Source organism: Myiozetetes cayanensis, unplaced genomic scaffold (genome assembly GCF_022539395.1).
Source record: "Myiozetetes cayanensis isolate MyiCay16 unplaced genomic scaffold, myiCay2020 scf13, whole genome shotgun sequence".
In the NCBI taxonomy this organism is placed as follows: Eukaryota; Metazoa; Chordata; class Aves; order Passeriformes; family Tyrannidae; genus Myiozetetes; species Myiozetetes cayanensis.
Window position 1 is genome coordinate 17,205,624 of NW_026086937.1, and position 288,358 is coordinate 17,493,981.

A 288,358-nucleotide genomic window follows, 5' to 3' on the forward strand; every position below is an offset into this window, starting at 1 on the left:
GTGAGGCTCTGAGCTATTCCCATAGCACTCTTAGTAATCAGCCCTGGTATGTTGAAGGGCATATTTGTCATGTCTCAGCTGGTCTCTTGGAGAAACAGTCACAGGTCAGGTTAGTTACCTAATTTATATGTCAGGGGCTGCAGGAATGAATCAACAGCGTTTTTTGTATTTTTCCAGACAGTAGCTTGATATTCCCGGCATGTTGAACCCTAGGAGTTCCCCTGCTTTTGTGATCATTTGCAGTCCCTCCTCATTTGGCTGATGTTACAGCAATTCAAGCAGAAAAATGTGCTATGAGCACAGAGAGCCAACGTCTCCCTCGTAGATGACTCTGCAAAGCAGCCTGTGTGTGTGCAGCCCGTGGTGCAAGAACCTCCACACACACCTCAGTGGCAGCTCACCCCTCCAGCAGTGCCAGGCACCACTTGGGGGATCATCCCAAAGGCCAGGCAACAGCATCCTGTTTCCAGGAGAGAGAGAGAGAGGTTATGGAGTGGGCAGAAGCAGTGGTGGGTGACTCTGTCAGCACAGTCTGGGGCTGCACACACAAATATGTGCACACACCACGGAGCAATTCCTTCAGTGCAAATGCAACCTGTGTCCGTTCAACGGGTGAGGAAATTTTACCTGTGGAAAGCATAACCTGCCAAGCCTGCGCCACCTTGGCCAGGGAAGTGGTGGAATCACTGTTCCCAGAAGTGTTGAAACAATTGTGTAGATGTGGCATTTAGGGACGTGGTTTAGTGGTGGGCTTGGCAGCGCTGGGTTAATGGTTGGACTCGATGATCTCATAGGTCTTTTCCAACCTTAATGATTCCGTGATTCTATGATCCTTGTCCCATTAGAGCTCTCGGGGGACGGCCAAAATGAAAGCAGAGAGCTGAGACAAGAGGCTGCCACCTCCCAACAACAGCCCATCCCAGTGCCAGGAAGAGAGGCTGCCCAGCACTGCCACACGGATATTCCCGCTGGGACTGAAGATGATCCTGTTTGAGAGGTTTCAGGCAGACCTTTTCCAGCATGTGAATCTGTGTTTGTTTATTTTTATCCGGCCATATGTGTTTGGGAAGATGGGTATAGGGAACCGTTCCTGACAGAAGCAATATCTGAAAGAAAAAGCAGTGGGCTCTGCAATTCCCTAAACGCCGTGGGATTCCTTTATATCCACCCTGGTGCTGGGTGAGGCAGGTGCAGGAGGAGCCCAGCAGAAGGGGATGCTCCCTGCAGACTGCAAAACAGAAAGCAAATGCCTCAGTGCTCCTGAGGCTTAAAAAAGCTTTGCCCAAGCTCAGGGCTGTGGGGTGACCAAGGGTTCCCCCACATTGCTACCAGAGCGCCACGTTTGGGGTGGTGCGCAGGGAGGGCTTAACCTGGGATGGGAGGGCTTAACCTGGGATGGGAGGAGGGGAGCTGGGCAGAGCTGTGGCTGCCTCCCAGCAGGAATTACAAAGCAAAGAGGAAGGTGTTTTTACAAACACCCCATTTACTCCAGGCTGGTGGAGGGGGAGGTTAAAAAAAACTTTGAGGAGCGGGCTGTGCCCCCAGGGGCCGTGGGAAACACAGTCAGGTGGGGAGGTGAGGAATAAATCCCAAGAGGCACAGCTTGCCATAATGGGGATATGCAGAGGAGCAAATTATTAGCTTGTTTAAAGATCACCCGTTAGCTGCCTCTGGAAAACACTTTCCAAAGCCTTTTGTGCAGCAGTTTCCCTGTGGAAGGGCTCTCCCAGCACCCCAGGCCTCCCGGGCTGTGGCAGGGGAACGCCCCACGGCCGGGGCTGGAGAGGTTTCAACCTGAACTCGTTTATTTAGCTTCGACTTTTCTCTTGCTGGAGTACCTGGACTTAGCCCAAACCTCAAAAGTAAGTCATAGCCAAATATTTTTGAGGTTGGTAATGAGATACCAAAAGAGATTAAAAAAAAAAAGAAAAAAAAAAAAAAAGAGCCCTGTCCCAAATTCCCCTGCAGCATGTGGGGCCAATGCTCCATGGGCATGGAGCTGGGTGTGGCTCAGCATCCTCCTCCTGGATCTGACAAGCATGGCTGGGTCCAGCCAGGCCCTGCCCCAGGTGAGTCCAGTGCTCCCTATTTTCACTGTAAAACAAACATTTGAACATTTCTGTCGTCATACACCCACTGCTCGGGGTTCATTGCGACAGATCATGTCTCTCCTTACCCTAAATTCCTACTTGGCTGCTGGAGTCTCCCACTTCCCAACAGCCTAGAAACATGGTGTGACCTGTGAAGCCCCTTCCAGGCTGCAGCAGTGCACAGACCCACTCCAGCTTGTGGGCTGAACACAGGAACACCATCCACGGCACTGCCAGGGGCTGGCAGGACCCAGTGGACCCTGCTCAGGCAGAGGAACCTCACCTAATCCACCCATTCTGCTCTCCCATCAGGATCTGGCCCTACATCCCTTTCTCTGCGTAGCAGTACTGGGTTTGTGCTGGGGTTCCTGGCTGGTGTATTTTTTTTTGCATTGTATTTGAATGAAACCCTGAGAAAGTGAGGATAAATGTCTTGAGATCTTCAGGCTCTGGTGCAAAGCAGCATTATAAAAATCTGCAGAGAATAGTCAATTAGCAGTCAGATGGGCCCCCCCCCCCCAGCAAGGGAAAGGGTTAATTGCTTTGGTTTCCCCCCAGTGCTTATGGTTAATGCCAATCAGATCTGGAACGATAAGAATGAAATATGATTGAAACCTCTGGCTCTTCCAAAAAACGTATGTTTTAATTAAATTGAGAACTAGCTGGTTAATCAGCACAAGGACTAATGGTCTGATTAGCAAGAAATGCCTGGTGAAAAATAGACCCTCTGGTTGGCTGGGCTGAAGGGAGAGCCATGGACTGGGGACACAGCCCTGGGCTGGGGGAGCGGGGGGGGGGGGTGCTTTGGAAAGGGTATCCAGGCTCCATCGAGACCCCCCAGGGAGGAAACACATCCTTGATCCCAAAATATGCCTGTGGGGGAGGGGAAAGGAGGAGGGGTGTCCTTGAATGCAGCTGTCCACCCCCCCAAGTGTGTCCCTGCTCAAGCCCAGCTGTGCAAACCCTTTTCAGGGAACATTACAGGCGACCAGGGGATGCCAGGGGGCCAAGTGAAACCTCTCCTCAATTACCTTTGAAAGGGAGAGCGCAAGGATGGGGGACACAGGATTGCAAAATCAATGTGAAATTTATTGTGTCAAGGGGAAAAAAACCAAAACCAAAAAAAAATAAATAAAACCCACCACCACGCAAGAAGTAAACTTTTAAAATTAAAAAATCGATAGAGAAACGTCCTTCTGGCCACCCCTTCCCCCACAGTGCAAAGCACAGGCTTCCTTCTGATTAAAGCTCAGCCTGGAGCGGTTTCGGTGGCAGGAGGCCAAGAGAAAGCTTAAGGTGCTCTCTGCAGTTTAAGGTGGAGCTGTTTACTTCGCCTTCCCCCAGAAGTAGCAGGTCTGGCCGTGGAGCAGCATCCTGGTGACACCCCGGGCACGGCTCTGGTTTTACAACACCCCACGGGCAAATCAGGCACTCAGTTCACGGGCATGGGCTGGCAGATGAGCCTTGGTGGGGTTTTGTTTTGCTTGCAGCTGGCCCCGACAGGTTTTCACCAAAAAAAATATGAAATAACACGTCAGGGAAGGAATTGTGGGAATGATCCCTGCCCCTTCATTAGGGAGATGTGTTTGGGATTCTCCTGCTGATGCCCACACATGGGGGTTTGCCTGAATCCCAGTGATTCAGGACCAAACCCTGCAGAAGAGTTGTCCACGGTGGCCTCTGACATCCCTGCTTTCCATAAGGGTCAGCAAACACCCAGCACATTCCTGCTGCTTCTTGGGCATGTGCTCAGTGCTACGGCACAAACACCCCAAGAAACACCCGGAGGAGGAGAGTTCTCAGCCTGCAAACAGACAGGAGGCCATCTCCACATCAGAAGAGGTGGAGGAGCAGGAAAGGGGCACTACCAGGCAGTTCCTGACCCTGAAACTGGGTGCAGCCTCATCAGGAAGGGTTTGACCCAGAAACCAGGACCAACACAAGCAGCAGCCCGTGCAGAGACCTGTCCCAGCCCCTGCTGCTGAAGTGGCTGCTCGAAGCCCTTGCTCTGCATAAGAGGATCCATCAGCATAAATTGATGCGTCAGACGCCCACCAGAAGTGCTTCATCCCTTCCAACAGCCCCATCCTTGCACAGTGAGGGAAGGAGCACTGCAGAGCCACAGCCCAAAACCACACAGGCCCTTCTCCAAAGATAACTCGACCGCAGTTTTGGGGAAGGCTCAGCCGGGGCCGCCTGCGGATTTCAGCTGCCCTTGGATCAGCCAAGCCCCTGGGACAGCCTCTGTGGAAGGACACCACAGCAGGGGTGCCTCTCTTGGTCTGGAAGAAAGCAGCAGCACAGGGAGGTTAAGAAATAACACACAGGGGTGATGCAAATGCCAGCAGGATTTAAAAAGCGCCAATCCCAGCTCTGAGCCCTCCAAAATATGCACAGAAACCCATTTTTCAAACCTTCAGTGCCATCCACCCCAGTTAAAAGTGTCATTCAGCCTGTTGGCAGAGTGGCAGTATCTCCCATTCGAATCTAAATACATGAGATTAGACCTGGTTAGATCTGAACCAGGCTATAAAATGCCACGAGCAGTTTTTAAATTGTGCCTGCTGTAGAATAAGTCCTATAGAGATTTTTCTGGGGTTTTTGTTTAAAAGTGCTGTGGGGAAGCAGGTGAAAGCCACTGAGCAGCTCCCAGAAAGCCCCAGATCCATTTGCATGTAGCCACCATTGAGATCAGAGAGCTGCCAAGCACAGAATCTATAAATCATGAATCGAGCCCCCCGTTCCCATCCCTAAATCACAGTTGTTTTAGGAAGAGATAAAACACATTGATTCTTTTAATTTGCCTTTTGGAGTCTGTGCCTTTAGGCACATTTTCCAGCTTTTCAAAAACACAAGGTCTAGAAACTTCTCATTTCCAAGTGAAAGCTGAGCGCCACTTAATTACTTGCATCCAAGAGCCGCAGCTTTATGAAAAACTCCAAGTATCAGAAGATTTGTAATAAAATCACAGGGGCTGGCAATGCTGAGACTCCAGCCAGATGCAGGATACTCCTTTTGTAAGTGTCCAAGAAGAGCAGGCACCACTGGGATGCCGTTCTACTACAAGAGTAACAAATACAATGAGTTTTGGTCAACCAACACAGCAAACAGACCTAAAGCCTCTGTTCCTGGCCAGGGTCTTCCTTGTCTCAGCTCCCACTGGCTTTTAGTCATCACATCAGGGATAGTACACACAGGGATTTCACTGGGAACAGGGCAAAGGTGGCTGGCACTTGCTCAAGGGTTTTGGCAACCGCAGGGCAAAGCACCTGGCAAGGGCGAGCAGGGAGGTGCCAAGAGGAGTTCAGGGTTTAGTAAAGAAAAGCTGAGGCTCAGCCAGCCCTTCAGAGAAGCAACCCAGTGAAATTATGTGATAGTTGAGACCTCTTCTTGTTCAGGTCCCAACTTGCACTCCTATCCAAGCAATTTTGTTGACCTGAGCTGGTCTCCAGGCTTTGGGTTCAGGATTACAGAATCATTTAGGTGGAAGAGACCTCCTAAGACCATGGAGTCCAACCATTAATCCAGCACTGCCAAGTCCACCACCACGCCCTTAAGTGCCACATCTACACATCTTTTCAATCTCTTCACGGTTGGTGACTCCAACACTTCCTTGGGCAGCCTGTTCCAAAGCTTGACAACCCTTTCTATGAAGAAATATTTTCCTAATATCCCATCTAAACCTCCCTTTGCACAACTTGAGGACATTTCTACTTGTCTTATAGCTTATTACTTGGGAGAAGAGACTGACCCACACCTTGCATCCTGTCTTGCCTCGGGGTTTCTCCTTAGGCTTTTAGTCCCTTCTGACCTGACCCATTCTGTGATTCCTGTGATGTCCAAGCATCCCCAGCCACAGGCCACCACTGGTGTGGGCACCCCAAGGGCTGCCTGTGCCTTTGCACAGAACATCTCTTGTTGCTATTCATGGGAATGATGAGATAATGGCCTGAAATCTTAGTTCCTCTAATAAAATTGAAAATGGAGCAAAACTGCAACTCTAAAAAGGAAGTCTAAATTAGGCTGCAGAAGAGAAAAGGATATTTGACAGCAGGAGCAGGCTCTGGAAATGCAGTCATTGTTTCTACTTATGGGTTTTGAAATGTAAATAATTTAACACCCAGCTAAGCAGAGGAAAATCTGCTATTTTTGGTTTATTCTGAACAAAGACAGCTGTGTATTCTAAAACATACAGTTCAGCATTAAAAAAAAAAAAAACCAACAGAAATAATGCTGGCAAGAATGTCTTTAGGTATTTAAAACCCAGTACCAGGGTCTGGGCTGGCTGTGCCTTGCATTACACTGGTACATTTGCAGCAACCTCGAGTCTTACCAGGTCATCACAATAAACCCATAAATAAATTATTCGGATGGGCTAATTCTAGGGATTCATTAAAAATTTCAGCTGAAGTATAAAAGCTCAGGGAGAGGTTACAAAGGCAGCATTTAGGTCTTCAGTGAGGTGGTGCCAGGGCTCAGATGGTCAGGCTGACTCCCAGTCAGGTGATAAATTCGGAGTCAGAGCGAGACAGATCCTGCTCTCATTAATAGATTCCCAAGGCAGCAGCTGCTGCGAGGCCCCAGCTGTGCTCAATCCACAGCAGCACGGAGAACTGGATTGCAACTCAAATTCAGGTCCCCATTAAAATAACCAGAGCTGTGGCAGGCACACAGGCATGTCCCTGGGAGCTGAAGATGAGGCCTCTGCTTTCTGAGCCCTTAACTGAGCTGTTGTTATCTGGGAGTTAGCACAGTCAGGCCTGGTTTGTTTTTATGCTCTCTCAGCTCTCCCAAATACACATTTTTTAATAATGTGTATAATAATCTCCTTGCTGGGAGAAAGGGTTAAAAACCTCCCAGCTGTATAAAACCTCCTGCAAATGTCACTGCCTTTCCAGGCGTGCTTGCTGCCTGCTGACAGACCCGGCAATGGTTTGATGAGATTTTGGTGGGATTCACTCCTGCTTTTCTGCTGGCTGAAACCAGACACGGTGATGAAACCCCAACCACAATATTAGGAGTAGCTGCTGACCTTTCTGAGACAGGACATCTTTGCAGCTCAGGGAGGCACTTCTGGGTCCCAGGTCCTGGTCCAGACTCTGCAGAAAGGTCACAGGGCTCATGAAGGATCTTTTGCCAAGCACGAGGGCAAAGTGCCCACACTGAGGAAGGGCTGAAGCTTCGTGGGCTGATGCACATTCATTCACCAGCATTCCTGCAAAGGAGGGCAGGTCTATCCTGGGGATGCTGCTCATCTCATCCCCATCCCATGCCCATTCCCAGGTGGTGATGATGGTGCAAACAGAGCTCTCCCAGCCCAGGCAGGGAGACCTCAACAAGACTTCACAGGCCTGGCTGGGTAGGTGAAACCTGCAGCAGCTCCTGTCCTGGCAGCACCTCAGCCAGCCAGGACAGCTGGGATGAGCCTGCACCTCCTCTGCCGTGGATGGAAAGGCAGATTAACTCCTTTAGAAATACACAGGTATATCTTGGGTGGCCAGGGTTTCTTACACAGCACAGAAACTCTCCTTGCCATTGCCAGGCTGCCTGGCTGTGAACACATTACCGAGCTGGAGGGCAAAACACAGCGGTGCTGATTCTTCTTGGAAAACCTGACCCTGGGTGTGGGGAGCACCTGGAAATCTTCCTCCCAGCTCTTATGCTAATGCAGCCCCACGGGCCTGCTGAAGCTCATTGAAATTCAGGGGGAGTATTCCCACTGAGCTTTGAATAAGGTCGTTTTTCTCTTCGATGTTCTTTCCTTATTTCTTTTTTTTTTTTTTTTTTTTTTTTTAAACCTATGCTCACTCTGGGGGAAAATGTATTTAAACACAGAAGTGCTGTGTTTGCAGCCTTGCTGCTGTTGTCTCCCCAGTGGCAATGCAGCTCTGTGAGAGGCTTCATTCCCACAGGGAGGTGGTTAGAGGGGATGGCCTCTGCTGCAAAGCTGCTCGAGCCCATTTTACCTCTCTCCAAACCCACCCAGACATTGTGGGTCCAACTGGGCTGATGTGGAGTCAAATTCTGCTTGGGCTGCGCTCATTTTGCATGTGAGAGAGGGACAGCAAATTGAAGAGGTGGGCTGGTATGTCTAGGGTAAGATTTTCCTTGGTTTGGGGGTTGATCTGGGCTCCTTTCAATGCATGCTTCTCATCTGTGTACCAAAACAGTAAGTTAGGTCTTATACAAAAAGTGTTATCTGGGGAACTTGAAGCACCTCTCGAAGAAGAGCGGTTATTTACAATTTACAGATAGAAATGAGGCTTACCCAGGGTTGCACACAGCAGCGGTGGCCGAGCTGGGAGTGTCCCTAACACTGCTTTGTTCTCCCTCCCCAAGGTCACCATGTCTCCTTGTCACCTGTGCTATTCAGTCAGCATAAATTCTACTGGACCTCACACCTCCTTTTATCCCAGACCATCTCCCCATCCACTCTGTGGTGATCAGTAAGTCATCTTCGGTTTTGGTGACAGCAAACAAAGACTTGGCTGTTCTTAGCTGAGCCCATAGGCAAGGAAGGTGTGAAAGGTCCCAGCAAAATCTTGCCCCGACTTCCCGAGGTTTGACATGGAAGGTTGGAAGGTCCACAAAGCGAAAAACCTTCACCATTTCTCCCGAGCCAGCTTTCCCCTCTTGGCAGCTTTATCAGCCTTTCCTGCTTTGCCCTGGGAGATCTTTAGACTAGAGGTGCCAGGTTTGAGTGTTCACTGCTTTCTGTTTTCTCCCCCTTTTCTCCATCTCCCCTCCCTCCTCAGCACCAGCGCTGCCTCTCCTGCCTGCAAACACAAAGGTGAGCGAGGGAGCTCAGGGAACACAGAGTGCTCCAGATAGGAAGCAGATGGGATTGAAAAGTCTGGTACAAATTGTCTTTTCTTTAATTCATTGAAACTCCCTTAACCCCCTCCAAGGCTGCTCTCCGTGTGCTTCATTAGAGGGCTGAAAATGAAGCTGCTTCTTTGCAATCCAGGATTTTGCAGCATCAGTCACAGGTGTCACTTTGCCCCACGTTATTCACAAAGGTGGTGAATATTGCAAATGGCTTCCTGTGAATATGTGCTTGGATGCTGGAATTAATTCACTGGGTGAATTTTGCTCCTTTCTTCATGCTCCACCTTTCTTTGAGTGTTCATAGAGTGCATCAACTGGAATTAATGTTTGCAAAAATTGACTTTTGTAACAGGATGAAAATCAATAGAAATTTTCAGTTTCTCTCTTCAGGCTGAATCACATGAACATTTTGAGCCAAAGCAGCAGAATGTGTCACAGGTTGAAGAGAAATGGTCAATCAAAATTATCCAAAATCCATGTTTTGACATTTTCCATTGTAGGGAAACGATCAGATTTTGCTAAATCCTGTTTCCTGTGACTATGAATCATGACACGTAAGTTTTCATTTCCAGCTACTTCTGCAATGGATGTGTGTAGGGTCCTACAGGGCCTTTGGGGATGTCAGCAGCTGGATGCATTTGTTTCCCTTTTCCCTGCAGGATAAATTCCTTGTTTTTCCTATTTTTGGTGATACTCACTCACAAGACTTGCATAATACACCACGGGCTGAAGGCTCTTTTTGCCTTAAGTGAGATTTCCTCAGGTTAAAATTATAGATTTTGCAGTAGCTTTTTGCTAGAAAAACGTATTTTAACAGAAAATTTCCAAACCACTCTGGAGCTGTGATATTCACAGAAACAGAAATCAGTGTTCATGGAATGTACTTTTTAAGCATGTACTGGTCTATATCATTTTGCTATATTTTGACACCTGAGCCAGGAGGTAAATCCCAAATCCTGTGAATCTACATAAACTAACCATCCTAGCTCAGAAAAGTAACACTGAAAAATCTGAATCAAACATGAGCATAATGAGTTAAAAACGTTTCAAATAATGCCCAGCTCTGGCGAAGTAACAGCCTGATTGAAGAGACTCCACAAGGAGGAAAAAAAATCTAAATTCATTGGATAAATTATTTGTTGCAAATTATTTCTTCAGCTCTAATTAGTAATCTTCATTTTACACAGTAGGCCTCTAATGACCTGCTTGACAACTATGATGTCTGATAGACAGTGGGGATTTGCATGAAAATGAGTTTTGTTTTCTCCCATCCCAACCATAAAATGACAACAGTGAGGCTGCTCAGCTTTACTGTGCAAAAAAGGGAATAACCAGGCACCCAAGCTCTGGGGTAAAGGAGATAATTCAGCTATATTTTGGGAAATAGAAAAAAAACCAGGAGGCACTAATTCAAACAACAACAACAAAATAATATCGCCCTGCACACAAAGACTAATCAGATACAGTTGCTAAGTGGAGTCATGTGAATAGCAGATGATGGAGCGAAAGCAGAAGATCCAGCTCTCAATGAAAACATGGTGACCCAGCTCTGACAGGTCTTGCACTGCTATTTTCTGGGACTGAACAAGCTTTTGCCTTTTTATGGCAAGGGTTTTTAAACGTTGGACCTATTTCAAGAGCATTATCATCTCCTGTCTGCTGATAATTGACAGGATTTGGATCTTTCTCTGGCTTGTATATCCTGAACCCAGGCAGATTCAAGAAGAAGACAATGCTCTTGCCAGTCACGAGCAGCTCAAATAAGGTTAAAACAGAGCAAGAAAAAATCAGGATAAGGCAACAAGGCTAAAGCCCCTCCTGGAGCTCTATGGGTTTCTTTCTCTGGGATTTGCAGTATTTTTTTGTGATTTCAGCAGTGTTATTCCCAGACCAGTTCAGCACATCTTGTGCTTTGACAGCTCACTGCACCTGGAAATTATTATTTGATAAAAACTGGCAACTTCTCTCCTTTTGGAAGGTTTTTTGGAAGCACTTTATTCTTACTTTCTTTCTGAACTTCTGCTGGTGTGAAAGGAGGTGAAAGTGGGCGTCAGTGTAAGGTGCAAGAAGCGCTGTAACACTGCCTGTGCATTGATGGAAAATATTCTTTGATCCAGGGGTGAAAGCAGGGAAAAGGTTGGAGGTTTGTCAAGCAGTCACTGGGTGCACATATATAATCTATCATCAGACAAGCTGCCAGGAGAGTCCTGATGGTAAATATGAACATGATGGCTTGGGTTGCTACAGTATTGGGGTAACTGAGACCAGAATCTGACCTCAAAAGCAATCTTAGCCAATTTATCTTTTACTGATTATATTATTATTTTATTCAAAACAATATTGTAACCATATCAATTTGTTAAGAAAAAGGCAATTTTTAGTTGCTGGTCATCCTGTTCACTTGATTTTTCTTTTAACAATTTGGCAAATGATCTCCCAGCAAAAAAAAAAAAAAGATGAAAGATGTAATAAACTGCTTTCAGCCACTTCTCAGTGAATTGATCCCACTCCTTCTTCATGTATTGTTGTTCTTCTAATTTAATCGCTTGTCCAGAGGGCACATGCAATTTTTTAGGAAGTAAAAATGTCACACAAGAAAAAAAGGAGGAGGATGAGAGTGGAAATATTTTCCCTTGCCAGGCTGTGTCTCCAATAGGGGAAGCACCACCAAGCACAAGCTCTGCCCGGGGCTGGGAGGTGAAGGGATGAAGAGGAGCCTGCCTTCATCCTGCTGGCATCAGTATCACCGAGCTTGGCTGGGGGAAGCATAAATCATTTGAGGGAATACATCAACACAGCCAGCACGATTGAAGGAGCTTTAGTTTACCAGAAAACCAACCTAACAATAGGCTGGGGTGGGCACAGGGGAATGCTGTGTGCCAGCAGCCCTGGCTGGGTGAGCTTCCCCTGAACACCTTTGCAGAGGCAGCAGCAAAAGTGATTTTCCACAGATGGGAGTCAGGAGGTGAGTCTGTGCAGGGCTGGTTCAAAGGGGCAATGACTGGCCATGGTCTGCAGCCTTCAGCTGGTTGGCAATGGCAACCTCTGGCTTTCATGTACCCCAAAGGGCAGAAGCTGAAGGGTTAGACGTGGCTGTGCTTGTGGACGCAGCACTTGAATGATTTATTGAATTCTTTTGTGTGTTGGTTGGGGTTTGGTTTTTTTTTAGGGTCAGGAGTTGCTATTTTAAAATGCCCTGTAAAAACCAGATGTGTGAATCAATTAACTTTTGAAGTGCATTTTCATGAGTGGGAGAAAACCTGCTCAGCTGTGATGCCGGCCCAAACCCGCAGCCCCGATGCTCACCCCACACAGGTGTTCAGTCCTTCAAAGCCACAGCACAGGTCCTTGCTTTCAGTCCCCAGGGTCCCTCTGCCAAGGGACCAGAGATCTGCATCTCTGGGAGAGGAGAAGAAGCAGTGAGCAGCAATTTCTGCACGTGGATGTGGTGGGGAGCTGCTGTGGGATGCCTGAGGAAGGGACAGAGAGCTGCAACATGCAGCAATTCGGAGCAGGTGGTGCAGGAGGAGAAATGTCCAAGAAAGTCCTTTCTAGGAAGTTTCCATGAACATCTGCAATGTGAAAAGCCAAGCTGGGACATGTGCCCACAGCCCTGTGTGTAGATCTCATCCAAATCTACTCCTAATCTCCTCCTGGTTTAGCTGGGCTGATCCAGGCTTCAACACCTGACACTTCTTCCCCTGAGACACAGCAGAAAGTGGGGATGTCCGTGGGCCCTCCAAACCTGAGACTGCTCTGTGTCCCCTCGTCCCCCTGGGTGTGTCCTGGGCCCAGGGTGAAGCAGAGAATGACCAAAATAGCCCTGCGTGCCTAGAAAGTGATGGCAGGTGGGGCCTGGACCTGCCTCTACACAGTGAGGGTCATGTCTCTTGGGGTTTAAAAAAAGAAACAGGCTGTGACTGTGGGCCAAGTTCCTCTGCTGGAATAAATGGCCACGGTCCCACTGAGCAGAGTTCAGCCTATTTATACTGGCAAAGAATTTGGCCCATCAGATAGAAGAAATCCTGGACTCTGCTTTGACTCTCCCAAGTTTCTGCCCCATAGGGCCACAGGACTGCGTGTCCATAGAAAGGAACACTGAAAGGGAGCTCTGCCACCAGCACTGCTTCGTAAAAACTGCAGATACAGGGAAAGTCAAACTTTTCACAGGAACACACCCATCCTGACTGGACTTTCTTAGGGGCTGTTTCTCAGTAGACTCTAACCATAAAATTCACTCCCCATCCCGGCAATATTTGCACCCCATCACAGCAAACAGCTGAGTTCAAACCATGCAGAGCACCAGGGATGGGGAAAAAATGGGGAGACAAGAAACCCAAACTCCAGTTCTCGCTCTGCCTGTGGGACTTTCACTACCAGGCAAGCGTTTTAGTAAAGGGTGATTTGCTCATTCAGGGTGTTCCTCTCTCCAGGAGGGTGGAGAGGGGATTTGGTTTTGCTTGTTTGTTTTAGAGAAGCTTTGAAAAGCTTTGGCTTCCTTTCAAATTCAGGGGAAGAGCTGCAAAAATCTAAAAAAAAACCAAACCAAAAACAAACCTACCACCAAACCCGAAACCTTGATGGGTTTTGAAAGCTCTTTCCTGCCCTGTTCCAGAAGGGGAGAAGGGGCTAGTAATTGCAGAGCATTTCAATTGCAGAAAGTCTGACTATTGAGTGAAAGAGTCTTTTTGAGCCTAGCCAGATGTGTGGGGCTCTTGTAAGTCACTCTCAACATTGCAGAACCTCAATATAGTTAGCATTGCTCAGAATTTTTATTGCCAGTGGCTGTAAATGTGTCTGTACGCATATTTCACTGCAGAGACCCCTACAAGCATCTAGGAACCAAAACTTCCCCTCCACGCCCCTGCCACTGAAATTAGATTGTAGCCTGATTGTGTAATTACTGTGTAACAAGGTTTGCTCAGCCCCTCCGAGCACGACGCCCGTTTTCATAGCACTGAATATGAGCGACATAACAGGCACCAGCTTGAATAGCCTCATGCCAGCGAGGCATTGCATTTCCCAAACCAGCCTGGGTTTGCAAAATCTGGTGCAGCTGCTCAGCACACAGAAGGGTGACGAGCAAACATCTCCCAGTCTGTGCCCGGCGGGGAACTGGAATGTGTGTGGGGAAACACTCCCCTTCCCCAGCCTGAGGTGGGTTGGTGGGTTTGCAGCACCGTCTGGGTTATTTCTTCAGGCTGCCACAAGCCAGCTACACTAATGCTGTGGCCTTCACACGTGTTTTGCCTCCACCAGCGTTTGCAGATCTGAACCAATAATGCTCGCACTAATATTGCTCTGTCTGCTGCTGCTCTGGTCATTCCTCTTTGCTCTGAGTGAATGATTTAAAATGGCTCAAATCCCACACCAGGCTTGTTTTTCTAATGAGTTAGGCAGCAAATTTGCTCATGTATTCAGCCCTGGCTTCATCCTGAGTGGTATGGAGCTGGAACAGCCCATAAACAGCAATTTGCTCATCTTTTAAGCTTTATTGTTTAGGCAATGGGTTTTACTTGGATGGTTGAAGACCAACCCTCTCTTCGCACAAAATGTTTGCCCTGCTCCAACAATAACCACAACCCGTTCTTTCTGCTTTGCATTTATTTGCAATTAAACTAAATGGACCAAATGCTACCAGATTAAATGAACATGACATTTCTGGTTGACTTACCCACAGTTCCAACAGGTGCCATTGCCCGGCGGTCGCTGCGTGTCCTCTGCGCCCGTTGCATGCTGATGACATTTTGGCTCTTTCCTAAAACAAGTCCTTCATGGGCTCACTGGATCCTGTTCTCAGCCTGTCTCTGGAAGGGGTGTGTTGACAGTGCACAGTTGTTATGGGAGGGTGGTCTCCAGCTCTGCACACACTGGTTTATCCTGGGGGATGTGAAGGAGCGGAGCTTGACCTGCCTCCCTGTGATAGTAGAGTTGTCCATAAGTGTTTGGCTGTTGAAAGAGAACAGCAAAGCAAAGACTATGAGCCTGAGCTTATTGAAGGTAATCTGTCTAAGGGTTGACATAGTCGAAACGTGCTGTCTGGGACAAAGAAGTGAGGCATTTTGAGAAATTTTCAGATTCTTAACATCAGATACATAACACTTGAGGGAAAGGTTTTCCTGTTCTCATCCTTTCGTTATCGACCATCTCCTTATAACTCGTGACTCAAAGTCACCCAGATCATGCTCCTTGGTTTGCCACCCTGCAGTGCTGTGACTTGTCTCTCTGTTTTGGGAAGTGCCCAGGGCAGTGCCCAGGAATAGCTGCTGCCCACAGCGAGAGGCAGGCTGGTAGAGAGTGCGGACAGAATAAACTCAGGGCAGTATCGACACGCCTGTGTCTGCATGCTGAAGAAATCCACCTTCCTCCCATAAAGCTATTTTCTGTTGGTGATAAAACCGGCAGAAAGCTATTTGGAGAAAGGCTTTTTAAGTCTGAAATGTGCTAAGGAAGGCACTCAGCTATTGGGAAGCTAATGCCCCTGTTGAAGTTCTTCACCCTTTCTCTCACGAGGCTCACACACTGCCATTAGTCCTGCATTAACAGGCACTATGGGCACACTCTGAGCCAGGGATCTTGCCCTTTTGTCATCTTGAATTGTGTTTTCCTGCAGAAGCATCACTGCTGTCAGTGGGATGCTGGGGATGTTAGTGATGCAGCAGAGATGGAAGTCAATTGACTACTTGTAGAAGAGGGACAAGAGAGGGACAGAAGAGCAGATGTCTCCCCCCACTTTCTGATGCATTGAGATGCAGCAGTGTATCAGGACACTGACAGCAGTGCCTGCCTTCCCATGGCTTTGAGGCAGCTGGGGATGAGGGAGAACACAGGCCAGTCTAATCCATGAGCTAACCCCCAGTGCTTTGGGCTACAGGGGCTTTGAGAAGTCTCTCTGCATCCAAAGCAGTAGAGAGGTGCTGTTTCTCCAACCACTCTGAGGTCAAGGACTACCCACATGTGTTAGTTCAAGGCCTTCTTTCAGTGTCAAAGGACACTTCATCATCACGATGGCATTAGGACTAAACTATCCAGCTATAACTGATTAGCAGCTTTCACGGGAAGGATGGCAAAGTGCTTTGTGAGCTGCACACAGAACACTCAGCTGCACTGAGTCATTCTGGGACGGGGAGCAGTGGAGACACAGATCTGGGACAAAGAGCAGCGGAGGCACAGACGGTCAGATAGCACGTGGGGGCAGGAGAGGAAATGCCAGCGATTCCCGGGCAGACATTCACTCCTGCCAAGTATGCCATCGGGCCTTTAATATCCCCGCGGAGCAGATATTTTAAAAGTCTTTGCTAGACCTTAGGAAAAAAAAATCGTATTTTTAAGGTATTTCTAGACAGATGTACTGAACAGAAGAGGAGTGTGTCCATTCAGGTCAGCCCCTGCCCCACCGGGGTGCTGGCACAGTGAGTTACCAGGTCAGCGTGATCCCAAACAAAGCCGAACATTTCGGGCGAGAGTGGTCATGGTGTTTTCAGCTCCATCTATTTTTATCAAAACACACGGGCTGCTTTGAGCATCGAGGCATTTTGGCACCCAGGCGTATCCACCCCGTGATTGCTCCAAGCTGCACGCACACCCCGTGCCCCAGCCGTGGGGAGGAGGGCAGGGGAAGAGCCACGGAGGAACACGGACCTCACTGCACAGAAAATGGACATTTTGACAGACTCCCATCTCATATTAGAAATGTTTTGATTTTGCTTCCTCTGCAGAACATAAACAGATTTTGAAACCTCAGAAGTTGCCATGAGACAAACCCGTTGTTTCCTGGCCAGCTCTAATTGCGGTTCGTGACCAGCCCTTGCCTATTGAAGTCAGAAATTGCACAAGGGAGGATCCTGGCTCAGCAGAGATTTGTAGAGAGAAATGTGATTTGTCACGACCTCTTCAAGCAAAGTTAATTCTTCAGTTACAGATTTTTTTGTGCGTTTTCTGTCCCTCCTCACTACTAGAAAATACCTGCTAAAATTGTCCTACACACAGTGTGATAATGGGAAGGGGCTGATATGAACATGGCACATGATGTAAGCATGGCAATGCCGTGTTTTCTCTGGCTTTCATGCCCTGGAGTGCTGGGATCTGAGTGTAGCCCTGTGGGAACTGGGGGAACATCCCTCATGTGTGCCAGAACAGCACAGCCACCCCAAGAGCTGAGCTGAGCCTACAGCAACAGTGTCCCCTTCCTTCACCCATGTCCCTCTCCCCTAAATCCACAGGCTGAGGCTTCCAGAGTTTTCTTGGAGATTTTAATGCCCACAGGAAAGAAAAGGGAAAAGAAAAAAAAAAGAAGAAGAGAGAAGAAGAAATGAGGCACCCAATTCCTGCAGACAGCTTAGAAAATATCAACCTTGACAGCTTTGAAAATATCAGCCTTGTGTTTCTGGGCAGCTCAGGAGCTCAGAAGTGCTGACAAACTGGGCAGAAGTAGGGTAGAGCAAGAAAAAATATTAAGTCCTTGGGCAGAGGGGCTTGCCCACGGTGGGAGGGGATGCTGAGGCTTGCATGACCGCATTGGAAGAGTGAAATGTCCAAGGGGCAAGAAGGTGGTTGGACGGAGGTGGCTGGCGTTGAGCAAAACAAAATGTGGCAGCGCACCAGGAAACCTTTCCTCAGGCTGAACTTCAACCTGTTGTGAAACCTTCCCTCTGGGGAAATGCTGGAAATCCCTGAGTTCATGGCTGGAACTGCAGGAGGCCCCAGGAGGATGCGCCCTGCAGTGAAATACAGCTCTGGAGAGAGCTGGTGTACCTGGGCTCTTCTGATTTATCTGTGCACATCAAAGCAACCCGTCCTGCAGGGCTCAGTGCAGGCAGAGACGTGACCAGCAGCCAGGTTTGGCAGAGCAGGGGCAGGAAAAGACAGTTTTGCAAGTGGTTGGTTGAGTTACAACAGGAGTGCACAGACCCACTGCGTGGAGAGGCACTAAATCTACAGGCCAGTGTTTTCCTTCGGGATCAGGGCTTCATCTAAGAGAAAATCCTAATTTCACTGTCTGATACAAAACCAGTTGATGGCACTGCCAAGGATTTATAAATATAGGACTTCTTTCAAAATAATCAGCACTGCTCTTGACCTGAATTCAAGCTGTTAGGTTTTTCATCCCCTCTCATGACAATTTTATTTTATCATTCCAGCCACTACATGGATTTCTCTGCAATGACTAATTCTGAAGATGGTAAGCTCTCTGCTGAAAAACAGCATCAGAAATGTGTGGTTATCAGGAGTAATGGGTGCCAAAGCCACAAATCTTACAGCTATATGAGGGGAAATGATGACAGTCACATGAACACAGAATTATTTGCATTCCATCTTTGTCCTAGTGCTGCTGTAAATGAAAAGCAATCCTTTTTTTTTTTTTTAATGTAATGTCTAAGGAATAACATCATAAACAAAAAACAAACAAACAAACAAAACCAACCAAACAAACAAAAAACAAACCAAAAAAATCTTCCAAGTTACTGTTAAATTTCCTTTGTGGTGTCTAAAACAATCCCTCAAAGGGTTAGCTCTGAGCATTTCTTTTGCAAGGATAACACAGGAAACGATTTCAACTGTGTTGGTAAGGACACAGCTTGTGTTTTTTCAATGGATTCTTTGTGTATTTGGTTTCCATTTATACTTCTGCATTTTGGTGCACCTAAGCAAATACGTCTGGGAGGAGGCAGGGAGCACAGAATTTTTTTCTCAGAATTGATATTTTGAATATTTTCAGCCAGCTTTCAAGTTGACTGAAAAATGAGGGTCATCATTTGGGAGGAAAATTCCCTGGTTTATTCCACATTTTCCCAATATATTATGTTTCAAATTTAAAATCTCAACAGCATTCAGAAGCTCCAAGGTGTTTATCCCTGGCCTGCACTCTGCAGTGCTCGTCCAAGCTGCTGTTCAGGAAGGAGAAGTGTTATGTGATGGATCAGACCTTCTGTGACTCATCTCACAGACATGAAATTATCTGAGAAATCAATGCAGGCCGTTATTATTGCAAGAAAAAAAATGAATTCTCCTCTGTGAGAAGATAAAAGCTATGATGGTTTGACCACAGCAAATCTTCAAACAGGGAAAGAAGAGCTCACATTCTGTGATCACTTTTTCATGTGTCATCGATTACTATGATAATCCCATCGCCAAATCCTTTGGCGTCTGAAAGCCTTGGCAGTTGTCATCTCTAAGCTATAAACCTGGGCCTGCTTCTCCTGAAACCCCTCTGGCTCTTAGGCTTCACTTTTCCACGTTTTTGGAGACTTGGGGTGTTGCCAGCCCGGCGAGCAGAAGGACTTGTTCATCTTAGGGCAGACACTTCCAAAATGCAGTCGGAGCAGGGCACACATGTTTCCAATTATCATGTAAGAATTCAAAAAAAAAAAATACATTTTTTAGAGGTTTCCAGACTAAGGCCTAAGTGTTTATAAAACTGGTTTCAGCTTTTAAGAATGTATTTCCTGGCTTTGAAGCTAAGAAGAGCCCCTTGACTCCATGGGACTTTGGATGGGATCCCTGACTGCTCCTGGAGCTCCAGTGCCGGAGCGGCTCAGAGCAGGGGCTGATCCCACAGCTCCATTCCTGCTGGGCCAGGGATGGGAGGGCTGTCCCAGCCTGCCAGCCCCATGGACTGCAACACTTTTATGAGGGTTGTCTGGGGGTTTTATGCCGTTCCATAGGATGAAAAGTGCTGCACTGTTTTCCAGGCTCTGAGGAGGCTTTGGCCAGCTTCAGTCAGGAGGCACATTTGTGTTCAGTGGTGTAAGAGCCAAAAACTGCAGACTATCCTCAAAATCACACTGTGGGGAAGTAGAGAGAGGAGAGAAGGGTCCTATTGGGACACCGATGCTGGACCATTCCCTGATGTGACCTCCTGCATGTTTTGTCCAGAACCATTATAAATACCATAAAAAAGCATCAGTCCAGTCAGCCTAAATAGAGTATATTTTATATTAACATTTGTATATTAATATTTTAAATATATCTCCTGTCCTTTTTGCCCTCTGGTTTTTTCCTTCTTACATTAGCAGTGAGAGCTGCTGTTATATTTTATTTTCCTTCCCTTCAGCATTTGATGTACCTCCACGAAAAGCTGCAGTTATTCCATAAAACCAGTCACCGAGGTAAATAATAACAATCCTACCCCATAAACCTGCTGAAACTGTTGGAATACGATAAAAGATTAGAGCAATCAGTATTAATATAAATTATAAGAAAACAGAACGTTAGCTGAATCTGTTATAAAAAAAGGAATTTTTTTTCCAAGTTGGTTTTAATTTCAAATAAATAATAGAAATATTTTCTCAGGGAATGTGAAGGATGGTTTTATAGCATCAGTCTATCAGAAATAATGCCCCGTCGGCTCTGTTCTCGTGCTGAAGAGCTCAGACTCTAAAGCACTGGTTTTTCTCCTTCAGATACAGAGTGAAAGTACTGATAATGAACATTTCATAAAAGCACAAAGACTTTTATCAAAGGAAAAGATGCATAATGCATTTTCAGCATTATTATTATTATTATTATTATTATAGCACTTGCCTTTACACAATTATTATTTGATGTTTAGGTTTGCTCGAGAAGAACATCTGAAAAAGATCTGCTAAGTCAAATCCAATGCTTCTAAAAGGCACTTAATGAATTTTTCTTGGTGTGTTTATGTTGAGAGGTTATTTATTCGGAGACCGTCTGTCATTTTTTTTTGTGCAAAACGCTTGCATTTTTTAAGTCTATTAGTGAGGTTACTTGTGCAATGGATATATTTTTCCCCACAGAGGCAGTCCTGCAGGAGCCTCCTGAATGTTGATTTAGTGCTCATGAAACAGGCCTGCCTGGCTGCCCTGGAGACCACTTTTTTCTTAATTGGTGGAGATACAGACCCAGCCCTTCCTGAACATGCCTGATGTGTCTGCACACACCAGCACACAAGGATCTGAGCAGCCCCAGCCCCACTGTGCTGCTGGGACAAGGAGGGGTTTGGAGATGCCCCATGGGAACAGAGGTTTTGACCTCTCCCATCCATGGGATGCACTTGGAATAAACCCACTGCGGTTAGGGAGAGTCCCCCGAAACACCCATCATCTGGGCCACGTGGAGCCAGATCCTGCTTTTTCACAGTAATATTAAAACTGAGCCTGTGCAGGAAACAAATTCTGGGGTTTTTTTCCCTACTATTGATTCCAATACCTAATTTCCCGAGGAATTCCTGCAAAATTCCCTGAGAAACTGCACATGGGAGAGGACAACTCAAGAGCACCATCTCAATTACATGTAGCAGATTTTCATGCCCACTTCACCCACCTCATGACACGAGAGCCGGGAGGTCGGCGCAGTGCAGGGGACATTCTGCCTGTGGTGCTTTCCTGGGATGGGGAAGGGCCATATCCTGTGCTTCTCCCAGTCTTCCCAACCCGACACCCAGCTGGTCTGTGTCCATCACTGCGGGGCGATGTCTGGGGAAAACATCGGGATGGGTGGATTGTTTTTCACCTGGGGATTCAGTTCATTCTCCATCTACATCACTGGGCAGGTTAATTGAATTGACAGCACATTAAACCATGTCACATTAGTACTAAAAATCAATGGTATGGACCAGACATCTGAGAATCAGGCAAGGCGAAGGATGTTATTATTTCCCCCACATTCCCAGCATCTCTTTCAACATTTTAAAGGCTGCCCGAGCTGAGAGGCGGCAACACAGGACACATCACTTTAAACTGAGGAGTTTATCACTTCAGCTCTCCTTTGCCTCCCTTCCCTGGTCAGTCAGCATCTGGCAGCACAGCCTTGTCTCTCATTAGTGCTGAGGCAAGAGACGAGGCCATGCTTGGGCAGTCTGACAGTTCAGGCCCTTGTTTTTACAGATTGCCTTTAGCAGCTGAACTTGTCAGACATTTTGGGTGGAAAGAGCAGAAATGAGTAATGGAGGTGGTCTGATTATAGCCACAAAGTTCACCCAACCCCAAAGGGACACATATCTGCTCCAAAAACCCCAAGCAGATATTCTCAGGCATTTGCAGGCTCCGGGGCTGCCGAGGTTGCTGCCAGCAGCAATAAACTCCGCGATCCGATCTCAGCCCAGCCCAGCCGGCTGTTTCATTTGGGTGAGGTGCAGAGGGCAGAAATTCCCTTTGTTTATCTTCACTCCCAATGACAGGGTCTGTGCAGAAACCCAGTGATTCAGGGCTGTTGTTAAATCTTAATTTTATTGCTGGTTTCCTTGAGGAATCAGCATGAGTGTGGTTTTCCTCACTCCTCGGGGTCTCTTTGGGGAACAGCGGTGTTTTGAGATCCCTGGACTGCCATTACATGGCTATAGCAGATAAAGCATTTAGAACTCTGCCTTTGTCAACCAGGAGAAGCAGAGGTCGGCCAGAAAACCACAGAATCTTAGAATATTCTGAATTAGAAAGGATCCACAAGGATCATTGAGTCCAGCTCCTGGTACTGCACAGGACAACGCCGTGAATCTCACTCTGTGCCTGAGGGCATTCTCCAAAGGCTTCTTGAGCTCTGGCAGGCTTGGGGCTGTGGCCACTTCCCTGAGGAGCCTATTCCAGTGCCCAATCACCTTCTGGGTGAAGAATTTTTTCCTAATATCCAGCCTAAATGCAGGGATGCCTCGCAAGCTGGTGTTGCAGCACTGTAGCATCCACTCCTCTGACCCTCCAAGCCAGCCTGGTCTCCTCCTCAAGGTGTGGGGCTCAGGAAGCAGTGATTTTTCTCCTTCCTGGCCTGAATTTTAACTTTTACCTGAATTTTGACAGCACTGACAACAGTTTTGCATTTTGCTGTGTTTCTGCAACAGACAAATGGGGATGGCTTCGGGCTGGGGTTGAAGCAGGAGGGAGGAGATTTCTCCTACAGCACTCAAACCCTTAAAATTGGGCATGTAAGTCCTTAAAGCAAAAGGATGGTCTGACTCCAGGCACCCATGATACCTGCACAGAGGAAAGCCAGACAGCACTGCACCAGCACCAGACACTGCTCTCAGCTTCTCCACCAAGTTAGTAGGTTAGTGGCCACATATCCAGCCAGAGGTCAGACTGACCTCAGAAAATGTAGACAATGCAGCTCACCCGGTTTGTAAACTGAGCCCAACACCAGGAGCTGTAAGATGAGGCTGCCCAAGCTGAAAACCTCAACCCCGTGACCTGGCTTGGTCAGACCTCGATGACCCTGAGACAGCTAAACCTCCACTTTATCACAAAACAGCAGATCCTGCATCCTTTTGTGGTCATCCCAGCCACGGCCAAACTGGCACAAGGGCTTTAATGCTGAGACTGGGTGGAAAATTTCTGTTTGCTGAGCTAACTTGAGAGACTAAGGATGTTGGAAGGAGGAGAGCCAGGGCTGACATGGAGCAGGGAAAAATGAATGGCTTTTCGTGCTCCTCATTTATTTTTCGCAGTTTCTTGGAACACCTTCCTTTGAGGATTTTTTTTCCTTTCTGTCTAATTGTGATCACCTCTGATTCTTTCAAATTATTAGCGTTCAGAAATAATAGTGGTGACTATTTTCACTCAGAAAAAAAAGCATTATTATCTCTTTACAATATTTTTCACAGGTGTTTTCATTCAAATCCATCCAGTGAACCCAGCCTGAATTAACGAGCCTGCCTAGGCAGTTTTTAGATAAAAGCAAAGGCAAGGAGACATTCCTGCTTTTGCTGCTGCTCACTGATGCCCACCAGGCACCTCATGCTGCTATTCCCTGAAAATAATCGGAAATAGTCCCAAAGAATCAGCAGCTGCCCTGGCGGGACCTCTCCCGCTCAGTTATCAGAGGACACCTGATGATATTAAGCAACAGTAGAGCAGTGCTGGTGTGCCTCCTGTGGTCTATGTGCAATTACAGAAAGGGCAGTTCTTGACCAGCTGCTGCCCAAAGCAGTGCCTGCTCCATCGTGTTCTCCCCGCCGCCGCCACCCTCGCTGCCCCTGATCAAAGGGAAACGTGAGGAGCAGCTCCTCCTGATCTGAGGAAAGCTTTTGACACAGTTAACTGTAGCATATTAATTAACAAACTTCAGCACTGAGGCTTCTCTGATGCAGCCCTCGCAGGGTTTCAAAGCCAAAGTGAAGGAGGAGGGAGGGGATGTTCATGTGTCTGGGTCCTTTGCCATCACAGAGACAAAGCAGCCAGGCACAGGACCAGCAGCTGGGATGGTGGTCCAGGGTGCCAGGAGGGGATGGAGCTGCTGCAGGCTGGGGCTGGGCATCCCCACCCCCTGGCCAAGCTCACCCCTGCATTCTCTTGCAGCCCTGATATCCCGCTGAGGGGCTTCTCACCGTGATTTGGCTCTGTGAATTTTTAAGGAGATGGAAAAAAAAACAAACCTGCAGGTTAGAACAACCCACCTGCCAAATGCCTGCCTGACTGCAGGGGCTGCCTGGCTCCTGCTGCCCCACATCCCAGCTTGCCTGTGTCCATGTTTGGACGCATCGTGCTTCCTCAGTCCTGTGCTGCAGAAACCTGAACTGAGGGAAAATGGGGCAGTGGATGACAGAAGTGCCACCATGGCCCCAGTGCACGGCAAATGCAGGCCATGGAAATCGGGTCAGCTTCTTCTGGTGTAAATCAGCATTCCTTTGCTGAAGCCAGTGGAGTTAAAAGAGTGCAAGAAAGACCAAAATTAGGTCAATCAGATGCACAGCTCCTTTTATGCAGCAATGTAACCCTCTTCTTTCTTCCTACTACTCTGCACAGTCAAGTAGGTCAGAAGTATCTCCTGTCAGGCAGCTGGGTCCACTGAGGTAGCCCTGAAATATTCTCCAGATCAGGATATCAGGAAAAGTCATCCCTGTCCCCTTCTCCCACTGCAGTCTCTGAGCACAGGTGTGAGGGAGAAACAGGCTCTCAGGTGGGGGATGATGAAGGTGGGGACTAAAACACCCCCCAAAAATCTCAGTCTGGACTTAACTAAAGGTAAAACACATTTATAAATACCTCATTTGCTGCACTTGCCTTCTGGGCAGGGTTTTGCCATGGGCTGTGCTTGCAAGGGACATCACTGACACAACGAGGAGCTGCTCTGGTGGCCCCCAGCAACCCCTCAGCTACCTGCACTGGAGCCTGATCCCTGTGGGAACAGCACCACGTGCTACTTCAGGGTCCCACAGCCTTCCAGCATGTTTTCCTTCCCAAATCTGTGCTGGGCCAGTTGGCACAGACCTGTCCTCACGGGGTGGGGCAACAACTCCTCTATTTCTCTGCAGAGCCTCTTATAAATAATAAATATATAATGGCCAGTCTTCGCGAGCGAAGATCTGGGGAAGGTCTTTCCACCTTCCAGCCTGCGCATTGGATTTTTTAGGTGAGACACAGTGTGCGCGGAACTGAGCCCACCCTTTAATCCTAAGGTTCATCTGCCGGGGCCAAGCGAGCTTGGACGGTGGCAGCGAGGTCCTTAGGACGTAGGTGGGTTGCCTTTAAGGGCTAACGAGCCCCACCTGCCCGGGAGTGGCCCTGACCGGGAATCGAACCCGGGTCTCCGCGGTGATAGCGCGGCGCCTTTACCACTGGACCACCAGGGGCTCCAGAGCCTCTTATACACAACCTTATGCACATATTTTACATGCCTCGAACCAGTGGGACCAGAACAACTGCTTAACACCCACTGGAAAAGGAGCATAATTGAAACAAACTGGAAATAAGATTATTAGTGAAGCAATCCAGCTTCCTATTTTCATTCACCAGGAGTGGTGCCAAAAGGTAATTCTGAAGATGGAGAAACTCCGAGGGGAACCGTGGTGGAGTCAGCGGAGCAGCGCAGGGAGCGCTAACGTGGGTGAGAAATGGTCTTGAGTCGCTGAACACGTTGTTCGAGTTGTAATGATTTTGTGATTCTGACTGAGAACCTTCTGCCTGAATCATAAAATAAATAAGGGTCCTGGAGCACCACGCTTTTGTACCAGCAGCCAAGGAGATGAAATCATGAGACTTTGAAAACCAGAGCTGCTCCCAAGTTTGGCAACTCCCCTCTGCGGTGAGGAATGAAAGCCCTGTGCCAAGTCAGTCACAAATTATAAACAGTCCCAGAAACTCTGATTTCTTCTGCCCCCAGCCTTTTTCAATATTCTCTACTCTTCTCTTAGGTTGCTCCACATCTCATGCTTGCCTTACTTCATATCTGTGTGGAGTCTCTAGTGGTCTGCAGACCATTTGTAATGGATGACTAACAAGTGTGAGCACCAGTTCTCCCACTGCCTGTCTATGGAGATGGGATGTGACGGGCTGAATAGTGAGGGGTCTGAATTGCTTATCACGCTGAGATGTTGCTGTCACAACACCCACTTCAGACAGCGATAGTAGCAGCCAGAATTTGGTCCAACAGCAATAAAAATGAATAATACTAATTTCTGCAACTATTTACCACTCACAGGCAAATTAGTCATTTCTTTGCCATACCTGAGACAGTAGATGCCACAAAATACCTTCAGTGCCATCTAGCTACTAAGTTACATGGAGAGAGAAATTTGCAACGAGCGCTAATTGCTGTTAGGCCCATCAGTGGCTCGATGTCCTGTCGCACCAGCTGATGCTCTGCCCTCAGGGGTCTAATCAGGATGGTAATGAAAGCCACAGAGATAATTCACAACTATAGAAGACTCTGCTTTAAATGGTTGTTTATCTAAAGTATGGCAAAGTGAATTCCTCAGAATGAAGGCTAAATGAATAAATAACTACATGCGCCCCAAACCCACAGGATATTTCCTTCCACTTGTAAAGGCACGTCAGTATCTCCAGTCTCTCTGAACACTGCCAAGAAGGAGCAACGGCGCTTTTGTGGTTTAGCTTTTGTTTCGTTAAGATGTAAAGAAGCTGTGAAAAATATCTCCCTTGCTTTAAACTTGCCATGGGTTTCACATCCATGTCCATATCCATCATGTTACCTCCATGTCCGTCATGGAGGTGTTGCAGTACTTTGATCCCTGACTGTCTCCAGAACTGCTGGACTTTTACAGAAAATACAACAGTCTTCAAAATTCCATGGATCTGTTTTACTGGTGGTGACTTTACTGACCCCTGTGATAACTGCACCCCACTGAAGTATGTCTAGCTAAGAGTGAGTTGTGCCAGGCTGGCAGCAGGCTGGGAAGCAGGTGGATTCTGAGGGATACAGCAGACATGTAGCTTTCTCTGGATAACTCACTCTGAACTGAGCTGATGTTTCATGTTCTTCTCCTTTGGCCCAGACTGTGCACCCTTGCCACATGGTTTGGTGTGTCCTGGATCAAGCTACTTTGAAAAAAGCTAAGAAAAGCAAAACAGAAAAAAATTTCAAAAAGAGGTTGTTTTCATGACATACTGTACTTTGGTGGGGTTATTCAACTTATGGTGCAATTTGCCCAGATAAAACCTGTCTAGAAATGACCTTATGGTCTGGGTATGAAGCTGATAGAGGATCACATGCACTTGTGCTCCCACAGTGTCGAACAGCAATGCTTGGATAAGGATCAGCTCTACGGAGGGAGGAGGTGAGCGTCCCTGCCCACTCTGCAGCTCTGATCCTGCTCTGGGTGCATGCTCATGGGAAGATGGAATCAGTCCCACCAGTGAGAGCCCAGGGAGATTCCCTGGCTGTGGTGGCAGCACATCTGGCAGCGATGCCACACTGCTGATGGCAGCAGGACGTTCATTAGAAGAACTCAGTGCCTGTTGGAGCACGGTGAGGACTTTCACCTCCTGTTCGGAGGATCTCACTACCTTAATGCTGGAGAGTTTATGCAGACCAAAATATTACAGAACCACAGAATCATTAAGGTTGGAAAAGACTGCTAAGATGGAGTCCAACCATTGATACAGCACCACCGTGTTCATCACTGCCACATTCACATGTTTTCTTAACATCTCCAGAAACAAACAGCACTGGCTATTTCAGGGAGCCCAAGCCAGCTAGCTTCTACTGGCTGACAATCTGTCTGTAACATCAACATCAGTGGAAAAGTTTTTGGAGCACATTAGTAATTGAAATTAGTGCTGAGGAGGATACTCATTTCACACGGATGGACCTTGGCAGCGTGAAGTGGGTATTAAAAAGAGTATTTGTGTGGCACCCACAAGGAAAATTTTAGTCAATCCTTAAAGCTTGCACTGCAAAAGGTAGATCTGAGCACAGCAAAAGCTGACAGTTCAAGCAGAGAAGGGCTGCAGCCCTCAGGTGTCCCTCTGAGCTGGAATTACCATACAGACACTTAAATAAAAATGAGCCTGACGCTCGAACCTGACACCACATCTCAATCCAAGCCCTGCTGATTTACACCAGCCAAAAAGAGACCTGACCTGCAGGGCCAAACCCAGCCCATGGCTATATCCCGGCAGCCGTGGTGATTTAGAAGCTCTGTCAGTGTCAGTCACCAGTGGGTCTCGTTGAAAGCCAGATTTATCTTGTAATCTGCACTAGAGGCGTAAACTGCTACTGCTGCTCCCACGCAAAATAAATCAGCCCAACGCGGCCCAGAGCTGGTAGCTGTGAGCGTCAGCCCTCACTCTGATTTATACGTCCTTATCCTAAAGTCAGCACTGGCCAAACATGGGCAGAAACTTCCCCTCTCGCCTACGGGGTGACACACCTTGGGTCGCTGTCAGCGGGACTGCAAGAGCAGGGTGGCATCAGGGTCAGGGTGGGGACCTACCCCCTCTGTGGGCTGCAGCCAGGGAGGTCTGTGAGCTCTCTGGGGGCAGGAACAAGCCTTTTGGTCAGGCTGATGCTCTACCTGGCACCCCCAGGCTGAGACTGAGGCTTTCCCGTGCAGTGGCAGCACGAGCAAACACTCCTGTGAGGAGGGAGAGCGACCAGACCTGCTGCCCTGCCCGTGGGGGGGCCCTGCTTTGCTGTGGGAATGCCTGAGCACATGGGGTTAACTCAGCCTTCAGGCTCACCGTTATTTTAGGCATCCTTCTCTGGTTCTGAAACACAGGCTGACGAAACTCAGGAAGGAAGATAGTAGTATAATAACCGCCCAAATGCAGTCACACATCGTATGCCTCCCATTCTTCATATCCTTACTATGAGCTTATGATTTCAGCAGCTTTCCCCTCCGGGATTTTTTTTCTTACCACATAAAATAAAGAACATTCCTCTTTTTGTATGTCCTGCAGAGCACACACCTCCACTGCCCTGGCACACTCCTTTTGGAGACAAAGCAAAACTGGTGGAGGAGATGGGTGACTGCTGAAGCCCCTCCAGTGAAGGGAGTACAGGATTTGGGGGTGCACCAGCAAAATGGTGATTGCCACGCATCCAACTGGGTCCACAGCCATGGGTTTTGGCAAGCAGTGCCCCAGGAGCTGGAAGGAGGACAATGCTGATCTCCTGGCGACATGAAGCGGACTGGTGGCAACCCATGAGAGCCCACACAGATGAAACGAGTCTCCAAGAGTTGTGCTGGAGTCTGTGCATTCCTCGGTGTCGGGTGAAGCCACAGGGGTTTGGCAGGGCAGCCACAGCTACACCCGGTCCCTCCACAGAGAGTGCTGGCAATTTCAGGCAGCAAAACAAAGTCTTGGCACTGCCAAAAGCCACAGCGATTATCAACAGCATAAGTAATCAAGTAAAAGCACTTTTCCACAGCTGAATGACCAGATTGTCAAGCATGCAAAGAGTAGTAGCTAAAATTGATGCAGCTCACATGGATAATTTCTACCAGAATTATGTTATTGTATTAAAACAGTGATTCATAATGTATGGGTGTGCATCTCTGCAATAAACATTTTACATTTAATTTAAAAATCTCTGGGTCATTAGAAGAGTTCTCTCATTATGTCGTGCAGTCCTTTGTGGAGTCAGCAATAGCAGAGTCTTTAAAAAAAGTTAAGGGAATGATATGGGTTTGAAATACCTTAGCTAGGAATGGGAGTGTGAGCTGAGCACTGTGTGCCAGTATGTCCTGGATGGAACAGCCAATCCTGGGGGGCCAGGTGCTATGCAGAAAGTGGGCATCCCTGCTCTCTGCACTGGAGGCATGTTGTTGGGCAACAGGCTCATAGCAGCAGAGGAAAAATCAGCGTGTCTGATCCTGAAGCTCCTGCATATGTTTAACGGTTATGGGAGTGAAATCCCTGTGCTGGCTGCCTTGCAACATGGGTAGAATTGCCAACTAGGTGGAGGGTTGCACCCAACATGCTCCCAGGGTGGTTCCCACCGGCACTTGCTGTGAGCTGTCGGACACTGCATTTTACAGCACTGAGACTCGCTTGTTCTGGTTAAAAGTCACTCCTCTCCCCATGCTGGGTAATCTCTCCCTGACAGTGCACAGAAACCCTTTGCATCTACCAGAGGCCTTTTTCCTTCTGTAGTTCTCCATAGCTCCAACACAGCCATGAGCACCACAGGGGCATATCCAAATGGATCTCACTGTCTGGGTCGGGTCTCCAAGCCCTTTGTACTGACAGCAGCTCCTGGGCTCTGCTTGCTGCCACTGAGCAAGGGAGGATCAGCTGGACACGACAGGGAGCTCAGCCAAAAACGTGGGGCTCGGTGCTTGATTCAACATGAAAACCACCATCAGCTGGGGACGAGATCTGGACAGCCCATGCAATTTTTCTGTCATCTGAGGACAGGCTGATCAAAGAGCTGCTGGCAGGCAGAGCAGCGCAGCGTGGTCGGGCAGCGCTGCAGACCCACGGGAAACCACAGGTCCCTGAGATGAGTGTGGGTTCTCCAGAGTCAGCAAAAGCAGTCTACTGACTTGAACTTCATTATTTCTTATATTCACACACTCTTTAAACTGATCTCCTCTTTCCCTTCCCCCAGGTTTTATATCCTTGGATTTTACTGGGTAATCTTTCCTCTCTGTGGACAAGGAAGGTTTTAGAAGCTTTAGGGTAATAAAAGCATTGGGAAAAAGAAAAGTGGTGGGGTTTTCAGGTAGTGTGCAGCACTGTGCAATGGTAATTTGGAGATATAAGTGCTATTTCTAGCTCCCACCCTGGGAATTCTTCCTCTATCCCTTCTGTTTCCCCCTGTATGAGAGGCTCACGCTGCCATCCTCTCTGCAGAGCCTCTTACTGTCCACCCCAGTTCCTCCTGCGGCACAGAAGAGGCGTTTTCATTATGAGCATGAGGAATCAGAGATCTTTGTTACTATCTAAACATCAGCAGCTTTAATATTTGTTGTTCTCAGATTCCTGCCCAGCAGCCTGTGCAGCTTCCCATATAAAGACAAAAACATCGATCGATACTTAGCACAGCCACACCATGCAATTCATTCCTTCCCAAGAGGGGGTTTTACCAGAGCTGAATCACAGGAAAAACCTGCAGAAATTATAGTGATTCCAGATTTCAGTGGATAACACTGGGAAACAGAGTGGCCGTATGGATTTCCCACCTACCATCAGTTGCTGGCAACACAACACACTTCACTCCTGAGATGCACATTTAGGGTTGGGTTAAAAATAGATAAAGGAAGGGGGAAAAAGCATAGTGATGTTTGTGATGTTGGCACACGTGCCAGCTTGGTAAGAAAGGCACTGGGCAGGGTAGATCTTGTACAGCCCCTTGGCACAGGGAAGGGGCTTTTCCCCCTCCTCCTGGGAGGTGCTGCTTAGGGAAGCAGATATTGCTTAGGGAGAAAATACAACGGGAGTGAGAGCAGAGCAAAGCGCGGTTCAGATAAGGACTAATAAAATGCAGTTCTGACGCACGCAAGGCATGTAGGGAGTTCCCACACATGGTGCCAAAGCCTCACATTAAACACCTTCTCTGGAAGATGGGCACAATGATAATTTGTTCCTCCGTGTTTGAGATGAAGGGAGAATGCTTACACCACACCTGTCCCCAGTGAGCAAATGGCCTCGCCCTGATGGCCCTCACATGAGAGGCTGCTCGGCTCAGAGTGGGGTTTGCAGCCTGGACCTGAGCATTTGGCTGCTGTTAATCATGGTCACAGTCAACGCAAAACGTGAGTCAGCAGGAATCTGTTTGGTCATGGCAGAGAAGGGAATGTCACACAAACGAGTCCAGAAACAAGGCTGGGAGACCACCAGGTGAGGTGAGTGAGATCACCCCAGTGAATGCCCGGGACACCTGGAGCCAGACCCACCCATCACTTGGATTTGGTACCACCACGAGGCCATCAGTACCAGCAGCTTTTAGCATGGAGAACACCTGGATTAGGGGCACAGCACGACATGGGGGACCCTCCTTGTGGTGACTGGGGATGGGGGCAGCCCATGGGCACAGTGCACGAACCACGCTCAGCCTCCAGCGTGCTCACAGACAGGCTTTTGGTGGCCCTTGTCTAATTTGGGCAGCCAATGTGTAAGTGCTGGGTGCCCTTACACAGCCTGTGAGGACAGGGCTGTGCAAAGGAAAGGGGTGGAGAAGAAAAGAGACATCAGTGTATGTGCACATCTCTGTGTGTGTGTGTGTGTGGCAGTTCAGGCACCACCTCACGTCCCTGCTTTATTTAAACCGTGAAATACAAAACCACATGGAAGATGTTTGAGGTTATCTGAATCTTGAACTGAGTTTATCTCCCCTAAACAAATTATCTACTTCTGACTCATTTCTAAGAAACTCGGGCTTCTATGACCAAGCTTCCTTTACAGTCATCAGTGAATTTTAAATTACAAACCAGGAGGACATAATTTTCAGTGAAAGACGCCTCCTGTGCATTTTGTGGGTTTGATTTAGTAGCTGGAAGACGATACTGAAATATGTGAGCCCATAACAATTAATGGGGACGTTCCGGGGTTTACAATCGTATCACAGTTTCCACCATGGGTCTCCTTTGGTTTTTTCACTGTTAACAAACACAGAGATTGCGAATCTCCACGCCCAGGAACTGCCTCCACATTCATGTTAACTTTACAGAGACGCACTGTTTTTCAAGGCCCACGAAAGGCCTTGACCTATAAAATTCAATTTCAAATGGTAAAAATCCCCTGGCCACTGTAGACGCCAGTGACAAACTAATGTGTTATGTTCCATAACGGTCTGTTTTGAGTACTGGCTTGACCTGTAAGTGTTCTAGATACAGCCTGACTAAAATGGGTTTTATTATTTTCCATTAGTGCCTGCCGCAAGAAAATCAACGGGCAGTCCACAGGGGAAATAAAAGTATTTTCCTCCTCTAGATAGCATCTGCTGCAAATGTAAACAGATCCTTTCCCAGCCCTCTCCTTCCTTCAGTTTCCTTCCAGCCCTCTGATCTGATCAGATTTCCCAAGACCTGAGCTTTGGCTGAGAGTCCTGAGGCAGGGCGAGGGCAGATGTGCCCCCACCCCGCGGGACCTGCTGCCGTGGTTGGTTGATGATCCACCAAACCCCTGGCCCAGGAGCTGGTCAAGGAGTGCGGCTGAGGGATGTTTCCCGTATTTTCAGTTGGACTCACTGCGATCAGGAACTTTCTTTTTCATAGAACCATAGAATGCTTTGGGTTGGGAAGGACCCAACCCCCCTGCCATGGGCAGGAATGTCACCAACTAGACTGGGTTGCTCGAAGACCCATCCAAGCTGGCCTTGAACACCTCCAGGGATGGGACATCCACAACTTCTCTGGACAAAGCACAACACACACACGCTCATGCTGCTGTGCAGACCCAAACCATGCCCATCAGGATTTGGGGCAGACACCTGTGTCATGCAGGTGTGTGGCCTCATGCAGGCACCACGGGACAGGGCTGATGGCACAGCTGTCCCGGGCTCAGCTGCACTGCCTGCCCTTTCCCAATGGGACACCTGGCATCTACAGCCTGAGCCTGCCCAGCGCTGCCTCCACATCCCAGAAACATGCCCCTCAGGCTCTGCTTCCCTCCAAGAGAGTCCTTTCTAGCAGTGCTCACCAAGCTCGTTTGCCCTTCTTTCATTTCCCAAAACTTTTTTTCATTTTAAGGTAAATTATGCAAGTTAGAAAAAAATCCCCTAGCATTAAAACCTGCCTCACGTCGTCATGTCTCAGTAAAACAATGACATTTTCCCCTCTTTGATGCTCAGATCTAGCTCTGCAGGAAATTTTACTACCATGACTCTTTCATCTCTCTCCTGGTTTGAAGATAAATGATCCTTGGACTCTTCTGGACCCGCATAAATCACAAAAGCAATCTACTAAGAGAGCTGCCTGTGGCACCGACTTCAGCTGGAATTGAAAAGGACAGTCAAAAATATCCATAGTGCTTACACAAGGAGTAACAGAGCTGGGGTAATCCACAGAATCACAGAATATGCTGAGTTGGAAGGGACTCACAAGGATCATGGAGTCCAACCCCTAGCCCTGCACAGGACCAGCCCCAAGAGTCACACCACGTGCCTGAGAGTGTCATCCAAACGCTTCTTGAGCTCTGCTGTGACCACTGCCCTGGGGAGCCTGTTCAGTGCCCAACCACCCTCTGGGGGGGAAGAACCTTTTTCTAACATCCAACCTAAACCTGCTCTGACACAATTTCAGGCCATTCCCTTGAGTCCTGTCGCTGGTGACCAGAGAAGAGGTCAGTGCCTGTCCCTCTCCCCCTCACAAGGAAGTTGTAACTGCAGTGAGGTCTCCCCTCAGCCTGCTCTTCTCCAGGCTGAACAGACCAAGTGACCTCAGCTGCTCCTCACAAGGCTTCCCCTCAAGGCCCTTCACCATCTTCACTGCCCTCCTCTGGACACCTCCTTTTGGCAAGCAGGACAGTGGCATGGAGAAGAGGACAGTGGTAGGAACATGGCACTGGAGGAATGGCAGCCCTGGGATGCTGAGGATCACTGGAGAGAAACCACAAAACTGAGCAACTTCTAAGGAGATGGTATTCTCTTCCAAAGACAAACAAGTCCTGGCTCATTCTCCCAGGCCACTGAATTTGGTCTTAGGTGTCAGATGTGTGTGACACCATCCTCTTCCTAACCACATCCAGATCTGCCTGCGACCTAGGGGGGTTTGTCCCCAGTCAATCTCTGAACAAGGGGCTCAGGACAGTGAGATGGCACCTTGGGGACTCAAGTCTGGGATTTATGAGAGGCAGCTTTGGGATTTGTGAGAGGCAGCTTACCTTACATTGCAAGAAAATTTCAGCCTTTGCTGAGGTTTCATATGCAGGATGGAGAAACTCAAATTGTTACTGCTCTGTCAGTCTCAGAATCATCTTTTTTCCTCTCAGAAACTCCCCTGAAGGTCCAAAATTATGGAGAAGACAATCAAAGCACCAGAAGCTTTGCCTGGGAGTGGGGTGACAGCCTCCAGGCAACACCTCTTCTGCTTGGAAACTCCATGAGAAACTAGAGGGACAAAAGGACAGCACATGGCCTGGGGAAAAGTGGGTGATTAATCTCACACTCCCTTGCTTGAGGTTGTTTTGGCCAAACTGGAGCAGGGAGCATGTGGAAAAAAATACCCTTCCTTGAGGGATGGCTACAGGGTGGGTGACAGTGGCCAGCTCTCAGCATGGCTCCAGCTCCACCTGGAGTAAAGCAAATCCTCTGTTGCCTGAACGTTTGGGTGCTGATGAGAGTGTGATCCTTGTCCCCAGGCACAGCTTTAACCTACCAGGAGGTTGCAGCTGCAGAGAGTGCTGCTCCAGCAGCCTCCAATGCAGCAAACAACTGCTCCTGGGTGACTTGTGCTGTTCTGTGGGTGGGGGTGTGGGCTGCAGAGCTATTTTTGTGTCTCCCCTCGCTTTCATCCAACTGCAACTGGATACCACAAGCCCCATCAGCCCTGAGCAGAGCGTGCACAGCACTGCTGATGCAAAAGCACTGTATGCTTGCAGGCTTCAAGGAGATGAGGTTTCTCACTTCTTTTTTTTTTTTTTTTTTTTTCTTAAGCAAATTTTTAAAGCCCTGTTTGCCAAGTAGTTGTGTTGCTCATCACTCCTCAAATTCGGGAACACCTGCTGAGATCATTCATGCAGTGTTGCTGCCCATTAACTACGGCATTGAAACTGGATTTAACACAGACCCCCCACGGCACATCACCCCTTCCAGTCTGACACAGCACTTCATGACCCCATTTCCAGTCATTAGATTCCAATCCACAGTAAAGTCATCTGAGTGCATACAGATACCCAGCTATTAAATAGTTTTTTTACCACAAAGCATCATCACCCAGGACAGTGACCACCCTACAGGTGAGGGTGGGATGTGGGGACACCCAGTACAAAGCATAATGGATGATGTCCTCTAGTCTTGCTTGGTGTTGCATGGGCATTCCCCCCTTTCCCATCTGCTTTATTCAATGGCAACCACCTTCATTTAAGTGGTAGAGAAACAGGAGCCAGTATGTGTCAGGAGAGATGTTTTTTGGAATAATTCTCCTTTTATTCCATCACGGAGCCGCAAACAGAAGCAACATCTCTGAGCTCTAAGCCCTACTCGTAAGATAATGAAATCAAATTCAAAGCTCTCCACACAAGTGTAGGGATTCCAATGCTTGTTTATCTTTACTGAAGCTTGTGAAATCAGGCCTGATTTTGACAGCTGCTTGATTTTACCCCTTCTCTTTTCTGACTTGGAAAAACTTGGCGGTTGTTTGCGTGGCATTTTACACATGTGGAATTACTGATCGAATTTTGGGTTCTTCCATCCTTTTATTTGGGTGCAGACAAACAGTGTTCTCTTCTGCAGTGTATTTGTGGGAAATGACAAAGGGATGTCAGCCCACAACAAAACCTCCTAAGCAGGAGGAAAACAGACAGAGGAAATGGCCTGAAAAGCAATGGATGGAAAGACAGAAGCAGCAGGAGGAGGAGGGGGGATGAATAACTCCACTTCAGTGAGGTGTTGCACGTGTGGAAAGGAGAACACTGACTGTGACATTCTGCTCTCTTCAAGACTGGTTTCACAAAGTCTTTTGTATCCTCGTTGACAATGTGGTCACTGGGACTATTGGACTCCACTTCCCTGAAACGAAGCTCATTTAAGTTGGAAGAGACTTCTAAGATCTCAATTACCATTAACCCAGCAAGAGTGGTGCCACAGCTGGGGCTGGTGGGGCAGGGTGTTAACCTGGAGATGGGGTCAGAGTTGTGCACTTGGATCTCTTTTCACAGACCAAGTGTGTTGATTTGGCAGAAAGTTCCTTACCCTTCAGGTGATTTTCAGGGAGGAAAATACCATTATAGAGTTGCTCAGGGGAATGAGTCTGGTGGAGTTCAGCAACCAGCGGCTTAGCTAGTGGCCAACACCATCTTTCCTGCTCCTATGTTTGGGAAGGTGTTTTCAGAGCTGGAGGACTGCAGACTCAGCCTTCATCCCACATTCAGTTGTGCGGTTTTTGATTTATCAAGCAAATTTCTGTGGGCTCTAGGGTGCAGTTTTATTAAAATGTCCTTTTCTCCTAACTCCAGAGGATGGTTACAAAACATGCTGAAATTTGTTTTTCACTCTTCAGGGCTTCCAGAACTCTGGGCTCATCTATCTTACGTTATTTTTCTTTCTATTTGTGGTTTTGAGGTCATGGCTCCAGAAATGTTAACTCTTAAAGTGAAGTTCCGAGCCAAAACCAAATTTTTCTTGGAGGAAATACTGACATTTCTATTGGTGCCTCACAGCTGGAAAACACAGAAATGGATACACGGTAATTGATCTCTGATCAAAAAGCATCTCATGGAAAATGCTGAATGATAGTGTTGGGTGCACAGCACAAACAGACACAAACTTTCCCACAAATATTTGCTTGTCTTAAATAAATCTTCTTGGCTCTGCTCTCGTCTCGCCAGAGTTTATTTTCCACAAATATTCTAACAAGAGCTTGTTAGCAAGAATACACACGGAAACTGCTCAAGGTAATATCTGACTAAACTATTTTTGAAGGTCCATTTTAAGGCCAGCAACCCTAAAACCCTGCTATTTTCATGCATTTGGACTTAACGATCCCCACGGAAAGGGCAGCATTCCCCCTGGAGGAGATCAGGCATGGGGATGTGGCTCTGAGTCATGAGTCAGATCCTTGTTCTGCTCTGGGGTAGATGCTGATTAACCAGTGACAGCTGGAGAACTGAGACTGCATTTCTATGGTCAGAGGTAAAAAGCTCTAGAAATGCTCTTCCCTGCTCCCTGCCTTGTGTTATGTGAAGGCAGGAGAACCAGGGGGTTCCTCTATTCCCTCTTCCCTGGATGCAGGTGACACACAGTGATGTCCCAGGTGACAGTGCAGCCATAGGGAGCAGTGAGGGTCCTGAACGTGCAGGTTTGGGTCAATGGCCTGGCTGCACACCACTGCCCTTCTGTCAAAAACTAGGGATAGCAAAATTCCAGTCCCTTCCCTTTCCTTCCTTTCCCTTCCTTGAACACTTAGGAGACCAAGATCCTGCTGGAGCAGGCTGCAACATGAATCCTCCAGGCAGTTTATATATAGCCTGAGAGAATCAAAGAGCATTATTTTAAGTTCATGACCTAGTCTTCATTTTCCTTGGAGCAACCACAAAGCAGCTCAGCTCAGACTTGCACTGTGAATGCAAGACTGGGACACCTTCTCTCTCCTGTGCTTGAGCGATGGAGCGGATCCTTGGGGAAGCCCCACAGCAAACTGGTACCGCAGAACTGGGATACTGGGGCTGCACCTTCCAGCTCACTGCAGAGCCCGACTGCTTCAAGTCTGGCTTCATTTTGATTCAGAAGAAAACTGCTGAAAATCTCCTCAAAACCAAAGGGAAGACCATTCTGGATAGATCAAAGCATTTCATTTTTATCGAGACTCTTTTACTTTCTATTATTACAATATATAATAAACAATAAAACCAGGTTGCAATTCCAGAGTGAAAAATATCACAGAATCATAGAATCATATAAAATCCTGAGTTGGAGGGGACCCTGAAGGATCACGGCATCCAACTCCTGGCCCTGCACAGGACACCCCAAAAAATCACAACATGTGCCTGAGAGTATTGTCCAAATGTTTCTTGAACTCTGTCAGACTGTGACCACTGCCCTGGGGAGACTGTTTAGTGGCCAGTGACCCTCTGGGTGAAGAACCTTTTCCTAATATCCAACCTAAATCTCCCCTGACTCAGCTTCAGGCCATTCCCTTGAGTGCTGTCACTGGCCATGAGAGTGAAGAGATCAGTACCTGCCCCTCTGCTTCCCCTTGTGAGGATGGTGAAAATCACAAGGAGGTCTCCCCTCAATCTCCTCTTCTCCAGGCTGAACAGACCAAGTGACCTCAGCCACTCCTCTTATGGCTTCCCCTCAAGGCATTTCACCATCCTTGTGTCCCTCCTTCGGATGCTCTCTAGTAGCTTTACATTTTTCTTACATTTCAGTGCCCAAACATGAACACAGGACTCAAGGTAAGACACTGTTGTGTTCTTTTCTTTTCTTTTCCATTTTTATTTTCTTTTCGTTTCCCTTTTTTTTTTTTTTAAACCTGGTCAGCCTTTGGGAAACACAAATAATTTTGAATGCATTTTGATGGAAGTAAGCATTTTATCAGCAGAGTTTCAAACTCACCCTGTCAGCTCTATTAATGGTACTTAGCACTTCTTCAGCTACCTTAACCAGTTTCTCAAAGCACATTATGAAAGTATATGGTTAGCTCTATTCTAAACTGATCTGTTTAAAGCTGATCTGGAAAGCTTTTCATTTCACTTCTAAGCCATCATTGCCAACAGGCCTCTGTGAGTTACACTTGTACAGTCAGGAAACGAAACCGTTTTCACCCTGTCTGTCAAAATAGGGCAGCACAAACTGGCTACAGCCCCCCTCGACAGGACAGAGCACTGCGGCAGGAGCCAAGAGATTCTTCTCTGCCACCACCTTCCCATGGGGCTGCTTGTGTCTTTTTCCTCCTATTTTTGGCTGCTGGGAGTGTTCAGACTGGAAACCCTCTGGAAAAAGCACAGTGGCTTCCTGCTGCCATTGCCACTGACGCTACAGAGTGGAAGGGCCATCTAAGTCATTCTGGTACAGGAGATGTGACAGGGTGGAAGAGAAAACCAGGAGCATTTTTGCAGAAACGTTGTTTGAAAACATTTTAAACAACTCTTTTGGGTTTCATTATCTCTTTAAAAAAAAAAAAAATTAAAGAGCATAAAACTTACTGATTGGACCTAAAGAAAATAATGACTCTTGCAAAACACGATCCCAAGCAGTTGTGATATTAGCAGCCAGCCCTTCAGCATTCTGGTTACGTAGGCACTGAATGAGAAAGGCAGAAGGGTATGTTTGGAAAGGAAACCGATTTTTCACAAGTTCCTCCCTGCACAGCGGGAGACCACAGACTGAGAAGAGCTGACTACCCTTCCGGTAGCAATAATGCAACTGTGCTATTCATAGCGAGACAGAAAAACACCAGCTGATTTTCTTTGCATCATAATCTGGTAACCTCGGAATTAACCTTGCTGGACACAGATCTGTTAACTTTCACCATGCTGCTCCCATTAAACTAGTGAAGTCTGGGACAGAAATAGCTGCCCACAGCTGTTATGAATTGATATATTCCCTGATGATGCTTGGCATTGCCTGCAGAGAAAAGTTTCTTATTTTATTCTCTGCCACGAAGTCAACCTTTTTTTTTTTTTTCTTCCTATTTTTAATATTCTTTCATTGCAAACTGATGGTATTAGACTGCTGTGCTATGCTTTGCTTGGAATGGAAAGCAGACACGCTTCTTGAGTCTACTTTGCAATGGTAACTTCATACCTGATGTTTTTGGTTTAGGAAAGGAAGGGTGGAGGGCACTGGCCAGGGCTGCAAAGCTGCAAGTGCATCAAATTACCCCAGACTGTGCCCTGCATTTCCAGCACTGACAAGGAGCTCCAGGCCCTGAGATGTCCCCTGTCCAGCTGGCAATGACAGAGAGAAAGGGATAGATCCACTTGAGGCCACATCCACATCACACACAGAGGCAGCCACGGGTTTAGTGCATGCTTAGAATAGAAATCCCCAAATCTGCAAACGGCAGAAAAACGGCAAAATCCCCAAATCTGCAAAGCCGCCTCTGCAAACTGTTTTGTGTATGTACCACGCAGATCTTTAGGAACACATTAAGTAAGGTCTCTTTCATCTTTCCCACACCTGTTTAGGACTCTTGGGGGTGGCCACCACAGCTGAAGGACATTTAAGCACTGGTTGAATATCACATCAACAAAGTAAAGCTTTCATACACCTTTGTGAGCCTCGGTTGAAGAACTGACTTAATTACCAACAGTCAGACTGTGTCCTTGGGACATACAGCATGTTTACTGAAAACAAAGTAAGGGAAGATGTTTAAAGTGAAAACAGTGACAGCAAAAACCCACATGAACTCTTGACTTGACGGCGAGAACATTTGTAGGGTACAGACAAAGCAGCCCAGGTGCCAGGATCATCTGCTCAGCGCTTGGCAATGAGACACCCAGGCACGAGGGACCTGCCTGCAACCCTCGTGGATTACAAAACACCCAAACTGGCACTTTGTGAAGCCTCATCACTGCAGGGCACCCTGGGGTGGGAAACTCACCCTCCCCCCACGCCAGATCCCGTACCACTGGTACAGGTGTGTCCTGTGCTGTCTGCACAAAAGCTCCAGATAACTCATGTTTTCTGATCTTCTGCCCCTTGCTCCAGGCATTGCTCCTTTGTTTGCCTTCCCTTGCCCTGCATCTAGAGCAGAGATTACAAGCTGCACCATCAGCAGCCCAGCAAGGTCTAAGTCATAAGGAAGGATCTGAGTCATCTCCCCAGGAGAGTATTTTAGCCATACATCATTGTTTGTTTTCAGGCAAACCCGTACAATTATGCAACATAAATTCTTTTAAAGCATTTGGGACTTCAGTTCAATTTAAAATCCTGTAGGCTTTATGGCCAGAGTGAGTGATTACTAAATGTGTGCATACAAATGAAGACTTGGGAAGAGGCACGTGGGGAGGATTAAAGGGCATATGGAGTCTCATGCACACCCTTGGCAAGCACTGTCCAGGCTGAACCAGAGGATGGGAAAGCTGAAGAGCCCATGTCAAAAGGTGGGTAATGATATTTATGGCTCCAGAGCAGAGTTTTGCTCTCCCAGTGTGGTGTTTTCTGAGAGCACAAGGCCTGACTGCGATCTCCTGTGAGTGCATTTCCACGGGCCTCAGTAGAGCCGGGTGACTTTGCCTAGATTAGCTCCTGATTTATGCTGGCTTAAATGGGAATGAAAACCTGATCTATTTCAAAACAAGCCTCAGTTACAACAGGATAGAGGGAGACATTAAAATGTCTCCAGTCTAAGTACTTTCTCACTCTGGGGAAGTGTTAAGCCAGAGGCATAAGGCTGAGTGTTTGCCCTCAGTGCCACAGCCCTGGCACCTTGAGGCCATTCCACTGCCCACTCTGTCACAGTTGCAGTGGGGCTGTGGGGAAGTCACAGCCATAGCTGAGATGCTTTTACCACCACTCTCTGCCTCCTCCCCCTCTCAGAACAGGGGATCACACATGGGTCTTGTCCCTTTGACCTTATAGGGTGACAAAGGCCCCTGTCTCACCTTCCTTTTCCTTTGCTTTAATTAACACATGGAGCACAAACCACCCCCTTCCAGCACAAATTCCATGTGAACCTTTCTGGCGTGAGCAAGATGCAAACCCAGGTGTGTAACCTCAAAAGCTGCTCTGCACCCACATCCAAAGAGCTCAGCACCTGCGCTGAGCAGCAGCAGGACCTGTCCCGTGCCAAGGGTAATCACTGGGGCTCGTGGGGCAGGAGGAAAATGGGAGGAAACATGGACCCAACTCATGTCCCCAGTGCCCAGCTGAGCCTTGCTGTTCCTCGGTGCTGCCTGCTGTGCTGGAAAACATACTGTTATTAAAATATTACCAGGAGTAGGATGAAAGAAATCTGTAATTCAGCACTTGCAAAAAACCCCAAAACGTTAACAATATTTTTAAAATTTTTATTATTATTGTCATCATCATCATCATCGCTACTATTTAAAGACCCAGCCGCACTGTTGTGTCAGCCTCAGCTACCACTGTACAAACAAGGTCTTGGACCTTGTGAACTGCAGGGAAATCTGGGAGCCAGGGATGCAACAACGGAAAGCAAAGAAAGGGATCCCAAAGCTGGGCTTAACGCTTTCTTTAAAATGTACTCTCATGGTTTCAGGAGGGCTGGCAAATAAATCAGACTTTGCAACGCCAGCTACCTATTTATTTCTCACAGTATTATTTTTTTCCTCTTTTTTTTTTTTTTTTTTTTAAGGGAATACACAGACAGATTTGTATCTCCACATTCATTTTTTACTTACACAGATGTATACTCCACTGAAGCTGGGGGAATTATTGACAACTGATACTGAGGCAATCCAAGGCCAGACCCTGACCTATTGATTTCCCCGAGATTGCACGGGATGTGTGCAGTTCATTGCAGAATACAGTCTTTGTTTGTTTTGTTTATTACTCAATATATAACCATGTGGAATAAAGGACACCGCCGAACTGCAGAAAATGCCTGAGGATTTCTCTTTAATTGAAATCAGGACTAGGAACATCCTTGCAAATCAAGAGCAGTCAGACTTTGAGAAAATTTACTGCTTTTGCAAAGTTTACTTTCAAACAGGATTTAGCTTTAACTCTTTGTCTCTCACACCAGCTCAGCTAAGTAACTTCTAATGATTTCTCTGAAGAGGCTACGTGATGCTCAGTAATCTGGAAACTTCCATGCACAACAATTGCTGGGCAGGATTCTTGTTTATACTAAAACTGTGAACAGCAGTTGGCAAAAATCAAGTGCATGTATTTATTAGAGATATTCCTGAAATGGGCCCAAATCCATATTTTTAAATCAGGTTTTTGGTTCAGTCCAGTAAGAACCTACAAGCTCTCCTTGTAGAACTATGGCCTAGAGCTGAACTTAATACTTAAGTTTGATGGTGCTTTAGATTAACTTTTAATTCAGAGCCCTCTACTTGCAATGGAGAGTGCAATGCAGAGAGCACTTAACTCCCTCAGCAGTTTGGCTCCAGCTCCAGCCCTCTCTGAGAGTGTCCTACCCTCAATAAATGGGTGCCAGCCATAGCTAGCAGGAGGAACATCTAAGATCTGACGTCCTAATTAAAGTCCCATCATTTCCCACCCTGGAGCTCCCTGTGCATTAGGAAACAGCCAAACAACACTGTTCCTGCTTAGCTAAAGATTTCACAACTTCAACCTTTCTTCAGCTGTATTTTTCCAAACTTCCAGTTCCAGAGGCTCTCATTTCAGGGCGTTTATTGGATTGAGATGTCTCCTAATTATGTGTAACAAAAGGGTTGGTCCTTCCAGCCTGTTGCAAATGGGCAGGACGCTGAACACTGGAGCAGCAGGCTCCAAGAGGATCAGGCTGTGAAGATTAGTGCAACAAACTTGAATTCTTCCATCCCTTTCCTCCAGCAACTCTGTGTGTTTGTGTCTGTGTGGCTGGGAAGGAAAAGAAAGGGCTCCTATGCTCCGGGATAACAATGAATGCTACTGAAGAGGAAAAAGGGAAACACTGTTTATCCCTAGCAGGGAGATAATTGATCTGTAGTCTGCACACAACTGGTCTCAAAGCAGCCGGCAGCCTCACGGAAGGGACTGTAGCTGCCCAGAGCCCGACTGAGCCTGTCAAACAAAGGCTTTATGAGGACACCAGGGAGAACAAAAGTAGCACATTTCATTCCTTCATAATAAATCTTCCATCTTTATTGCGCAGGGATGTTTTTTGCTCCTGAGCATGCCGTGTTCCAGAGCAGGGCCCGCCCCTGCCACTCCCAACCCCCCGAAATGTTTGACGTTGACCCAGAGCACCGAGAGGCTTTGGCTTTGCCGGGGTTTGTTTTCCCTGTGCACAGCCAGGCCCAGCTGCTCCCTGCATCCTCAGACAGCCCCTGGGCTCTGAGCAGCTCTATCACTCCCTATTTTATGTGTGCTAAAGGTAATAAAATAACCATTTCTAAATTTAGCTAGCATTACATAATGCAGCTATTTATTATGTAAAGCCGCTGCTTACAATGCCCGGAATATTGATCACTACAAAAAATGCAATGCAACTCGAGCTCGTTGCAATTAACGTTACTGTTTTCCTTTCTTTCTGTTTAAAGGATAAATCAAAGGTGTAATTTGTTCTCATGAATTCACCCCTGCAGAGCAAGGCAGGCACTGGGCAGCGTGTGGTTTGCTGTCACTCAGGCTCATGTGCAGCTCTCGGCTCAGGATCTGGCAGAGGAGATGTCAAGATGACAATTTGTTCATTATCCAAACCACTGGAAAAGGCAAATAAAGCACACTAACCTGCATGCTAACCTGCTACATTTCAAATCAGGTCAATTTTTTTTTTTTCTTTTCTCAGCTATAAAGCAGCACTGGCAACCACTTAAGAATTCCAGCATTATGACTGTATATCATCATTATCACCTACAGGAGATTATGAATAGGTATTTTCTTACAATAGCACATGAAGCCTGAGAAAATGAAAGATGTTTTCCTATTCTTCAGGCCTTTTGGGGGTAGAAAGAGGGATGGGAAAAGAGAATTAAATATTAGCAGAGCGAACAGAACACTAAGCAAAAAACAATTAAATAGCACAGCAGCTACTCAACAATAACACCAAATCATGATGCAACCGCAGAGCGTGGGGTGACATACTAATCATGGATTAAAGGGACTGATTTGTGTCTCATGAGTATTCATGGGCAAAACCTGATATGTGCAAACTGATCCCAGGGAAATATGTTTTGTGGGAAACATGAGGTTATACCAGTGTCTGAGCAAAATGATGATGGCTTTTCTTGACTGTGCCTTAGGGACAAAGGAAATATTTACCTTTTTATCTCCTACTTTCTTTTTTTCCATGGAGTTGTTTTCCTCCTCTCTACAGAACGAGACACAAGGTTTTTCCCATCTACCTGCCCATCCTTGTACTTGCCTGTGCAAATACAGGTGATCATAAAAAACCCACTCCCGTCATTTTTTGTCACCCAGGAAATCAGAAGTCAGAATGAACCCCGGAGCATGCCACTGTGGGCAATATTCCTCTAACGGCATCCAGTGGGCAGTGTTTCTGAAGATGGATCACTCCTATAAACAGGAAATGAGAGGGTGTAATTCCAGCCCCACATCAGTTGTGCTGTCAGCCACTGTACGTGGCTCATGCATGGGCAAGAGGCCCTGGGACAGCAAATAGGAAAATGTCCTGACTTGGAGGGAGTCTCTAATGGCCCTGATTCAGCTTCAGTGCAGAGAATGCTGTTAGTCACAGTCCTACATAACCTTTTTTCCTTCCAGTTATCTTCAGCTCAGGATGCAGGAAAATTAAAAACACTAAAGGGCAAAATTACAGCGTCACAGAGAAACTTCCCTTGTAGACCAGAGAAGATTCCAAGAAACCAATGAGTCCCATACTGAGAAAACTTCAAATACACTACATAACTTTCTCTCTACTCACTCCAGGAGGGTGAAGAAGATCACACCCCCTTGGTGGAAAGCCAAGGTACTCTGTAGCTCTTCCAGGATCAGTCCTGTCTCCTGCTCCTAATGCTCCTGGGCCTCGTGTCATGGCACTTGAAGACTCTCACTGGCCTCCAGCCACTGTTGTAGCCATCAGGTAGCAGGCACAAGAAGATGAGAGCTGCCGAGGCCCCCTTAATTCCTGGGGTCAAGGACCAATGTGGCTTCTCTCCTCTGCTCTTCATTCTCCGCTCTCACATTCCTCACTCAGTGTCCACCTGCCTTTCCCCAGTCTCCTTTCAGCCCCAGGAAGGAAAATAATCTCTAGTGGCGTCTGAACACCAGCTATTGCCATGTAGATAGAGGGACATGTGCTTTGTGCAAAACACTCTTGTGAAATGATCCTTTGCAACATTTTCCACTAAACAACTACTCTAAAACATGGACAAGGCCACACGTGACTTCAGTGTCACCAAGGAGACCATTGCTGGGCATCCTGAGGCATCTGACTTGTGTAGCTCCAGCCCCAGTAAAGCAGACTGGTTTCTTTTCCCTGTTTTACAATTTGGAAAGTCCCTGCCTTCTCCATCTACATCCTCATCTGCCATCAATCACTGATGTCAGTGCAGGACTGTTTGTTAATATTGAGATCGCTCTTCTCACTCAGCCTCTGAGCAGTTGCCTTCCTTTCAGCACAGTGAAAAATCCAGCAGCTAAGGCAGTACATTTTTATAATCTTAATGGAGCTCATACTTTAAAGTTTAAAGGAGCTTAAAGAGTGGGAAAGCCCCTGTGGAAAATCCAGTGTTTTCATATGCAAGTCAGGTTTTCGGTTGTGTATTAGCTGCTGTTATTTTCAGTAGCCAATGTTTCATTTCTGTTCAGAAGCAAATGTAAGAAAGCAAGTGAGCAATTTATAATGAAATAATCAATGCTGGTGGTGAATTTGCTGGTGCCTGTGCACTTAGTCTTGCCTATGATCAGAAATTTCTCTTGGGGGCAGCATTTCTTACAGAGATGGATGGATTTATTTTCTGTCTTCAAAATGTTTACCAGCACATCCAGATTTCCTGCTTCAGCTGTACCTGCTGCTTGGCAGCCAAGAGCTGCCCCCACTAATGCCAGCAGAGGAGAGAAGAGGCATCTCGAGGAGGAACAGCAACCCAAAGGCAGACCACTGTCCCTTTGCCTTCCCCTGAAATGCCCCATTCAGCAGCTTTGACTAAGGCATTCCATGAAAAACTTGCAGATCACCCAACCCACCCTTCATGGGGCTTGGGAGCCCCTCATCCCCCAGGATGGGCTTCTCAGGAGCACCAAGCTTGTAGTGGCACCGAGCACCAGGGATCACTAATGCTGGGGTGTATCTGCAGCCGTGTCCCCACTGCAAGATGAAGCATATGGAGCTGATTCCAGGCTGCCAAGAGCCCTAAGTCACCTAATGCCTTCCCACACAGCTCTGGCTCCTGCCCTAAGCCTTTATCCCACTGGTGTGGGACACAGGCAGGTCTGCTGCTGAGTGTGTGGGCTGGGGGTCACGCCAAGGTGACGGGCAAAATGCAGCCAAGTCACGCTCTGTGTAGGTCAGACGTGGGAAGCCGCCCCACACACACATGCCAGCAGGTTACAGAGCTATAAATGTTTAATTGGTTTCCCCACATCAGTCCCAGCGGGCGAGTGAAGCGCTGCAAGGTGGATAGGAGAAGCACACGCAGTGTTTGCTGTAACGCCCAGGACCACGGGCTCTCAAACCCTGTGGGTTTCTCAGGAGCACACGACCAAACTAGAGGAGGATGTAGCTGGGGACAGCTAATTGAGAGCCTGGCTGTGAGCAGTCCCAGAGCACTCAGCTCCCCTGTGAACTAAACATGAGGAATATGGCTGAGATTCAACATCTCGGAAGGAAAGTGCTGATGAGCGAAGGGTTGATGAACCTGAGCAGTGTATAGTGAGAGATGAAATTAAGAGCAGAAGGGTGTTCCGGCAGGGAATAGTCCCAGAAACCTGAACAATTACAGAGCAAAAAATAAACTGAGGAGCTTTACACCAACGGAACTTCACAAAATTTGGCAGACGGAATGTCAGGAGTTCAGTATTTATCAACAAAGCTGAGGGGACAGTTGTACTCACAGCTCACTTAGCCATGGCAGCTCCAAAATAGACACTTCTGAAAGCAGGCAGAGGCGAACCCAGGTCATTTTTGGGAACTGCCCTCTTCTTTTTTCCCTCTTTGAAACTGAGGTGACTGATTTTCAGCTTGCTTATGCGAACGTAAATCAGAAGCAAATTTAGCAAAGGCAGGGTGTTGTGGGTGTACTGTGCTGGAATGCCTGAGAACCATCCTTATTGTTATTATTAAGCTGTAACTGCATGTGGCACTATAGATCAGCCCACCCTGCTGATAACAGTAGCACTACACCTGGTAGCACTACACCTTCCTAACGAGCCCCAGACTGGTGGGGTTTATTAGAAACCCACAACAGTGAATGTCTGAGCTCCTCCTCTGTTGGGAAGAGCTGTGGTGAGGTTGGGTCACTAAAACCCTTCTTCCAGATCTCTGTGTTTTGCAGTGCTTCTCTGAGCAGGCCGTCTCTTCTACAGACTTTGGAGCTTATTAACCTCAGCGGTTTCAACAGGGGGAACAGGAGACCTTCCTGCAGAAATGAAGCATAATGAACTGCAGTCCACCTGGATGTAGCTGGTTACCTTCGCTCACCATTCCTGGGTGTGGGAGGATGACAACCTCACTGCAGAGATGTGCACTTCTGTTTAGTGCTGTGGAAGATATTTCTGGCCTTAAATTCCTCTTCTCATCCATCCCTCATAGGGCAATTTCCTCTCTTTTGTCTTCTTGATGGAACAATTTCCTGCCCTTTCCTCCAGTGCAAGATGCTCCTGCTCATGTCAGCAGCATCAGGGATCTAATCTGGAGTATCCCAGTGTCACAGCCACGAGGCTGAACTGACTCACAGAGGTCCCACTGGTGTTAATCAAGCACGGAAGTGAGGCTTACAGATATCTCTGTGTGGGGCAACAACCGGCGGGTAAGACAAGGTGACGGACAGAGATGGGTCCCTTGTCCCGAGCTTCCTGCGGCCACTGTCACCCTGGGGCACGAAACCATCACTGACTTCTCACAGGACACTTCTGGCAGGGTTTTGGAAGCACGGATCAGACTGGACCCATCTGATTGTTAAAGACGAGTCATCCTGCAGCCTCCGTGTGTCATGAGCAAATTGCCTTGGCTTTGCAGCCAGAAAAGATGCCTCTTTTCACCTGCTATCTGCCTTCACATCCTTCACTTCAAATGCCAGGACACTGTTTCCCAACTGCAATACTCTGCTGGTCTTGGGGGAAGGGAGAACAAGTCCTTATCTTTAGCATCATAAAAAAAGAGCTGCAGAAACATCTTGAAGGGTGTCTAGCCCTCCCCCTCTCAGCCTAGACGAGTAAACATCCTCACTTAGGTGTGCCTTTTACCATATTAATAGCTACTTCCCTTTCCGTAATCACTGGGTTATTGCTCAACAAATTGCAGCAGCGTTTATAGCCAGTGACCCACAAACTCGGTACAACATCAAAGGTCGCAGAGTTATCTCACGCAACGAACTTACTTTTGATGAATTGGTACCATTCCCTGGAACATTCTTACAGTAATTTTAAGAGTCATAACATCTTACCACGTGCTGCTTCAACTTTTTGACATGGAGCTAAAAATAGCGAGCGCTGCACAGCCTGGGAGAACAGCTTCAAGTTCAGATCTGAGCTGAAAATCCCCAGTGTGTCAGGCTGCTCGCACGAGCGTTTTGATTTCAGCGGACCATAAAGACAAGGTTAAACCGAGAAGTTTGGATATGAGTCCTGAGCAGGAAGGGGACAGGTACAAAAAAACCTGCCTGCCTTCATCTGATTTCTATTTAAAGACTCACAGCATCAAAAGCCTGGCAACTGATTTGCAAGCAGAGGCCAGCTCAAAATGATCAGTGATCATGAGCAGATGCTGCTGAGGCTCTGGTTGCTGTGCTGTTTGCTGGCTGCTGCCGCGTCACCACACAGGTGTCATTGCCATCTCGGGTCTTGCTCACCCCCTGGCCTCACCAGGCAGAGGGGAGGCACAGTAGTTGTTTGGGTTTTGCCAAGTGCTTTGAGGCCCCTGGATGGAAGGTGCCACTGTGACTGTTATTGATTGCGGTGATTTGCTGGCTCTCTCCTCACTCAGCATCCCGCTGGGAAGGCAGGCACTGTGGGAGGTTTTGAGCTCAGAGGGCAGATGTGTGTCAGGAGCCCCGGTGCGGGCTCTGTGTCCACATGAAGTCAAACCAAGGCTTACAGCCCTCTGCCCTGGCTGCCTGGGTAAGGGAGAGAATCCCCCTGCCCTTTTTATGTATCTGATCCCTGAGACAATGCGGAAGCTTGGACTATTTCTGTATTATGTTTCCATAACTCCCCTCTGACACATGCCTGCTGTTCCTTGATTTGGCCTGGCTAATCTCAGGCAGGGGGCTGTTCCAGCCCGATGGGATGTGGGGTGACTGCATTGGAAGCAGTGAGGAGGTGGCTGTGCCTTGTTTACGTTTGGAGCATGGATGCCTGCTCCCAATCCCATGGGCTGTTCCGGGTACCAGGCACAGCACTGCTCTGCTGGCAGCTCCCCCATCTCAAGCCGTAGCGGGCGATGCAACATGTTAGGTAATGCAGTGTGGGAAGGGTGAACACCCTGCCATTTACTGGTTATTTATACACCCAGATCAGCTTTCTCTGCCTACCTGTCTCCTTTATTTTTAAAGGGGATTGTGAACACTCAAAAGGTGTTTTTTGACACTGTTGTCTCTCCCCTCGCCTGGATGTGGCCAAGGGAATTTTCTTCTCTAGTTCACACCAGAACTTCCAAAGCACACTGCCATGTGTCTTGGAGTGGTCATGAAGCAGTGCCCCTCCCACTGGGATTGAGGTGAGGAGAAGATGGGGATGAAGGACTACAGCCACAAGGGTGCCAGAAAGCCCAGCCAGGGGACAGTAGCCCAGTGTTTGGCCTTTCCCCAAGGGTTTAAGGGCTAAGGCTGGAGTATCAATTCTTTCAGTAAGGCTTAAAGGCACATTTTGAGTTTACACATGCTGTGAAGCCCGGGTGGACAGATGTAAGTGGGATTCCTTGGGTTTGGATTGGAGCAGCATATCTGCTGCTCTGCACTCCTTGCCATTCCCTGTTAGATGTGATCTGTGCAGGTATTTGTGGATCCCAGGCATTAAATCCCAGGCAAACTCACATGTGATGTTTTGGGGTAATTCAATCCAAGCTTGAGTTGTGTTTGCTGGGCTGTAGACACAAAGAAAGATTGCCATGACAGTCTTCTCCTTCTTCTACACATCTGTCCATTCTTCCTTTTATAACTGGATTTCTGTAGCGTTTCCCTCACAGACTATTATCATGCAAACACCACGGGAGGAGCAACAGCAGAGTGGAGTGTAAGCAGTGCCCTGGTCCCGTGGTTGGACGTGGGTTAGGTAACTAGGCTGCTCTGCTCCACCACGGGAGGCTCCTAGGCAAAGCCAATTTAAAAAAAAAATAAAAAAAAAAAAAAAAAAAAAGGTGAAAAATATTCTGCACTTGCACAAAGTCTTTTGTGCCAGGAGCTCTCAGCGCCGTACCCACAACAATGAACCGGACTCGCAACGCTCCTTTGGGGCGGATTAGCACAGTCACACACTTTTTGGATGGCGATGTTAGAGCCAGTTAAGGTCAAAATCACTCATTCCAGTATGTCCCGCTGTGCCATAACCAGATCAGCTCATCAGGGCACCTAATCCGTGGATTGTGGGGCCCTTTTCCTGACTGCTCACGGCCTCAGCGGGAGGCAGCGGATGCTCAGCCATTCCTTTAAGCTATTTCCCAGATGCTAAAAAACACTGGGATTCTGCAGGGACTCATGTGGCAGAAAGTGATTAGCAGGCTGAGCTGAGAAGCTGGAGAACCTGATAAATTCCCAGTTTCTATTTACTGTTCCCTGAGGGCCTTTACAGTGGGAAAAGTGCTCTCCCGGGTGAGTTTTGCACCAGAGGTGGCCCTGCTGGCGGAGGGCCCGTGTGCTGCCAGTGGTGCTGTGTCACCAGAGGGCATTGCTGAGACCTGCAGAGCCCAGGCTCAGCTGGGATTGCACCAACAAGCCATGGAGACGCTGAAGAGGGGAATTTCATGGATTCCACTGCTTACACTATATGGAGCTTACAGGCACCACCCTACACATACTCCAGAGAGCAGCAATCCAGATCGTTCAGGGCTTGGTGTTGGGACAGGAGCTGTACAGGCAGTGGAGATTTGGGATGCATCTCCTGGTCCTCCTTGTGACCACAAGGCCGATGTCCTTTCCCAGCAGCCTAGGAGTGATTAGAATTAAAAAAATAAACAAATAAATAAATAAAAAGAACAAAATGAATGCATAAATAAACATGTATCCTTGCCACTAAATTAAGGCCATATTGAAGGAGAAATTGAATCGAAAGAATGCGAAGAGCCAAGCAAACAAACAAACAAGCAATAAAAGAAAACCAATTATTTTTTGAGGTAGTCAGGAATGAGTAAACAAAACAATAAGTGCCTCTGGCCTCCAGCATCCGTGCACTGGCACTATCACATCTCCCTGGGAGCAAGGCCTGGGCTTCCCTTTGGAGTCTCACCGTGATGCGCCTCTGTCCTGCGGCTTGTTTAGCTCAAACTAAAACAATTTAATTGTGACACACAGCTTTGACTGATGGACCTGGCACTGCTATTTTTTGATTACAGCCACAGACAAACTCCCAGACGGACAAGGATTTATTTTTTCATTTTCCTTGTAGCTTCCACTTTGGAAGAAATTAATTTCTCCCCCTCCTTGATTGGTCATGCAGTCTTACAAGGTTTCCGTGCATCGTTTGAAAACCAGTGTAGACGGTTGGCCTATTGTGAGGAACCACAGGGAGTTTTTAAGCTGTCGCATCACAGTTACCAGCTTTAGCTTCACCGGGATGAAAATAGACAATAGCAAGAGGAAGGGGGTTCTGAAGATCTCCAGCTCGCTGTTTCCAATTAGGAAGCAACTTCGCCTCGTTCCACCGCTGTAGCGAATCTTGGTGAGCATCACAAATTGTCTGAATCCTCGCTCGGGCTCTGTTTCAAGAAACTTCCCTGTTCAGCAAAGCACTCCAGCGCGTGCCCCAGTGCTGCCGGAGTCAGTGAGGTCGATGAAAATGCTCCAAGGGGATCGCAAGCTTTTCAGCCTTCCCCGAGCTGGCATCTCCCAGCCTGCAGGACAGGGAAGGCAGAGGGGGTCCCCTGGTTCCCACTGAGTGGCCTGGGAGCTCCCTGGGAGCCTGGAGACCTGACTGGAGAGCTTTGTCTCCTGTACTTTGACCCAGGCTCAGTTTAAGCACAGGCCACTCTACTGCTTTTAGCACCTCATTACCCGTGGGCAGCACAGTCCATGTCTACCTGTGTTGTAAGGAACCAGCCAGTGATAAACTTACCCTTTACTGTAAATTTCCTAGCCTTTTCTTGGCTAATTTTACTGATTTTAGCCAGGGATTATTCATGTTTTGTGGCTGAGTGCTACCCGACGTCAGTGCGGGTAGAAGGATCTGTCCCTCGTTTACCGTCCTTCCTAGTTTATTGCCTTTGTTTCTCTTTTCACAGATTAATTACAAACATCTCACTCTGTGAACTCCCACTGTATGGTGGCTGTGTGATCTCAGCGCCATGAATTATAGATGCCTGACATATCACACCAAGCTATTATGATTTTTTTTTTCCACAAGCAAGCTATGAATTATGAAGAAGATCTATTAAATTTATAATATTCTCTATCTTTGGTATAGGAACGGGAAAGCAAAGCCTGATGATGCCTTTTATCGCCCTCCCCTCCCTCTCCGGGCTTGGGCAGCACAGACAATGCGAGTCTCAATATGGATTCTGTGTATTTAGGAAAAATTATTGATGTCTTTGAGATTTCAACCTCCATCGGCCTCAGGATGGTGTCTTATGGCTTTATTCAGACTGTAGGGGGTTGTGGCCGGCCCAGGGCCCCTCAGTGAGGGGCTGAGCATTACATGGCCCCACCACCCGCTCCCGTGCCAGGAGGCTCCTGCCTCCTTCCCTGCAGGAAGCATGGAGGTGGAGGAGGGTGTTTAAATGGAGGGGTGGAGGAAGGCTCTCTTAGAGGGCTGTGACCACCTGGGGCCGCAGGAGAGGAAGGTACAGACCCCCCTGGATGGGCACAGAGACCCTCAGCCGCCCCCTCTCAGGGGCTTCCCCTCAGCGGTCCCTCCTCAACACTTCCCTCTGGGGTCTCCCCTCAGCCGCTTCTCCTCGGGGGTCTCTCCCCTCAGCCTCGGGAGTGTTCCCTCAGACATTCCTCCCAGAGGATCTCCCCTCAGCCACTCCTCCTCGGGGGTCTCTTCCCTCAGCCTCTGGAGGGAGTGTTCTCTCAGCCATTTCTCCCTGAGGATTTCCCCTCGGCCATTTCTCCTCAGGGGTCTCCCCTCAGCCACTTCTCCTCAGGGGTCTCCCCTCACCCATTTCTCCCCCTGTGCTCTCCCCTCTCCCCCCCGCTCCCCTTTGCCGCCATTTCCCCTCAGCCCTTTTTTCCCGCGGGGTCTCCCCCGCCCCCTCCCCCCAGGGGCGTGGCCCCGCCCCCTGCTCGCGGCAGCCCGCGCGGTGCCCGCGCGCCGGCGGTGACGTCACAGCGCGCTTCTGCCCGTGCCCGGCTGGAATGACTGAGCGCCGGGGAGGGAGGCGGAGGCCGCGCGCGGCGCCCGGCCAGGCGCAAATGGGCGCGCGGGCCGCGGCGGCGGCGCGGGGGAGGGGCGGGCGGCAGGTGGGGCCGCGCCCGGCGGCGCCGCGAAATGGCGGCGGGAGGGCCCCGGGGCCGCGGGTTCGGGACCCGCGGCGGCCCTGCCGCGGCGGGAGGCGGGCGGGGCTGGGTGGGGGAAGCTGGGCTGGCATCTGCCCTCGGGAGAAGGCTGGGAGGAACAGCGGTGTCTGCAGGCGGTGGGGCGACCCCATCCTCATCCCCATCCTCATGTGCATCCTCATCCCCACCCCGATTTCCCATCCCCATTCCTATTCCATCCCCATTGCCATCCCCGTTCCCCACTGCCCTTCTTAGCCCTGTTGCTCATCCCTATCCCTAACCCTGCTCCTCCGTGGCTGCTGCAGCTGGCAGAGCAGGACCCTGGGCTGGTGTCACAGTTTCTGGTGCGAGTGCCCCGGGGGTGACCCAGTCCCACCCCGTGCCGTGTCCAAGGCACGCAGCGTGTTTTGGGGTGGCCTTCCCACAGCTTCCTCTTCCGTGTTCCTGCCCAGCTCCTGCCCTGGCCATTGGTGTTTTCCCGGTTGCTGCCACAGCCTGTTTCTCCCACCGTGACAGGTCTGAGCCTGCTCTGCTCTGTCCCTCGCCCATCCCACTGACCCCGTCACCCTCACACACCCCACTCTATCCATACACACTCTCCTGCCTTGTTCCCACTCTCCTGTACCTGCCATGTTCCCACTCTCCCGGCCTGTTGCACTGTGCCGGCGCTGTCTCTCATTCCTGATCAAACAGAATCCATCACCTACTTCTTCAGTGTTCAAACAAGCCACTTTAAGCTTTTTCATGTGTTTCCAGCTTGGCTGTGCCATGAGGATTAGGATTTATGGCAGCGTGAGGCAGCTGGGGTGCTGTGTGTCCTGCTCTGCAGCGGTGCCTCCGCGTGTGTTTTCCCAGCTCCCTCTTCCCATGCCTTAGACTCAGAGCTGGAAACTCATACATGGAACCTCCTTGAGATGGAGAGTTGCGTTCCTTATCTGGGAGGGAGGGATGGAAAGGGATTGCTGGGTGTGGGACGTGTTTCCCTCCACAGCTCAGATCAAGAAGCGTTTGGACAACGCTCTAATGCACGTGGTGTGATTCCTGGGGTTGTCTTGTGCAGGGCCAGGAGTTGGAGCTGACGATCCTTTTGCGTCCTTTCCAACTGAGGACATTCCATGATTCTATGGATGCAAATGATTAAGCAAGAGTCAGTCTCTGCCTGTAGCACTCGGTCACTTCCAGTATTTGTCCTATTTCCACCAGCACTCCATGGCTGGTGATGGGAGCTGAGAGCACGGGGGGATCACAGTGCTGAGGCTGTTACCCAGACCCACAGGATAAATTCCTTGTGCTATTTGGATCACCCAGAGCTTCCCCATGGACTCCAAGCGAGCAGGACTGGATGCAGGTCCCTGCCCTCGTGGCAGTGGGAGTTGCTTGCGCTGGGGGTAATTTGCCCCGTTGGTGTGGTTTAACAGGCGGCAAAATGAGGTACACAGGGAGAAGATGATGGCTCTTAAGTTTTAGGCTGGCTTGATGCAAACAGTGTGCATCCATTGTGAGCACGTGGCCAATATTTATGGGATCAAATATCTGCTAATAGCGGAGAGGTTTGAACTGTGAGAGACGGAAACGCTCCAGAAGCAAATGTCCCGGTGTTCATTTCATTGCACGCGCAGGGGATTAAAGCACAGGCTGTCATTTGCCACCTGAAAGCTGGATAAAGCACAGGGGAAAATGTCTGCAATGTAGCCGAATCCTCTTGTCCATGCCCAACAGGAAGGTAAGGGCTTTACTGGAGCATCCCGTGTGTGATACCTCTGGGAGCTGCTGGAGCCAAACAAGACGGACACAGCAAACGCCTTCTGGATGTAATCGTTCCCAGGCACAGCAGAAGGGAAGGAAGACTTTTATAAACAATTATCCATGCAAGCTGCAAGAGTAGCATTTGCAGTAGCTCTCCAGGGCCCTGATAACACTCCCCGAGACATGCCAAGATGGATAGGATTTATAAACCGTGGATGGGTATTTCCTACATTGCGGCTCTCTCAGCAGTATTACCCCATGAAGCTCTCTGCAGAAGACATATATGTTCATGAAAACATTTTATAGCCCTGTTGTGCTGGGATTAATATCAGATAAGAAAGTCCAGACCACGTGTACTTTGTTCTTCCATCACATTTCCGAGTCCGCAAATAGGAGCCCAGAGGAGCAGGTGATTATTAACTAATAGTCTTGCAACTTGATGCAATTTTGGGCATTTCATAGAGTGTTTTCACAATAAGTTACAGGCAGTGCATTTCTTCAGAAGCAGACTTGCGTACACTTCCAGAAATGGTGTCTCAATCTACAGATGTGCAGATAAAAATATTTCTTGGTAAATAAGGGCTATTATTCAGTGTCGTGTGTGACATTACTCAGGAAGTCGCTGGTTGACCTCAGTGAATGTTTTTGAGTCACCCAAAATGTGTTGCCGGTGCTCTGCCATGGGGGTGGAGCTAATAAGGTGTCACACCTCATCACAGTGGTGTAAAACCCTTTGGACACCCACCCCATCCTCACCCCTGCACTGTCCACTCTCGCCTTCCTCATTTTTTAGGACTGACCTTCAGAAACTACCCAGCACAGCACAGTGTAGGGAACTTCCTGGACAACTCACTCCTGTAACTGGAGGGTGTTGAAGGAGATGTGACATTCAGGAGGTCAGAAACCCAGCTGCCCTTGTGGGCCCAGGCTGTGGGGAGAGAGGTGGTAAAACAAGATACCAGACCCGGCTGCAACTACTGACACCAAGAGGGTCCACCTCATTTCTAGGCAATTACTCCATTACTACATCCTGTTTTGTGGAAAATGTCATGATTTATTTCATGAATAACATACGTGAAGCCCCATGGCAGGGGGAGTTGGAACTGCGTGATCTTTAAGGTGTCTTCCAACCCAAACCATTTGAAAACTGTTGAGCCAGAAGTTGCCTCAACAGAATTGCTGATTCATCTTTCTGAGGCTCATATGAAGCCACTTTGAATGACACCACCACGAGAATGAGCAGGGCCATCTCCAGAAATCCAGTTCCCCTTCCGTAAGAAGGGGAAACTTGCTGCCTTGCAGTATTATCCCAACACAGGACTTCTTTGTTTGGAGCGACCTGCAGGTTCAGTACAGCAAAACCTTCTCCCCTCAGCATGGCCACGAAATTTTGCACGCCTTGAACATTCCCCATTGCCGTCTGCTCTGAGCTCCACCACTGAGTGCCCAGAGTGTCCCTGTGCATTGCAGGGTCAGTGGTCAGGGTCAGTGGCCTTTCCATATGCCCGTGGGAACCTGCAGTGCCTTCAGTCCACGCCCTGTTTTAAGGGAGTTGGTATTTGAGGCATCCAGGGATGCAGGAGCTGCCCCTTTGCTGCAGGGATGCTCTTACAAGGGGAACTGAGCATGTTTTGCTGAACATGTTTTGTTTTGCATTAATTTATAATTCTAGGGCTAGTGTTTGGTTTGGAAGCTCGAAGCCGTGCTCGAGCCCAGCTCTAGAGCAGGCAGTGGTGTAATAGCCATTTAATTCCCCTGCACTGTAATCTGATGGTGGGATGTGCTCCCAAGCTGCTTTTAGGTCTGACTGGGGAGCGAAATCAATCACAGAGCGCACGTTACAAGGAAAGCGCTGTTGGTGTCAATTACCTAAACTCTGCAAACGTAACTCTTCTAATTTCCTGTTAAATCAGTAATGTTACCAATCTCAGTCTATTATTTTAATTAGGACTGTGACTGCAGTTGCTAGGAGCCGAGCGAGCGCAGACAAATGCGAATGTGTAATTAGTCCCACAAACGAGAGGCAAGTTGAATGTGTCAACATCATGGATAGTTACAACATGGGGTGCAGCGGGAGGCCAAGTGATTTGGGCCAGATTCTGATCTCACTGGCCTCAGTGCCAGCCCAGGAGGCTCCGCTGAGGTCAGCACTACCCTGGACCTGGGCTGAGGGAATCTGGATCTGGCCCCTGGTCATCACGGCTTCTTGGATCTTCACCCTGGGCTATTTTTAAAATGTCTGATGTCCCATCTTGTTTGATTAATTTATTTTTTTTTTTCGTGCTATAACGCCTCCTCGGAGCCAATTACCCTGCAGTGAACGCTGCAGTCAGGTTAGCTGAACGTGGGTGTTCCCAGCGCCAGTCGGCACCAGATTCCAGCCTTCCCCGGGGACCAGCGCTCCTAGGGTGGGTATGGAAATGCTTGGCTCCCTCCTCTCCCTTCCTAGCTGTGAAAGAAACCTCTCAGCTTCTGTCACATCTGACTGCCTCATGCATCCCAAAAACAGCCGTGCATTGACAAGGGAGACAGGCGTACCGACAGCAGAGCAGCGTTAGCTACCGACCTCGCCGAGAAATACAGAATCCCTGCCTAAATATAGAGCTGAACGGGGAGAGAAAACAGTGTGGCACTGCAGATCCATCAAAATTAAGAATGAAAATCTGAAGCTGCTGCTCATTGACGACCCCCCGGCTGCTCACAGCGAGCGCCGTGTGCCCGGAGGTCCAGCCTGCCGCTGGTATCCGACGTGGAATGGCACAGGAGAGGGAACACTGCTTTTATTAGCACTTGGCCATCAGTCAGCCGTCCACGCTCCACAAATAAACGAACGGGCTGGGTGCATGTCATCCCAGTTCACGTGTTACAGAAATAACACTGGACTGGAACCAGAGTTAACACAGCTGAGGTTTTGGGATGTGGCTGATTTGGAGAGAGGGCAGATGGCAAAGCCTGGTTGGGCTATATCTGCTCTTGGAGGCAAACCCGATTTACAGCTCAATCCATCTTCTACACTCTAATTTCCCTGCTTTAGTAGGTCACTCTCCCGTTTCACGTGGTACTTCTTTTGGAACAAATTGACTGGGAAAAAGTCAAGGGTTTAGTACATTGGATGGACTGAATCAGCCACCTTTCCAAGACAAAACCAGTATAGAAATAGTATGAAAAGAGCAAGTACCTTGAGGGTTTTGTGTGAAGGTTATTCCCGGGGGACCTGAGGACCATGCAGTGATACTGTGGCAACACGTACCTTGTCTGGGGCTGGCTGTGGCTTCATGCTCTCACTCATAGGTTGCTTGGGCTGGGTTGGGCTTTTCCTCCTCTCTTGTGACATTTAAACAGAGGCCTGGCACTGTTATTGGATGTGTTAAGCTTTGAGCCCAGTTCCTCAGTGATGGAGCCTCTGGCACTGCCCTGCAACAGCCGCAGGAGGTGCCTGACCTGAGCCGTTGTTTTCTTCCCGCTTAGTTTCCTCTAGTCCTGCAGGAAACCGCTTTAACCAAAACCACACTGCATGTGTGTTATATAACAACAATCCGTTGTTACTGTCACCAGTGGGTTGTCAGGCCCTATCCCAACACTCGTGTGTCCTTGTGGCAGAAAACCTTCTGAATAAAGTCTGTCATGGATGTGCAAAGGTACACTTAGCTGTAAGACTGTGCAACTGGCTTGTAATGTGCATGTTAATAAGGCTATTAAGGTTTACAAATATTCTGCTCTTCCTTACAGTTTATAATTTAATTAATTGCCAGTTAATTGTCTTATTTTCCCCCTGTGATTGATGTCAGTGAGTGGGATTAGGCAGCATCAGATGACAGAGGAAGGAGGAATGAATGCAGCATTCTATGATGGTATGAGAGGAGATGTTTTTATGGACAAATCCTTTCTGACATGGATGAATACCTCAATGAGATATCACAGGGTATCAGCTCAATGCATATTGTAATGGGATCATTAGCGAAGGTACCAGCTGTGTGAGGTTTGTATTCACAACCCACGAGTAAGTAACAGGGAAATATTGGCTCCTTGGAAATGTTTGCCAAGCATAAATCTTTCCTTTTTTTTTTTTTAGTGAGCTGGTGCTCAGTTTACATAAACTGGGAAATAATTCTCTTAAGACTTGTGGGACTGAAGTAGCTTCACCCCTTTCTTTAATGAAGGAAGAGAATTTAAACACAGCCCTATTCAGCAGTATTTTTCCATGGGGAAAAAGTAACAAGGAGGGTCTTCCATCAGTGTGCGTCAGCCAGGCAATGGCCCTGACCCTAGAACAAGAGGCATCGTTATTTCTAAGCAGGGAAGGTGGGATGGCTAAGCAGACACTGTATCTTCCTCTCTCCTAGGATTCTGAGTCTCTCACCAGGCTTGTTCACACTCTGCCCACCCCCAAATGCCTGTTTGATGGACAGGTCTGTGCATCATGGGCACCCAGACGTGCTGGGAATATCATTCTCTCAAGATGCTGTTGCTTGTAGCCACGTTGGCTGAGCGGGTCACTGAGCTTGGGTCAGCTCTCGAACATGGAGTATGAACTCGGAGATGCTGCAGAAGGAACTTTGGAGCTTTTGCCTTCCCTGAGTCATTCTGGGTGACCACAGGCAGCCAGCTCTGGGTGGGAATGGTTCGCTGTTAGCTCCCAGAGCCTGCAGTGGTGCCGAGCAAGGGGATCTGGGGTAAACAAAAGCTCAATCTTCTGTGACTTTTGACCGGACTTTGATCACATTTCAACGGAATAACCCTGGAGTGATTCCAGGGGCTTTGGTGTGAGCAGGATCAGACTGTGAAACTGGGCTGCACAGCAAACAGCCTGAGTGTTCCTGTTGGCGTGGTTGAACCCCTGCTTAAATTGTCACGAACTAACGGGCCATTTCTGAGGCTGTGATGGGAACACAGAGCCAGCCAAACCCCATCTGTCTCTTTTAATTCATTCCTTCCATTTTGGGGACTTAGCCTTTAGAAACAGCTATCAGTGATTACATAAAAGAGATTAGCCAACATTTCTGCATAAATCAAGGCCAGTGCAAGATGTTTCCTAAGTGTGTTGCGAAACCTGGGGCTGGTGGAGGACAAGTTCCTCCTGCAGCGAGCCTCCCCACGCCCAGCACGGCTGGTGGTGCAGGGGCTCAGTGGGATCAAGGGCAAAACCTTCCTGCTTCTCAAAATGGCCTTTCAGACAGAAAAAACTTCTTGAAGAAAAGATGTGCATGGTGGGGCATGGTCTGCCCCGGGGTTGTCTGGTGTGGGTTTTTTCACAAAAGCAGATCTTCTATCCAAGATACGTGATGGAAACAATGAAATAAAGGAAAGGGCTGGAGAACCTCGTTGTAAACCAGATCTCCATGTGTGAATTCAAATCAATCTCGCTGCTGAAGGAAGAGCCAAACCAGAATGTGTTACATTCACTCTTTTAGCACAGTTGCTAAGAAAATGTCTTGATGTGAACGCTGTTGGATGACTCAACAAATCTTTTTTGTTGTTGTTGTTTCTTTTTTCATATTGAGGCAATTTCATAATTTTTCCTCTCTTTGTTGCTCTGTTAACATGCAGGGTGAGGTTGTCGCAAGGTCAGGGAGTTGGAATTTCCCTTCCAGTGTTGTCTTACTTCTCCTCCCCTTTTTTTCTTGCTTTTTCTGCTGCAGGTCAGAGCAGATCTATAAGGAGGTTGTTGGGGGAAGGCTCAGCCCTTCTCATGCATTCGATCTGCTCTGGGTAGTGCCAGTCCCCTGATGGGAGAGCACCTGACTCGGCACTGTCCTTCCACCCCATCATCAATATGTCTGCATCCCAGCTTCCCTCGTGAGCTTTACAGCCAAAAATACCAAAAGCAGCCTCGAGTTTTTAATTTCTTCATTTTTGAGGAACTGAACTTGAGGCAGTGCAGCTGAGTTTCAACAAGGGCCAAACACCAGTAACTCCCATGAGCAGCTGAGCACTGATTGCTGCTTAAAATCAGGCGTGGAGTGTCTTTAATGGTATTTATTGTGTAGAGAATTGTTCTTTGAACCTGAGCAAGACCTGGGAGAAATCAAAGAAAGGGAGATTCATGCTTTTATTTTCAGGTGGGAAACTGAAACACTGTGAAACTTAAGCTCTGCTATTTAAATGTATGTTGGCTCCTCATGATGAAACCAGCTGCCCAAAGGCATTTAGTAATAATTTTTTAAATAGCACAAAGATACTTATTTCCTACTGAAATGTGCAGGAAACACAGGCACAGGAATAAATCTGAAAACGAAGCTGCTTATCTTTCTTCATCCTTTGATCTCTAACATCTTTCAAAATCTGGCCTCCAAGTGATGTGCCCAAGGATGCACGAAATCAGGCACTGAATCTTTATCTCCTGCACTTGTGCGTCTCTGCACTACAATTCACAATGCAAATACATCCCTCCTCGGGTCTAGTCCTGGCTAAGGAAGTCATAAAGACTAATCCCAGAAACAAGGGTTGTGGACAGGCATTCACAATTGCCCTGCACAGGCACCTTCCTCATTTCCTCCCGCCCAGGTTGCAGCTGCATTTGGTCCGTGATTCTCCCCAGATGTGTGGTGAACTTAAAGATCTATCCCAGTACTTGACCTACAAGGAGGACCATGGAGCCAGTCAATTCTAAAGCAACAGCCACAGAGAATCTGAGACCTTCTCGTGCTGGAAATACTGCAGTGAGGAAGGAGAGTGCCTGCAGACACCACCCGCCTCTGTAGTGAAGGGAAATCTGAAGTTTCCCCTCTGCTTTTTCGTGCATAACAGCATCTGTACGCCTCATTTCCATCTTCACAGCTCCTGTAATTTACATAATGAACATTTGCAAAGCCTGAGATCTGGGTTCACTTTGTACCACATTTAGTGTAGATGACCTTCAACGCACCATCAGAAAAGTTTCCCAGGCAATTTTCCCAAAGGGGATGAATGTGAAACATAAGTTTGTCAGGAAAGGAGAAAAGGGAAATAAAAGCAGATTTCTGAGATATCTGTCATTCAAAGATATATTTTCTCTTCTACACCAGAACAAAAATATTTGGCTTTAAAAAAGAAAGGAGTTTTGGCTCTAACAGCTTGCTTCTTTAAAGCAAGTGTTTGTATCAGGTCCCTCAATAAAGTGACTTTAATTAGGTTTGCCTTCCTAGATCTGCAGAAATAATTTCCTTGATAAAAATGCGTTTGAAAAAATGTTAAGTAGAGGGGAGGAAAAAACCCCAGAGAGGCAATTTTATTTGCATTCCTGCATAAGCAACGGCTGTAAAATGATTTTATCCACCTTGGTCCCCTAATCAGGTAATTCATCTGAAAAAAAGTCTGGTGACAAATAACTGGCAATCTGGCAGAGATTCAGGATTGAGGAGGAATCCTGACCTCAAGGGATGGGAATAGGACATAAGGATGAGAAGCAGCAGCTGAAGCCACTTATGGCTCCTCTGAAGCTGCAGCTCTGATTGTGCCTCCTGACAGTGCTCCAGCAATCACAAGGTGATAAAGCAGGAACTGACCCATTTTTGAACTGTCCTCTTCAGCCCTCTTGCAAGTGTCAGCAGAGCTCATCTGACAGAGTCCTCAGAAGCCACGCCTCCAAATTTATATCAGACTTTATGTTATACTTAATGGGCAGGATGGAAACTTCTGTAGGTGTTGCTTGGGTTCTGGATAAGCACAAGTCAGGGATCATCTCTCGTCTGAGGGGGTGCCTGTGAGTTTGCTTTTTGTTTGCTGTTTGGGCTATCACACTGCTTACTGCTCATGGAAGCAGTGGAGGATGCTTTGAAAGAAGAGATGTGTTTTGTAACTGACTCAGGACTCCTGTCTGTACAGAAAGTGAATTGAAAGCTGAAACACAGAGACTTATTCTGGAGATGAAGAAAGGTGCTCATGTCAGCTGTCATAAGACTCTTCAGATAGAATGAATCATAAACCCACCACGCTGGAAATGCTAAAGCAGATAAACCTGACACTGCTCCTGTTGCTGTAGGCCAGGCATGTATGAAGTGTTGCTTTACATAATAAGCTTGAGAAGGCAAGCAAGCTTTTCAGACTCCTTTGTGCTTTGAAAATAGTGCCCTGTGTGCCTCTTAGAGCAGGTAGGTGTGTTTGCACACTGTCAGGTAATTACAGTGTGACTGGTATTAGCTTGTATCTTCCTACCTCTTGTTGCCAGTGGTTTGTCCATGTGTCCTGTGTGATTGGTGCTACTGTTATAGGGCCAACATAAAGGTGAAAATTGGAATCTGGATGAATCTCCACCAGCTTGTTTCTTTTAGTGTGGTCTGGCTCTTGGACTCCAGTCATGATCTTGGCCTGCAGACAGATAATTGTATAATTAAGTATTTGGAAGACAGGCTGCATATTGCAAACTTTCCACCTTGGGACCAAAAAGGAAAGGGGGGGCGGGTTGGAGGGAGAAGAGGAATGCTGCTGTCCAAGGGGCCCTGGGAGGGACCTCCTGTCCTCAGTGGCTGCTGTGTCTGGCACAGCAAACAGGAGTGTAAGAGGAGCCTGTGTGTTGGATGAGGTGTCCAGTGTAACATTATCCTGGGCCAAATAGGGGATCTCTGCAGCTCCCCTAATCCATTGTCCTAAAATGACACGAATCTGCCAAAGTCACAGTTCAGGGCTGCTGGACCTTCTCTTTGGACTGGGGGGGCTTTTGCTTTTAGCCGTAAAAAAAGGCCCTGCTTTTTTTTAAGCACACACTGGAGCTGTGAACAAATGGTTAATGTAGCTGCAAGGCAGCCAGAGAAGCTGTTCCCTGGGCTTAGGAATGTTTCCTCCTTTCAGCCTGTCTTTTTTTTTTTTTTTTTTTTTTTTTTTTTTTTTTTTATGGTACCATATAGTGTTTAATAATTCAATACATACATAATCCAAAATAAACACACTAATTAACCTTTGTTTTGAGAAATTTAATTAGTTAATGCTTAGTCTCTGTTCAGATTCCAAACAGTATGGAGTGGGAAAGGTGCCATGGGGAAAGCATGGCAAAATATGTTTAATGCCGAGCACCTTCAATTATTTAAACAGTAACGTGGGCTGGACCAATTAAAAAAAATAAGTTGCTATACAGGCATGTACACGCTGAAATATCTTCATGCAGTGTTCCCAAACTCCAGCCTTGCTGCAGAATATGTGGTAAAATATATCTACACATAAAGCAACTGTATGGAGGAGGGAGTCTGGTGGCTGTGTAGCGATTCAGCTGCTTGCTGAACCCCAGAACCTCCCTGGTTGCTGAGCCCCCGGCTTAGGGCACAGGAGGGGTGAGGGTGGTACTAAAGCTGTTGTGGTGGTGACTGACTGCCCTGCCTGGGGGAAGCTGGAGGGCAAATCCTGCCCTGTGTCCCAAATAGATGATGAATTTTCGGAAAGGTCAAATGCTGTGCTCTGACTCACCAGTACTAGTCATCTATGGCCCAAATGCCTTCAGAGTATGTTACTGTAGGATAATAATTTTAGCCAAATACTCAAGCTTTAATATTCTTTCCCAGCTGAACTGTAAATAAAATTATTTCCTAAGAGCACTTATTTGAGCTTGATTATTAAATACATTGCCAAAATCTGGTCGGTTAACATACTGCCTGCTACTTGAGCTGAAGTATCTGAAAGACAAAGAACAAAGTAAACGAAAAGGAAATCAACATTTTGCTAAATTGCATGTTTTTAAAAATCCTATAATTGAGGCTGCTACTTCATTTCCATTTGTAAAACAGATTGAGTTCCCCTTCCATCTACTAATGGATCTGGTTTATCTCTGATACTAATTGCAGCATTTGCATGGTTTGCACAGGCTGCTGGTGACAGGACGTTGGGTAGGGAAAGTCAAACTGCTCCTGCTGAGTTCTGGGCTCTCACTGAGGAGTGATACCTGGCACTGAGCTCTGCTGAACTTCAAGACCTTGTTCTTTCTCCTATGGCTCCAAAGTCTGGGTCAATCAACCGAGATAAACTTGTTAATTCGTTGTCAGGATTATGTGCCTCAGGTCTCACTTGAGAAGCAGTGGGAAGGCTCAGGTGATAATAAAGCAACACCAGACAGTCTGGATGTTTAATTAAACTTCTCCATGCTCTCTCTGGACAAGTGACTGGGCTGGAAATGTCACCAGATCAAAGGTTGCTCATGAGTTTTGCATGTGGGCTTTCCTGCTGCACAGGGAAGTGGGGACATGTGAGGGTTTGCAGCTCATTTCTCATTCTTTCAGGTTATGCTTGGGAAGGGAATTGTGCTCTGAAGGTCTGGGGGAAAAGAAAACAAGTTTGGGTTTCTTTAAATGAATGAGCCTTTTCTTGGAACCTGCTCTAGCAAATCTGTTTGCACACACCTGAATTAAGCAATTCTGGGCGCTGGGTCTGGTGAAAACATGCTTGGCTCTTAGTTAGCAGCTGCTCAGGAGCTCAAGTATACACTTTTTATTGCTGGGGGTGAGGAGGAAAAGCAGATTTTCAGAGGATTTTACTCAGAGACGTAAGCTGGAGACCTCTGTTTTCCTCTACCCCATGGTCTCTGCAGCCTGGACACTTTTCCTGGTATCCCTGTGCAGAGATCCATGATGAAAGCCTCCATGATGTGCCCCAGCCTCTAACGTCAGCATTCACACCAGCAGAAACAAGCTGAGGATTCACCCTCTGCTTTCCACCATTTCATTTCACTTTTACAAACAGAGATTTTTATGTTTGTTTGTTTTGGTTTGGTTTGGTTTTTTTTCCTATTTTTTTCAAGTCACCCTGGAAAGCGATCCACCAGATTCCCAGGGAGCTCAGTGTGGCAGAGGGAGGCCCGGCTACAGAGTGGCCTTTGTGGAGCAGGTCCGTGGGCTCTGTGCCACCGGCACCATGGGGGAGAGGTTGTAATAACGACACCAGCGCCGACCAGATGTCTTGGAGAGGATTTGGTTTCAAGACGCGCGGCTGCTAGTCCAGGAGAACGTGTAGGGGGGTTCTGCTCTAATATACATAATTTGTTTAAAAAGTTTGCAGGTGTTAGAATTTTTATTGAAGGCAGGGAGCTGAGAAATCACATCCAGTTGGTGAGGTAATGCTTGCTCTACCCGGGGAGCGCGAGCAATCTGCATTAAATAAAGGGCAGCTGTGTTGCCAGCAGAATTTTATATATATGAAAACTAATCTGAGCCACACCAAGCCAGACCTCCGCTCCTGCAAATCCTGGGAGAGAATGAGAAAATCCCCTGATTGCTCCCAGCTTTCCTCCGAAAGCTGGTGGGGACTTGCACGTCCAGTGTGGGAGTCCCTGTCCTGCCTGGCACTGCTCCATGGTCTGCACCCCGACAGCTGGGGGGGGATCAGAGGTGCTGCTGTGATGGAGCCATCTCTGCAGCTCATCACAGGCTTTGGGGGAGAGAGAACAGCTGCTTCCTCTGTCATCGCCCAACTAATGCCTGTGACGTGCGGCCCCACAGGGCCCAGGTAGAGCGGGGTCCTCGCTTCTGCTCCAGCTGCAGGGCTTTGCTCTCTTAAGCCAGAGAAAAAGAAGGACAGCACACACCAGCAGTGGTTCCCATGGAGCTACTCAAGGGTTTTGGTTTTCTGTTTCCTCTTTTTCTGGGCTCAGTTCTGCTATATGTTGAAGCCCCAGCAGAGGTTTGAGATTTTTTTTTTTATTTTTTTTTTTTTATAGACAGGTTGTAATGTCAGGATATGAGGTTGAAAGGGCAGGTCTGAGTCAAATCTCAGATGAATTCTGAGCATTTCCTTTCAATGTGGATGAGATCCAAGAATTTATCTCAGTTCAATAAACCCCACTTATTTCTGATGCTCATTCAAACAGACTTTGAATCCCTCATGCCCACAGACCAGGGCTGGTCATCTGGGTTCTGCACAGCTCTTTCCAGAGAGCTCAGGACATGTGGAGTCAGCAAGGGAGATATTTTGGGGTGACAGCTGAAGTGGGCTTCTTAATTTTTATGTGTATTATAGGTATTATAGATTATATGTACATAATGCCTGTCAGGATGTAGCCTGTAAGACTCAGGTAGCATCCTTTCAAGGGCTGCCTGCACCCCGTGCTTGGGGCAGATGGACCTGGCAGACACGAGTCCTGCTCTAGAGGTGGGGGCACAGGCTTTGTCCTCAGCACAGCCCCTCCAGGAATGTTGCACATTACCCCCACACAGATGTTACATAAACAGGACTAAAATTAGAGCAAATGATACTTCACAGGCGGAACATCATCCCCAGGGGCTCTCAGGGTTTCTCCAGCTGGGACTAAGGCACAGGCGAGGTGTGGGGCTCTGATGCCGGAGCCCCACATCCCACCACGCTGCCCCCAACCTCCTCTGCAACCTGGGCCTGGGCTGAGCGAGTCCCACAGGATCTTTTGGCTGCCTGAAGTAAATTTTCTCTTATTTCCCTCCAGGCTCTCTTTTCCCCTGCTGCTGAATTTCGCTCAGCATAATGATTTCGAGGGCACCATTTTCAATTTCCTCTACGGAGCCAAAATTAATACTGAGTTTATGCCACAGTGTAGCAGCGCTTTAAGCATCCACCAACAGTGTGCATATTTCACAATAATGTAATGGCTCCTAAACCCAAATACTGCTTAAACCACCACTGTACTCCACTGTAAATATCAGTGATGCTTTCCTGAACCATGGTGCCAGCAATGATGACTCTGTTGGTGCTGCTGATGCGCCCATTAACATCCCCCCAGGATTTTATTACCACCAGAAGCATAAGCATGTGCAGGTGCTGGGGTTGTGGTCGGATGCTGCAGTGGGGCAGGGAGAGGTGCTGGTCCTCACCTTTCTCTTTTCCTTTTCAGCCCTGTCTGCATAGGGAAGCCCCTCTCCTCTTCCTTCCGTCACTTCTCTCTCATCACAGCCTCTAGGTAAGGGTTAGATCCAGGCAAGGAAGTTCGGGTCTATTTTCCTTGGTCCCCAAGCCTTGTGGGCAAATTATTGGGATGAAGGTTTTTAGCTGAGTTTGACTTCATTTTATACCCCTCTGTTCACACCTCATCCCTTACAAGGCAGGTGGCCACGGGGTTTTTTTTTCAAGTAATACATTATAGGTGGGAGGACAGAGGGAAATCTGTCAAAAGAACAGGTTATAAGTGATTGCTGGGCTATGGATTGACCACGTCCACTGCCTTGGGCTGGTGATTTTGACTCTGTCTAGAGAGGAGCAGGGGGGGAATTATAAGAACCCGCATGTGCAAAAGTACACAAGCCATTAATTACGGCGACCGCCCCGCGATACGATCTCGCAAGAGCTAATGGAGCATGAGAAACCTGTGGAAAATGTTAGTGAGGGCTGTCAGGATGTTTGTCTTACGAGCTGCTCTGGATGATCTCATCTCTCCAACGTTTGGGAGGGCGAGGGGTGTGCCGGGTCAGCAGGAGCTGTGGGCAGGCGCCCCGGCTCGGGAAGGAGGGCAGTGGGGTGCGGGCTTGGACTCTGCACAGGCAGAGAGAGGGACACCTGCTGTGCCCCGCTGCTGGAGATGAAAAATAGGGATGGAAAGGGTATGGCTTGAGGGCGTTTGGAAAGCATCAGGTTGTGCCTTTTCTTTCTGCTCCTCTGAAACAGCCTAAATAAAATGTCACTTGGCGTTGCACAACCGGGCGATGCAGGGCCTGGGGAGCAGCTCAGAGGGGGCACCACTGGAGCCCCCAGGAAGAGGGGCCGCAGGGGCAGGAGGGATGCAGCCAGGCTGGGGAGTGGTGTGTTGCTGTGTGCAGGGCAAGAACCCTGTCTCAGGGGGTTCTCCTTCTGCTCCCACCCCTTCTCCCCACTGTGGCTCGCAGACACTGTGCCCAGAGGACCAAGCGATGACAAACAGGCCAAAAATGGTGGCGTGGCAGTGCCGGAGCCAGAGGTCAGCTCGCTGTCCTGATTTATAAGAGATCTTTCCCGCTGCATCCCAGGGCTGCCTTGGCTTTTCATTCATGCAGGCGATGACGAAGGGCCGTGCTTAAGCAGCATGACCGTGCTGGCACGGGCGGCTTTTAGGAGCAGGAAACCGCTCCCTTTATCCTCGCTTGATCTTTCGGAGTGAAATATGTGCAGTGCCCTTGTCAGCAGTAAGAGCCTCCTAAGGAAAGAAAGAAAGAAAGGTTAGCAAGCAGAAACAGATGTTTACCTTTAACTTCTCGCTTTGTGTGGACTGGGGAGACGAGGGGAGGGAGATTTGCAGTGCAGGAGGAAATGATCTCTGAAAGCCTGAGAAAGTCATGTCGGATCGAATCTGCCTTTCCCTTGATTTTGCTGTGGTTTTTATTTGGCCCAGCATTCTTTCTTTCTCATTATTATTATTATTTAAACACTCCATTCTCTTAAGGGAAAGATAATTGCTTTTTCTTTCTTCTGCCTGAGCCTCTCAACATGATTAAGATATAGAAACCAAATGCCTGGACATGAGGATGATCTAATAGGCACCGACCAGCCCGAGTCACTGTGGCCCAGTTTAAAAACATGGCACTTTTCCAGGATCTATTTGTTTCTCTTAATATGGTGATTTGTTTTTCTATATTGCTCTCTATAATTATCACTGTGCTGTGTATTCACTGGCTCTAAGCTCAGTGTAATATAAATCTGGAATTAGTCTATTGAAGTCAGTGTCAGATACATTTCCTTTAACATCTAAACTAGGTCTTAGAGTCATTTATCCTACTGTAGCTCCAAACTAACTCCACTGAAATAAATACAGCTTCTCTCTCACCAGTGTTTTCCCAAAAAGCCCTCACCACAATCCCTGCCTGCACTTTCCACCCTTGTGCTAAACATTAGGCTGGGGGTTAGAAAAAAATTTTCACCAGAGGAGGTGGTTCAGATTAGGCACTAGAAACATTTTTTCACTATAGTAGTGGTCAGATATTGGAATAAGTTGCCCAGGGAGGTGGTGCAGTCACTGTCCCTGGAACTGTTCAAGAGATGTCTTGATGTGGCACTTGGGATATGGTTTAGGGGTGATTAGGGCTGATGGTTGGACTCAATGATCTTAAAAGTCTCTTCCAACCTTGATGATTCTGTGATTTTGTGAAGATAACGCCTGTGGCATCTTGCTGTGCCTTCAGACCAAGCCTTTCTTTAACCCCCCACTGAAATCTGGCTGTGTTTGCCCTTGCTGGAGGACAAAGGACAGCTGGGTCGGAGCCAGAGCCTCCCCCTGCGCTGCTGGCAGTGCAGGTTGCTGTTCCTTCACGACTTTAGTTCAGCCTCCTTCCAAAGCATTTTTGGGTACTCCTGGGCTCAGGCTGCTCTTAAATCTGGTGCTTGAACTTTTGTCTCTATCTGGGCCGCCAGGGCTGGAAAGGGCTTTTACAGGTCTGTGTAAAAGACTTGGCTGCTTTGTCTCCACATATAACATGTGCCCAATTAGGGCTGAATTGGGGTCCAATATTTATCCTTCCCAAGATTTTTTTCAGGAGTCCAGGGGGAGGATGGGGAGGCCCTTGCACAGGTTGCCCAGCTGTGGCTGCCCCATCCCTGGAAGCGTCCAAGGTCACACTGGACAGATGCTTTGAGCAACCTGGTCTAGTGGAAGATGTCCCTGACCATGGCAAGGGGGGTCAGATCTAGGTGATCTTAAAGGTCCTTTGATGATCTTAGAGGTCTTTTCCAACCTAAATGATTCTATGATTCCATATATGTGGAAATTATCAGTGAAAACATTTTCAGGGTTGCTGTGCTGCACACAATGAGCACAGGGCTGACCTGCTTGACTAGGCAGACCACAGCTGGTCCCTGATGTCCCCTGGAAGCAGCCAAGTGCTCTTCTATGAATTCTGATAGACATTTCTTTAAAATAAATTTAAAAAAAAAATGTAACTTTTCAATCTCTTCCAATTTTAGATTCAGGTAATCTGGAGAAATCCTGATATATCTGAGAGTTTGGGGTTTTTTCCTTTCTCAGATGAAGGCTGGGGACATCAATAGGTGCCCAGAACACACCTTGTGCCTCCCAGTGTTTTCCCTAATTTTTTTTAATCCAGTCACTGCACAATAAATGCACTTCACAGGCCTGTGCTGCTGCTTGATAAGCACAGCTGGAGAGAAGCTATTTTCTGATTTTCAGATATCATGGTTTATCTCTAATGTTGGTTTTCACCGGCAGTTTACGAAGTTCTTAGAAAACTCCTCAACTTCCCCCTTAGTGCTGAGATGGTAAGAGAGAGATAAAACTTGTCATATAACCACCAAAAAATTTAGAGGTTTTTTAAGATGTAAACTCAGGGGCTATTATTGTTTTTTTAGAGATGGCTCACCCCTACCCCAGGAGAAACTGAAATTATTAAACATCCTTTCTACTGGACTTAAACAAACAAGCAAGCCCAAACAACCAAACCGACCAAACAAACAAATAAAAGCAGAACAAAACAAACCAACCCAAAAGGCAAAGAACGTAGACCTTTTACTGAAAAGTTGAAACTTGAAGATTTGGGGTCAAAAACTTTCAATTCAAAGCTTAAAGTTCTGACTGGGAGATTTTCTTGCTGGGTAGTTTTGTTGGCCAAGATAAAGGTCCTGTGTCACCCCGGGATGTTCTTTCAAATGGGAATTAAGATGTTCCTGGTCACGGTGCCTCACTGGGAATGAGGTTGGGAGCTCTCCCCATGAGGAAATAGGAAGCTTTTTTTTTTTTTTTAGGAAAAGAATTGCTATTTTCCATCAGATAGCAGGCCTGTCTCTAAAGATTTCTGTCACAAACCCACGTTCTTTCCAGAAAACATTGTTCCTCCTGGCTACAGGCATCACTTCAGAGAACAGAGACTTTCTGGTCCTTCCCTGAGCGTCCCCCAAACCAGCAATATGTAACCAGCTCCTGCTCCCTGTTTAAAATTCTAACCACAGCCTTCCTCACCACTCCTTTTCTCAGATGACATTTAAACCCGTCAGCAGTTACAACTGGCGTCGTGCAATCCTCGTAACCAGTGCAAAAATTGCACCCTGCCTTCTAAAAACAGAAAAAGGAAGAGGATGGCTAAGAATGGACATAAATACGCCAAAATTCCCGTGTGCTGCTTTCTCTTCTTCTGATCTGACAGGGTTTCCACTGCTCCTCCCTTTGGAAAGCAAAATAAACCCAGGCAGCAGTGAGTAATAATGTGTAATAAGCAGGGGTGAGAAATACATTCATCAGCGGTCAAATGACATGGGCAGTGTGTCACCCCTGTCCCCATGCCACGTTTGATGGCAGCTGAGTGTTGTTATGGGTAAGGAGAGGGCGCTGGAAAGTGTCTGCTGAGAAGCTGGAGTACATTCCCGTAGAGCAGCTGGAGGGGATCCCTAAAGGGATCTTCAAAGGACCCCTGACAGGATTCATAGAATCACTAAGGTTGGAAAAGACTTCTAAGATCATCAAGTCCAACCATCAACCCAGCACCACCACCTTGTTCACCACTAAACCATGTCCCCAAGTGCTATATCCACGTTTTTACTTCCAGGGATGGTGACTCCAAAGCTTCCCTGGACAGTCTGTTCCAATGCTTGACAAGCCTTTCTGTGAAGAAGTTTTCCTAATAGCTAATCTAAATCACCCTGAATTTTGTCACCCGTGGGCTCTGGCATTTCAGTTCTGGGCTGATCACATCCCAGCGGACTTGGGATGAGCGCTCGTGTGCTTGCCAGCATTCCCTGCCAGGCAGTGTGCTCATCTGCCTCCCGAGAATGGCCAAGGCTGGAAAATCCAGTAGCTCTCAGGGAGATATTTTGTATAAATTGAGATTTCTTCCATATACAGTTTACCTAAGGTACAAAGGGGGCTGAGAGACACTTCTCTTGAGCTGCTTCCGTTTCCCCGTGATTAATATATTCAGCTCTATAGTCGTTTGTTTTTATAAACTCCACAAACAAAAACTTGATGTTTTGGTACCAAGCTCAAATATGGGAACAATTTGGTTCCCAGCGCCAGCATTTCTGATGCAAGAACTGAAAGGCATCCAGAAATGCCGTGTTTTCACTGAACAGCCTTTGGTCCCAAGATATAGCATTTTTAAAGCATTACAGAAGCAAAAACAATCCCAGTGCCTTGAAAGCTTTTTACACTGACTCTGCTTCATGGAAACACTGACTCAGGGCCAAATGGCTGATTGTGTCGTGTGATGTAAGAAGGAGTTAGAAAGCTTAGCGGGGCATTAGAATAATGCTGTGTGTGTGTGTGTGTCTGCGTGCAGTGAAGGGGGGACATGGCATTTATTAGAAAGCTTTAAATCTTTTGCAGCTCTGTGTTAGTCACTTGCAAAACAGTCACAGACCCAGTTGAAAGCGATGGGAATGTGATGTGTGACAGGCTCTAAGCTGCTCAGCTGAGCTCCTGGTCGAGATCTTTTCAGTTCACTTAAAGGCTGCAAAATCTTCCTCGCTGGGGTGGGGCGGGGGGAGCAAACGCTGCTGCTGCGCAGCCAAGGGAGAAAAGGACTTTGTTATACTTCTGGAAGGGGAATGAAGGATGTAGCAATGTTCAGAGGGGCCAAATTCTGGCTTGGCTTCTGCTGTCACACTGAGCTAAGGGTGGAGATTTGGGGATAGTGCAAGTCTCCCCAGGTGCAGATGCTGGCAAAGGGAGGGATTCGATGCAAGGGGAGTTCCAGGCTGCCCCTTCCCTGCTCCATGCTGGTGGGAAAGATTTTATCGTTTGCTTTATCTTGTTGTCCTGCCAGGGATAGAAGCCATTCATTGCAAACATGAACTCTGAGATGAGTAAAAATCAGAGATGACCCGAGTGCCTGGAGGCATAAAACCAGCTACTGAATTGTTCAGCTTGTTTAATGAAGTGGAGCAGCACAAAGACACAGTTCACATATAGATTTATATATACAACACTGGCACTTAAACAATTTATGGAGCTCACTGCAAATTTAAGATTGGGAAGCCTGGCTGCTGTCAGCTGTTAGAAGGAGATTTGGGATGGAAAGTCCTATCAGAAAAGCTGCCCTTGCTGTAGTGCTGTGATGGCAGAACATGAAGGAGCTGGGGATGTGCCAACTCATAGCTGCTGTGGGAGGTCAATGGAGCTGCTGCTTAAACCTCAGGTCTGGCTACAGTGAAGTGCCATTTGCTGCTGTCATCTTGCCCTTGGGTGGTGACTCCCTGCAGAGCCCAGGTAAGTCACTGTCCCTGCTGCACCTGCAGCACCAACAGAGCTATGAGGCAGGTCTGCTGCAGTTCACTCCTGTTTTCTAAATATTTGCATTCTGTACACACACACACACACACACAGAGCCATGCCACAGCCATCCATGCCATCTCTTCCTTTGCAGCCACCTCAGTTCCCAGCAGTGTGGCTGTGAGTGGGCAGTCTGCTGCCCTCGCTGCCCTTGCTGCCCTCGCTGCCCTTCGTGCCTTCACTGCCCTCTCTGCCCTTGGTGTCTTCATTGTCCTCTCTGCCCTCTCTGCCCTCTGTGCCCTCACCCAGCCCCCACTCTGCCCCTGGCACAGCCCCACGGTCTCCCCTGCCCGCCGGGCATCTGTGCTCATCCCCACACCGTATGTGGTGCCAGCCTGTTCCCGGCGTGGAGGGTGAGTAAGGCTGTCTCATCGCACTGCTCCCACCTCCAGTGAGTCATCGGCCGGGAGGAGATGCAAGCGCTGAACTACATTGGATGCCTGTATCTGAAACACCGTGTTTGAATGATGGTGCAGGTCATTAGATCCCTAATTTCCTCTTTAATGGATTTTCTAATGCATTTGATGAATAAAGAGATGCTCAATAGTAAATAGAAATACCATTTGCAGTGTTGGACGTGAAATGGGGCCGTAATGTTGCCATTATTTATGTTTACCCAAGCCCTGTGGGCCTCACGGAGGTGGAGCAGTGTGAATGCTGAAAGGACGGGGGCTGGAAGCGCAGGGCAGTGTCAGTCCGGGCCACTGCCAGAGGAACAACTTGAGTGTGCGGGTGATTTTCAGAACATGAATGATCCCATTGACTCCTGATCGCCTGTGGATACGACCTGGGCTGAATGGGCCTTGTGTTTGCAGGGAAAGATGGCCCAGAAGGACCTGAGAACGACTCCAAGCAGACATCGCTAAATGTCACTTTGTATGCGCAGTGTCTGTCCCCCGACCGTGAGCTGAGACACCGGGAGGGGTCCTGGGTGCCAGCCTGGGGCTGTGCTGGGGAGGGTGAACAGGGTCCTGCCTGCAGCCTGACCGGCTCTGTGGGCTGCACTGAGCCCCTCGAGGGGCTCACACTCACTGCACGGGGGCTGCCATCCCTCCACAGCCTCCTGCCCGGGTGGGAGTTCTCTGCCTTGCTGGGAACAGCCAACTTGACCCTCTTGTTTCAGAAGTACCTCGTTGGTGCACAGTAATGTGATTATACATCCACCTGTGTAAAGCTGGCAGCATCCTCAGCTAATATTTTCGTACCTCCACTTTCTAAATGGCATCTCTGCTAACAGCCATGTATCATCATTACCAGCAAGGCTTTGGAGGATGCACGAGCAAAGTGTGATATTACTTAAACCTCTCCAAGTACTGTCTGATAATTAATCAGGCATGGGCTGGTTATGCTTGCACCTTACTCAGTGGAGAATAATGGAATGTAACGAGGCAGGATTTTAGTTAAAATTCTCTGGTGAGCTGATCCCCCCAGGGCAGGACAGCTGTCTCCCCGTGTGTATATGAGGACACCACGGACCAGAAGGCTTGTCCTATCTTTTCCTTCCTACTGAAGCATCAGCGTCAGATAGTGCTGGGTCAGTGCCAGAGGTGAGAACTCAGCCCAGAGGAACCAAGGGTCTCATCCAGAACTGCAGACTCCCAGCACTTGCTGGCCCAGACATCATTTGATTCTTGGGGTCTCATCCTGCAGCTGTTTTTGCTCCAGTGTTCTCTCCAGTAGTGCCATTATGTATTAATAAGGGACAGAGCTGGCAGCAGGAAAGGGCAGCAGAAGTACACATTTGTCTTGCTGTCCAGTAAGCCACATAACAAATAGCGATGCCAAGTGTAATCCTGCTTCAGTTAGAACTGTTGCTTTGGTTTGTCATCATTCATTGTTTGGAGTAAAGCTGCTTAATGACAGGATGTGGGAAATGAAAAGTTTTTTATGTCCTTGTGGACTTTTTAAAATAAAAATTCCTGAGCGATGAAGGGGAAGAAGGTGCTTGCGCAGGAACCCTGGCCGGGGTGAACCTTCCCCAACAAGGCTCAGGAGATGGAGGTTTTGCTCTCAGCTTCAAAAATAACCTGCTGTGTAAATCCAGGCAGTATCCAAGCAGTCTCTCTGCTTGCTTTGCTTACATTACACATCTGGTGCAGCTGCTCCTGCCCGGCGCCTTGCAGAACAGGACTTGCATTTTATGGGAAGAAATGAAAAATAAAAGATAAATACCATGGACCTGTGCGGGGTCACTTCTTTGCAGAATGCCCCATGGCCAATTAAAAATTGTTAGATTTTGAACCTAAATACAGGGGAACGGAGGCAATTATCCACACGGACCATGAGCAAGTGGATGAAAGCTGAGGTGGACAGGTGCTTGAAGAGGAGACTTCACTAAGCAGCTGAGGAAAGAGACAACCCCGACTCTGCCAAAAAACTGAGGTGCGTGGGGTGCCTTTCTCATTTTTAGGTGCATTTTAATAATGATCTTAATTTTCATACAGGCTACAGTGGGGCTCCACCCCTTGTCATACTATTCATGTCTAGTTGATGGTGCAGAATTACCAGAGGGCATGTGATTCTTTGCTCCCAGTGGGAACTCTCCTATGTGGGTGCTCTGCACATCAGGTAAGCAAATAGGGAACCTGATGGGTTTGGTGGGAGATGCATTCCTTCCAGGCTTTAGACTCGTTCCTGGCGGGTACAGCCCTCGAAGAGCCACCAAAGGCTGGGATGTGGCCAACAAGTCTGCCTAATTGCTAGCCCAGCCCCTGCTTCCCTCTGCCTCTAGAAATATTTTCTCTCCTCTTCTATGTATATTTATTAAGCTATATTCTGAACTATGTGAAATCAGTGTGGAATTTGCCTGAGGTTTCTCTCTGCTGGCCCGGGGCTTCTCAGCAGTGTAAGCAAAATTAAAGGAGGTGCTGGGGTTGGGATGAAACCACTCTTGCTTATTGGAGAGGGAGAAAGAAAGGAGTCAGGGAGCTGTGCTTTCTGCCCTCGATGCTGCAGGAGGCTTGGGGAGTGGCTGAAATCCCTCTGGTGGGGTTCCTGCATACTTGGGATTTTCCACGTTTTACATTCTCAGATAAATGTCACCTTTATTTTTCAGGATTATTTGATATATTCTTACAATAATGTATTACCAGCAGATCACTACCATGCTCATCACCACTCTCTAGGTCCAAAAGTTGGTTTTTCTGTGGCTGTTTGTTTTTTTTTTTTTTCATCCCTTGAAAATTTCTATTTCCAACAAGCCCACTGTTATCTCACTTTTGCTATTTTAAGTTCTGTGGCACAAAAAGGCTGACTCACAGAAAGCCGTGTTGTAGGAAATATTGGCTCAGCTGAGGAAATAATTCTCAGTTCATTCTTCCACTGTGAGATTTGGGAGTTTTTTCTGCCCCTTTTTTTTCTCTGTGTGTGTGTGTGTGTTTTTCAGTCTCGTGTTATGGCACACATCTAGCACCATGAAAGATTGAGAGCTGTTTCTAATACACTGCTCTACCCAGTCAAATCTCTCTTCCTCTGTATATCCTGAAGTGTTTTATGTACCTGCTCGGAATGTTACAAAGGATGCTCACACAGCTCATAAAATTTGGTCTCGTTTTGGAAATGTTTTGTGGAAATATGCTGCTTAATCTGCTGCAGCCAGTCACAGTCGCTGTCGCGGCGGTGCGTGTCGGAGGGGGTGAAGATTACAGCCAGCTTGGGGAAGTTCGATACGTTATCAGAAGTCCTCAAGAATAAAACTGAAAGAAGTGGATGTTCAAAGAAATGTAGAGAAACGTCAGAAAAAAGGGGGAAATACGGGAGGCCCCGGGGAAGTCATCCTTCTGGCTGGACTTGCGCTGCTCCCTCTGAGAACCTGCGGTCACCCTCTCACTAAGGGATTGTGTGGAATAAATCCTGGGTGTGCTTTAATTGAGTGCTAAGCACATCAGCGATGTGCAGTGAAAGACGAGGCTGGAGATCCAGGATGAAATCCTTGCCTAGCGGGGTGGGGAAACAAAAACAACCCCACAACTGCAAAACCTCTACTGAGTTCAAGGGCTTTAATCACCGGGGCAAGTTGTCTAATAACACACTGCAGGGTGTGCTTTGGCACTGCCATCTACTTTTGTTCATTTTATGCTTAATATGCCAGAAAACAACGTTTAACATCTTGTATAAATGGATAGAGCATATCTGTCTGCAGGAAAGCAGCTGATGCAAATAATATAAGAAACAAAACCAAGGTCTTTCGAGTGTACCTACTGATGTTTTTTTCCACACCTTTTTGACACCATCATTAGCAAAACCTAATTAGAAGGTGGTTTTCAACAATTGCTGTCCTCAAGACATAAAGTACACCCCTCAAATAAATAATATTATCATCATCTTTAAAATACTCCATAAACACTAATTTACCCTCCCAATTTACTTGTGAGATAGATAATTATGTGTTAACAATAATATAATCACCATTAGTAGCTGTGTTAGTCCTCTCTTTTTATAGATGGAAGCTCATGCCCTGATAATAAACAGCTTGCTGAAGGCCACATGAGGAGTCTTTCAGGACTCTGATTAGGGAGCAAATCAGTCCTGGCTCTGTCCTCCCCTCACATAAAAAATAGAACAATGTCAGTATAATGAAAAAAAGCACAGGATTTAAGCATGGGCAAGAAAGAGAAATCTTCTTCAGGTTGGCTGGATTCTTGAACCGACAGGAAATATTAAAATAGTATGTGACAAAAATCAAGGTAAATAATAAATATTATACCTTTTGTACTTGTGCCTTTATTTACTCTGCAGTAATTATACCGAGTAATGTAGATTATGTTATGAATCACTATGACGCTTACAAGACTGAATTTCTTGCAACCACATCCTGGCCCTGTGAGATAATCTGTTTGATCTCCTACGAGGGCCAGATACGTCTTGCTTGAAACTTCAGAAGTGTGTGAGAGCAGCTGGTACACACCCTTTTTCGTACCCATGTTAAAATAAAACAGGTTTGGATTTGCTCAGCCACTGTAGGATGTAACATCTGAGTTACAACCCCGCTGTGAAGGGAGCTTTGCCATAACCGCAGAGCTAACAGGGACCCCTTCAATATTTCTGTTTGAGAGGTAACGTTTTCTTTCCATCTTAATGTGGATATTTACATATGTAACTAAAAAACAACAAGCAAAAAAAAAAAAAATTAAAACAATCCTTAGTGATTAAAGCCAAAACATAAAATGTGTTCCTATGGCTCCAACAACCCAGTTCATGCTAAGGCTACAGTGCTGCACCTGGGATAACTAAACCCGCTGAGGTCAGTCAGTGCCACTTCCCAGAGTCAGGTCCATGTCAGCATCTTTCCGTGTTGTTCGCTCATTTTTCTCCCCTTCCTGTGTGAAATATCCACCAATCCTCCTGGGGCCAGATTCTGGGTAGCAAGGGACGTTATTCAGCTTTTATTTCGTCCTCCCTCTTGTGCCAGGAGCCACTGTGGGAGCCTGGGGGGGAAGGGGGGAGGCAGTGGCATCCTTTGCCCTCAATATCAGCCCTCTGTGGGCAGAGAGGCCCTGGGACTGCAGCAACAAACCCACTGGTTTTCTTTTCCAAAAAAAAAGGGGACAATGTGCCCAGGTGGGAGCAGTTGCTTCCCTGCAGGAAGCCAAGGTGAAGGAGCACTCTCCTGAAGGGGCTCAAGGAGCAGGCGTCTCTTTTCTTCTGTTTTTCTCACTTTTCCTTTAAAAATCCCTTCCTCTGGCACTGATCTGGAAGCTCTCCTCGTTCACACACACATTTGTGTTCCCCTTAAAAACCCTTTAGGGAACGCTGGGCCTCTGGGTGGGAGGTCAGCACCAATAACTCAGTAAGGTCAATGGCTCTGTTTGATAAGTATCCCCATCCCCTCTGTTTTTGGGGGCCTGCTGGTAGCTTTTAAAATTAGGAACGTGAAATTGGCCCTGTGCAGAAGGGCCAAGGCGAGCAAGCCCGTGCCCTGTTGCAGCTCTGTACACCAGGGAGATGCTGACAGGTTCTCGTGTCTCAACACCAGCGTAGGGCAAAACGTGCTCTGAGCAGCATAACCAGTGTCCTGAAACTTCTGAAAGAGCCACTTCATGGCTTTGGATCACACAGTCCATCAACTGCCTATGAATGAGGGACTATTCACCTGGTCATGCTGAGCCTCTGCTCTCGCTGTTTATTCTGGGGAGCAGAAGCCTCTGAGATCGATCTGGTAAGTGTATCAATGAGATGATTGTTTTGGGATTGACTCCTCCCTGCCTTATGGAGTTCTACAACTTTATCTCTGTGTGTGTACTTTAAAACATCTGATAAAGACTTGTGCTACAGGTATGCTAATGACTAATGTTAGACATTTTTTACCTTATATGTCCACTGTTCAGTTACTAATGAATTTGTACACTAAGGTAGGGGCAGAAAATGCTCCATATTCAGAAAGAAGACCTTTTCCAGCATGTCATCTTCTGCAGCCGCTGTCAGCAGACTCAAAAAGAATAAAACCAGTGCTTTCAAACTGGTGAAACCTCCATTTCCTCTCTCAGCACAACACAAAGACAAACAGTTTAGAGGTGTGGGTTGCTTTTTTTTGTGCGTTTGGTTTTTTGTTTTGATTTTGTTTTGTTTTTTCCTTTTTTTTTTTAAGTTGATATCTGCCTCAAATTAAAGGAAAAAATAAAATCTTAGAGTATGAAGGCCACCAGCCCTAACTGTTCAGTGCTTCCGATTCAGAGCTCGCAGCCACAGGGAAGCCGTGGGGAAGTCACGGTGGAATTGTTAGGGTGTGGGTGTACCTATTCATTAGGATTAAAGTGCCCTTGTGGTTTAAGTTAATCCACTTTGGGATGCAAACTGTTGAAAGCATCTTTGTGGGGAATTGGACAGTCCATGCAGGGAGATTCCAGCACCCAAGTCCCTCCTCCACCCTGGCAAGCCCGGGAGCTCCCCTGTGGGAGCCTGATGGTTCTTCTATTTAAGTCAACAGGGTTTAAGTCCCGCTGGTTTAAATATCAGGTTTAACTGGGGCTCGCCTGCATATCAAAGGCGCTATGGTAATTTTTACAAGGGAAAGTGTTGAGGGAAAGTGTCTGTCCAGGCTCCTCCCCGCTCTCCCTGTTGCTCAATGTGGTGCTGAGTCACTGCCCTTTCTCGCCCAGCAAGCGCCTGCACTTTCTTGGTGCTGTGTTTGTGTAGCATGGGGTCATGCATGCCCAAGCTGGGGGAGTCCTCTGCATAAACAAGAGCTAAAAACGAACAAAGAGCCTTCCTGCTTCGCTGGTATTTATTTACGCACTGCCATGCACGGCAAGCTCCATTCCTGCACCTGGATTACGTGTGGACTGGGCTTGAACTTTCCCGGAGTCAGTCATCCACTTCCCGCTGATGTACTGGTGCCTCACTGGGCCTTCTGTCTCGCCTCGGTCTGCAAAAGATTTATGGAAGGATATTATATAGATTTAACACAATACCATGGGTTTTATTATTTGCTGGAAAATGTTAATAAACCCCAAGTATTACAGATGCATTTTAATCCCTGAAGTGATTTTTGAGTAGAATGCATGAATTATTAATTGTTGTTATTGTTATTATCGCAGTGCATACCTACCTCACAGGGCATTGTGAGGATTAATTAATTCTTGTAAAGATGTAAAAGGCCATATAGGTGTCAAGGGTTATGACTAAAGTGCTTTGAAAATGGAAACCATTCTGTGAGTGCCAAATATTATTATTTATGGAGTCCAGGCAGTGTGCTTGGTGCTGTGCAAACACTGGGCCAGTTATTGCAAATATTTGCTTATATGTGCTTGGTAGGCCGAGCACTCCCTGTTACAAGTCATTTCAGATATTTTAAGGATGTGTCTTAAAAATATGGCTGTGAGAAGACTTGCCAGTCTCCGGGATGCCACGGGCCATGAACAGCTGTGCCACTGTAGCACTTTGGAGGCATGCTTTTTTTCAAACAGGGGTATGAACCGAGACCTCAGAACCGCTCCAGTTACACATCCAAAAGTTAGAGCTTTACCCCGTCTTTCCCATTACTCTGGGAAAGGAAACATAACAACAGTCATTGTTTTAGAGTGCCTCTCCCAGCTCAAGGCAAAGCCGACTCCCCAGGCCCAGCTTGCTCACCAAACAATCCGCTGTAAACCACAACCTGCTCAACTGCCCTGTGTTACCCAACATCCGTTCTTGGAAACCTCTGAGAGCGAGAATTTCCCTCCCAGACGCTCTGGAAGTGGCCCTCCCGTAGCTGTGAGCCCAGCTGAGCATTTGGGCAACAAGAGCTTCAAAGCCAAAAGCTCCTCATGGAGGGCAAAAGGCCTTTGTGTAGTCCTGTGAGGTATTTGCCTTCGTGAAGAAAGGGAAACCAGACCAAAACGGATGGGGTACAATTACTAAAGCATCAATCTGCCAGAGTGCACTTTGTAGATCCTGCAGAGCAGAATGTCTCCTCGGGTAATCACCCATCTGAGCACGTCAGCAGGTTAAAAACGAGAGCCTGGCATCCCAGAGCCGTGACTGAACGTTTGGAGAACACCAGACCAGGGAAACCTCCAGCCAGATGACTTCAGTTCAGCACGTTGTCGCTGCTAGGCAGATGGATGGGAAGTCGGTGTTTGTAGTTCCTGAGGGCCAAACAACGCACACTCCAGGGATTTTCCCTCCCCCGTTTCTCACACAAGCTTTCTGAACGTTACACCTCTCATTCCGGTTTCATGGACTTTTCACAGCTCCTCCCATATCCTTCTTTAGGCCCCTGGTGTCCCCCACTCCCCTAGAAGAGCTCCCTTTCCTCTTGCCTTAGGCTACGTGCATATTCCCATTCCCCTTCCTCCACCCACTGTTTTTGCTTATCTTCTTTCACTAAGTCGGAGTATCAAAGAGGTTAAATCATTTAGAAGCATGGACAGATCTGAGATAATAATGCAGAAATGTGCTAACGAGTCCCTTGCCACTTTTTTTTTTTTTTGCCTGTTTTAAATTTCCCAACTTTCAGAAAAGTGGTTAAATTTTGGAATTGACCTGGATATGGTCCTCAAAAATTATCACCTCTAACATGCCTGAAGCAGATAACCTACACACCATTACTAAGAGAAAGATGCCCACTTGGGCCATCGAACAATTAAAGAAATAAATGTTGGACACCAAGGGATTTGCAATTACAAATACACTTCCTGATTTTCTAGAGAAATTTTGGTTTTCTCATGTAACTCTGGCCTCTTCAAGCAAATAGTCTGAAGGCCCAGGGTTTTCTCAGAATTTTATGATTTTACAATGAAAAAAACCACATTTTCTCAGAGTATTTTAATATTTTTCTTCATAAAAAAAGGAAAAATGCATGGGCTTGACCCTGAAGGAAATGAGCACTGTGAGATGATCCTACACCCAGACACCCACCCATCCAAGGCATTGTGGAGTGGATGGGTACCATCTGATTTTGAGATGATGCTCAGGTAGGTGAAATCTGCCTATGGTGCATCCCAGGCGTTAGGCTGACAGTAAAATCCACCCTTAACTCCAGAACTGCTGCCTTACCACCACAATTCTCCAGCAATGCTGAGCAATATCCCTAAAAACAATTAAACAAAAACCAAATAAACAACAAACAAAACAAAAAGCAAAACAAAACAACCAAACAAACAAAGAAAAAACCCACAGAATTCGTGGCCCGTCTTTTTATCCTTTTTTTTCCAGCAGTGAAATCAAGCTCTACAGAACCGTGGTGATGTGGAGGCCCAGTTTGAGTAGGACCAGACCTGGGATAGGGCCCATGGCGAGCCTTTGGAGCGAGCAGGGATAACATCGGATGTTTCTATCGGATCCGTGCATGGTTTGTGGTCATTGTGACTCTGCACGGTGCCAATGTCCGGACATGAGAGTGCTGGACCATCGCCCAAGAGTGTGAAATGCTTGTTGCAAAACCATTTTAAGATGGAAAGGGCTGCCCGGTGACGAACGTGGCTTTGATTAACAAAGCTCGCTTTCAAAAACAAACAATGCAGACGGCAATTTCAAGCGTTTCAATTCTAAAAACGAGCAGAGCCCAGGTAGGGCACCGCACTGCTGCTGTGGAGGATTATTTTCATTACATGAAATTAGAGGGCAGCGGGGCTGGATCCCGGTGCCAGGTGCCATCGCCAACCGCGACGGGCTGCGAGGGGAGAGAAGGGAGAAACCACCATGTTACATCCTGCATTTACATAAGCGCTGCTGGCAGCGCAGTTTAATGGCTTTCCTAGAAAAGCTCCGCGGCCCGGGGCCTGCCATGCCCGGGCGGCCTCCCCTTCCCCTCCCATCCCATTCCCCGCAGCCGCTTCCCTGGGAGCGGCGGGGAAGGGCGGGCGGGAGGCAGGGAAGGGGATCCGGGAGCGGGTCCCCCCGCGCTGCCAGGGCGGCGGGGTTGTGTTGGCCGGGCCGGCCCGCTCCTCCTCGCCTGGCCTCGCCTCCCGGCTCCGCTCCTTCCCTTCCTCCCTTCCTTCCTTCCCTCCCTTCCTCCCCTTCCCTTCCCGTCCCTTCCCCGGCGCCCATTTCGGCGCGGCCGGGCACCCGGAGTGTCTGCGGGCCGCCGGCTGCTCCGCGCCGCTTGGCTCCTTCCCCCAGTAACAGCTCCCACATTCCGCCCCGATCCCTCCTCAATCTCAATCACACACACACACACACACATATTACTTTTTTTTTTTTTTTCTTCCTCCCTCCCTCCCCTCCTTCCTCGGGACTTAATCTCCAGCCCCCTTCCCCCCCTCGCCCTCCCCACCCTCCCCTCCCCCGGCCCCTGGCTCGGATATAATTGAATATCACAGCGCTACGCGCTGGGTATTTTTTTTCCTTCCTCCTCCTGTGTGTGTGTGTGTGGTGGTTTTGTTGTTTTTGGGTTTGTTTTTTTTTTTTTTTGTCCCCCTCTCCGGGTATTTTTTTCTCCTCCTCCTCTCGGTGTGGACACCTTAAAAATACATATATAGATATTTATATATATATATTATCGATACCCATACGCGTGTATACACACAGGCACACACACACACACAGAGGGATGTGCGCGTATAATATACACGCGGCGGTATAAAACACACGGGAGGAGGAGAGACAATCCAGGGTGAATTCCTCGTGCCTCCATTCCCTGGGAAAGGGGGGAGCAGCCGCTCGCAAGGTAAGGACCGGGGGCTCTGAGCCCCGGGGGTGGGAGGGGCCGGGGATGGGGATGGGGGGCGGCCGCCCTGTTTGTGCCGGTGGAGGCGGGAGGGGGATGGGACCAGCACGCTCCTGTGACCCCCCGTTTTTGATTAATATGTGCATATATACGCGTATATGTGTGTATAATATATATGTATTTACCCCCCTTCCCCTCCCCCACTCCGCGCCGCTGGCTTCCCCTCCCCCACCCGCCTTCGTTGTTTTTTTTTTTTTTCCTTCTTAATTTTTTTTTTTCCTTTAAGAAAAAAGGTTTAATGGAGCTGGGGGATGGGGGTGGATGGGGGGGACACCGGACTCGGCAGCGAATGGCACACGGGAGCCATGGCGAGAGGCCTATTTTTAGCCTGATTTGTGTGGAAGAGCGGCTTCCCCTCCCCCCCTTCCCGCATATTTACTTATGGGGGGGGAGGGGAGGCCCTGCCCCTCCCCCACTGCTCGGAGTTCTCCCCCATCCCGACCCGGCCATTCCTTGGGAGGGGATACACACCCCTCCCCCAGTCCCCCCCGGGCCATTCCCGATGTTTCTCCCCCCGCCCCGAGCCAAGTTATTGATCAGTTTTCCTGCGAAGTTCTGGGCGGAACATGGAATACCCCGCGGTGGCAGCGAACGGGCCCAGTTTGGGGCATAAAATAGGCTTTTCCCCCCCACTTCACAGCGTCTCTCTGTTCCAGGGTTTATCTCCCTGTCTGAAACCCTGGTGTAAATTGTGTGTTGCATCAATTAGACGGGCTCACACGTTGATGGAATGTGTACATTTTCTTGGTGGAGGATATATAAGCCCTGTAATACGTGGTTCGTTATTGTTGTACCCTCGAAAGGGTTAAAATTTATCGTGTTGTTCCAGGTGAATTTAATCTTTCATCACCGAATTTCCTTTTAAGGCAGCTTGACAGAATAAAAGTCTCCCCTCGCCTGTCTTTATCCCCAGAACAGCAAAACTTTGTCTGTGCTTTATGGCAGGGGCTGGTTGCTGCAGATGACACGTGAGTCTGGAGGAAAGTTTGGTTTGTAGGTCGCTGTGTAGGAAAGTGAAGTTTGCTGGTGAAGTTTTTACTACTCTCCAGTGTGCTCAACTTCCTCGTTTTCCTGTCTGTGTAAATCAAATTCCTAACTGATTTATGGGGGAGGGGATCACAAAACATACTCCTTATTGTTAAGGCATGGGAGGCATGATCAGGAGAACCGAGTCTTTGTTGCGTGAAAAAAAAAAAAAAGTATTCTGGGCTTGTCTGGCTTGCTCTGCTGTCCTGTGGTACTAAAAAATAAATGTCTGAGCATATTGAGCGTATTAAATGAGGTTCTTTGGTGTTGGTGGTCTCTACCCTTTGGGTTTTGTGAGTTGTGCCCCTTTGGCAGAGCAGGCACTGTTTTGCAAAACTGAAGTTTGGAGTTTGAGTTGTGCCTGAGCTTTTAGGGCAGTTTGGGGCCCTTTTCGTGCTCTGAGCAGCCCAAAGGCTGGTCTGTGTGAGGCTCATTCTGGGCTTGGGCCTTCCTTTGGACACGTGTGTTAACAGGCTTTTTGGAATATATTTCAAATGAGGACCAAACTTCCAAAGTCTGGTGTGTGCCCCTAAATTTAAACAAGTGGGCATGTGTTTGTGGATGAGCATGTGAAGGGTTTTTTCCCCTTTATTCATAGAAAAAAAGGGTCCATGCTGGTGATGGTGCTTAGGGCACAGGTGGTACCCTGTAAATGATCATAACAAGCTTTCTGTGGTTTCTTTTTTTTTTTTTTTTTTTTTTGGGGGGGGGGGGGTTGGGTTTTTTTTGTTTGTTTGTTTTGGTTTTGGTTTTGGTGTTGTTGTTGTTTTTTATTTGTTTGTTGTTTTTTCCCCCCTCTTCACTTTTGGCTAAGGTCTAATGGAACAGCAACATACTGTATTATTTGCCTAAGGTCACCACAGCCTGTACGTTGTCGTTGCCTTAAGTTTTCTTAGGGGAAGGTGGATTTGTCTCCATGAGAACTGTGTCTTCTGGTGCTGTGCCTTGGGAACTCGATGGCCTGCCTCCCAAAGTGTTATTTGGAACACCTGGAAAACACTTGTTTCTCACTCCATGAGAAAAGGGGAAGGAAATGTAATTTAAATGTATGAAAGGAGTTGGGGTTTGGCTTTTGGGCTTTATAATTTTATGTTTAAGATTGTGCAAGAGTTTATTTATTTATTTTTGTTTGTTTGAATATGCACAGCTATAACGTGTGAAGGATGCAATAATTACAGGAGATTGTGTTGTTTAAGCTTTTTTCCCCTCTTCAAACAGGTAGTTAAGATTTTTTTTCCTGTGAAATTTTTTTAAAATATGAATGCTTCTTTCAGTTTCACTCTATATATGGTAATTATTGATGTTTGTGTAATGCTTTGAAGTTGTAAGGCAGGGTATAAGCACTAAGTACCCAACAGCAATACTTGAGAGTCATTTTCCCATCATGAAAGAGTTTGATGCTAAAAAGTGCTACAGCCCTAAGCATAAAGAGGCTCTGGATGGATTAGGGGAAATGGTCAAAATTGCTGATTAATGTTGTTTTCAGATAATAGTCTTTAGTTAGGAAGAACAGACCTGAATGATGTAAGGCAAACTGAGTTATTTTACTTAACTTGATTTTGGTCTGGAATTTAATTGGACGTGGACTTCACATTTGAGTCAGAATGTGTTTGGTGTTAGAAGTTTTGTAGTGGCAGTAAAGACCCACGTCCTACAAGGATGTAATCGTGCAGAAGTCAGGAAGTCCTGTAAAACACACAACTTTGTGAACATCAGTGGTCTCGTTCGGCCAAATAAGCTCCGCAGCTGTCTGTGAAGTTGCTCCCAGAAGTTGGGTGTGTTTTGTATTAGTGGTGGGCAATAGGATGTGAATCTTTCATTACACTGGTGCTGTTTTGGTATCTCAGGGCTGTTAGGGGTTTTGGAGGAGGCTGAGGTAGTGACATGGTTGACACCTCTTCATCACTAATCCTGTTCCCACTGCGCATGGGGAGTCCCAAGCAGTAGCCAACCCTCCCCCGCCTCTCCCCAGTTTTTGCTTGCTTTGCCTGTCTCTTCTGTCCCCCAGTCCACAGCCACTGGGGATTGTGGTGCCTGTGTGAATTCTGACACCTTGCTGGTGAGGACACTGTGCTGGCAAGCGGAGAAGAGGCAGACACAAAACTCCCGCCAGCTCTTCCCCTTCTGAACTGGGATGGGGAGGTCATGAAGTGGTCTGGTCTCTGCTTGGGAGAGGAGGGCAGGGGCAGGGTGTGCTGCTGTGTCAATACTGCAATATTGCGATACTGAAATGTATCGTGCCGAAGTGTGACTCATTCACAGTCTGATTCGTGTTGTTTATATGGAGTGGTGTGATACCATTCTGTGTGCTGACCATTCTCCATATGTGTGTGTGATTGGCCATGTGTGCACACAGAGTTTAGGGTGTAATAATGACTCTATTTAATGCCCTAAACATCAGCTCATGCAAGTAGCTGCAGGTTGGGAGAGAAGTGAAAGTGTGTGTGCGTGCACACTGTAATTATGCATGTTTGGCTCCTACAAAAAGTAACTGCTGTGAGAATATACTCAATGCGTGCTCATTTTTAAATACAAATTTAAGTGTTTGTGTTAGGTGAAGAGGTGTCAGTAGTTTCCCATTAGGAACTATGATTGACAGCTCTTTTCAGTGTTTCTGAGTTGCATTGCAGCGTTAATGTAGTAGCTTCAAATTAACAGGTGATGAAGAAGCCATTTCTGTGTTCCTGCCATTGCTTTGGCTAACCCATTCCCAAATACCTGCAGTTTTTTAAAGTGCTGCAGTGTGAAGTCAGATGGTCTTAATTTCTATAGTCACTTAATAACGAGAGTGACTTTACTAGAAAAAGGTTCATCCAGTGATCCCGAGCAGAGTAGATAGAGACTACTTTATTCATCTCATAATTGGCTTCCTCCAAGATAAAGTATGACAGTGAAATGAGGAATAAGAAATACCTTTTGATATGAAATTGTAGGGAAATATATTGGCTTTCTTTTAATTTTGCAAAATTGAATTAGCTAACTGGAGGTAAGAAGCAGTGAAGACAAGGCAGCATAGCTGTCACTTTGGGAGGGTTGATTGCATGAGTGAAAAGGTTCAGAAGTCTGGTCTGGAAATCACACTGCCAGTTTGTATGAAAACTGTGAACAACTTCTCCTTAGGGTTTCATCTTGTGGTGTCAAATCCAGGATGTGAAGGCCCTTTTCTTCCTTCTTGTAATGAAAACAAAGCTGAACTTGTTGATATAAAATGTGCTGGAGTCTCAGTGGCCTTGTTTGAGCTTACATTGAGTCTATAGAGTCATAACTCGGCTCACACTCTGAAACTGTGATCTTTAATACTTTACCACGTAACTTTCTGTGGCATCCTTTGGACTTTCCTTTTCACATCATTAAGGAGCCTAAAAAAAAAAAAAAAAAAAAGATTTCTTGATAAGAAATAGGTGGTCATTCCAAGCTGGAGGTTATTTAACTGCAGGGATAGATGCACACACTGGTCAGGTGTGTAGGATCTTGCTGTCTTGGCTAGCCAAGGAGTGAAGTGCTGGTGCTGCACCTCCACCTTTGCTCACTTTCTTCCTTGGATGGGCTGATTGCGGGGAAGACTTCTGAGCGTATTTCCTTACCCGTAGTAATAGTTATCAGAAGGTTCTGAGAATTGGTGTAGCTCTCTGAAAAACCTGCTGAAAGAAGCTCCAAAGCGATGAGGAGGAGTGTTGCGGAATTGCCTTGGCCAATGTGTGTGATGTCTTTCAAAGAGTCCCTTTTTGGTCTTTGAATGTACATGTACGTGGCCTGACTCAGTGCTGCGTGGAGATACTGAGGTCCTTCTCAGTGTGTCAGTTTGAATACCAGAAGCAACATCCCTGGGTGTGCTATCAGACCAACACATCATTTTTTCAGGATGAGTAATGCAAGCGGTTTGGGTGTCAAGCTGGTTTCGTTGTTCAGTGCCTGCTCGTGGCCCTTCATGGTGCTCTGTGTGCCCTGCTGAGCTCCAGGAGCTGAGTGCTCCAGAGTGCAGTGGGAGTGGGGATCAGTCCCCTGGATTTGTGCTGCAGTTCTGCTTGGTGCAGACATGACTCCTCCAAAGAGTATAAACTGGCATCTGCATCTGTAAAGTAAGATATTAATAGTCTTATTTTCTAAGATGCTGAGTCCCCGCAGTTGCATGTGAAGTTGGCAGTCTCTGTGTGTGCTTAGCATTTCTAAAAATCAACTCTTGTGTGTGCTTTGCTGGCTTTTGCAAACTCCCGTGAGGGTGTAGTTTCTGTTCCTGGGAGCAGTATTAGTAAAAGTCTATGTTGTGTACTCTGACTTGTGTTTATTGTCGTAATTCTGAAGTCTCCATGTTGCAAAGGAGCAATCTTGTTTACTAGTAATGTCTAGCAGTAAAAAAATCAGAATCATCCAGAGAAAAAACAGTTGTGTGGGGTTTTTTTTTTTGTTTCTTTTATGATCTGAGGCTCAGTTCAGTCTCTGTTCAATGTCAGTGTACTACAGACACGCTCCCTACAATCGTGTGCCATATGCAGACCCGCCGAGTGTCATTTCAGATTGCTGGAGGTGCATTACTGGAAGTTTTCGCTGGTGTGGTGTCAGTAGTAGGCCTTCCCTTCCCCCAGTTTTGCCAGCCTGGCGAGGCAGACAAGCAGCTGTCCCTGCAGCTAATGCTGGTGCTCCTTTTAACCCGTTGTGGGTTTGGGGAGCGGTTCAGTCACTCCCCAGCTGCACGCAGAGCTCCCTCCGAGCCCCACTGACGTCAGGCCGATGGTAGATTTTTATGAATTGGGACTGTGAAAGTGCCTGTGGAAACTTTCCTGCTCTGTGCACAGCTACGTGCCGGCTGGTGGACACCAGAGAGCGCGCAGAAAAGATCTCTCTGCAGCCTAGTCCTGGAGCATTTTTCCGAGGCTGCGAGTCAAGGGTCAAATATTTACTGTTTGTGAAAATTGTAGTGCTAAGTTCTGTACCCGGTGCCAAAACCACAGAAATTGTCAAGGTCTAGAGCCCTAAATAGAAGCAGTCCTAAAAGTTGCATCCACCTGACATTAACAATGTTAAAAGTTCTGGCCCTTCACTTGGGCGACCTATTGCCGGCAAACTGAGCGGGGAGTTCACTGCATGGGGAGCACACACGAGGTGCATTTCAGCCCCCTGATGGTTCCCTAAAAGTACCAGGCCAAGAAGAAGCAGTTTGATTTCCTGGAAGAAGTTGCCCAGGCTGGCCGAGGAGAGGAATAATAAGTTTCGTAGCTCTTTTGTGGTTTTTGGACAGACTGATTCGCGCTCGAGTGTCAGCAAGACTTCTGAAAAATACGTTTTTGCTTTGTAAAAATAGTAATAAAAAGATTAAATTATTTTTCATTTATTATTGATGTTGGTGGAACTTAGAGTCCTCTTGGACAAATGAGCATTTTTGCCATTAATTTGAGCACTTGGGAGAGTGTTAAATGTGGCTGAAAATCTTACCTTAAAATACCAATTGATCTTAACAGACATGAGTGAGTCTGTTGGCCCTTCCCCCTGCTTCCTGGTCTCTCCAGCTCAAAGAAATCATGAGAACTTTTCCTCTTTTAGGTTATGTCTAAATTTGTGGGGGAAAAAATAGTTTTGATATTGCATAGACCTTTGGGGGAAACAACAAGAGATCTGGGTCAAAAAAGTAGGACGTGCAAGATTTAGAAGCTGTTGAAGTGTATTTATTTGTCCTATATTAGGTTAAAGGAAGTTTGGCAGTGTGTCCTTCAGTCTGCGGTGTGCTGTAAAGGGAAGACAACTGTTAAAGAGTGAATCACCACTAATTTTTGTATGGATGTTCACATTCTTCTCTAGTGCAGAAATTTTTGCCTGGATATTAACTCAAACATGCATTCCTGAGTAAATACTCTTGGAGATAAATTTTAATTAGGAAGTGCTTTGTAAAAATACAGATTTTTGCCATGATGATGGTTGTGAATCTGTAACGTGTTTCCTTTGGGGTTACGTTTGTTCAGATGTAATACTTTTAAAGCAGTGTTAGCACAGATGTGGACGGAGGAAAATGAGGGACCAGTGTTGCCAAACCATCTATTAATGATGACATCAAATAAGTTGTGCTAGAAATGGCTAATGCAGTGGATCTGGGGTTTAGAGCAGCAGGGTCCATACTTGCTGAACAACATGAATATTTTGCTGATTCAGACCTGCTTTTTCACTTTATTTCAAATGCACAACTAAATTTCTCAATCTGGTGTCTTGTTTAGACTGTAAGTATCTAGCACTGTGTAAGATGGGAAAAAAAGTCAGGAATAAGAGACTTCAGTATGTTGAGTTGCAATAAAACTTGAACAAAAATACAATGAAACAGCCTAGAAGGCAGTTTTGGTGAGCTTGATCTGATAGCAGGAACGGATATCTTAATGTAGCTGATTAATAGAAACCAACTTTTTTTTTTTTTTTTAACAGCTTTTGCCATTATAGTAAATATTTGTCACAATTTGAATTGTGAGAAACTTGCTTTGTATTACTGTGACTGTCTTCCAGGGCAGATTGTGAAGGGCCTTGGATTACGTTAGAAATATCAGTGTGTTTATCTTACTGTTGGCAAAGTCCACGTTAGTTGGGTCTTCTGCTGTCTACATGTGCAAGGTTATTTTGATATGGATGAGTTATTCCTAGTTCATCAAGGCCCTTTGTAAGATTCTTTCTTACAGTACATTTAACACACAGTAAATACATTAGTAGTTAAGTTCTAAGAGTCTGTTCCATTAAAACAAAACACCCCCCTGATCGTTGGGTCATCCTGTTAGGGTGCCTGGGCACCACAGCACTCCCAGGGGTATTATTGTCCAGTAAAATAGGTGGGCATTGCTTTTGCCTTAGAAATTAACCCTGTGCTCTCTGTGTGGTTCTGGGGGCTGGCCATGAAAGCACCAAACTCAATATTCCTGTCAGTCTCCAGTGCCTGGGACACAGCTGGAGTCCCATGTTGGAGAGGTGGTGGCTGCTTGTGTGTACTGGGGCACAAAATTCCACTTTTAGAGATCCTGTGTGTACTGACAGAATTGCTAAGAATAACTAAAAAAAAAACTATGAAGGATAAAGGGATGGAAACTTTCAGAGGTAGCCAGGGAAAACACATTCGATGTGTTTTGACTCGCTTTTTGATGCTATGGATGACTTCACACACGAGGCTCGGAGGGTATGTGAAATGCAGTGTCAGACTCCAGCTAAGGGTACGTCCCTTATGTAGGCTGAGGTTCTTTCTCTGTTGTGCCAGCAGCAAGGCTTGTGTACGTTGGACATTGCTGCAGAGCTCCAGAAAGCTCCACTGGTGGTGTTAGAATATGTGAAGTCTTATTTGGCTGCTCGATGTGCCTCCTACTTTCCCAGCTGTGGTTTGTAACTACCTGCTTGCGGAACGGGGTTTTTTCAAGGTGAAAGGAAAGAAATGTGCTGGTTTTAAAAACACACGTTCAGAGATCAGGTTAGTCAGATTTCATTTACGTTGATGTTCCTGTAAGTGCTGTAAATTTGGAACTGCGATGCACTTCCTTGTGCCTCTTGCTGCCTAGTTTTATTTGTTAATCTGGTGCTGTTGGGCCTACTGCTGTTCTGTGTGATTAAAATAACCCCCTAAACTTCCCCCTTCATAATAAAAGACAAATGGTGCAAGATTGTACTGGTTTTTTTCTTTCTGAAATTTACCCTTCCAAGGGTCAGGGTGTCTATGCTCTCTCCTCTGCTTGACTCTGCTTCCTTGTCCATGATGTAGTGTGAATATGGCAGATTAATGTTGTGTACTGGAGTGTTTTGTGTGCATCACTTTATTTTTACCCCTTCGTGAAGCTTTGAGTTTTCTAATCTTTCCCCACTAGTTTTTTTGTTGTTTATTTTTCCCCCGGACTTTCTCCTTTTTGTTATTTTGGACTTTTGCGTTCTCCCCATCTGTTCTTTTGTCAGTCCTTTAGATTAAATTGGTGACTTCTTGTTTCTGTCCTCTGGTTTTCTCTGCTTTCTTCCCATTTCTCCTAGCATTAATTAAGTTTATCTGTAGGGCTTGATCCCAGGTAGCCCTGGAAGGGTTTGGATAGTGCACTCGGGCTGCTGAGGAAGTCTCATTTTGAGGGTTGGCAGCGAGCGGAGGTGAGCGAGGGCTCTGCCTGTGGGCAGATGGGTGGCTGGGACAGGCACACAGGAAACAGAGAGGACAAATTTTGGCAGTGCTTTATTTGATAAAAATAATCTTGGCTTTAGGCACAAAGCATTGATCCAACTCTTGATGAAGTCAGAGGGAGGCTTTGGAGGGAGTTGGTGTGAGCGTTTAGTGCGGACACGAGAAGCTGAGGAAGTCTTGAGCGAAAACCTCAGCGCAAGGTGAGGTTGGCTTTGGGCTCTTCAAAATAAGGGGCTTTATGCAATAAGCTTTTTATCGATGTTGTGACTTAAAATTAGCAAAAAAACAAAGTCAGTCATCCTGAAATCAGTGGCAGCCTTATCTTATTGTTTTTGTTGTGGGTAGTGTTGACAAGTCACATGCCCCATTGTTCTGGGTGAACAAACACCGCTTTGAGGCTGCGAGCTGGGACGTGCGCACAGGCGCCTCTGTCCTGCCCAGCACGGATGAGCGTGTGCAACTGTGACTTTGGAGTTGAAAGGCTGTCTTTAAAGACTTCACAGCTAGAAACTGCTGAAATATACAAACTAATCTCTTACTTGGTGTCTAAGCAGCTTTTTTTTATTTGGTGTCGTCTTGTCCCGAACCTGAGAAAATAAGCGCAAGTGATTAATGCGTCGTAAACTCTCTCCTACCTTGTTGTCCAGTGAAACCTATGGATAGCAGGCTTGTATTCTGGCTCTGAAGCGCGGATGTGCTTGGGACAGAGGGAATGCAAGATGTTCTTTCTCAAAAGTCAGGAAAAGATTTTTACTTGGAAGTCTTTCAGGTGTAAGTCCTTTACCTCAAAGCTGTTGACACTCGAGACGATAATAGTGAACCTCATCTCTACTGAGGTCACAGTTTTGTGGATCACCTCTAAATTACTCTTGCCATGTATAAATCCCTGTAATCAGGATATGTGTAGTGTAACTAAGATGGATGCAATAGAGGCTGGCTGCAGGAGCAGACTTGGCACGTGGAGGCTGTGGATGTAGTCATCCAGTCCTATCTGGGGGAGAATTCCATTGAAATTGCTGTGAGTTTTGCTTAAGGAAGAGCAGAAAGATTAGTCTTCCCTGCACTACAGTGATTTTTTTTTTTGTTATACTGTTGTGTTTAGGACATCTTAATAATGCCAGTGTAGCTCATTGCTTGGTCCAGTATTTTTAATTTGTAGAATAAGTTGAGGGTTGTTTTTTCCTCTTTTTGTCAGCTTGTAGTCTTGCTTTTTCCTCTTTGGAAACTGGTGCTTGAGGTGTGTTTTATACCTAAACAAGAGCATTCACCAAAATGGTCTTGAATTGTAATTGTTCCATAGCAGGTATTAGCAAGATGCTTTCATATGTAATGGCACGAAAGGTGGTAGAAACTTTCAGTCTGGTAGAAATTGTCATAGCCTGATAGAGGCAATTATGGAATTACTTTCTGACTGTAAAGTATTTCTCTGCATTTCCAGAGGCCTCTCTAGCTTTGTGGTGGATTCCCAAGGACACACCTCCAGTCCCCATACCCCAAAATTTTGCTTTTCTGAGTTGACCTAATATATGTGTATGTAACAGATAACTATGTTTACTTTAGTTTGCATCACTGAAGATTTTCTGTCCGCATAATGATTAGGACAGAAAGCTGGTGTCAGGATTATCTGCTATTTCTGCCACTGTGTGACCTTAGCAAATGGATTAACAAATTTACCCATGCACCAGTGATTTAATTCTTAACAGGAGCATTTTCAGACCAGTTCAGTGCCCTGAGAGTTTCTGGTGAAAGGCTGCATGGCCGTGTAAAGTGGCTTTTGTTTTGTTTTTCATCCTCTGCTTCTTTGGAGTTTTCAGTTTAGGCAAGTGCTCCGTTCATTGTTTTTGTGTGTGTCTTTTAGTTTTGTCTTATGTTAGACAAAACATGGTTCTTCGCATTGGAAATATTTTCTGATAGTGCCAGTACATGTTGAAATCAAGCTACTTGGTTCATAAAGTTGGGCATATTTGCGTCCTTAGTAACGAGGCAGTGCCACCTTATATGAAGTTTTAAGACGCCTCTGCTTTTTCTGGACCCTGGCAGCTCTTCGGGGTTGAGGAAAGGCAGAATTTTTGTGGTGGAACCACTTGAGGAATGGGTTTTGGAGCACAGCTACTCAAGCAGCCACTTGACTCAGCAGTGGGGGTGGGAAGGGAGGTGGTGGGACCCTTAAGCTGACCCTGTTCTTGATGGAGCAAAAAATGCAAAAAAGTTTCTATTGACTCCTCTACTGTGCTGATAAAGTGGCTTATTGCTCCTAAAAACATCATCTCTGGAAGGATGTGTTAAAGCCAACAGCTATTTCGGGAGCGGGATGTGTGTATTAAAATCCAGGTAGTTTTGCTGAACCAGTTTGCAGCATGACCCCGCAAACTGCTGCGTTGTTACTGTAAAGGTTGGAGGTAAACTTTAGCTTAACAGAGGTGTGAACGTGTCTTAACTTAGGTGAGGGTGGGCCGTGAACTTCTTATCTCAGCTTTGCTATCAGACAGAATCTTCCCAGGCTGCAGTGGGGTGGCTGATAGCTCAGCCAGTCTGACACCAGCCAGCAGGGATCTCATGACTCAAACCGTCTGGCTGCTTGGGTTTGTCCATGTATAAAATAAAAATAAATGGTGACACGGTGGCATGGTCTTTGTCACGTGCTTCCGATTTCATTTGGGCGAGTCTTTCTTTATAACTTCCTAAATGACCCTTGTTTATAAGTTAAACGAATGTACAAGCTTATATAGAAATCTTTTTTTAATGCCCTTTGCTGGGAGCCTGGAGTGGTGTTTTCCTTGTCTGAGGACGTTGCTTTCAGGTGAGCTTCAGTACTGGTGTATCCTAAAACACGCCTTGGTCCTGGCTGTCACAGCTGTGCTTGTGACACTGATTAGCACCTACTCCCTGTTGTGGCTGTTTGGCTATTTTTCACCTGCTGGGAAATGAAATTTTTGGGAGAGTTTTAATTTTGGGGAATCTCTTAAGTTTGGGAATAGTACTTAGTATTATGTGTAAAGTTTGGGTTTTCCTATTGTAAATCATAATTTTATATGGTGACTTTTCTTATTTTCACCATACTCTGCTCTGAGAAGTATCCTCTGGTTAATTTGAAAAGAAAGTCCTGCCAGCACTTTAATAAATCCCTTAAACTTTACAAAAATGTATTTACACTTGCTGGCAGCATGGCTTGAAGTTAAAAGTGGGAATTTACAGTATGTTCACATTTTTGTTTGGAATGACTCCAGAAAGAAAGTGTTTAATTCCTCTTTAGTGTAATATATATCTATATATCAGCAGATATAGCTGTTGGTGTAGTCAAGCCCTAATTGTTTAAAAATTATCACTTTTAAGTGTGATCCTTGTGTATATTTAGAACAGCTGATTGAAGCCCTTTCTTAGTTGAACCGTTTTGTCGTGTTCTGAGGCAGTTTATGTGTTCTTTGTAAGAAATATATTATCACACCATGGAAGTCAATTCAGGTTCTCTGGAAATGATCCAACCTTCAGGAAAGAAAAATATTAGTGCGCATGTTGAAGGAAAGGGCTTCCCTTTATTTCGGAATTTGCTTGTCATGTGTAGCAAATAAGCCATTTTCAGATGCATTAAGGCTCTGTGAAACTAATTTTCAGGGCTGACAGTTTTCTAGTCCCGGGTTAAGCAAAAAGATTTAAATTTAATGTTTCCAGTTTTTTTGTTTTAAATAGCAGGGTATCTGAGCATTTGCTCAGTTATAATTTGAGTGCCATGCGTGTTTCAGGAGAACAGAAAAATGAACTGTTTGAAATGATGGTGACGATGGGGTAGCGTTTTTTAGCCAGTCATTTGTCTCAAGAGTCTGAAATGTTTTGTTGCCAGTTTAAATGTTGGAATTTACGGAAGTGGCCTTTGCTTGTAAGTCTTAAATATTTGCAATGCGTTGTTTATTTGGTTTATGAAGTTTTGTGCTGTTTGAACGCTGGTTTTTGTTTTAACTATGAGTTTTGGCAAAGCACGTTCTAGCATATGTAGTCAGTCATAAACAAACCAGAGGCCACTAATGATTTAGTCCTGTGGCTATATCAAAGTGTATGGGGTTAAAGTTAAAGCTGGATGTGCATGTGTATTTTGGATCTGTGCTCCACTGAGACCTTCAAGATGCTCATGTAAAAATTCTGTGCCTTCTGTCATTACAGCAGTGACTATTTCAAGTTTTTATGACTTTAATCTTTTAATTGAGGAGGGGTTTGCAGGTTTCTAGGCCTGGTTTGTGGCTGAAGACCAGCACTGCACATACAAACCTGTCTTGACTTGGGTGCCCGCTCTCCAGAGCAAGTGGAGCTTCAGTGATTTTTTGCAGGATTTAGTGAGCTTCCCTGGAGAGGGCAGGGATTTGGCAGCAGGCTGCCCTCCAGTAGCTGTGTGCTCTTGGAAGTTACGCAAGCTGGGCCATTTAGCAATCGGTTTCTGAGGGCTGCAGACAGGCTACAGGAGGGTGGAGACGAGGTGCAGCCAAGAGGAGCCCCAGAATCAACGACTCTTCTCTCAAGGCTGCTCAAAGGCTTGTGCTGAGGCGCTGGGTCAGGGTGTCACCCCACAGGACAGTCCAGATGGCCAGTCGGGGGTCAACAGGGGAAGAGATGGGAGCCTTCCCCCAGACAGAAGGGTTAACCATGCTGTGCTTGAGCACAGCCCTTCTCCAGGGGAGTGCCACCCTCCTGTGCCCAGCTGGGACCTGCCCTTCATTCCCTCCTCTTCTCTCTTAGCTACCAAACCGATGGCATTTTTCCTGCACCTGTCCAGAGCACTTCTCTCAGTGTTGCTTCTGAACCAAGCGCCATCTTTGCCCCCCTGTCATACAACTGCATTTTAAAACTTATTATTTTTTAAAAATATTTGCACATATTTCAGTTTATTTTCCTCATTTAGGCTTTTAACGTCTTAGTGACTCAAAACCTCAACTGGCTTTGTTTGGAACTCTTTCTTCCTCAGGCAGAAGTCAGACCCGAAGTGTATTTTTCTAAAGTTTCTGAAGGAAAAGCTCTGTGGTAGCATTTCTGAGTTGTTGAGATTAGCTCTGAATTTCCAGATAATGTAATTTTCTTTTTTAAAAGAGCTCCCCTCCCCCCTCCCCGGCAAGCCCTAAAGTATTCTTTGTGTGAATGTACTATATGATCTCTAATTATATGATCACATACCATTCCACAAATAGTGCAATACAATAGCATAGAATTATTCCTAGGATCTTGTAGAGGTCTATTCACCAGACTACCTTAAACCCTGAGCTTGCAATTTGTTTTGTGTAAATCGACTCCCTCGCCTCCCAGAAGCCGTGTTTACTGTAGCTCTGCCTTAAAGCCCAGGTTCAGAGCTTGTTATGGAATCAGGGTTTGGGATGTCAGCCTTGAAAGTTGCCTTTTAACTGCTCTTATACAGCGTATGCATGTTAAGTAGGATAGCAGAATAACAGTGAAATTGCTCACCTAGGTCTGCAGATGAATTACCATAATTAACTGCTTCTTCCCATGAATTGCACCTAACGAGGGCTGTGCTGTTGGCTGAAAATAAATTGCATAATGCATTGCTGTTGACTAAATTATTTACATACCTCAGAGAGGAGATGGTATAAAGAGGCTGCAGAATAAGTGCTGGACCATTATGAGAAAGAAATGGGGGGAGGGAATCACAGCTAGAACATGGTGTAGCCTGCCTTCTCCTGGGTCACCGAGGAGCTCTGTGTCCTGTTTGCAATACAGTGTGTGCCTCCATGGTTACATATTTATCACATTGCATTGCATAATGTATGTGTGGAGAAAGCAGAGTTAGATGTGTGCACACAGCCTTGGGCCTGCTCTTAAGAAGAGTGTGTCTTTGTGATTATAAATTGCTAAAAGTGACTTTTTTTCTCCCCCCCTCCGTGTAACTGGCCCCAAAATATACGAAGTCAGAAGCAGAATGTGGCTTAACAAAATCAATTATAAACCGAGCTGGAGAATTTTTGAAATGCTTGCTGTTCTGTGTTTGTTTGTGAAGCGTCTTTTGTGTGCCTGTTGTGAGGTGGTTCAGCATTTGTGGGCTATATTCATGGCCTGTTTTTTCTTAGCTTCCTGTTTAGCTAAGGAGTGTTTTAAAAGAGCTGTATTTTCATCTGCTATCCTATTTTTGTGCCGTGGAATCCTCTGCAGCTCTATTTGTTGATACTTATTAGAAAAGATGGCTTCACTGTATAGAGATTACTTACACTACTTTACCAGAGGAGTCAGACAATAAATATATGTGTGAGCTGCTCCACACACAAGCACTGGCAACACCATATAACTGCAATAATAAATATGAGCTCAAGCAGAGGTGGCGATTTGTGTTAAGAATTTTCCAAAATAAGGCTTGTCACAGCTTGTGTTTTCCATGGGCAAAAGCCGGTCTGGAATCGCAGATCTTGATTGCTGCTTTTTCTTTGGGTTTGCTTTTTTCTGGGGACTTTGTTTTGGGCCTAATCTTGGCAGTCATTGACAAAACTTGAAAATACTTTTTGTTCCTGCGTGTAGGGATGTCCGTCCCTGTGCCCCCATCACAGAGGTGGTGGTTTGGGATGGACAAGGAAGCTGCAAGTGGGGTCACGGCCCATACAGAAACTGACTTGTTTACGTGATCACTTCTGGTTATGATCCCAGTGGAAATGGAAATGTGGTTTGGGGGAGGGGGGGGAAGCTTTGTAAAAACAACTAAGCTTGGGAAATTGGATCACATTTATTTTTTTATAAGTAGGCCAAAACATTTCACGATAAGGCTGGTATTGAGTAGGCTCCCTCTTCTTGCCAGACTAGCTGGAATAGCTCAGCTGTTGCGATAACAGCAACAAGAAAAACGAGTCAGTTGTTTTTTTTACCTGTTAAAAATTTTTCTTGAAAAGCTTTATTTCCTGTTTGACATCATGTGCTTGAAGTTTGGCAAAGTTGTGACCTTTGTGTCAGCAAGGGATATTTTTGGTTTTGTTTTGGGTTTCTTTTGTTGGTTTTTTTTTTTCTTTTAATGTTGGTGGGGCTGTTCCGTAAAACATAAATCTGATATTTTGCAGTTCTAATATAATAGGCTGTTTAGGCGAGTGAACCACTTACTGTGGAGAGGTTGTGTGTAATATTATCAATAAGCCTTAAGTGACAAAATAGTATTATTTGATATGTAAGCAAAAGGGTGAAGACAGCAGAGTAATCTTTGGAACAAAATGCATTAATCTCCATCCAACATTTGTGACATACCTAACAAGTTATGACAAAACATTTTTAACGAATGTTTTTCTCCAGAATTTCAGAATATTTTCACTTTGTTGCACAACATACTTTGTAGTGATGGGTGATTAACAGTGGTGTAAATACGTCCTGTGCAAAGAAGTGCCGCAGAGGGAAAAACTGGGTGGTGTGTGTTTTGTTTTTTTTAAATATTATTTTGTCTGCCTTATTTATGTTTTTAGAGAGGGTAACGGTAACAAAGTGGAGTTTTACATGGAAAAAGTTGTGAGATTGCAGTGTTCCTGGCTAGTACAGTCCTTCACATAAATGGTGAACCCTGAAGGCACTGCTGAAGGACAGGGCCTTTCCTGCTGTCCTTCTGCTGGTGTTTGTCACTGAACTTCCGAGCTGTCATGTAGGAGAGAGGGGTGATCAGAAAGGACAGCAGAGACCTTGGAAATGCTCTGCCAGAACCTGAAATATGAACTGGGGCGTTGTGAATGCGTATTTCCCATTTGAGGACTGGAAGAAGAGACCAGGGCCTTAAGAGCATAGAGGAGGGGGAGCAGAAGCAGTAATTGTGCTTCTCGCTCTTCTCTTTTGAGCACCGATCATATGAAGGCATAAATTCAGTGCGCTGCTTTGGCTTGGTAGGAACTTCACCAGCTTCCTAGCTCTGTCTGTCACTTCAGTACCTGTGGCACCACTGTCTTCAAATTTGTTTGGCTTTCTGGTTGGTTGGGTGGAGTTTTTTGTGCGTTACAGAAAGGTCACGGAGGGAATAAATGAAGAAAAATTTGTGCAAAGCCTTGGGGCAGTGAGAACCTGTTAAGAAGTATGAGTAGAAGGGGCAAGACTTTAAACTTAGGGTATAACTATGGGTATGGAACAATTGTAAATCTGCAGGTGAGAAAATATTCTACTTTGCATCAGGCTTTCCAAGTCCCAGTTGAGCACGGATGGAATTTGTCCTGGCTAACATCTGTTCCTTTCTGGAGTAATTGGCTTTAGAGGAAGGCATGAAACTTTAATATGATTTCTATTTAGCTCAATCTATCTCTTTCTTGGTATTTTCAAAACATATTTTATTTTATTAGATTCAAAAATACAGGTTACCTATACAAGCTGCTGGCTCCTTACATAAGTAATCATATGATAAATACAATCAGATTGAACTTCAGCAATATTGAAACCACTTCCATAGGAAGTTGGCTGACTGCCCAGGCATCTGACGTCATTGTAGGAACCACACACTCGGTCTTGGACGAATGTCTTTGGCACAGCCCTGTGAAAGTCACTGGGGTTGGGATGTGGGAGGAAATAAGCTCTGAAGTCCGAGTGTCTTACGCCTGGTGCTATCTCCCTCCCCTCGGATACCTTCCTGCCAGCCTCTGAGTGTCCGTGCTGTCTGCAGGCGCGGGGAGGAGGAGGAGGAGCTCCAATCCTTGGCCATTAAAACGTTCCTCCGTGTGTAGCGACGAGTTTCCACTCAGCCTTCCAGACTCCTGCGACGTGGTGTAATAATGTGGGATAAGGACTCGGTTGTGGCCAACGTAATTCTTGGTAAACAGAGAGGAGGAATGATGTCTCATTAAAAAATGTAGTGTGGCAATAGGAAAATCATGTTTATTACCAGTTCTAGAGTTGTATAAATAGAGATGGGAGACATCTGCTGAGCGTTGCTGTAGTAGGAATACTGAAATCACATTTACTCGAGTTAATAAACCCCAGAGCTAGGAAGGAAAGTAATGGAGCCAGGGGTAGAAGCAAGGCAGATAAAATGAGCAGTGGCAACGGAATGATGGGAGAGGTTTTGAATTTATTTTCATGACAGTGTAGTTGTATATAGCTGAATATAACAATGTTCAACCTTTTAGGATTTTGTCTCCTCATATTTGTTGAAAGGGCAGGACAGAGTAAATATAACTGTGGAACTCCTTGCACCAGGTCATTAATTACACTTTTTTTTTAAGGTAATGAGTGTGTATTGAACTGGTGGAAGTGAGAACTGCATCTGTAGAGCAACTGTTGTCCCAGCAGTGGGGAGCTCAGTGTGCTCTAGGGACAGTTGTAGGGGGATTCCCAAATTTTAGAAGGTTTTTGTCTCTTTACACACCTGCAGGATTTGGCCTTGAAAGATTGTTAATACTTATTGTAGAGTGGGAGTTGGGTTTTTTGGTGGCCTTTTGTTTCGAATTTTTTTTTTTAACAGTGAATGTATCTCAATAAAATTCTGAAACTGAGAAAAGAACACTGTGTAGTGCAGTTCTAAGCTACTAAGGAACAGAGTCACAGTCTAGATTTAAATTCAAAAGCAAAAGTAATTTATTGCCTGTTACACATGAGCAAAGAAAATCCCAATATTTTGAAGAATGTTTTGAAACTACTTTCACTGGAAAATGTAGACAGAAATCTCTCAAAATTGGTCACTGGCTACCTAAGCAAGTTAATTGTGTCCCCTGTGTGACCAGGTTCTTGCAGGATCACTGGTTTTACCTATTGGAGCAAGAATAAAATATAAGGTGCAAATGCCGCATAGTGTAGTTCCACAAATAGTGCCAGTATTTCTCCTTTTAATAAGGAAGTTGGTTGAAATGACAAGAAATTTAGAAATTACATCAGGCATTTTTCAGGGTGGTTTGATAGAGCTCTTATCACTGTTTTGTTTGTTTGGGGGTTTTTTTGCTTGTTTTTTTGTTAGGTGGACCTAACTGTGGCAGTTTCACATGTCTTATCCTCAGTCTATACTGCTCAATGTTTATCTGCTGCATTTGTCCCTTGAAATTTGCAAGTTATTCTGTTGACCAGCACTTCTCTTTCATCTCACGAATTTGTATTCAGGATTTTTTGTTTGTTTAGCAAAAAAAAACACCATAAAAAAATGCTGTGCTGTTTTCCACTCCTCTTTATCACCTGAGCGGAATTGGTTCTGATGGCAGCAGTGTCCCTTCCCCCTCCTGTGTTGGCTTTCCTCAATAAAAACACATTCTTCATCCATTTCCAGTTTAACAACCAGCTCCCTAAACACATTCAGCTTTATCCCAGTCTGACACCAACCCAGATTCTCTGTGGAGCATCCACCAATTTCTATGTTCTGACCCTACTGTTAGTATGATGATTTTCTTTAAGGTTATTTTTAGAAATTTTATAATAAAAATCAATTGAGAACATCTCAGGAGGAGCAGGGCAAGACTTTTTTTGATCCCTGAATCATTCTAATTTGAACCTTTTTTTTTCTTTTTTTTTTTTCCCCAAAAGATACATTTTTTGCAATGTGTATTTTGAGGTGGAAAAATGTAACATTTTGAATGTTGTCCAAACAGACCCAAAAACTCAAGTGACTTTCTGACTTCAGGCTGGATATGCTTTCATGTTCTGTGGACACCCGTGGGTGTAAATGAAATAGTTGCACTTTGCTTAATTTGAATGGTGGAAATTATTGTAGTATTTAGTGAACCAGTACGATTACTGTAGTAGGGTGGCATGGGAAGACTGAGGGACTTCATTATTTATGGGGCAGTTTTTATTTTGTGGTTCGTTATGCTGACTTAATATTAATTCACTGTGAGATTCCTATAAAATTACTCTGTATGAAATGGTATTTATTTTGCCTTTTAATAAAAACAGCACAACTCCTATGATAGGCATGAAAATAATAGAAATAAATTATATGCAAATAATTATTTAAATGCAATTGAAATGCCTGGACCCCCATCAGTCTCCCTAAGTGAAGTCCTTGTAATGGTGTTTTCCAGCTCCATTTACCCTTGTCCTGCTCTCAGGTTGTTCTGTGTGAAGTTTAGCGGGAACTTGGGTCAACTGGAGCAAACCTTTGCGTTAGAAACATGACCTGGATTGTCTTTCTGGTAATGCCATGGCAAGGAGTTTAGGAACACCTAGACAGTGCTGTTCCCATTGCTGCCTGGATTTAAGGTCTCAGAGGGCTTAAGTCTGTAATTCTGCTGGGGTCAGAAAGGTGATGGACTCCTCATCCGTGTCAGGCCGCCTCTCCAGCCCCTGTGCTCAGTGAAGAGGATGCCAAAATCAGGGTGCTGAGGTGAGGTTTGAGTTACACACTGAACTCCCACTGGGATTTTGATACACAGAGAAGTAAGGAAAGCTCTTTAGGATGCTTCTTGAGGTGAGACATTAAGCTATAACCAGATCTGTGCCTTTCTCGGGTGTCTCCAGGTCCAGTTTCCTCACAACGCTATGTTTTCAGAAGCTCAGAATAATGCCTTGTTCTCAACTGATACTAATCATATTGCATGTGTTGAAATGTGGATCTGACTGTGACCCAGAACAATTTAAAATCAGACTTCACGTCTTATGAAAATAAGTGGCTCCCAGAGGAGAAAGGACTTCTGTTTTCACTTACTGCTTGTGATGGCGAGCTGTGCTTCATAGCTTGAGATGTCCCATCTTGCACTGCCTTCCTCCGTGTCCCAGTTCATGCTGACAATGGGATTGGCGTTGATCCCAGCCTTTACTGGGAGAAGATCTTGTAATGGTTTGGGTGGCTTGTGGACAGATCTGATAAGAGACAATTTCTGATGTTTCATCAGCGGGTCAGGCAGCAATTGACAGAAATACAACTGGCATACATTTGAAGCATGGAGAGGGAAGGTATCATTGAAGGGAAGACAGCCCATGGGAAGAATTAAACTGGCTTTGGGAACAGCCCTGGAGCAGGAAGCTATTGAAGTAAAGGCTGTGAAGATTGATCTTTTGGGGGTTATTGCTGGAGGGTGTGTGAAACATTTTGCTTTCATTAAAATAAATTGTATTTGAGTGTTTTCTTACTGGTACCTTATCTCTGTACCACAATTGAAGGAAGTTACTTTTTGTCCTTTTGGATTGCAGTGGGTGTGTCTGTTTTTAGCCAGGTTTGGGGGGTTTTTACTTGGGAATGAAAGGTCTAGGATGGTTACTTAAGTACCAGGTTTCAAACTGGGAATGGAAAGATAGATTCTCAGCACTGTGTGTATTCACAGTGGACTCATCTGAGAACAACATTTAATGGTTTAATTGAAAACTGTTGAGAGCTACGGGAATATTTGCTTAAATTAATTCACCTCATTAATTTCTAGATGACATTGGGTAGCATGGGTGTACTACCCTGTAGTTCCATCTTTAGGCATGGACAAGTGGATTTTTGAAGCGTGGTCTTCCCTATCAGAGGCAGTGTGTAAGATTGGTTGCCCATTTGTCAGAATTTTGGACAGTCTGTGAGACAAAGTTGCTGTTGTAGAGCGGTCTGTTTCTAGAACACATTCTGGAGACAGTAAATTGTGGTGGCGATTTCTGTTTATATTTTGAGGGCTTTCTCATTGCCCTCATCCTTGTTGAGCTGGACAAAATGGTTACATTTTAATGCAAAAAATGTAATCCTTTTTGATAGCTGATGCATTGCATTATTCAACAGCAGCCTCCAACAGTTAAATGTAGTATTGACAGTCGCAGTGCCACCCTTCAATATATTGAAGATTAAAATACGCGTGTGTGTTTGTGGGAGAGCTTTTCTGGTGCTTTGTATTTGATACATCATCGCCTATTTGTCATTCATCTGTCTAGTTTCAGACCCACCCACATCACACCTGTGATCCTGCAGAGAACCTGTGGTCAGAGTTATACTTCTGTGCAAAGGCAAGCGGTTTTTGGTGGTCTTCCCCTAAAAAGTGTGAAACAAGCTGCATGGAAGTCAGGGCAGATTCAGAGCCTGCAGTTTGATCTTGTGTTATCCTGGTCACCTGCCATGGCAGTTTGGTCTCCCCTTCATTTAGAGTATTTCTCTACTTTATTCTTTCATTTAGGAATTTTGGGTTTTTATGACACTGTGAAAGCAAAATCTCAGGAGACCAAGCTGAATGGCTGCAGTTATTTGAGGAAAATTCAGAATGGGATTTACCTTCTTTTCTCAGCAAGCAAGAACACAAGAATTAATACAGATTAAGACCAGATTTCTCCTCCTTTATTGTCATCTTGTTAATTATAACTTTCAGTTATGGCTTGGGGGGGAGAGGGTGTGTCAGTTTACCCAATGAATTAAGAGGAGTAGCGGGTGGAGAATGTGGTAATGAGGAGAGACAATGAATTTTTGAGTAGTTCAGTCCAGCACATGAAGTGATGTGTTTTATATGGAGGGGACTGAATTAGTTTTCCTTGCTTGTGACGTTGTTTTTGGACTGTCTTGTGCAGCACTTTGTGGTTAGATTTGGGGCAGGATGTGTTCTTGATCAGTGATGACTTTCTGTTGAACTTTATTGAGCTGTGTGTTCCTGGAAATGATAAGATTTGAGTGGCACTGGGAGATTCTGGTGTTTGTTGTGCCGAGCAACATCTGTAGACAGCTGTATGGTTTCAGAGGGCAAGGCAGGTATTTTAGAACCCCAAATCTCTATATGACACTTGAGGCTTCCAACAACAGTTGCCCTTAGTACATGGCCAAATGGAGAATGACAATCCCATCTGCATTCTCAGTCCTGTTTTCAGTCTGATGTGGAGACTTAGCAAAGTTACCTAAACTACCTAAAAACCCAAACAAGACAAGCCTTAGGTCAGAGCTCCCATGTAAATGCTGATGGGTGTATTACTTTGTATTTGTGCTTTTTGATTGTCTTTTTTCCATGAAATCAGCAAGGGCATGACGTGATTGATATGCTGCCTTTGGAGGAGTTGTAGTGTCTGATCAAACCTGGTGTGTGCCAGATCACAGCTGCTCCTTTTGGCCTTTTTTTTGATGCCAATTCAATCTAGAAACGTAATTTTATACCAGTTTCTCCTTTGTATGGTGGTTTGCTGTGGTGTTCCATGTTCTCCTGAAGGAGCCCCTCACATTTTTCAACTGGAGTCCTTGGTGTGGGTGCAGAGAGAAGATGGGGAAAGGTTCACATTTGTGGCCAAAAACCCCCAAACCCTTGCAATACAAGAAACAGTATTTGGCACTGTAAAAATTTCAAATTACTGCAGTGCAAAGTGTGAGGAGAAACGGCCCATGGTAACCAGTACTGGAATAAGACTTATTTCTCCAGTATCCTTCTCTAGCCTTTCAGTCTTCAGACATGAAAGGAAAAAGCGTGTTGAAGTTTGTCCTTGCAGTACCACTGCGGTGGCCCAATCTACTGCTGTGGGTTTGTGTTGTTCACGAGGGTGCTGGCTGAGGTGTGTTTTATGGCCACAACTGTGGGCCGTGTACACCAGGTACAGTTCCTTTGTGTTCTGACCGTCCTGGTGCTCCGTGGTCTCAGGCTCTTAAAATTCCAGGCTGCTGAGAATTTATCTGGTGTCCTCTGAAACTTCCACCAGCTGAAACAACTTCCATCAAACTTGCTTAATAAAGAAATGAACTCCGCAATGTCTTCTGGATGTGAACTTCTCACATAGGAGTGTGCAGTTCAGGTAATTCTAAAGAAATGAAGGTTACTTTATGTGAGTGGCAGACTCTTACATCTCCATATGATTTCCTCATTGGATCCCCTGTTGGCAATTCACAATCTGTCCTTCAGGCTTGCACTTACTGGGCAAGTGCTCACTGCATTTTCTCCTCCTAACTACCACAGGTGCTTATTTGCTCCTCTCTGGCCTGTGGCGCTTACAGGTTTGCCTCTGGAGTGAGGAAATGAGGAGTCATTAAACTAGAGGAAACTCGAAAATAGCTTGCTTCAGGCACCTTATTGCAAGGTTGTTTAGTGTTATTCTTTTTTCTGAACAGCAGAACAAAGCCACAACAGTTCAAATGTTTCAAAAGCCTTTTCTTCACTGCTGTGACTTGTTTATTTCTTTTTGTAATTTTTTTTTCCTCCCCTAGTGTTATATTATGCAATTTTTGGGCTGCTACCTTACCACAGCTACTGCTTTAGTGAAGATGAAAATAGTAACTTGAGTAATGCCTTATGCCAGGGATGGCACTGACACCTTCACAGGGAGCAGTGTGTTATCAGTGGTGTCTGCAAGGGCTGTTCTTGCTGCTGATGGCATGGCTGGGAAGCAAACTCTGTCCAGTTAAGGAGCAGGGAGAGCCAAACACCCTGTGCCTGGTGAGCAGCTCTCGGCATCACGGGAGCTTGAGGTGATTCCCACATGGTGATGTCTGGTGATGTTGGAGCTGAGGAGTGGTTGATGGCGAGGGGACTCTGCTTGGGGCTTCAAGGCTGGGCTGGGGAGGGAGAAGAAAGTGTCACCACCTTGAGGGGGAAGGGGAGGGGAAGAAGCCAGGAGATATCAGGCATAATTTGAGAACAAAGGAGATGGCAGGAAAGGCTTGGGAGAAAAAATGGCTGGAAAGTGTCAAGGCAGTAGACAGAGGTGGCAGAGGGTGAGTAGCTGGCAGAGGAGAAGCTTGTTTCAAAATGACTGGGACCATTTGGTTTATGTTAACACGTTCAACTTCACAGTTTGGGAGGAGTGCAAATAAACTAGGTCATCTCATGAAAGCCTTGTTAAGAGAAACATGAAAAAAATGGCTAAGTGTAGTAAGAGAAACTATGGGAAACGTCAAAGATAAAATTGTTTGAATGATTTTATAATTTTTAAAATGATTATTTTTATTGGATGTGTAATGTTAACTTAGTGAGGCAGCGTGGATTTTATTTTCCCTGCTGCTATAGTTAATGATTATCTTGCTTCTTTTGGAGGCTGAAAAATAACAGTGGTCGAGCGTGGCTGGGGCTTTGGAAATATCTGTGACTCAGTAGGCAGTGGTTCTGTAAACAGATGCAAGACATCTTGGAGAAGGATATAAAATTATTTAACCATAAAGCAGTGAAACTATAGAACCTTTCAGTGTGTTCACTGAAGTTCTTACAGGTTCTGCCTCAAAGGAAATAAGACCACTGCTAGAGAATCTCATTAATTTATGTCTCTGTCAGCTTCAAATATGTACCAAAAATCTATTTCCTGACTTAAAAATATGAATTTATTAGGACACTACTGCTGTGCTGTGGGTATCATGGGGAAGTTACTCATCTAGTGAATTAATGGAGGCATGTGTGTTGAAGTTCCTTACACAGCCATTCCCTTTTGCTGCCTATAGCAGGAACTGATCACTTTTTTCCTGCTGTTGCAGAATAAGGAATTGGACCAGAGGCAGATTAGGCTCTAACAACAGTTGTGTTAGAGCTGCTACCCCAGTGCAGGGGAACCAGGTCTGTGGCTTCCCTGCAGGTTTGTGGTTCGTCACAGCCACCTCGTCATCCTCAGTGAAGTTCAGCCCTTGAGAGGAAATCTAATTCATTTTTCACGGTAGTGAGATGAGGTGTGGAGGCTGAATAACCAGAGCAGCTGGGGGAAAGATTTGGTAATCCTCAGTATCCCTTGCTGTCCTTTCCCTTCTGCTGCCATGGGTGATAGGGAACATCTCTCTTTTCCTGGCAGCAGAGATTAGTAGTGCTGACAACTTTCTTTGTACACTGGACTCAGCATCGAATGTCCTTGAGGTAGAACAATTCCAGAAGCCTGTCCTGCTAATGAGAAAACAAACTGATTGCTTTTTAAGTCTTTGCTGGAAACTCAGTGAAGTGTCTGCTTGGGTTCACAAGTCGGGTCATCCCCACAGTCAGAATCAGCAGTGGAAAAGTTTCATTAAACAGTCGAGTAGTCTCCAGTTCGTGTGTCAGGAACCCATTAACAGCTGAGGGAGGTGATGGGAGAGGTTTGTAAATTGGGGAGCACTGTGGTGAAGGTAATCAGGGAGCGATTTTTGTGACTCTTAACACAAAGACTAAAGGCATCAAATGAAAGTAAAAAGTGACATCCAAAATAAACAACAGTTAGGTATCTTTTTCCTAGAATATTCCCACAGAATTCTTTGCCTCAGAACACAGTAATGCTAAAAGTTTATGTGAATTCAGAAAGCCATTATATATTCATGGAATAAAAAATCACCTGGAGCTGTTGAAAATGCAGTGTTTGAGCTAACATGGAAAAGGAGACTTTTGAAAAGGGTTTGAAAGGAGACTTGTGAATTTGGGAGCAGCTCTCATAATGAGCATTGCGTGAGAAAGCATGCTCATGCTCATCAGAAAATACATCAAGTGCATCATTAGCCATTTGGAGGGAGCTGAAGTTGGCTCTTTGGTACCAAATCAGTGATAAGCAAAGTGCAAAGGCCTTTCTTGGCTGTTAAGAGAAACCTGATGTGATATGTTTGAAGGTGAAGCTGGGTAAGGAGTACAAAGAGATGTGGCAAGACAAAAGCCAATCGTCTCTTCAGAAGGATTTTAAGTGGATATGAGTGGGGCAAGCTTGCTTTTGCCAGGACCAGCTGACAAGGTCGGGTGTGAGGTATTGAAGAACTTCCCTTGTACAGATGGACGGAATAGGCCACATTTTACAAGTGCTAGGCAGAAAGAATTGCAAAATTTAGATATGAAGTAATTAAATCTATAGTTTATAGAAAGATAGAGGCATATAGACCTATAAAAAAGTATGTTTGAGCAGCACTTTGCATCTTGTACGTGTATGTACTTGAGTGTTTTGGAGATGTACAGTCACAGTCTCTAAGCCTACAGAAACACTTTCAAAATAAGAATACCTTTGCTTTTTATTGCTGCTCAGTTAAAGTATAAGGAGCCCTGGAATGCACACTGAGACTTCCAGAAGTAAAATGGTCTTGCTTTTCTTTGTGATTATTTAAGGAGTAGATGCACTGATTCCAGAGGCTTGGTTAAAGGATTCTTTGAAGAGCAGTGGAAATGGAATGATAGGGTATGTCAGCCTTCCAGCTAATATTCAAACTGTATCCTTTAATTAATCCTTTTTTCTTCCAAAGTGATCATTACATGAGATTGTGGTTACTCTAATGCAAAGACTAAAGGCATCACATGAAAATAGAAAGTGGTGTCCAAAATAAACAGGTATTTTTCCTAGAATATTCCTGGAATCTGCCAAGTATTGCTCAGATATGTCATATGGTCTTTTTTTAAACCTTAATTTGTGAATGTTTGTGACATTTTTTTCATTTTCTTACTGTGGGAAGAATTTTTTACTAAGCAGATATTTAGCTAAAGAGAGGAACTTTACAGGTATTTCAAAATCCTAGGAGCACTATAAACATCATCCTGCCAAATTAAACCTACTTTAACCCTCAGAATGTGGTTAAAGAAATTCCTTCTAACAACTATGAACTTGATTCTTTTTATCTACATAAATGTTCAATTAGAAGCCTTTTGCTCATAAAATTAAAATATGCCACTTAGTTCAGCATCCGTGAGTGGTAGAATGTTACATCTCCGAATATTAGCAAAGTGGGATGGGTTGAAGACAGTGCTGCTGTACAAACTTGAGGAGACAGTCATGTTAAAGCTTCTTGCCTCTTTTTCTTCCCCCCCAGCTGCTCACAGTTTAACCTCCAGCTTTCCTCTCCTGTGCAGCTGCTGTTCTTTTTCCTGGAAAAAGATAACTTTGAGGGAACATTGGTTACAGTGTGGGTGCACGTGCTTAGCAACCCCAGCATTTGGGGGAAATGAAGCTGGGCTCCATATGCCCCCAGCATGCTTTGTTTTCCGTGTTTCAAAAATGTGCTGCTGCATAAAATATTTAAAAGTGTTTGTGCAAATATACATATATATCAAATACAGTGTTTATACGAACATGCTTCTTGGGTAGATTTGCTTTGGTTTGGGTTAGAAGTAGCAATTATGTGCTCACAAATTGCCTATTACATATGCCCAGTATACAGTTTTTTGCAGTGAATTTGTAACAGTTTGCTCAGTTCCAAGCCCGTGTGAGCATGCGCTGCCTCCCCAGCTCGTTCTGGCTTTCGCGTGCGGAAACAAATTAATTTGGCTCTGCGTGGTAAGTGCTGTATTAATGAAAACTCAAATAGTCACATGTATTTATGGGACTTTGCAGTTGCTTGACTTTTAAGATGCTTGATAACGAATTAGAATTAAATACAAACTCAAGGAGCTCCTTTGGCAAATAAGCAAAGATGCTCGTTGCACTCATCATGCAGCGCTTTTTCATGCACGTAGTATTTACTTTAGCAGCATGCACTGTAGAATGTGCCCCTTAAAGTACCAATTGTGCCTTAATTATAGACACAGGAGTCACAATTTTAAGTTGTTTTTGCTGAAGGCTCTGTGCTGGCTCTCCCTGAAAACAAAGGGCATGTTTTGGGAACAAAAAAAATCTGCAACCAGCAGTACCTGCTGGACATGGAGGTGGGCTACTTTATTTTATAAAAGAACAGCCAAAGCTGTGTTATTAAGGTTTCAAAGCCAAATATTCTAAAGGCAGTGAATAGACAGAATAAACCATTATAGGACCAAGATATTCAGCAAATACACACCACCACTTGACAGTTGCTCAACCCGCAGGCTCTTCTCAACAGAACATCTCTCTGGCTGTGAGTCTCAGCCCAGGGTTATGCAAGGGCTCTTTACTCTCTAGAGCAACACTCTGTGCTTGTCCTTGCAGAACTGCAGTGAATTTCTGGTCCCTCTGGATGCCACCCCTGACTCCCAGGTGTAGCTGCTGATTGCTCCCAAACTGGGTGTTACCTACAAGCTTGATGAGAGTGTTCCCTAAGTCATTGATAGAAACATTGGATAGATCAGGTCCCAGGAGAGATGGTTGTAATATCCCATATGTTACTGGCCTCCAGAATCAGAGAGAACAAAATCACAGAATCATAGAATGGATTGGGTTGGAAGGGACCTCAGAGATCACCTCATTCCATCCCACTGCCATGGGCAGGGACACCTTTCACTAGACCAGGTTGCTCAGAGCCCCATCCAACCTGGCCTTTCAGGGATGAGGCAGCCACCACTTCTCTGGGCAACCTGTTCCAGTGTCTGACCACCCTCACAGTAAAGAATTTCTTCCTCATACCTAATCTAAACCTGCTCTCTGTCAGTTTAAAGCTGTTCCTGTTGTCCTGTACAAAATTCCTCTCTGGCTTTCTTGTAGGCCCCCTTTAGGTACGGGAAGGTGCTTATAAGGTCTCCCTGAAGCCTTTTCTTCTTCAGGCTGAAAAACTCCATCTCTCTCAGCCTGTCTTCATAGCTGAGGTGTCCAGCCCCCTGAGCATCTTTGTGGCCTCCTCTCAGTAGCTGAAGAGCCCATTAACCACTGCCTGTGGAGCCCAGGCATCCAACCATGTTTCCACCCATCTGGTGGTCTCTCATCCAGCTGGCAACCTCCCCAGCTGGATAAGTGGATATGGTGTCAGGCAGTGTCAAGCCTCACTAAGGTTGGGGTAATAGCCTCTGCTGCTCTCCCTCTTTGTTTAAAGGTAGCAGAAAAATCTACCTTTCTGCAGCCATCGAGGACCCCTGAGCCTCCACGCGCTTCCTGACGTGACAGTGGCCTTGCTGTGACCTTGGCTCTCTGCACCCTTGGACACGGCCCATCTGGTCCCGTGGGTCAGGTTGTATCAAATAATCCCTGATATGAGCCTCAGCCGTATCTCCCATCTGCTGTCACTAAATCATCCACCTCCTTCAGCAACAGGCCCGCTTTTTCCCCTGTTTAGCCTTTTACTGTTATTTGCAGCGTTAAACGTCAAACTGTTTTCTAAGCGTTTCCCCAAAACGTTGGTTTGGAAAGTTCTGGTTTATCAGTGAAATGTAATGCAGCATGTGTGCTACACCCCAATTATGTGTGCATTAACTGTTCCCATAAGAAGTCTAAACTGAATTTTGCAAATTTTTATTTAATTATAGACTTACATTTCAGGATGTATTAGAGGCCACCCACTGCGTGTGAGGGCGTTCTAGATTGCTCCCAAAGAGCTACTGGTTGCTTCGGGAAAACTTAGTTCTTGTCATCAACCTGATGAAGTTTACAGGAAATTTTCCTACAAGAATGACAGCAACAGCTCTATTCTGACTATTCTCTGTCTTACCTGATAACTTAATTTTAAAAAATGTAAAATCTAGTATTTTGAAATGACTTCTTGTTAGTAACAGCATAAATATTTTTCGTTTGTATTCAATATTTAAAGCAGGTGCTGTGACTGTGTATGAATGTGTGCACTTGTACACTGTGTAGAAAAATACTCAGCATTTATGTGTGCTTCATTCATTTTACTGTTCTCAAAAAACCCCTTGTATGTCTAACCAGAACAGGATTTTACTGTAAACCTAAGTGCAGTGTGCTCATTTGTATGGGTTGCTGCAAATGGAATTTTTCAAATGCATAATGTGGTGGTCATGATAATGTGTTTACAGAGTGTAAAATTTGAGCTTGAATTATGATTACTAAAATAATTGATCATCAGGATTTGTGCTTTGCATAAGAAGAGTTCAAGAAAGCTGAATATTAAATAAACAGCATGTTGGATGAACAGCATTTGTCTTTCCTCACAACTCATCAAAGAAACAAAAACTAAGAGAAGAGCATGTATTCTTATTGCCAATTACTGTCCAAGGAGGATAATGATACAATCTTTATGACCTCCTAGAACTGTATGCTTAAAATAAATTTCCCATTACATTCCTCTCAGTGTTAAAATACAGTCTTTCTACCAGCAGATAAGTTGTGCTAAAAATAAAACCAGAAAGGTCTCTCATACATAGTTTCTGGTTATTAAATAATGTGCAGTCTCTCCATTCCCTTCCCAGCAGGCTCTTCTGGTTTCTCCAAAGGCTTTGGGAGCTCCTGCGGGAACTCAAGGAGCTGGTAGATGCAGGGGGTGAATGAACAAAACTGAAGCCCTCTCCTTAGAACTTCTCATCTGTTTTGAATCATCTTGCAAATGAGTAGAAATGTATAAAATTTCTGTTTGTTTTAAAGCAGTATTTACACTGTATCTTCGGTATCTCCAGTAGAGCACTCAGACATCAAATGCGACCTTCCTTTTGTGGGAATTTTATGTTCTGCAGGTAAAATTGTTAGAGAAATTGTTAGGATTTAGAGGTACATATTTAATTTATAGGAGTCAATAGTGCATTCAGTACGTTTGATCAACCTGTAATCTGGAAATGTAATCTTTTAGAGAAGCAGACAAAGTGCTCTGTAGCGTGGGTGGGCCAGGGAAGAGGATGGAATAAACAGCTCTGGTCAGAGTGGAAAAGCGCAGAGAGCCTCGTGCCTTGTTTTGATGGGGCACGTTTTCTGCTCCGAATAAAGAAATAACGCTGTCTCGGGGCCATCGACTGTGCAGTCGGTGGAAATCTTTTAGAAGATGATGCATTAGTCTCACAGAGATGTTTACACCCCCGTGTCTTTGTTTTCCTGGAACACTGTGGTCTGGAAGTGTGGGAGCGACACAGCTGCCGCAGAGCCAACAGGTTGCAGGGGTTTGGATGTGGCAGCAAAGACAGGGAATGTGTCTATCATGGCGTAGGCAAGAGGAATACAGGGCACACACATCCCTCCTTTATTTTCGTTCCCTTTGGCGGTTCTACCATCTCTAGTGCATCTCTTGTTTGTATGCTAAAATGATCAAATCAGTAATGATCACTTTCTTGGGGTTTTTATAGTTTTTCTTGTTTCTTTTCTGTAAGGAGTCCTTCAGGGCTTCTAAAGATCTCATTTCTATTCTTGTGATAGCAGGTGCCTTTGATAATCTGTTTTTCTCTAGTCTTGATTATTCTTTTTCTGTGTTGTTTGTTTCTTCCTTTTGGCAATTACATCCTCAATTTTGGATTATTTTAGATTTCTATTGCTAAAATCAAAACACAGTAACCATCTTTCTGCATTTACTGCTTTATTTTTTTTTGGGCTGTGGGCCCCCTGCCCCTTTGGCATCCTAGTTGTCTGCATATGGTAATTTATATTGTCTCTTAGCTGCAAGATATTTTTTGTTCAGCAAATTATTCGTGTTTGTTTGCAGTCGATCATTTTTGTTTAATAGCGTTTTCTCTTCCATGGCACAGCAGTGTCCTGGGAGAAAAGGATTTTCTCCTGGAGCTCTAATGAGTTGTTTTCTTAGCTCTCCCAAATGGTGTCCCATTCTTAGAAACAGTCCAGTAAGTGTCCTTGTGGCGTGGATGTACATCAGCGTTTGGCAGACTCATTCTGCCTTGTTTGGAAATTTCTCAGGCACTGAACTGAATAAAAGTGAATCCGACAGCAAGTTGATGGAGCCAGAGTGGCAATTAGATGCCAGTCCCGGCCTGCTGGATCCTTCTATGCATCTCTGCTCAGGGACTCCAGTGACTGAGCTCAGACGCTTCACAGGAGGAATGACTGGGCAGAACACAAATCCCAGTGTCTCCAGGAATGATCTGAAATGAGATTTTTGGTGCTACGATATAAAGATTTTTATGTATTTGTTTTTTTTTTTTTTTTTACAGTTTCTCTAGGTGAAATCCATCCAAAACTAGCAAAAAGAGTCGTATCTGCTGACCAAAGGGTGCTGCCCTCTTCCTTTGGTGTCTCCAACCAGTGATACTCAATGCAAAGGGAATTTTCAGAAAGCTCTTTAAAAATTGATAAGATTATGGGTTGAAAGAGCCCAGAGATAAAGCTTTAGAAATCACGTTGCATTAATAAAAGTTTTTCTTGAAATGAGAATCACCTGAATACCAACTAGAAAACAATTTTTGTCCTTTTCACCACATTCCCTCTTTGAAGATATGGGAGGTTTAGAAATTCTTGACTTATAACCTGTTTTGCTTGTTATATGAAGATCTGTTTGATTTATCTCGGTGTTTGCTACTATACAACTTAACATATTTTTTTAAAAAATGAAATTATTGATTACTGCACCTTAGATTCTTATTTGTCGTATTGATCTTTCAGGGCCTTTAATGTTTTTGAAGTGTGTAAGACAGTGAAATCTAAATTCAGAAGGGGGTTTCTGAGGTTTCTTTTTTTTATAATGTATATATTTTATATTGATTCCTCATTTGCTACTGTACAAATGGGAACAACTTTATTATTCCCCTGATGTTGCTTGTAGTTAAAATCAGCCCTCTTGTTCCGGTCGTTGGTGTTTCTTACTGATATTCCAGAAGGGATAGAGAGGAGGAACTGCAAAAGAAACCAAAAAAAGAGCAACTGCCCTCTTTATTTCTCTCTCTCAGGGTAGTTACTTGAAGATTGCTATATTCTAGATGCAGTTTTGTACTTTATTTAAACGTTTGCTGGTTTAGAATTAAGTGATAAAGCTTAACTTAAAAAATCTCACACAAACACACAAAAACCACAAACCACCAAAGCAACCCAGAACAGAGCAGTTAAATTTTCTTATTTGTTTGTTTGGTGCTTGCTGTTTTACCTCTGAAGGAGCACCAACCACCTGAGGATGTGAGTTATGTCCTGCTAGGGTTTTCCTTGGATCTGTTGCCTGCCTTTGCTGCCCTATTCAAAATCTCTTTCTTTTGAGAGTATTGAACTGCTCTTTGAATATCAAGGCTGATTTTAGATGTTTCTGTAAGGAGGTCTTTCAAGCTTTAATTTACACCTTTGACTACTTAATACCAGAAGAAATGTCTGCAAGGCCCAGGGTGGATCAAAGTGAAGACAATTTAATCAACAGGCAGAAGCCCTTGTTTGAAGTAATTGATTGTAATTTTGTTTTGGATTTAGAGAAATCAAACTTTGTCAAGAAAATAACTGTGCTGCAATCTGTTAAAATGTTTGATTTGCTACTAGGATTGAGTTGTTGTAGTAAAAGTGGTATTTATTTTGCTAATTAGGCTGATTTACTGCTTTGCTCTGCTTTTGTTAAAGCGCGTAACCTTCATTTATACAGATTATTTAAGTTTTTATGACCTTTTATGAAGTTGCAAGTTGATGAATAGCATGTTCCTTATTTATTGTGTCAAGCTGCATTTAGATGAGGGTGTGTATCTATTGCACAGAATCTTTACTTCCTTTTACTGTTGCAGTGTACTGGATAAAGAGGGACTATTTATGTAAATTGTGCATTTTAAACTAGGAAAAACTGCTACTATTTTAAAAGAAGTGAAATGAACTGATTTTGTTCTTCAGTGTTTCGGAATCAGTAGAGGTTTGTCATCTTATAGATGGCAGATAAATTTCTTGTCCTTGAATGTCCAGAGTACATACAAGGCAGTGAAGTTAGTTGAATGCAAACTAGTTGGGGTATTAAAATTAATTTCTATGCTACTGTGAAAGCTGACCACTTAACACTTTTAAAACATGCTCTTTTTGAACAGTGTCTGTGATTTCCAGCAGTTCCATAGGTGGTTTAGCTTCCTTCAAAATTTAATGTATTGTTTGAATATTTCATTTATCTGGAACTACTCTAGTGGTTTAAATCAGATTTTGGTATAGTTTGCCAAGATTTTAAATTTAATTTGAAGTTAAAATTTAAACTCAACACAAGGTATATCTGTAGAAAACACCCTGGCCCTGAGGTGTTGTTCCTGCTGCTTGGGCTCAGCTCTGCCCAGCTTGGGGGTCAAGGCAGTGCCATCCCAGGCAGTGCTGAGCACATGGAGCAGTGTTTTCCTGAGTGCACTGGCTCTGTGTGTGGGTTTGGTTGGTTTGAAACACCAGGTTCAGTTTCTGAACCTGTAAATAATTTGATCTCCAGTGCAGCCTCTCCCTTACAGAAATGTGTACCAGAGCACCCGCACCCCACCATCTGGCTCAGCTGTTGTGGGGCATCAGTGAGACCCCTGGATTTCTCTTTCTCATACCTTGTTGATATCAACCACTGTCTTTTTATCTCAAAATTATATGATCCAAGACAAACTGTGTAATTGTAAAAGCTTTGTTTTTATTGAGGAAATGGTAGTGCACATACCGAAGATGCTGCAGTGGGTTCTGTTGCCAGAACACTGAAGAATTTCAGTTAAAGAGTAACAAAAGAATTTTTTATTATTTTTTTTAATAGAAATTTTTTGCAAAGGTTAAAAACCCCCAAATAAACACTTTTTAAAAAGAACAAAGAAATGCTTCTGTGGTATTCCCTCTTCTTTTCTGCTGCCCTCATGCCATGACTCCCTGGTGAGGCAGCAGCACTGGGCAGGAGATGCAGCCTGTGCTGGAACTGGAGATCCTGCTGCCAGTTCTCTTCAGGCACTGTCATTTCGTTTTGTTTCATTCTAGTTGGTTAAAATAATAAACAGTGAGGTTTAAAATTTACTACTGTCGTATCTGTAGGGGTTTATATTTCAATCTTTGATAATTCTAATCATATTTAATATTGATATTGTGGAAGTGTCTGTGGTTCTTACCAGAATTTTTGAGTTTGCCGTGCCTCAGGTCTGGCTTTTTGGGTCTTTCTGGCCATAAGTACTCAGCTACTCGTCTTGGGCAGTGCCCATGGCTTTTCTTTGCTGGAGAGTGTTGGAGATGCTCCTGTATGTGCCCAGGCTGTGAGCAACCACAAGTCCGTCTGAATCCTGGGAATTTCACTCAGCTTATGGGGCAATAGCAAGGGCAGATGTCTATTGGGAGGCTGAGGAAATGTCTGTCCTTTAAACTTGGTTTATATCATCATTAATTCATAGTTACCAGTGAGAAATGATTAATCTGAAAGAGAAAAATAACCCCCCCAGGAGGGTTTGGGTGGAGTGCCTCAGATAGGGCTGCTGAAATGACCTCACCAGGTCAAGTCTTCTGGTGACTAAGGATGAGCAGACTTTTTGGATCCTCAGTAGTATCTTTCTGGTTTGTTAATCAAAAGAAACGCAAGTGTTGGCTTTAATGTTTCTGCAAGTACACCTCTCTCTCTGAAATGTGCCACCAGAGGTTTTTACATGGAGAGTTCCATGTGAAATCACATTTGCCCCCCTGGCAGTGTTGTTATGCGCTAGCAAAAGTGAAAAGCTGTTTCATTGCACCACGTTGCTGGAATCCAGGGCTGTTTCCCTACCTTACCCTTTGTGGCTCTCCCAGCATGTGCTGGGACAGTGGAATTTCACACACTGATGGGAGGCTTCGTAGATCCCTGTCATTCATGTGCTACTAACACTTCACACTACTGTTACTTCTCTGGCATGAAAAATTTGCACTTCCCTGTGGCTGAATGCCTTCACCCACACTCATCTTTGCCCTGTGAGCCCATGGGTGGTCTCTGGCTGGTCCATGGATCCAGTATCTTCAAAATTTGGTAAGAGTGTTTGGCAAGTGTCATTTTCAGGACTGGCAAATTTCCATGTCAGTTAAAAATTTTGTAGTGAAGTTGTTACACGCTGAATTAATAAAAATTAACTTTGTGTGCAGGCTTAAGTAAATGAATGTAGTTTCAAATCCATTTTCACTGCTTTACAGGAGGATATTATTAGGAACAAGATAAAACTAGTAAACTTTTCTGAATCATTGCATTAACAAATTATTTAGGTAAAAATGCCCCAAGGAAATTATCTTAACTTGATAAAAGAACAAATAGTGCTAATTGCTCTTCAACGTACTGTGTTTAGTCTGCAAGTGTTGCCAGCAAAACTGCATCCTTTTTGTTTTTATGGGAGAGGGCCAGTCAGTGTATCTGTGGTGAGCACACCCAGCCTGCTACAACAGTCCAAAAGGGTCAAACGAGGCTTCCCTGAAAGGGTGTCAAAACCAGTGAAGTAGCAGTACTCCTAGGAGAATATGGCAAGTGGATTTATTTCTGCATAAAGCTGGTGTTTAAAAAAAAAAAAGGTAAAAAAAAAAAAAAAGGTGATATGTTAAATGGGTCAGAAGTGCTGCTGTTTGAGACGTTTTTGTAATTCCAAGATTTTGCTTGTTCCTTAGGCTGTGATGAGAATGATAAGGCAGAAGAAAAAAGTCTGATAGATGATTGCAGCTGTACAGTGTCATAGAACAAAATATATATATATATTGAACCTTGTTTTTATCTGATCTGGTAAACAGTCTCTTCTGAAGCACAGCAGCTTGTAAACCTGGGTTGTTATTACTTGTGGCTGATGGAAGATGCATCATTATCGGGCTGCCAAGTTCTGTGCATTTATTACAGTGTGCTGTATAGGTGCTGTGTATCTGTTAGTGCTAAATACATCATATTGTTCCATTTTAACATTTTTAAACGTTCTGCTGCTGACTTGGAAAAGTGTGGTAAAAAAGCATCCTCAAAAAAAACAGGGAAGAAAAGTCCTTGACTAGGTGTGACTAAGATAATACCTACAGTGTTCTGTGTGGAGATGAACCAGACCCTGATATTTGATGTGTCTGACACTGAGGGGAAATACTTTTACCAGATGGAGTATTTTTGACAAATATGTGTGATACTCCTCACCCCAGCACTCACCAGTTTTCTCCTTGCTTAACCACTGTGTGTTAGCGTGATCACAAAAGAAAATAGCAAATATACAGGCCTTCAGTTTGGTTTTCATCATTAAAAAGAACTAAATATATGTAGGTTCAAACTTAAAACGGAGGTGTAGCCTTTTTTAATTTTATTTTTAAAATTTGCAGATATTCATCATCTTTTTTTTTTAGAAATGAAAGCTGGGCTAGTTTGTGGATGTTTGTTGAATCTGTATCAGAGCAGCAAAAATCAGCAAGTAATTTCAGTGATGGTAGCTATCTGGCATATCTTAAAATTAAGCTGTAGGTAATTTTTCTGTCTTTCACAAGTTGAAAAATAAGGAAGTTTTCCTTCTCAGAGACTAAGATCAGAGGAATTGAGTTTGTTACTTTCTCCAATCAGTCTGGTAGATCATATTGATAAATGTGAGTTGACTTAAGAAAAAAAAAAAGCCCCAAACCCACCGGTTTATTAACCCTGACAGCAGTTACAAAGAATTCTGCAGGCGGCTGCAGAGGCAGAATTCTGTAAATGAAATTCCCAAATGGTGAAATCCTATCCCCAGCCCATTCTAGTCTGAACGAGATCTGCAGGATGCACAGCTCAGCCAGTTTCAGATTCCTGGTGTGAAACAATCAAGATAAGAATCAAAAAGTAAAGAAAGGGAAAAGCCCTGTTAGATCAAACGCTATACACTAATCTTTCTCCTTAGGCACAATTACTCCTTCCAGAGTCCTTACTACTCTTGCTTAAAATAACAGAAGCCCCATGGCACAGGCTGTTTCTCATGATCAGTCTTCAGCTGCATGATTTTCTTTTGGGCAAGTTTTTCCTGGTTATTTAAAATGTGTTTCCAGCTACCCAGTCTTCATTGGATAAACCTAAATCTTTTCTTGCCCTTGACATTTGCTCCTATGAAATTGTTTTGTCTCTTCTCCTGGTCAGAGGTGTTACATGCCTGTACCTGAGACTGGTCCCTTAACTAACATCAGCAATATTTTTCCCACCTTTTTAACTGTTTGCAAAGTGGTATAATAGGTTATCTAATCACAGTTCCACTTGTTTGTAGGGTAAACACCTTCCTGTGTGTTGCTCTGTACGTGTAATACATTAATTCAGAGGCGGTATAAGTTGAGCTGTGCAGCAGCAATGACCGCAGGAAATTCGACAGAAAATATTTCCAGTGAAACAAAAACACTGACTTCACTCATTTTGGCAGCAAATTAAGTTTGCATAGAGTTTTTTGCACTCTTTCTTAATAGGGAGAAACCTCTTCCTCTGGTAGGAAGACCCAACATAGTTGAAGTGTTAATTAACATAGTGAACAGTATTTTGTAGAAAACTTTTTTTTTCTTTTTAATTTCAGATAGACCACCTAGGTCTATTGGGGAGGTACATAGTTTAGCTCCACTGTGTACATGTAGCTAAGCCCTCTTTACTGCTTAGGACAGACTTGAATAAGGGCACTGTAAGGTTTTTACCAATTAATCATAGCCTAGTGACGATCTCTGTGAGACCTCTCTGCTGTGGTTTCATTTCCTGATACTCCTCAGATCTTTTGAATATGGTGTCATTGATGAATCAAATATGTTTTCCTTGGTTATGCTGAAGTCCTGCTGTTAAATACCCCCCCAAAAACTAAAAAAAAAACCAACCCAAAAACCAAAGGCAAAGAACAAGCAGGATTATTATATTAGTTTAATGCTGCTGTTGATTAATGACTTTAGTCCATTTATTTAATAAATGTTTTTCTCCTTGGCCATAGTGCTAAAGTAAATATTTTGCTGTGTTTCTCTGTACTGTAGGCTCCTTATTCTTTGGAACAGGTTTCAGTGCGTCCCACTCCATGTACAAGTTTAATATTGATGCAACTATTTTGCTATTCAGTCAGTGTGACAGATAAACAGCTCTAGTATGTAAGTGGTTTGAAAAGACAACAGAAAAATAGATACATATTTTATACAGTTAATGCCTCTTGTTTCTGGTATGACTCATACTTCGTCCATCATTCCATGTTTGCTGTGAGCTTTTTGTGCTGGGATGCCCACTGCCATCCAAGGCACCAGGCATCCCTTGGAAACAGATGTATTTTGATGATGGGGCTGTAAGGCAGTGCTGTTCCCGCATTTGTTCCCTTGCAGGACTGCGTTCCCTCTTCCTCTCTCGAGCTAGTTCTGTCCTCTTCTGACCCTGCAGTGGGATGCTTCAGGAGCTGAGTGGTAGAGAGCAATTAATTATTTTTTTGAAGGAAAGGCAGTCTTGAGGGCACCCAGCTGGCAGAGGGTAGATGGAGGGTACTGAGGTCTCCCTTTGCAATAGCAATTAGGTGTTGTCTAGGATGTGACTTGAGCATAAAACTAAACCAGGTGAGCCACACCTCAGCTCTCTCATGGACACTAGCTAGCTGATTTGGGAACAAGTGTGCTGTCCCTCTGCCTTCCGTGTTTTCAGCCCTTCCTGCAGGGATGTTCTACCTGCTAGTGAGGCAGGAAAGCTTTTAATGGTAATGAGAGGCACAGGCTTTTTTCCTCCATCCTCATCTGCAATTTGTTACAGCTCAGTAGCTGCCGTGTAAGTGTAAGTTGTCCTTTTAGCAGGGATGGCTGGATGTGCATGAACAAGGGCAACCCTCATGGGTAGGTTTTAACTCCCTATGAGTCAGAGCCCTCACGAGAGGATGCAAATTACCCTGTTGGAGAAATGAGAAGGACAGAGGCAAGAGGTTTGTAGGATTGATGATGTTGTGCTACTGGTGGTAGGTAATGGAGATTTGGAAAAAGGGAAAAAAATCCTTGTGTTGCTAGGTCTTGGTCAATTTATCTGCTACTTAGTCATGGGGTTTACCTGTACAGAAGTAACTTAATCTGATGGTTATTTGTGTGAAAATAACACCAAGACAGACACAGTATTTCTATAGAACGGTGTTGCTACTGCATAAGTGTATTGTGCTTCAGATGTGACTCAATTTTCCAAAGGTCCTGGGGAAATGAGAGGGGACTGTAAGCAGAAGTGCAGCAGCTTTTGATAGCCAGTATTTCTAGGGAAAAAAAAAAGAAATTATTCCTTGGTATATGATTTCAGGGCAATCAGTGTTACCTTTTTTTGGCAGAGTGAGAGGCTTATGTTTTTCTCTGGCTTTGCACAAAGTAATAATAGTAATAATAATTTTAGGAAGAATCTGGAACACATTATAAACACCTTATTTTAGTGGAGCTGCATCTCAGGAACATCTGGAGTACATGAGCCCAAGCTCCACCACAGACTTTACTTCTGACCTCTGGAATGACTAAAAGTTTTCAGAAAAATGTTTTCATACCTGTGGATTTTTACGTGCTTTTGAGCATTAAAAGTAACTCATAATTTTGAGGGTGATTTTAAAAGAATTCTTGGATCCTAACTCTTCAACCTGTGCTATTGCTTTCACATGCTCAATATCGCAAGTAAGGTGGATTTTTTAGAACATTTTGGAATATGTTTTGTTTTTTAAACCCGATACTTTGCTGCGAGGACGAATACCCTGCGAGGCACTCCTGCAGCGGGCAGACAGAAGGCAACCAGCCTTCCTACTGTGTTCCCAGAGAGGGAGAGAGCCACGACTTCAACACCACTGGGTATACTCGACGTTCAGGGTCAGTGGCCACAGCGGGACGACTTGAGCCTCTTGACGTCAAGCAGTCTGCAAACACCAAGTCTTGCAGCAGAGCCCAAGTCCTGCTGCATTGTTGAAATGTCCTCAGCAGCTCGTTAGCTTGGCTTGACAAAAATGTAGATGGAGCTTTTGCACTGAAAGAATTGACTTGTGGGTGCCCAAAAAGGTAAGGCTGGCGGCGATGCTGATACTGAGGGAGACACAACCAGGGCTTGAAAATAACATGATATTTGTCACATCCTCTTGTTATTTTGGGAGATTTCTTTATTTAAACGTTTTGAGCCTAGTTCCAAATGTGATGTCTGCTTAAAACATGTGTCCCACCTCCCCTAAGCATGGCGTGTTTGAGACAGAGTTTTAATGAGTTTAATAATTTAAGCTCTTGTTGTGTTTTTGTCCCACTGTAATGATTTCTGATGCTTGCCATAATCAACCTGTGTTCCTCTACAAGGCCATCATGAATCCCAAAGCAGAGGAATATATTGTTCTGAAAACACAGTATGTGTTTAAAGGCGCAGATGAGGCAGGCACTGTTAGAAGAAGCAAGGAAAGGGAAGAAGGTGATTTTCCCAGGGAAGCGGTTTGAGCTTTGTTCCATATCCCCACATTGGAGACCAGTCTAAAAGTCCCGGTAACCTTGGAACTATCAGCTTCCTACAAACATATTTCCATGTTGACAAAAGCAGGTGCTACCTCTCTTCAGCTGTGAAGGCTCATCTGAGTTAGCGGGCTCTGCGTGGGGAAGGGAAGGGTTGTCACCCAGCAGCACAGCTGAGTTGATTTAGCAACCTGGAGCAGGCTGGATTGGTATCATGGGAAATATGGCTCTTCCTACCTTGAGGAAAGGGAATGGGGAAAAAATTCTGATTTTTTTTTGAAAGTGGTATATTTTGTCTGTGAATTGGTTCAGTTTTTAGGTATGTATTTGAAATCTGTAATAGAGAGAGAAAGAGTGGTCCCTAAATGCTACACATGAGATTGATTTTTTTTTTTTTTTTTTTTTTAAGAGAAGGAAAAATTTTTTTTCTCTTTCCAATTTGAGGTGAGTCTGCTGAGAGCACTCAGGTTGGCAGGCTGTTTTCTCTGATTAATCTTGCAGTGATGAATTTAAATTTAAAAATCAGCTCTGGAATAAAATCACAGAAAAATTATTTGTCAGTATGCTACTGTTATTATCAATATGTTATTAGTCAATCATGATGTCCACTATTTTGAGGAAAAAAAACCTCACAAATTGGAAACTACCTGGAATTTTCACAGGTGGGCTGCCATCCTGCAGCTGGCAGTCTGTGAAGGTGGGGTTTTGTGACTGCTCCAGAGGCCAGTCCCTTCACTCAGTGCTTTGTGTAATAACTGTTTATACTCTTTCCCAGTCTAGTCTGGGTTTAACTTCATTCTCTAGGATCTTTTAACTTCCAGTTTATGTGAATTGGATTACTTGCTAATGAATTTCATTTAAATGCCTTGCAAGTGAAATGGTGCCGTGGCACAGCTCGCCCTGCTCCTTCCCGGTGGTACCAGCTGATTGGTATTGACAAGATTACTGGGGTGCGTTATGGGTTTTTAATGGAGCTGGCTAAGTTGGTTTCCTCTCCAGCAGTTCAGCTTCCTTCCCTTTCAGTGGGCTGTGAGCTGCTTTCTGTGATTGCCTCTATTTTTTGATTGTTACAGAAATTGGTGTTTAAACTTATATAGAGCTGCTACAGTGTTCCTGTTCTCTGGTCTGATTTGTCCCGTGTTTCTCATTGCACAGTGAATCCCGTTTCTGTGCACTTCTGAAAAGTGATTCCTATATCTGAATGATCTTTCCTCCAGAATAGTGCTGTCTGCTTACCCAGTTCTTATTCTTCGTCCCCTCAGACACCTTGCTTTGTTTTGATTGTTGGCTTACATATGTCCTCAGACAGACAGGTGGTGGTTCTGTGAAAGAGTACTTCTGACGTGTGGAAAGCTGGGCAACTTTAACGTGATATGAATGTACAAGTTAAACATTTCACCTTTGAAACATCCAGAAAGTCAGCTTACGTCAGGTTTTTCTATATATCTGATGTAATAAAGGTAAAAGACGGAACAAAGATCAGGAAATAAAAGTTTCTTAATTGACAGAGAAAAGCTCTTTCAGAGAGAGTTTAGGAATATGGGTGGATATGTCTCTGGGCAGGTCTTGGATACTTTCAGTGCTCGCTGATGAGCCTTCTTGTAAAATACCCTCTGTGACACCCCTCTCCATCTGAGCACTCCCAGTGCTGTACCACTCCCTGCTCCCAGAATGAACTATTGGAGCAGTCTGTGGGTGTTATTTTGTCACTAGGATCCCTATTGCTACCTCCTACTTGCAGATAATGACAGTTTTTCACAACGTCTTGTGTGTGGTGCTGATTTCCACCCCCCTTCACAATTATATGTATTTGTTTCTTGTGAATTTTCTGACTCGGTAGTTGCCTCAGCTAAGCTTTACTGTTAGATCTGAAAAGCAGATGTTATTGTAGATGTGCTAAATTGCTTAAAAAAATTGCCATACCTTGCTGTGGAACTGTGATAAAAAGAAGTAGCTTTGTTTTTCTTTGTTTATGTTCCAAGCTCGGCAATGGTAGAATCACCGCTAGTTTTGTGTGTGCCTATTATCCAAATGAAAGGAAGGATTCAATGGAGTGATTAGTTTTCAATTTAGGCTTTTAAAATTATTGTCTGATGCTTTTTACAGCGTAGTTACTGAGGGGAATATCCAGGATTTAGTTATTTTTAATTCTATTTTGATTGGGACGCTTTTTCCAGATCCTGAATCCAGATAAAAGCTGGATACTCGAGGATAATTTAGAAGAAAAGATACTGTGTCCTTAGAAGGCTTTTGTAATTCACAAAGCACAACATCTAGTGACTAAATTTGTTGTTAGGGCTCAAATAGCACCAAAATCTCAGAAAGTAGTATAAACAGTGTGATCCTAAGAGGATTAGAAGAGAGACACAAGTGCACAAGTTCACATGGGGAACAGGAGCAATTCAAAGCTCGCGCAAAAAATGCGGGTTTAGCTGTAGCACAGACCCCATGCAATGGCTGGGGAGGAGAAAGTAGCTTGAATTGTGGCCTTTCTGGAAGAAAATGGCCAAACATTCTTGCAACAGCTTGTGGAGAAATCCTTGCTTTGAACTGGTGATGTTTGGAAGCAGGTAAGGAATAACATCAGTGTACATCCGAGCTACGTGTTTATAACCGGATTTGTCACTGTGTGGTTCCAGGGTTGTTTTTATCTGTGGTTTCCTTTGTACCACACGATTATTACTTGGTTGGTAGCAGCAGCCCAGTCTGTGCTATCAGCATCGATTGTTATTTGCCTCTCTGGTGTAGTTGGTTTGGTGTGTTAGTTTTGGCCCTGCAGGTGGGAACTGCCTGTCTCGTGCAACCTGTTTGCCTCAACCTCTGTGTGCAAGCTCTGGCCTTGAGTTCATGGCCTCAGGATGCTCTTTGGGAGGAGATGGTGTTGGGCGTTGTACTGAGTGTTTGGGCACAGTGCCACAGAGGGACATGGGCGTCAAGCGTGCCATTCTGTGCAGAAAGAGCTGTGTGGGCAAGGCTGGTGAGTGCTGGCTGTGAGCAGGTCACTGCACACATGGCAAAATCTTCTTTCTTTTTAAGTTGAGGGGAGTAGTCTTCAGGCCATGTGGAGCATGTTAGTCATCAGGCAGTGGTGAACTGTTCCCAGCCTCTCCAAGATGAAGGATCCGAACTCACAAGCTACTGTGCATTCCCCAGGTGTGCTTTATCAACTTCAAGGGCGTCTGGTGGATTATTTTTAAGTGTCACAGAGTGTAGCAGTTACTGCACCTGGGCACCTGTTTAAATCACCGTAACAGGTCAGAATATAAAGGCAAGAGATAGTCTAAAATCAATAAATTATAACTGTCACCTGCACTGTTTCAAGGTGCATGCCAAAATCCAGTAGGATAAATTTGGAAAGAAAAAAAGCTGCTGATGAGGCATTTGTACTCAGCACTCGATTCTGAAGAAGGACATCGCAGAGTTTTCTAAATGTTTACGTGTCATTTCAAGCGCCCTTATTTAAAACTGGAGCCTACAACCAATTAACATTGAGTGAGGAATGAAGCGAAGTCAGTGAACCCTTTCTTTTCTCATTCTCTGCTCTCTTGAGTCTTTGCTCCCAGCTTCTTTCCGTGTCACTGCCCTGTTTAGATGTAAAGCGAAGGACAAGAAGCCTCTTCCACGGATCAGGCGGAAAGGTTTCCCTCTCTGGCTCTGATGATAAGTGCTGCACTCAAGATTGCACAAGGGCAAAGAGGTGTTGGAAGGAGGCAGTTTGGGCAGCGTGTACCAAAGAAGGCCTTTTTTCATTGAAGAAAAGGGTTTATGTTTGTGCAATCATCCTTTTGTTTACGTTTGCCATGTTCCTTCCCAAATGAAATAACCCAAACCAAGCGTCACGCTCGGAACAGGGCAGCAGGGGCCTCCTCTGCCTTTCTCTGCACACAGCTTTTATAATGATTGAGGCTATTTTTCAAAAGAATGTTAGTTGGTTGGAGTTTTGTTCTGTTTTTAAGGAAAATTCTTGTTACAAGCAAGTAATGATTTTATGGGATCTGATGCTCTGGCCATGGAAAAAGCAAACTTTCTGAGTGGCCTCGCATAGGATACTGTGCCACTTGAGGAATGGAGTTTTCCTCAACCTATTTACATAATTTCTGCAGCACCAGTACAACTAAGCAAGGAAATAAGAGCGTGTTTGCAAATTCTTTCAATTCCCATCATTCCTCAGCATCCTCTGCAGTGCCTCTTGCTTGCACTGTGAAGGTGACGCTTCTGCCTGCTGTGTGGGATCTTCTAAGAATAAAATAAGCCCAAATGCTGCAGCTTTTTTAATTTTTTTTTTTTAATTTTTAAAATTTTTTTGGCTGGGTCCAAAAATGGCTTTAAAATAATTTATTTCCTACTTGTTGAGCTTGAAAATTGTACCTGAGAACCTCGTGTTGATCATAAGCCCCAAACCCCATGGTTATTCTTTAGTCACAGTAAAAGTTTTTTAGCACAGGTTACAGATGCTTTGTAAAGAGTTTAATCTAAAAATAGTCTGATAATACTTTATTAGTCACCCATGTCCATCTGTCACCCTTCCTGCTCTTGGAGTGGGCGATTAGATTATGTCTAAAGAAAAGTCGTCTGGCAAGTATTTGTGTGAAGGGCAGTCACTCAGGAATATTAGTGTGAATAAAAATCATTTGTCATTGCTGTATAAAAATGGGTGTTGCAGTGGATGGACATCAGAATCTGTTTGCTTATACTTAACTATTTCATTCTTAGATGCATAAAATTATTATTGACATTCAGTGACAATTACTGAAATGTAGGAGAGTGTGGATTTGTTTGGATTATATTTTTATTGGGGTTATGAACCTATGGGGTGGGCAAGATTTCTCTTGAATATTGCACTAGGAAGATTTCTATTATGTACATTTTGTCAAATGTTGCCAACAATTATTATGAGCTGGTTTGTTTTAATTACTGAGGTCACTGCAGGAGTTTTGTAACTGTTTGGACACACAGGTACACCTGTGTACATAAATGGAGATATTTAGTGCAAGAAGTGTTTGAAAACCAGGTTTTATTTTTCTTTTACTGCTTCGCAATGGATGTAACCATTTTGCAAGTCAAGCCACTGGAATGTTGATTTTTGTTTGGGGCTTTTCAGAGTGTTTAGGTGTTGGTAGCTGAGGTTTATTTCCAGGAGTAATTTGGCATGGGCAGATACTGTTAAGTTGCCTCGTTGCCTTCCCGAAGCTTTTTCCGGAGAGTTAAGGCAAAATCCAGACACCAGGATTTGTTCTACCCAGGTTGTTTTGTTTGTGTGTGCTCCTGCTGAATGGGTGCGACCGTCTAGAGGTCTAATGGTGCAAGTGTTCATTCAGCAGGCTTGTTTGTTCAAAGGTCTGCGTTTCAGGCTCCCCGCAGGAGCCGATGTGTGATGTGGGGAGCGACAGGATATGCAAAACCCTCAGCTCTGTGTGCTCTGCTGTGCTCTGCTCCAGGCTGTGCAAACTCAGTGGTAACCACTCAGCAGCCTGAACAGAGCAGGCTGCAAGGCCCATATTTGATATCATTTTATTGTGTGTTAACACCGCCGTTTTCAAAATAATAAATATTAACGCTGCCTATTTCGTCTCCTTTATTTCCTTTTCAGCATCACCCTTCTGTGGCAAGAGGCGCCTGAAAGGAAAACTTCTGCATATCAATGCACTGCCAATGGTAAGTACCTTTTTAACTGACTAAAGGTGATGTGGTTCCTTTCCTGCTCACGTGCCATTTAGCAGACTTGTATTGCAAAGAGTATTTTTTAGAATAATTACTTTTTGGCACACAAGTGCTAATTGAAATTTTTTTGAAGAACATCTAGGCCATTATGCTGTTTGACAAAAATATTACAGTTGCACCTGGTTTTTGTCCTGTGGAAAGTAGGGCAGCGTGTTAATTTTGAAGCGAGAAGTGTGACTTGACAATAACGTGGCTCATCCTTTTGGTAACTCGTGTTGCTTCCTCTTTTGGCCAAAAGCCTGTTTGAGGTGAGCTGTAGCCCAGCTGAGTGTTCTATTGCCCCCACTTGGATGCTCTCTGCAGTTTGTTTCATTATTAAACAGCTTCTCCTATTAAAAAAAAAACAACACACCAATTCTACAGTGTAAGGTGTATTTTGCTTCAGGCCATTTGTCAGAGCAAGACTAGTGAAGTTAAAATCTTAGCTTCTGTAGGAAGGGGCTTGGTTGGTGCAATGTTCTTTTCTGTCTCTGGAATGTTACTCAGTGTTACAGACTATTGGAAGTTCATATTTTCAGATTGTCTTCATGGTTTGCTGGTGCTTTCAGATAGTTGTGCATGGAAAGCAGAGATGAGGTCTGAAGGGAAGGACTGGAACTTACTGCTTCAGCTTTGATTAAAGAATCTTTTCTCAGCAGTCTTGAGTTCTTGTGTTGTCACAGTTGAGGTGTACAAGAATGGTAACTGCAGCCTAAAGAAATAAATGGGTAAAATGCCAGCCTGAGTTTTATATTTGAACCATCTCTAGATCATTATGCTCAGTTAAAGGGATGATATTTCGAACCACTTGCTTTCAAACCTGGATTCGAAAGCTGTTTCCTTTGGTTTGCATATGGGCATGGGTCTAAGAAATATGTAAATATCCACTGTCTTTGTCCTGTGAGGAAAATGACACTCCAAGAGAGTTTGCTTGGCTGTAACTGTGTTACTTTGAAATGCAGTAAGCAATTCTGTTCATTCCCAAAGATGACATGGAGTGAAATGTAATATATTTGGCACTAAGTAAAGCAAACACACGCCTGAAATTAGCAGATTTGCACCAAGTGTGTATGTCATTTAATAGTCTGATTTTTAGGCTCAGAGTTGATATGTGTAGGGTTTGTATTGATTTGGGATGAATTTCAGCTGGTGGGAACGGATTTGTTGAGTGAGAAAGCGTCGTGTTTACATGGTCACTTAACCTGGTATTTCAGCTTCTCAAACCTGAAATGAGCAGTGCTCTCAGCCTTTTCTAGTATTGCTAAACCTTCATTGTTGTTGTTGACCTTTTTCCAGCAAAAAGCTACTCCGATTTCTTTTTATTTTGTAGTAGTTGAGTGTTATTTTAGTTATGATTTAAGATACAGATCTGTATTACTGCTTCTCTTAAAAACATGACTCATTTCATATTAACCTAGTCCTTATACTTCATAAAATTTTAAAATACTGAGAGACTGTACTTGAAATGTTGCTGCATTTTGTCCTAATTTTCCCCCTACAAATTATATTAGAAATTCAGAATTGCACAGTCTCAAGGGCATGGTAGTTGTTACAATGATCATAAAATATGCCCAACTGTTACTTGTAGTGAAGTGCTCTTTTCTTTAAGGGTTGTTTTTGTGCTGTAACTTACTATATTTTATTATTTGAGAGATTTCAAAACTGTTACCTCTAATTAACTTGGAAATAGTTTGAATTTACATTCAGGAGACAAGCTAGACACATTCTTCATCACTCCAAATGTAATCATAACTTCATCTGTATAGTAAAAAAGACTTTTATCGGTTCTTATTACGATATTTTTTTCTCTGATGTGTGTAAACAAAATGTGGGCCAGAGGTTGCTGAAAAAAGCAGTTTGTGTTCATCTCCCAAACAGGACTTGGTTTAACTTGGCTGCCCATGTTCAACACATGTATTTGAATAAGAAATTAATTTCTGATTCTCTTGAGAAATGATAGTAGCATTTTGGCTAATTTTTTAATCCTGATTGTCAGTTCCATTTCTCAATAGTAAAAAAAAAAATAGTAAAACAATTTACACATCTTCCTTTTTTTCTTTGATTTTCTATTTTAGAGGTAATTAAAAGAAGCTTATTTTTGCATGATATAGGATACGTAACTGATAACTAAATAGGGTAAAATTCCAGTTACTCCTTAAAAATACATTGTAGTTGTTGGCAATTTTTTAAACAATAAAACATTTGTACTGTGATATAGCCTGCTAAAGAGAATATGACTGTGTCCAGTGGTTGTAAGTTCTCTTTCCCATTCTTCCAGTCAGCTTTAATGTTCCTCACCCTCTCGAACAAAAGATGCAAAGAGTTATCGAAAAAGACCTGTTAAATGCAGGAAAATAAGTGTATAATGTTACTTTTTCTAGGATTTCCAAGGTTCATTTAGAGACTGACAACTGGGTACTTAATCCACAGTCACAAGGATTAATGAATGTGTTGGAAATAAAAATTTAAAGCCTTGGTCTAAGCAAAAGATGATGTCAGAATTTCAGCAAAGGCTTTAGCAAATAAATTTTCTTATGTGATGGATCAGGTAGCTTACCCGAGAGAGGTTTTCCATCATACCTTGCAAGGCTTCTCTTGTGAGTTTTGGAAGCAAAACAGTTTGTCTTGCTGTCTGCTACAAGTTGTTGAAGCAGGTCTCTGTGCATAAATTTGTGTGGCAGTATGTGTGCACTTATCTGTGCATTTATCTATACAGGCATGTATAGGTGTATCTCAATATATATGTATAAAGGATTGTGCAAAACCCAGAAAATTAAGAGAAAGGTGGGAGGTACAGTTTGAGACTCTTACACGACAGGTTGCTGTGATGGGTTTAATTTTGGCCCTAAAAAGGACTGTGAAAGGAATCAAACAAGCAAAGCAACGTGGTGGCCTTCTGAGAGGCATCCTGGAAAACACTATCCCGGGTTCTTAGCTCCATCTTTTATTACATGAGTAGTGTGTAAAGATCAGCACCCTCATCAGTTATAAAGGTCTCATGCAGAAGAGAATAGGGGATGTTATTGTTTTTTACAAGCTGGCACAGGCCAAGTCTGAGCATAGACAGTGAGCCTGTGTTACTTATTCTCCTGGAAACCAGTGTCATCAAAAACTAAGGCATGTCCACACAGTCTTGGGGGCAATACAAACTAGGCGATTTAAATCCATTCTTTTTAATGCTGTCTGCTTTTGGGTGAAGCCATCACACTGTGTTTTGAAGGTGTAACACACCTGTTGTTTGTTACATGAAGTGTTCCTATCTGTAAGAGATGTTATGGAACAACTCTGCAGGCGCTAAATCTCTTGGGCCAGGAAATTCCATGGGTGCAACATTTCAGTGTAATTATCTACCCAGCGTGTTTAGCCCAGAGACAGCAGGAGTGCTTGGAGGAGATGGGGAGGATAAGTCATTCCAAAGAAAAAGGTGTTCAGTGAAGGGATTGGAAGATGTCTCCAACAATTTCCCCAAGACTGCAGCAAGATTTTTTTTCTTTCAACCCCTCTGTGGTGCCTTTAGGTTGTCTTGTGACCCTACCACTCCTTAGAAGACAGCTGAAGGAATAAATGAATATTAGCCTGTGGTTCCCCAGCAGCTAAACCCATCTAAATGCTGATCTATCTGCCAGATTAACTTTCTACCAGTCCATTATGCTAAAATGGTTTAATGCAGAGGAAGACAAACAAGGGAGAGGGCAGGAGCCTGCACCCAGAACGTGAGGGGTTGGGTTTGGTTTGGTTTGGTTTGGTGTGGAAGCTTTGCCTCTGCTGGCACCTGCCAAGGACAGCTGGAGGTCTGTGCCACCAGCTCCAAGGTTTTTGCACTGGAATTGCAGAATTGGCTTTGTTTCAAGAGGAGCTGAATGGCATCTCTCCAGTGTAAGTATATACGACCGAGTATCTGCAGATGGGCAGAACTTTGTAAGGTGGTAGAGCTGAAGGTCAGTTGTGATTATACTGACAAGAGGGACCCCTGCTTTCAAGAGCTTATGAAACTTGACAGTGCTGAAGATGTTGGCCTCAAGAGCCTTGAATAATGGCTTAAAAATAAATAACCCTGCAAGACTAAGGCCCTTATTCTATGAAATACAAATGCACGTGCATACATGTAACTTTGAGTGTAGGAGAAGTTGTTTTGAGATATAAATAAGGAGCACTCGCATGCATAAAGCTAACCAAGCTTGAAAGCACTTTGAACAGTAGGGCCTAAAAGTGCCCATGAAATTTATTGTTGAGGCTGTTGGTTGTACAGTTTATGGAGTGCAGCTTTAAAAAGGAAAAAAATTAAATATATATTTCTAGCAGTTTCTAAAATAAGTGGCAACATGAAATTTTGGACTGTTCTGCTCCTTCTGAAATCAGTGGATGGTATTACCAGTGAAGGAATGTGAAGTGCAATGTATTTTGTCTGATAATTTGTTATGGCTGAAAAATTATATTTCAGAATGTTCATACATCAGTTCTGTTTATTTGATCAGCAGGAATTAGTTGATCTAGTGGTTTATGTGTGGAAGAGGAAATGCTAATAATGTGATACAAAAGAAAAATTGTGTTGTATGGTAGGGTGCATACTGTGATAAGCATTAAAAATTGTATGTACATTGTATTCTGAACCATTTTTGGAAGGGTTTTGGAATTGTCTGTTTCTTTACCGAAAGCAAGTTAAACACATTAGAAAGATCCCTTTCTAATTCAGAAGGAAAACACTCCTTTTCTCCTTTTTCTGCTATTAAAGTTCATCATGGAATGAGTCAACTAAATCCAAAATGAACGTCCTTAAAAAATTAAGAAGCGGTGGCTCCATTTTGAAGTAACATTTGTCAGAGAATTTTCTCTGCTGGTTCTCTAAGCATTTTACAGTTCAGAAGTAAGCTTTGACTAAGAATTCTCGGCAGAATCATAAATATATAATTATCTAAGCAGCCAGGATTATTTAGCCCCTGGCAGGTGCCCAGTGCCATGCAAGAGCAAAGGGAACTGGGCCAGTATCTCAAGCTCTATGGGAACATCTAAAATAGGATAAGGGCCATTGCTGTTCCTTGCCTACTACCATTCATATGTTTTAAATCTTAAATGTACCTGAAAACAGGCCTCTGCTGATGCAATGAGTTGTCTTCTCTTACAGTTGGTTTACTCTGGTTTTTTCCTTGTTGTCTTTCTCCTGCTTCGTATTTCCTGCCTTAGGTTTTTTCTGTCTTTACTGCTTTATACTGGTTTTGTTCAATAGATAATGGCAGCAATAGTAGTGCAGTTAGGATTAGATTATATCTTTCTTGATCAGTGTGCCATCTGCTTTAGAGGAGAGGGAGATTTTATGTTTCTGCTCTGGGTTCACTGCCATATGCCCGTGGTGAAGTCATGTAACCTGAAATGACCCTTTTCCTGCTCTGTTATATGAAAGAATTAGAAATACAGTGTAAAATCTTCTCAACGTTGACTAAGTTTGTTGTGTAGTTACAAAATTAGACTGGATATTAGGTGTGCATGAAGTAGGATGTTGTAGAGAAAACCCAAGGACAGGCTCTTTTGTGTCCCAGCACATGAGTGTTGCCATCTGGAGAAGAGCAAGGCTTGATTCACAGAAGACTGTGTTAATGTGTCACTTGTACCATCAGGCCTTGATCCTGGTTTCCTTCTTGTCAGTAGAAAGTTGATGTAAGTTCAAGTTAACGAAGGTAAAAGCTACCCTTAGTCTCAGCAGTGCTGATGCTGGGACATAATGGATATTGCTGCAGAACAAGGGGAAGTCTGTAGGCTGGGGGGAATGACATTAGTGATGCTGACTTAGGAGAAGCTGAGACCCTTGGTGACATGATCACTAAAGACCAGGGACCCAGTGTCTTCAGGGCCATCAACAGGGATGGCAGGTCTAGAAGCTGTGCTTGGATGCCAAGTCTCCAGTTCACCAAATGAACAGAGACAGAAATTGTAATCAGTGGGTTAGCACACCCGTATTTGTAAATAAAGGTCGTGTGTGCTGTTCTTATTGTAATTTAGTGAATAAATATAAGAAACTATTCAAGGCAAGGGATCCGAATAATTGGGAGGGTGATACTGAGCATATGTGTGTAGGATCTGCATCCATGAATTTAATATTCACACAAATGGAAGGTACTGGTGTCAAACGTGAGCCATGCTTGGAATCTTTGTCCTCATTAATGATATTCATGAAATCTTCCCCTTTCACTTAATTTCTTTTGGCTGTAGATGGACCATATTTTATGAAGGTCTGCTTGTGTTTTAATGATGTTTTATGATGTGTTCAGGTGTTTGACATCTGTTTAAAAAAAGAAATAAGCCAAATAGCTTGGGTTAAGTTGAAGTCCATCATAACAATATGAAAGGGAGAGGATTTCAATAAACTGGCAAATGAGCTTTTACAGAATCAGCCATTTCACTCTCTTGTAACTTGTTTTATCTATTAGCTTAGTTGACATATTCTGTGAAAACAGCCATGCACTTCTGGTAAAGAGCATACAGTAAGTCAGATAACATAAATATATATGATGGACTGTGAAGAAATGATTTTAAGTGTGTGCTTATTAATGAGAGTCCAAAATGAAGTCAGTGGTGGTTAAAATGAACAGAGGGCAGATCAACAATCAGAGCAGATTCTTTTTTCATGAATAAAGGAAACAAATTTAAAACTATCAGGTACATAACACACAAATTAAGGGAAAAAATAGATGGTCAAAGGTTAAAGAGGGAATGAAAACACAAGTTTTATGGTCACAAGATCAAATGAGGCATTAGTTAATTTTCCTTTTTTTGGTGCAGTTCAGCGGGAGTTCAAGTAATTCAACCGAGTGATTGAACTGGAACAGAAGAGAGTGCCAGAAAAACTGGTTGCTAATAACATAAACAGAAAAAATAATCAAATGAACTTAAGACTTGATGTCAGCATTTCACATTAAAATGCATTTGGAAAGGCTAGAATTCCATCCTAGTTCATGGAACCTGATTTACATAGAAAACAAATTTGTAACAGCTATTCTTGCAACAGCTGATAAATTATTCTACTAATGAGCCGTCAGAATGGATTTAACCAACAAGTGGCTGAGCCTCAGAAGGTGTTTTCTGGAGACTGACCATCTGGGAAATGGGATGTAACCTGAGGAGTGGGTGAGGTTATTTGAACCCTTACCTTTGAACTGTGAGTTGGTGACTTAATTACGTAAACTGCAAATGGAAACCACATTAGGGATGCTGGTGTTTTGCTCTAAATAAAAGATAAAATACAGTGTATTATTTCCTACCATTGGCACCCCTGAGGTGATGTTCTGCTCTTTAGCCAAGATCATTGCTGCCTTTTCTCATACACATTTCATTCCTCTTGTGAGAAGCAAGTAACTAGTACGTTTTTGAGTTCATGACTGTGAATGCAGCTTAGAAGAGATTATTGGCATACCTTTCCACTGGCCTAATTCCTAGCTTTTTTTATGTTTAACTTCTTCTGAAAACAAAATCCTTTTGTGCTGAACCGTTCAATTTTGGTTATCACGAAGATATTCCCTATGCTATTGCAGTTCATGAGATTCCTGGTTGAAAGTCCACCCCAGTGGGTGGGCAGACTGGCGTGTCCTCATTCTTGGCTCAGGCTGGGAGCCCTGGTGAATAGGCTGTTGTGGAGCAAAGCTGCTTTCAGTGACCCATCCAGTTTTGTTTTACCATTCTCTTTACTGAAGCTGACGGAAGTTTCTCAGCATATTGGCCTCCTCGTAGCCTACAGGAGCAAACATTCCCTCTTTTTTCAGTGTTTTTTCTTTGTATGTGTGTTTTTGTTTTTTTTTTTAAGGGTGGGGGTTTTTGTTGGTTTTTTGTTCTGTTGGTTTTTTTAATTCACACATGCTGTGATTATCTCCATGGTGGTCCATGTGTTTCATTTGAATTTCCTTTTCATCATAACACAAAGTAAATAAAATCCCAATTTTTGTCTTGCAATGTGCCCGTGTCAAGGGAGTTGCAGGGATTACTCACAGTGATGTTGACTTGGGCTTGGACTGCCCCTGTTAAAGCTTCTCATTTTCATCAGGCAGTCATCCGCAGTCAGATGTGGGTTGTAGCATTTTTGGAAGAAGATCAATTGTTACATGGCATAGCATAACTGTGATCCTCTGAAACACCTTAGTCCTAATGTCCTAGTGTCTGGAGTTCTTGGGAGCTCTGACATTGGGTCATGAGGGAACTGGGAACATGGGACAAAAACTGTCACCTGGGAGAAAACAGTATAATTAATGTGAACATTTTACTTCAGCAAGTTCAGAAGCACGTAAGTCTTGGGCTCATTTTTTGTCTGATTTGGAAAGCAGTTTCATCTGTTATGTAAATCTTTAAATTTATGCTTTGAAAAGGGGTGTTACATGCGTAAATTCCAAAGCATTCCAAGGAGAACTTGCGGCATCTATACATAGCAAACCTATGGAAAAAAATAATCATTTTTGGGGTTCCTAAGGTTCTGTTGTTACCCCAAGATAGATGTGGGACTTCTTGCATAATGCATGAGCGGAGAAACATAGGGAAAGGCAAAGCTTGAGCAGAGTTTTACTAGAAGTGCCAAGTTACAGCTGTGGTGGGTGACATCAACTTAAAAAGATGTCAACTATGCAGGACTCATAAGTTAGGAACCTCTGTGCTTGCTTTTGAAGAAAAGGCATTGCAGCTTAAGCAGAGTCAATTGTTCCACATATTTTTGCAACTTGTAACTCATCCGGTGGAAAATCCACAGTGGTTTGCAGGCACAGTGCTCTGAGTAGGGAAAGGAGCTTGGGGATTCCACAAGGAGATCTAGGTCACAGAGCAACACACTTGCTTCCTTATTTTCTTGCCCTGGCAGCATGTTATTTGTGTTCTAAATAGTGCTATATCCACAGGAATCTTCCATTGGAAAATTAATGTGTGTCAGAGAAGTCATAGATTTAAAAATAAAATAAATTTGGCCTCGCCTCACACGTCTCTTCTGGCTACAGTCCTGAAAGTTGCCTGGAGGTCAGCTGAAAGGGCCTGTTTGGGATGTGGGTGAATTCACAGCCCTTCCTTGGGAGCTGAGTATAACTTAGGACCATTTGGAAGATAATGCTGTGGCTCATTTACACAAGCAACTTGCTGCACACTGTATCAGAGTTGAGACAGTACAGTGTGACCTTACCATGGGCATGGTTTTAGAGGGGCTGGAGAGGAGTTTTGTGGCCATCTCAACTTTAAATTCAGTGTGCTATACAGCCCCTCTGCCAGCATATGTTGAAATCCTGTGATAAGAGTGCTATAATTAGGAAGCTCAGTTGGAGAATGGGGTGAAAGAAACACTTGCATTCCTTAAGTACAGTGGATTTGTCAAAAGGAAAAGTGTACCGTGATTCGCTGTGTATTCCAGAGAAAAATTTCATGATACGTGTCTTGAGTTAAATGAAGAGAGCAGGAATATACTAAAAGGGGGAGGAGGACAATTCTGTTTTAAGAGGTGAATGCCAAAAAATCCTCCAAAATCAAAGCGTTTTGAGGAAGGATTTTTGCTTCTTTTTGTCTTTCTGTGATTGCATCTTAGTACAGGAGACTGTAGGATCTGTAAAGTGTGGACTTCACTGTAGGAAATGCATCTGTTTATCACTTATAACCAACTCTAAGCGAACTGTATGGATTTTTTTGGTAACACCTAGAAGAAATAACTGGTTTTTGGAATCTTAAATCTGCTAAATATTTGCTGAGTGAAGAAAGAATCCTAACCAGGCAGAAGTGCATGTGTAACGCTTTGCCTCACACCAGGATAATGGCTGCAAATTTCTGGAGCTTCAGGTGTTTGATAACGCATTCCTTAACTCAGCCCAACAGCCAAGAGCCAAGAACAGAAAAAGTGACTGTTCCTGTGATGCTTTTTCCTTTCCTCTCTCAGCCTGTTCCCACAAAACACTTCCCTGCCTGCTCCACTCTAGTCTTGCTTGGTGCCTGTGTTTCTGCTCTTTTTACTGGGGCTGAGCAAGACCTGACTGTTGTTTTGTTTTAATGTACATTTCTTAGACCAGGAAAAATGTATACATTTTTTGGTTAGAAAATAAGAGAAATCACATTCTCTCACTGTATAGATTGTTTTTTTCTAAACACAGACTAGACTTTGTTACCTAGTTCTTTATCTAGTTTTTTTGCACATAAACTGAGGGCTGGCATTTAATCCTCATTCAGTACTACAAATATTTCATTCCACTTACCAGAGAAGGAAGTTACTGAATTTAGATAAAGATGGCAATATTCAACATTGTATTTATCCTAAGTCAGAAACAACTGGCACTTTCACGAATGTCTAGAAAAGCTGTGTTACATCTCAGCACTTCCATTATCTCTGAAGACTCTTCAGTGTATTTTGTCTCTCACAGAAGAGGAATCTCTTTTCTATTTCTTTTTTTTTTAAATGGGTGTTCTAGGAGGACAGTCAGCAGTGATACTGACTCTCTGGAGGACCTTGGTCCATAAGAAAGAGTAGCGGATGGTCTAAGGGAATATATATTAAAACAAAAGTCCTGGAAAGGAAACTTTGTTGTTGACTTTTGATGTTGTTTATTGACCTTGTCTAGTTAAATTATGATCTCTTCAGCACAGGAATGAAATCCTACGTGTTTATGCAACATTAACACAATGGGGCCCCCATCCTAAAGAAGGGTCTTTTGGATGATGCTGTTATTCAAACAAATGGTGGTAATGATGTTCATTACATCTGGTTTTAGTTGTATTGAAGGCTCCTTGAGCAAAAAGAGATGTGCCTGAAATAGAGCAGCAGCGTTTTTAAGTGAAGTGAGTAAAGGGCCCATGATCCATTGCATGTGTTGCTTTTTAATTGTCTGTTTTGTAGATGTTTTTGTACCGCTCCATTTTATCTCAGTGTGTGTAAAACCACATCAGAGTTTTTACAAGGGTTTGTATCAGTGCATGTTGTGATTTATACTCAATAGTAAAGATGATGACTGCCAGAGGTTTTTTGGTTTTATATAATCCTGGCTTTGCAGCCTTGTAATTCACTTGCTGTCTGTTTTGCAGTGCAAAGCAGTGATATAAATTCTACCCATAGACTTATTTGACTTTTCCTTCTCTACAAGTCACAGAAGCACAGCTGTGGGGGTGGCAATCCCTCCCCTGCTCCTGTACCTGCTTGTTTTCCTTCCAGGCACTGATTTCTGGTAGCCTTGGGGTTTTTTTCCCCTCGGGTTTCAGTGTTACGGATGGAATTGAGGGACAGGGTAAACAGAGATAAATTTGGTTACATATGGCTGTGCTGTGAAAAATGCAGGTCGTTTATGTCTAGAAACTGGGTCAGGTTTTAATTGCATTGTCAAGGGTAGTTAATGCTTAAATAGTTTGCTTCTCAATATAAAAGGGGACAAAAATGGATCTGCTATTAACTTTTTCTAACACTTCTTAAATTACAGTATGTATGTGTAAATCTAAAGTACAACAGGTCTAGAAAGCCCTACAATCCTTTAACTACTTGTAAGTGCTCTCAGTTTTCTTCGTGACAAAATGAGCTATTTTTGTTTTTCAATAATACATCCTGTGGCATATCTACAATGAGCCTCTTCTCATCCGAATGTTGCTATTCTGGACAGACAGACCTGCTTGCTTCACCTGAGGCAGAAAACAACATTTTCGGTGTATTTTGAGTAACATTTCTAGCAGCTTTGGGAGCCGAAGTTCAAGTCTGTGATCACTTGACAGTGCTGCCTCATCCCTCTCTGCCTCTGCCTGCCTTCCATGGCCTGAATCACACGTTTGCCCTCGGTGTGTCCACAGAGGTTGTGTAAGTGAATAACTCTGTCTGCCTTCCTTGCTGTGCTGCACAGGGCCATCGGGTGCTGCTCTTTTTCTAAACTGCAGCTCAGGTGAAGAATATGATGGCAAAGGACTTATTGTTTCTGTGGTTATATAACAGGATATTCAGTTACAATAATTTCAGTTAATTAGGTTAAATTCAGCGGAAAGGCAGCTTCCCTGGCATCTTTGAGGGGGAATCCTCTTGCCAGGAGGTCCACATAGACTGCCCATGAAGTCTGTGGTTTGTCTGGTTCTCCCTGCAGTGGCAGGGTACATGTGGGATATGGAATAATAGTCTGAAAACACAGTACTTACAGAAGGATGTTCATCTGTCAGCAACAGGGGCTAAGTGTTCACTATTTGCTTGGGGTTTCTTCCATGAAGAAGTTTTTGGTCTGGATTTTTTGGGGTGATCTGTATGAGGCAGGACTTCCTAGAAAACCACTTATCTTCATCTCCATAGCATACCCAAACCTCTGAATTCTATCCCTGTTTCTATTAAGATTAATAAACTGTAAAAAATCATGTCAAATGCCCCTCCCTCTCTAAAGCCAACTTTGCCTGGGGTAAGTGTAACTAAAAAAAAAAAAAAAATTTAAAGTAATATTTTTCTTCTACTGGTAGTGTTTGCATGTTTTAAGGTAAGTGGTAGAGCAACCTGATTTGGAATAGGAGGAAAATCTGAACTGGGTCTTGACGTGGTGCTGGTTTTATATAAAGCAGCTGGTGTGAGGTTGATTGTGGTAAAATATTATCAACAGCTGGACTCCAGTTTTTATTCTCAGCTGTAAGACGTGGATTCCTAAAACCTTTGCTTGAATGAAATTTGCTGATAGTGAAGACTTTCACTTAGCTGGTCAAGACCACCCTAATCCTGAAAATTTTTATAAGATCTTCTTAAGGTTTAAATGCTTTCAGTATACATAAAGGAAAAGCCCATCAAGGGATGGATGGAACCACATTCATCTTTTCTTTATTGCCTCCTTTTCAAGTACCTTGCAGCTTTTCTGCTTACAGGTGTGACAGTTATTAGAAAAAATAAATTGTACAATGGATATAAAAATATCCCATGTGATGAAAGTGGCTTTGGATCTCAAATAGCTTTGTGTTTTCTTTCTTCTTGCAGCTCTTATTTCCTTTTCTCAATTTTGACTCCTTTAGTTTTTTGATGTTTATAATGTTATAGTGAATTTTAAGATAAAAGGAAAATTTAGGAAATGGAAAAACATAGACAATCCTGTTCCCAGAAAGCAAATTATGCTCTTAATAATTCAGGATTCTCTTCACTCCCCTTGGATTTAAAGGTGAATTGGCAACGTGCAAAATTAGTTACAACTACAATTGATTTCTTTGTGCAAGTACTTTGGTATGCATAAATACATGGGAAATTAAACAGCTGGCACAGGGCCCCTGGTTTTGTGTAAATCTTGAGGCTAGGAGGATGATTTTTTTTTATTATTTTTTACAAGATTGAAAGAGCTAGCTGTAGAAGGAAGTAAAAGGCATTATTAGGAGGAATGTGCTCCTGCAAGCTGATGGAAAGTGATGTGCTTTTATGCCAAGGGGAAAGCTGAGCAGCAGTGATTACTGTGTTTCTCTTCAAGTCTTATCTTTCAAACATTTCTGAGCATTCCAGATTAATCTGCTATAAAACTGTAAAAATAGATTATTATCCACTGAAACATGAGCACAGGTCACCTCTTGTTGAGGAGATGGTGCTCCTTAGGCTTAAGTTTGTTTAGAGAACTGTTTCTGTGTAATTCTGTCTCCATTTCTGTTTCCTCTCCATGGCAGACGTACCTGAAACGATTGAGTCCTGCTTCTCTCTCAGCAGAAGGCTTGAGGCAATTTAGTGTGCGTTGGCAGGGTTTCTCCTGCCAGCTCTCCATCTTCAGTGAGCCTCTGAAGGATGCTCTTTTTTTCCACTCTGCTGCGGATAGTGTCAGGCATCTGGAGAGAGAAAGGGAGAACTCTTTTCAGGGCAAATCACAGAACAGAGAAAAACGGTGGCCAAAATCTTAAAAAAATGTTATTCACTTCATCTGAAGCCTGTGCTCTAGTTTTGCCAGAGAAGTCCTCAGTTGCATCATTGACAAAAGCTGCAGAGAAGGGGTGTTCCATGTTGATTTTCCATGATAGAAGAGAAGAAACAGGAGAGGCCTTAGCGGGACCTCAGTGTGTCAGCAGGTAGCCAGATATGGAATGTGTCTTTCTCTTGGTGAGCTGGTACTCACAGCTGGGCTTGGTCTGGGCTCAGTGTGGTTTTGTGCAGTGTCTCATGCAGGTGCAGACACTTCCTCCCTGATTGATAAGATATATTGTTAGAGAGATGGTTTCTGCTTTGTTGGCGACTCTTCCGTTTAAATTCAGTCTAAAGATGGAGGCGTACATTGTATTGCATCTCACAGTGCATTGCTTGTAGTGCCAGCAGTCAAAGCTAGTCTGTGGATGGGAAGTGATAAAATCAGGTCCAAAAACCTCTCATTACCATTTCCTGGACACTTGCTTCTCCCAGCATCACCGTGTCCAGCGTCTGATCCTTTTCCTTTTTCTTTGTGTAGACTTTTAGATGGAAAAATGTTTGCACCAGCTTATGTGATGTAATAAAGGCTGTTAAAATGTGACATGGCTTTTGGTATAGTTGCTGATGATGAAGGTTAGGTGTTAATTTGGGAAGGCACACAATAGGGGTATTGTAATTGAGCAGTGGCTGACATGTCGCTCAAAACTCAAAGTAGGTTGTACTATAAATATAGTCTCTTGTTTTGCAATTGACATTTTGCTAGTGGGTGGCTAATTTGAAAGGAAATAGACCAGTGATCTAATATTAATAACTAATTAATAGTTATGTGGATATTTTAAAGTCTATTTTTCTGCTTATTTATAGGCATATATTATTCATCTATGCTGTGTATCCTTCTTCATATGTTTAATTCTGAAACTTTTGCTTCAGTAATATCCAGGCTTATGTGCCCTTGCAATCAAAAGCTTGAAAGGAAAGTTGGTGTATTCTTCAAAAGCACTTTTTGAGGGTGACAGTTTCAAAGTAATAACACTTCAGCTACTGAGGAAAGTCTCCCTCTTGAAGCAAGGCCTAATAGGAAAGCCTATGTCTCACCTTCATCTGTGAGTCCTAAATCAGCATCAGTACTGCATGTATTCCTGTGTATAAAGTAGAACATAGGGGCAGGTTTTAGGCCTCCATTGAAAGTGTGTAGTTCATAGACAAACTGAAGAGGAACGAAGTAAGAAGAGGCATCTCACAGGAAGCTTTATCCTGTGGGATCAGAGTAAAACATGCATTCACGTGCACATAGCTTCTCATACAGCATATGTGTTATTATACCAAAGAGATGTCATGTTCTTCTTTGCTCTGATGGGGCAAACTTCTGTGCAGGTTTGTATCTCTTCTACCTCTTCCCCTTGCCTCCTGCTTTTTCTCTTACATTTGCAATCATCTGTAAATTAATAAGTGTGCTATGTTCGTCCTTTTAATGAATTCTTAATTGAATTGATAATAAAGCAGGAAGACTGTGTGAGAGATGTGTTATACTTTGTATATGCTTGATATTTTTAGATCTGTTTTGTCACATATCCAAACATTTTTAAATGGATTCCACTAAACTCTGTAGAACAGTGCTGTGATACCCCAGGCTGTTACTGCTGGCTGCAGAATTTGTGTGTGTTGCCTTTATATCTTGTCCCTCTTGTATAGCTTTGCTGTGAGCACTCAACTCACAGGGAACAAAAAATGTTTCCCCACTATCTGTAGAGTTTACATTACTCATTTAACTGCTGTCCTCGGAGGTTTAAGCTGTGTCCTAGAAAGAAGTTACTATTGTTGGATTAAAACCCGGCTTCTGTTACTTGTGGAGGTACCATGGTCCCTTTGACCACATGCTGCATCTTCTGCATGAAGGTCTTCTCAACATTTGCTGTGTGAGAAAAAGCCCACATTAGTACCAAATGTCTAAAAACAAGCAGATGTAGTGTTTTGCCTTTTAATACCCTGCACTTCAGAGGGTGGGGGTTTGCGTGCAGCTGTTTGCGTGCTGGAGGTCACGGTTACTGCTGATGGAGGAAGCACAGTGCGGGACTTGGAGCTTTCATAGCCGAATTGACGACTGCCAGCGCCCTTCCAAAGGTGTTGAGCTTTTGTGTTTGGTCTCCACAAGGCTGTGTCTCTGCGTGTGTTTCAGTGTAGCTCACAGAGTCATCGTTGTGAATACGAACAATCCCAGATAGACCGACTCATTGAAGGAAAGCTTCTTGCTTCCCATTTCCTTGCAGATATCCAAGGATTTCAATTTCAGAGTGGGTTGGTTTGTTTGTTAGGGTTTTTTTGGGGTTCTTCCCTGGCTCTTATGTACTGTGCTCTACACAGGACATCTCTGTGCAGAGAACCAAACCAAAACAACTCGTGTCACTGGTGCAGTGAGATTCAGCTGGAGACGTTGGTGTTTTGGGCATCGCTGGGGATCCAGGCCATTTCAGGAAGTGCTTGAGGTTCATTTGTCCATTGACAAAATGCAGCTGGTAATGTTTGTCCAGTTCATGGTGGTGTGAGGAAGAGCTGACACTGCTGACCCGCTCGCCAGCACTGGTGGTGAGTTGCGTATGAAGGCAGATAACGAGGCCCATGTTTAAACTCAGCAGAACACATGAAGTATGATTTCTGTAATTTGTTTCACGGTTAGTTTAAGCCATGTTGGAAGTGACTATCAGGGGGTTGTTTTGAAGTTTTTGTCCCTGTATGTTTTTCCGTCTCTTTTTACGCCACAGGTCATGTTTTTATTTTCAGTTCCCTGTGACTCAGGGAATCTTTTGTCTATGCATGTGCTTATTGCAAAGAGCCCTGTGTGCAACATAGTCCCGTTAAGTCTCTTGTAATAAGGAGAACCCATCACAAGATTCATTCTTAATCTGCCAAGGTTTTCAGACAAATTTCAAGATTCTCTAGTAATAAAAAAAAAAAAAAATCCCTTAATACATTGAAAATGTACAGAAATTTGCTTGTATTTCAAGTGCTGACATTGCAGTGTTGGGTCATAGATTGGACTCTGATCTCAGAGGTCATTTCCAACCTAAGTGATTCTGTGATTCTGTAGCAACTTTGGTGCTTTTTCCTCTGCTAAGAAGAGCAATCCTGCTTGTCCTTACAATATTTACTTGGTAATCTTTTGTATCAAAAATAATAAACTGTATTTGTCAAAGTACTAATATAGCAGGTCAGAACACTTAAAAATTACGTCAAATATGTCAAAACACAGGAAATGTCTGTCAAACACTGGAAATACAAAGCAGTGATTCCTGTACTAAGTTCTTGTGTCTTGAGTTGCTGCTGATCTGCCAATTTCAAGGGACTTCAGCTGCCCTGTGAAGGGTTAAGGGCAAGGACAGTAGACAGTTCATGTGTTGGAAGTTCATGAATTACTTTCACACCTACATGAGTTTTGAAATACAGAACTTTTTTAATGGCTGGGATCCTTGTTTGTTTTGGATGTCTAGACGTGGAATGTATTATCTTCCAGCTGAACGGATTTTTGACCTTTTATGTTCAAGTTTGTCGTGTGTTCCATAAGTATCTCTGTATGTGCCGCCCTGGTAGTTACAGGTCTTGAGACTGTGTTTTCCCACTCAAACACATAACTTTCTGAGTAGCACCACAAATTAGTGTCCTTTTGCAAACATACTTTATTTTCTCTCTCATATTATTAAAGGCCCATTGAGTCTGAAAATTAAGTAATGTAACTTTCCGCAAACATGCATATTTTTCAGCATAATTGGAAGATGTTTTGGATTACTGTCTCTAGGCCTGTGCAGCCAAGAACCCAATTATAGGCATGGTTAGAACGCGATGGCGTGCGTTAGTCAGATTATAACAAGATTCCAATAATGTAAAATTGCTGCACGACAAATTAGTTTGTATAGATTTTGACAGTTGTTGCCTTTAACAAACTAAATTATTAAGCAATACACAGCTGCAAGGCTTCTAAAATTGAAGAAAAATAGACTCTTATTTCCTTGTCAAAGTCTTTGCCGTAGAGCAGGACCGTGGGCATGAATAAGTCTGGTTTGAGTCGTTCAGTTGACTTTGTGAATCCATCTCTCCCAAGATGATTTTGTCTCTGTAAGCAGATGATAGGCAGATTACAAGAGCTACGTTAAAGGCTTTGTCAGGCACTTTCTTTTTGCCATTAGTCCTGACAGACTCACAATCTTTTGGGCTGCCACTTAGTAAACTAAGTTTTGGGAGGTTTTATTCTAATTTATGAATAAATGGTGACTAGATTAATGCTGCCTGTTTATTTTCACTACAAACCTGAGCCAAGAATTTACCTCCAGTCTCCTGGGAGAGTGCAAGAGCTGTTGGTGTGGTAACTCCATATACTGATTGAATTGCATCTCTGAAATCCAAGAACCTGTCGTTCCCTCTAGTAAGGTGTTACTACAACACTATAAAATGAAGCAAAATCGACTACATTCCAACAATCAGGTTATTCAATCAGTAGCTTTATTACACTTTCCTGTGCTGAACTGTGTTCCAGCTGCAGGTTTGAGAACCACCGTGACTGCCAAGTGACGTTTGTATCTACATCGGCAATTCTCTGTTTTAGTGATATGGACTTTAATTAGATATGACATAATTATGATACAAACCTGCTTTCAGTCCAATTTAGGACCAAGCCCTACTATTTTTACATACATTTCTAAGCAAATTAAAGCCCAGTTTTTGGGGTGTGCTCGATCCCAGAAGTGCAACTTGATATCTGTTTAAAAGAAGCTGGGACTCCAAGAAAACACCGTCACTGCCCAGCAGTTTGGCTCTTTCCTCCTCACAGTTCAAGAGCAGCAAGGGCAGTCCTGATTTCTGAGTGTCCTTGGCTGCTGTCGCTTGTGGTGTTTTAGCTCTTGCACTTTTCTCCTGGGAGAACATGATGGCACTGACTTAATGGGGGTAAATGGAAAGATGAAGGCTGCTCGTTTTCTGCACGTGGAGAGGGGTGAACCTCTGGTCATGAATTCAAAGGCAGGCATGAACTATGCAGCAGCCTTCTGCTCTGGGAATGGTGACAGTGATGCTGGTTGATGGCATAAAATAAGCTGCTAGAGATTATGTAGAATGGGGGGGGGGATGGGATAATAAAAATATATTAATTTACCAAATTCTAAAATGGTAAAATAGAGGGGTTTCAGGAATGAGAAAATGACAGACCAGCTGTACAATGCTTTTGAGTGGCTTACACTTTGAAGGCTGCTTTTTAAGGAAAAAGAGATGCAAGCTCCAGAGATCGTTTTTAATGAGTACATGAAGTAGTGCCTGTAGCATTTGCATCACCAGTCATGAAACAGTACTAGAGGAGGCAACCTTTAGAAAATGAAATGCTTCTGCCTTCCAGTTCAGTAAAAATGATTCCTGTGTTTGATTTGTTTGGGGTTTTTTGTGTGTGTGTTTTTTTTGTTTTGTTTTGTTTTTTTTCCACTGAGCATATACTTACAAAAATGCTTTAAGCCAAGTAGTGTGAATTATGATCAGGACAAAGCATTGGAATATCTGTCTCTAAAACAGAAAAAAATGAGAATTTCAGCATCTTGTTTCCAAAATAGTTGCACATACTTCTTGCTTCCTTGATGTGCCCTTGGCAGTCAGTCAACTATAAGACTTTTTGAGCTCCATTGATGTACTCTGAAAATATCCTCTGCACTTAAATCGTTAAGAGGATGAATTATGGAAATGACAGGGGATAAGGAAGAGAAGAATAGATGCACATTCACTTGGGGCCTTGCCTTGAGGCTGGTGTCATTTGTTGGTTGGATGGTCTTTGAAATAGAGGCATTAGAGGGAATGAGTTGTAGCAAACAGATCAAATATCTCATCTATAGTCATCATACAGAAAGGAAACAACATCAAATACTCTTAACAGGTGGTCTGGTGGGGAAGACAGCAGTAAACAACACTTCCTAAAAGTAGATAATTTCTCTCTCTGTGATGGCCCATATTCCATTTATAAAATGCCCATCAGTACTGTTTATGACCATGTAATTTACTTTTTTACCTTGTTTTCCCTGACTATGCATGGTTTAAAATCAAAACAAGCAAAAACCCCAGACAGTCATTAAAAAAAAGCTATTTGTTTGTTTGTTGAAAACCAAATTTGGGTTTTTTTTGTGGATTTTTTTGGTGTTTAATTTAAAAATAGGGTCCTTAAGGAGTCCCCATCTAATGGCAATAAGGATTTCAGTTACAAGAAGTGGAAGAGAAGAATATCTAATAGAAGTTTGCTGCCCAAAGCTTGGGAGGATTGAAAACAAACATTGTAAGATATTAAGTCAGTCTGGTTTGGATAGCTATATTCCTTTAATTTAGAGAAGCACTGGACACATTTTCCCTGTATTTCTTTCTGTCAGCAAAATGAAAAAGGTTGTGGAAAAAACCCCACCCATGAAATGGGTGAATGGGCTCCGTGCTGATCGAGGAGCACGCTCTAGTGGCAGGTTAATCCAGCGTGGCCTTCTCAGGTGCCCATCCTCCACCCTCACTCATATTAATCAGCTACTTCAGGAAAGAGAGTGACATTTTCACAGGATCCTTTAAATTTTGCCATTTATGTTGCTGTCCTTCGCCAGAACAAGTGCAATGTGTTTACATGCAGCATCATCACATGTATTGGTGGTAGTGAGATAAAACTCCTGCTCTCCAATTAATTTTCCAGTGGGGAAGTAATGTCTATTTTTGCATATGGCTTTTAAATGCATAGATATTTTAAGCTGCAGAGGGAAAGATTTCATGCTCACGATGCACAAATTCGTACGGAGTGCGAGCATTTTAGTAACAGATACAGTTGTTAAGCTTGCCTGTTAGCATCACAGAAAATGTTGGGTTCTCAAAATCATGCACATTTTTGCAGTGTTTTCTGTTCTTGTCCTTCCCCCCGGGGCTGGTAAATCTCTTAGGCCTTTCCCTCCTGCTCAATTCTTTTTCTTTTTTCTTTTTTAAACTACAATGAGACTGTAGGTTTGCAGTTTGATTCTCATCAGATTCTTAAAAATAAGTGTAGATAGTCATCTTGGAAGAAAAAAGTAAAAGACTGAGCATGTAACAATGAAGCAATTCACATCTGAAGAGTGAGGATGTAGTAAGGGAAATTATGCCCTGTGATTATAGGTGAGCACCTTGGAATGTGCTTCATTTCGTCACATCACTTGGTAGGAATACAATTAAATTCAAAGTTTTAATCCTACATGCTTCACTACATGTGAAGTGGGTTTTTTTGCTACAAATTCTGCTCATGTCACTAACAGAGATTTAAAAAAATCCATCCCGTGGCAAATGAGTTAACAGTGAGCAGCTTTTCAGCTGTTGTTGGGAGGTTAGTGCAATGGTGAATTTCTGGTGTTCTGTGTTGTGTTTTTTGCGTGCTCTGTGGGGAATTTTGGAGAGGAAAGGAATTCCTCTTAAAGCAGCTTCTGTTGAAGGGTGTGGTGGTACCCTGCCCTCCTTTAGGGCCTCTGGGTTCTTTCTCTTGTTTGGCATCATTTTGGGGGTAATTTTAGGTATTTACTTGAAACAAAGTTTCTTCCAAATGAATGAAATATACTTAACGTAAACATAAAGTGTACAAAGTTCAAACCATGGAAGTGTTGAAACTTACTGCTTCGTCTTGTTTGTTCAGCCAGCAGGATCAGCATCCCCTTTTAATGACCTCTTGCACTCAGAGTTAAAATTTTATAAGTGTTTTAAACTTTGCTTCTGATTATTTTTTCCCAAATTAAATTTTTGCAGTACAGTTGGTATGTACAGTTTGGTTCGTGGAAACGATCAAAGCAGTACATGATAGCCTAGCAGAGGATTAAAATTACATTAATACGGGGTCAGGACATTTTCACTTATCTTGTGAACTACTGTCAGTAAATGTTGCAGAGTGGACCAGGACACTTTTCCAGTCCAGGGTGGTGGTATTGGAATGTTTTTCTCAAAGATGTAGTGATGAATAAACTGACTTTATTATGAGTGCACTGGTGATCTCACAGTGATGCTTTGTAGCATTTATTTCTCTCTCCTCTACAACATTGTATTTATGTCTTCTTGTTCTGAAAAGTAGAACTGTTAATATGTAGACAGTAATTAAGTATTAATTAAATGCTTCCATCCCCTGTACATGGAAAATTGAAGTGCCATCAGTGCATGTGGCATTCTCCCATCTCTCACCCAGGGCTCTTCCCATGGTTTTGGTGACAAATGTCCATTTGGCTGTTGGAGGTTTTACCAGGAGGGAGGGAGAAGAGGTTTACTTGAATCTCTTGGGAATTTAAACATGGAAAATGATTGCAGACCAAAATACCCTGTGGTTCCTCAATCAAAAAAGGAAAAAACATTTTCAAGTGTTATTCAGCTTAGCAACAGACTAAATAGCTGAGGGTTTCTTAGAGGTCAGTGGTTACTTTTAGGATGATGGAAAGTCTGAAATGCTACATCCTGTTTAAGGCATGTGTTACCTTCCTTGGTTTTAATCCTTGTTTTAAGGAGGTGTTTGAGAAGTTTCAGTGTTATTTGTAATGTATTTCATGAACTTTTGTAGCTGGAGTTCAGTATTTGGAAAGTTGTTTTTCAGATCCTCTTCCATTTGGGGCAGGGTTTTTTCTATTTTTTTACTATTGAGTATGTCCTGCTTCAAACAGCATTTTTTTTTTTGGCATGTGAATTCTTTTCTTGTGGTGCCCAGACAGTGTTCCTGTGCTTCTGCCTTCAAACCTTTTCTTGTTAATCCCTTAGTTTACACAAGATCCCTCTCTAATGATTTAATCTGTAATGAGAATTGGTGGTGGGAATCACTATGTTACACAAATATAGGATCAGTAATTATTCTGATCAAAGGTGCATAATGTGCCTCTAATGAGTGTTTTAAGTTTTGAAGTTGGCTGTAGAAATTAACTTCATGAGGGTATTTTAAGGATTATTTCATACAATGTGCTCTTTTTACTTTATTGGTGTTAAATTCAGCTCAAAAATTATGACTTTTGAAAACAATTTTTTTTTGCTTATTTGATCGTGGCCTCATGTTTCCTAATTTTTATCTTGCTATTGAATCATTTTAGTTGTATGCATTGGCAAACACTGTGATAAGCTCCTGCATCAGTACTTACCCATTTGTAAACTTTAATCTGGATTCTCATAAAGTTCCCCTTTGTCAGTGTGGGCAGACAAAAAGAACAGAAGTTCCTTTGAAGCTAATGCTCTGTTCTGAGGTGGAGTTTTGCTTTCAACCAAAACAGTGAGAAGAGGATAGAGTTGAAACTGTGCCTGTAATTTGTTTTTTAAATAAATTCCGTGTAAATAATCAAAAGACGGTCTTTAATTTTTGTTTGTTTATTTTCTTAACTAAGCATGTATTGTTATCAGTAGGAAACTGAATGTTGTTTTAATTCTTTCAGTAAAAAGACTGGTAGAAAAATAGCTTTTATCCTTTTTTCATCCTTTAAAATAAATATTGATAGAAACTATCATAATATGGTTTGTGTTACAGGTGGTGTAATACCAAGGGCTGTACTGCTGCCACATCACAATTTTGTGGGGTTTCAGAGAGTAGTTCTGGTAAGGACACTCAATGATTTATCTATTTATTTGTCATACAAGTGGACTGATAGTTTGGTACAATTTAGTATTACGTTCATTTACAGTATTTGTTAGGTATTGGTTTCTGCAGTTCACTAAATCCTTACAATTAAGTGTTCTTTTATTCAATGGTCTTTATTAACAGCTCCTTTTGGAGCTGTTAGTGTCTCATGTGTAAATCCATATTAATTTTGTTGAGAGTTATGATATAACACATCAATTCACAGCATGGAAATATTAACAAATAGAGCTTTTGTTGAAACACATCGTAAAAACTGTTTTGTCTCCTGGAAATGTGGAGTCACTATTGCTTTAGTGTATCACTTTTTTAAAAAGGGTGGAAAGTTACTGTATTTTGGTTATAGTATGTTTTTTTTTTTCAAGGGCTAAAGTCTTGTCACCCTAAAGGAAAAAATACAAGTATGTAGTTCAGAGGGCAAATATTCAGACCATGTTGTATTACTTGTCTCTCTTAAATGTAATGCACAGTCACAATTTTGCAATCATTTTCTTTAAATGCATGTAACTACACTCCCTCTATCATTTCTTTTGATTTTGGATGCTTTCTTTAAACATATTTTCTTATCTCTTCTCCATGGCTGGAGTTACAAGTGAGATGAGATTACATTTTCTTAGAAAGGGAAAATTCATTCTGCACCAGTCCACCATCAGCCATGCTCAAGTATTGTGCAAGAGCACAACTGAGCATTTGTTCTTTCAGCAGGAGATAACTGATACCACATTTGTATCTGTAGAATTTTTAATATCTACTGTAATTTAACAAATGTCTTGTGGGTGTAGCAGATGTCTTTTCTCCCCCCTCTCTTGCCTACCCCCTCCCCCCCCCTTTTTTGGTTTTAATTCACGTTCCCTTAAAGTTTTTGGCAAGCTCTCTTTGTGTGCTGTCTTAGAGGGCACTCAAAGACAGAGGGAATTTGTTTTTAAAAAACCTTATCTCGCAAGTAGACCTCACAAGGTACAGGAAAGGATATTGCTGATGTTCTCTGTGGCCTTGCAAGGGTATTGTACTGGCTCTGCTCCAGCACAACACTTAAGCAATTGCAGTCAATGGGACCAGAATATGTTGAAATATTCTTCTGTATTGATCTGTATCTATGTATACTTTCTAAAAATGAGGTGGGGTACCATGAGAACTTCTCAGTGGGATTCTGTGGTCAAGCTAAGAAACAAGCAGCAGGTCTCTCTGTGTTGGAGATATTTGGGGAGGGGGGTGGGCCTTGCTTGAGAAATCTCTAGAAGTTGCTGAATTAAGGAAGCAAAAGGGTGCTGGAAGTTGTGAGTGAGTAGGTGTAAAGACTTGAAACCATTTCCCCTTCTGTCATTGCATTAGATTGGTTTATCTAAAATAATTGGGCACGGTGCTGTTCACACTGTATGATTTCCAGCCCTGTAAGTGCATAATGCCTTGAGCATGCACTGTTCATGCATGTAGGCTTACATTAGAGTTTCTAAGTCTTGGAGTGGAAGAAAATGGGCTCTCAGATTTATATGGGAGGAATGGCATTAGGAAGTTTTGAGTAGCATCACTCAAGAATGTTAAATGGCAATTCTGCAAAGTAAAAACATCACAGCTTTATAAATATTTTAAGGAAAGAAAGATGATGGGAGCTCCTTGGAGTCTGAGAAATACTGAAAATTTTTCAAAATGTTGTGAGCAATTTGTGCAGTACTTATTAAAGTATAATGTCATCTGGAGAAGTCATGGACTTCTTCCTCTCTGTCATCTCTTTATTTTCAAGTAATGCTCCCGTTGCTGGAAATGGGCGAGCAGAATTTTTCCGTGCATAGAATCTGTTATTCCAGTGTTTGAGGTAAGGTAAAGATAACCAAAGACAGTGGGTTTCTTTTTCTGAAAGGCTGTCCTGTCTAATTTGTTTAACTCTGAACCAGCAGAAGTAGTTACTGTGATTGTTTAATTCTGCAAAAGACAGAGTAGAGGTCACTTGTGGGACAAGCTGAAGATCATTTCAGTGCAGCTGCCTGTGTAATAGTGGCCTGCAGTTACAAGACGTGGTGTGTTTCCATTTCTGCTGATGTTTTAGCTTGACTAAGCAAAACTGCTCTCTCTACACAAAGCTGTGATTGTGTTTTCCAACGGCATCAGTAGAGGACTCAGTTTAATTCAAAATAGCACCTTCTAATGGAGAGAGGCCCTTATTGGACAGATGACATACCGTCAGGATTTGAATAGTTTGCTGCAGAGGGGAGTAATTAAAAAATTAGTGAGAACAGATGTCTAATGTTGGCCTAAGCAGTCAGAGAGAAAAGGAAATGTCCTGGGTTTGAACTTTTTATCTTAATTGGATCCCTTGTGACTTTCAGCCCATTTGATAGGAGTTTCTTCAGTAGACTCTCCTGCTTCTACTGTACAAAGCCAACAGCTTTAAATTTTAAAGTTTTTATATGTGGGTATAAGCACTCACACAAGTCTTTACATGCAGTTTGGAAGGATGATTCCTTCAGAGAACAAAACCTTTATATACCACAGGCTGCTTTGGTATAGCTTTATCTCCCATGTGCTATACAGAAAAGCAAAATACTGTTCTTTTAAACTGCATTTTGGTATATTTTTTGAATCTTTTTACATATTCTTCTATAGGTGTGTTCAGGCTCCTTTTATTAGTCAGACCCTCTGTAAAGTGCCAAATTAGCAAGAGGAACATTTGGTACACTGCTTTAATCTTAAATATCAACAATGCAATTGCTTCTGGAGATACAGGTGACTTTGCAATGTGTAGGAGCTGTCTGGGGCTGTGTTATGGCAGGCATGTTCACGGAATCTCTGGGAATTTTTCCTTTACAGCAGTATAAATATGCCTCTAGACTTAAGCACTGATGAAGTACCAGAACTTGGCATTCATTCAAAGTTGTCCTTGGTCTAGGATAATTCGAGTTAGGTAAAATAGTCCATTTTCTACAGGCAAGGAAAGAAGCTTGTTTTTATTTTTCAGGGCATACTGTAAAAGAAAAAACTGCTCTTGATGATTCAGATATTGGAATAGTTCCCAGTTAAAAAAAAAAAAAAGTATACTTCAGGGTATGGAAAATCTAGTCGAGGATGATGACAGTATTGCATGTCTTTTCCATGTATTCTAGGCATATCACCTCAGCATACATACTATTCTTAACATTCTGCCAAAAGACCCTTGATACAGCTTCGTTTAGAGAAAAAAATAAGCAGATGTTGAAGGCAGAAGGGGGACCAGCTTAATGTCTAGACAGCCTTTGGAGGTATGAGTGAGTTATTCATCAAATACATATGCTTGAAGGGAAAAACCAAAACTATTTCTCATTGAACTTTGGGTATAGCTGATATAGATGGAGACATTCTCTGCCAAAATACATAGCACTACTGCCTAGACAGTGTAGTTTTTGCTCATGACAACTTCCACAGTCAGATTTGGGGTGTGGTACAGAGTAGGATGTAGAGATGCAGAGATGGTATGCCTGCATTGAAGGTGGTTACTGTAGGAAAAACTGAAAATTGTGTAAATTAAGGAAAGAGATACTCATGGGCTTGGAAAACAATCTGGCCCTTGTTGCAGAGGTATTGGGGCAGGGTGTTTTTCTTGGAGCTACCGTGTCCTGGCGAGGGTCTCGTGCCTGCAGTTCAACGTGTTGTGCGGTTGAGTGTCCGGTCTCACCGGGGGCTCTGGGCCGAGCAAGTCACTGCACTGCCTCTCTCTTGTTCTTTCTTTGTCACCTCGCTGTCTTCTGTCACTGTACTGCCTCTCTCATTTTTTGTTTGTCACCTCGCTGTCTCCTCTCATGGCACTGCCTCTCTCTCGATCTTTGGTTATCACCTCATTGCCCTCCCGGACCACGTGTGGGAGGCAGTGACAGCCCTGAGAGACCAAGGATGATGGAATGGTGGCCCAGGAAAGCCCAGTGTTTTATTTCATAACAGTAAAGCAGTACTCTGCCCTCCTGACCTGCCCCAGGAGCCCTTATAACCCACCTCTGGGCTGCCTCAGGCGCACACTCCTCCTTCCCGGCTGTGTCAGCCGGTGCCACAGCTCTGAGATGGTGCTTGGGCGGCTCTTGCTTTATTTCTCTATTGCTTCATGATAGATCACGCCTGTACTGCGGGTTAGTACATAGTGTAGTGAAAGAGAAATGGGAGTTTTACGTTGGTCTCACGTTTCTGTTGCTTTAGGTTGTAAATAGAAAATAGGATAAGTGCGATGATGGGGCTGTGTCACCGCCCAAGGCGAGTGAATCGCTGCGTTCTGTTTGCAGCTGCACTCGGTCCTGCTCATGAGTGGCCATGCCCAGCGTCCACAGCAGGGCTGAGATCGTGGGTATTAAACTCCTACTGTAATATTTGATTTAACTTTAACAGAGAGCTTTGCTTCTTTGAATACCAGAAATAATGTTTGTCAGACAGTGTTTGTTTCTTAATTTATTTCGTGGTTTTTTTAAGGGATGTGTCTTGGTGTTAGGAAGCCAGAAAAGGCAAGTACTGCACATCCTGTTCTTCATTAGAAATAATTCTGATAAGACTTCTAAGTGATCTAAGTGCTTCTGGAAAATTTAGCTACCTCAATTTTAAAGCTCACCTGAAATTAAATCTGAGGTGCCAAAGTAAATACAGTTGGTTTCTGATCCACTTCAATGGTCCTTTCTCTAAAATAAATCTGGAAACGTTAAATTAATTTTAATTAGTACTCCTTTTTTTTGGTGAGGAATCTCTGATTTAATATTTTTTCCTGCTAATTAATCTTTAATTAAAAAAATAAAGCCTAGGTGAAGATGGTTTCATACTGCCCATTTGCACTTGTTTACATCAGTGACTGATTTCTGTCATTAGTCCTCAGACACTGCAGTGCTATAGTTCTAAAATGGCTTTTTTAAAGAACCAGAGCTGTGGTTTGCACTTTTTAATACTGGTGTTGCATTTGGTTTTATTTAGAAGTAAGATAAAGTGGTGTTGTAGGTGGCATTGGTGGAGTGGTGTGACAAAAGGAGGCTTTTTTTTTTTTTTTTTTTTCCCCCCCCAGATTTGAAACCTAGTAGGGCAGGGATAGTGGAGAAGCGTGGGAGTAGACATACCTAAAGTAGATTCACATGTTGTTCTGTTTTTACACACATATGACCAATTGCAGAAGCATGTTATCTGTAACTTTTGGGTTTTTCTGAAAAGTGGGGATTTTTTCTTTTTTCTCTTTTTTGAGATCCTCAGCTCATAATGGTTATTTACCTGCAGATTCCCACAGGCTCGTTTTCAGGCTGCTTTAGTGAACAGGACTGGATGTGAAAATGCTTGAGTAAAGAAAAGAGTTGAGTTTTTAATCTGAGGGTAAACTTTCTTAAGCTTTCTTTAAAACTCTCCATTCATGCATAATGCTGCAGTCAGTCGTGAGTTACACGTCGTTAAATCTTTTGAGGTGAACATCTTGGGGCTAGAAAGAACCTGTCAGTTTACATTTAATTTATTCCAGGCTTTAGGATATGTTTCATGGCTGTAGAAAACTTTGAACACTAAATATGATGAATGTTAGCACATATTTTCAATACCAAATTCTGCAGTCCAAGTCTAGTTAGATTCTCAACATGTTTAATATCTGGTTTAATGGAGAAAAACTTGTCTAAAGCACCGTGTATTTCTACTGTTAATGCTCATAAATACCAATCTACCTGTTTGCCATCAATCCATAGCTCATGAATAGTACTGGCCTTTTTCCAAGTAGTCAGAAGTATTCAAGGTTTTTTATTTAAAAAAACCCAAAACACAGCAAACCTCTGAATTGTTGATATAATCAATTCATTGTTTTCCCTGTCCAAAGGGCACTCTTTGCTTTTTCTTCATCCCAAATTTTAAAATAAATAAGTCTGGCCTCCTCTTCGGTAAGTAGCCGGTTCTGATGTACCTGGTCTTGATTAATGACCACTAAAGCTGGAAATTTTACCTTTCCTCGTTAACAGTTTATATTTTCCTGACTTGAAATTTTAATAAAGTGTAACTGAAGGATCTTCTCTGTGTCCTGTGGGGTTGTTAGGTTGGGGTTTTTTTCACTTTTTTTCCACCCCGTTGTGGTATTTTCTCAGAAGGGTTTTGCATTTCATCCTTCATCTTTCAGAAACACAGGGCTCGGAACTGTTACTATTCAACAAGACATCTGCCTCAGGAAAAGAATTGGCAGCTTTCATGCACTCACAAAGGAATTTCAGAAAAATTATTTGTTATTCCCAAACTAGATGCTGCCAGAGTACATAATTCCAACACTTCTTTTCTCATGGGAAAGGCATAAAAGATCAGGCTTCACAATGGAGAAATAAGCTGAGTTTATTTGCGTTTAGAATAGATCAAAGCCTCTTCACCTGTTCTGTCTCTTTTTTTTTTTCATATGTTTATATCCCCAACACTGCAGAAGTTACGTGCTGTGCCTGATTATCCCTGATCTTTTCTAAAATACTATAGGACTTGAGGAAGATGCTCACATACACAGAGAGCATCTTTCTCTGGGTCTTCCACTGCAGGAAATGCTTCTCTTGCTCCATTTATGTGGTCAGTATTATTTATTGAGTAGTTCTGTCAAGTTCTCTGGTGAAAATAACACCTGCACTTGAAAATAGCTGTGTAGGTGCTGTAAAAGCTGTGGTGAGAGTGTTCAGGCTCATACGTAAAGGGCAGGGCAAGTGAGTGAATCCTTTGTTGGAAAAGGTCACGTTCATGGAACTGTCTGTGCCCAGAACAATGTAAGTGTGTTTAGATTTTAGTTTTCCTTTAGTTGTTCGCTAGGAAACATGAACCAGTCCCCAAAGACCTGCAGAAATTTAGGACAATTACCTGAGTAATGATATCAACCTTAACAAAACCTAAAAATCGAGTGTTTCATAAAAAAAGCCTGTTGCAAAACCATAAGGCAGTGTTGGCCACTATTTCAAAACTTGGACTCTAACAAAATTCACTGATGTACATCTGGATGCTCTCAGAACACCGAGGCAAGGCTGCTTGGGTCCCTGCAGGCTCAGCCTCGCAGGTACCCAGTGACACCACAGAGCAAGATTTGGAGTCTTTTTGTTTTGCTTTTGGTTATGCAGAAATTTTAGGTGTGAAGTATGCAAGGAGATGTTGTTCTAAATTATAGATGTTGACCTGGTGCAGAGGGGTCCCAGGAGAAGATGCTGGTTGCCTCTGGCAGACGTGCTCTGGTCCCAGTTTGTGCACTGGTCCAGGTGCTGCTAATTCTGGAGGGTTCTGTGCTAGTTACTGTGTGCAGGTCTAACTCCACATCAGCTCAATTTGTTGTTGTTATGGCAGCATTAAAAACACTTCCTTATCAAGAATGAGGGAACCCACTGTGGTAAATACACTGACCTGAGTCAGACAAAGGCCTTTCTCCTGCAGGCACTTCAGGACATGACTCAGGGCACAAGGACAAATAAAATGAACAGGGTTTAGTTGGACTAGAAAGCACTGTTGTTGAAGATGAATTGAGGGGTTTTTTTTAACCAGCAGAATTTATTTGTGAGAAGTGTTAGCAACTCATATTTTGTAATGGAATAGTAGTGAAAGAAGAACGTAGAAAAAGAAACGACTGAAGGAGGTACAGACACAGTCATCACTCTCTTGATGGAGGGGTGGATTCAGGAGTGTAGAGTTTGTGTAGGCAGTGCACGGTGAGGGGGTGAAAACCAGGGCAAATGCGTGACCACAGGCTCGAGATCGTATGTCAGATCAAGAGATGAAAGCTGGAAGATGGATCACCAGCTTGGGAGAGATAGCAAGTGCAGCGGATGGAAACTGCACAAGGGTGACACTGCAGGAAAAGGAAATAGGAGTCCATGCAGCTGTATGAAAAAATTCCTAGTGAAGAAAGGGCTGCTGTGCAGAGATGCCTTTCCACAGATGCCTCTGAGAACTACATCTGCTCTTTTGGTACCATCAGGTAGCAATGTAAATATTTTAATTGTAACAAATAGAATCCATTCCAGGCTACACGGTCACTAATCACTGCCTCACAGTAAGATTTACAGAACACACAAAAAACCCAAAACCACAGACAGTTGAAAACTGACTAATTACAAAAGTCTGCTCAAATTTCAGTAGTTTTCCATGGACAAATAGGTAGCATTAGTTTGAGCTCAGAATGAATCTTATTTTGCAAGCCATCAGCATCCTGGGCAGCAGTGTAGTGAAAAACTGTGCCACTGTTAGTGCACCAATATCCATCAGCTCAAGCAATTGATGTAGATGTAATCACTGTCTCTAATAGAAATAAAGTCGGGGTAATGGAACACTGTCACAGGATCAATGTCTCCTGTTTTGAAAATAAACCCCCTCAGCTTTGCTTTTGCATTTATGTACCAGCAGGAGACCGCATCATTCAATTCAATTGACACGGTCCCTTAGAGCCCTGAATGATCTATTGTGGGAACATCAGGAACAGCGTATTGGAAAAAAATGGAATGTTCCTGATCAGCCTTACAGGCCACGTTATTTGGTGGGTTTTCCAGCAGTGAAAATGAGAATAAATCAGCCGAGAGCAGAAACTTATCATGGTATGGAGATCTTTAACCCTGTTTAACTGTTTAATTTCTACAGGTTCTTGATCAAAATTTTTACAGGTTCTTGAACCACAGTACTTGAGTTTATTTTGGGTGGTGCGTGTTCAAAAACAGAAGAACCTTTTTGAGTGTTGCCCCTCCCCAACTCAGTCTCAGCAGGAGCTCTTGATAAAGCTTGTTTTAACTGACTTAAGGGCTCTTATCAATCCTTTATTTTCTCAGAAGTTTTTACACAGTTTGATCCAAGTGAGGATTAATGGGTGTGCTCCCACATTCGCCCATAATTAAATTTTTTGCAAAGGCTTTAATGAAGCAGAGGAGATTAGTAGTTGTACAGTTGCATGGTTAAAACTGGGTACATGCCGAAGAGGCGTATATGGGATTTTCAACAACATTGCAGATAAGGCCTCTTCCATTTTCCACCTTTCTTGCACTCGATTCCAGCAGCTGTTCTGTGTCTAGATCCAGAGAGTATTAGCAGGCTGCTATTTTAGTGCTCAGTGCTTTAAACCATTGAGCAATTTCACAAAGCCTTCTTGAGACAGGTTCTAAAAGTTTGATTGCAAGAGTCTTTATTTACTGAAATTCAGTATTGCTGAAGGACTCTGACTGTTTAAAGGGGCATCCTTTTAACAGCCCGAGAATGGAAGCTCCACAGCTTCCTTGACGTTACCTCTGCTGCCGAGATGACCCCTCCAATAAGAAAATTTTCCCTTTCGAGGGACAGATGGACAGGTGTCTCTTCTGGAGTGTTGCCAAGCATTTGTCTGGTGGTTCCCTCTCCATTAGAGGGTTAGATATATTTAACATACAGAGTCTGGAAGTTGGACTTTGCAGGTCAGCCTGAAGGAATCCATACTGGACAAACCTACACTGCAGCTTCTCCTGGTGACTTTGCTAATTCTGGTCATCAATCAGGAGCTATCACTTTCTGATCAGTTTTAGAAATGCCACATTTCCAGTTTTGCTGTCATAAGCATCTGTCTAGCTTGTGTACAGGTAGGACACTCTATCTCTGAAGGTCATCCCATCAAAATGCCTTTGGTCTGGTTTAGGTGTTTGATCAAGGAGAATTGCATAACGTTATATTTCCTGGGGTGTTCTGAAAAAATGATTTAAGTATTGAAAGAGGATGGTGGGGTTTTTTTTGAACTACAACGTCTGGAGAGTTTTCATTTAAGCCTAGTTTGTGTGCATCAGCAGGCTTGAGCTCTGTGATTAAAAGCCTTCTCCAAACATGATGTGTGGGCTTGGGATCTTGTGGACAGTCAGGGAGGGATGGCTTTCATGAAGTAATCAAAATTGAGGCAGGACTTACTGCTGGTGGTTTTACTGCATATCTGGTACATATTCTGAGCAGCTGAGTTTGGCTTTCAAGTTTTAAAGGAATAACATGTTTGCATCTGCAGAAGGGTGTATCAGAACTATCCATTTCAACAGGGTTGTAATTGTCATGCAGGAGAGTTGTGCCTGAAAAGAGATGTCACAGAATAGTTGGGGTTGGAAGGGACCTCTGGAACTCATTTAGTCCATCTATGTCTATTTTCACTGTTACCCAGGGAGCTGAAAAGTCTTTAAAATAGTAATATACAATACCTCTTTGCTATTCTGTTACAGGAAATAAGGAGTGCCTTCCTCAAACACATAATTTCTTCTGGTGTTGCACTGTAATAATGTAAAAAAGAAAAAAAAAAGTTTTAAGAACGTAAAGAGTGTCTAATAAAGTGTCAGTACCCAAAATATCCCTGTTTCCTTAGTCAGCCCAGGGATTTACAAAAAAATGGCTGCCAAGAATCGCTGCAAGATGCCCTATAGCTGTCCAGAAAGATGTATTTTTAACTCTGAAAAGTATAGAAATGTGCAGCTTTGTAGCCATAGCCCTGGAAACATGATACTGAATCTATTGTCGCTCATGTAACATCCGGAATCCCGGCCTCCTGGGTCACTCAACATACGACTTTGGGGAGGAGATTTGGAGTTCAGTAATTAAATACTACTTTGCTCTAGGCAAAACCAACAAATGGGCTTCATCTGCAGCATATTTTGTAACAGTACTCAGGGCTGGGATCAGTGTTTCTGGGGCCTGAGTACTCAGATAAGTAGACGGTAACTTATTTTTAGCCCAGGTTTTGGGTGCTTTTTTTTTTTGTTTTGTTTTGTTGTGGGTTTTGGTTTTTTTTGCTCCTCTTCCCTTTCAGGGTTGTAATTCTTTCTCTTCAGAAAATTTCAGACTGGCTTTGTCATCTTGTATGCTTCATACTCTCAAATTGGCATGAAAAGAGAGAGACTGTTGCCATAAATTAGGTCACTAAAGCTGAAGTACAGAATACAAATATTTATTGCCTGAGCTAAGGAAGACAATTCAGATGAGGAAAGGAGAAGTTATTTTTTTAGTATTTGGAAATTAAACTGTATTCTTGGTTAAAAGCAAAGCAGTAGAGTTAAAAGCTGAGCATGAGAAGCATCTCTTGGTTTAAATTGCTAGAAGGAAAACCAGCAAAGTCTGCTCATATGAGAAATCAGTAAGAAGGTTTGTAAGATAGAATTGCAGATTTGTTTTTAATGCAGGCTCATATTTGACATATATTATTGACTCTTAAAAAAAGGGCACATTTAAATAATAGCAGTTTAGAGACACGGGTAAAAATGCAGAAAATGAGAACTTTATTTTGAAATACTGCAAAAAACCACTTATGCATCTAACTTTAAAAAAGTTTATCTTTAAATTCAGAGAGTTAGAAAGAATTCCCACCTGCAGATCATCAGGTAGGAGAACTTTACTGAGGGGTGACTTGTATTGTGACCAATACAGTTTTTTGACCCCCATCTCTCAAGTGACAATCAGGGTGAAAGAAGAAATAGGAGTGTTTAAAGCAAGTAGTTAATACAGTTAAAGAAAACTCAGCTTTTTTTTTTCTTTTTAAAGTATGAGCAAACGTTAATTTTTATTAGAATTGGTGTCTAATAAACTCTTACACAGAAGGACATGGGTCATACACTGCATGCTTGAACCTCTAATTTATTTTATGAGTTTTCCTTTATAAAGTGTTTCTAAAGGGTTCTGCAGAACTCTTCTTTGGATGTAGTCTTAGGAAGTTCAGCAGCCATTTGAGGCAGACCCACCGTGTCTCAGGGGAGAGCCTTTGGAGAATGCTTTAGTAGAACAACAGGGAGAGCATTTTGTGGGGCCCTGGATTAAAACTCCAGTTACTCACGTGATGGCCTTGGTATCTGAACGAAGTCCTGCTCAAACCTCACACATCCAGGAGTTTGCCTGGCCAGAGTGGTTGGATTGAAATAGCACCTTGTGCACTTTATCCAGCACTTCCAAGTTGATAAATCACAGCAGACTTGGGGCATTGGTGCCTCACTGTCGTAATCAACCCGGATGCAGTTGGGAAGTGGTGGAGTTTAGTGTATCAGCACTTTCCTGGGCTGCAGGGATTGTCTGTCACCTGAGTCACTGTGACAGTGTTAGCAGAGCTGTCGAGGGCAGCAGGTTCGCCTGGCTGAGGGACTCACAGTGTTTGTGGCAAAGCATAACGAGGAGGAATTGTGCCTCACATGCAGTACTGAAGTATTATTTTTATGACAACTGATAAAAATGTAAAGTGGAATGGTAATAAAACGTTCCAAAGGACTTGTAGGCATATTCAGGGGTTTTGGGTGGAATTAAAAAAAATTCACGTTCCCAGGTGGAGTCACATAATTTGCCTTTTTTTTTTTTTTCTTTTAATCATCATGGTCATTAAAACAAGGGAGATTCTTAAGCAACAGTTAATAAAATGGTGTCACTGTCTATGTGTACACATGCCAGCAAAATATTTGTCTGGATTTCTTGCAAAACAGGAAAACATAAAAGCTCTAGTGGCAATATTTCTATTCTAGGGGATTTATTGTTTCTGTAGCCAGACTCCTGTTTTCCATGGATAAATGCAGCAGTCTGTCTATATCTGAACATTAAGCATTTTTCAGAGCTACCCAGAGCAGTAGCTGCTCTCTTTAACATATCATATCTGGTATCAAACTAATGATTGGCATGTTTTGGGGAATTATTATTCACAGCAAGCTGCCAGGTTTTCCTGTTACCCTACCTAATGAGGATGTGTTAGAGCCCACCTACAGCTGCAGAAATACCACTTTCTTAGGTATGTTATTTGATGATACAATAACTCTTAATTGTAGTGTAAATCTAGTGTACGTTATCAAATGGTGATTAAGAGATACACAGTGCTAATCTCATGTATAAACTTTCTCTGCCAGTTCAGGTTTGTCTGAAAAAAGAAACCAACCCAGAACAACAAAAAAACCCTATTAGGCCAGGAGCCATATCGGGCAGCATCTGTTCTCCAGCATTTGGCATGAACCTGGAAGAGGAGTACAAAGCTATAATAAACATGCAGCATGGAATAATGATTTGTCAGAAATACAATCAGGTTTTCACTGTTGGGAACCCATTAGCCTGCAGATCTGGTGTTGGTGAGAGTAGAATTTGATCTCCTTATTAACAGATTTTACTTGTAAATTTTACCCAAAGTATGAAGTGTGTGAATTGTTCTCAAGGGACGGAGTTGCTGGGCTGAGACCTGCCTTGTCTGATTTGGGGTAGGCAGGTACTGAAACACAGGCACAGTTTTGTGTTTAGGGAGCAAAGTCAGAGCTGATGTCTCTGGGAAAAGAAACCTCGTTTCCTTTTAAAAAAGTAGCTTCCAAAAGAGTTTTTAAGTGATTCCTGACATGGAACGAGTGGGTCAGTTTGTGTAAAGTGCAAGGCTTGTGTCTGGTCTGTTCCTGACCTGTGGTTTTAAGTAAATCTTAAGGCCAGCATCTGTACAGAGTGATTAATACCTGATAAATTTCAGAGTTCAGGTGATTTCTATAGCAACATTAAAAGTTACCTGGGATACCCGGATACTCTACAGATTCTATTTGAACAGCAGTGTTATAAACCACAGGCACATCCTCCGGAAGGGGATCCTACAGGTAACCAGTGCCTGTGGCTTGATGTTTTCGGATGGTCGAGGGAGAACAGGGTGACGATTCACTCACACTGTAATCCAGTCTCCTTGGCACTGTGTCACTGCTGAGCACTGCAGGGATGTGTGGGTTGTGAGCCTGAGAAGGCATGTGCTGAAGAGGACTTGGTTTTGAGTAGTGAATATTGACCTTGGTGTGGTCTCAGGGACTGGAAGCCCATGAGCTACTTGGGCATGGTTTTTAAGCCCCAGCACACATCCTTTTTTTTGACATGTCATAGGATATTTTATTTCTTTAAGCCTAATTTTACCAGTAAGGAGTCTCATTCGCATGCCTTGCGCCTGCTCCCATGTGCGAAACAAAAGTAGAGGCAAGTGGGAGAGATTCCCTTTAAAAGCAGACTTGGATCTAAAACAGCAGTGTGGGTGCATCATGCTTTGCCGTGTAATTCCACAGAATGTTTTGAGGAAGACTTGGAATTTTTTTTTAAGGGCTGGAAAAAAAGGGCCTCAAGGATCTTGTTACATTTTCGGAATGGGTTTGGAACATACAGCTGCAAATATTTTAAGATATTTTTAATCGTCCCTTTGCAAATTAGGCAAAAAATATAAGACTGGTTGGAGTTATGTGTAACTTCTACTTATTGTTGCCTCATTTTTCTATGTCTCTTTGGTGACTTAATTCCTGTATCTAAAATAGCAATGTTAATATCTATTAAGTGCCCAAAATAAGTAGTTGATTGCACATAGAAATAGTGGATTCAGGGGAAATAAGCCAGCATTAATGAGTTGGATTTATTATTATGTGGGATACATGTGTGCAGGCGTGGGTGGATACATAGAGATAAATTTTTTTTTTTCTCCTGTAATTTTCTTGTTTTCAGCCTTTCCTCCTCTATTTGTGTTTCCATTTACATGACGCCACTTCTAAGAAATCTCTTCTGTCACTTCCCAAGCAAGCCCTGTGGCCGTGTTGGGGCACCAGGGAAAATGGAGTTCATAGGTTAGAGGGTTTATTTTCTTTGCCATTACTGTCTTTCTTCAGCAGACACCCTCAGCAAGTTGTAACTCCTCGAAGTGAGGAGGTGGCTGTGGGCGATGAGCACTGAGAGCAGCACAACCAGCGTGTCCCCTCTCCATCCCACATCTGCTCCTTTTCACCCTCATCCCCTCACTGCTGCTGGCTCGGGTCATTCCCACTGGGTGCTTCCCAAGGAAGCTGTGAGTGAGAAGGAGGGGAGGAAGCACAGTTCCTTGGGGTGGAAACAACAGCTGTTTGAGAGTTGGCAGCTTAAGCCCAGCAACCAGAATCCATCCCTCTATCAATTCAGAACTTGTGAAAGGGAAATAATCATTGTATCATCTCCTATCTGTGCTTCTGCTGTATTTGCTCTATAATGGGACATTTTGCCTTGGGGTGGGAAGGAGGATGGGTTTGGTGTTGCTTGTTTTTCTCACAGTTCCTTGCATCCCTTGTCTGTGGACTCTTGTCCCCGGGCACTGCCTGAGCCCCTGGGCCTGGGCTGGGGTAAACACAGCAGCAAGCTTTCACAGAATGTAAATAGGCACAGAAAAAAATGGATAAAGCTGTATCTTGGTGAAACACTGGAACCTTTTGCTCCCTTTTCAGTTTCACGTCCTCATCAGGCAGGCGGTGTGTTTATTGAAGGCATTTCTGTGTTTTTCTGGTTGTCAGGGTCCCACAGCCAGTGCTGCACTGCCACCTCCTGATAGCCGGGTGGCAGCTCCTGCCTTGCCAGAGTCTTGTGGAAAACACTTGGAACCAGCCCCGAAAAACATGAGGCTCGTTTGATTTGGGCAGGGTGAGGAACACTTTTGACAGACAAGAAAAACGTTAGGTTTTGGGTTTTTTTTTCTTCAAGTGAATTTATGGGGGATCTCCACAGTTCTGCTTTGAGTGGGGAGCCCTCTTTATATTAATAATTCAGGACTTCTCTGTGTGGCAAATAGTGCTTTCATCTGATTTCTGCCTTTTGATCTGTCTTTTTTGGTGATGCAGCAAGGTCTTAAAAATCAGTGACAGACCCATGAAACAAATACTGCCATTTGTGCGTGTGTGCCTAATGTAAAAAGGCTTCTTTATGAGTCTCTTAAAAGTTAATTACCTTTTTTCTCTGAAGGAAAATATTGTTCCTCTTCCCACATAATTTCCCTGTAACAAACAGTCTTAAAGAAAGATAATTTGTGCTATGTATGGCAACAAAACACAGCTGAATAAATTAGTGTTTGGTCCTGCACGTGGTGAAATTGGTTGCTAAGGCATGAAATAGCTAAAAATGCCATTCGTTTGACATACTGCTCAGTAAATAAGCCCTCAAATTACATTGAAATTCGACAGGTGTGTCTTGTACCCCAGGCATGGTTGGTGGCTGTGGAGAGGTGGGGTAGGGTTGGTATCAATGGTCCTTCCTTTACCATTCCTGTTGCACCCCCTAGAAGTTACTGTACTGGAGCAGTTATGGTGGTGGGTGGCTGGGTGAAAACCTGGGAAGGATTGCTGATGAAAAGTGCTGGACAGATAGTAGGTACAGGAGATGGACATTGTTTCATAATGTGTTCTGTAAACTGATGTTTTTACTTGTTTACTTGGAAAGGTCAGGGTTTTCAAACATTCAGGAGTCATGAGAATGTTCTTAAAAATGAGACTAGGAGTTAGAAAAAACCATATTCTGTCTCTTCGTGTTTTTATTAAAGACTCTTCGTCGCTTCAGGTTTTCGAAGTTTGTCATCAAAAGTACGTGTAGTCAGATGCATTATTTGTCTTGTTAAATGTTTACCATTTATAAAATCAAGGGAAAATTGTATATATGTGTATCCATCAGTCTTTTTAAAGTGTTGAATGAAAGCCTAGAGAAACGTTACTAAAAATGGTCTGTTTGAAGCTTGTCTCTAATGTCAGGAATTCCTTTTGCAAAGCTGAAGTTTATGGCTGAAATGTTTTCTAATTTTTAGTGGAAATAACTGGGCTTTCTTTGAACAGACACCATGTTTTAGCCCATATTGCACCTTTTTACTAGAGAAGGGATACCTGAAAATAAGAAGAGATTAGAAAGTAAAAGTGTGAACTTGCTTGGATACCAATGTGAAAACAAGTTCTTGGTTAGCCAGGGAGAGAAAAAGCCACGTTTTAAAAGTGTTCCATGTTGAATAGATGAAACTCACTTGATTATTATTTAAAACCTATGAAATGAGGCCTTTTTAGTACTGGTATTAAACAACATAGTTCCCCAGTTCATACCGATTTGTATTGTTTGAAAATTTGGCCCTTCCATATTTAATTTACTGACCTTTATGTTGTGGTGAGACAAATGCCTTTTTAATGACTCCAGTAGACTTATTTGCATCATAAAATAAAACTATTGTCTGTGATGCCAGGGAGGTACTTAGTTTATAAATATAGCTTTTGTTGGGAAATACCTATTAGGTACTAAAAATATTTAATTGACCTACTTTTCTTTTTATTTGCAGGGTTGTGTCCTTTGTTGTGACCTCATGGTTTAACTGGGAATAAAGATGAGTATAAGCAGTGATGAGGTTAACTTCCTGGTATATAGATACTTGCAAGAGTCAGGTGAGTTTTTGCAATTCTGGTTATTAAACAATGCATAATTTATTTGGTTTTCATCTGCAACCGGCTTTAGCAAACACAGGCTCACTTAATTATTTTGCCAGTAGGCATGTGCTTCTGTCTGAACTGTTTCTTGGTATTTCTTCTCAACAAGAGAACGAATCCCTGCCAAGTTACCTTCTGTAACTTAATCAGATGTAGTCATTTGGAGTCTTCAGATGGCAGTCAACCAGCCAAGGACTCACTCGATTGCTAGAAATGCATTTTCCTGGAGATCACTTTCTCTGCAGGGTGACCATGGCACTTTGCACCATTTTATTTGGAGCCACTTGAGGAAGAAAACAGAATGATCGGCAAAATACTGTTTTTTCCTGTGTTCTTGGAGCAAATGGTGCTCCTGGAAGCTGGTCTTGTGTCGCTGAATTCCTTGCCTGAATGCGACTCAGGGAAGACAGATGTTGCTGTGCTTCAAAGGAAGAAGTGGCAACTGTGACTGCATGACTTGTATCACTTGAATCTAAATAGAGATGAACAGATTTTTTTTACAGTCTTGGGTTCCCAAAAACCTCCCTCCCTGCAGGAGGCTCTCTTGGAGGATCTTGTCCTTTGCCATCAGGCTAGCCAAAACCTCCTGCTTCTTGGGAGTAAAAGGCAGTTGAATATTGTCAGACTTGAAAAGAAACCTTTTTCCTGTCATATTCATCCAAACTGACTGTGTCTGTAAAACAGAAGCAGGGATGCAGCAGCGTTCCCTTATTTTTAAAGCTTCCCAAACCCAGTCGGATCAGCAGTTTGTGTTGCATGTTTGGGTTTCTAGATGCGGCCATATGGCTGCAGGGAGTTTGGTGGTGGTGGTTATTCTTGAAGCTGTGTAAGAGACATCATCATCGTCTTTACTCACAGCTGTGACATTGACTGCTTAATGCAGCCTACATTTAGAATGGGTAGATTTGACTGGAAGTCAGGGCATGCCCTAGTAAATGAACACGGGATGATTGTCAGCTGCCAGGAGGGAATATGATCTCAGCAATAGATAAAAGAAGTCTGCATATTAAAGCAAAAATAAACTCCAGTCTTAAGACAAGGGTGTAAGAGATCAACTTTAATGTATATATATATATAAAATTACACATATAATGTATATTTTACCTTGCTATTTCAACATTTACTGATTCTTAGTTTTGTTTAGTGATAGCTGATGGGTGGCTTCAGGCTTCTTGAAAATGCACTTGACTAGTGCAACATATGTCCACTTCTCATGGACTTCCAATTAGAGGCAGAGAAGCACCAGAAGCAATGGTGGGTGGCAGAGTTTTTCAGTATCTGCCTGTCAAAAGAAAGCAGAAACTCATTGTTCCATCTGAATTTACTGAAAACTATTACATGTTCTCATTCCAGTTGCAGATTGCTTTTGTCACAGAAGCCAAACTTACAAAATTGCTTCATCTTCATTTGAAAGTTTTCAGGCAGCTTCTTACTTACCTGACAGGGTAAAAGGAAGGAAAAAAAAAAAAAAGGTGGTTTAAGAAAAGAATCCATGACAGAAAAGTTAATTTGCTGAAACAACTATTTTTCTCTAGGTTAAATTCAGTTTTTCAGGGTGATCAAATAAGTAGCAAGCAGCTACCAGTGCTGCACCATAACATGTTTGCCACTTCTTAATCAGTGCACAGTGCTGATGTAGGTCTGGGTGCCAAAGCATACACAATTATGACAGCACAGTACCGTGAGCTGAATTCTGCTCTACGTACAGGTCCATTTCGCTTTCATGGGTATCAAATCACTGAGTAAAACTAGTGAGTGAGTCTTGGTGTCTTGGAGATATATATATATATATATTTATTTTTTATTTTTTAATAAATACTATATATTAGATAATACACACATGTAGTTTATGAATATATAAATATGTTTAAATGCTGTTGTGAATTGTATATTTTATATTTTTGTATCGACTCATTCACAAATATTCTACCAATGATACTATAATTGTGTTCCTATTTAAACGCTGCTTTTATCTTTTTGTATGTTTAAATTAGAGACATATGAGGGAAATGAGGTGTTTTGCTGAGGTTTTTTGTAGCTCTTAAACATGCTATAAACTTTGTATAAAAGTTGCTCAGGTTTGTAAATAGATCCTACCATGGTACAGCAAGTAACGTTGACTGTCTGTAAATCATTTCTGATGTCTTTGCCTTGTCTTTAGGGTTTTCCCATTCAGCATTTACCTTTGGTATAGAGAGCCATATCAGCCAGTCTAATATAAATGGTGCTCTGGTGCCACCAGCTGCTTTGATTTCCATCATCCAGAAAGGTCTGCAATATGTAGAGGCAGAAGTCAGTATTAATGAGGTAAGGAGGCTTTGCCTGCCAGGAGCATTATGTCCTTGCTTGCAGTAAGTTTGAATGTTAGTATTTTTTCTTAACTTTCTTGTATCCTATTTATTTACTTTTACTTCAGATTCCTTACTGCTGGTGTTCACCATGACTCCAGTGGTGGAACCAGAATGGAGTGACATAACTGGGTAGGGCTTCTGCCCAGTGCAGCCACACAACACCAGGCATGGTGTTCTGGCTCATTGCTTAAAGGTCCGTTGTCTGTAGAGTTTTTACCCTAATATAATGTTGTAGTACATCCAGACAAGTGAGATAAGATAATAATTGAGACAAGTAATCTCTTTTAATTTTCCTAGGCTGGCAGTAGGGAGGTGGGAGAGCACTATGCAGCTCTTCGTTTGGGTGATGTGTCGTTATAACGAAGTAATGAGAGCCCAAAGGCAAGGTTTCCAAGCAGACAGAGGGTTTGAATTTGTGGCAGGAAGGATGAAGGTATATGCCACTTTGCCTTTTGCCTCTGCTGGCTAATTCATCTTGAGCAGGATCTATTAAATTTGATGTTTAAATGGTTATTCCAGCAGTACAGAAAGCTATGTATCTTCCTGCCTGATGCTGCAGACACTCACCCTCAATTTCCATTCTCATTTATGCCTGGAAGGTTAGCAGCCTTTCTGTGTGTCAGTTAGATTACAGAAGGAAACTATTTCTTTCTCCCACTAATTCTGCTCTCTTTCCAGTCTCCCTTATGTCTGCTGTTTATGTGTAGTTTTCATAGTCCCAAGCAAATCCTTTCCCTTAGGAAGCCTCAGAAAAATAAAGCAAGTGATAGGAATAGAAGAAAGAGACCCTATATTTATTGCAAGGAATCCTTCTAGCTCCTAAAAATAGATCCTTACAAAGGCCAGCATATGCATAAGTGTATTTTTAACTGGGTCTTGTCCATTTCAGGATAAAATTCTTCCTTGTTGTTTGAAAGCATGCCAGCACTGTTTAAAAAAAGGAAGAAAACTAGTCAACTCTCCAGATAATATGTTTATGGAAAGTATTAGTCTAATAAGATAGAATAACATCACAAGTCAGTGACCCGAGTTGCAATGTTTGCAGCTCGCTCTTCAAACAAACCATTAGATTTTGCTGCAGCCACTCATGTTTGAAATCATATTCATAGATAGCTTACAGAATTTTTTGCTTTAGCAGATGAATTAGCAAACTCGAAGCAAATAACTTTTGATTCCACAGGCTCTCCCAGAGGCCTGCCGTGGCTTTTTTTTGCATATTTATAACGGCCACTTAACTTTAGATCAAAATTCCAATCCTGACCCCAACAATGATGAGATACCACTTCCAGCACCGTTTTTATATATATTGTATTAAATCGAAACTTTTGCTTTAGTTTTTCTTGAAATTTTTGCCCATAATGTTAATTTATGTACTTGGTGTTGTCTTTTTTTTGTTTGTTTGTTTTCTCCCTCTGCTGTAATTTAGGATGGTACCTTGTTTGATGGTAGGCCGATAGAGTCTCTCTCACTGATAGATGCAGTGATGCCTGATGTGGTACAGACAAGACAACAGGCCTACAGAGATAAACTTGCACAACAGCAGGCAGCAGCTGCTGCAGCTGCAGCCGCCACCAACCAACAGGGATCAGCAAAAAATGGAGAGAATACTGCAAATGGGGAAGAGAATGGAGCACATACTATAGCAAGTAAGTTGAGGCAGAACCTTAAGCTGTGTTAACGTTTTCTTGTCGTTTCTCAAAATATGAGCCAGTAGACAATGAGGTAAAAGTGTAGAGGTAACCCCTCAGCTTGCAGAGAATACCTTCAGATGGTGTCTCACCTTTGACTGCCCCCAGTTTGATATTTGGAATTGCAGGAGATGCAAACTTCTGAATTCATTAATTCATCATATTCCCTTGACCCAGTCTCACTTCTGTTACTGCTCCTTTCCCATCATCTGAAGGTTTTTCACAGGACTCTCTGAAAACTCTTGCAGAAAATAATCAGAGACAACTCTTTAAAGGTTGCATCTTCTCTGGTTTAGCCCCTGTAGAGGGAATGAGGAGAGGACTCTGCCAATCCACAGCCAGTTAAAACTGAGCAATGAAGCTCCACAGACTCCTTCCAGCAGGTTCTTTAATCCGTGGATTGGGAGCTCTACCTCGCTCCCCCTAGGACAGGCCTGCTTGTCACGCTGAGGTCATGGTTGCTGGGACAAGCGCTGTGTCACTTGTCTCTTCTATCAGTATCAGTTTTCATGATTTACTACTCAGAATTATTCAGTGCAACTGCTTTCAAGGTTGGTTTATTCATCAATCCCATTTTAGCTGTGACTGGGGAAATAAATGAGTTCTCTTTGTCATCACTGGTCAAAGGAACATACCTTACAGTCAGGCTTAGTATGGAAAAGTTTGGGTCAGGCGTTAAGAAATGATTTTGAAAATATTGTTCTGGAAGTCTGAATTTCACATTTAAGAGTGGGAGTTACAGCTCTTGCTGTAAAAACACCTGAAGAAATGACATTTTTGAGAGAATAGTAATATCAGGCCACATACAAATTCTGGATTTTACTAAGAGTTTTTTTATTAGCTTGTATGATAAAAAACTGGAAATATAATCTTTGGCTGAAACAAGTAAGCTCTCTGCTTTGACTTTCTCATTTAAAAATCTCAAAAGAGCATTTTCTTGTTAACTGTGAACTGGAGAGAGGAAGGGTAAACCTCGGATCACGGCACTGTTAACTGTGATCTACCAGCAGCCCCTACTGGCTGGTACAGCGCTTCATCCTGGCATCGATTCTCTGACTGAAGTGATGCTTTATATGGTGTCTTTCTGAAAACCGTGCATGTTCCAACAGCCTTTTCTGTTTTCTCACGCGTACGAACGGTGACAGAAACCCTCAATGCTAAATTAAGCGATAGATGTGGAATGATTTGTTTAACCGCGATGAATAAATACGGAACAGGTGAACTGTGCAGCATTTCCTATATTCTGCATTTGCACTCGGCGTGAATTTATTTTTAATAATAGAAAATTATTGATGGTAGGCGCCAAGAGAACTGTTGAATTACCCCCAGTGTGTTTTACGGAACAATATGGATACAACCTCCCTTCCACGCAGGAAGTTCTGTGTTGCCACAATTCCGTGGTAATTGCTGAGAGGTTCTGTTATCAGTTTACTGTATCACCAAATGTGATTATATTAATTAAAGCCACTTTGTAAATGAAGTGTCTGAGATGTAGATTTAAAACCTGTTTGACTGCAATTGGTGAAAAGAGAGATTTTTGAAAATGAATGTGTAATAAGCATGTTTGAAAGCGTAAGTTAGACTAGTAACATATTGTAACTATGCAGCACTGGGGCTGAGAAACTGAGTACTTGTAACAGCATTTGTTTTTTAACATAGCAAAAAAATAACTTTCAGCCTCAATTTTTAAGCCTCAGAATTAAATCCGCTTGGATGTGAAGATTTAGTAGGGCAAAGAGCTTTCCCACGTTTTTGAAACTCCCCATCTGTTTATAGCACTTCATAAACTGAAACTGGAAAAATAAGGGAACGCGACAGCTTTGTCAGATTTTTGAATCGCATAAATTGTGGATTGTGTCCTTATCCCAGAAGAATCTGAACCGTACAGTAGTCACAATGTATTGTCCCAAAATATTAAAATCCACCTCTCTCTACTGTTTCCCACAATGCAGATAATCACACAGACATGATGGAAGTAGACGGAGATGTCGAAATCCCTCCCAACAAGGCAGTGGTGCTGCGTGGCCATGAATCTGAAGTATTCATCTGTGCCTGGAATCCCGTTAGTGACCTTTTGGCCTCAGGGTATGTGCACTTAGCAGGAAGGTGTGGAATATCTGGCTCACTGCTGAGCGTTGATGGCAACAAGTTAAAATAACACCTACCCCGACGCCCTCTGCTCCAAGTGCCGCGTTCGCTGTTTAGAAAAGAGTACTTCTAATTGTATTTTTTTCCTAAATAACGATAATAATAATGTGATATAATTACATATGATGCTATACAATAATGTTTTCGTAGATCTGGCGATTCGACAGCACGGATATGGAACCTCAGCGAGAACAGCACGAGCGGCTCGACGCAGCTGGTACTTCGGCACTGCATCCGGGAAGGAGGGCAGGATGTACCCAGCAACAAAGATGTGACATCACTGGACTGGAACGTGAGTACAGGAGGCAGTGCTCGAAACACCCAGAGAAAGTTGTACAGTTGCAGTTTTGCAGGGTCAAATTTTAAGTGACAGCAACGGTGCATCCTCCGGTGGCACCTGAAATATTTCTGTCTTGAGTGGCATCGTAATTTCTTTTATTGTACTTAAGGAGCTTCTTTTTAATAAGTTGTAATCAATGAAATAAATACCTTAAATCTTATGCAGATGTATTCTACCTTCTACCTGAAATTTGTGCTCTTTAGCTTTGAGTTATACAGTAAAAAAAAAAATAAATAAATGACCTTTCTGCTGGCAGAGTGAAGGTACACTTCTAGCAACTGGGTCTTACGATGGCTTTGCAAGGATATGGACTAAAGATGGTAAGTGAAATACTTTTAATTTCCAGTATATTTTCCTGTATTGTGGCTCACAGCATAGTTTTTTATTTTTTTTAATGTATTCATATCAATATAAATTTTCAGGTAATCTTGCCAGCACCTTAGGGCAACATAAAGGTCCTATATTTGCGTTAAAATGGAACAAGAAAGGAAACTTCATTTTAAGTGCAGGAGTGGACAAGGTGAGATAATCTTTGGTAAAATTAAAATTCTTTCCTTCACCGTTATAATCTAATTGTAAGCAAAATAACAAAGCTATGAAAAGTAAGTAAATTGAACTGAAGGCATGGGATGTAAATATGTAATTACAAAGAACTTGTTGTTCTAGCTGTGTTTCTTTGGGTTTTGTAGTTTGTTGAGATATTTTAATTTCTTAGATTTCAATGTCCATGGATCTCTTTGCAGTTAGTTTACCCTAAGTTGGAAAGTAAGTGTGTTGGAAGCAGAAACAGTAAACCTTTTTAAAACCAAATTACTTAAAATTTACTGAAGCACTTCATAGAAAGCCTCAGGAAAAAAAAAATAACTGAGTTGGATATCAGTCAAGCCTGAGAATAGTTGACAAGTTGAGAGCTGGAACATAAGGAAAGTCAATATATGCGACTGGGGAAGTGCCAGTAGTGTAATGCCATGGAGCTCATTGTTTAACTGTGGTTTATTTCACATCTCTAAGCAAACTTAAAGACTCACAAGGTCTTTAAATTCAGAGCTGTTGTTAGTGTAAGAGATTCTATGAATGGTAGGAAGGGCACATAGTGATGAAGAATAGACTTATGATGAATTCAGAGAATCAAATGGAGTGTTCAAAAGTGTAAGAAGAGTTGAGTTTTTCCTCTGTAGCTGATTCAAGGTGCACAAGTCAGCACAGGCTTTCTCTTAGCAGGAGTAGCAAACTGCAAGCTCAGTACAGCCACTTAAAACTGGCAGTGTCACTGTAAAGTTGTAAATTCTCTCCATTATTTGTTATTTTTTTCCTGCACACATTTAACCTTGTTTACTTTAGTGCCCAGCTTTATAAATGCTTGTGCTGGCACAAAGGAAGGAAAATTGAATGTTTCAAAGCATGGAAAGGATGTGTTTCCTCTTTTGGCAGCTGTGATGGTTATGCCAGTTTTTAAATCTTTATAGAGGTACAGCTTTAATTTGCAGAAAAATATTCTGGAGGAAAATAGAAGGCTCATTTCAGTCAATAAAACTTCTTAGTCAAAGCAACTGAGTTTATGCTTTGAAAAATATTCTGCATTAGCAGAAAAATTGTTCTAACCTTAATGCTTCTTTTCAATAAATTATTTGTGGTCAGTTCATGCTTCCATTGAATTTGGTGTCAAAATTTTCATTGATCGTTGAGGTAGATCAGGGATATTGGCAAATAATATAGTAATCAGAAGGTATGAATTTTGTCAAGTAAGATTTCTTTAACCCAAATATTGGCGGAGAATAACTCAGAACAAAATTGCACCCTTAAATCTTTCAGAATGTGACCAATTGTTGATAAGATCTCCTTAGGGACAAGTGAGTAGTTGATATTACAATCTGAATATTCAAGTATTTGAAATAAAAGTAGATGTGTGGAATGGATTACAAGAATGTAAATAGGACTAAGGAGGTAAATCTATTTAATTTTTGTTTACTAAAAATAAATAAAAAAAAAGCCCACAACTCCCTTCTTCCCTCTAGACCCCAAAATGTTGTGATTAAACACCTTTCTAATATTACAACATATTAAGGTTTTCTACAGTTGTCTGTACATCTACTACCATTTCCTTTAGTACTGGGTAAAACATTAGAAATGTATAATCAGGATCAGGTTTGGGTGATGGGGAGCAGGTTAGGTACTCTGGTACTTGAGAATGATGACAGTTGTGGGGAAATGAGCAATTTGTACAAGTTTGTTTATTGTTTATTTATCTGTTTAATACAGACCACAATTATTTGGGATGCCCACACTGGCGAAGCCAAGCAGCAGTTTCCTTTTCATTCTGGTAAGTCTTGATTTTGGTCATTCAGGATCGTCATCTGAAAAGCTGAAAAGAGTGTTATTTATTAAAATAAGTTAAAAGATCCGGTGCTTATGGTGCTTGTTCACACCAATTTAAAATCTAACAGGCAGTGTTTGGTTACTGACTCCCATATTTGTAATGAGAATGTGAACAAAGCTAGACTTGTTCTGATTTTATAACTCACAATTTTATGGCATTTCTGTGGAAGTCATAAGAGATAAATAACCCAAATATTCCTGACTTTCTGTAGTACAGTGGAAGACAAATCAAGTGGGTGGGCCACAAGGGACTTGTGTTTATTACCTAAGGACTGCATTTGTCATCTTCCTGCTACAGTAATCCCAGTCCCGCGTCCCATTGTTCCCTGCTTCCCGCTGTGCTGTCCCCAATTTGTTTGGCCACAAACCAGCTGAAAGGCTGTTCAGTGGCCAGCTGAGATGAGAGTGCAGCCTCACAGGAGGTCAGACAAATTGCTCTGCGGGCTGCACGCTGAGCAAGCCTGCCAGAATCAGCTGGGAAATAGAACAGAGAGGATGACGGACATGTCATCGAAGGGCCTTTAAGAAATGTGTCTTGTTTTCACTCCTTATTCTGCTCACACTACATTTCCAGTGGCATGACAACAATCAAAAACTTCAATTCGTGATTTACTCCAAGCAGTTCTGAGTGCTGTCTGCCATAAATATCTGGCTTGATCAAATGGAATATGTTGCCCATGATTAAGCTTCAAGTTACCACACCTTCTAATGCTGGAATTAAGAAAGGAAGTAAATCATTACCTTTCCCTGGCTGCCATCTATCAGCACAGGCAGGGGCTGAGATGAGCTAGTTAGTGGAGATGGGCTCATGTGTGACAATGTGTGAAGTTGTGGGAACCCATTCTTTGTGCTGACTCCTGAGATTTATTTACAGATGGCTTAACTACAGCCCGGTGTCCTGCTGCCCTGTCTTCTGTATAACTTTCATTTCACATATGTTCCTTATTTTAATGACTTATATTAAAGTTTGTTTCATTTTGTGTAAGACTCACTTTGGCTGCATGTCTTACTGTTCGTAGTGTTTGATTGTCTTCAGAGCTGATGTAAAATTAATCGTTGCTTCCTGTTGGCATTTGTTCTAAGGTGGTGCATGCTGAATTTGCACATGAAATTCCTGCAGAATACAGGAATAGCTTTAAATGTCTTTTCTTTCTCTTTTAGCACCAGCATTAGATGTTGACTGGCAGAGTAACAACACCTTTGCCTCTTGCAGTACAGACATGTGTATTCACGTTTGTAAACTAGGACAAGATAGGCCCATCAAAACCTTCCAGGGTCACACAGTAAGTACTGGAAGATTGGGGATTGCTCTGCTATTTTTATTAATGAGAGACTGGGGGCCCAGTAAACTTGCCAGTCCTCAGCACTTGTACAGGCAATAGGTGCACATACAGGTAGTTGTGGTTAAGGACATATGGTAACTGTAGTCTTTGTGATTATTAGAACAATTCTCACTCCCATGTGCAGCTTCTTTTGCCAGTGCCAGAATGCAAAAATTAAGCTTTAGAAGAAGAAACATGGTGACTTTAAAACTTTGCTATGTGGTGTACAAACATGCTTGGGAAAATGTGATGAACAGGTAGCAAAAAGCTGTTGTTGTTGAAGGCAAAGCTGTGAATGAAAATTCAGTGTTAAAATCCTGACAATTACACAGATACTCATAACTGCTGTCCAACTTTTGTATTCTGTCATTTGTGATGGAAGTGATGACTCCAGCTTACTCTCACTGTTCCATTTTAGAATGAAGTAAATGCAATCAAATGGGATCCAACTGGTAATCTCCTGGCATCCTGCTCTGATGACATGACTCTAAAGGTAATGGGAATTCTGTTTCTGGCCCTTGTCCTTGCAGGACTCTGGAGTGCACAGCATTCATGTGGACGATCCATCAGTATCACTGTACTTCCCAATGTATTGTCCAATATTTGCTCTTTTTTAATATAGCAAGGTTAGGCAATCCTAGAAATCCGTGTTAATCAGAGCCAAGCTTTGGTCCAGAGAACTTGTTACAGGCTGCCACCCTGAGACTCTGAGCATGATTTATTAGGTGCTTTTAGCTGTTTACAGAATCAGGTCATTAATCATTAAGCTGTCACGCTTGATGGCTGCTTTTGGTTAAAAGAAAAAGCTGGAATGCATGTCATGTAACACATACAAGAACGGGTGGCTTGCTCCTTTCCCGGTTTTCTCCTGTTTTCCCCTTCTTTCTAGTTAAAATCTTTGGCATATTGTTTCTTCAGGGGCTGTGTGCACTCCTTGTTTCTTCCAGTTCATCAGGAGCCGTTCTATAATTCATAGCAACCTGCTTTCCTGTAGAACTGGGGCAAACCTGTGAGTGCAGAGGACACTGTAACTTACACACAGGGCTTCAGGGCGCCCTGGAGATCCCCACAAAGATGCCTCCAGGTTACATGCACTTGAATAAACGAGGCTGTTCATGCCTGACAGGCCTGTGCTGCTTCCATGGCACAGATGCTTTCCATTTCTCCCATACTGCTTTTACATTCAGTGGGTGCCTTAGCCCTGTGTTTGGTAGGGTTTCAGGATACACTTTTGGCACTGACAGCGCTGTCCTGCTACAGCCCTTGGGACAGTTAATTCCATCCAGCTCACTGTTGTTTAAATCAGGGATGGGGAATGGCTGAATGGGTAGCCACATGTGCCTCCTGCTGTCACACAGTCGGTCTCTGGCGATGGAAATCATCTTATCTAAATATAAACATTTAAGCATTAAGCCTCCTGTCTAAAGCTAGATGTCTAGACATCTTCAGTCTAAGAGCAATTCACCCTTTTCTGAGGTAAGTGTCTTAAGTCAAGTGTGATGAGTTAACCCCCTGAGAGCATCAGTTGTTCTTCATGGCAATGGATGGAGTCAAAGTAGCCAGTTTAAGCTAGTTGTTTAATACCTGAACAGCTGAAACTCCAGTGTGATGAATTCCAATCTACAGCTCGATCTGTTGCCTCTCAGTGAGCAGAGGTGACAACTGGGAACGTGTCAGTGTTTGTGGGCTCAGGCAATTCAGGCAATTAACTTCTTGGTTGCTGTTTTGAATTCAGCCCAGGCTGGAACGAGTGTTATCGTTTTGTTCAGGATTAGTTCAAAAATCAAGTGCTTGAGGATAAGTCTACACATCACTAATCACTTGTGGGTCATTTTTGAATGGCAGAACGAATAAATGTCAGGTTTTGCAGCACATGTAAAGTGCCTAGTGATTTATCTACTTAGTTTTCTCTCTTCTGATGACAACTTGATGTTCTCTAGGGCAGCTGATGTGGACCCTTTTCATTTATACTAGTTTTGGGGAAGAGAAGCTAGATTTTGATCTGATCATTTTAAACTGGAAATACAATTTCATTTCTGTATGCATATTGAAAATCAATTTCCCCTTCAGTGAAGCAGCAGTTCTGAAAAGCATCATTTATTTAAACATACACCTCAGTTGCATCTTAAATACAGTTGAGCTTGAGCATGCTGCTTTAACTTTTTCTAACAAAAGATGAACTAAAAGCACTAGTGAAACAGATATCATTAAAAAAAGCATTCAGATGGCTAACCATCAAGTTTCAGTTTAGGAAAAGGTATAAAAGCCTTGCAAAATTCCTTCTGTAGTGGCAGTGTAAACTCTTAATAAAGTTATTTTGCTTGTTGAATATGATCATAAAGGAGTTGGAGTCCTAATGACCTTTGTGAAGTACTGAACACACACCTGGTGATGCAAATCCTGATAAGCCAGGAAAGTGCCATAATGGTTTTTGCAGTATGTGTCTATGGATTTGTAAGAAAGCAGAAAATTTCTCTACTATCCCTTTATTTTGCTCAGTCTGTGTAGCAAGAAGTTAACTTAAAAATAGGTCTGTGATATTTTGTCAACTCAGACATGAACATATACATATTGCTCTTCTCATTTCAGCATCTGTTCTCATCCCTGCACTTTTCAAGGGGTTTGCAGTTAACTCAGGCAGATTGGTTTCTACAGACAGCACCTTTATTGCTCATTAAGCTCACTGGGAGGCTTATAACCCAAAGAATGGAAGGTCCTGGAATAATACTTGACATAATCACTCTAGCAGTCATAGCAAATGTTTTGAGTGGCTTAAAAGGTAGCAGTCAGCCTGCAAATGATAAAGAAGAAAGATGTAAAATGTATTTTAGTATAATGTTGTGTTAAATGTCTTTGTGTTTTCTTCCCTTTTTATCGTAGATCTGGAGTATGAAACAAGACAGTTGTGTCCATGATTTACAAGCACACAACAAAGAAATTTATACTATCAAATGGAGTCCTACAGGACCAGGAACAAATAATCCAAATGCCAATCTTATGTTAGCAAGGTACTATTTAATCCTGGGTTTTAAATGCTTGTTAAACATTATTTTTACTTCACTCTCTATAAATGTAGGTTCGCAGAATATTTTGAAGCATGTAGGATACTTTGTCATACTCTGTTTGTATTAGTAACAAAAATATGTTGAATTGAGATATAATTCATCTCTTGTCTTTTTCCTTGGCAGTGCATCCTTTGATTCTACTGTTAGGTTATGGGATGTAGACAGAGGAATTTGTATTCATACTCTGACAAAACATCAAGAACCTGTGTACAGTGTAGCTTTCAGTCCTGATGGCAGGTACCTGGCCAGTGGCTCCTTTGATAAATGTGTACACATCTGGAATACACAGGTATTTTAATGCTCTTCTGTCTGTTGGGAAGTTTGTTTTGGTCTTTTCCATCAGCACCTTTCCAACCTTTGTTGCTCCACTGTGTTTCAGCCACAAAGAGCTTTGCCATTCCTACCATGTTGCTTCACCTTCTCTTTGTTCTGACATTGCTTCTGTTCACGGATGTACATTTAATCTCTCACTTGAGTGCTTGCCTATGGTGAAGTACTAATTATCTTTACGTTGTCTTTACTTATCAGAAAAAACCCCTACAAACAAACCAAAAGACCCAACCAAAAAACGACTGACAAAAATAACACTCAGTGAAATGTCTCCAGTAACGTGTTGCATCCAAATATTGTCTTTACCTCTGAACTTTTAACTCCTGATAAAACAGGTTTCTCGTGAAAAATGACTGGATGTAGACCAATACTAATCTGATTAGCTGTTTCATTGAATTTCACTGAAAAACAAGAGAATGTAAAGTGAGAGAAGATGACAACAAAATGTTTCTACATAACTTTGTAAAATAGGATACTATTACTTGTTCAGTATTTCTGGCAAAAATAAACAGGCTTATTATGATTGAAAGTTTAAGGACCTTGTTGTCAGACATGATTCAATCTCTGGCTACTGGGAATTAGGCATTAATTTTTGAAAGGCTCATTTTAGTAATTGGAAGTAGTTGTGACCATCCCCAGTTTTGCCTGTCAAACAGAAGAGCTCAAGATGCAATAGTTGCATCACATTCTTTAACACAGTGCTTGAGGTTGTCCAGGAGTCTCACCTGGACCATTTTCCTCGTGAGAATTTCAGCTTTTAAAAGCAGTGGGGAATTTTTTCGTGTACAAATTGTTCACTTGAATTTTGTTGTATTAATTACCTGTTTTGTCCCTTTTTAGACAGGTGCCCTAGTTCACAGTTATCGGGGAACAGGAGGGATTTTCGAGGTTTGCTGGAATGCAGCAGGAGACAAAGTTGGAGCAAGTGCTTCAGATGGTTCAGTAAGTGCTGCTTGACTTGGCCTGACATTCTAATAACAAACATCTTCTGAAAATCTTTTGACTAACAACAGAAACAAAATTTCCTTCTCTAGCTGAAGGTTGAGTACAGCCAGCTCCCCTGTAGGTTTTCACCTGTAACGGTGCTATAAGGAGAATATCTTTATTCCAGTTCAATGCATCACTGTTCTAAGCCCTCCAAAAACTTCAGAAGGTGGAGAAGTCACCAATTTATATTTTCTGTTCCCACGGGGCTTACTATAGAAGTGTGGCCAGTCTGGAAACAAGTTCATGTTTGCCTCTTTGCCCTTTTCAAGTGAAAATGTTCAGTGTAGGTGATATTATCATAACTCATGATAGAAAAGAAATACCTTCTGCATTGCATTCAGCAACAAAACAGAGGACAAATTTCTGAATTCTTGTAATTAAAAAGTTCCTAAAAATGTCAGGAGCTGTATGTAAATAATGGTCTGCTTACTGTGCTTAGAAAAAGCAGGGAATAAAATCATATGTTTAACTAATCGTGGATGCCCCCACCATCATCTCCCAGTGGGGTATTGGAGCATCACCTCCTGGCTACTCTGACACTGCCCTGCAGAGCACTGCAGTGAAATTTGAACGTGCAGGTCTTCATAATGAGCATAACACAGGGGTTTTTGCTTGCCTCTCTCACCATGGTTTTCAAAGCGTGAAGGAGAGACCTAAGGAAAAGCAGAATTAAAATAAAGTAAGGGTGATAAAAGAATTGTGTTTTGAAGTGCTGTAGCTTCCTTTACCAAAGTCAGCAAAAGCAGTCCTGACAGTTTAGTAGTCCAGAATCTCAGGTAGTATCTTAACAGAGTGCCAGAGCGTTCTCCCTCCTGCATGCTCTGTGCTGTTAAGTAGGGTCATCTTGTTAAGAGTTCAGAACAGAAAATAGAAATTCTGACTTTTAAGAAACCTAAATTCTAGAGAATTATTTTTGATTGGTCTTTCATATAATTTTAGTCTTGTAAGTGTAGGCAATATCATAAAAGGACAAAAAAAATTATCATTCCCCCTTGATGACCCTTTTTTATACATTTTGTGTAACCTTTCCAGTCCTCCAGTTAATTTGGCCCAAGAGGCTGATTGTATTTGCAATAGATTTGTTTTCATTTAGTTTCTGGTTTTTTAAAAATGTTGGGCTTACTTTGGTTTATATTGTTTGCTAATGAAAGCCCTTCTCATCCACTCTGTACTTACAGCTGGTAGTACCTTGCATGTGTTTATATTTTACTAATAGATTTCTATATCTGACACACATAGAAGCACTACTTAGGGAAGATTTTTAGAAGACTAAAACTGGAATTTGTATACTGTCACTGTTTTTTTCAGAATTATTCTGATCAAGTCAGATTTGTCCAGCTCACAAATTTTTGAGTTCATTTTACTGTATTTTTATTATTAGATTACAAGAGAATTTAGTGACAGGATGAGGGGGAATGGCTTCAAACTGAAAGAGGGCAAATTTAGATTAGATACTGGGAAAAAACCTTTTACTGTAATGGTGGTGGGGCACTGGCACAGGTTTGCCCAGAGAAGCTGTGGCTGCCCCATTCCTAAAAGTGTTCAAGGTCAGGTTGGATGGGGCTTTCAGCAATCTGGTCTAGTGGAAGGTGTCCCTGCCCACGGCAGGGGGGTTGGAACGTGATGATCTTTAAGGTCTCTTCAAACCCAGGCATTTTGTGATTCAGGTAAGTTCTCAGCCTCATAGTTTTAAATAACAGGCAAACAGGTTACATAAGATGTTGTCACTGTTCTGATAGGAATTCTCTAGGCAGCAGTGCCCTTGGCACCTGGGGCTGGCTGGGCGTTCACGAGCAAAGCGCTCACCTGGCCGTTTTTCTCCCTAATCTATTTTTAATAGATATAAGGTTGAACTTACACAGTCCATGTCGTAGGTTTCGCTCAGATGCTTTACTCAGAATTGTAAAAAACATGTAATACTGTGCAGTTTCTGTACCTTTTCTCTCTTTCTCTTGCAGGTTTGTGTATTAGACCTACGGAAATAGCGCTACTAGTTGGAAGCCATGGACCGACTATGAATGTGTACATAGCCAAAATGACTGTCCCTGACCCATGTACTGCTATAGTCCCAATCGAACCATGGCCAGTCCACTACAGCCAAATGTAAAAGAAATATATACATATACTGTATATAAAAAAAAAAAAAGAAAAAAAAAAAAAGAAAGAAAAAAAAAGAGGAAAAAAAAAAAATTACACCCTGAAGAGGATGACAGAGTTTTGTCACAGCTTGTGAATCCTGTTCACCAAGTGCTGGAATCTGCTGTGCCCCAAAATAACATTTAAAGGTTTTGGATATGAAAAACAGAAGAGAGAGCGAGAGAGAGAGAGAAATATACCATATACAAGAGCAGACCCATATACATACCAAATTCAGAAGATACTAATGGCAGCCTTCATTACCCCTTCCCCATTAAATCCATTCTCACACGGATTGTGGGGTATTTTTGTTTTTCTTCTCAGTAGTTGAACAGTTTGTATGTACAGAGAAAATGGACTTACAGAAATCTGCAGCAGTAGTTTTTTTCTCTTTGCTTTTAAACATTGGGTTTTCTGTTTTGTTTTGGTTAAGTTTACGGATGCATGAAGTAAGGGAGTGAATTAGTTTCTTGTTTATGTTTTTTTCACCTTGGGAAAAAAAAAAAAAGGCGTTTCTTTGAAACATGTTTTGATGCGTTCTTTGAAGAGGTAGTTTGAACCTGATGATGTTTGGTACATTTTGTGGCTCCCAGAGCACAATTTTGTGAACAGAGGGAGGGTGGAAAAGGGATTATGGAGAGAGAAGGAAAAAAAATCATCCTTCTTCAAGGCGTGGTATTTCACGTCCTGCTCATCTACGAAGTATGACAGTAATGGGTATAAGGTTATGTTTGATTTTCTGGTGACATGGCTGAAATGCAGTAGTTTCTTATTTGGGACATAATTCTGCCAATCTTAAGAACAGAAGGGCACAAAAACACAGGAAAAAATACAGGGATGCAAAAAAAAAAAAAAAAAAAAAAAAAAAAGGTTACAAAAAAAGAGGAAAAAAATGCATCTTCTGTTGCTTTAATACCATAGCTAAAATATGGTTAAATTGTGCACTATTGTGAAAAGGAGCAAAGTATAGCTGGGGGATTTTGTTTAAGAGGTTAAGATCTTTCTGGACAAGGGTTCATGCCACAGCTTCTTTAAGAGTTGCCCATCATTATTTGTAGGAGCTTAGATGTATAACTGTAACCAAACTCCAGTATTAAAAGTATTTCATGTAATTTTTCTTTATTAAAATAAAATCTTTGGCATATATTTGATAACACTGCCATTAAGAGGCAAAATGTTTACTACCTTAGATTTAAAAAAAATCTGAAACAGAGGACTTGCTTCAAGTTTATTTTAATAGCAGTGATTCAGCTTATTTGAAAGATGAATACTTGCACTAATTGCCCTGCTGCTCCAGTCCTGCAGTTTATTGTATCTTGTGACTACATTTTTTCCAAATATAGGGTAGATGTAAGCTGCTATTTTTTTAATAATCACTACTATATAGTGTCTTTTACTCTGTTTACAATATCAAGTATTTTTCTTACAATGACAGATGTATATGGCAAACCTTTTTCTGCTCATGTGATTAAAAGTATATTGATAGTGATTTTATTTGTAAATGATAGCATGAGGTTGTGTTTACGCGTATGTGTAGTCAAAAAGGTTGCATCATGTCTTGCATAAGATTCCAAGAGTGTAAATTTATAAAAAGAGAGGTTGTCAAATTTATGTCACAGACATTTTACTTAAGGAATGGTTTATATTACAGAGCTTTGCAAAGTTATCAGTTTTATAACACTATTTCAATCACTATTAATTTTGTGGCTTATGATTGTTAGTCTCTAACCTATTTTTTTAATCGTTTTGGGGTTTTCCCTCCCCCCTTCCAAGTTAGGTATAAATTCATTTAATTGAGATAATGCAGCTTTGACATTTTAACCATTGTTCTTTAGGCATCAATTTCTGCTATTTCCATGAAATAAACACGACTTGAAGCAAGTCTGAGTTTGGCTAAGGTAGGGTAGCAATTTGCCAGTGGTAAAGACAAGTCAACAGTACATTCTTTCTATATACCCCAGGATTATGCTACTATCATACACAGCGTTTAAAACCAACACAAAGTCATATCCATAAAGACAGATATCTGCGGTGGTTCAGTGCCAGCTGTTTTTAGAGTTTTGGAGCATATTGCAAATGTTTAGAGCAATTACCCTGTGAGTTACAATATGTAGGAAACCTAATATATTGAGTGTCTGGCACTTGAAATATTGCTTTTATTGCTGGAGGTCCATGACTGTGGCTGACCTCTGTCATTTAATGAAAAAAAATAAAAATAAAAAAAAAATTCTGTGCAATAATTTTAAACTGTGCTCCCAGGAATAGACACAAATGTTTTGAGTATGTTTAAGCTGCATTTTTTGTTTAGCAATGCATTTGTCAATTGCACTGAATTTAAATCTGAAAGTCAGAAGTGATTCTTGATAGTACTTTTGTATTTTAATATGGACAGTTTATTCATTTCCATAAAAGTTACTGGGACGATTCTTTCAGCCAATCTAAGCAATTGTGGTGGAATTCTGTGACATAGCTGCAAAATCACACAGCCATGTTTTAGGGTATTGCCATTTTCCTCTTTCTCAATCATCAGCTGTTTTGGTTGTAATTCTAGTTGCTTAAGCATAGCATCACACACTCAGAAATAGATAAAAAAACAGAGCTCCAGTGTCACCAGGCCCAGGGTTGCCAGGGGCTCGAAGCACAGCCCAGCAGGAACGTCAGATCCGTTGGCTCGAGCGCTCTGGATGTGCGGGCTGAGCCCCCAGCCTGGTGTGGGTCAGCAGTGCCCCACTGCCTGCAGTGAGGCCAGTTTCCAGCAGGGAAGGATCCGTAGCAGTTTGTTGTTGTTGTCCTGCCATGCCACAGTGCTGCTCCTGCTCCCGCCGCCTCTCGCCTCGCGCTCCCTACGCCGCTCACCGCACGCGTGCAAGGTGTGCTGGGTTCTGTGACCACCTGAACCAAAAAAGGCAACAAAAAAAAAAAGAGAGAGAACTACGACATGAATAACTATCTACTATTACTATAGCACAAAGGCCTCTTATTCAGTAGTGAGGTGGACCATCCAAATTGTTCCTCTAAATTGAGGATGCCAAGTGGCAGCAAGACCCTGACTTCGTGCAGCGTGTACGCACATGCTTAGTCTTACAGACGGAGTCATTCCTATTTTTTCCAGTTCAACACAATGATGGGAAAGTATCCAAATAGAGGATGAAAGGAAGGGGAAAAACTGGGCTCAGAATTAATGATGGGAAAAGAAATCAACTGCTCTTGAGTTCACTGTCTTTCTACATGTCCATCTCAGAATCCCGTTTCTCATTTCTGCATGATCAGATCCAGGTTTCTGTAGAGTTCCTCTTTTCCTATTTTTACTTTAACTTTTTCTGCATTTTTAAATTGATGTAAAGATTCCCAACCAGTGGACTTCTTAGTGTAGTTAAGAGAATATCTAGGTCCTCATAAAAGCTTTTTTAGACTCTTTGTAATGTTGATAAACTGAGTTTATTCTGGGACTACCATTGTGCAGGGTTATTTAGCGTGTCTACTAGATGATTGGAAATCTTATATGAAACACTAAAAGTGCCTCTTTTTCTGGGTTGGGTGGAGGGGAGGTAGTAGTTACCAGAGTCAGAATGACATGGCATTTCGAAGCATGTTTCTTGATTTCGTGACACTTTAATGCATCTTGAGAGAAAGGCCAAAGATTTCTACCAATTTTAATTGATTTTTCATTTTTAAAAAAGCACTCCTTTTTCCTTACACTGCTTACCTCATGCTAGGGTGTTTGATGGGGCTTTGTACCTTTGAAATGTTCTTTGTGTTTAGGAAAGAGTAGTGGGAGGCATAGGGCGGTCGTGCCAGTTTGCCTGCGGAGCAGCCTCAGCAGCTGACGCCTTTGGTGCTGCTGAAGGGAAGGAGTTTCGCTGCGATCGCAGACTGGGAGTTTCAGCCTGTAAATAAAAGGTTGTCTGTTTTTGTCCGTGTAGCGAAGAGGAGCCTTGGGACCCGGTTTTTTCCAACCTTTGCCTAACCAGAAATCCCGTTGTCTTTCACTTCGTGAGAAAACCTTGGCCAGGGTGAGCTTTGGAGGCGCTTGGGGCCATGTCGAACCGCCCAGCGTTGCGTGTAGGTAAAACGAGCCGCGTCCCCCTCGACCCGAGGGTGCCCTCGGCTGCCGTGGGGTTTTGCCAGAGCCGGATTTAAGCCCAGTGTTCCTTTTTTTGGCTGAAAAGCCTGATAGCTTCTCCCTTCACAAAGCCCTCTAGAGCTGTTCCCTTGGGGGGTGGTTGTTGGGGGGGAATCTCTCCAGACGTCTTGAAGAAAGCAGAAGCAACATTGTGGCATGTTAGAAGCAAATATGGCTTCGGGAGACAGCAGTAAATCTCCATCAAGATCCCTGACATTTTCCGTAGGGAGAGAGCCATGGAGCAGTCCTCACTTCTCCCTCTAGAGAAAGCTCTGAAATACCACGATCTGTGAAAGTGTGACTGTCTTCACTGTCAGTCTGGTGGGAGGCAGGCGAACCAGGAAAATCTGCCGTTTCGAGCGGATCGCAGATTTAGTGTTAATAGTGCTTCAGATCAGTAGTTTTGAGTACATAATTCGCTTTCTCAGCCTTTGAGTTTGAAGCTTGACAATAACTTGAGGCATGTTTTTGTTTTTGTTCTGCTTTTTGGTTTTTTTGGTTTTTTGGTTTTTTTTAAATAATCATTTTTACTTCATAATGTTTTTTGACATTTGTGGGTAAATACAAGAAAACAGTCTGCATGTTGTTGCTAGTCCAGTGTACTTTGCAATCTTGTCCTCAACAGACTGCAGTGTGCAGAACAGTAATTCTAGAATACAGAAGTAATTTTCTCTCTCTCCTGACATTGACATTGTAGTTGTAATGGTTTCATTTGGAGTTACAAATCCTTTGGGTCTAATTCTGTGAGCCTACCTATAGCACTGGATTAAAATGTCTGCATCATTTCTTCAGTTATCCAGTTAAATTACAACTGTTGTAAAAGTGTAAACCAGCCCATGACAGTTTTTTGTACTTGTTTAAAGGACTTTTATTGTTCAGTTTTCATGATTATTGTCTAAAGAAGACTGATATAGATGTTCTATACTGTCCTGGACCATGTTAATTACACTTTATGATGTATTTTGGTTCTACATCACAATGATTTGTCCCCAAGGCCCTTATATCCCTTCTAGGCACATTTTCTGTTGCAGTTTCCCTTTGCATTGTATTGCTTTGACAACTGTAATTTGAATCAGAATTGAAAGAGGTCCAGAATAAAATATATTTTGATATTACCTTGGCTGAATGTTATATACCAGTAATTTTAAATGCTTGGGATGGAAGATGATTAGGCTGGGGAAGTAACAGACTGAAACACTCTTTTTAATATTTAGTTTGGCACATTTTCACGTCAGACAAGATGTGAACAGCAGCAAGAGGTAGTGCATTGAGTGGCTGCATGATCTTTGTGAACACACAGTAGATCCTCTGACGGTGACCCATCCTCTGCTACCACTTCCCTCTGTTTGATTTAGAGGAACTGGTTTCTCTCACGTCTGTTTTATGTGCTTCATCTTCTCTTTATCCCTGCACTTGTGGAAGAGAAACTGAGTCCAGTGGTGCTTGCAGCTGCACCCCAGCTGTGTGGAAGACTTTGGAGGAGCAGCTCCTGTATGGTAAAGCAATCTCATGTTGGAAAGATCTGTTGGTACAGAGCAATTCAAGTCTGACTGTGCAGAGGGACATTGTTTGTGCTACTGTATTTCAGATACGTGAAGCCATTTAGATTTGCACATTTAGAAATAACTTAGATCCATCTATACATAATGATGGTTTAATTCCTTTAGAATTGTGGGTCGTGTCATGGACCAAGTTAGGGAGTTCAGTTTATTTTCAATGTCTCTAGAACTTTATGGTGAAATTTCTGGTTTTTTCATGTACATTACTGATTTGCTCTATGTTCAAGTTTTCTTCTCAATCGATTTTAATATTTTGAAACTTGAAAAGTGTCTGTAATAGACTGAAAACAGAGGAGGGACTCTGTTTCACAAGAGTAAAACCAGTCTTGGATTCCCTTCACCTGGAGTCTGAGAGCACTGCAGGACTCCTCTGTCGCCACGTGGATTTTGAGAGAGAAATTCTGAAGCAGTTTCATGTTTCTGAGACAGACTGTACTGACCAATGTCACGAGACAGAGGGTTTGTATGTGTTGAGATTTCAGTAGTGCAAATCCTCCCAGTGAGATGCAGGAACCAGGGGCTGGTGTTGTGTTGCATATATGAGATGTTTGGGTGGTAGCGATGCCCAGATCCATCCTGTGAGGAGGAGACAATATTTCAGGTAGGTGCCTTATGCCATTGCTTCCCAGATCTTTCCTTTGGAGTGTATTTACCCTCATGCTGTAATAGCCTGGTTCTTCTGTAGGAACTTGTGATCTTGGGTATTCACAAAGTCCACGTTCCCTGCCTGGTAGGGAAATGATTTAATGGAAGTCTAAGCAATATCTTTGGTTTGCTGATGTCAGCACAGGGAAGCTGTAATGGAATAATAATTTAGGAGGAATTTATCGATGATTCTGTAGAGAATGATGATGCCCCAGTTAGTACAGTTTGTCCTTAAGGAAAGCTGACCCAGGAGTTCTGCAGTGGCAGGAGCTTTTCAGTTTCTCTGACTAGGTAAAAATGGGTCCCATAAAAGATTGTTTGAAGAATTAATGAAGACACAGGTTTTCTTACTAGATGTAATATTAAAATGTTCAGCTTCTACATTAATTCTTCAGATATGAAGTCAAGATCTTGGGCTTAAAAAGGTGTCAAGAAATCTCAAGAGAGGTTGAGTATTTTCAGCAGACTATTTTCTTGTTTCCACAGTGATTTTCTGACTTGTTCTCAAGGTTAAAACCAGGGTTCTCAGCATCTAGAATACTGTATTTTGAGCTTTCTGAGTTACATGTTCTTGGGCATTTCACGATTTCACTGGACTGGTGACAGCTTAGACTGAGTGTTCTGCCTGCCCAATTAGAGAATCAAAGACCCCTGCTCACAGCAATGCTGAGGGGGAATTCCCAATTACTCCTTCAGTGGAAGCATACCTAGGGCTGCACTTCTGAAAGGAAATGGTGGTGGATGAAGGGGATTTTTTTTTTCTGACATACCAAGATATCCATCTGTCAAAGTGCTCCTACAACAAACTGAAGGCATCATTTGCTCTTTGCATATTGTCTCAGCCTTGATAGAAACCATGAAATCTGCAGGCTGCATTTAGTTTAATTTCTACCTTTGTCCTTGCTTCAAACATCTGCTGCCAAGAACATCAGAAGGTGTAGGGTCTGCCTTTAACGAACCCCAAGCAGAGGGTCATAGGTGGGATGTAAGTCACCTGAACATGGCTGTTGGCTCTCCAGAGCTGTGTTGGGTCTCTGTATAGTCTCTTTCTTGCTCACACAGTTGTGCTGCTGCATTGTTTGCAGGTACAGAAGCCACTTGGAGCGCAGTGTCTGCTGGCTGTTATGTTTGAGCTGCACTGGTGCTCTGTGCTTTATAAATTTGGAAAAAGACCGTTTTTTATGATACAATGACCTTGCATGCCTAATACTTGGGAGCCAGAGTAAAACTTTACATATATCCATTAATTTCTTGTAAGCAAATAATTTTTAAGGTAGCAGCAAATTTCCACCTCACGAAAACAGTGCAGAATTGCAATTACTGATGTGTGGTTTACTTCTTAAATAGTTGTTTGAAAGTTTTGCAGTTCTTTCCCTTTCTATTGCCTCATCCCATTTATCTTTAGTTTGCTTGAACACTGCAGCAAAGTCAGGTGCTGATTAGGTGGATGGGGACAAACTGTTTCCTAGCACTGAGTAATTTGAAGCCAGGAGCCAATTCCCGAGACAGGGAAGTGGGAGTTCGTATAGTTTGTTGCAATTGTGTTGTTTACCATCTCATGCTCAAATCAGTAGAACTTGCTGTGTGTGCTGAATTAAATATTCTATTATTTTATTCTATTCCATTCAGTTCCTGCAGCTAATTCTACATTAAATCATTCAGTATAGTTTTCACAGAGAATAAATTACCACTTTGCCCTGTGTGTGTTCAAGCTCTGGTACCCCTTGGAAATGTCAGCTGTACAGAGGTGTAGTTTGTTGATGTTGCCTGGACCGTGGGTAACTTCCAAGCTTAGGTTTTAGGTGCATGATTTCTTTTTTTTGAGCGTTCAAGTGTGAAATACTTATTGAGCCATTTATTTATTTATCTCCTGGCTTATTACTGTTTGCTTGGCTGGATGGATAAATCAACTCAGTGTTTTCATCAGATGCTCTTATTGCAGGTATGTTGTGCCTCTGAATTGGACAAGAAATAATAAGAAATCTATGCCCATAGTGCTCTGTTAGCTTGAAATTTGCACATTATGTGGCTCTATGTTCTTTGTAGCTGGATCACTTTTTACATGCATGGATATAGGAATTCCAGGAGTTCTGTCTCTCCAGCTCTCCAGCCATTTTATTCCCCTTTCTCTAGGAGGACTTGTGAATAAGCAGGATCAAATGGAGTACTTTTGCCTTTGGAAGTTCTGTTTGAAATTAATGGGGGTCATCAAGTGTTCAGGAAGGTGAGGGGAAATGTTTGCAGTTGTAGGTGTGGAAGAGCCCTCGGCAGTCAGGCAGCTGCTCGTGCCTGTTGCTGACAAACAGCTGCCAATACTGCAATACCCTTAATGGTAAAGCACTTTCCTCTACTAATCTGAATCTTCTTTGCTGCAATTAAAAACTTGGGGTTTTGAGCACCCAGAATTTGGAGGAAAGAAAAAGCTGTTCATTGTTCACAGCAGCTTTTTATATATTTGAAATCTTCTGTTTTGTCTTTTCTTCTTTAAGCTTAACTGTCCTCAGTGAGTCTTAATCAATTCATCAACGCCAGCTGCTCTCCCCAACAAACAATCTAATGAATACTGAAATAAGAATCTTGTTTATAAGAAATGCGGTCTCTGAAACGAGGCAGGAAGGAACTGAAAACAAAATAAGGCTTTTGGTTTTGAAGTTCTGCTGCGATAAGTACAAACAGTGGCTCAAAAGTTTGCAGGTTTGCATTGCTGATGTCACAGCAAGGGTGGGACCCCCTTGTTCTTGGAAGTTTTACATAAACACTTTTTTTATCTTGTGCAGCCTTTGTTTGTGTAGTTCCACCTGCATGGTTTTCAGGTACTGACAGGGTTTTGTCCAAAGCTGCCCCGCAGGTCTGTGGCAAAGCTAGGAATTAAACTGAAAATTTCCCCCAAAATAGGACAAGAGAACCAGGCTGAGGGTTGTGTCTCCCTGTGGCTTCCAGGGACTGTGCTCCCAAATGAATACTGTTACAGAAATGTTCCAGGAACAGCGAGAATGGAGAAGAGCCCCTGGGAAGTGGGGCCTGCAGAAAACAACAGGGAAGTGAATTCGTAAAATGCTTCAGTGATATGTTAATATACTTGGTAAGGCACCAAGGAAGAGAGAAAAAAATCTTTGCTGCTTTATATTAAACATGCTTTTAGGCAGTAAATGTTTTTTAATACGATAAAAATATATTTCAGTCAAGGCTGCTTCTGTCTCGTGGAGACCTACATATTCCTGGTTTCTGACCACACAGCTGTTTGGTCTTATGAAGAGCTGCTTTTAAACAGGCCAAAGTCACAAGGATTCAGTAATCAAATCTATTGTGACTACAGAGCTTTAAAAACAGACCACATTTTAGAACTGGAAAACCTCAAATATCTACACACTAACTAGAGGTCACTTCTCAACTGGGACTCCTGATGCTGTGGGGAGTAAGAATAAAATACCTCTTCTTTTTCAGCCTTATTTGAGAGAGTTTTAAGATCCAACAGTCCCAGTGGTGGTAGAGAGGGTAGGTGTGTACTGTGTTCTCAGCTGCTTCCTTATCCCCAAGGAGAAGTGGATGCTAAAGAGGAAGTTTTATTAGCACGGATCACATATCATGCTATATGTTCATTAATATTAAGAAATTATCACTGCTGCTGAGCTGGAGGGATGTGTTATTTTCCCACTGGATTTATGCATCTTCACTGTTTTCCAAAACTTGCTCTTCCAGCTGGGATGGCAGCAGCAGTTGTATACTTCGTTCATGGTCAGCTGCAAGATTTTGTTTTCCTTTCCTTTCCCCGGTGTTAGGGTAGGAGTTGTGCTTAGTATGGGCTCCTAAGGAGTTGTAATTCTCGGGCTGAGAGCAGGAACATCCAGCAGAACATCCAGTGGAGGCTCAGGAGCTGCTGCAGGGTGTCCCAGCAAGACTCATCTTGTATTGAAGGCTGTTTCCAAAAACAGAAAAAAGAACTTGATCTAGACTAATAGAGCTGGAGTTAAGTTTCAGGGTGTGGGTGAGTGACTCATCAAGGTATCCTGACACCTCTTGTGACCCAGAACAGTGCTGCTCACACACACCTACCCAGTGTCCAGTGTGTGTAAATGTGGAGACAGGATAAAAGGGCAGTGTGGTGTTGCAATTGCTTGTGTAATCTGAAATAAAGTAGAAATAGATAACAGAAAAGTGTCTTGGAATGGGAGCAAGTGTAGTCAGTCAGATTCAGAACATAAGTGGTGTTATTATTTCCCATTTCCTGTAAGCCAATTTACTGTACTTCCAGCCTGTCTTCTCCTCTATACAAAGCAGCAGCCGGAGGAGTCATTAAAACAAAGATTGGATCCCAAGATTGCCTGTAATTCAGATACTTCAGTGATAGAAAAATGTGTAGTTTCAAGAGAAGGCATGTGCAAGTACCAAATCTCACCAAATTGCAGAGATGTAAGCTTGTTCAAACCAACCCCTCTGTGCTTTAGAGGAAACAATTTACTGCTTTAGTAAATAAACACAGCTGTTTAGAAGTTAAGATTAGACTGTCAGATTCATCGTCCGCCGAGTAAATGATAGTGTACAGGCCTTCCCTATCTGCAGAGGGGAAGATGTTGGAGCATGCCTCAAGTGCAGGACCAAAGGAGATGAAAAGGCAGATAGAAGAGCTGATGCATTGGGGCCACGGTCCTCCCAGCTGAAGGGTGGATGGAGTGCTCTTCCAAAGTCAATCTGCTATTACAGCAGGCACACGTGTGTCTGTTGGGGGGGTACGGGAGGAAGGAGAGAAAAGTTAGGATTTCAGGAAGAGTACCAGGCTGTCAGCCTTGCAGAACTACAGGGAAACTTCCACAGGCATGGGTTGGAGTCGGCTACTGTGCATTTACAGATCTTCCTCTCGTTTCCTTGCATTAGTTTGTCTTGCAGGAGCACTGTTTCTTCCCGCTGTTCTCTCTCTCTGTGCCGTGGTCCACAGCCATTAGCATTAAATGCAGGATTTAATGATGAATTATTATTAATTATTAATGTATTAATTATTTAATAAATTATATTATTAGTAATTATAATATAAAATAATAAATTGTTATTATTAATAATTTATGATTAATATCAGAGGCAGTCTCCTAACCAGCAGCTGGGAGGGGTATCTGAGCAATGCCACATTTTACCTTTCTCACCCATAAATGTCATTCCCTGGGAGGGTGGAAGGTGTATTCCTTCTTGGTATTGTAAATATTTCTAGGGTGGCTGATTGCTGACTCCATGAAACTAAGCAGCCACATCTCTGGGAACTTCACTACAACTTTAGTACAAAAAAAAAGTAAAACCCTATCTCTGTGACTTTGGCCTTAAATATTAATTATTGACATTCAGTGTGACCTCAGACAGCAGTTGCAATTTTGCATGAAAATCCACTGCTTTCCTATAGTTTTTTTGGTGCTGTCATGCTAAACTGTACTGCAGGTTTTCCTAGAGCAAATGCCATTGTTGAAGTGCATGTTTCAGGTTTTGTTTCATCTCTTTTTTTATCAGCCTCACTCCCTGCCTTCCCCTCCAGAGGCTGTGGCAAAAGCTCTGTTGATTTTCCTGCTTGTTCCTGTCCCTCCATCCTTCACCAGTTACACTCTTCACTGGCCTGTTTCTGTCCCTGTGTCTTCTGCTGGTTTCAGTCAGCTGCTGAGTTAGTGATTCAGTTTTCCAGCTGCCTTAAGAGATGACATTTCAGTGCAGCAGTTCATCTCTGACACTATCTCATGGCTCTCCAGCAGTCCAGTGGATCAGGGGTCCTGTTTTGGGAAGCAGAAGTGGTTCATCCCAGCCAACAGGTTGTACTTCGTAATCATTCCTTGCCTTTTTCCCTTGAATGAAGATGTGGGGGAGTGTTGAGGTTTTGGAGGGTATGGCATACTATCTATTTAATCCTGCCCAGTTGCTCATTTTTAACAATAAATATCCACATAAAAGTGCATAGAATTAACATCCGTGGTTAATAGCAATTTAAAAAGCAGTCATCAGGGGATTGATCCAAGTGATGCACGTTGGATGTTTCTGATAGTTTGAGAAAATTAAGTTTTGTTTCGCTGAAAAATGTAGTAGTTACTTATTGGGTTTAATTATTCCATATGTTAATGCCTTGCTGTTCTTGCAGCTGCTGGCAGAGAAGGGCTCCTTTCAGGCAGGGTTTTGCATGATAATGAATCCCAAGGTTTGTTTTCCTGGCTTTTACACTTGTGCTGCCACTCCAACTGTGCATGGCTCTGGATAACTACAGCAGAGAATCACATATTTAGTGGAAACAAAATCTATTGATGACAAACAAGTTTTCTGTTAAAAGTGATAAGGACTGATGTGGATTCAGTGTGTGCTGAGAAGTCAACCATGGGACTTGTTAGAGAAATCAGATGTGCCTTTAAATAGCATGGGAGGAATGATCCAGAGAGTTGATTTAATTTTTCAGTCATTGTAATTCAAAATGCCTGCAGGAGATAAGCCTCGTTTTTCTCCTTCCATCCAAGAGCCTTACAGCTCCAGGAGACTTGGAGATGAGTTATCCCCTATGGCATCTCTCATGAGTCCACAACTCTTACCTCATAACCCACCTCTCTCTTACAGACTGGCCTTGACTGTAATGTTTTGTTCAGTTCTCAGTTTCTATTGCATTTATGGCCCCACCATTGTGCGTAATATCTGCATAAGAGACTATTTCTGCTTTATTTCCATGCTGTGGTGTTATTTAAAGCAGAGCTGCCAGTACATTCTCTGCCCTAAATACCAGCAGAGTGCGTTTAAGAGGTGTTGCTTTCCCAGCCAGCACTAAAGCCTGGGACTCCCTGGCTCTGCACATCCACCAGGAACTGGGTCTGTGCTGTGTCCTTCCATACACACCAGCTCTTCTGTCCTGTCTGTGGTGTTTCGGCCTCATTTTCGTGGTTGTTGGCCTTTAAAATCAAAGTACAAAGTAAATAAATTTTAGAAAAATATGAGGGGGAGGAAAGAGAGAGAGGAAACAAGCCAGGCTCTGCTCCTGCATCTTTTCAAGCCCTATTCAGACCTCACATTTCTTGCACAGCTCTTCAAGGGTGTGTAATTATCTGGCACAGCCATGTACTTTGCTCTCCCTTCTCTCTGTTGAGAGAAAGCTGCTGAGCCCATGTTCTTTTCAAAAATAACAGTAATAAAAGAGACATTAAAGGAAAAGGTGCTGTTCCCCTGCAGAGTGTGCTTGTTTGGGCAGTTTGATGCCCTATTTTTATTATAAATATAATTGAATTTCCATTAGTTCCACGCAAACAACTGTCGTTTGGGAATAAAAAGAAGTAGACGTATGGTAATCGAAAGCTCCGATAATTACACAATCTTCAAATTAATTAACGAGCCAAAGGCAGCCAAACATTAGCATTTAGAAAGTGCTTTGCTGCATTAACCACTAATGAGTTCATTTAAATCCATCATGCAACCCATTTTGGAAAGCATGAGCCATACTTAATCATATTCAATCAGATTTAATAATGGAATCCTTAACACCAGGCATTGTTGATTGTGAAATTACCATAGAATTTTATTTGTTAAATACAGGGAATAAGACGTTGGTATTTATTGTTGGCTGAATTGTACCTTGAGAGAAATGTGGAAATAAAAGATAACACCTTTCCAGGTAAGCATATTCTTAATATAAGTGAGAAGGGGCAAAGGATTTTGTATGGTTGGGGCTTTTTGTTTTGTTTTGTGTTTCTTGCTGTTTTTGTTTTCATTAAATGAGAAGAATTTATGTTACTTTTGAGAAATGAATAAGTAATTTCCCAAACATACTTGGGAATTCTTCGATAAAACATTTTTGCTTGAACTATTTGCTGGTTTCAGCCTAGGCAATTATGGCACAGCTCTGCTCTCCATTCCGTTCCTTCAGAGCTGAAATAACAGAAAAGGAATCACAAGAGCTTCTCTGCATTTAAATCAGAGCAACTGAGGTGAAACCTCCATCCGCTGCCTTTTCACAGACAGTCTAATTTCTGGTCCCATTGAAAGCACCGGCGCTTTGTCGTTGGACTTAATAGAGCAGATAAATCACCATCAGCTCGGAGAGGAGACTTCTTCCACCAAAGTCAGGGCAGTTACAAAACTCAAGACATTCTTCTGGATAAAATATCTTTCTCTAGGAAGCCTTTTGTTGAATGTTTCAGCCAGATAGAGCTGTTTCAGTGGGAAAATTTCAACCCAACCCTTGAACTCAAGGCTACACTGGCACACGCACCAGCCAGAGGTTGGGCTACCCACCTGGCATGTGGCAGACCACTGAGGACACCAGTGGAGAGCTATCCTAGGATAGAGGCTGTCCTGGCATGGGGTTCTTCCTATTTTTCATGAGAGGTTTTGATGAGGCTCAGTTATGTTCCCCTATTTTGAATTTTCATAGTGAGTGTTTGGTGCCCAGGGCAAGTGAGGACACTGGAGATCAGTGCTGGCCCCCCAAGACTGGACTGGTCCAACTCAGTCCTGGCACAGTACCACTGGTGATGAAGTTCTCATAAGAGTAACAAGCAAAGCCTGTAATGCTAAAAAACCATGGGATTCTCCAGGGGGCTTGTTCGTGTCCTTGTCCTTGGGGACAAGTTTATTAGAAGTAGGAGGAGAACCAGAGGCTGAGATTAGAACAGTATCTGCCAGAATTACCTGCCTGGCTCTCTGCAGATATGGGAGAGGAAGTGTGATGCTCCCTCAGAGCTACTCTTGGAGATTTCTGCAGGATGGCTGGAGCCGTGTCCCTCTTACACCTCTGCTCACTGCTGCAGGATGTTCTTCAGCTAATTGTCTGCCCTGCCTGTTCATCAAGTCCTGGAAGCGAAAGATCCGGGAGCATGGAGGTCAGATGTCCTTTTTTTATTTCTTTTAATTGAATAAACAAAGCTCAAAGATTTTATTAGAAATGGAGAAGTTTTTCAGTCTTTGGCTCTTGGAGTGGTAGTGGTTTCATTTTCTTTCTAAAAAGTTGGATACTTCCAGAAAAATTTAATCCTCTCCCCAAATAAAAAGGGCTTATTTGAAAACACTTTTAATAGCAACTCAATTTCTCTTTGATTTCCTTGAACTTCTCTGTTCTACCTCTTATCCAGTGTTTGTTCAAATTCAGCTTCTCGGCGTTGTGACTCAGGTCAGAGAGAAAGGGATTAATTCATTAAATCACCCATAAACACCAATAAACCTACTCTGAGAATCTCTAAGAACCTTACCAGCAGTAAAATGCCCTGGAGTGAATGTTCAGGTTAAAGGGATTGAATGCCAAAAAAAAAAAAAGTCACCCATTTATTGAATATGTTCACAATAATTTCTTGGCAACATTACTGTGCGTTGAGTGGATAAGGGAACCAAAGTGATTCGCTTTGGGGACAGCACATCATGTCTGTCCCACAGCTCAGAACAAACCCAGGAATCCCAATTCCCAAAATCTCGATGTAATTACAAAACTTTCCTTAGTGAAATGTTAGTTGTAGGAGCTGCTGCTTTGCATCCTAATGCAGAAAATATCCACCATTAATAGCAACATAATGGAATAAATGTGCCAGGTCTCATGAAAACACACTGACTGAAACACTTGATTAGGACAAGTTTAAGACTTCAGAGGATGTCTTTAGCTGCTGCTAAAGACAGAAGCAGTCGTAAAAACTAAGTGACTCTCAGTTAGAAGCTGTGTTCTTAAGCTTTTAAATGGACTTTTTTTTCTAATTATCAAGCACTTTACAGCACAGTGCACTTTACAAGTAACAGGACAAAGTTTCAGAGCGTTGTGTTTCTGCAAGTCGAAAGCCATTAACATTTTAGAACTTCTTCACAAAGGGAAAATTGCACTGATAGAAGGAGCGATTTCTGTGAGTATATTTTAATTTTTCATTTAAGAACTGTTTATTCTTCCTTGACTTAATTGAGAATACATTCAAGTTGAGCAACATGCAGTCTCTTGAATCCTTTGGCTGAAGTCCCTATAGCTGTTGTGCTGCCTGAACTTCAGTGTTTCTGAGGCTGAAGTAAACCAGGTTGCTGCAGACAAAGCCTTACTCAAAAATGCCACGCTCACCTCTGACTACCCCAACATTTGTGCCTTTCCCAGGCTGATCTTGTAACATGTTGCTTAAAACATCCCTGACAGGAAGGGTGGGGGTCCCACTCCAGTCTTTTCCCCACACCCCACTCCAGATGTCGATCTACACCAGGGCACATGCACAGCCTGACAGATGTTCCATCTACACAAAGGGAAAGACACCACATATTCAATTATACGGCGCTCCAAGGAATGCTCTCGTATTTTCAAGGAGTTTTATTTTAAGTGATGTGCGAGACAACCTCACAAGATGCTTATAGAGCAGGCAGTGCATGTCAAACTGCTCAGAAAATATCCTACTCACTTGAAATCGTGTTTGAGAGTATGAATACCAAATTAGACAGGCCACTAAACACTCATTCTTTTTTCAAGGTTTCTCTCACTTTTTCCTCTGAAAGGATAATGGGAAAATCCCAGGCCTGCTAAACTGAAGCAGGGAGAGGGAACCTTCCTTCATTTCTAAATTAAGGCATAAGAAATCTTTACCTGATTCTGACATTCAGAGATCTACACATTTCTGCTCTCACTTGAGTGATGTCCTTCAGTTAAGCATCCAGTTTGGTGCAGAGGGTGGTTGGTGGAGGCAGGATTCATGGTACATCCCAGTGTTCCCCATCTGAGATGCTCTTAACATTCAGGCTGCTTCCACGTACTGAGCAAGGCTTGTGGACTGAGCTCAGGGTGATCTGATTATGTCTATGGATGTGTTAAACCAACCTGGTTGTATCCAGCGTTATGGAGACAAAATCCTTCCCAGCCCCTCTGTGAGAGTCAAGGCATCAGGGAAAAGGCAGGGGAGTGTTGTCACCTTGGAGTAAATGAGGGCTCTTGTGCCCTGATGCACGGACCCATGTGAAATAGGAGAGTTGAAACCTCTTGCTCTGAAGAGAAAACCCATCTGTCTTCAAATGCCAGAACTTCAGAGGTGTTTGAAATCCAAATCAGGAGTTCAGTAGCTTAAGCCCCATCCCTAATTGAAATAAGTGAGGGTGCCTATACTCTTTAGTAGTGTTGGTGTCATAAATATCTCCATTAAGTAGCAATTAAGCTGCTGGGATTTGGGCTGTATGCCATTATAAGAGGTAATTATAAAAGAATTGGATTAATTGGTTCCTGAATTATTTATGTAGACATAAATATTGCACATGACATCAGTGTTAAACAGGATACTGGTATGAAGAGAGGAAGGGAATAATACATTGATTTATGCTATTTCTTTAGTTCTTCCTACCCAAAATATTTGAAAGGTAGGAGTTTGTTAAAAATTTGCTATTCCCATTGTTAATGTGCACACATCACCTCATCAGCTTTTATAGAAATATATTCCCCAGATAGAGCCATTCTGTGTTCTTTTGTAATCTCTCCAAGTCCCCACAAATAATAAGTGTTGAGAGTTCTCTCTTGTCAATACAATGAAGTCAATCTTCTGTCTGTTGCAGTATAATTTAGAGCTAAGGGAAATGACTGATTTCACAGATATTAACTTTATCGAATATACAAACAACAGATGTATTATAGGGGAAAGAAATTTTGTGTGAGCAGCACAAAGAACTCCTGCAATCAGCAAATTCAATCTGCTTTTGACACTGCAGCGTTCCCACAGTCTAGCGGTGCTTGTCAGCTGTAAAAATAATATCGTACAAAGAGGTGGCAAAGTGAAAACAAGCCAGGCTATTTAGTATGCAAACAGCCAAGAAACTTAAGGAGGAGACATTTTTGAAAACAAGAATTATGGTTTGAATTAAAACTGTAATCTCTAAATCTATCTGTTTTCATATTTCAGGGCAGTACTTGATGGGGTCAGGAAGAAGTATCCTGAAAGGTAAAAAACACAGTGCTGAAGTGGGAAAAGGTCACACTACTCCTCCTAGGGCAGACTGGGCAACAGGAAAAACGTGCCTTGAACTTTGTGGTCCTTCCTATGAGCACTTTACGTTGTCCAGACCAGCTGATGGGAAAACTTACCTGATATAAATGTATTAACTGCATGTTTTATGGATATCTCCTTTGCCATCCTTTTTTGAGATAGGTGCAGGATCCTTTTAATACTGCAGCAGTGTGCTCACACAGGGGAGGTGGTGCATGCAGTGGTTGGCACCCTGGGGAACCCACAACCAGGGGAGATGGAAAACAGTGTCAGAGAGAGGATCCTTCCCTTGTCAAAATGGTCTCCAGTGGCACTCAAGTGACGTGTGCAGGGAGCCAGGCTGCCTGCAGGCTGGTTTTGTGGAAATTAAAATTTTCTCTCATTTTTCTGAGCCTCCACTGCGTTGCAGCTGGTTGGCCTCGCTGCTTTTGGGAGCTGTAACCAGTATTTGAAGTTTTGTGCAGTTCTTAAACTGTGGTAGACAGGGAGTGGATTTTTGTGTCCTTGGGAGGAAAAGACGTGAGGGGAATATTTTAGGCTGTGACTTGCAGCATCAAAACGCAGATTCTCATCCCTTTCATGGGAGCTGAAATACTTGAAAATGACATGTGAAAGGAAGGTGAGACCTGGAATATCAGAGCCTGAAGTTTCTTCTGTAGCCATAAGCATAGAAATGAATGGAAATGCTACCAGATACCTTCTGACAGGCCCAGTTTTTCAGCTTGATTTAAAAGGCCCTCAATGGGCAAGAAATGACCCACTCCTAATTATAAATTAGCATAGCCTGAGTGGTTTGGTACAGCTTCAGAAGTCATGACTGGTCTCAGCCGTGTGTGCATTTGGTGATTCCACACAGATGATAAGGATTATTTTCCAGGCTCTCATCTCTTCTGATGGCCCAAATTTTCCTTTGAGCTGTCACCTGGCTGCCAGTTTCTTTAGTTTTAGCTTTACCTGCTCGGTCCCAGGGACCAGCAGAAGACAAAGCAAGGGCAGCCCCAAGGGTACAGCTTGGGGCTGTACACACACCATTATTGTGGTCAGTTCTTTAACACGGGCCTCACCTCCCAGGAGCTCCAGAAGAGTAGGATGTGGAACATGCACCAACAAATCAGTGGATATTGCTGGGGCTGAAGTCAGTCTGGCTGTTTATGTAAAGAGCTGATCTAAAACAGTCTGGAAGAGTTACCTTGTAGGAAAGGCATTATTATTAGTTGTCGAGAACTCAGGTTTCTGGTAATTTGGCAATTTTTAAAGGAGGAAGTCAAAACAAATCATTCTGACTTGCTGGTGTAAATTATTTTCATTTTGCCTTATTAAAATGGTTAATCTGTCTACTGTTTTACATAGAACAATATTTTAGGATGTTTTGACATCATCAAAATGAAATGGCTCAGTAGAATCAGAACAGTTCTGTGACTCTGTCTCACAGAATATGTTGCTTTTCTCCTAACAGTGATGAAGAATAAATTTTGAGATGCTAGAATTTCCTCTGAAATTCAGAAATTTGGCTTTATGGAAAGCTTTCATTTCATATCCCATGAGAACTTTCCTGTGCTAGGAAAATAACCTGTCACTTACCTTTGGAGAGATTTCAACCTTTAAGTCGGTTTCCTGGTGGAAGGCAGACAGAATAAAGGCAGATTTGGGGCCTGGGAATTCCTGGGTGTGACTGCTGTTGTGGAGTTTGCTGGTGGGACATGTGGAGTAGTATTTGGGTGAGTCCTTCTGTTCCCAGCTCAGCTACCTCTTAAAAGGGAGCAGCACTGAGTGCATCCTCAGGAGGCAGTAAGAGTGGGCTAACACTCCCCAAAAAAGATTTTTGAGGTAAGCCACAGTTCAGATGTAGAGCTTGACTTTTATTTAGTATTGAAGTCTGTTGGCTTCACTCTTGCTTTAGTACCTGGTAATGCTAAATACCCCAGCTCTACCTGCTTGAAATCCCCCTTAGGGATATGGGTTTGGAGCATTAAAGGCACCTCACTGTGTGGTCTGGGATCACCCTCTTCCTTCCCAGCTGGCTACAACAGAAAAGCTTAAGTACACAGATAAAACCAAATGAGATCTGCAGAGAAATGTAAATGTTTGTACAAGACATCTGCAGAAGCCAGCTGATAGCTTCCCAACTGCACGCCAGCTCGTGCCAATATGGGGAGCAGACTGCTCCTGGGCAGATCATGCATCTTCCCTCTGCTCTCCCAGCCTGGCAGCAGGGCACTGTGGTGACATGATTTTTCCCTCAGATGGGTGAGGAGTGAAAGGGAAAGGCTTGTGAGAGGTTTAATTCAAGTACCAGAGGTTCACTCAAGTCCCTAGAGCAATCATCTGCCTTTCCACTGATGATCAGGAATTGAACCACAGGTCCATTCATCCAAAACCACAAATACTCACTCCACTCTCTGTGGAGCAGCTCGTTTATATGTCCAGGTTGTGGTGCTGGGGAGATCTCTGAGATGAGTGATGGGAGCCCCAGGAAATGGCTGAGAATTCAATATGAGCTGCCAGTTTACATTCCAGCTCTTCTCACCTTGAAAGCCAACAGTGCTGCATAGTCAAAATGACTGTGTTGAGGACCTGACATGTATTTGTAGGTCCTTTAGCCTGTGGAATTGGACAACACCGTTGTATGTGAGTAGCCTGAACCGGTATCTTTCACGCTATCTTTACTGAAATTATTTAAACATTGATACAGCCTGGTGTGTCTCAGAGTGGGGGTGGGATTGCTGAAGCAATGCAAAATGGTTTGCTGGGGTTTTTTGTTTGTTTTGGTTTTGGTCCGGGTTTTTAACTGGAAAAGTGGAGGGGGTAGATGGCAGCAGTCCCTCAGCAGCTCAGATGGGGAAGTGATATTGGTAATTAGTGGTTGAAAATGTTTACGCTGTTGAGGGTACTGCTGACTGTCTTTAATTGCTGGAATAGCTTAATTCCTGCAGAGCAGGAATTGAACGTAAATGCCAGTAACAGTCATTTCTGCCAGCTCTTATCCTGGCATTTTGTGGATGGGACAAAGTCCATTAGGAATTAGGAATGAGCATCCCTCAATTGGCTTCCCCTGTCACCTCGGCTGGCAGCTGGTTCTCCATGGGTTCACCCACTGCTTATCCAGATGTTCACCCACTAATTCCCCAGACGAGGTGCTGATGTCCAACACCAAATTGTTCCCCGTGCCTGAGCCCAGTCGCTGCAGGCTGAGGGGCTGGTCCCAGCCCCTGCCCTGGCTTGGATGCACAGCCCAGCATCAGCAGAGCAGCTCAGCCACCAGGCAAAGCGTCTTATAAATACAGTGCAGATGGTACTGCCTCTCCCAGGTGTCCAGGTATCTGTCTCAGGAGCCAAATAATCCCGTTTGTCGAAGCCGACAGTGACATCGTTGTATGCCACCAGGATGTCCCCAGCTGGCACAGGTGTGAAAGGCAAGAAGCTCCATCAAAGAGCTTGGCAACTTAATCTTGTCATTATCATTGTATTTATCGTTATATATTATTGTGAATAACGTAACTATAGAGGGCGGTGGGTGGGCTGCGGCCACAAACACGCTATTACAGGATCTTTGGCCCTTTTCTTTTTTTCTTTCTTTTTTTTTCGTAGGCGCAGGAGAGCCCGGGCGGGTCCCCTCAGCCTTCCCAGCGGCGGGAATGCCGAACCCCGGGCGGGAAGCGGGGCCGCTCCCCGCGCTGCAGGTGCCGCTCGCCGCCGCCAGGTGGAGCCCGCGCCCCGCCGCCCGCGCGGCGCCAGCGGGAGCCGCTCCCGCTGAACGGGAACGGCCCCAAAAACGGGATGGAGAGAGGGATGGATGGATGGATGGATGGATGGATGGATGGATGGATGGAGGGAGGGATGGATGGATGCCCATGACACACCGCCGGAGCTGTCCGAAGGTGCAGGCAGCGGCTCACACTCCTCACCTGTGACTCTATCACCGCCACCGAGAGCCCCATCTATGTTCTTGCCAGCCCTGCCTCTCCATTGCGGGGCAGAGTACAAAAAAAAAAAAAAGTCTGGAAAACCTCTTTATTGGATAGGCGAGGAGCTCTTTGGAAACTAGTGTTCACAAGAGACGCTCGGATTGGGGTTTTCTTTCCAAAATCACTGAATATCTGCCTGGCTTGAGAGCCCCAAAGGGAAGACATGTAAACAGATGCTTCTGTAAGCAGGATCTAACTCAGGGAGAGGAGGTGCAGGTTTCCCAACAGCACCTGAGCCCTTTAGAGGCTTTACTTCTAAAGAGTCATCCTGGCTGATGCAGTAGTGCTTCCTGCTAAGTTAGATTATCTTGTAACTCCTGGCAATGGTGGGAGCAGGGAGCTGGGATGGTGTTTCATCATCATGACTCACTTTCGGCCCTGGATCTCCATGTGTCCTCCCTGCACTGGAGGGATCCCAAAGCAGCCAGCAGGAATGGTAGTGATGTTAAGTAAAACTCACATTTTCTGGTGGCAAGCACAGCTAGGAAATGCTGGTGGCCAAAAACACATCATTGCCTTAGTGAGCAAAGATGACGTGAACCACCTGGTGCCACTTGGGAGTTGCTCCTGGGAAGAAAAGGTGTAAAGGTAAAAGTTTTTCCTTTAGGGGAAGGGATGGATCTGCCAAGGTAAGGGGCATCTTTATGTCTCATTGTCCCAAATCCAGCACTTTCTGGTGTCAGCCATATTTCTGTGCAGCTTGTGTCCTGGGGAATCTCCTGAGGGCAGAGCCAGTATGAGGGATCAAATAACAGACAGGACAGTGTCACCCCCAAAAGAGCTGCCCAAGAAAGAGGTTCCTCATCCAAACTAGCAGGGGCTAAGGTGATGCCTCCATGGCAAGCCTGTTGTCCTGGGGTTGTGTGATGGAACCTCCTGCTCCAGCTGCAGTTGGACAGGGCTTGGGCAATCTGGACATGCTGGCATTTCTGACCCTGTGGTTGTCACTTGTCCAAGTACACCAAAGTCAAAGGAGGAAAAAAATATACAACACAAAACACTTCAGCACAAGAGCCAAGTGTAAATCTTAGGAGTTCAAACCCAGTCCCAGACTGTGACCTTTCCAAGCGCTGCCTCACAATAAAAGACTCTTTCCTTAGTAGTTTTAACTTGACTGGAAGAAGTGGATTTCACCCAGAAATTTTCTGAAAGAGGGGAAACAAGACTCCTGGCCTCTTTGTGTGGTACTTCTGAGCCCATCTCTAACAGTCCACAGGAGGCAGGGTTAAACAGGGAAAATGGGATCCTGTGCATTGAAATTGCAGCTGAAACCTTCTATCACTCCTTGTAACCATATTTTTCTGCACTACAGTGGAGGGCTGGGGAGAAAGTACATAGAAAACTGTAGAAAAGCAATCTAAAACATTTAATGGGGCAGCTGTGGCAAAAATGAATTGTAAAACCCTACTTCACCCTCTTTCTGGTGGAAGGACCCCAGCACCAAACTCAGTGTCCCGGTGCCATCCAGTGGGAGCATGATGCTGCATGCCCAGCCAACAGCATGCTTTCACTTCTGCCTCAGCATGCTGCACTGTGGAGAAAAGATGAACACTACTTAGCACCTCAAAAAGAAAAAAAAAATCAAAAAAAATTTACTAGATCATGTGTAAGTGGGAACCCAGCTCTGTTTTCCAGAAGCCTCGGAGTAAAGGCTTGCCTCACTGCCTCCGAATTAGATCACAAATTTTCTGGCTGTTGGCAGCATCTCAGTGTTCACCCTGAAGGCAGAAATCTGAGCAAAGTACGTTCTACCATCACAGGTCCGTGTACCTGTGCTGTGTTCCCGCTAAAGGTGGAGGAATGTCCCTACAGGAACCATGGGGCTTTGGGGAACCCAGAGGAATTGCTGATCTTGGGAAGGCTCAAGGGAACCACTGCTCCGTGTGGGTGGTCCACAGTCTGTGGCACTTAACATGTGTCACCAACTTGGTGAAATATAGTTCTCGGGAGGGGGGAAAAAAAGGCATGTGATGGATGCATGTGCTGCAATCTGGAATCACTCACGGAGTTTATTGCCAGATCTTTTATTCAATGGAGTTATTTGTAAACATGGGGGGGTGCTGGTGTTGACATATGTGCTGCCTACTGCATCTACGGGTGTGCCCCTGCATCTCTTCCTGTGTCAAAAGCATTTTCACCAGCCCACGATGTGCTCCAGCAATGCTGAGTGATTTTGCTTGTGGGGTCTCACTCTCCTTGCCATGTTCATGCAGCTCTTGTCGATGCTCATGCATCAAAAGCAGGTTCAGACCCTCAGGAAGCACAAGGTGACACTGGTGACTGAAGAGGAACAGATGCTGATGTGTTTCTGGTCCTGGCTCTGAACTTTTCCTTTGTTCCTCTAATTGATTGTTTGCTGGCGATGTTTTCTGTAATGAGGGTGGTTTTTTGAGCAGGAGGCAGTGACACTCGTGCCCTTGGCCAGTCTCAGCTCAATAAGCTGCTTCAGTTTTGCCTCAAGTGTCAGAGTGGAACCTGGACTCCCACGGACCCAGGCTGTGGGGCAGGTTTCCTTCAGCTCCCAATGCTGCTGACCCTTGTAGAATCCAGGTATGTTTGTTTTTATTGGCTTGTGGTGCTGCTGATAGGAGAATACTAAAAACTAAGGAGATGGATGAACCCAAACTGGGCAAAAATGCATTTGCTGTTCTAAATTGCAGCCCTTACTGGAGAATATCAAATGTAATAAGATAACACTCCTTGAACATAACTCCTGCTGGCTCCAACATCCTTTCCTGCAAGGTGTAACCCTTGAAATACTCTTTCTGTACAGCTCTGCCCCCCCCTTTTGTTTCTCATCCCATATGGCACATGAAATTTTGTCCTTACTAGCACAGCCATGTTGGTGAGCTGACATGAGAGGAGACATGAGGCAGTGCAGGGTTTTCAGAAGAACCTGTAGATAGCTGTGAATGCTCTGTTCCATCTCAGACTTGACCCTTGCCACAAAAAACCCAATAAAAACCTTAGACTAAACTTCAGGCTCTTGCCCATTTAGTTGACCTGATTAAAGAACAAATTTTTCCCCTATTGAACACATACCCCAAAACTTCCCTCCCTCTGCCTCTTTACATCCCTCCTCCAGGTAGCTATGACCAGGATGGCTTCTCTGCAAGTCTGTGTCCCCGAGGTGCTCACCAGCTCCCTGGAGCAGCTCTGCTCACAGAAACCCATAGGACAGCTGCTTGTCCTGGTGTGCTCGTGCCTCCAAGCCCTGTCCTGAATCTTCTGAGAGCCATCTCTGTTCCAGAGGCATTTTCAGGTAAAGGAAAGTAGTTGTGGCTGGGGCATGTTACATAGGCTGGCAGATGAATGTTCAACTTTTTCTTTAGGAAGGGGATGCAGTAACAACCCCTCTGCCCTCCCCCTGGCCAGATGTGTGTGTATGTACAGAGGAAAGGGATGTCCTGGATTTTTATAGGACGAGAAATAATTTTTGCAGTGCTTTGGGAGAGGCAAAGGTAATGCCTACTCAAACATCCCTGAGTAATCCCAAATAGTGCTGCTGTCTGAGTTTTTCTGTTTGTTTTACACAGATGGGGTAGGGATTTTCACAACCAAACTTCAAAGATTAAATGCAGTGAAGTCAGCAGGAAAATATGTGAGTTTAGCCTTTTGCTGTAGCTAGGTAAACCACTTAATTTCACAAAGTTTGCACTGGAATGAGAAAGAAGTTTGTATTTTATAATTGTCAGAAGATTATAAACTGAGTGTGGGCAGGAAGAGAAAAACAGCTCAGGAAAATGCTCTTCAGAGTTTGCTTGTGAGTACACTTAATTGGTTTGAGCTTTTTCATGGCTATGTATGTACAGAAAACTTGACCTTCTCCAGGACTCTCCTGTTGTGTAGGATCCTGTCCTCCCTTATCTGTGCTTTGACAAGAAACCAGGTGTAAAGGCTGATGGTGCTGGGGCAAGGACCCCATCAGTCACCTTTGTGTCCTCAGGGCTGGCTCAGAGGGGAAAACCATCTTTTGGCTTTCCTGAGAGTAATTCAGCTTCTGTGTGTCCCTTCCAGAACCTCTTCACACAACTCCAGATAGGAATAGCCTGGAAATATTTGTTTGACGTTCCAAGAGGGAACGTCAAAGATCAGAGGAAGAAATGTCCTGTTAGGGAGGTATCACGTTCGGATTTGTGACGTGCAGGCTCAGTGGTCACAGCCCAGAAGGTTCCACACATTCAGCACAGCCCCAGGAATGAGACTGGTCCAGGACTGGACCCCTGGCAGCTCCTACCTGAGAAGCTGAACAAAACCTTCCTGCACCAACACTGAAATGCATTTTGCTGACAGCTGCCAGTGCTCAGAGCTTGGCTGGTGCCAGCTGAGAGCAGCGTGTGGGGGGATCTCCCCAGGACTGCACTTTGCTCCTGTGTGCCAGCAGCACGGACAATTTGTCTGGCAGGAGTCCCTGCTGCTCAGCCAGCACTGTTTTGGGTGAGCTGGTGGGAGGCAGTGCTGCCCAAACTCTGATTTTTCTGGCTGGGAGCCAGCTCAGAGCTGGACAGGATGCTGCTGGGCTTAAGCTGCCTCCAGAATGTGTGGGTGCAGCAGAAGAGGGATCTCCTATCAGCTGTGGGTAACTCGGGTCACTTTGGAGCTAACAGGCAGTAACATGGTTGTTCTTGGCTGTATCACAGTGATAATAAGCTGGACAGGTGCCATCCGAGTGGTTCTGCTGCAGTTATGTCACCTGGTCTAACAACTAAAAATACTCCAATGATAAAACTAGTCCAGTTGCTATAATCACAGTATTTTAGGCAAATCTCATCTTTCACACAAAAAAAAAAAAAAAAAAAAAAAGAGAGAGAGAGAAAAGAAAAGGTTAAGCTATCATCTTCCTAAGCAAGAGAAAAGCTTAAAATATTAAGCAAACATGACCCTGCATTTCAAAGATAAGAAGTTAGGTCCCACACAGAAAAGCACACATCATCCACAAATTATTAGTAAATTCAGTTATTATTTACTGAGTGGTTTTATTTTCTTTATTCTACAGGCTGCACCATGATGGTGGGCAACTGCAGCCAAGATTTTAATCATTGAAAATTTGCAGAGCTTTGTAAATTGTTACACAATCAATGAAGGTGCTTCACAGCAGTTGGGAAGAGCAAGGTAGATAACAGACTGAACTTGCTAATTAGTGCTAAATACAAAACTGGTGAGCACTGACTGCCTAGCCAGGTTTCCACATCAGTATCAGGGGAAACCAAACTGATATTCCTACTTTTTTTCTGCTCTGTTTGTTGCCTGTGTGCTACTGAATTATCCAAAATATCCACTGAGTTTGCATTGATTATACAGTTTCTTATGGTGTATATTTGTTATGAAATTTATTATATTTTCTTATACTTGCTGTCTGAACTCATAGGAAAGAAAGGTCCTTTATTGCACCTGTATCAAGTTTAATTTTGGGAAAAGGCTCCTGGGGAACTTGAGCAAGAACATGATGATGTTGGTATGTCTGGGACCACATTTTATTGTCTGAGTTTATACATTTAATGCCTACCTGGAGATTACTTAATCATGTGAATGCAGTTGTTGTATTAATTGAGTAGTAAATGGGTGAAATGTGATGTGAGCCACCGTGCTGCCCCGTGGAAGTGAGCAGCGGGGTCAGACAAAGGTCCTGCGTGTTCAGGTGGGATGTTTGGGCAGGATTCCTTATGGGAGCAGAGCCCTACGAAGGGCAGGTGGCTGGAGCAGGACCAGACTGATTCCTGTTCATTCCTGGCATGGCCACTTCACTGAGCTTGGGGTCATTAGGATGTGACAGCACTGGGAGAAGTTGGGGATGAAATTCTACCATCAAATCATCAACACAGGTTACTGCAGTTGCGATCCACAGAGCGAGATGGGTGTGCAGAGGGGGTTTGTTTGGCCAAATAACCACTGTTAACAGTCTAAATCAGGTGCCTGAGACTAGATAGGGCAGACAACACTGAAGTGTCCAAAATACCTTTGCAGCATTGTACTGTTTTGTCTACACCGTAATTTCCCTGTGGAGTGGAGGGAGTGCCTGCCTGGAGAGCAGGGAAGTTAAATCCATTCATATTTAAGAGTCTCCTTCTCAGTGTTCATTTGGGTACCTAATGTCTTTCGGCATCTCCACGCCTGAATTCCCTCATCCATAATTCAGCCGTGTTTTGAGACTGGGGTGTACCGTGATCCTGTAAAACCTCTGCACGTCACAGCCAGGGAAGGGACTGGGAGCAGGTGATGTTTTTTCCACGGACGACTTGAATTGATCAGAACAATAATTCCCCCGCTGTTAACAACTGATTCAGCTTCTGAAAGTGTTTCCACTGGTGTAACTAATAGCAAAGCTTGCTCTTTGCTCCTCTCTTGGCTGTGACCATTCTGCTCTGTTGCTATAGAGAAGGGAAACTCTTCAGCATGGTTGGCTCAAGGACAATAATGATAGCTGTAATATTTTACATGTCTTCTGTTGACAATGCTTGTTGGCAGAAAGGGAGGGGGAGGACGTGATTTTTTAAGCAATGGAAGTATGACCGAAAGGGTGAGTGAGGTTTACCAGGAGCAAGTTAGAGTTTATTATTAATGTTAATTGGTTTCATTCTTTCAGCTTTTTAGGGCATGTGTCTGAGTGATAAGGGATGTGCATGAATGGTTATTTGATTTGAACCAGCAACTAAGGCCAGAGGGTGGTTGCTTTTGCTTGGTGCTTTTTAATAACCAAGTAATTTCTTTGGTATCCTCTCACAGACAGCCAATATTAGTAGCATCATTTAAGGTAGTCGTCTGTCTCCTGGGGTTGTTTCCAACGATGTAATGATTTTTTTCCTGGCTTATTGGCTCCTTTTGCTTCATGATGAGAAGTGGACTATTACCCTCTGATTGGAAAGAAGCTCTGAAATACCTGGCTCTGGTTTCACTGGGAGATATGTAATAATTAAAAGATGGCCAGTCCAGTCAGGTGATAGTATGTAAATATTCAACTCTGGTTTCTACTTGAAATGTATCAGATAAATTTGCAGGAGAATTGACTGCCAAGGGACTCAAAATTATTCTATTCCTGAGGGTAGTCCCAGTCTGTAAAGGTTGAGTCTCTGGTTATGCAAGGACAGCTGTCCCTCAAAAAATGCAAAAGTCACTTTTTTGAGGCAAAATCCCAAAAAGATCTTACAGCAATTCTGTGCAACAAACTGTGATTCTGGAAGTGTCTGTGAATTCCAAGATATACTCTAATTCACAGAGGTTGTCGTGTAGTTGTCACCCTCTTGTCTTTTCCAAACTTCCTATTTCTTAAAATGGCTAGTGTATAACTCCACTGAAAGGTTGCTTACTATGCTAGAAATGTGGTTAATGGAATCCTGCTCTGTGTCATGTCTCTACACTGAAATGTGATCTTCAGAGTTTCAGAGGGTTGTGCAGGTAACTGGGAAGTTACCTGGGATACTTGCACAGGTTATCCTGCCAGCTAGAGACAGAAAAGACACTTTTCAACTGCAGAGAGGTCCAGGAAGGTCCAAGTAAATTAGGAAAAGGACACATATAAGTCCCTTGGAGATAACTAAGAGTAGTGAGGTCCTGTTTAGTCACAGTCATGTAAGTAATTTTGTTCCTCCTGCTGGAGGGTCCTTGAAATTATGGTTCTTCATCCAAAACAACCCAGGTTGGAAGAGTTTACAAAACTTCAGTTGGGGTTCCCCGTTATCCAAGGGCAACTCACATTCACATGTCACTCCATATAGGTGTACCAGAAGTATAAGGAGGTTGTTCTCCTGTGGAAAGTAGGCTTGATTATTTTAAACATTTTGGGTAAGAATAAGAAGTTGCTTTTCACTGTCAGTGTTTTATTTTGGGGCATATTCCACTGATTCTGATGTCTTCGCTCTCATGTCAGAAGTACTAAATGTCACATGCTGTCCAGAGAAATTATGGAATTTCCTTTTCTGGAGGTAATCAAAACATGCCTGGACACAGCCATATGAAACCTGCTTTATCAGGATGGTTGGACTAGATGATTTCTAGAGGTCTCTTCCAACCTCAACCATTCTGTGATTTCTTTCCACTCCATCTTAAAAAAAAAAAAAATTAAAATCCTATCATTTCTGAGTCTTTCCATAGTCATCTTTAGCCACTTTGGAGGGAGGAATTATTACCATAATTTTCCAGTTTGTCTGTAAAAAAATAACATCAGTGCTGGATCAGGAGTGGTGTGTGGGAACTGAATGGTGCCTCAGTGAGGCTGGGGGTGCTGAGTGTCTGCTGAAGGCAAATGCAAACCCCACCCGGGATGTCAGTGGAAATGGGATGTATTTTGCCTAGATGAAGGATATGAGAGGGTGGCAGGGTTCAGGCATGCCGTTGGTTTTGACATGTCTGCATCTAGTGACTGCAATAGTGCCACGACAAGATGTGTTGATTTGGAAGTTGATCCTGCCTGTAGGATGCCCCAGCTTTCTGCAGGCCTCTTGTTTAAGTGGAGATGGATTATCCATGGGATTCCTACATGTGATTCGCATTTAAAGGACAAATTTCCACCATTTTTATGTGGGAGCAACAGGCACCAGAGAGATCTTTCATGGACTTGAGCTAACCCCTCTGGACTGGCTGTAACAGTTAGATAATTTATTGTACAAAGCTTCAGGTTGTCATCATTATGTTCCTTCATGTAAAGTACTTTATACTTCAGGAACAATTTGGCAGAGGCAGCAGGGATACTTCTGTGTAAATATGTTGTGAGATCAAGCCTTTTGATGCTCATAAAAAGGCAGGATGTCAATTTAAGGTCTCATCTGTCCAATGCATCTGAGGTCTGCTGATTTATGGAGTACTGTAAATTGCAATCATATAAGCCTGTAACACTCTGGCAGCTATTTAAATAGCAAAATTTTCTTCCAAAAACATGATATATGGAAGACATTAAAGTTTTAAAGCAGGAGTCTGCCTTAATAAGGAAAGAGTATTAGCATTCATTTACTGACAAGAAAGAGCTGATTTTCCTTACAAGAAATGCTCCTTCCATAGCCACCCCATGCTTAGTATTAATCAAATCATTGGTTTTCTGCTGCCAAGATTCTGGGTAAGATTCGCTTGCGGGGGAGTTGGGAAAGGTTAATATTCTCTGAATACTCAGTGACAGAGCTGAGCAGTCAGGGCATGGATTGAATTTCTGGTCCCCAGCAAAATCAAAGGCCAAACACTCATTTGCTGGTGAAACCAAAGCATTCGTGACCAGGAGGGAAATGGAAGAATGACAAAATAAATCAAGCTGAAGTGTCAGTCTGCAGCAGGAAAGTCCAAGGGCCAAGTGTCACCCTAAGTACAGTGCCATTCACCAAGGATGTTCTAGTGAACCCTGTCCCCCACCAGACCTTTCACGTGGCTCCCGTGGGAGGGGGATGCCCAGCAGGCAGAAGTGCAAGTGCCTGCCAGTTTTAGGTGCATTAGATTGGCACTTCTGAGATGATAAAAGACACACGAATCTCATGAGATGGGAATAGGGGATTTGAGCAGTCTGGCTAACTTGCTCATGTTGGCACAGAAACCTTTGTTTGTCAGCAAGCTGAAGTCTCCAGCATTTAAAATAGTTCTTACCTTGCAAGCCACAAGGAGAAGGAAGTGGTTGTTTATAGATATCCATGCTCCAGGAGCCATGAGGAGTAGCAGAGCACAGGACAGGAAGATGCACTGATGTGTTTTTACTATCAAAAACTAATTGCATCTCAGAATAAGAAAGATATTGATTTGCTGTATAACAAATATCATATATAATAAAGATATTTACAGAGAGAAAAGCGTAACTGCAAGCTAATTCTTGCTCTTTAACATGTCACAGTAATTAACCCCCAATCAAGACACCGTTGAAAATGAAATTACTCTGTCTAATTGGGATTCTTATTAGTTCTCTAGATCAGCTTATAATTTTCTTATAATTTTCCTATACAAAAAAGGTATTAATCTTGTTATTTTATAGATGTGTTACATGTGCTCTTCCTCATAAATGACAGGACCAGAACTGCACAAGACTTCTGTGACAGAGAGAGAATTGGAAACACAAAATAGAGAGGAGGATGTGCTCTGTTCTAAATGAGGCCAGCTTGGTAATGAGGGTAACTAAGTCTTGGCTGTGCAGCCATGGAAGGAGAGTTGGGGTTTGGCTTTTGTAAACTCCCTGGTGGGAAGGGGCACGTAGTGGCACATCTTCTCCTTAGGAAGGTCATAGGGCTTCTTGCTTTCAGTACTGTCAACAGGTTGGAAGGGAGAGATGAAAATCCTGCTTTTAGATGTAAACTGAGCACTGAACACTTAAGTGAGCTGTGTCATCCAGGAGCAAACGAGGCTGCTGGAGCCTCTGAATTAGCTGCTCACTAACAATGCTCAGAGCAGTGCTCAACTTATCAAACAAAACCCTGTCCCTTTTGCACACGGAAGACTAATGTTTAATTTCCTTTAAGCCAAAGTACCCATTACACAGCATTATCCTTCAGGTGTAACAAGACCATTGCTGTGCTGACACTAAGGCTTGGAAAAGCCACCAGGAGGCCTTTGGGAATGGTGCTGTGGAGGAGAAGGAGACGTCTAAAGCAGGAAGGGTCCACATGGACACAAGCTCAGCATTTTGCATAGAAATGTATCATTAAATTAATTAAGCCTCCCTCATCCTGCTTTCTTGTGCTTGTTCTGGCTGACAAGCGTGCTTTACTTTGTGCTGGCTTAGTCTGGCCTTTTGTAAGAAGCCAAACTGGGCCCAGTAAAAAGCTGCTTGTTTGACCTGCTGGCTGGCTGGTGGGTGCAGGTACCCACTGTCCTGTGTGCCATTTGTGCCTTGTGTAGTTCTGATTTCAGTGTCAAGCTAAAGATTCGGAAAAGGAGATGCAAAATGTTTGACTCAGCATATGGTGCTCTTTTCTTAGGCTGATCATATCCTCATATTTAGGCCAGATATCAATTTCTATACCACACTTAAATTTAGGGATATGTGAATTTGACTTACAAGCTTGAACTTCTGTTCCAACACGTGAATTTTGTACTAGTGCTAATATTCAGTTTTATTGGATTAAAAGAGTTGAAGACTGAACTTTAAATGGATTTTTGCTCTAGCAGTATGGTGCAGAGTCTAGCAAGCCTTACCACGGGAGGTGTAGCCAGTTTTTATCTCATTCATGTCAGGGCAGGCACAATTCTGTGCTTTAGTCAGGGTCTGGTGAAGAGCCCTTCACAATCAGGGCCAGACCTCAAAGTGGCCTAGATATAGCTGATGTTGTGATATTTCAAAGACATTTCTTATCTTTGGTCCAGAGAAGGCATTGGCAGGTTTATCCAAAAGTTAGTCCAAAATTCTGAGATTTGTGTGCTATAAAAGGTGAAAAATTGTCAAAAGCATGCCAGGTATTGTATTGATGCTTTTCTGTAATACTTCCCTGAGGTATTTTTTTTCATTTCTTCTCAACTGTGTGCCTTGTTATATCTTGTTTGCACAGACATGAACCCTTCCAACAGAATGAAGACAGTGGTATTAAAGCTGATAGTAACCTTTGTATGATAATGTCTGACCACATCTTTCAGGGACTGCTGAAGAAATATTTTCAGTGGCTTTTTTTCTTTCAGGTTTATATTGGAATCTGCACCTCATAACATCTGCTTGAATCCTGAGCACTGCCACAGAGCCAACCCTGAAGGAACAGATGGATCACTTTAATAAAATAATAACATATCCCTTAAACCTGTTAGGAAGAAGAATATTGTTTTGGGGCAATGATTTTCTTTTAAAGCTTCAAGACAACTTTCAGTGTTGCTTATAGTCCTGTGTTTTCTCCCACAGGATTTGTCTTTTGGACTCTTTCAAATGTGTGTGAAGGCCTTCCCACCAATGGGAATAGGCTAAGAGTGGATCCATTTCCAGTGCACTACCTTTGGAAGCGTGGCATTTTTTGCCTTTTGAGCTGCTCTTTCAGTTGGCAACAGAAAGCAGCACAATAGTGTATTAACTTTACTGTCTTCAGAAATCACTTCTCTTGAACACTTCCAGCATCCAGTGTCTTACAAGTTTTTTTCTCAGAGCTAAATTCCCAAGCTGGTGACTCAGATGGGAAAAAAAAAAAAGTCTTCATTTGAAGCCAAATGCAGTCATTGTATTCAAATACCTTTTAGTTTCTGACTTTGTGTTCATGTACAAGAACGTATAGATTAGACATAAAAGAAAATAGGAGTGCTTGTGCTTGGTTGGAATTACTGCTTTGCCTGTCAAATCACAAATAATATGTAATTTTGTTGGTATTGGTCATATTTGCTCCCTGACATTTGGAGTTTTGCTGTGGCAGCAGCTGAAGCTCTTAGCTTCAGATGCTTGAGCTTCTGACAGTAAATCAAGAGGAACCTCTGGTAGCTGAAGCAGCAGAGGTTTGTGATGCACAGTTGAGTCTGGTGGCACAATTTCACAGAGGCAGGTGCCTGGGAAAAATAAGGTCCTCTAACAGCAGGTGGTGTCAAGCTGGGACATACATAAAGAGCTGTTTTATTCAGCTGCATTCAGGTATATGGTATATTACTGTCTCAATAGGCATGCACTGAAGTTTTAAGTTTCCTGCAGCTGTGAGGGATAGGCTGGAATGCTGGCATGGGGAAGGGGTCTCAGCTGGTGGAGCAGAATTCAAGCGTGTGCTGGTGTCAGAGCACTCACTCACATCAAAACCTGGATGGTCTGTACTTGAGATAGATGTGCTGGAACTGCAGCTATGAACATGTGTCCAGATATTTTTCACTCCTAGAAGGAGACAAAAAAAAAAAAAAAAAAGCTTAAACTGGGACTTGGATGTTGTGAGTTTGCACTCAGGCTCCTGAAAATCTCTGAACTCGGAAAGGTTCAGCATCTCAGAATAATCATTTGTATGCATGTTTTGGATAGACAAGAAGCTACTCTAGTTTGCTCTGCTTCAAAGCTTAGGCTGGTTTGGACACATTCTAAAAAGGCCCTTTTCAGGCACACCAGACCTCCTTTGGCACAAACCACAACCAGGACAGCACTGCTGTGGCACTGCCTGCAGAGAGCAAAGCCTAAGGTACTCCAAAGAAGAAGCCTAAAAATGTCCTCAGAGGAAAATAGTGTATAATCACCCACTCAATATGAGAAAGCATGTTCACAGGGAAAGCAAAGCTGGTGTATCTGTCAAAGATGGGGCTGTAAGTGATGCTCATCCTTTCAGCTCGTGTTTGCACGACAGGGTAACACGTATCCCTGTGATAAATCTATGCCATTGACTTTGCTTCCAGGAGTTGCTCCATGTTCATGTAAAAGGGAGGATTAGTATGCTGCTCTATTGCCTTAGTGATTTATACTGGACTTGGAATAAGATTTTAGGCAGCTCTTAGTTGCTTTCAACATCATCCAGAACAGAATAATTCTTTTCCCCCACGTGTGCTTCAGACCTCAGTAACTCAAATCATATGCTGAGCTTGTGCTTCTTCTGTTTGGTGTGTTTGTCAGTATAGTCAAATTCTCTGAGTTCTTGGAAGTTGGTTTTCAATAATCCTTTTCTTGTTTTAGCTTTCAGCCAACCTCTTCACTTTCCCTGAATCTGGAGTAAACAACAAGCACATCTCCCAGAAGAAAAATTAGTCCTTGACCTGTAGGAAGTGCCTGAGAGGAGGCTGAGGGTCACTGAAAAGGAGGGGCACAGAGATGCAGTTGGTACTTGAACAGAGTGAGAGAGAGAATGGTTTGATCACAAATCAGTGCTGGTTTATGCTCTAGTTATATTGCAAAAACACCCAAAACACAACAAACAGAAAGTCCAGATCAAGGATTTGGTGTTTCTTTGGGATTTTTGCAGTCTTTCAGATGATGCTGGTGCAGAGTAGGGGAAGGTGATGTGCTCTGTCACTGATCCAGTGAGGAGCCATCACCTACAAAACACAGCTAGGACGTAAAATGAACATGGTACTCAGTGTTCAGAGGAGGTGCTGCTTGGCTGATAATCCTGATATTGAGGCATCCTCACCTGCTGCACAGTGTCTCTAGATAATAACTCTAGTCCTCAAGCATAAGTGTTATCTGTATTTCATAATACCTGGAGACAGCAACCAAAGGACAACCCACCATGTCATGACCTCAGCCAGGATCTTCTGAAAAAAAATGACCTCTTATTTGTCTTACCTAATCAGCACAAGAGGACATTTTATTATTGTAAAAGAAGAAGGGAGGGGAGAGCAGAGTATGACCTGCCCAAAGTGACAGCTTGTGAGTGAGGGAAGGGGATGCAGCCCTGACCTGCATCCCCTGTGTTTCTGCACCCACTGGAGCTCACAGTTCAGAGGATGCAAGCAAGGTTCTGCTTTCCCCTTTTCATTGCCTTCATGTGTGTCCAGACAACAAATCTGCTGGATTAGAGGTTTGTGGCAAACGGATCAGGAGAGCACGTTGATTTGTTCACAGCCCATGTCCTAAGGCAGATCAGCTCTGTCAGTGCTCCTCCTTACAGGGTTTGCCTAACAGCCTTAAAGACATCCAATGATGAAGACTGTAGTTCCCCTGGCAGTCTATTTCAGTATTTTATTTTTACATTTGGGGATCTTTTTAACATTCAGCATGGGTCTGCTTTACTGTGATTTAAATCTGGATCTATCCACAGCAGAGCAGGCTCTTCTTTGCATGAAAAAAACCCCAATGGAGTTCAGTCTTTGTGTAGTGTTTTTCCTATACTCTTGGTCATTCTGGCTTTCCTCTAACTTTTCATTAGTTCGTACCCATATGGCACAAAAGTGCTCTAGCTGAGACTTTATCTAGCTGAGCAAGATACTGAGAGGAAGTAGAGCTTGCTAACTGTCCTCCCATTAAACCCTTCCAGCAGGGTACTTGCCTTTCCCACAGCCCATCTTCAGCTGGTAATCTACAACACTCAGATTAATTTAATTTCATTTCTTTGAAGGATTTCCAAATTTCAGCAGTTGATTATCCTACCTAAGTTAAGGAACAATTTGTATCTTGTGGTTGAATGCCAGAGATAATTTTTTCATTTTGTATTCTGGACATGTCATTCATTATGGCCACAGTCCTTCCAGGCTTCTTCTCACATGAAAATTTAATAACATACTCCCCATTCCATCACCTGGATAATTTATGGTAATATTGATAACACTATGAGACCTGGAACAAGCACTGCAGCATCCACGAGTATGTCCTTATGTATTGAGATTGTTCCATGGAGGAACAATCTCTTTGGATACAGCCACTCTATGACCCTCTACTTACTTATCAGAGGCAAAAAGTTTAACAAGAGATTTTCCCTTGTTTGTTTCTGAGACTGGTAAGTGAAACAGCTTTGAAAGCCTTGCTTTGAGATCGATGACAGCTACTGTTTCTTACCTCCAGAAGGTTTGTTACCTGCTGTAGAAATAAAATGCATTTCCTTGAGATGCTTTCTTCTTAACAAATCTACTGCTGACTGCATCTCATCTCCCTGTTATCTTCCTGATTCTGACAAATGGTTTGATTTGTTTCTGCAGGAACTGGAGCTAATCCGATTGATTTATAAATCTCCCAGCTATTCCTTTTTTCTCTCTTTAAAGAACTGCACTATGCTGATCTTTTTTTAGTCTTCCAGTAGCTTATTCCTCCTCTGTAGGATCACAAAGATGAATGCTAATAGTTCTTTGATAGCTTCCACCAGCTCTTTTGGCACCCTTGATAATAGTTCTGTCTGTCTGAGTTTGCTCCTTTCTCAAGAGCACTAACTGTGCCAACCATTTACTTGCAATGTAATGTTTTAAGCAAAAGTTGATTCAGAAAGGCCACTGAAATTGCAGAGCTCTCCTCTGTAAATCATTTTCCTGTGTTCACTGTTGATATTTTCTTTTTCTTTGGACTTCCTTCTCTTCCTAATGTTACTTCAGAGTGATTTTTTGTTCTTCACATCTTTTACCAGTTTCTGTGTGCCTTGATTTTTGTCCATACACTTTTTTAGTGAATAAACATCTCTTTCTTGATCTTTACAACTTCTCTATGACATATTAACTACTTAATTTATCTAAAGGGAAAACAGAAAACACCCTTTCTCTCCACACTTCCATTTTCCAACATTTCCTCATCCCACACTTACCTATGTGAAGCTGCTGCTTCTTCAGCCACACCGTAGATGTTTCCTGACCATTATCCATCTGTGGTTTATCTTCTCTGTTCTCTCCCTCCCCTCCTGCCAAGAGTCAAGACCTGCCAGTTGTAGACAAATGCTTTGTGGTGTCTGCCAAGCTGGGTGACTTTGGTGCCCAACACATTACAAAAGCTCAGACTCTTCTAAAAGTGGCTTCTTGCTTTCAGTTTGGCAGAATCTCTTCCCTAAACTTGAATTAAATTTACAAGTGTTTTGATACTTCTAAAACTGCATTCTCTAATGGTTTTACTGCTTTTTTTTGCAAGAACTCTCACCCAGTTCTAATTGCTTTATTGGAAATGGTTGGGGCACTATAATATATGGGGGCAAGTTTCTGTGTTGTCTGAGAAATTCTTTATTCAGAAAGAGCCAAAAAGGCCATCTAATGCTTTCAGGTAAGAAGCTCTGAAGAGATTTTTCTAGTTAAAGGGAGTGGGAAAGAGTAATGAAAATACTTAACTCTAGGATTCATTCAAGAGAGAGATGAGGGCTACGGAGATGGAAACCATGCTTGTTGCAAGGCAAAAAAAAAATATATTGAAAGGTCAGTAAATAATTTGTAGTTGAACAGCAAAAGCTCTTCATTCCTTATGTTATTACCCTCTGTGAAGTAGGGCATTAGCACTCCATGCTGCCCTAATTAGTTTACCAGACCACATATTCCAGGTAAATTGTGCTTGCAGTTGGCCCTGTGCTTGTTTGTGATTAACAAGCATTCAGATGAAAAATTGAATGTCATGTGAGAGCTACTCCAAGCTCAGTAAATGTCAGGCAGTCTGGAAGCAACAGCAAAATGCAAGGAATAAAAGTGTGAGCTGTGCGTAAGAGAAGCCTGCTAGAATTTCTGGCCCAAAACAAGAGGGCACAGAAGCAGAGAGAGTCTAGTGAGGAGCTGTAACTGAAAATATTAATACTGACAAAGAACAGAAGAACAACTCCACTTACTTTATCTCAAGCCATTAGCTTTGATTTAGTGCAGCCAGGGAAGCCTTTCGGTAGTTTCCGTGCTATCTTCACACTCCAGCTTAATAACATTTGTTTAAATGAGGAGTGGTCCCTCAAGCAATATTTCTCTTTAAGAGTCAAGTCCCAGCACAGAGTAATAAGTAAACTGGGAACAATATATTTTAAAAGAAGAAATAGATTCTGCCAGCTCAATTTAAGGAAATATTTATTACACATAATTTCTCAACTGTTTTCTGAGTAAGCAATATAGAATGATCCTTATGAACAGCAAAATGGAAGGAAGAAAAGAGTCTGCGTCGTTATGGGGGGTTTAATCTTCTACGTGTCTGCCTGTTGTTCTGAGTGAAGTCTTTACTTACATGAACTAAAGGCACCTACCTTGGATGTCTCAGAAATTTTAGTCCCCAGATGACCTTGTTTTTAACATTGGCACGCACCTACATCGTCCCTGCATGTTTTCCTTTCTGATAAGCGACAACAAGCACCATGACTTCAAGGGAAGGAAAAGGGTGCTAGTCTTGTCTTGTCTCGTCTTGTCTCGGCCATTGAGTCCCTGACCAAATATTTTCCCTCCCACTGAGTTGCAGGTGTGATGACACTTGGCAGTGTGGAAATGGAGTTCCTCTGCTTTGTGCTCGCATTGCTGCTTTTGTGCTCAAATTGCTGCTTTAGTCCCAAGGGAGAATGTCTTCTTGCTGTAACTTATTAAAACCCATATCACCAGTTCCTTGTAGTTCATAGTTTCATATGAGTTTTCTGCTGTTGACCTTCTCTGACAAGCAAGTAGGCCAAGTGTAAAACATGGGCTTAAAACATGTGCATCATGTAAAAGTAACAACAACCTCAAAATAACTACTTTTTTTTTTCTTCTTCTTTATATACACATATTAAATTGGCATTGAGTTTCCAGGGCATTACTTTAGCTGTAGCTAAAAATACAATCAGTGCACCACGTTTTGGCAGATTTAACTCAGCAAAATGTTTATATGTGAAATGTTTTCCTCTGAGTGTCACAAATAATAGTTTGGTTTAGGATGTGGCACCATGCAGAGCCACAAAAACACTTCTGTGGAAGGAAGATGTCACTCCCTCCCCTCTTTCAAATGTCCTACTAATTTCTTGCTTTCCTGTCACTACGAGCCTGGTAATCCCTTTGCAGACCCAGACACAGATATTTTACAACTGCATTATTAAATTAGCTAAGTACTTCCTTTCTCTTACCTCCATGGAATTATGACAGAGTGCTCTACCTCTTGTTCCTTTCTGTATCACTTTTATTAATCACAGGAAAATAATTGAACTGATCGACACAGTTTCTCAGAAATCCATGCAATTTTTCTTTTTTTAATCCAGTTATCTGTGGCTTTAAATTTTATTATTTTTGTTAATGCAATCAAACATCGTGTTTGCTTTGCTTATTGGAGAGTGGTTTCCAGCCTCAGAGCTGATGATTGCACAGTTATTACAATTGCCAGTTTTATTTTCTGTGGACTTGCTCCTATATTTATCTCTCTTTTATGGGAGGACTTTCCAATGAGTGTATCTTTCTTAGCTTAGTCCTTTTTCTAAGAACTTGTAAAAATTGCTCAAGGATGGGCAAAAACTGGTCCAAGTCTGCACTATTGGGAGTCTACTGGAGAGCATGGTGACAAATCAATATCTGAACCTAGAGAGCTACAATTCCCCTAAATATGCAATGGAACAGGTAATCCCTGTGGCTGGAAGGGCAATGGCAGGGTCATTGGTGACTCACCTTTCAATGTTGACAGGGATGCAGCATGTAGAAAAGGGGAGATGGTCCTTCTAGTAGGTTTGGATAGGTCATAAATAGGTTTGGATGTGGTTGTGTTCCTCAACACTCCAAGAGGGAAAATGAAAGCTAGCTCAGAGAAGGCAAGGTGGGCACTGGAGGCTTATTTGTGAATGCAAACTTTTTGGCTGTGATTCAAAAGTGTTGCAATGGAAAATGATTGTCAGCTTTTTAATCATGTTCCTTTTTACTGCAAAGGGAACACTGTGTGTACCATGTACAAAGTGTTCTGTGATAAAAGATGTCACTTAAAAAGTCAGACTTAATTTACGATGAGGACATCAGGCTGGATCAGAAATAGATATATTTTGCAAATAAGAACAAGTTAACATGAGTATAATTACTGCAGGAAGAAACTTGGTATCAGACTCTGTTTGAATGTCCCCCAATCCTGTTGTTTAGAAGAATGTATTCCAAAAGCATTTTGACAATAGGAAGGAGTGCAATTCAGTGAAAAAGTGAGACAGATGAGAAAGGAAGGGTTTCTGAGAACAGTCAATTTAAATGGTAAATCGTAATGTGCCAGTCACAGTCAGATTTTAACACTGAATATAATAGCAATATGGCTCTGCTGTGTCAGAGCTGTTTTTATATTAAGAGTTCTCAGGCTTTCTGAGAGGTACAGATTCCATTTGAAGCATTCACTTCCCATGTTGGGTCCCCTTGAGCTTTGTTTCTCGTCACACACAACAGTGTGAATGAATTGGATGCCATCACTGTCTGTGCCTGTGTGCACCCACAGAACTGGGCTGGGAAAAGCTGCTTAAACTTGCTCGCTGCTGACGTCCCGTGGAACATGATAATTGAAATGTGGGTATGGGAGGTGTGGTACTGAAAATCTGACACTATCACAGCAAGGTTCCTTTTGAAATAGCTGTCAGAGCAGGGCATGGAAGGGACATTCAGCTGAAGTAAAATGTTGTGGATCAATTTGTGTGCTTTCTGCAGAACCAGAATAGAACTGGGTATTCTAGGCCAGTTACCTGGACCAATCTCTTCACGCACTTTGGTCAATTGCCAGTCTTGCACTTCTTCAGATTCCTGGTTCAAATTATTCCATGACATAAAGAAAGTAATCCTCCAAAATGGCTTCATTTTCTTCCAGAGGAAAATAAAATCCCAGAACTCTGACACTTCGGCCAAAGCTTGACACAAATTTTGGAGACACAAAACGTTAGAGAAAGCAAGGACTACTTTATGGCCCATATGGCACCAGCTGTGGCAATTTGTTCTGGTGCCAGTTGGCTGGAATGAAACAGTGGCCAGGGAGACCATGTAGGTCTCTGAAGAAGTCAAACCAACATTACAGTGTTTGGGTTACAAAAAAAAAAAAAAAAAAGAAAATAATTACTTCACTAGAAATATAACTAATTGATAGAATTGATGACTTAAGAATAGGACAGAGTTTTGAGCCAGAGTGTAACTGGATCAGAGGGGAGAAATTACTGTCTTGTGATTTGGACATTAAGCATCCCATATAATTGGAAGAATGAATTAATAAAATGGATGATATTTTAAGGTCTATTGGATGAGCAGTGTTTGAAAGCAGATATTGCCTACTGCAATAAGGTAACAAATGGATTCTTGAACCCCAGGGTAGGGACAGGAATTGATATAGAAGGAAGGACAACACAGAAACCTATACAGACCTGCTTTTCCAGTGAGATTTGATCAATAGAGTGATGGGTCTATAGCCAAGAATTTCTGCAGTTTGTGGTTAGGCAGCTTGACTTCTCAGCAGAAGGGGAGTTGGAAAGCCCAGCAGAATCTGTGCCATGCTAGAGGAAGAAGTCAGTGCAGAACCAGAAGACAAAACCAGGTACCTTAAGACATTGAACTGCTCAAGTGTTTGTACCTCACTGGAAGAGAATATAACCTAAACCCCACCAAAGTAGACAGCTATGAAGGATAGTTTGCTTTCATCTGGGTTAAGCTAGTTCACTGGGGGAAAAAAAAATCAAATGAGAGTTTTGACAAAAGATGCTGTTTAAAAATATATCCTGAGAGAGTGGAAAAGAGCTGCCCTGCCCAATGCGGATTAAAAACCATCCTGCTTCATGCCTCTTCTCACACTGGGTAGTGGGGAGATTTGGGGTGGCCTCCACAAGGCACACTGCAGAGCCCATGCTGGTGGGAGACTGAGGGTTTAACCTTCAGCTGTGCCCACTAATTTCTGACTATTTACACTGGCCAGGCAAAACTGGTAGGAAGGAAATCTGTGTCCAGTCAGGAGTAGCTTTGGTCAGTTCTCTGGTTTGAAAACAAGACAGTGATGTTAAGTCAGTGTATCTCATGAAGTAATTAAGTCCCAGTCACTGTCATTCCTCAGTCAGATATTGTGTAATGTTTCCATGTGCTGTGAAAACACTCACTAGAATGAACAACTCTGAACATTATTTATGTTCAGTGTGATGAGTGTGGCAGGCAAAAGCCACTCCTTCAAAATAATAAACCATAGGACATTTAGCTACCTTTTTCTTGGCCAGAAGCCATCAAGTTTTCAGCCTTTCATGATGTATGAGTTGCTTTTGAAGTGCTTTTGTGTTAGGAAGAGTGGGCCTGCAAATGAGGTGCAATGAAATTCTGCATTTATTGTATCGCCTGATAGGCAGATTAAATGTATCTAGGCTGCAAAGCAACTGATCTCTGTTTATCATCTGTATATTTCATCTATGATTTTTGCTTTCTTCAGACCCACTTTTGTCTTTTCAGTGTCTTCAGGTTTTTTACCCTCACTGCCCACCTTCAACTCCAACTCTGTTTCTGAAGGAGAGTAAAAGGCTTAGATCTACTGGGACATGGTAAGAGAATTTATGCTTTTTTCCCCCAACAGAGTGCTATGTTGGCTCAGCATGCAATGGCACAGTCGTTTGCAGGTTGGGCTCCACTGAATTCAAAGAGATGCTGATATGAAGTGGAAAAGTTGTAGCTGTTGCAAGGGAAGGGCAACACCACCCTGCCACAGTAGAAATGCAGCCATATCCGTGCTGTATTTTATGTTTGAATAGATATCAGATGTGTGATGGGGCTTGTCATTCTTTTCCAGATGGTCCTACTAAGAGAAAAGGCTATATCTGATGCATAGTAAATAACAGTAGATGGGAGACCAGGAGAGATCTCTGTAAGAGCTTTATAAACATTTGGGGGTTACAAACATGCTGGGGCACATCTTCAGCAAATATTTGCTGGGGGAAATGAAATGCTAGAAGCATGCAAGCATGAAAGGGCACCAGGTACTATTGTGTGACTGCTTCAGGGTGTGTGCTTGTGCTTGCCATAGGCCTGGGTAAAATCACTGCTGTAACTGTTATTCAGCACAGAAATTGAAAATATACTTGGGCTGCAAATAGTCTGACCTGCAGAGGAAACCGCATCTCATGATATACTGAGTGTTCCCTTGGGCGGTAGGCAGGAAGGAGCGGGACACATCCAGTATTTCATTGTTACTTCATCTTCCTGCCCTGCCAATGTAACATAGAATCAGCTCCAGAATCTCATTAATGCTTATTTAAAAAATTACTGACCATGGTCTAAGCATTTTTTTCTGAAGAAACATCATAGGCTTAAGTGTTGACATCAAAGGTTAAAACTCTAGTGCACTGTTGGAAGTGCCTCCAACTGGCCACTGTTGTATTTAGTCCTCTGTTTATTGTTTCTAATGACACAAGTGTTGTTTTTTTTTTCCCTGATAGAGAGAACTCAATTCCAGACACATCATCTCTATATCCTATTTCTATAGTAATTGGTGATAAATCATCTTCACAGTAGCTGGATTTCCCTGATATGCAAAATGTTGGATTTTTTGTTTTTATCATGCTTCACTGAAATAGTTTTTTTAATATTTAATGCAAAAGCAAAAAAAAAAAAAAAAAAAAAGGTATTTTTAAGAATGTTTTATGAAAAGTCCAACATTTAGATGAGAGAGCTCAGAATTAAGGAGGCACGTGAACCTTCAGGCCAAGTCCTTACTTGCACTGTCTCTGGTTATTGCTAAATTGTGACTTGCTACCTTTTCCACCTGCTCTCATGTCATACAATGAGTACTTACACAGTATTTTTTCCACTCCCCACATACAGTGTGTGGCCTTGAAAACTGACTTTTAATAATTGTCAGAGTGCTGCATCGAATAAAGCTTCACTTACTTACTGCATTTCTCTAGTGCTTTCAATATGTTTTCTAAAGCTTTTATGGATATAGATGAACTTGCCTTTCTGTAACACTTCTCAGAGTAGCAGCTGACAAGCTGACACTGCTGTTTTACATCGGGGGAACTGAAGCCTGTAAAAGGTCAAGTCTAAAATTCTCAGCTTTTAGGAAATGTCACCCTGTCTGGGGTTTCCAGACTGAAATATAGAGACTTTTTTCTTCTTCTTTTCCTTTTTTTTTTCTTTTTTCTTTTTTAAGACATCCTACCGTTTAAGGCTTTAAGGCACAGCTATAATTGATCTCAGCTGCAGCTGATGGCACTCAGCAAGTGGTGCTGAGTGGTGCAAGTGGTCCCAAGCCCAGGCAGCTGGAAACCAGGAGTGTTCCCATGTGAGTTGAGTGTATTGCTGAGGAGTTCTAAGTCAGAGGACAAGCAGACTTCCGTTCTCAGGGGTGGCACTGCAGGGCTGAGCTCTGACACAATAATTATTCCTTCTACTGTTCTCTTCTCATTCGATACATCCCACGGTTAGACATGATGGTTTTCTGTGTTGGCAAAAGGTTTTGTCACCTTCACTTACATTTGGAAACCATTAATTGGGGGGGGGGGGGGTGTGTTTTTAAAGAAATATGGGGTTTTTCTTCATTGATCTTCAAATGCCTTTTTTTTTTTTTGAGTATCTGAGATTTGTAAATGTAAGTACAAAACACTTCTGAACTTCTCTCTTCATACCAGAGAAAGGAATTGACATTTGATTACTGTGTTATATACTGGAGTGAAAGCATCTTTAGCATTACCAGTCTATTAATTTTATTCATAAAATTAAACACTAGAAGTTATTCCAGCTAGGCCTATTTCTTTCAGTTCCTCAGGGGATTTCCTGTTCTTTCTTCTGTGCTGTCTGACACAAGACACACGAAAAATCAAAAGCAGACCCCAAAGCCATAGGGAGGCACAAGTCACAATTAAAACCAGGCTCATTGCAGATGGGGAAGGAGCCAAACAGAGCCATTGAAACCCCCACCACTTTCTACACAATAGAAGAACCACTTAAAGAAAACCTTTAGGATGTGTTTCTCAATGGTTTCTCAAAATGTGTTTCTCAAAAGGCTGTGATCCATTAGTTTTGAATTTGCAAAATCCTGGACATGACTTACCCATGCGCCAAAATTGAAATGATAATAGATGTTCTGGGCAAATCTAGTGACACAGTTATGCACTGTGCTGTGCACACACACAGAGGAGAGGTACCTGTGCACGAGAGTGCATGTATATTTGCCATTATTGATTTTTTTATTGACTTATTTTTCCTCTGATGATTTAGCAATATCTAAACGCAGCAAAAGTGGGGATGATAATCATTACTGCAAGTCTTAAGTTGTGCTGAAATTTTTAAATCTATATTAGCAGACAAAGTCCCAGAGCATCGTTCTCCTGGATGGCAGTGGAGGGGCACAAGGGGTATTAATTAATTAATTAATTAATCTCTGAGGGGCAAAAGTATATTGAGTACTTGCTCATGCTTATCCTGAACCAGCTCAGTATGTGGCATGATTGCAACATGTAGGATTGTTTTGGAATAAAGGAGCACAGGATTTTTTAGATTTTATACCTCAACGATTTTTTTTTTTATTTAATTGGCAGTAAAATGCTACGGCACTTAAAATGCAAACTCTAATAGCAAACGGGGTTTGCTCTGTATTTACAGCTCGTGAATAACGATTGCACAAAGGTGGTAACTTTTAATTTTGCATTAACACAGCTTGGCTCTGCAGTGAGCGAGGTGCAGAGCTCGTGTGATGAGAGATGAATCAATTGCTGTCTCTGCCTTGCAGTGGGTTGTCCCCTGTGAAATAGTCTAAACCTGTCAGATTGTGACAGCTTGCTCTATCTGCACAAATGACACCATTTTTGAGAAATCAAGGACTGCTGATATTGCTGTAATAGATCTAAAAGTGCATACTGATGTGATCTGCCGCTTCCTGCGAGATGGAATTTGAAGCTGCCAATACGCAGACTATTTCTGCTGCATCAGCTTATCATCTCAGAAATGTGGATCAGACTTTTGAAAGAGTTCAACATGGAACAAATCTCCATCTTGTCTACCTCTGATACTTCAATCCCAACACATGAAAACCTGATAAAAAGAAACCCCAAAACAACAACCAACCCTCTCATACTTTAAAAGCCCAGCAAGGTTAAGCAACTGCCTGGAGAACATCCTTTCAAGTATCCCGAACCTATGTGGTACTGAAATGTGTTGTCCACCAACTCTGTTACATCTTGTATAAACAAATGTACTGGAGCACTTCTCATCTCCCAAAGCCCTAAAGAGATTTCAAGAGCACTCAGCCATATCCTTTGTGGCTTAATAGAATTTGGCAAATGTGAGAAGTTTTCAGTGCTTTGGCCAAAATGTAAACTGAAGGTGGAAAAAACCCAACTACAATCCAAGCAAGAGGGCTATTATTGATGTATTTTAGTTTTGCAATGGGTGGAGAAGTAGTGGCCAGGCTTGGAAAAACTTTGTTTTGGTTAAGTTGTTAAAGGAAACATGAAAACTCTTAAGGAAACAAGTTGTTCAATGCAAATTAAAAAACTTGAGTTTCATGGGGGATTGGTTTGGTTTTGTCTAAACACAGGGGGAAAAGAAATCCATTTAAAAAAGAAAAAGGCCAGTTAAAAATTAAAAGCTGAAAAATCTAATTTTGAAGTATTTTGGAAAAAGTCCTCTCTTTTCTAACTGAAATTATTTTTCATTTTTGATCATATTTTGCAATTAATTTTAGCTAACTACACTGAATTACTATCTGGGGATGAATTCACTTTTTATCAAGATGTTTGCCTGCCTTCACCTTGAAACATTCACGCAGAGCCAGTGAGAGATGGGTAAGTGTCGCTGTTGCTGTCCTGCTAAAAGAGGGATCATAGAGCCTTTAATGTTTTTTTTGCTTTCTAGATCTTATCCAAAAGATGAGTGAATGAGCTGCATTTTCAGCCACAACAAAATAAACATTTGTCACCTTTAAGAGAACATTACTGACAAAATGAGACCTAAAGATTTGTGAAAATTCTTTCCTAAATTGTTCATTCATTGTAATTTTTTTCCCGTGGTTTGAGCACAGCTATAAATCCAAGTAAACAGCATCTAACTATGGCTCTGTTCTAAATTAAGTGCAATGGAAAAAGGAGTTTAATTTCTCCTTAAGATCTCTAGAGACTTGATGTATTTTTGAAACACTATTGGTTGCCCTGACACTGTGACAGCAGCCAGTTGTTTTAAAGGAGCATTTGCTTGCTTGGAAGCAGAGTAGCTGACCTTGATACTACTGTACTCTCAGTGGGAAAGGACGGTCAGAGGATAAAGTAGTGGCTGGCAGAGGAAGCAAAGGCAGTCCATAAAACTCAAATTTCAGCTTTTCTAGCATTCTGGTAAAAGTAAAGAAGTAATGCTTTGATCTGCAAAGAGCAGGTAAAGAGTGAGCAGGCAAAGCTGTAAAGGAACAGAAACCTGGTCATTGTGATTGACATTTCTAGCTCTAGTTCCTCATCAAGAGGCTCAACAAGGCTGCATCAATCTCACAGCCCCCTGCCCTTGATGCAGGATGAGATGCTTTTCCATGAAGAATTCACAATCTTGAATAGATAAGTGGGGCTGATGCAGTATTTGGCTTTGCATTTGACAAGGAACTCTCCCACAAAGGGTGAAACAACCCACACAGAGTAAGAACAGGGCTGAGCTGGAAAAAGATCAGATTTGTTGAGATTCAGTTCATTGCTTTCTTTTGCCACAAGGTAATTCATCTCCCCCTTTGACTTCTGCTGTGCATTTAATCAGGTGATGAGTGAATATCTTACTTCGAAAATCCAAACTAATAATGGGCATAAAAATCGTGGTAAATGATAAGATGCAATAAGACAAGTCGTATCTTCCCTAATGGCACCGTAATGAACTGAATTTAAAATGAAATCCTATCATGAACAGTCACGGCCCATTAGACAATGAAATTTCTTGTTAAAGTGACTTTTCTAAAGCACTTTGCAAAAAATGAAAATGAAACAAAATTGCACAATATTGTTGGAAGCCACTTGCAGCCAGGTCCTGGTAATCTTTTGGGGCAAATCCCAATGAGCTTCAAAGAGTATTCTGCTTGTGCAAGGACATAAACTGTAAAAATACTGTCTGTGGATTACACACCACAGAAATAATTTCAGCAAGATTTAACAGCTAATATCTCCAATTTATGGTCTAAAATAGTGCACCCATTGAGAACAGATGGAAAAAGAAATAAAAGGGAAGGGATTGTGTGTTAATTTCTTTGCTTTTGGTGATTGCTGCTCTGCATAGATCGTGTAGAACAGGGAAAAAACACAAAGTCCTTTGATGTTAAATATAACATGTTTTGAGGAAAACATTTCAGGAATAGAAAGTGGGGACATTTCCCAAAAACAACCAAAAGGAGGTACAGGGGATGGAAATGACTGTGGAGGTGCTTGTTTTTGTTGCTAAGTGTTTCGGAATAGATCCAAGTACTGTTGTCATTGTCATCTTCAAAGCAAATTAAGCACAGCTTTCTCATCAGCAATTATTATTGTGAACTGGACTTAGCATGAAAATTTAAATTTGAAAAAAAAAGGCAATTAAAGATTCAATTCTCATGAAGGAATGGCAGGATGTAGGTTCCTGTTGCTCATCAATCCTGTTGGAATCATCCAGCTGAAGGTACATTAAAAATGGAGCCATAAAATCCTAAATCCCTCAAACACTCTGAGAATTTTTGCTCTCCATATTTTCTTTATTTGTAATCTGAATATTCTATATTATTTTGATCTCTTTCATACTAGGTATTAACCATGAAAGAAAGAGATTTCTGAAAGTTTTTTAAAAGTTACTTCTTTTAAAGAAAGAGGGGCACTGCAAATACACATTTATTGTTTGAGCATTATTCATAAAAATATCAGATATACAAAGAAAGTGTATTACATTATTGTAGGAATGAGGGATTTTTTTTCTTTTTTTTTTTTTTCACTTTGGCCTGTTTAGGAGCATCTGTTCTGTAGTAATTGCTATGCTTGGATAATTCATCTAATGATTACATGGCTGTTGATAGAGGAAGCTGTAAAGCAGCAGTAAACACAGGCTTATGTAGCTTTAAAGAAGGCAAAAGAAGAAAATATACTGTTCTGAATGCTACACAATTCTGGATATCATCAGGCTGCGTTTCTGAAAGAGCTGCATGCTTAGTTGCTGTCATTGTTCCCAGCTGGAGCTCTCACACCAACTTCTTTTGAAATCTGACCATTAGAGCTTATTTTGATCCATCCTTGAGTGTGAACATAAAAGCTAAAGTAAATTGTTTCATCAATAGTGGTTTATAATTTTAGTCCAAAGATGTCTAGGGTGCTTGCACACAGGGAGTAACTCTGAATAGAAGGTAATTGTGTTTCTTATTCAATGTACCTATCTGGCATATGCTGTTTAGAATTGATATTTGGGGAAGGAAAAGAGAAATGGAGAGGATGCTGCCTGTAAGAATTCTGTGCTTTTAAAAAATTGTTTAAGTTTTAACTTGGTTCATTTGGATGAGATAAAATGGGATAGATAAGTTTATTCTCACTTTAAGGTGATGAAAATAGGCCTTGATTCAGGTGTCACTTTCTGTGCTAATCTGCTGCCTTTACTTTTGTTGTTCTTGGTTTACTGTAAAGAGAATTGGGGCTTAAGTGTTTGTGTCAGCTAGAAACATGGGCCTGTAGCCAAAAAATCCTTTTACTGGTAAACCAAAGCATTTGTCAATAAACTGTCAGATGTGCAGTTCTTTTGAACCTGAAACTAGTTCTTCAACTGCTGCAGGAAGAGCTGTGGAGCAATGAAAGGGCAAATTGTTCTTTCACTTTGCTACCCTATATGATTAAGCAAAGAATAACTGGTTTCCACTTTGAGCAGGTCATAGGAAATAATAAACTGGAACTGAAATAAAGCTCTCCAGCAGGGCTAAGGATACAGCACCAATGTGATAATAAAAATACACTAACCATGTTAAACAAAAGCAAGTTCTGCTTTGGCAGGAGTCCTAGAACTAAGCTAGATCATGCTTGGCTAAAAGACCAAATGGAGTCAGCAACATTTAGCATAAATAAAACTCCAGCCTTGGAGCTTTTAAAACTCTGCCTCTCCTTCGAGCATCTTCCTGCTCACAGGACGAATTTCATCAGGAAACATTAAGCTTTTATAACAAAGAACAAAAAGGCAAACAAAGCCCAGCGCATTAAAAGCATTTTAACCTGGCGAAATTTTAGTGGAGATGTTATGAGTTAAGTGGAGGGAAATGAAGGAGGGAACCACATTGGCATTCTCAAATGGCAACATTGTACAGGAAAGGAAAATAAGTCACAATTAAGAAGCAATCTTCATTCTATTTCTACAAGCATTCTCTTGTATAACATTAAGCATAAGAGGCTGAAGCTCAGGCTGGCACCCTCAGAACAAGGTATTTGGATAGGCTGAATCCCAGTGCTGCATTCATTAAACATAACCCAGAAACAGAAGTGCAGCTCCGTGTGCATACGTGCATGCTTGGCACTAATGCCTTAATGACTGCAGAGCACTATGGGAGGGGCCAGGCAGAAAAAATGTCTCTTAATAATATACCAGCTGCCAGATCAGGTGACACGGCACAGTCATTTCACAGCAGCTCCTCCAAAGTTTCCACCTCTTCCACACAGCCATTGGTGATGCACAGGGAAACTCCAGGATGATGTTAGTGATTTTGTTCTCTTGCTGTTGTGTCCCTGGCAGAGGGTGAGGAGATAAGGATGGCTGGGGTGTGGGAAAGGATGACTTCTTCCCAGTGATGTGTGAATTGTTTGCCAAGATTGGCAGGGTATGGAGGGAGCCCTGTGCATGTCTAGTTGTGCTTGGTGGAATGGGAGTGGGAAGTAATACTCACAGAAGAGAAATTTGAAATACACTGAATTGAGTAGAACCTTGGTCGAGGAGGAATAAACAGCTAAATTTGTGAGAGATCATTTTGGAAGTAATGGGGTTAGCATGCAGAGCTAAATAACTGGTAATATTTTGTATCTGAAAGTGTGTACAGTTGTCTTTTGAAAACAGAGAAGAAATGTAAATTAAGTCAAAGCTGCTGTTTGGGCTGCAACAGCTGCAAGGGTGAGATGGGGTCCTGTAAGTGGGATAAGTGAAGAAGGACTTAGCAGATCAGCCAGAAATGATTTAGGCTGCTGTCTCATCCCTTTCCCTGCAGTAAGTCGTGTAGGGACTATTGCTTCCCTTATTTCCAACAGCAGAAATCTCAATAGGCAGCAAAATTTCACTGAAGAAGTGATGACAGCTCAAGAAACAGAGTTCATAATGGAAGCAACAAAGTAACCTTATCTTCAGCACATATTTGTGCTCCCATAATATACATCTGCTATTTTGCTTTAGCTACATTAGTGAAAAATAGTGTCTCAAATTTATTTTTAAGCTAGTTTCTGAAAGAAACAATACATATGTGATTGTTGGGTCTTTTTCCTCTCCAGTTACCAGCTGGCAACTTATGAAATAGAAAGTAAATTATGATGCCACTAGCTTATTGTAAAAACTGGCATGGAATCAAGAAGGAAGGAGACCCACATTAGCCCCCGAGGAAAAGGCAGGCTGGACTCTGGCACCATATGCTTGTCATGTGGAAGCTGTTTACTGGGAAGTGTGTTTACCTCCAGCCTGGTTTCTGCAGGGATTTCTGCTCACCTGCAGAGTTCAGCCCTGGGGGCAGAGGAGAAGTGAAGGGAAAGGAAGGGGGGACAGTGGTGCTGCTAACAGAGAGTGTGGAGTCAGAGGAGAAAGGATTCAAATCTGTAGGGAATCAGGTTTATGGGTTCTGGTGCTTGAGGAACATTTTGCTTAGTTGTGCAGTAACACTCCAGAGTAAACCTGTTGCTGTCTGTTTCTCCCGTGGAGTGGGGGAAAACAGAGCAGACTCCTTTAGAGAGCTCAGCACAGGGTTACAGATCCAGCTCTCAATGTGCACCAAATTTTTTCGGGTTACTGCACCATAACAAAAATGACTGAAGCAAAGAGTCTTGAGTTAGCCTCAATTTAAGCCTTAACTCCTATTTTTGGCACAGAATGAACTCACTTTTTTGGCATGTGAACGTCCAAATTGACAGAATCACGGAACCATATAATGGTTTGTGCTGGAAGGGACCTTAAAGTTCATCTTGTTCTGAGCCCCCTGCCATAGCCAGGGACAACATTCACTAGATCACGTTGCTCAGGGCTCTATCCAGCCTGGCTTTAAGCTCTTCCAAGGATGAGGCATCCATAATTTCTCTGGGCAACCAGTGCACTGCCTCACCAAGTCACTAATTCCATCCAACTCAGTGGAGATATATTTGAGATGTCGGTCCCCTTTGTACTGAGACACAGCTTTGCTACACTGGCCTGATGACAATGAAATTTAAAATGTTTCTCAGGCCCCAGGTGCTCCTCATTTCCCATAGCTGTGCTCTGCCAGGGCACTGCTAAGGGCAGACTCTGGTTCCTCTTTTAGCTTTTGCTCTGCAGCTGAATCGGGGCTGAACCTGCAGGATTTCAGGGTGGTGAGCACAGAGCTCCTCTTGCGCTTTGCACTGAAGCGTTTGCCAGGTGCTACTGAAAAACCCCAGACCTGCCTCTTGTGTTCACAGGAGAAGTGTGGAATTCTGTCAGATCAGCCGCAGTGTCCAGCACGGATCCGGCTCCCCAGCTGAGCGGTGCCTCTTTCATCACCCTTTGATGTGCCCAGCCAGAGCTGCAGCCCACAGGGCTTGGCCCTGCACAGGCGGGGAGGGCAGGTTTGAGAGGAGGTAAGGCAGGAGAGAACAGCTAGATACGAACACAAGGAAACAAATATAAAAATATCACATCCCAAGCAGTGGTTTCAGTATATACTTTGTTTTCCCAGCTGTTGTGTTTGTCTTAAGGCTTTTAAAAAATACTGGTTGTTTAAAAGCGTGATTGGCAAGTTCTTAATCAAATCCCTACTAACTTGTCCTTTTGATCTAGTTTAACATAATTTTCTCTAACATTTATCTTCCAGCATCTCTCTCCATCTTGTTTTGAACTGCTATAAATTGAATTTTATGTAGTTCCTTCACAAGGTTATTTTACAGTCCAATATCTAAGACAAAAACCCTTCCCTTTCTGCCACCTCTATACTAAATTTGACCAAATATTTTTTTTCTAAGTTTCCCCTGTAACGTTGTGTTCATATTAAGCTATACATTTGTTGAATTCTCTCATTACTAAAAAAAACTTCCTCTGCCGACAAAAACTTCAATTCTGCTTTCTCTTAATGATTCCTTACACATTTACTTCATTTCCATGAAAATGTGCACGAGTTTTACTAAAAAGGGCTATTTCTTTTCTTTTGCTAGAATTTATGGAGGAAGGTAAGTGTCTCACAACAGCCCTTTGCTGGTAGTTCTGGGCTGTATTTTTAACATCAGGGTGGAAGTAGATTCATAGTGAAAAACAAGTCCCTCCATCCTCAGCCTGTAAATGGCTAGGAACAAAAATGTTTACATGCCTGTTATTGACATCACTTGTACAATCTGATTCTGCAGCGCTGGGACCACCACTCTATAAATTTCAGCTGTACCATTAGCAATAACTCTTCAGTGCAGTAACTGGTACACTCACTTATCTAATGGAGTATTTTCCCTCTAATTGACTTCAAATTTATCATATAAATGTCAAAGCCAAATGTTGCTATAATAACCTATTATCCCTGCTGTTCTAGTTCACTACACTCACAAAAAGCAGAGAAATAATAATCTTTTGGGATAATGAAGGACAGCAGCTTAATTCACAAAGTGCTGAAAAGAATGACAGCTACCTCTTACCTACCAAAACCATAAACTTTTAATATATTCATTTAATTAGACTACAGGTCCCCTTCCTATGATATTCTTTCCTCTCCCTACAATTAAAGAATGAGTCCAGTTTTTGCTAGAAAATGAGAATATTTAGTGTTTAGATGATGGACTTTCTAGGAACATGTTTTTAGACAAGTAGTCCCATTATCAGAAACTTTCAACTTTCTCTCCTTGCCCTGTATAGTGTAATCCATTGCAACACAAGAAATATGGTACCATGACACAGAAGTGGTAAAGGCACAAGGAAAAAAGCTTTTTAATGTGTAAATTAATTTTTGAGAATAAATGAGAGAGGAGGGAGGGGAATGATGCAAGTACTCATCAATCCCATAGATTTTACATGGGATCAGCTGAAACTGAACTACCATATCGAGTTCCAGAATGGAGATTTATAGTTAATTATTTCTGGAAGTCTAGGTTGCTATATAGAAAGCCATAATAGTGAACCTGAGATGAGTAATAGAATGGTAAACTTGGACTTCTATGTTTTTAAATTTCTTGTCTGTTTGAAAACATTTCAGGACATTTTCTGTAAGATATGTGGGTTTGGTGCTTCTTCCTCTTGCGTCCTGAGACAGAAGGAATATAGTTCTGAAGCTGGGTCATTGCATTATGAGGCCAAAGAGTTGCTGCAGCAGCTGGTTTTGGGATTTCTGTGCTTCTGTCACCGTCTAAGATAATTAACCATCATTGGAAAACAGTCACCGGTGGTAAGTTTGTCTCCCTTCCTCCCTCGAAAGGAGGCACATGCAGAGGGTATTTTCCTTCAGTACTACTTCCTATTACCCTCCTGTGTGTCTGAAAAGTCTTGATATTCATTCTTGGAAATGAATAGGTAAGGTGCAAACTCTCCTTCCTAAGAAATTCAATTACACTTCAATTATACAGTTTTTAATTTTGCACGTGTCAGATGACATAGACAGAAATTGACTGAAGTTCGGGGAAGAGGCTAATTTTTAATGCTGAGATTTTATGTGGCATATCAACTTGCTCCTTAGAGGTGTAATTAAAATTTTTATTTATGTATTTTATAATTTTTTTGGATCAAAGTTTAGTAAGTGAACAGAGAATCTTCTGTATACACCATATGACCAATCTTTATCTGAAGAGTAGGAGTTTAACCTACATAAGTTGAATGTTTTCTGCTTCTTCAGCTAACAAAAATGTACCAGGTGAAAGCAGTGGATGTTATTTAAATTCTTATATGGAACAGTAGAAGGAGATGAAGGTTCCTGGGGTGAGTTGGAAGCATATGAAGATTCACCCTGCGGGTGCAATCTCCAATATATAAATGCAATACCTGGAAAATAAAGGATTGTAAAACAAATTAAAAAAAAAAAAAGTTTAAGTGTAGCCCTGTTCCTCAGAAGTGTGCTCCTGGTAGATGATGCCATTCCTTCCTAGTGTGAGGAAAATTATTTACCCAGAAAATACAGAGGTAAAACCTATTGCTAGTTTGAGACATAAATGCCTTGGATCCACCTCGCCATTTGCCACTATTCTTTTAAAAACAAGGAGCACTTTACTTAAAGACACACATGTGATTATATCAAACCAATAAGGTCCTTCTGGCACACATATAAAATAACCTGCTATACCCTGTCCTTCAAACCTTGGATAAAATATGGTACACTTATTTAATTGCAGTTTTGCTTCTCTCCATGTATCTCTGTGAGCAGCAGGGGTGGTGCACTGACTATATCTACCAGCAGCATTTAATGGGGTCACAACCACACAGTGAACATTTTGAGAATGTAGGGACGAGCATGGAGTGCACATGGGATAATTGCTGCAGTGTTGTCTAGAATTTGCATTTAGAGATGAAAGTATTTACATGATCTGTGGCATTTTTTTTCCTTAGGTTTCACCATAGCAATTAATTCAGTGAGCTGTGCCTTTCAATGTGTGTGGATACCAGAAGGGTTTCTTTCCTTTTTTTTTTTGGTACCTGTCCTTAATGCCTCTGCCCAAACTTTTTTCTGAGCAGGAAATCTAAAGAAGTTGCAGGGTTACCATAGCACTTTTGAAGACTTTGACAGGGGTGACAAGCTACCAGATAGTTTTCACACTCCTTTGGCGTGTGGGTGTCTGAACAGTGTTTTAAGCACCCCAACAGAAGCTACCCCCTGACCCGTGAGGCTGTCCTGAAATTTAACAGCTCAGGAATATTAGGTCTCACTCAGTGTACTGAGAGATCTTTATACATTGATTAATTTGGGCTACGTTGCAATTTGTGACTTCTGGAGAGTTTGCATTTAATTTAATCCCATGAAGCCACTGTATTGACTGGAACAAAAGTCTGAATTTCTGTTCATTTGAAAATTAACAGAAAGGACTTTTCTATCTAACCGAGTCTTTTCATTGTCAAAACTTATTAGAAGCAGATGATATTCCTTTTATTAAATGGGTTGCACATTATCTTAATGGAACATATATCTTAAGCAAATTGGGGCTTGTCTTTCATATGTTTTACTCCCAAAAGTGAATATTTATATCTTAAGGAGGCACAATTAGTTTTTAATATTCATTCTTTTCTGAGGGGACTCCCAAATAAATGACCCAAATGTCTTAGGTAGTTATGCACAAAAATAAAGATAAGCTGAACTCCAAGAGATCTAAGAGTTACTGAGCCAGTTTCAAGGAGTGAAGGTTTTCCTATATCCCCATTATTTTACTGTAATGCAAGTATTGTCACTCCAATGATAGGTGGTTATAATATATCTGCAGACTGTTGGCTGAAGAAACACATTTAGGCAATTTTAGGGGAAATGATCATCAACCCAATTTTTCACTATTATAAGAAAGAAACTGAAGTGAACATTCATTTTCAATACGGTAAATGTTGCTAATATTGTTCAAAGTGCTTGAAAATATATAAAGAACACCTTCAATGTACTTAGTGCTTAAGTGTCTAAAAGTTCAGAGGTTTTATTCAATTTGGGATTCGTCCAGATATATTAGATTGGGAATGGAAAGTTTGCATAAGATTTTGAGGTCTCCTCCTTCACTTGCCCTTTTCAAAGTCTTGGCTCTCATGCAATTTCATGGTTTCCTTTTCTTTATATAACCAAAAAGAGGGGGGTGGGAGCCATCCCAGAAACCTTCTCTAGCAATATAAATGATTAGTGGAATTATTAAGGAGGTGGTGGTCAGCAGAAGAACTGCAGACATAAGAAATGAAAAAAAAAATAAAAAAAAGAAGAAGGGGATAGGTGTAGAAGTTTCCTTTTGGATTCCAACCAAAATATGATGATAGTTGGAGTATAACTATATATGAAGTACAGAAACCATCCATGCATTTCTCTTCCTAGGAACAGAAATAATGTTTTTTAGTAGTAGCCTTGCATTTCTCAAGGTCCAAGTGCATGACATAGCCCCAAAATAATTTGACAGCGTGCTGGTAGCAAGGTATTTACAGCAGAATGAATCAGGGCTTGCTTTGTCTTACAAACTCTTACAAATATAAATATGTTTCAGTACAAGGTCTGCTCACAGCTAAGCACATGCTGTGCTGCAGTTTGCTGTAGGTTTTCACCTGTTCACATGTCTGTAGCTTCACATATATCAAGAACAAAATGGAAATCGTGTGCCTAATTCTTGCATGCAGCTTTGGACATATCAGTTGTCTCTTAATCTTAGTTTTCCAGAGGGGCAAGGGACTTTCATCAGCAGAAAAATGACATTTCCTCAATTGGTGTGTGTTAAAAAGACGAATCAAATTGACATCTACTTTCTTGAAAGCTTCATCTGTGTGAAATAATTGTCCCTTAATGGACAAAATCCAGCCTCAAATAAGACAGAAGGGGGAGCCCCAACTTTCCCCATTAAAAAAAGCAAACAAATAAGCCATAGAAAAAAACCCCAACCAAAAAAATAAAAAACAGCCCTCCAGAGACCCATTATGATTTTAGAAAAACTTGGTGTTAGTGGTGTAGTAAAGGGCATCACTGTTCTTAAGTATTAAACATAAGCAGCCTTCCCAGAGTGGGTCAGATGACTTCAGCCTGTTATTGCTGAATAACTGCCTGAGCTAGGTCTGCAATGCCTATCTAATATATGATCACCAAATATTGTACATCCATCTTTTTGTGTCAGTGAGTTTCTGCAGATTGAAGAGACTGTTTTATACTTCACTAAGCCACATACATAAACGGGAGAGAATGAAAAATTCTCCATTTCTATGCACTGAAGAGGCTGAATTAAGCCTGGGCAATGAAAAAAAGGGAATTCATTAACCCATTTCCTGTAATTCTGGCTCTGGATGAGTTATTAAATGGAAAATACAGTTTTAGAAAGAATGGCTTACAGGTATCTCTATATTGCAGACCTTTATGAAGAGTGAAATAGGGAAACATTTCTCTGGGAAGCAGTGCCAGGGAGGTGTTTTGACTGCCTTCTTTTTATAGTGCTGAAATTACAGAAGACCAGAGAAGAAATTACAGTTTCCCATGGGAAAATGGGAAATATACTTTATCAGATGTCCAAAGACCAGCCATTACACACATGGAATATTAATCTAATTTGTGAAAATGTGTGTGAGCAGCTTTGGATTATTTAAAAAATGTTACCAACTTTTAGGAGAGGGGTAAAACCTAAAGGGCACATGACTGAGATAGATCCTGCAACTTATGTCAGAAAAAGGCTTCTACTCCTGTCTGTTACCTTCCATCTTCATGCACAGGGGTTTTAACAGCCTGGTTTGCTGTCAACAGTGCTCAGTCAGATTCCTGGGTTCACTGGACAGTGGCAGTGCCAGGTTGATGTCCCTGCTCCCGGCACTGAACATTCCTGAATGGTTTTGATCAACCCACAACCTCTCTCTGTTTTGGCAAGAGATTCAAAACACACTGAAGCCCCCTGGGGTACGTGGAAAAACCTTTCTACTCCTCCTCCTCCATTCTCCTTCCTCTCTTGGGTCCCGTACTTTGCAATCTTGTGCCTATGAATACGTTTATGTATGTGAGTATTTTTCTTTCGCAGTGTGAAGAAAATACACTCTCGTGTAAGTATTTGCCAGATTGAGTCTTAAATCTGCAGCGTAGTGTTTCCCTGTGCTGTTGAATATTTATCACGCTTTACCCCAGAGATGGTTGTATTTCAGGGAAGAGCTGAGTTGATATATCAAGGCTACGAGTCTTGCCAGCACTTCACTGTACGTGTAGCGTAGTGAATATAACAGGGCAGTAGCTGAGCTCGCTCAGTCCGGTGTAAGTATTGACAGAATCAACCCCTGCTTCTACAAATGTTCAGGGAAGGAAAGAGTAATATTGATTTGTAGAAAGAGTTGATGAAGGGGAAAAAAAAAAAAAAAAGAATAATATTAAAATACTTGTAAAAATTACTTTCTGACTGAACGTTACGAGTGATGCCTGAGAACTTTTTCCACCTGAAATAGTGTTTACTACCAAACTCCTTGATCAGGAGATGTGCCAGCACCACAAAAATAGCACTGGCACTGGACCATTTCTTCATCTGTGATGTTTATCATGGAGCAATATTCAGAGTCCTGACTGTGAGTTCATGCTGTGGAATACAATGAATGTAATATCGAGGAAGCAGGAGAGCAGATGTAGTTGGGTTCTGTAATCCATTGTAACATCCATCACATTGTGAAAAGAATAACTGCTGATCTTGAAAGACAGCAATATATGGAGCAGAAATGTTCCAAATTTTTTTGCTGGATTGAAAAGAAATGCAGAATTTCACAACCTGGGAAAAATCATGATGAAGTAGGTTATACTTTTATTTATTTTTAACAGACACAAGAGTCTGTTGCCATATGCCATAAAACCTGTCCTATGTCTTTTGAGGTGTCTAATCCTACTGCAGTTTTTTCTTACTGACAAATGGTATGAGATGGCATGAAAGGCTGACAAAGAAATACTGTTCAAAAAAATTGCTTTCATATTCTGTGACTTTAATAGAAAAACCTCAAAACATGAGTGTCTTTATACAAGGGTAAACCATAAACCACTGCTTCATGCTATTTGTATTGATTAAATGGGATTGTTTTAATAATTTAAATCAGTGCAAATATTGTTCAGATTTAAAAAAAAAAAAAAAAGAGAAAATTACAGTGAGAGGTGTAGGTCAGCACTTTGCTTCAGGAAATATATTGGATTATACTCATGTTGTTTACCACAAGAAATACAAATAGGCATTGCAAAGAAGCAGAACCACATCACTTCTTTATACTCAGCTTTGTGCATAATTCTGTGTGTCCCAAAACTTCCTGTGCAGATGAGTGTTATATTCACAGCCAGTAATCCTTTCAGATGCAAAATCATGAAAAAGTGCTTTTTTTGAGACAAATACCATGTGCTTGTACCAAGAAAATTATCAGTTCCATGTGTGTAGATATGCAAACAAATCATGACCTTTAGCTCAAATAAGAATTTGACATGTAATTCCTGCAGTTCAATATGGTTTGGATTTTAGTTTTGCCTTTTGAAGGCAAAAGGTTATGAGAGATATCCATAATAGTATTTGTATCTATAGTCAAAGATACATTTTCCTCAAGGTGAAGGAAAACTGAACACTTGGATCTCAAGAAGGGTAGAAGAGCTTTGCTTGAACAGGAAGGCTTTTGGCATCCTGTTACAGTGTTATTTTGCATTTTGTTACTAGAATTAACATACAGTGAATTCTGCAGTCTCTTGATTCAGGGTGCCATTTCCCAGCATGAACAGAAGGAACAGTGCCCTGGACTTTGCTGGTTCCCCAGGCATCTGCTGCAGGCTGCTGCCAGACCTGAGGTGAGAAATGGGTAATTTTTGTTCTTGTTCTCCACTTGAAATTCTTTGATTTGTTTTTTTTTTTTTTTGAGTGTGACCAACCACCAACATAGTGACGGGGTTTTCTCCCTGTTGGATCTCACCTTCAGGGAGTGGGTTCTTGCATCTTGTTAGAAATCAGCGACAAGCTGCCAGTGTTAGAGGTGTGGAATCAAGTCTCAGATGGACGTGGTGGAGGTATGACATGCAGGAGCAGAAGACATCACTGTACCACCTTTTTGGCTGCCCACAGTATGAAAAATACTCACTATTCTCTCCTCTCATTGATTCCCCAAATTCTTTATGGGCAATTCCGGATAATGAAATGCAGGTTACAGATATATATTTGAAATGTTCATGTTACTGAGTATTTATTTAAAGTTTTATACTGATTGCATAAAATCCAGGGAAGAGTCTCCAGATGTTGAATACGCTGCACAAATTCAGTGAAGTACTGATGTATATTAGCATCACTGTCAATTGTTATGAGCACTAACCAATTCAATTTTTCATTGCCCATTGTGCTCGAGTACTTTGACTTAATGATCCCCATCCTGGAGAGAACTCTATTAGCGTTTGCAGATGTCTCTATAAATGTAGGGGTGAGAAAAGCTTTAGGATGTGAAATAATCAGGCTATATACTGCTAGTCTCTTGCTGTTAGTGAAGTATTTGCTTGCTCTTAGTGGAATATTTGAAATTCTCAAATTGGTTTCTTTTGAGTGAATACTGAATTTTAAACTCCTGCTTGCAATTCTTTGTCACTCAGTTAATCGGGCATGCTTGAGGGTGGCTAAATTTCATCTTCAAGAAACTTATATGTTTTAGAGATTCTAATTTACATCCCATAGTTAGAGTACCATGAGAGCTCTGAAAGGGTGCTAAACTTCTTACAATGCTTGATCAATAATGTACTGAATCTTAACTGTTGTGTAGGAAAGATTGCCCTTTGTTAGTCCAGTTGGTTTATGAACAGATTGTTCCTTTTAGGATCTGTACAAGTCGCTAATATTTTTTTTTCCTATTCGAATACAAAAATCTATTCTACGTTTTCACTGACTTCATAGCTATCTTGCTGCTCCACTGAATGGACTGTATTAATGCAACTGTTATGTTCAAGGTCAAACTGCTGTAAATAGTAATTCAGCGCTGTGCAGAGTCCCAGATGATGTCTGTGTGTAATAAGGCACAAGAAAGCTCAAATGATGACATTTTGCCCAAACAATCTGCTCAATTCTATTGCTGTATCAGGGACTTTTGATGTCCCTGCAATGTCATCTGAAGTTTCCCACATTGTTTTAAAGGGGGTTTTTTTTGGTGCATTTCAATTATGGCTTTTATTCAGCAATACCATTTAATTCCTGACAGTTACTTCAGTTTGACAGTCTCTGATTTAGCTGTTATCTATTTCGCAGCGATGTCAAGAGCAGCATGATAAAGTGGGCGACTTAGATTGAATATAAACAAAATCTGGACAGTTCAATAAAAGTTCCTTGCATGTTTAATTCCTACCTGTCAATGTATCAGCAAAGGCACATAAGAAGATTTATGATGGTCGTGGTTCACTTCCTTGAACTCACCTAAATGCAGTCCATTAATGGGTTTATGCTATATGCATGTTAATTGTGCTGGATGCTATTTTCATATGGCAAGACAAATTAGAATTGGATTGAAAATATTTTTAGCTGTATTTTGGCATTATAAGGAAATTTTTCCTGAATAGAGGACCCAGATAAGCTCTGTATGCAACTGAAATGTTAACTAAACCCCTCAAAACCAGGTCAGCTTGCTGAGAGATCCTCATTGTATCAATTGTTTAATGTACAACGTAAAATTTAAATCTATGGCCTTGGAGTGGTGAACCTCATGAATGTAAAGTTCCTACCTCTCTTTATACAGTTTAAATTTACTTTTCACTAATGTAAGTAAAAAGAATATCAAGTCAGTGTTCCAGACAGTTATTCATGGATAGGGTTTTTTGAGCTGATGTGTACAAAATATGCAAAATGAGTACTTTAAATGCCTCCATTGGATAGCCCCAGCTATAGAGTTTCTTTGAAGATATAACCTGTGCTATTACCACTGTGTATTTTGTTTTGAATTTTATTTGACACTGGTTTTGAGTTACTTCTAAACATTGGCTGACGTTGTCTACATCTTTGCGTGGCTGTTGTGGCTTTATCCTTAGTGGGAGCTAGACTTGTTTTTGCTAAAGTTTTCTGTTTATTAACAATGAGGAATGCTGGGATCAGTCACCCAACTCACAGCTTCTCAAGTAACATGAACATTGCAATGACTCAACCAGTCTGTTTAAGGCTGCTGCTTGTGGAAGGTTATAGCTGCACGGAAGGGGGTCAGGGTAAATGGCCATGTCACTCTTTTCATCTCCCTGTGAGATGCACAGACCATGCTCTGTGTTTTACTTGTTATCTAGGCTGCATGGAATGGCACGGACACAAATACTGCTCCACTGGACAGCATTTCTAACACTAAGACATTTCTAACTCCTGTCAAGTAGTGTTAGAACCTGGCTGGACCTGAAACCAGAGAAACAAACACTTGTGTACAGTTACCTTTCTATCAGTTGCACATCTGTCTCTCTAAGATGTTTCTCTAAGTGGAGAATATGTTGTCACCAAGAAGTGTCCAAGGTACAGTTATATATAAAATGTTTGCATTCTCATTTGATTTCTCTTTCATTGGCAGTAGAATCAAGCTCTGTGTTTGTAGACTTGGATTTCAACCTGATGGAATGACTCTTTGTAAATGATACACCATCAGGGCTTAATTATAAAATAATTGCAGTAGGTGCATTTTTCATCTGCCATGCATACCATTTTCACTGTTTTATGTCCTTTGGAGAGTTTAAGTACTTGAGTCTGATGAAAATGAACAAAAAGCAATAGGACTTGAAATACATTTTTATTTTTCTTTCAACTTAGCTTTTTTTTTTTTTTTTTTTTTTAATGTGACAAACAAAGTTCCCAGTTGATTAGAAGCAAATTTAAAGATAAATGGCCTTTTCTTCTTACCTTTCATTTTGGCTGAAACTAGCAGATGAGCTGGCTCAGAAAATACTGATTTTTTTTTTTCTGGTTTGTTTTCTTTTTAATTATTGTTCATGAACTTTCCCAATCCATTTTTAAGCCTACTTTTACTGTCTGCTTTGATAAGCTTGTGCCAACAAATTACAGCTGTGTAAAAATGTACCTGCTTTTATCTGCATGTCTCATGTTGGTCTGAGTGTTTCTAATTCTACTGAAGGGGACTTGGAGAATAAAAATTTTGCATTCACATTGTCAGTGGTGTCCATGACTTTGTAAACCTCAGTCATGCTCTTCTCCAGTGCAGTGAGTAGTCCATTTTATTTATTTGATTGGTGTTACAGGCTGTATATCATGGTTCACTAGATGATGTCGTGCTTTTCAGCAGCTCTTACTTTAATGCATTATTTGGAAGTGATAATCTGGCAGAGCTGGGCAGCAGGATCAAAAGCTTAAAACTGGTATCGAGAGAGGACTTGTTTGTTAGAGAAGTGTTCCTTAAGCAAGAGCTTCAGCAGGGAAAATTCAGCCTGGGCAGGGAAAACTGGCAGCTCAGTAGCTTGTAAAAATCACTGCAAATTTATATTGTAAAATGTGTTGGGTTGGTGTCTTACTAAGGTGTCAGAGATGTGCTCCTTCATTCATACCTGAAAGGAGGCTGTAGCAAGGTGGAGGTTGGCCTTTTCTCCCAGACAACAGGACAAGAGGACATAACCTCCAGCTGCCCAGGGATAGGGCATCAGGAAGAATTTCTTCAGTGAAAGGGTGATCAAGCAGTGGAACGGGCTGCCCAGGGAGTTGATGGAGTCACCATCCCTGGAAATGTTCAAGAAATGATGTGATGTGGCACTCAGTGCTATGGATTACTTGAGAAGGTGGTGATCAGTCAAAGGTTGGAGTCTGTGATCTTGGAGGTCTTTTCCAGCCTTAATGATTCTATGAATCTATACCCTTTCCCTTCCTTTTTTGCTCTGACCCTGGCAAGCCACATTTCTCTCTGCAGAAGCCCCTCTGGGGCATTATTTGGGTGTGTAGCTATTACCAGCCAAGGATCAAGTTTCCCTGCAACAGAACAAAGGAGAATAGAAAAGGTAAAAGTTAATGAAATAAACAGTTTGGTAGCAGTCAGAATAGTGTGCAAAATAAGAGAGCTTATTATTTTTATTATTCTTTAAAACCTTTCTTTAAGTTGAATGCAATTCTGTGGCCTTCAGAAACGAGGAGAGTGTGAGGAAGTGCTGAGAACCAACTGCAATGAAAGAACAAATAAGGCTGGGTGGTTTTTTTTAAAGATTTTTGCACAGAAGTTCTCCATCTGCAGCTCACAAACCACCTGTGAGATGTAGGAGGTTCCTGCTGGGTTGCAGCCAGAAGCTCTTATGTGCTTATGATGTACAATACGCCTACTCCTAAAATTGTCTCAAAATCAGTGTCACAAAAAAAATTCAAGAAAAATAGAAAAGCAATGAAGCTTCCTGGGCTGCATTTACCCAGTGACAAAATGCAATCCAAATGGGGTTCTTTTCCCTCCATCCCACAGGATAGGAAGCGTGGGAAGGAGTCATTACACTGAAATTCAAAGGGATGGGGCAGGGAATGAGAAAGAGGGTGCAGGGAAGCTCTGGACAGGAGTGAGTTTAGAGGTGATCTGATGCCAGAGTGAAGGGAGAGGGCGAAGTGAGAAACCAATTCTTTGGAGTGGCATTGAGATCAGATGAGAGATTAAGGGGGAAAGAGAGAAAACTGGGAGGAAAAAGGTAGGAGAACAGGTACTGATCTGGTAAAGGCTCGAGTACATCAGAGGGAACCAGGAAATGGCTGAGCCAAAGATGGAAACGAGGCATTAGGTTGGGGCTGTGGGAAGAAAGTGAGTTTAGACAACTCCTGGGACAATGGTTGGAATGTGAAGACAGAGAGGAGGAATAGATAGGATTTGAATTTGGGACTTAATGTTATTTGACAATGGCACATGAAATAGACTTTAGAATCCTAAAGAAAGGAAATGAAGACCAGAAAGAAGCAGAGACATGAAAAGTGATGCAGAAAAGGGTCTTTCTAAAGCTTTGAGGGAGCTCAAGGGAACCAATTTCATTGTTTCTTTTGTCTGAAAGTATCTGAGAAACCTAAAAGCAAAGTTAGTCTCTCATCTCCTTTTGAGAGTTACTTTCAAAGAATTAAGAAAAATAATACATAATCCTAGTAAATAGTGTTAGATGATCATTGAAGTTGCAGACATTATAGAATGCCAAATTAATGTCCATCTTCATATGGATATTAGGATACTATCATGAGCAATACTATCATGTTATTTCCTCCCTTTGTAATTTTTTTTCCTTTTTCTAACACTCTTTAAAAACTGCAGGTGACAGGCTATATTTTATCCAAGGTCTCATCCCCTAAAACTTGATTTCTGCTGATACAAATTAGACGATGGTCATTCTATCACTCTGTCACCCTGCCCAGTGAACTGGCTGCTTACACATGGATGCAGTTTTGGGGAGAGCACATCCCATCTGCTGGCGCTCCTGCAGCTGGATCTGCACTAGGAAATGATCTTTCAATGGGATTTAACAACTGCAGGTACTGAAGAGAGACTGTTGGCTATTTTTATGTCTTATGCATGTGTCATGTCTGCCCTAATAAATGTAGAAGATTTTTCTTGTGCTGTCAGCTCCTACTTATGTATAAGTATACTTATGTATACTTATTTATAAAGTCAGGTTACTCTTGATGTCCCATCAACCTTCTTACTGCAGAAATAAGTGTGTGTGTTGCCTTATGCAAAAAAGTAGGTGGAGAAACACATAGAAAATAACTGAAATTATCATTTGGAGTGGGCTGGGGTTTTTTAGAGCCTTTAGATACTTCCTGTAGTTGTTGTGAGCTAATGAAGGTGTTCATGGCTGAGGAAGGGATGTCACAAGGAAGCAGTCCCTGGGAGTCTACCTGGGTGACAGATCCACCTATTTCCTCCTCCAAGAGAGACACACACACACTAATGAGGGAAAATGCTCATCAAACTGTGCAGTTTCTCTTGAACTTTGGAAATGAAATGGAGGTAGGTTCAGAGAGGGAAAATACTAAGGGTGTTCAGTCATTCTATGATTCTAATTGTTTTACTAACTGTATTAAGCCTCTTTTTAAAATTTTTTTTTAATAGAATCTTCTGTGGATTTCATAGTTTAACCCTCCATGAAACCTAGAACCGACCTCACCCTTCCCATGATAAAATTTTAAAGTGGAATGTTTCCAGAAACTGTGGGGAGTAATGATGGGGGGAAGTGATAGAAAATTTCTTTTGACAAGAGGATGACAAGAGAAGAGACTGAAGAGATTTATGCACACTTTGGGAATAAAAACCTAAACTGATACATTTGATAGCTGTATTGGGATGAAACATTCACTCTTTATTTGCAGTGAAAAGCTACTTTAATGATTTTAACATTTACCCACTAAATTTTTCTCCTTGATCTATAATTCAAAATGCTATATCAACTCCTCAAAGGTTAGGACACGCACTCATGTTAATGTGGAACTGGATCACCAGGTTGTTGCATCACTGTGCTAATCTCAGTGCTGGTGGAAGGTTTTAGTCAGGACCAGCCTTCTGTGGTAAACGGGCTTGTGCCAAGTCAGTTCTGGTGGAAGATATTTAAAATAATGATTTCTGATGCTGAGTCACAGTGTTGTCGTAGCACTATTAATAATAAACTGGGAGAACATTTGTCTTGCCATATGGGATGAGACTAAATAGTCCAACGTCTCCCTCTGGTATTGGATGGCATTATATAATGTTACAGCATGAGGCATATACATTTCCTCTTCCCCCCCTATTCCTCCTTAAATACACAAGACAGATTTCAACTGTCTGAAGGAATGAAGAGTTGTTAGAGAGAGTTGCCCTGATTTCTTCTGGGAGCTGTGACAATTGTGAAGGATTCCTTTTCTGCCTCAGTCCCTTGTAAGGAGATTTAGTTAAACTGTGTTAAATTCTGTGCCCACGTTCATAGTCAGAAATAAAATGTCTTCAATTGGATTTTAACTTAAATCGTTTAGGAAGGTAAAGAAAATTTAATCAAGGCCTTTTTAACTCTTAGTACAGAAGTCTGAATAATGATATAATGCAATTTAGCTGAGCCACTTCTGAAATCCGCTGGAATTAACCCTTTTTCTCCCTTGCTGACAAGCTTCTAGAATGCTCCATGGACACTCTTCTATGGCATTATTAACAGGCTGATGTATTGGGTTTACTTGGCCAGGTTTTGCTGGTGGGGGGAACACAGGGGTGGCTTTTGTGAGCAGCTGCTGGAAGCTTCCCCCACGTCCTGCAGAACCAATGCCAGCTGGCTCCAAGGTGGACAAACAAAAGCAGAAACCCCAAAAACAAACCATAGAAAAAACTCCGAAAAACAAACCAAAGCAAAAAAACCGAAAAAACCAAAAACAAAACAAGAAACCCCCCAAAATTAAAAAAAAAGACAACCAAACAAACCAAAACAAACAAAATAACCAAACCAAACAAACCAAAACCACAAAAAACCCAACCCAAGCCCTCCAAAAAACCCCAACCAACCAACTATAAAAACCACAAACAAACAAAAAACCACACAAAACTCCCCAAAGTTCCCCCCTGACATCCCAGGCAGCTCCACAGCAGGGAAGCATCATATTTCATAGCATTCCCATCCCAAGTCATTTGGCAGCTATTTTAAAGATAAGATTGTACAAGGATTAGCAAAGTCAACTATCTGTAAATATTGAAGATGATTTAACTAATGGGGAAGATGTAAGGCAATAGAGTGACTAAAGCAAATATTTAAAATAGTAAAGCAGTGGAATAGAGTTGCTTTCTATCTCAATCACAGAAAATTCTTCAACAGCTATCCTGGTAAATTAAAAAAAAACAAACAACAAACAACCTGTTTATTCTTATGTTGAGATAAGATATAGGAGATAGATTTTAAACTGAGGGACTTTCTATCATGCCTTAAACTATAACCCTCTCCTTTTTGTTAATATTGTAGATATCTTTGCACGGTATAATTCAGAAACTGCATGTTTAGTTGAGGTCTATAGCATCATGTTATTGCCAGACACTGATAAATCCAGCCTCCATGTCTGCTTGAAAACTGTACTGGGAAAGCCATTAAAATAAGGAAAACTGAATTAGGGTTTTATGATGTTTGAGAAAGCTGCAAACCTGAGATAAAGAATTCTTTTTTTATTTTTTTAATTTTTTTTTTTTAATAGGCACAACATGCGTCTCAAGACAAGCCTGTGTTTACTTCAGTGAAATGTAGATTTAAATGAATGTGGATGGGAAATGGAAAACGTCTCCATTTCTAATCATGCTGCTGTCTCATTAAGGATAGACAACATCCTGGTTCTAACTGAGAAATTATTCTTTTTCTGTTGCAGAAGTAAGAACCTCAGGCTGGCTGAGTGAAATGTTCCTTATAAGAGTACTTCAGTGCTAATGACAATAACAATAAGGAAAGCAGCAATTCAGTGCTGGAGGATGCTGCTGAGGAAACATTGACATGAGGGCAGGTAATTAGTGCTGCAGCTTCTATTAAAATTAGGGGGAGGAAAAAGCCAAAATGGAGTCATTGGAGCAAGGAGGTTATTAAAATGAAAAAAAAATAATCTTATTTACACTGTGAACCCAGCTGAACTGAGTAAGCTAATCAATATGATGGGCGAATTCTATTAACAGTAGGAAAAAACCTGGATGAATAATTAAAACATAGCAAAGAAAAGCAAATATTTGGGGGACTGGGACAAAGCTGACAGAGCTCGAGTTGGTCAGTGTGGTAGAGCTGTTGCTCTTTAGCTTTTTTCTGACCCTCTAAAATAATCAGACGTAATACTGCACATTGTCACTTTCAGCAGCATAGAACCCTTCACTATTGCCCAAATGAGATGGGGCATATGTGTGGGAAATGGGAAGAGAAAAATTAATCTGTTTGAATAGAATTTGATTCAGCCAAAGTTGGAAGAAAACTTTATGTCAGGCTTTTGCAGATCCTTGATGAATAATTCTAATAGAAAATAGACCTCTGTGGCCCGGGTTTCTTTTTGATATAGCACCAGTGAAGCCCAGCAAGTTAGAACAACTATGCGTTTGGCTCAGACTCTTCAGTGAATGTATATGAAATTAACCAACTGGTTCTTTCTTCAAATTCCAAGTAGGCTTTTTAGCAACAGAGTAGTGTTGCGGTTTTTTCCTAGCTTTGCTAGCAATAGAACTTTTTCTTCCAATTTTGAATGTTGTTATTTGATTTAATGGAAAATTTTGAACCTCTTTCAGGTCAGGGATGGGCTATTTCTCTTTTTATATAGTTCCTAGAATGATGGCCTCTTGATCTTGATTGGAGCCTTTCAGGGCTTCAGATAAATTGAACCATTTTTCTTGCTTATGCCTTTGCCTTTGTGTTTTGGAATTGGGAGAGTGATTGAGACTGGTTTGGGCATGGTGACCTGCATGTGGTGCAGCAGAAAAATGAATGAATGAGAATTCATATGTTTGGTAAAAATCAGAGATTTTTCTTTGTAGCATTATCTGTTGCAGAAAAAAAATATCTATTTGGCTCGATCTGCCTTTTTTTTTTTTTTTTTTTTGCTTGCTGCAATCAAATAAAATGCAGGGTTTAGTTTTGTGTCAATGAAAATTAATTAACATAAATTGTAAACCCACTCGCTTTCTGAGAGCGCTAAGTTTCCCTGTTATTTCCTTTTAAATGGAATCCTAAAGGGGAAAAAATCAGATACCATGGCATAAATATTGCATTATACTTAACTGATTTATATTTATAAAGCTAATTCAACTTCTTAATGCAATTTAAACAGGGAAAAGGTTTCTCTGTTAAGGCTGGTTTAGAAGTTGGATCGAGCATGCTGATGCAGTCAAAATGAACTGGGGTTCTGGCTTGATTGTCTCATTTTTTACATGACCTCTTCCCATTTTCTCATGTTATTTTCCTCAGTTAGGAAACGTGCTCTAGCGAATTTCTTTGCTAAGAAAATAACTTTGTGCAAAATACACATCTGAGGTGACAGCTGCTTCTGACCTTCATACATATTGTATTATATAGTGCCGGTGAACTTGGAGCTCTGGCTTATTGGAAATTTAGTCCTTGACATTGTCCCTGTGTTGAGATCAGGACACGTGGAAATTGAAAGGCTTTTCCCAGTGTAGCACAAATGGCTGGCACGATGCTAATCCTTCGTGGGCGCTGGGTAATGTCACAGCAGGTCAGGCGTTTTTCCTGATTTTATGTGAAGCGCATCAAGTTACAGCAGGGATTAATGAGGTCCTCTTAAGAGCCTAGCTTTTATGGTCCCTTTTATTAAGAAAGGGAGTTAGTTGTTAGTTTTCAGAGATTAAAATATGAGAATCTTTAACGGAGGTATCTGGTACATGCAGCTGTTGCTGAGTATGTTACCAGTAACACAGCATCAAGAGCTTTTGTGAGCCAGAGATTTGAAACTCACTCCAAGTAGGAAGGAGGTAGGAGCTGGTTAGGTAAACGTCATCTTAATTGGCTCAGGGGCAGGACAGGAAATCGTAAATATGAAATATGAACTCAGGATAATCTCTAATTGACGGCAATTTTGCAGCAGAGCAAGGGATTACAGGTGGGGTCTGACATCTGGCATAGGACGTGTAATTCTGGACTATTTGTTCCACAGGATGAGTTCAAATCACAGTTCCAGGTACCCAGACAAATAACTCATGTGATTAGTTCTGTAAATGTAGATTCTGCTGTGTGGTGAAGGAGATGGATTAGAGTGAGAACTCTGGAAATTTTCTTTTCAAGACCTGCCTAAGGCTGAACATTGCTCTTCTTGTCTGGCACAGAGAAAGAATGGCTCTTTTTTGTCTCTGGAATCACATTTCCTTCCCTTAAAATTGTGAAATCACCCACCTTGAAGGCTGCTAAGGGGAGTAACATTTCTAGAGAACTGACATTGATTAGACAGAAAACTGCACAGTTGTGCAATGCATCACTATCAAAGAAAAATGGATAAGCCTAAACCTTCTGAAACAAAGACAGTGTAATGTTTTAGACTGTTGTACATGGGGTCTTGCTGTAGGCCCTTCCTTCCACCTATGGTCAAACAACTAAAAAAGAGTAGGTTTAGATGAGAGATTAGGAAGAAATTCTTCACTATGAGTGTGGTGAAGGACTGGCACAGGTTACCCAGAGAAGCTGTGGATGCCTCATCTCTAGAAGTGTTCAAGGACAGATTGGACGGGGCTTGGAGCAACCTGGTCTAGTGGAAGCTGTCCCTGACCATGGCAGGGGGTTTGGAACTAGATGGTCTTGATAGCCTCTTCTAACCCAAACTGTTCTGTGATGCTATGACTGTCCCATCTGCTGCTGCTGCTGCTTTAGTCTGTGATAGAACTTCATCTTGTTCATTCATGATAAGGCAGGTCCGTGTAGTAGCTGTGAATATGCAGACAGCCTGCATGAGAGTTAGTTGCCATTACTTTCATCTAATTGGAATGTCTCTGAATGGGTAAATCAAATGTTTTAACCATACCAGGTCATATTCTCACGTGCTGGCTACAGAAGTGTACCTGGACGTCTGTGTGGATGAACCTTTCTTCCAGTGATGCTGTTTGTGTGCGGTGATGGTGTGGTTCTCAGGCAGGGAATAAAGGAAAGTCGAGCACAAACGTGCCTCAGATTAGTACTGCTAAAGATGTTGGAAGGAAGACAGGGACCATCTGTTACAGAGCAGGTTCTGCTCCCCACAGGCACTAAAATAAAGGTTTCCTTTGGCTCACTGCTTTTAGGCTCCCTAGGGTTTCTGTTTAGGACTACCCTTTTGCTCATCATCAGAGGATGTCTTTGATCCCAGTAAGAGCAATCAAGTTGTTTGTTTTTTTTTTTTTTCCTCTCTTTAATTAGCCTGTCTCTTTTCAAAAATACAGTTAGATACTACATCATTTCCCTAGACCAGTTATTGAGTCCCTTATTTTATTTAACAATTCTGTGATATGGCCAATACAACGTCTCATGTTGGATAATTTATTTCTTCTCTGGCATAGAAAGCCATTAGCCTTAACTATTTATTCAGTAACATTTTTGTTCTATTTAATGGAGTCCAATCCATCTCTGGGATTAGCACTGTGAATGCCAACCAAGCTTTTGCAAGTGTTTCCCAAAGGCCCAGTAGAAGTTCATATTTTATGTAAAATATAAATTGTAAAATATCATCTATTTTACAATTGTAATGCAGAGTTATTCATTGCCTATTCAAGAACAGGCATTTATCACAGCCTTGACTACTGTAATTTTCCTATATTCCAGTCTAACTGCCCAAGGTTACAGTGGTCAGAGCAACATTATTCTGTGTCCCCATTGTGACTTACAAGCACTTGAATTGGGATCAGGGAAGAGGCAGCAACAGATTGGCAAGGACATCTCACAGCCTCTAACTCACCAGGATTGTGTGAGCTCCATGGACTTAATGAGATCCAGTCTACACTAAATCATGGCAGTCAGCCTCAACAGGACTTTCAATGACGAGCTCAGTATATCTGCTTGGTAGATAGTAATGGTCAGAGAAGCCAGATTTGGGTAAAAAGTTTTACTGCTTTACATGCTGGATTGAACTGGTAATGTGTTCTAGTGCCTAGGACACTGCACATCGGAAAGATTGCATAAAATAAATCCAACACACCAAGCAAAGAGGGGCAGCAGGAGGCTGGAGTCCCCTTTGCTGTTAGCTGAGCTCCAGGGAGCTGGCAGGGGGCTGGAGATGTGTAGGGGGAATTCGGCTGGCACAGTGAGCAGTGCCCACCACGGCACAGTCTCCAGAGGGATCAGCCTCATTTCTCCAGACACCTCCTTGGTGGGTGCTGACCTTGCCACCCTGGTGCATGTCATTAAAAAACAAGCAGGAGGTGTGTGCTCCTGCCTAAGCCCTGAAATGTTTTGTCCAATCTCTTTGTCTCATTTCCTTTTCCTGGTTCATGTCAGCAACCCCTCCCTAACCTCACAGACCTGCCACTTCTCCTGTGGGACTCCACACTGCCTGTTCTCTGGCTGTGTTTGCTCCTCATGAGCTTCCCTAGGGAGCTGAAGGTGGAAATACCTTTTTTTTTTCATAGCTCTAAATTACCTCCACTCTCTTACATATTTTATCCATTGACTTTATAACCACCTTACCTTCTGTGAAGCATTTCAGCATCTAGAATGTGTGAAAGTGCAGTCTTTTAATAGTGTTTTAAAAAATCAAATTGGAAACATTTCTGAAGGCTGCAAAAGAGGGAAGGTAGCTTGGTGAAGATGTGCAGGCAGATTTCTGGACATCTCCTGGGCATTGCTGTAGACACTGGTGTGATGTGGAACATGTCCCTCTGAGCACCTGCTGAGCTTGAATGTCCATCCCACAAAAGGGCACAATGAGATTTGTCTCTTCCAGGTGGGAGATTTTAATGAGGCAGGGAAGGTGACTGTCTCTGAGTTTGCATTTTTAAGTGCTTACAACAGTGCAAATCAGAGCCCAGAAGCTTTTAGCTCCTCTTTAATATATTAGTATTTCTATAGCATAAGGAGAAGTTGTAAAAATGAAACAATGCCATACAATGGCAAATTTAATAATCTCTAAATTGTTTCTCTTCTCCATTCAATTTCAAAATTCTGAGATATATCATCAGCAAGAAATATACTCTGAGATATAAGTTCATGCACAAACAATTTTTAGGCAACTGGTGATTCTTAAGCAGCATGTAAATTGTAATTATTGTAATCAAAATAAACCCAGAATTAAATTTTGTTTTTTATAAACGTTCTTAGTAATAAGAACTTGATATTTTATGCAGGACAATAAAATGGTCCTGAAAAGACTCAATGAGCTTTCTCTAGACACTAATTTATTGTTATTATTTTTCTACTATTAGTTTAGTAACAGCAGAGCCTCACAAAGGGAGAAGAACAGTGCCACCACCGTATCCTCTAGATATCATGACCTAGAGGAGCACCATGGTTGTCTAAGGATTCATGTCTAGATAGTCACTCACTTCTTTTCTTGTCAGTAGTGAGGTGGTTACTGGCAGAATCCTGGTCAAAGCAGCTGCAGTGACACATCTCATCAGCTCTGTAGCTCCCAGGACTCCACACTCAGAGGGTGGCTCTCCAAACATGCCTGTCAATTCTTGGCCTGAGCAGAAATAGTTTCTTCTCCATCATTCTCTGAAACCTGAAGTGTTATACCAGCTGCTTGCAACATTACAGAGTCAGATGGGGCAAGTAAAGTGGCTGGTTAATATAAATCTGTGCTCCTCAAGATTCTCAGCATTGTTACAGATGCTGTCTGCCCACAGCTCCATTGCTGGGTTCAGGTATTATCCAACTTCAGCTCAGTCTTGAAACTCTCTTAATGGTCTGAATATCTTAATGCTGACACCCCCGTGCTAACAGCCTTATTACCATCCTTAAGTGTGAGAGACTGACAGCTTTGGAATAGCAATAAATCAGCTTTTTCTGTCATCTGTTTATCTCAACTGGGCCACCGTGAAAGCTGCCAGAAGAGAAACCTGAAACCAGAGTGTGACTCTGCATGTAGCAAAATTACCCCTTCTTCCCTGTTCTGCTCCAGAAATGTGTCTCCTGGACTAAGAGTGTCTAGATGGAGTTGTGAACATAATTGATTTTCTAGTTTGGCCACTGAGCTGAGAAATGGAAATATGTTCAGCTTGGGTCAATGTGATTTTTTTTTTTTTTTTAATTTTTTTTTTTCAAATGGCTGTGAGGTTTTTTCCTATGTATAAATTAAGGAGGTAAAATCCATCTAGCTATTCCCAAGTAGGGAGCCACCCTAGTGCAGTAATGTACAAGCTTACAACTCATCTGCATACATAGAGTGTGTCCATCTCAAAATTTGAGATCTCAGGTCTGGTTTTTTGCTGCTGGTGCTTTTCCCCTCTGATTTGCTTTTTTTCTTCGATTCTCAAAAATGATAATGTCTTGCAGCCTTCTGTCTTCCTTGAATTAAAGTCAATAACCACTTTTTCTGACATCAAAGATCACGCTTTCGATCAGATTATTTCATTCAAGTTGGCTCCTCTGACCTCCTCAGCTTTTCCCCAGAACTTATTGATCCCTGTTTAATTCTGTTTTTCTTCCCTGTCTCTCTAAGAGATTTCAGGGAGGTGGCACTAATTCACTGTTCCTACATAAAATATCACCCTATTTGTGGTGTTTCGCAGGGTATTTGTTCAGCTAACACAGCATTTGATCCCCAAACACTTTTACTTTCATTAGGATTCTAATTGTTGTGAAATCATCTTCAGATTTTGCTCTAGAAATCTGAGATCTCTAAATGAATCAATGCCATATTAAAAGTCACAAATATCATGTCTTTAAAACAGAGATTAAACAGTGAGGTTAAAATTAAGCAGTTGCCTAAAACTAAGTTCTTGCATATGTGTCTTTTTAGTGCTTTGGGCAGTATATTTAGTACATGTGAAGGAATATCCAATGTCTAGTGTGGTGAATAATGATATAAATCCTTTTAGAGAGCTGAGAAGGCAGGTAGGTGCTGTTAAAGACTTTTCTGAATTGTCTGGAGAACAGAAAATCATGAAACTTTTTTATGACTGTGTGAAAGTGTAAATCAACTAATGATCCTAACTAAATCAGAAGCCCCTTGTCCTAAATAAATGTTACTTTTCATCCTAATGCATAATTCAACTAGATTAATGGAAATCCCTCATCTTAATAACTTGCCAGACAGTATTTTAATATACTGCTTTTGTTGGTGAGCTATACTATTACTGAATAATTTTTAAAATAGCAGTTTGTCAGGCTGATCAAACAGGGCTAATTTTGAACACTTACATTTTCATCTTCAGTAGTTTCTACTCCTTGGTTGCAAAATTAGTCTCCAAGTAAGTGAGAACTTCCTGTAGATGGCAATGTTACACTGGGATAAAAACTAGTGGAAACCCTACATCTCAGTAGCTTTACTCTATTAATCAGTGAAGGAAAGCATTAATAGCAATTCAAGATACAGCTGCTGAAACTGCTGCAGAGGTAAATATCTATAAACACGTAATTAGCAGTAAAATGTAAGGCTGATTGGATCCCTGTCGTTTGTTCTTATATGGACTTATTGAGGAAACATGCCTGCTAGGGTTTTTCTATACCAATTTTATGTATGGTTTGACAACAGCCAGTTTGCCCAAATTCTGATTTAAACAGGTTGCATTCATTTGAAGGCCTCATCATCCTCCTCTAGGAGAACTGCCATTGTTCCAGTTAAAAGCATGGCAGTCTGTTGGACCAGCTCTGGCCTTCTCCTGGCAGCAATAGTAAAATCTTTGTCGGTTTTCACCTACTTCATGGGCATATTTTAATCCATTTATTTACTTTTTCTAAATGTTTTGTTGTAGTGTTTCGTGGAGTATTAGTATATATTTTCAGCAATCCGTTTGTATACAGGTTTCAGTCCTGTCAAATGCTTCAGTATCTGTATTTAAATATATAAATTTTCATAGCTCCATGTAGACTATTCAGAAGTTGAAAGATAGATGTGTCTTTAAGAAGCTTTGTTTTAAACCAGACACTTTCCCCCCATTTTCTGGAAGATATTATGTGATTTGGGAAAATATTTAGTTATTTAACAGGAAAAATATGTGAATTTTGAATCCAGCCCATGCGCTACGTGAGTTAAAAATCCAGTCACAGAGCCTACACAGATAGTATTCAAAGCACTATCCAGGACAGAGACTTTATGAGCGATCATTATGCAGAAATATATGTGAATAAACCATCTGTTCTGTGACTTCAAATAATGAACAAAGTGGCCAAAGAAGTCCGCACAAAAAATTTTTGCAAACCAGTGATGACCTTAAATTAATTCAAGTAAATTATTCACTGTGAAATGCTTATCCAGACCAAGAAGCACAGAACTGAAAATACATTTCTTGAGGCCAGGTCTTAGAAAACTTCATGCAAACAGGCCGCTACAGTTCTGTACCATCATGCTGTAACTTTATTTGCCATCGTAAGTAATATGTTAAATAAAGTGTTTTAATTGTAGGCCTGAGTAACAGCCATCAAATCACGTAGTTGGATGTGACTGTTTCATTTACTGGGTGTAAGGATGATTGTGCACAGAAAATTATAAAAATCATTAATTTTGACCATGAATTAAAGTTTTTCTCTGTTTTCATAGCCCACAGAATATATACAGTAGTGAAACTTTTACTTCAGCTGGGAATCCCTTTTGTCTTAAGTGACCTTTTGCAAGTATCCCTGGGGTCTTCATTGCAATTTTGTTTGACCTTTTGTTAAAAACCAAGCTCTTCTACAACTGATATTTGGCAGAGTGATTACTTGAACAGAGATTCTTTGGAAAAGAATTCCAAAGGCACTGACAAGAGCAGGGCACTGGGTAGTCAGCTGTAGGACATGGAGCTGCTCTGTGTCCTGGCTCCACACACACATACTGTATGTTATAATAAGGTTTTTCCTTAACAGAGCAAAATAAGTCAGGTTAATGCTCAGGAAGAGGAATGCAGCCACCAGCCAAGGTGGATGAATTAGGGAATCACATGGTCCCAGTTGGCCCACTGAATCTGCACTAAGAAACTTAGCAAGTATACGTGGAACAAGGGTACGCTTGGTGTCTTCCTTTGGGGCAACGTGGATGGGATGTTCTGATGGAGAAAATGGCAGTTGATTCAAGAGATCAACACTTAGATAAAAGGGGAGGAAGAGATTTATCTTCTGTTCCCTTGCTCACTTGCTGGCTGGTATCACATAGTGTATGGAGGGGAATCACATGTACATATGCATTTGGGAGAACAAAATGAGGAGAGGAAACTAAACTGGTTCACAGCTGGTGAGACTTAATTTGGAGGCTGGTATTTTACACTTTTTTTTTTTTTTTTTTTTTTAATTAAGCTTCAGAGTGAATTCCCTTCTAGTGGTAATGACAAAATTGCCCCCAGGACTTCTGACCAAGCTTGTACTTTTGTGGCTACAACTCACGCACCTGACACAATCACACTTCTGTTTTGGCACTGTGCATCTCCTTACAACATGCACCAAACATTCAGGCTTTCCCCCAGCTTTCCAGATTCCACATCAATTCTCCTACAATGGTGTCGAGTTTTACATTTTTATATCTCCAGTACATAAATGACTTTGCATGAACAGCAACATGAAGAGAATTGGTTCCTTCCTGAATGATTTCTTTTGTTTGTGAAATATGCTGGAATATCATTGGAAACATGGGATAATTGGAATTTAGCCCCCAGTATCAGCTCAGCAATGGTGTTCAGAGCCTCAGCCTTATTTCACTGAGCACCTATTTATACCACTTGAATAGCATTAGTGCCAGTGATGTACAAAGATGTGAAGGAAATGAGAAGATGACTGGTCATAAGATTAGATATTATGTGTTTATAATAATAAGGTTAATTTAAATAAGAGAAAGTCTTTCCTTTGTGTTTGGTGGGTTTTAACTCAGGAAATTACTGTGAAACCAGGTAAAGATGAGAAATCCATAACTAACATCCTCTTGATCCTTTGTCTGAATTTTGAAATTAGTCTCCTTATTTTCTTTCTAGAATAATTTGATTAATTTATCTCTTGGAGCTGAGCCACTAATTCAGGGAACAAGTGATGAATTTAGCTTTCTATTTATGGATGGTCCTTTGAGATGAGATAATGCTTTCACACAGCTTATCAGTTGTTTTTTGAGTGTTGATTTATTTTCTTTTCCATTTATTTCCCTCTTTTCGTGGTGAATGGCTTGTTGTGATTATTTGGTAGTCAACATTTAACATGCAAGTCTTGTGGGTTCATTGTGATAAGTAACACAATGCTGCGACTGCCTCTGTGTTGAATAAACACAGCGCAGGAGAACAGTCTGACGTTGTCCCCAGCACTGTGAAAGTCTCAAGGAGAAGAGCAACTTAGAAAAGACAAAGGGACAGTTAGAAAATGCTAAAAAACTATTGTCTTGGCTTCACCAGACAGGCCTTGCTTAAAGCATAATTCCTTGGAAACTTCCTGCAGCAAGGTTTTTTGGGAGGGTGCAGAGCTCATCTGTAACATTTGCTGTCGTTTCTATGCAGCAATTGCTTTGGGAGCGAGATCCTCGTGAAGGTACAGCAGTCAGGGAAAGACCTGGAACATTTCAGGCATGAGGTTTTTGGAACACTGCACCCACAACCCTTTCCTGAAGATCCATGTGCATGTATGGAGTGTGTCCAACCACCCCTGCAGAAAAAACTGAATCTCAGAATGGGCGCTGTATTGTGATGATCTCAGCTGTGGGATCTGGTCTTATTTGGATCCTTAAAACAAAGAGTGAGAAAGGAATAAATTTGGATTTGTATGAAGATACCACTGACACTTAACAAAATTAATAGAAGTCACGTTCCTTAATGATTCTGGAAAATCATACCTTTCCCCTGTGAATGAATAGTGTTGCAATGAGCATTATGCCAAATGGCAGCCATTAGACTATTTTATGCTTTGTGAAGCTGGGATGGCTCGAATATTGTTATCATCATGTCAGTGAGAACAATAATGCAGCATAAAAATTAAACACAATGTCATTCCTGATTTGCTAGAAATGATTGAAGGATCCATCTTCTGAAAGCACAAGTGTATTTCCTTCTCCATTCTCATCCTCCCCAGAAATAAGGAAATGACCTCTGAATCACTGAGAGGATTTTCAACAGTGGGCCAATTTGTAGATGTTGAGTTCATAAAGACTCCCTGCCAAACCACAGAAACCATTTCAGAACACCGGGTGGCTTGAAAGTAGCAAACTGATGTGATAAAATTAGGAATACTAGGACACAGTTTTATTGTGTGTCCTTTGTGACAAATTGAAAAATACCTATTACCTGCTTGGAATCACAGGCAGTATTGAAGTGTATTTCGAAAGCAGTGGATGCTAGAGGCATCCACATTTAATTGCAGACTTGTTTAAGAAAAAGCTGTAGTTTAATTGCAGTGTCATTGTCAGATGGTGGGGAAACTTCCACTATGCTAAAACTAGTATGTTTGTAAATACAGAATATTCCCCCTGCCTTTTCAGGAATGTTAAGTGTGTAATACAGGGAAAATAGGTGAGGAAATATCTTCATTGAATCACCTACTCATTTCCAATCTTCCTGAATTACCTTTTTTTTTTTTTCAAACACAGCAGCACCCTACAGGGACAGACTTCTTTACATGAATGCTAAGTAGAACTAAGAAAAAAAGTAATATTTTAAGACACACTTCCGTGCTACCTACAAATTGATGTGATTTTTGGCACTGGAATAGAGTAATTATGAAGATGATAATTTTTAATTTGGTCAGAAAACAACAATCTTGGTAAATGTGCTTTGTTAAATGGGGCAAAAATGTGTTTCTTTTAAGGCAACTCTTTGTGTTTACATGGTACGGAAAAGTACAGTGGCAAATGTGATAAAAATGTGTGGAAGACTCCACTTCATTGTGTGATACAATTGACTGAATACTCATTATATTCAAACACATCCTTCTGCCCTGACGTTAAGCATTAGCATGGCTTGAGGAGAATTATTTTCTTAAAAAAAGACACGCTTTTTCTCATACTACCATAAAATCCCTTATTCCATAAACCTTTAAATGCTACTCATGTTTGTATGCCTCACTGCTCTGTGATTTGGATAGCATCTTCTTCCCTTTGTCTATTCAGATTATAATGTCTCTAAGGGCTTATTTTTTGTCTTCTGTGTGAAAACAAACCCTCAAACATTCCTCTCCCCTGTTTATCACAATACAGAAATATAAATTATAATGGTGCTCCTTCCTAGAAGACACATAGACAAACAACTCTGTGCCAAAATTTCTCTTCCTACTTGCTCTCACAGGTTTAGGATACAAAGACTGCCCTTTTGAAGATTTGAGGTTAAGTCTGAGATCCAAGGCATTTGTGGCTCTAATTTACTCTGTGTATGAATAAATATATCTACAAATATGTATTTATATATAAATATATATGTATAATTTTAGAAATTATGTGGGAGTCACAACATCAGGAATGACATCTGAACAGTGTATGGGATTAACACTTCTCAGGTGACTTTGGCTTAATTCATATTTCAGCTTTTGAATGCCTAATTCCACAGCTTTGAATGACTTTTTCTGTCCCAATCTTATCTGACTATTTAGCAAAGAATGTGCTTAATTTCATTTTAGATGTAGTTTTTTGGCTTTTCTTTCCAAAAGGAGGGGAGTAGGGAATTTGAAGGCAGTTAGCATTGGTTATGGTTTCCAAAGGAAATGCATGTATGTGTCAGGTTAATTTTAGCAAATTATGTTAAGTCATGTACTTTAGGGCTGAATCTCACCTCTTTGCTTTCTTCCTGTCCTTTTGAACACACCGAGTTTCTTTTGAATATTTGACTTTTTGATCAAGTTTAGTTCTGTGTAAGTTATTAATTTTACCTAAACCTTTCAGAAGTTATGTGCCTGTCCAAACCCACACTTTTATCGACAACTAATGGAATTTTCAGGGTAAGGTTACAGTCATTTGGGATCTACAGATCAAAAGGGCCATAGATGGCTTTATTGCAGTGTGCATGGTAGTCTTGACGTGAAACACCTGATATTCCTGCTGCTTCTCTGATCTCCATTTCTGCCTGGTAATAAAGCACTAGGCCTTCTCAGGTGAAAAAATGGGAATTAACTGTTTGTATGGACATGTGGATTTCAATAACACTACTGGATTTGTTATATTAACTACAATACAGACTAAAGCATTTGAAGAGCACCAACGCAGTCACTTGGGGAGTGTGTACAAGGAGATTTGGGCAACTCTGAAGTTGTTTATGTGGGTCTGAGTCTTCACAGACAAAAGGAACTTGTATTTTAAGTAGTACTTTCAAGTAATTAGAATAGCCCCTATATTAAAAGGGTGTTTTGTCTCAAAGTGTTTAATATTCTCCCACAAAGTGTTTAATTTTCTTTCAGTAATCTGGGAGAATATGTGATTGAGGGCAGAGCCCACTTTGTGTGAGACTGCTGAGGATTCAGAATCACTTCTCACATGCTCCAGCTTTTTTCATTCTGAACAAGTTGTGTGAATATTTAATGTGCTGTAGACTCAAGGTCATAAATGGTGTGCAACAAATAATTCATGCAACAAACTTAGACTCTTTTCTGCTTCTTGAATCTCTGCGAAGGGGTGACCATTTATTGATGTAGAAATTCACTGAATCTTTTACATGTTTTTTTGGTTGCTGTTAATATTGTTAGCACAGTATATCTCATAGAGCAAGGTGGACAAATTATCATTCTGATGCTAATGCTCCATAAGTTCTCTCATTGAATTTGACACAGTGACAGAATCATTAACAGCAGCCAACTTGATTTCAGCAGTTTACTGAAAGTAGTTTTTGTGGGTTTGTCATGTGTGACATTTGAATAATATACAGAATCACTTGGCATACTTAATAATAATAATATTGCAATACATTTTTGTAATGGCTGTTGCTAAAATACATGTACTGGCAACTTTCCCTGGTACCTATTCTATTCTCATCTCCCTGAAATAAAGTGGTTTATTTATTTGCAACACCTGGAGAGCTATGAGAAGGACATTGTAAAAGCCCATCTGGGCAAGTGAGTAGTAGTAAAATAAATTATAGTGCTCAAAGGCCATATGCATGAAGTAAAAGTGGAGGAGCTTTTGGGTATCTGGCCATATATTTTCTAAAGATACCTGCCTTGAAACAATAATGTTGCTAGGTGGTTCAGAAATGTAGTTCCTGAATCTTTTCTTTTTTGTTTCACTCAAATGTTTGTGGGGGGTTTTTTTTGTTTGTTTTTTGTTTGTTTTTTTTTTCTGCTGGTGCTGGCTGTCAGTAGAGATAAGCACTGATTCTTAAATTTTTATCAATGACTTGGAATATCATCAGTAACAATCTACCCAGCCTGTAAACAGTCATGTACCATTTCTTCAGTCTCTCTCATGTTGTAAGGTCAGATCCACACTGGTGTGGTGAATGGCAGCTGCCTTCCAAAGGTTTTGGTGCCAGCAGTGAATTCTTCTGCGTCTCTTCCTTGGCTCCTCATTTCTCAGGGTCTTCTCATCCCCTGCTTGTCTGTTAGCAGAACCAATTGTGGTCTTTGGTCCTCGACTCAATGATAACATGTTCTTTTCCTGAGAATTCTGGTCTGAATCCAAATTGGCTAGTTGGGTTTTATCCTCTAAATCCACATGGTTCCATCAAGCCATTTTTTGGATTACATTTTTGCTTGGATTTTAGCATTTTTCCTGGGATTTGAGGGTGTTCTCTGGGTAATACTGGCAACTCTTTCTTATAAAGTGTTTGGGTTTTTTTCAATCCATTTCCACTCCTGTCTTTTCCTGTTTTCCAGCTGGCAAACTTTCTAAATCCTGAGTGAATACTGAAGGCAGGCATGATGATCGTGTTTACGTGATTTTTCAAACATGGAACAATCTCAGAAATTACCCTGTCAAGCTCTCTGCTCCTGTGTAGAAAATGTTGCACTTCAACAAAGGTCTATGAGGAGAAATCTGTACAAGAAATGGAGGGTACTTCAGAGTAGTCAAAGCTTTATCAACACTTGAGTCCAAATAGCAACAAGAGCAATTATCCCATATACCCAGCACAGCACTTAAAAGTATGGTAAACCAGGGAATTATAAACTCTGGAAGAATGAAATTGGCAAAGAAACCTACTGAAGGAAGGAGAAAATTCTTTAAATGCAAAGCAAAAAAAAGAAAAAAATTCTGTCTGAACCCTGAGTTATTCTCAACTTTCTGCTTTTAACTACAGCTGTATCTTTCCGCTACACAGAACAGAGGGTAACTTTTTTTCTTTAAAAGGAAAAGCACTTTAAAAAGATCTCCCACATGAGCTTTTTAATTTTATAATCTGCCTAGGAATATCTTTCTTCCTTCTGTAGTTTTTCAGCTGATTAGAAGCTAAACCGTGTGTTCTTACCAGCTTCCTGGTAAGAATCCTTACAGGATTTGTATTAATGGAATGGGCAGCAGATCCTGTTGTAATGAAGGACCATGGATGTACAGAAATATTTTTGGGGTCATTTAACTGCTTTGAGAGTCAAATGTATAAAAGTTGCAGTCAAGGTCAACCACAGCCTATAAAACTCCACATGAACACATAGTTTCTCTAACTACATAATGTCCCAAATTTCTGTGCCAAGAGAAACATTGTCTTCATGTTTCTGTCCTCCAGATAGTTTCATCTCCAGTGCTCTATTTTTGTCATTGCTCGACCAGATGCTGAATGTAGATCTGTTGCTTTGGGTATATTTAGTAAGAATGTGCCTACACTTCTACGTTTAGAATATTTCAGACTTCCCAAAGAGACAGTAAGTTCATTTTTCCTTTATGAACTTTTCTGCTGTTCTTTTTGCAGTTGCCCATTCTTTGGTGTACATTACTATGTCAAGGTTGTTGTGTTTCTTTCAGTTTCCTCAGCACCTGCATCTTAAAAAATAATGGTGTTAGAATCAGAAGCAGCTTGGTTTCTTATAGTCCATATTTTGGAGGTCTCTAGATCCAAATGTCTGCTGAAAGCTGAGTAATGGTCTTAGGAAGTGCATTCCTGATGTGACTGTCCTAAACTAAGGACTTTTTATATTACCTGGACAGTAACTCTTGCTTTTGTTCTGCTTTGTGTATTGCTCAGGCACCCATCTGTATGTCTTTTACTCAAGAGTATACCCAAAATCTTGGGCAATAGCTGACCATTCAAACAGTTCACGACTAAACAGAGAAGATAAAGGATTTGTGAAATGTGTCACTTGCAAGAGCCGACTTTAAAACTCACTGAATTTAACAAAGGATTTAGATAGTCATTTTGGTTAGTTTGGGGCCTTCTGACTTTACATCACTAACTGCTTGGTTAGGTTTCTAGAGCTTTGACAGAAAATAAAGTAGGTTTTTACTACCTCTGTATTTGATGCCATTAAGGAGGTAAGGTTCTGTGGTTCCCATGCTGTGCTGACTGCATAAATCTTCACTCGGCAAATTGACACAGATTTCTTTATTTTTTTGCTTCCCTGTCCTGACTGAGTGAGATTTGCAGTCACTACATTTACTACATTTCTAGGTGTGTCAAGACCAGCAGTATGTGATCGCTATATTTCTAAGAGCTTTTGGTGTGTAATCACATTGCCTTGGCTTGGCACTCTTAGCCACAGCAGTGCTGATTTCAGTGCAAGCCAGCAATCTAAATATTTACTCTGCTTTTCAGAAGGGTTTTGCAGTCCAGACTGAGATTGGTTTTTTTCCCTGCAGCTATACTGCTCTCAGCTACTTAGCTGAAGGCTGAGACAGGTATGTCTAGCCAGGCTTTACTCTCAGCAGAGACTGCAGTGTAAGCAAGGCAGAGTTTCGACTGACGGTCAGAATTTGCAGTTATGTCATTTGACCACCTTCAATATTAAGTGCAAAACCAGATACTTCTTTGGTTCCCTAAAGTCCAGATACAGCAACCTCTAAACACCTGCGTTATTCAGAAGAAGATATTGCTGAAAAATTCTCGGTGTCATTTGAGAGCCTTTTCCACTCGTTTACTTATACTGCTTTTGAAAAGTCTTTTTGGTAGACCTAGAACAACAACAAAAAACAAGATGACATTTATCATCTTAGTTTTTCCTTGACTACAACTTGAGCCTAGCTGTTTCTTTACTGCAGTCTCTTGGAACTCCTACCTTGCTCTGTTGCTTTCTGCAAAACCAGGAGAAGTGTCTGTGTGAGTGCCCGGCCCCAGAGCAGTCACCAAGTAGTGACAAGGTGTTTGCCAGCAACAAATCAGGGAACTGAGCAGATAAGGTGTCACATTTGCAAAGTATTTGCCAAATAGAGAAGGGGGAGAGGCAGAAATGGTAAAAAAATTACAAATCTTCGCTCTTTTTGTTAGCTTCCGGGTATGTCTAAAGTAATCAGAGGGAAACGAATTTTAGAGTTGACAGTTTTCCCTTTAAAATGCCCTGTGCATTAGTGCTGAATGTGAATACCATTATCTTTCTTTCTTTTTTTTTTTTTTTTTCCAAGAGAAATATCTATTAATAGATCTCTGTAACAACAATTGCTTACCGGTTTATGCTTTTGGCTTATCACGAAACTATTCAATAGGACTTGTGGTAAAAACTGTGAAGTTTATATAATTGCAACCACAGGCAATGCTTTGCTTCAGGGTCTGCTACACTATCAAACTCTGCAAGAGCAAAAAATAATGATGTAATTCCAATGACTTGTTCTAAGGGGTTGGGTGAGCTTATTTGACCCAACAAGACACTCACTTTGGCAAACAGAACAGCTTTGAATCAGAGCTCCTTCTGATTAATGCAGAGTTCTCACTGGTCTATATTGTAATTATCTTTTGATCTTAGTCATGTATTTTCAGTGGGATGTGATAATTACATCAAAATTAAATATTTTATCTCTTTTTTTCCATGTGTTATCTGCAGTTATATTTGTGCAAGTGTTCCAACGTAATATCATGGAAAATTACCACAGTGACAGAACAGCAAACATCCCGTATTATTACCTTGTGCCATGGGATTTCAAGTAAACTAGAACTCTTTACAGTTTAGGAGAGCTGCCAGTCCCCCTGAAATTGCCATTTTAATTGAATTGATCATAAACACTTTGCTCTGCCTGTAATACTGGACTGAGAAGATTAAATCTATTTAGCCATAGTTTGGGGAAAGGGTGACCTTTCATCCAGTTTTGTTATAACTGAAAGGTTACTAATTTTTCTGACTGGAGCTTGATGCAAGGAAATGTGATGTGAAATTGCATATTAGAAATTATTCTTTTATTTAAGCTTGTAAAGGTAGTAAAAGCCCCCACATTTATCTAGTTTTCTCACTTTTATAATTTTTATATTAATTTGAAATTAAAATATATTTTAAATGTATCACTTCAGAATTTTTTATTACGAGTATTGAGGAAAATACAAATGGCTGATACACGTGCACACAAAATCAACTTCCTTCTAAAGGAATAAAGTGCCATGTCTTAAAATAGCAAGTGTCTTCTGGCCTCAAAATTTCCAGAGCCAGTTGTTTTGTTTTTTTTTTTTTTCTGAATTCTTTTGTCTTAAAATTGCCAGCAGCCTAAACATTATGTAAGACATTTTTGTCCTGCCGGCGTGCCCATCTCCTTTTGCTGCGCTCTTTGCTGCCTGTGGTCTTCGTCAGCCCAAGCACATTTGAGAGCCAGAGATGTTCCCTTCAACCCAATTAACCCCAGCCCATTACAGCCACGTTTGGTGTCATACTTGCAACTTTTTATTCTTCTGTTATTCAAATAAGCAGTTTGATTTCGGGGTTTTCCTCATGTTGGTTCTCTCAGATAACAGTCATTATAGCAACTGGTTCCCAAATCTCTTCCCTTTTGAGCTTGACCTATTGCAGAAAGGTAAAGAAATTCTGTACTTTTTACCTACCATTTTAATAAGTTTAATCTAACAGTCTTTTGCTTGGGTGGAAAGGCAGTCATAGTTAAAATGCAGAATGTGATTCTGATATCTCTTTTCCCCATCCTTCTAAGTACAAACATACTTGAGGCTTAAGCAATTGTAAACAGGAAAAAAAAATAAAGCTTTGCTACCTCAAAAGCTTTCTTAGGGTAGTTCCTTTCACTGCAAACAGAAAATGCAGTGATCTGACAATTCCAGGCTAGTTTTCTCTTTGCTTCTTTAAATGGCAATCCTGTACTGTGTGACTAATTTTTTTTTTTTTCATTTAAAAACATTTATGATGGAAAATACAGCTCTTCAAAGATTTCTAGTATTGACAGAGGTGTTTAAGAGGAGCAAAGCATCCACAAAAATATCTGAGTTTTTCCAATTCAAGTACTGTGCTCCTCTTCTTTTTAAATTTTCTTTCTTGTGAAACATAACGCAAGTCAGCAATTCTTCACTGACATTGAAGCTTAGACTATAACTTGGACTGTATGGGCATCATAATTGAGATTATTTATGTGCTGCAGCGAGCTCTCTTCTCAGACTGGAGTTCAGACAAAGACTAAATACAGCCCTCCTTACTCAACAAAACATAGTGTAGAGATCTGAGGAAGAATGGAGAGTATCAGGCATGTCAATCCCATCACTCCCCAAATATTTCTTCAGCTCTGAAGAGTTCTGAAACCAACAAGAGGCTTCAGAACTGTGTGGTGACTTTATGCACACACCTGAGGGAAACTTTCCTTCTGGGAAACAATCCTTCTGGGTACAAAACTGTCAAAATGGATTTCCATCAAGGCATCAAGCCTGTGCAGGGCTAAGAGTTGGACAAATATCGTCAGTACCGTTAGCTTACTGATGATATTTGTGGGTCCCTTCCAACTCAGCTTATTCTGCGATTCTGTGAAGTAATTAAATATTATGTCTCAAATGAGCAGACTGTAGCAGAGAGGGTTAAGTGTGTCTTCCAAAAAGTTATACAATATCTGGAAAAAATTATTGGATGAGTTCCCTCTGATTGCTAATTGCATTCACTATTAAGACATCATTTTCTTTCCTTTCTCATTTGCTCTGTGCTTCAAGGTAAAAGATGGAACATGGGACTATGACAAATCCTCTTCTGGGATCTACGTAGTGGGGTTTGTCTTTGATCTTCCTTTTTTCCTACCCTTGGAGACCAAATGCATTTTTGCACATGGCAAAAGCACATGGCAAATGCACAGAATTGTGGGGCTCAGAAGTGCTGTGCTGATCAGAGAGAATTTCCCTGAAAGGTCTGTGTTCTGCATTACTGAAACATTAAAAAGTGTAGTTCAGGCTGTTTGGGGCTTGTGTAGCTCTGTGTCTTGTCCTGGAGGCTGAGTATGGTGTGGGTTGAAAGGTCAGATGGCCTTGAGTTTGGAAGTGACCTGCGCTGTTGAGTCATATGTTGAGTCACTGGGGGGGTTTCCCCCCTTTTTTCTGTATTTACTGCCATGAACTGGTGCCTAGTATGAGAGTTCCCAGTAATTTCTGAAAGCTGTGCTTTCCTGATATCTGTTCACAACGTCTGCTAGGGGGTTAAGGCTATAGTGGGCATATATTTCAAATAGATTTCTGTCAGAGAAGCCAGTCCTGTCAATCAAGAAGTTGATACTGGACATTGAGGACCCCAGCTTACAGATATGGGGTCTCCCTAAAGCAAAGTCTGTATCAGGCTGTGCTGGGTCAACAGCACAAAAAAGCAGTAGTGAGCTGTGTACAGTAGAGATAAGATGAAAATAGGGCTCTCCTGCAGTACCATTAGCTTCCTGAAACTGCTGCATGCTAGGTTCCTTGGAGCTGCTAAATTTACCATATTTTGTGCAAGGTGTGTTTGCTGTTTTGAGAGCTGTTGTGGAAGAGCCCAGAGGGATGGTGGTGGGTGAAATACAGAAATAGAGGGGGAAATGTTGGAGGTAACTAGAGATGGACATCTCCTATTCATGGTCATGGACAATACAGGTTTTCTTCCACTACAAAGTGACCTTAAGATGTACTAATTTTTTATCTTGGAGGCTTCTTATGTAATTGAGTGAACAAGGGTATATTTGGGAAAGACAGGGCTTTGCTTTCAGCTGCAAACTTGCCCCGTGGGATTTTTTTTCACTTCCCTGACACAGTGTTCTTCCACAACTAATTTTTTTTTATTATTTTTGACTAGGATAGAGGAAGGAAAAGACCTGAGGATTTTTTTTAGACTTTATGAAATGTATTTTAACTAAGCAATGAGATGTTGTATTCACTGAATCTTATGGGTGCTATCGTGATGAAAATAAAACCCAGAGTCTCATTTGTAGTAGGCACAAAATAGATGGTACTTTAACTTTTTCAGTTTGATTCTAAAAAAGCCCAATAATTGAATAGGCTATGTTGAACAGAAAGCAACTCCCAATGCCTCTTGTGACTGATTTAATTTTCGTTTTCCATCTTTTTCTCTCCACAAATTTCTTACTTTTTTCCCTTCTGTTACCTTCCTTTGAGGCTTGGAGTGGTAATGTTTTTCCAAGAGGAATGGACCTTATAATCATGAATATCACCTTTTGATACAGTTCAGATGGGCCCTCAAATGTAAAAGGTTTTTCTTTTGAGAGAGTGGAAGAAGTTGTTTAAAATAGCCTATATTTTGTCTAATAAAAGGGCATGCACACATGAGCTAACTTGCCTTTCCTTCCAAAAAAACCAGTTGGTATTAATACATCGAGAAACTTCTTAGGCCAAAGCCTCATAGGGATGCATTTGCTTTTCAATGCACATGTCACTTCCTGATCTATTTATTACTGAAAGTTTCAGAGGCAAAACTAATTAGCAGTTTGCCACAGTCCTCCTGACTCCTGGAGCTGTAGTAATGACTTGATTTTTGTAGAACTGAGCTTATTACATGCAATAGACAAGTCTGGACAAAACAACTTACTTGGTGCAGTTCCTGAAAACTTATTGCTATTATCAGCACCCTCTCTGCAGCTGCAGAGCTGGCAGATTTCAGGTCTTAAGAACAGGATGTAGAATTTAGTTTATACCTTATTGCGCGGGAAAAGGTCTTACGTTTTTCATCCATCTTCAGCAATTATCGTACTACCAAAAAGTATGATGGACATATTTCAGGTTAGAGAAAAATTAGTAATGAGAAGTTTGCACTTGAAGGACGGGTAGTGTTAAAATTTAATTTTCAGTCTGTCAGCTTAGTTCTGCAGAAGAGTGTTTAGCTCTTAATATGTTAAGAGAAATACCATTAGGATTTTTTTCTCTATAGTTTCACAGTAGTCTCATGCATGGGTTTTGTAGTGCTCTCTCTAGCTAAATAATGGAGATTTTCCTCCCTTCCAGTTTATATCAGGATCAGATATTTTTTTCCCTTGAGGTCAAAAAAAAAAAAAAGTATAATTTGCCCGGTACTTTTATTTTACAGAATTTTTTGCTGCCCCTGCAGCAAAGCTAGAAGTTCCACATCTGTGGAATTTAGTCCTCTTCCAACTCTCTTCACCCTTGGAGAGGTTTTCACCTCTTCAAAATATCATGTTTTTCTCGAGACATGAGGACTTTTGGATGTGTGAGCCATCAGTTACTACTTGCCTTGTCCTGCATATTGCAACACCCTGGAAGTATTGGAGACAGACTCTTTATCCGAGGTGTAGCAGCGATCAAACCTCTGAGCAGAAACCATAAAGGCAGTATGAAATTAAGAGCAGAAGACCAACAAGTTTCAGGGAAGAAGAAAATATTCTTCATCCACCTCCCCTCACTGAGGGTTCTCTGTTCAAATTCTTCCAACCACACAGCTTTCTAGGCAACCATCTAACTAATAGCATCAAACACCTCTGGGAATTGAATATCTTTGATGTTCAGATGGGAATGGAATCCTCTGTAGAAGCGATACATACAGAATAATTTATACAAGATGTTTTACTTTCCTGGTTTTGTGACTTTGACCTTGTTTTTCTAGGTATTCAGTCACAATTAAGAGCTTTCTTTTTCCAAGCTGTAAATGATTATTTGCAAAATACTGAAGCTGGGTAAATTGTGGGTAAATGTTTTCAAAAGGAAAGAAAAGACAAAAGTGTTACATGATAAGGATGATTTTGCTGTAAAGGTAAGAACTGTTTCTCACACATCTATTTGCAACTTATAGTAGAAAGGATCATTTAAAAAAAAAAAAGAAATTGAGGGGGGAAAACCTTGGGGGAAAATATTCTGATTAGTCATCTTAATATTAAATATAGGCTGTTTCAGACATTTTACAGCAGATATGCAGATCTCATTGTAATGACTATTACAAAATAGATCCACATTTGCTGAGGTTCTAACTCAATTTTCTGAATGGACAGGATGCTTAAATATGCCTCTTTCCAAATAATATTCACTTAGGCTTCTCTGAGGAGTCTCTGTTCTGCCTTTGGCCATGCTGAGCCCTGAAACTCTGATCCACAGCAGGAACTGGACGTTTATCTCAAAGAATTGCTCTTTAGTCTTTGAGACCATAAGGTATGTGCTGCATAGAAGTATTGCAAAATGTTTGTAGCCCCATGAAACATCCAGACACACTCAGTACATACAAATAAATGAAAAAAAAAAAGGCAAGAAAATAAAAATAATAAGCACTTTAACTTTGGCTAAATCTTTAGAGCCTAGATATAGGATGTTGTTAAGTGCTTATGTGAAGTTTTATTTTTTAAGGCTCTATGCAGTAATCTAGAACTACAATATGTTATTTTTTCAGTGGCTCAGTGAGAAATAACAATACACCATAGAAGTATGATGATAGCTGTGCATTATTCCTTCTTTCGTTGTATTAATTATATTCATCAGAAGTGGTTATCAGTGAGTCCAATGCCTGATATGATTAGCAGAATGGATTTAGAATAGCAAATGGATCTGTGGTTTACAAATTGAATCAATATAGGTATATCCTAAGAAAAACCAATCTGTTATGCCTCAGCTAATGCAAACTGTTGTGCACTTTGTGTTCATCACTTACCTGGAACACAGCATTTCATTTACACATCACTTTAGTGGTGCACAGGTGTGTTTCACCTAAAGCAGGACAACAGATGGTTGAGTTGTGTAGCTGTGGGGTTACAATATTCTCCATGGTAATACTTTGAACTTTTACTACTCTAGCACTTTTCTTAGTGCTAAATATAGTGACACTCCCATGCGATTTAGTCACTCAAAGATAATCCTCTGGTGCCTTTGTTTTATGCTACGCTGTGTCTCATAAGATCTGCTGATGATCCACAAGGGCAGAAGTCTGCTTGCAGATATCAGAATTGCTGGATATGTGCAGATGCCTCAGATTCTCCACAGCTCTTAAAATCACACTGGGTCACTATCTTCAGACAATTTGAGTCCTGTCCTAGAAGCATGCAGACACACATGCATATGGATGCTTGCTCTCACACCCTAGAGGTTGAGACCATACAGTTAATTTTGAAAAGTACAGATTAAATTATTTCATTATGATTTACTCTTTAATGTCTGGAAGTAATTAACTATTTTTATTAGAATTATTAATTATTAGAAATCACCATTACTCCATATAAGATTCAACGTTATTTTCTAGTTTATTAACCCTGGTGTGCTGCTCTTGTGCACGTGAGCTTTGCACTACAGCAGCTCCTGGGGAAGGATAAATGAAACCTTATAATCTCTTTCTGCTGTTACCTTAACAAGCCTGTCAGAAGCTCTTTGCAGAGTAAAATCTACTAGCACATGTCCTGACACCTTTTAGGGATTCTTATTTCAGCATCCTGTCCTGGGCATATGAACCTAATTTTCCAGTTCAACTACCTTAAGCTAAATTTTTTGAAGATGATGATAAAATATAGAGAAGGGATATCCTAAACTCAGTTAGGAGATTAGCTATCTTTCATGTTTTGTTTCTGTGACACTGCTATAATTCTCTAGGATTCTTTGGGTCCTGGCCTGTCAGAGTATTGCTGCTTTAATAGGCTTGAACTAAAAGCCTTTCCAGCACCCAAGTGTCAGTGTCCCAAATACTAATTTTGGTCTTTACAGTAGTAACCAGTCTTCCATTTTCACATCCTCCTGTGACATTTGTCACTCATTTTCTTACTGAATTTGTAACTCCAGTAGTGGCAATATTCCTCGCCATTATGATTCTAAAAAAAAAAAAAAAAAAAAAAAAGAAGATAGACCTACTTATCTTTGACTGTGATACCTGATTCTTGCAGAATCATTTGTATTTTCTGGCTCTCCTCTCTTCTGAGGGGTGCAGAGGTGAATTATGAGCTGTGTGAGACGTGCTCTGACAAGTGCTGCCGTCTTACAGGGCTGTGCTCCATTCGTATGAAGTGTTTTGGACAGAAGTCTTTGCAAATTGTTTATTTAATTTTAAAGCAGATATTATTGCATGTTTTATATGCACTTAGTGTTTGTAAGGCATCCCTGTAAACAGCTTTGGTAATACCAAATTTGCAGTGGGAAAGGACTCTGCTGTAGCACCTCTGTCCTAGAGACAGTGACTGATAAAAACCATCAGCTTCCACTGACATGTCTCCAGTGATGCTAAACCTTAGTGTTTGCTTTTCCATACCTCATGCTTTTACTTGTCTTGTCTTTTATGCTTGACAGGAATTTACATTAGCCACACATGCGTTCTTCATTTATTCTCCTCTTTCGTGGGAATGTTGTTCTATTTTTTCAGGGAGAACTCGACTACTGAACTTTTCAGTTTTGAAATAAAAAATAGATCACTAGGATGATCAGATGTATCTAACATAAAACTTTTTTGAAAAACGTGTGAAGGCTGACATGAACAAAACGTAATTATAAACTTTCCTGATTATAATTTGAAATCACTAAGTCATGTCTATCTAATCATGTTTCCGAGTAGTGCCAGAGTCAAAGCAAATCATCAAAGCTGTGGAGAGCAGATAGCAGTAGCAGTAAGTCTTGCTTACATTTTGGAAGCAGGCATTCCACACACTGAGTTGTATCTAACCCCCTCCAGCACGTGTCAAAAGTAATATTCATCACTCTTCCATAAAAGGCCTAAAGTGACTTAATCAGCCGAAGTTTCTCCCCGTTTTAACTGCCTGTTCCTATTTGAGGCAAGGAGAGCCTGTCTGTGGCTGCACAGAGGCGTTGTATGTCTTCGTTAAACAGATACTCAGCTTTCCTGTTCACTGCA

The 288,358-nt window shown here is 42.5% G+C and overlaps 1 protein-coding gene across 2 annotated transcripts; it reads left to right on the top strand.

Moving 5' to 3' along the window:
- Positions 1-86,742: 86,742 nt before the first annotated feature.
- On the top strand, positions 86,743-196,964 carry TBL1XR1 (TBL1X/Y related 1). 2 transcript variants are annotated; one of them, XM_050308023.1, is made up of 17 exons: positions 86,743-86,991; positions 134,328-134,392; positions 157,753-157,820; positions 174,839-174,941; positions 177,145-177,290; positions 178,761-178,980; positions 180,975-181,107; positions 181,321-181,462; positions 181,767-181,830; positions 181,933-182,030; positions 183,770-183,830; positions 185,048-185,169; positions 185,627-185,701; positions 188,089-188,216; positions 188,397-188,562; positions 189,444-189,545; positions 191,549-196,964. In XM_050308023.1, the coding sequence occupies exons 4-17, from the start codon at positions 174,884-174,886 to the stop codon at positions 191,573-191,575; spliced, it is 1,542 nt and encodes a 513-aa protein (XP_050163980.1). In that variant the 5' UTR covers positions 86,743-86,991; positions 134,328-134,392; positions 157,753-157,820; positions 174,839-174,883; the 3' UTR covers positions 191,576-196,964. The 2 variants fall into 2 exon arrangements, with proteins under 2 accessions (XP_050163980.1, XP_050163981.1); XM_050308024.1 differs by lacking the exon at positions 157,753-157,820.
- Positions 196,965-288,358: the final 91,394 nt, after the last annotated feature.

Coding starts and splice junctions, on each gene's coding strand:
- TBL1XR1 (XM_050308023.1), top strand. CDS start 174,884: ATGAGTATAAGCAGTGATGAGGTTAACTTCCTGGTATATAGATACTTG. Junction 177,291..178,760: donor CAGAAGTCAGTATTAATGAG/GTAAGGAGGCTT, acceptor GCTGTAATTTAG/GATGGTACCTTGTTTGATGG. Junction 189,546..191,548: donor CAAGTGCTTCAGATGGTTCA/GTAAGTGCTGCT, acceptor TTTCTCTTGCAG/GTTTGTGTATTAGACCTACG.